The sequence below is a fragment of the Eurosta solidaginis genome, chromosome 5, assembly GCF_040869045.1.
Source record: "Eurosta solidaginis isolate ZX-2024a chromosome 5, ASM4086904v1, whole genome shotgun sequence".
NCBI classification, from domain to species: Eukaryota; Metazoa; Arthropoda; class Insecta; order Diptera; family Tephritidae; genus Eurosta; species Eurosta solidaginis.
Genome location: NC_090323.1, coordinates 144,203,262 through 144,491,619, shown reverse-complemented (window position 1 = coordinate 144,491,619; position 288,358 = coordinate 144,203,262). Strand labels below are relative to the sequence as shown.

Below are 288,358 nucleotides of genomic sequence, written 5' to 3'. Positions count from 1 at the left end.
AATTTATTTATATATGGAATACCACTAACAGTATTCCTGCCAAGATTCCAAGGGCTGTTGATTTCGCCTTGTAGAACTTTTTCATTTTCTTCTACTTAATATGGTAGGTGTCACACCCATTTTACAAAGTTTTTTCCAAAGTTATATTTTGCGTCAATAAACCAATCCAGTTACAATGTTTCATCCCTTTTTTCGTATTTGGTATAGAATTATGGCATTTTTTTATTTTTCGTAATTTTCGATATAGATAAAGTGGGCGTGGTTATGGTCGGATTTCGGCCATTTTTACATCGATATAAAGTGAGTTCAGATAAGTACGTGTGCTAAGTTTAGTAAAGATATATCGATTTTTGCTCAAGTTATTGTGTTAACGGCCGAGCGGAAGGACAGACGGTGGACTGTGTATAAAAACTGGGCGTGGCTTCAACCGATTTCGCCCTTTTTCACAGAAAACAGTTATCTTCCTAGGAGCCAAGCCTCTACCAAATTTCACAAGGATTGGTTAATTTTTGTTCGACTTATGGCATTAAAAGCATCCTAGACAAATTAAATGAAAAAGAGCGGAGCCACGCCCATTTTGAAATTTTCTTTTATTTTTGTAATTTGTTGCACCACATCATTACTGGAGTTGAATGTTGGCATAATTTACTTATATGCTGTAAAGATATTAACTCTTTTAAAATTTGAATTTAAAAAAAAAATTTTTTAAAAGTGGGCGTGGTCGTTCTCCGATTTTGCTAATTTTTATTAAGCAGACATAAAGTAATAAGGGTAATGTTCCTGCCAAATTTCATCATGATATCTTTAACGACTGCCAAATTACAGCTTGCAAAACTTCTAAATTATCTTCATTTAAAAGTTGGCGGTGCCACGCCCAATGGCCAAAATTTTACTCGTTTTCTATTCTGCGTCATATGCTCAACTCACCTACCAAGTTTCATCGCTTAATGCGTATTTGGTAATGAATTATCGCACTTTTTTAATTTTTCGAAATTTTCGATATCGAAAAATTGGGCGTGGTTATTGTCCGATATCGTTCATTTTAAATAGCGATCTGAGATGAGTGCCCAGGAACATATATACCAAATTTCATGAAGATACCTCAAAATTTACTCAAGTTATCGTGTTAACGGACAGACGGACGGACGGACGGACGACTGTGTATAAAAACTGGGCGTGGCATCAACCGATTTCGCCCATTTTCACAGAAAACAGTTAACGTCGTAAAATCTACTCCCCTACCAAATTTCAAAAGGATTGGTTAATTTTTGTTCGACTTATGGCGTTAAAAGTATCCTAGACAAATTAAATGAAAAAGGGCGGAGCCACGCCCATTTTGAAATTTTCTTTTATTTTTGTATTTTGTTGCACCATATCATTACTGGAGTTGAATGTTGACAGAATTTACTTATATACTGTAAAGATATTAAATTTTTTGTAAAAATTTTACTTTAAAAAAAATTTTTTTTTAAAAGTGGGCGTGGTCCTTCCCCGATTTTGCTAATTTTTATTAAGCGTACATATAGTAATAGTAGTAACGTTCCTGACAAATTTCATCATGATATCTTCAACGACTGCCAAATTACACCTTGCAAAATTTTAAATTACCTTCTTTTAAAAGTGGGCGGTGCCACGCCCATTGTCCAAAATTTTACTAATTTTCTATTCTGCGCCATAAGTTCAACTCATCTACCAAGTTTCGTCGCTTTATCGGTCTTTTGTAATGAATTATCGCACTTTTTCGGTTTTTCGAAATTTTCGATATCGAAAAAGTGGGCGTGGTTATAGTCCGATATCGTTAATTTTAAATAGCGATCTGAGATGAGTGCTCAGGAACCTACATACCAAATTTCATCAAGATACCTCAAAATTTACTCAAGTTATCGTGTTAACGGACGGACGGACGGACGGACATGGCTCAATCAAATTTTTTTTCGATCCTGATTATTTTGATATATGGAAGTCTATATCTATCTCGATTCCTTTATATATGTACAACCAACCGTTATCCAATCAAACTTAATATACTCTGTGAGCTCTGCTCAACTGAGTATAAAAATAGGTAGGTAATCTGTGTGAGGATGCAAAGCTTCGCGTTTTTTGTGGTCTGCATGTAAAAACTATGACTATGAATCACGTATTTCAAAAATATATGACGTAAACGTAACTATTTGATGAAATTTGATGAATTTTGAAGCTTCTAGCCGTAAAAAAGGGGCAAAAATTACAGTTTATATGAAGTATATAATATATATACCACCGATCTCTATGATTTTTTCAGACAACAATATATGCTATATACGTAAGCATTTTGTGAAATTTGAAGCTTCTAGCTGCTAAAACGGGGCAGAAATTGCGCAAAGTTTCTTATCTGAACAATCGGTTGTATGAGATATATACTATATATACAAACCGATCTCTATGATTTTTTCAGACAACAATATATGCTATATGCGTAAGCATTTGGTGAAATTTGAAGCTTCTAGCTGTTAAAATGGGGTAGAAATTGCGAAAAGTTTCTTATCTGAACAATCGGTTGTATGAGATATATACTATATATACAACCGATCTCTATGATTTTTTCAGACAACAATATATGCTATATACGTAAGCAATCGGTGAAATTTGAAGCTTATAGCTGTTGAAATGGGGTAGAAATTGCGAAAAGTTTCTTATCTGAACAATCGGTTGTATGAGATATATGCTATATATACAACCGATCTCTATGATTTTTTCAGAAAACAATATATGGTATATACGTAAGCAATCGGGTGAAATTTGAAGCTTATAGCTGTTAAAATGTGGTAGAAATTGCGAAAAGTTTCTTATCTGAACAATCGGTTGTATGAGATATATACTATATATACAACCGATCTCTATGATTTTTTCAGACAACAATATATGCTATATACGTAAGTATTCGGTGAAATTTTAAGCTTCTAGATGTTAAAATGGGGCTAAAATTTGCGAAAATATATATATATATATATATATACTATATATATATACTATATATACCACCATATATATACTATATATACCACCGATCTTTATGATTTTTTCAGACAACAATATATGCTATATACCTAAGCATTCGTTAAAATTTGAAGCCTCTAGCTCTTAAAATGGGGCAGTAAATACGAAAAGTTCCTTATCTGAACAATCGGTTGTGGGGGATATATACTATATATACGACCGATCTCATCAATTTTTTCAGGCAACAATATGTGCAATATACGAAAGTATATGTTGAAGGTTGAAGCTTCAATCTGTTAAATTGGGTAAGATATTACAAAAATCCTCTTTTTCTGAAAAATCGGTTGTATGGAGGATATATGCTATAGTGGTCCGATCCGGTCGGTTCCGACAAATGTTTAATCGGACACCCAAATACACCCGCTCACCAAATTTTATCAAGATATCTCAAAAATTGAGGGACTAGTTTGCATACAAACAGACAGACGGACAGACGGACAGACGGACATGGCCAAATCAACTCAGCTCTTCAACCTGATTATTTCGGTATACTTAATGGTGGGTCTATCTATTTTCCTTTAAGGACTTACAATTTTCGGTTTCGTGACGAAATTAATATACCATTTCATTTTCATGAAAGGTATAACAACATACCTCAAAAAATTAGAGGGGGTATGCAGACTATCGATGCTTAGCATTACGGGAGCCCTGAAAACAACCTCGATGGCTGCACTGTATACCATTCTGCACATTCCACCTGCAGATCTGGTAGCAAAGAACAAAGCATTAACGACCGCAGCCAGGCTCGGTGCTTCGGGGCAACTTGAGCGCAGACCATAAGGCCATAGTAGTATAGCGTCATCAATCAATAGACGAACATACTACGTGATTCCCTATCTGCGTTTCGAGGGAGATCTTAAGGTCACAATAGAGGTGGACGGTTGGCGCAAGGGTGCGCAAATGGCGGACGAGGCGATACATGTGTACACCGATGGTTCCAAAATAGTGGAAGGAGTAGGGTCTGCGGTATACTGCGCTGATCCGGAAATAAGCAGATCCTACAGGCTGTAGCGTTTTCCAAGCGGAAATATTAGCCGTAACGAAAGCAGTAGAAACCCTGGAAGAGAATAGCTTAAGCTGCAACCGTGTTAACATTTATATTGACAGTCAAGCAGCAATTAAGGCAATAATCTCGCATAGCACAGCATGTAAATGCGTGTTAGAGTGTAAGCAGTCTCTGGAGAGAATCGGGACAGGGAGAAGCATACATCTATATTGAGTCCCGGGGCATATGAGAATATATGGGAATGAAAAAGCGAACGAACTAGCTAAAAAGGGCGCATCCCTTGAAGCTTGCTCCGTAGACGTCCCAATTAGATTGGGCGAGATTAAGCGAAGGCGAGCGGTGCACATCATCGACCAAGCGGGAAAGGCGTAGGTTCAAGCGCGGGGCTGTAAAGTGTCGAAGATTATGTGTAGGTCCTACAACCTTAGACTAACACAGTTGCTTCTTTCATTAAAAAGAGAGGACTGTATACTCATTACTGCCTTCTGGCGTCACATGCCTTTAAGTTAGGCTTGGTTAGTGATAACAGATGTAGGAAGTGCGGGTTGGAGGAGGAAACGATCGAGCACGTTCTATGCTCGTGCCCTGCACTTGCCAGGCTAAGATTCCACCTATTAGGAGTGATACAGCTGTTAGATCTAGAAACAGCAAGTGGCTTAAGTCCTAGGAAGCTTCTAGTATTTGCCAAGAGGACGGAGTTATTTTATAACATAGGTCCTGGTTTTTGATAGGGTTTTTCAGTTTGGTCGTTAAAACAAACTTCTGGTAACACTACGGACTCAATCAGTCTATGTGAGGTCCTCATGGAGCGGCCAGTTCAACCTAACCTAATGTTGATGTTTCTGACAAAATGAAAGTTTGAGTTGTTTTGGAATCGTTTCAACTTAAAGTGTTACAAAAATTAAACTTGCCGAATTACATTTACTCCAGTGTTGAGTTACCTTCCTGCGATTTGATTATTTACTTTTCTATAACTTACAAGTTCTCTTTATAAAATTTTACGTCAAACATTTATACTCCAAGTTTTGTTCGAAACAATCAAGTGTGGCAACTACATGCAAGAGAAGAAATTGAGAATGAGCTGAGCTGCAACTGAAAGAATTGAGATTCAGTTTTGCTACTACTATTTTCATTTCTATATTCATATGTATGTATATATAGCAAGCATGCGTATTTATGTATTCACATATTTACGTATTTATATGGCGGCCGCGGTGGTGTGATGGTGGCGTGCTCCGCCTACCACACCGAAGACCCTGGGTTCACACCCCGGGCAAAGCAACATCAAAATTTTAGAAACAAGCTTTTTCAATTATAAGAAAAATTTCTAAGCGGGGTCGCCCCTCCGTAGTGTTCGGAAAGCACTCCGAGTGTATTTCTCCCATGAAATGATCTCAGTGAAAAATCATATGCCTTGCAGATATCGTTCGGAGTCGGCATAAAACAAGTAGGTCCCGTCCAGCCAATTTGTAAGTGTAATAACTGCACACGTCTTTTTATTAAATTAATATTTATTGAATATTGTTTATTGAATTGATAATTGAAATTCGCAAACTTAAGACTAATGGAAATTAGCGCAATGCTCAGCAACCAGAAGGTACGAACGATTGATTCGAATGACGCTTCCAAATCCTACCCGAATTAGCAATTTTCACAATATAACTTCCGTGTTACTACGCTGCGCGCCCATGACACTTTGCCTGGGGTAGAATAATCTTTAACCATTACGTTATCATTAACCTCAAATGCATGTGAGCTTTGTAATACTCTTGCTGTTTGAGTTGTTTACCCTTTACATGTCTGCGTACCGTTTCTAAGTCTACTGTGGCGACTTGGCGTTTTGAATTTAATAAATCGCATCTCGTTTTCAATTGCCGGTTGAACATTAGCTGCGCTGGGGAAACACCCGTGCTTACATGTACTGTGTTTCTATAGTCTAGTAGAAATCTGCATAATACCATTTCCAATTTCGAACTTTCCGCTTGATACAAGTTTTTTTTTTCAAAGCATTTTTAATCGTTTTCACACTATTCTCCGCCTGACCACTGGTAGCAGGATTTTCCACTGGTGCGGTCAAGTGTTCAATACCATTATCCTTTAAAAACTGTCGAAACTCAAGCGTCACAAAAGCTGTTCCATTATCTGACATTATCACTTGTGGCAGTCCAAAACGCGCAAAAAGTTCCCTCAATGTCCTGACAGTGGCACCACTGGTGGTGTTCCTACCCATATCAACGCACTCCACCCATTTACTAAAACTGTCTACGACGAATAGGAATATCCGGTTATATACCGGACCAAAAATATCAATGTGGCCCCGTGACCAGGGCTTTTCCGGCCATTCCCATGAAATAAGCTTTTGTTTAGGTGGGTTATCTCTAACTACTAGACAAACTTCACACCCCTTCACTACGTTCTCTAAATCGCGTGACTGTCCCGGCCACCAACAGCATTCTCTAGCCATCGACTTCATCTTATTGATGCCCATGTGAGAAACATGTAGAAACTCACACAACTTTTGCTGCAATCCGCCAGGAATTGTGATTCGATGACCCCAAAAAAGACAATCATTTTCAACTGATAACTCTAGTTTTCGCACAAAATAAGGCTTTAGCTCCGGATCGGGACACTTTTTTGGCCATTTTGTTCTGACAAAATTGACCACCTTAGAAATTACGGTATAAATCTTTAATTATTTTCTTAGTAGGTCCTCATTAACCGCTGGAGCACTTATTTCCCGAAAATAATTTAATCCTATATTTTCCGGTAAAATTTTCATTTCTTCTCCACTCGGATGACGAGAAAAGAAGTCCGCCACGTTCTCTTCTGAGTTGATGTGTGTGATATTAAAATAATATCCCGATAAGACAATGGCAATTCTTTGCAATCTATTGGCTGCCAGCACCGGAATGCCCTTCTTAGGACCAAAAATATGCTGCAGAGGCTGTTTTGTGTTACAGGGGTGAAATGTCTACCAAATATATAGTGATGAAATCTTCTAACACCAAACAAAATGGCTAAAGCTTCCCTGTCTAGCTGTGAATATCTTTTTTCCATATCAGACAACTTCCTAGAAGCACTATTGATAGTTAGTTCTTGGCCCTCTTTGATTTGAGTCAGCACCGCTGATACCCCAACAGGGCTTGTATCAACCGTCAGCCTAGTTTCCAACTTAGGATCATAGTGCGCTCGGCAAACATTTTCTTTTAATTTATTTTTAAGCAGATCTACTGCCGCAGAATGCTTCTTAGTCCAAACAAAATCTTCATTTACCTTTATTAAATTGTATAAGGGAGCTGACAACTCCTTAATATCTGCGTTCTTAGAACTTTAACTAAAGTTTTCGTATGCAACTCTCGAGTTGGCGCGGTTACTAAAATGTCATCTAAGAAGACAACTACTCCCTCAATTCCCGAAAAAGTTTATCCATAGCCCTTTGGAATATTGATGGTGCAGACGCAAGGCCATAAATCAGTCGTGTATACTGGAACAAACCTCTAGACGTTGATATCGTAGTTAGCCTTTGCGGCCTCTCATCCAACTCAAATTGTTGGTAAGCCATGGACAAATCGAGCTTAGTAAATTCTACACCACCGTGAAATATATCTTCTATTCGGGACAAGGGATATTGGTCTACAACCAAGTGTGGGTTCAAGGTGATTTTAAAATCACCACAGATCCTTATGTCACCATTTTTCTTCAAAACGGGTACAATGGGTGTACCCCACTCACAGTAATCGACTGGTTTCAAAACACCCATATTAACCAACTTCTGAATCTCATGATCCACCTTTTTCTGCAGCGCTAATGCTATTGGATGTGGCTTAAAAAATTTCGCAACTGAGTCTTCCTTTAACCTTAAAGTCACTTTTTCCTTTTTGAAGCATCCCAAGCTCCCATGGAAAAGTCGAGAAAACTCCTCCACAATTGCATTTTCCTTAGTGTCACTTATATAATTCAGGGACGCTAAGTTGATGTCAAATGTGCGCATAAAATTTCTACCTAAAAGCGGGGGACCCCCATTTTGGTCTACCGATATTGGCACAATCTTTGCTTGACCCTTGAATTCTACTTCTATATTGAACACACCAACTGGGCTAATCACTGACCCATTGTACGTTTTCAAAATTACGTTTGACTGTTTGAACGCATATTAACCGAGATACCGCCTAAATGTATCAAGCGAAATTACATTATTTTGAGACCCAGAATCTAATTGCCACTTAAATGGACTTTTTTTTTAATACAAATGCTTACGTAAATAGGAGTATCCTCTACTGCATTTAAGCATTTTAAGTTGAACAAACTTTCTTCCTGATTTTGCACATAAAACATCTCTTTTTCTTCTTTATTCTTACATACTTTAGCTAAATGCCCTTTTTATACCTTTCATGAAAATGAAATGGTATATTAATTTCGTCACGAAACCGAAAATTGTAAGTCCTTACAGGAAAATAGATAGACCCACCATTAAGTATACCGAAATAATCAGGTTGAAGAGCTGAGTTGATTTAGCCATGTCCGTCTGTCCGTCTGTCTGTTTGTATGCAAACTAGTCCCTCAATTTTTGAGATATCTTGATAAAATTTGGTGAGCGGGTGTATTTGGGTGTCCGATTAGACATTTGTCGGAACCGACCGGATCGGACCACTATAGCATATATCCTCCATACAACCGATTTTTCAGAAAAAGAGGATTTTTGTAATATCTTACCCAATTTAACAGATTGAAGCTTAAAACTTCACCATATACTTTCGTATATTGCACGTATTGTTGCCTGAAAAAATTGATGAGATCGGTCGTATATATAGTATATATCCCATACAACCGATTGTTCAGATAAGTAACTTTTCGTAATTACTGCCCTATTTTAAGAGCTAGAGGCTTCAAATTTCAACGAATGCTTACGTATATAGCATATATTGTTGTCTGAAAAAATCATAAAGATCGGTTGTATATATAGTATATATCTCATACAACCGATTGTTCAGATAAGAAACTTTTCGCAATTTCTACCCCATTTTAACAGCTATAAGCTTCAAATTTCACCGATTGCTTACGTATATAGCATATATTGTTGTCTAAAAAAATTATAGGGATCAGTTGTATATATAGTATATATCTCATACAACCGATTGTTCAGATAAGAAACTTTTCGCAATTTCTACCCCATTTTAACAGCTATAAGCTTCAAATTTCACCGATTGCTTACGTATATACCATATATTGTTGTCTGAAAAAATCATAGAGATCGGTTGTATATATAGTATATATCTCATACAACCGATTGTTCAGATAAGAAACTTTTCGCAATTTCTACCCCATTTTAACAGCTATAAGCTTCAAATTTCACCGATTGCTTACGTATATAGTATGTATTGTTGTGTCAAAAAATCATAGAGATCGGTGATATATATAATATATATATGATGGTATATATAGTATATATATTTTTTTTTTACGATTTCGGCCCCATTTTAACAGCTAGAAGCTTCAAATTTCACCAAATGCTTACGTGTATAGCATATATTGTTGTCTGAAAAAATCATTGAGATCGGTGGTATATATACTATATATCTCATACAACCGATTGTTCAGTTAAGAAACTTTGCGCAATTTCTGCCCCTTTTTAACAGCTAGACGCTTCAAATTTCACCATATGCTTACGTATATAGCATATATTGTTGTCTGAAAAAATCATAGAGATCGGTGGTATATATATTATATACCCCATATAAACTCTAATTTTTGCCCCCTTTTTACGGCTAGAAGCTTCAAAATTCATCAAATTTCATCAAATAGTTACGTTTACGTCATATATTATTGAAATACGTGATTCGCAGTCATAGTTTTTACACGCAGACCACAAAAAACCAGAAACTTTGCATCCTCACACAAAGTACCTACCTGTTTTTATACCTTTCATGAAAATGAAATGGTATATTAATTTCGTCACGAAACCGAAAATTGTAAGTCCTTAAAGGAAAATAGATAGACCCACCATTAAGTATACCGAAATAATCAGGTTGAAGAGCTGAGTTGATTTAGCCATGTCCGTCTGTCCGTCTGTCCGTCTGTCTGTTTGTATGCAAACTAGTCCCTCAATTTTTGAGATATCTTGATAAAATTTGGTGAGCGGGTGTATTTGGGTGTCCGATTAGACATTTGTCGGAACCGACCGGATCGGACCACTATAGCATATATCCTCCATACAACCGATTTTTCAGAAAAAGAGGATTTTTGTAATATCTTACCCAATTTAACAGATTGAAGCTTCAAACTTCACCATATACTTTCGTATATTGCACGTATTGTTGCCTGAAAAAATTGATGAGATCGGTCGTATATATAGTATATATCCCCCACAACCGATTGTTCAGATAAGGAACTTTTCGTAATTACTGCCCTATTTTAAGAGCTAGAGGCTTCAAATTTCAACGAATGCTTACGTATATAGCATATATTGTTGTCTGAAAAAATCATAAAGATCGGTTGTATATATAGTATATATCTCATACAACCGATTGTTCAGATAAGAAACTTTTCGCAATTTCTACCCCATTTTAACAGCTATAAGCTTCAAATTTCACCGATTGCTTACGTATATAGCATATATTGTTGTCTCAAAAAATCATAGAGATCGGTTGTATATATAGTATATATCTCATACAACCGATTGTTCAGATAAGAAACTTTTCGCAATTTCTACCCCATTTTAACAGCTATAAGCTTCAAATTTCACCGATTGCTTACGTATATACCATATATTGTTGTCTGAAAAAATCATAGAGATCGGTTGTATATATAGTATATATCTCATACAACCGATTGTTCAGATAAGAAACTTTTCGCAATTTCTACCCCATTTTAACAGCTATAAGTTTCAAATTTCACCGATTGCTTACGTATATAGTATGTATTGTTGTGTCAAAAAATCATAGAGATCGGTGATATATATAATATATATATGATGGTATATATAGTATATATATATTTTTTTTACGATTTCGGCCCCATTTTAACAGCTAGAAGCTTCAAATTTCACCAAATGCTTAGGTGTATAGCATATATTGATATCTGAAAAAATCATTGAGATCGGTGGTATACATAGTATATATCTCATACAACCGATTGTTCAGATAAGAAACTTTGCGCAATTTCTGCCCCGTTTTAACAGCTAGAAGCTTCAAATTTCACAAAATGCTTACGTATATAGCATATATTGTTGTCTGAAAAAATCATAGAGATCGGTGGTATATATATTATATACTTCATATAAACTGTCATTTTTGCCCCTTTTTTACGGCTAGAAGCTTCAAAATTCATCAAATTTTATCAAATAGTTACGTTTACGTCATATATTTTTGAAATACGTGATTCATAGTCATAGTTTTTACATGCAGACCACAAAAAACGTGAAGCTTTGCATCCTCACACAGATTACCTACCTATTTTTTATTTTATATTTATCTTAAAAATCGTTTAGATATGTTCAAATTTCACTAAATGCTTACGCGTATAGCATATATTTTTGTCTGAGAAAATCATAGATACCGGTGGTATATATAGTATATATCCCATACAACCGATTGTTCAGATAAGAAACTTTGCACAATTTCTTCCCCATTTTAACAGCTAGAAACTTCAACTTTCACCAAATGCTTACGTGTATAGCATATATTGTTGTCTGAAAAAATCATTGAGATCGGTGGTATATATACTATATATCTCATACATCCGATTGTTCAGTTAAGAAACTTTGCGCAATTTCTGCCCCTTTTTAACAGCTAGACGCTTCAAATTTCACCATATGCTTACGTATATAGCATATATTGTTGTCTGAAAAAATCATAGAGATCGGTGGTATATATATTATATACCCCATATAAACTCTAATTTTTGCCCCCTTTTTACGGCTAGAAGCTTCAAAATTCATCAAATTTCATCAAATAGTTACGTTTACGTCATATATTGTTAAAATACGTGATTCGCAGTCATAGTTTTTACACGCAGACCACAAAAAACCAGAAACTTTGCATCCTCACACAAAGTACCTACCTGTTTTTTATTTTATATTTATCTTAAAAATCGTTAAGGTATGCAGATCTGTTCACTATATATTTCTTATCTTATACATCCGATTATTCAGAGATTACGAACGGGATAAGATTATTGTTCAGCCCCATTCATGAAAGGTATGAAGTCTTCGGCACAGCCGAAGACAGTCCCGTTCTTACTTGTTTATTGTTACATTTGTATTCTTTATATTTGCACTTACTCGCTTGGTGGTTCTTGTATCCACATACCGTACACGCATGTCGTTGCTGATTCTGCCCGTCCTGCTGGTGCTGCTTTCTTGGTTGTTGCTGTTGTGTGGTGGTTTTCTTCTTCTTGTCCCTTATGTACAAAAGATGATCTTGCTGTTTTTGCTCTGGTCGTGCGTATTGTTGTTGTATGTATTCCGTTGCTTTTGCGATGTCGAATGTTTTCTGGAATGTACAGTTAGCCACATCTTCTAGAAAAATTTTATGGCGACCTGGGCCTTTCTCCAAGCCCATTACAAACTTCTCCCGCAGAGCAATCTCCAAAAAACTTCCGAACTGGCATGAAATTGCTAACGAGCGTACTCGAACAGCCCATTCACTTATACTTTCAGTTGTAGCTTTAGTTGCACTGTAAAATTTGCACCTTTCTGCAAATCCAGAAGAAGGTGGCTTAAAGTACTGCTCAAGCGCCTCCACGCATTTTTCATAAGTTGTCGATGAATCCTCCGCTTTCTTTGGATTCAATATATTCTGCAATAATATGTACGACTTCTCCGTAAGCGCTGTCAGTAATACTGCTTTTTTTTCTTATTGTCGTCAACTTCGTTTGCAATAAAGAATTGCTTCAGTATTTGTATTTGTATTTTGTATACAGTTGCACGTGAAAAATTTGCCATTTGCTTATTGCGTTATCAAATCGGGGAAAGGTGCCGACAAGACGAGCACCAACTAACAAACTCGCATTTCCATCATTGATCATAGCAATTCGCTATCTTTTTTTTTCCTTTCGTCGCCAGAAATGTAATAACTGCACACGTCTTTTTATTAAATTAATATTTATTGAATACTAGCCTTTACCCCCGGCCCCGTCCGCAAGGAGAAAATGAAATATATGGGCTATTGACGTTAGCCTGCTTATCAAGTTATCTGTTTAAACATTTGTTACTGTCTAATGAATTTTATTTTTGTAATTGAGTAAAAAAAAGATGAAAATGAGCTGATAACCTGATAGGATTCCCAAATGATCCCGAAATTATCGAGTAAAAGCTACAAAATGACCCCGACGATATCGCGAATGGATCCCGAAAACCATCCAGAAATGCCCCGGAAGGGTCTCCAAAAGTTCCCGGAATAGTCCCAAAAAAACTCGAAATGACAACTACACGGTTCTAGACTTATCCAGACAGAAATGATTCCTGAAGGGTACCAAAAGGATCCCGAAATAGTCCCAGAAAAGTTCCGAAATGATCCTGATGGGCTCCCGGACGGATCTCAAAAACCATGCAGAAAATATCCAGGAAGGGTTCCTAAATTATACCGACCAAGTCCAGAAAAAGTTCCGAAATGATCCCGAGGGGATTCACGACGGTTCGCGAAAACCATACAGAAATGATTCCGGATGTGTCCCAAAATGATGGGACCGCGCACGGATCCAGAAATGATCCCGTAAGGGTCCCAAAACTATCCCGGAAAAGTAAAAAAAAATCTCGAAATGACTCCTACGGCATCACGGACGAATCCATAAATGACCTCGGAAGGGTCCTCAAATGATCCCAAAATGGTCCCGAAATGACCCTGATGGATCCGGCAAACCATCAAGAAATTATGCCGGATGGGTCCCCAAATGATCTCGAAATAATACAGAAAAAGTAATGAAATTACCCATAAAGGGTCCCCAAATGATCCCGAAATAATCACAAAAAAGTCCCGAACTTACCCCGATGGGTTCCCGTACACATCCCAAAAACTATCCAGAAATGATGCCGGAAAAGTCCCCAAATGAACCCCTAATAGTCTCGAAATTACCCTGACGGGATCCCGGACGGATCCCGAAAACCATCCAGAAATGATGCCGAAAGGGTCCTTAAATGATCCTTTAATGGTCGAGAAAAAGTCCCAAAATTACCCCGACAATCCCGGACGGATCCCGAAAACCATCTAGAAATGATGCCGGAAAATACCCCAAATGATCCCGAAAAAGTCCCGAAGTGACCCTATCGGGATGCCGGACGGATCCCGAAAACTATCCAGAAATGATGCCGGAAAGGTCCACAAGTGATCCCCTAATAGTCCCGAAATTACCCTGACGGGATCCCGGACGGATCCCGCAAACCATCCAGAAATGATGCCGAAAGGGTCCCCAAATGATCCCTTATCAGTCGAGAAAAAATCCCGAAATGACCCCCTCGGAATCACGGACGGATACCGAATACCATCCGGAAATGATGCCGGTAGGTACCCCAAATGATCTCGAAAAAGTCCTGAAATGACCCCAACGGGATCCCGGACGAATCCCGAAAACCATTCAGAAATGATACCGAAAGGTTCCCCTAATGATCCCGTATTAGTCGCGAAAAAGTCCCGAAATTACCTCGACGGGATCCCGAATGGATCCCATAAACCATATAGAAATGATGCCGGAAGGTACCGCAAATGATCCCGAAAAAGTCCTGAAATGGCCCCGACGGGATCCCGGACGAATCCTGAAAACCATCCAGAAATGATGCCGAAAGGGACCTCAAATTATGCCGAAAAAGTCCCGGAAACCATCTAGAATTAATCTCTCAAAGGTACGCAAAATATCCCGAAAACACCCCGACAGGTTGATTGTTATGAATACATTTCTACTAGTTAAAATACTAGTGATGTGATCGCTTTCCAATACAATAATTTTGATTTTACTGTTTTTATTACAAGAAGTCAATTGGACTGCTCTTTTTTCATATTCAAATGTTAATAACTGCTTTTCTAATTTTAAAAATTTGTTGCATGACTTTTGTTTAGAAAATACAGGAGCTAAAAAGAAACGGCCACATAAAATTCCGTGGTACACTAAAGATTTAAAAAAGCTTAAAAATCTGAGAAATAAGTTTCACAAAAAATTTCAGACAACAAGGAAAATTTATTTTTATAATAAATACAAGTACTTTGCTGGCAAATTTAACCGGTTAGATAAGTTTCTATACAAGAATTACATTCGCTGTGCTGAGCGCAGCATTAAAAGTAATCCGAACTATTTCTGGACCTTTATCAAATCCAAACGGTCTCGTTCTTTTATTCCCACGTCAGTTTTTCTCGACGATAAATCTGCTGAAGGGCCCAATGAGGTAGCTAATCTTTTTGGTGATTTTTTTAAGTCAAACTTTACTACTGGTGAGAATTCCTCTTCTGCAAACTTTTCTTCGAACTTTAGCTCTTACCTAAATTTTGGTTCTCTTGTATTGTCTGTTGAGGACATAGAGATCGCTCTGACTTCACTGAAGCCCTCGTCTGAGACCGACGTTGATGGCCTATCGGCGATTTTGCTAAAGAAATGCCCAGCTCTCATCGAACCTCTTAAAATAATGTTTAATTTATCTCTTTCATCAGGTACTTTCATTAATGATTGGAAAGTAGCACACATAGTTCCGATTTTGAAATCTGGTAAAAAGAATGATGTTCGGAACTAAAGACCCATCTCGAAGCTCTGTTCCGTTTCAAAACTTTTTGAGTGCATCTTTTTATTTGTCATAATCAACATGGCTTTGTACCAGGGCGGTCCACAGCCTCGAACTTAGCTGTGTTCACCGACTACTGCAACACTGCCTTTTCGGCTGGATTCCAGGTTGACTGTGTATATACAGACTTTTCAAAAGCCTTTGATAAAGTTTCTCATATAATACTACTTAAAAAAACTAGCATTTATGGGCTTCCATTCCAGCTTTTTGGAGTGGACAAAATCGTATCTTACTGATAGACGTTGTGTTGTTACCATTGGTGGTGTGTTCTCACAACCTTTCATTGCCTCTTCTGGGGTGCCGCAAGGGAGCGTCTTAGGCCCTCTACTATTTGTTCTGTTCATCAATGACATTAGTAGCTGCTTTTCCTTCGCAAATTTTTTACTTTATGCCGATGACCTCAAAATATTCGCCAAAGTCCAAGATGCCTCTGATGAAGCAAAGCTTCAATGCGATATCAACGCTGTTTATTCATGGTGTCTTCGTTTTCGTCTCCCTTTAAACATAAAGAAATGTTTTAAAATAACATTTGCTAAAATTTTGCATTTTCGAAGTACGTCCTACCACAATTCTAATACTGTCCTTCAGAATGTTGTCGAAGTAAATGGCCTAGGAGTTTTTTTTTTGAGCCGAAACTGTCTTTTAACAAACATGTTGATTTCATCAATGCGAAGGCCTACTCTGTTCTAGGCTTTATTCGTCGGAACTGCACCAAGTTCTCAGACCCTTATACTCTTAAAATGTTGTATATAACTTTTGTTCGGTCAAACCTTGAATATGCAGTTTTTGTCTGGAGGCCGTATAACCAGATATCAATAAAAAGAATAGAACGTATTCAAAAGGTGTTCATTAATTTCGCTTTACGGTCCCTAAAATTTGATACTCCCGTTCCACCCTATGCATCCAGTATTATACTGCTTGACCTACAATCTCTCGAAACCCGTAGGTCAATTTTATCTTTGACTTTCATGTTTAATGTTATTCGTGGTACCATAGATTGTCTTTATCTTCTGGAAAGGATTACTTTTAACATTCGAAGGCGAAATCTTCGCGTCACCTATCCTTTTTACTGGAAAAAAGTCAAAACTGCATTTGCCAGTAATGCTCCTCTTGCAAGATCTATGCGCGAATTTAATATTCTATCTCAGAGTATTTCCCTTGATTTTTCCTTGGGAAAACAAGCTTTTCTGAATATTTTACTCTCTTATTTTAAGTAGGTATGTTTCATTTTGTAACCTACACCATTGTTATTAGTCTGTAAGAAATGTTCCTTCATAGACAGAATTGAATAAATATAAATATAAATAAATATAAATATAAATGATCCCCTAATAGTCCCGAAATGACCCTGACGGGATTCCCGACGGATCCCGGCAACTATCCAGAAATGATACCGGAAAGGTTCCCAAATGATCCCCAAATAGTCCCGAAATGACCCGGGCGGGATCCCGGGATCCCGAAAACCATCCAAAAATGATGCCGGAAGGTACCCCAAATGATCCCGAAAAAGTGCTGAAATGACCCCGACGGCCTCCCGGAAACTATACAGAAATTACACCGAAAGGATCCCTAATGATCCCGTATTAGTCGCGAAGAAGTTCCGAAACTACTCCGACGGGATCCCGTACGGATCCCGTAAACCATCTAGAAATGATGCCGGAAGGGACCCCAAATGATCCCGAAAAGGTCCTGAAATGACTCAGACGGCATCGCGGACGGATCCCGAAAACCATCCAGAAATGAAGCCGGAAGGGACCCCAAAGGATCACAAAAAAGTCCCGAAATTCCCCGACTGGATTCCGGACGGATTCCGAAAACTATCCAGAAATGATGCCGGAAAGGTCCTCAAATGATCCCCTATTAGTACCGAAATGAGCCTGACGGTCAGAAATTATACCGAAAGGGTCCCTTAATGATCCCGTATTAGTCCCGAAATTACCCCGTCGAAATCCCTGACGGATCCCGAAAACTATCCAGAAAAGATGCCGGAAAGGTTTTAAAATGATCCCGAAAACCATCCAGAAATGATGCCGGAAGGGACCCAAAATGACCCGTAATGATCCCGGAAACAATCAAGAATTTATCTCTCAAAGGTACGCAAATGATCGCAAAAATACCACGACAGGATGCCGGACGGATCCCGAAACCCATCCAGAAATGATGCCGGAAGGGTTCCCAAATGATCGCGAATTAGTCCCGAAAATGTCCCAAAATAACCCAGACGGGATCCCGGACGGATCCCGAAAACTATACAGAAATGATCCCGGAAGGGTCACAAAATGATCCCGAAATAGTCCCGAAAAAGTACCGAAATGACCCCGGCGGGATCCCGGACGGATCCCGAAAACAATCCATAAATGATCCCGGAAGGGTATCGATATGACCCTAACGGGATGACAAATAAGGTGAAGCTAACTATAAAACCATGTTAATAAGGCAGCAGGCGCATTGGGGCGAATGAAAAGTTACAAAGAAAACAGGTAAAGCTAACAAAAGCGTGGTAATAAAAACAATTGAAGGAGGGCGGATGGCGGGAGGAGACGGAGAGCATCACCGATCGTTTTTCCAAAATTATTTAGATCTCGATCTGTATGAGCCAGATACCAAAAATTATTGATTTAGGAGAACATTTATATTGAGTTATAACAATTTATAGATTTTACACCAGAGGGGGAGAGAAGGGGGAGGCGGACGGAGGGTGTCACTGCTCATTTAAATTCGTCTTATTTGACCTATTGAGTTGTAATATTCGTGAAGTTCAGTAAAGGTAAAGTTATAATGTGTAAAAATTATTAAAAAGTAATTTTTCGAAGGGGTCGTGTGACCTCTACCCCCCTTTCCATGTTCGAAAAAAATTTCGCTAGTAGACTATTGTCTGTGTCCCAAATTTCATCAAAATCCGTGTAGGTGTTCTGGCGTGATTCAGTCACAAAGACGAAGAAATATAATAATTAAATTATAACTGTTCCTAGAGGGCGTGGACCTCCCCCTTTTGAAAAATGTATAGCTAGTAGTTCCTTCTAGACTATTGGCTATATGGGTGCCAAATTTCATCCAAATCCGTCCAGCCGTTCTTGCGTGATTGAGGCACAAAGACAAACGTCTGTACATACAAACATCCAAACTTTCCCATTTATAATATACATTAGATTGGATTGTTTATTGAATTGATAATTGAAATGCGCAAACTTAAGACTAAAGGCTCCATTACTGATACTTAGCATAGACTTGACTTGGCTTGCGAACTGTCACTTACAGTTCTGTTAAATTAACATTGCATGTTACTGATTACTCAAAACTTAACTTGACTTAGAAGTCTGTTCAATTTTGATTTTCTATGTAAGTTCTAAGTGACTTTTACATTTTGAGATGCCATTTGTTTGTTTCCATTTCATTTTGATATTTTGTCATACAAATTGACATTTATTTAAAAATAAATTTCAACGCTGATTATGATGCCAGATTGTATGTGCCAAGTGGAGTATAATCGTGGCTAAGTTGCCAAGCTTACGCCAAGTCAAGTCAAGTCTATGCTAAGTATCAGTAATGGAGCCTTAATGGAAATTAGCGCGATGCTCAACAACTAGAGGGTACGAACGAATGAATGTCATAGCTGCAACACATAAGCAGTTTTTCATATAGATGAGTTTAACACAAGCTTATGCATTATCAGTGGATTGCACGTATTTTTATGGAGAATGGTAGAATGAGCGACACTGGCGCCATCTGATATTGAAAAGTAGCGAACTCCCCAATTTTGTTCCAGCAAATCATAAGAAGAAGAATTTGACATTTGCTTGGCTAAGGGTGTTGGCACACTTTGCAAGTGAAATTATTTTTCCACTCGTTGGTAAATTTTATAACATTTTTCGCAAGTAAAAACTGCAATATAAGAAATGAATACGACACAAAATATGTTAGCAAGTATTTTTGTTGTATAGGGAGAATGTTAATACCAGTGCTTCGCGAAATTTTGTATGTGAATGGGCAAGGCGAAATAAACTTAAATTGCCAAGTCTGAAATTCCTTCATATTTACAAACACAACATCTTAGTTGATTGTGGCGATGTTATTGGAATGCATAAGCTTGTGTTAAACGCATCTATATGAAAAATGTCATTGTGTCACGGCCTACAGAGAGTCGAACATCTGTTAGAGCAGGCACCATTAAGATAGTAGTAAGTTGGTTATCGAAATCGGTTTTCATTTGCCGTCTTTCAGTGAGTTTCACAGCTCCGGCTCACGCTCACTTCTCACGGGAATGTTCTGGATCATTGAGAGACTTGAAAAGCAGATGTCGTGAAATTTTCGCACACGTGAAATGTGATAGGCAGATGTCGCCGCTGTTTTTAATTTAACTCATACGATGAAAGGCTAAGCAGCGACATCTATTTTTGAAAAAGTAGGTTTATTAAAGGCCGCGTTGCCAACCTAAAAAGAAGTAATTAACAAATTATCTGGCTCACAAATTGAACCAGACTTCTATCTGGATTTATCTGGCTCAAATCGTTGTTGTTGCATTTACATGCAAAATTGTTCATCTGGCTCAGGATTTTGTCACCGGATGACGGCAATTGACATACCACAGTAATGGCCGTGACACAATGACATTTTTCTTATAGATGCGGTTAACACAAGCTTATACATTCCACTAACATCGCCACAATCAACCAAGATGTTGCGTTTGTAAATATGAAGGAACTTCAGACTTGCCAACTGTAGTTTATTACGCCTTGCCCATTCACATACAAAATTTCGCGAAGCGCTGTTGTAAACATCCTCCCTATACAACAAAAATACTTGCTAACATATTTTGTGTCGTATTCGATTGTTATATTGCAGTTTTCAATTGCGAAAAATGTTAGAAATTTTACCAACCAGTGGGAAAAATAATTTCACTTGCAAAGTGTGCCAACACCCTTAGCCAAAGCAAATGTCAAATTCTTCTTCTTAAGATTTGCTTGGAAGAAAATTGGGGAGTTGGCTACTTTTCAATATCAGATGGCGCCAGTGTCGCTCATTCTACCGTTCTCCATAAAAATACGTGCAATCTACTCATAATGCATAAGCATGTGTTAAATTCATCTATATGAAAAACTGCTTATGTATCGGACCTATAAGAAAAATTAAAAAGGAGCACGACGCAAATTGGAAGAGAAGTTCGGCCTAAAAACTCTTCGGAGGTTATCGCGCCTTATATTTATTTACATATTTATATGGCAACATAGGTACTTTCATACAAAGCTGTCGCAACAACTTTTTTGTTCATTTGACTACTAAAACGGTCAATTACGAATCAACGATTTGTGCGCATGTTGTTGCGATGGATAAAAATTTGCAGACATTTCGGTTGAATAAACCCGTATTTCGGTTGATTTTACCAGTCTTTTTCTCTTAGTGTGCTGCACTCGCATCAAGTCTCTGTCATGTAGGGCATTCCTATTTCGTATCGACGTTGGCGTACGAAGTTGACATAGAGCTTTGTTGTTGATTGACATGCATAAGTCCTCATTAAAACTTGATTGAAAATGTCATCCAAATATACTTGATTGGGAGCAGTTGCGTGTATGTCTCAAAATATCTTCACTGAGGCTCTCACGATGCATTTCCCACAGTTCTCTAGGATTCGATGGTGCACATATTGTTAAAGTTATCGCAAAAAAAAAAAATATCTTATTTGTTTTGGATAGCACGTGAGAGGGCTTTAGTCAGAGATGTGTTCCAATTCAGATCATCTTCATGTAAGCCCAGTAAACCTCTTTGTTGCCATTCCATTGAGTACATCCAGTATCTAATTTATTCAGAAATTAAATTCTTCGTGTTAACATTCATAAGAAGACTTATAAGATTTTGCTTGGAACCTCGAGCTTGAAGATCATGTCTTTGCGATGGGCTCTGTCCTGTGTAATGGCACTCGGATATTTCACTGCATGTGAAAGTGATGAAGACGTCTGGCCGCCCATACCTTCGAACACACGTCTTAGCATCTTGCGCGTGCATGTACCGAGCGCTTTATGTATATCTTGCTAGTAAAATTATCATTTGTCCAACTTGGGCAATGTTTCCATCATTGGCAACTTCCTCAACGCGCAGCTTCTTTTGGTTTGATCGAATAAAAAGAAGTCGTTGACTTTTACGTACATGTCCGCAGTTGACTGCTGGAAAAATTCACGACATTTTAAGATATGATTAGATTCCTTTTCACGTATCATAATTCGTTTCGCATAATAATCCATGCAGACCACTTTCTTTGTTGTCCCCCCATTTCTGGTGGGGTTGACTTGCCTGATGTTGAAGTGATAACTATCATCTCCATGTGGAAACAGCACTGGATGTTGGAGTGCATTATATAATCGATGTGTTTCCGATATTCTTTGAATATTAGCACTTCTCCAGTGAATGATGATATCACGTCCAATAAATTCGGTATTACTACAACTGCAATATTATTTACCACTGGGGCATTTAAGCGTCTTTCTTTATCACTAGCAGGAATTTTGTCTGCTCGTATTACAGCAGTATAGTCATCTGATGGTATAGATCAATATACCAGCAGTTTTAAAAAGGCGAATCAAACTGTTTTGCCAAGGAACATGGCCTGCAAGCTTGAAATGATTTCGCGTTGGTTTCGAGAAGTAATTGGGCAGCGCTGTTCTACTTCAAGTTAATCATTTCCAGTGAAATAAATGTGACAAGATTTTGTATTTTGTTGTGGCAGAGAGAGCAATGAACCGAGTTTATGGTATATTTGGCCTTTAACTTTGAATCTTTTCATATAACCGCTATCCGATATAGTTTTCGTTGCTCCAAATAAAGTATTTTGAAAGCAAGAGTTGTAGTTGCGTATGTTTTTCGTGAAGGCGTCTGAAGTCGTGCCAGAAAGGAAACTAAGAAGTGGTTCAGGTGGCTCAATTAACGGTGATAAAACTATTTTGTCATTTGAACAACACACGCCAGGTGATGGTGATTTCTCTGCGAACTTCAAAGCATTGCCAACAAACTTTAATCCAATGGCGATATCAGGATGATTTTTGTAGTATATTTTTCGTAATTGTATGATTCCAAGATTAAATAAGTTCTTTCCCTTGAATGATTCGATCGTGATCGTTTATTGATAAGCCTTTCGTTGCGTTGTTCGGGATGTTGTTGTTGTAGCAGTGTTCAGGATTTTCAAAATCTTTGAAAGAAGAAGCTCTCTCCCTACTTGTTTGAAAGTGGAACTCTCGTTGTTAGAGTGTTTCAGAGGGATGTTGAAGCACTAACACGATTTTGCTGTAGGCGAGATTCCCTTTGCTCTTCCTTTCCACTTCTATCTATTTTTGGAACTTTTATTCAAATTGAGGCTTTCTTTGGTTTCATTGTGAAATGCAAATAATACTTCGTATATTTAACTGCTCTCAGATGAAAAAATGTATATCGTTTCAGCAAAGTCTACACTTGTTATGAAAGAATATTGTACCAAATTTAAAGAAATTCCTGATTATTTTACAGCTTCCGTCGAATAAATAACTTTATTATTCAGTATACCTAAATGTTCTTTATTGTCTATAATCGTGTACTTCAATAATAGCGTGTTAAAATCAAACTGATTCATTTTTCCTCATCTCACGTTGCTTTTATACTCTCTTTTGCCTCGTTCAGGCGAGGTATGGTCTAGACTTTTCGCGACGGGCTGCTTATTTATTTTTCCTTCATGTGTCTGATATTCACGTTTGTCTTCTAGTTATATGCGTAGCTAAGTGTGAGTAATAACTTCTGCTCTTAGGTGCTGACTATATATATTCCAGCAAAAACTGCCTAACGCATTCACTTATACAAATGCAAAGTCTTCAGCTGTCATCTCTATAACAAAAAAAAAAGTTTGTTCTGGCAATGGCGGAACTATACCAGGTGGTAGCACGGTGACAGCTGACTTGTATTTTTTTAATATGATTTGCTACATCAACTTCCAGCGCATTACAATTTTGACATTAGCCCATCGAGTTACAAAACAAAGTACATGGAACTTTTATTTATGTTTGTAGTTATTCACCATGCTACCACCTTGTATGGTTCCGTCATGGTTCTGGCTGAATGTCAGAGAGGGAAGGGCAGATATCATTTTTGCATTATTGTCTATTGTATGCATTCCCACTCATTTGTTTTGTTTTCTTGACAGATTGAACGCGTCAAAAAATATGAATAGTATTGTGACGAATATTAGTGACAAAAAGTGATACTCACATCACTAGTCTGATGCTAAGTAAATGAAGCCAAAACAACAATAAGCAGACACCTGAATCTACACAAACGAATCAATCATTATCTCTACACATATGTACGTACACGCAGCGGAGAAGAGACGCACAAACACATTCATATATCTTATCTGAGATGCTCCCTAATTATCTGTGCAAGTGTCACGCGCATATGAGAAGCTATACACGTGCATCTGTAGTTATAATTTTATAGCAGTAACTAAGTTAATTCTGGAAACGCCTAGAAGTATGAAACGAGGCAATCGAAGAGTATAAAAGCGGCAACAGTAGAGGCACGACAATCAGTTTGATTTAAGCAAGCTATCAGTTGCGAAGTATAAGTGTTATTGTGAAGTACTTTAATAATGGCCATTTTGTATTACTGAATAGTGGAGATATTTATTCAACAGTTTAGTGATTCGAACGTTAGTAAAAGGTTGCAAACAAGCGGAATTGCACTAAATTCGTTACAATTGGTGTCAGAAGAGGAATTGTTGAATAAATTCTGGAGATTTCGAATACAACTTGGACATGGTAAAGTTAAGTGAGCTAAGGATCCAGCAACTGAAAAAGGAGTTGGAGAACTGTGGATTGAATACAACCGGCAATAAGATCGAACTTCAAGCACGGCTACGAGAGGTATTGGATTTGGAAGGAATTAATGTGGACGAGTATGTCTTTTATCCTGATGTGGAAGAATCAACAACAAAAATTGAAGAGAAAAACGAAACATCGCAGACAGTTACCAGCACAGACTTGAACATGATATTGGTTGCAATATCTGCACAAACATCGACAGTAACATCAATGCCGTCGCAAATGTCATCTCAACTGGAAGAACAGAAGACACATATTGCAGAAATGTCGTCAGAAATAACATCGAAGATTGAAGCACAAGAAACGCGTATTTCAGAAATGTCGACACAGATTACATCCAAGATGGAAACTAAACTGGAAGAACAGAAGACATATATGGCATCTCAATTGGCTGAACAGTTGAAAGCATAAGCGGCTCGCATATCCTCGCAGCTGGAGGCGCAGGAGATAAGGGTATCATCCAAGCTGGAGGCACAAGATACAAAAATTTTACAACTCGAGGACAAAATCGATGCCCAGATTGAAACATTGAGAGGTCATATACAGGAGCAGCAACTAAATCGCCCAGCTATTTCAGCGAGTAATCCAAAGGTAAAGACATCATCCTTTCACGGTTCTGGTCCTTTCCAGGTCTTTAAGCTACAGTTTGAGAAGATCGCAGCAGTGAACAACTAGAATGTGGAAGATAAAGTTGCTCCACATGGCATTGAAAAGGCCTGCAGCTGAGCTTTTACAAACCATTCCAGAAGACGAACGGAACTCTTATGAAGCATTGATGGGCGCTCTAGAGAGACGATATGGAACTGAGCATAGGAGACAGATATACCAAATGGAGTTACTGAACCACTTCCGGAGGCCTGGTGAAACATTGCAAGAGTTTGCGTCGGATGTTGTAAGGCTGGCGCATTTAGCGAATGCGGACCCGCCCGTGGAATACACTGAAAGGTTAAAGATTCAGAGCTTTATAAATGGCATACGGGACGTCGAAACAAAGCGAGCTACATACGCAAACCCAAAGCCAACATTCGCAGAAACGGTATCACATGCTCTGATTCAGGAAACAGCGTCGCTTCTGTGTAAGCCAGTTTTCAAAGCACGCCGTGTGGAGGTAGAAAGGCCAGAGTGGTAGACGCAACAGAAGAATAATGGTGCAGTCAAATGTTTCAAGTGCGGTAACCCAGATCACATTGCTCGTCATTGCAGCACCGGTCCTGGTAGTTCCAACTTGGGTGGCCGTAAACGCAAAGCTGGAGGGGATAAGCAACAGCGAGTCAGATGTAAAGATCTAAAACTTGCCCCATCTATTGAATGTCCTGTGATATCTGTGTCGCAAATTGGAAGGAAATCAAGCAGTCTTACCGTCAGAGGGAATGTGGATGGCAAAGAACGTGTACTGACTGTAGATACGGGCGCATCTCGTTCTTTGATTCGATTTGATTTGTTCTACAGGAGAGTAAAGCCATTACCTGGAGCAAGGTTGCGTACGGTCACTGGAGAGTATAACCAAGTCCTGGGAGAAGTGATCTGTGAATTCTTAATTGAGAAGGTCATGGTTCTACCTACACAAATTCGTTGTAGCGGAGATTATTGATGAAGTCATATTGGGAGTGGACTTCTTAGTTCACTATGACATCAGGATCGACATGTAGAGAAGGATTATGCGTTATAACAACCAGGATATACCACTTAACTTCAGATTGGAGAAAGGGTTCAGCAGTAAGCGAGTGCGTGAGTGGTCGAGAAGACTCGACAAAGGCCACGAAAGTTAAAGGTAAAGGTTGATGGAACGAATGGGCCAAATAAAGCGAAATCAAAAGTACCTGCGAGAGAAACACTGGTGTAGCTATCCAGTTAAGTAAGATAGATGTAAGTTTTATTTTAAATTATTTTATTATCAAAACTAACGTATGATTTCTAACACCACAAAAATAGAATAATTTTTCAAACAAGAAAATTTTTGAAAAGCAGAAAAATCAAAACTGAAAATTAAATATTTTTTTACATTTACAATAACAAAATTTTAAGTAATAAATATTAAAGTAGAATAAATATAACTTAGTATAAACAATAAACAAATTGAATATAAGAACCTTACAATACTCCCCCTTCACGAAAAATGTATATCAAACAAATTAAATGTTACTCTCTTTTTATGTGTATTATTAGTAGTATTGTTTATGTACGTTGTTTCAACAATCGCTGGTTTTAACCTATCTATAGGAATAGTTTTAATTTTTTCATTAATTTCAAGTTTAAAATATTTCTTATCCTTTTCAACAACTCTGAAAGGTCCTTCATATGGTTGTTGCAACGAATGTTTATTTAAAACGCGAACAAAAACAAATTTACAAGTATCAACATTTTTATGATGATTTAAATTAGATTTAATATTCCGAAAATGTTCACGTAAACTACTCAAAATTTCAGTTGATGAACTATTCTCAGCTGATGGAACAACAAGTTCCCCGGGTAAACGTAAACTCTGGCCGAAAACCATTTCCGCCGGTGTAGCCGAAATATCTTCTTTGTAAATAGATCGCAAACCAAGTAATATGACAGGTAACTCGTCATACCAATTATTTGTGTCTTCTCTAGCCGTTATAGAAGCTTTTAATTGCCTATGGGACCTTTCAACCATACCATTTCCTTGGGGGTGATATGCGGATGTTGTTATTTGATGACTACCAAGTAATTTAGTTAACTCTGAAAATAATTTCGATGTAAATTGGCTACCCTGATCAGTTGTTATCTTTAACGGAACTCCAAATCGAGTAATATATTCTCTAAAAAACTTATTTGCAATTGTAGATGCTGAAATATTTTTAATGCATATGACTCAGGCCAACGAGTAAATCTCTCAATAATCGTTAAAATATAGCGATGTCCTTTTGAAATAGGTAATGGTTCAACTATATCTAAATGGATGTGCTCAAATCTATTTTTGGGAATTTGAATTTTGACAACAGGGGATTTTGCATGACGATAAACTTTAGACTTCTGACAATTAAGACACTCTTTTGACCAAATCTTAATGTCCTTATTCATATTAGGCCAATAATATTTTTTAACTATGAGCCGTCGTGTAGCTCTTGTACCAGGATGTGCAATTCCATGCAGCATGTCAAATACCGTCTTCCGTAATTTACTCGGTACAGAAACTTCACACCAAATATTGAAATTTAATATAGGTATATTAATTAATTTCAAATTTAAAAATTGTATTTTAGATATTAGTTCGTTTAAATCACTGTCATTTTGTTGTTCGCTTTGTAACATTTTGAAATTCAGCTCTGTATTGTGTATTGCATTAACCTCGAAAGCTCTAGATAGCGTATCTGCTACAACATTGGATTCTCCTTTAATGTATTGTATGTCATCAGTAAATTGTGCTATAAACTCCAAATGTCTCGTTTGTCTGGGACTCCGTTCTGTTTTTGAATTTAAAGCTGTAGTTAAAGGTTTGTGGTCCGTAAAAACTGTAAATTGTCGTCCTCCCAAAAGATATCGAAAATGTTTTATATTTAAATAAATTGCCAATAATTCCCTATCAAATGCGCTGTACTTAATTTCGGTTGGAGAAAGTTTTTTAGAAAAGAATGCAAGAGGTTCAATTTTGTTATTATACGTTTGTTGTATAACACCACCAATAGCCGTATTAGATGCATCTATTGTTAAAGATAATTTGGCATCTTTGTTAAAATGATTAAAAAATATCGTAGATGCAAATTTATCCTTAATGCATTCAAAAGCTTCACTCGATATATCATCCCATATTAAAGTTTTGTCACGTTTCTTACTTGTTCTGTTAATTAGATCATAAATTTTGTTCGTAAATTCTGCTAATTTTGGAATATATCTATGGTAATAGTTTACCATGCCTATAAATTTTTGGGCTTGCTTAACTGATTTCGGACGTTCGAAATTACGAATAGCTGCTACTTTTTCGTCAGAAGGTCGAATACCTGTACCAGAAATATTATGTCCTAAAAACTCTATATTTGATACGCCAAAAGTAAATTTAATTGGTTTAATGTTTAAACCGTACTCTGAAAGGCGTTGAAAAAGTATACGCAAATGTTTTAAATGTTGTTCTTCGTCTTTACTTGCAATAAGTAAGTCGTCGATATAAGAATATACAAAATCTAAGTCACTGACTATTTCGTTAATGAATCTTTGGAAAGTTTGTGCAGAATTTCTAAGTCCGAAGGGCATTCGCATGAATTCAAACATACCGAAAGGAGTTGTAATCGCAGTTTTATAAATGTCTTCCTCAGCCATAGGAATTTGGTGATATGCTCTAACTAAGTCTAATTTCGAAAATATATTTTTATTACGAAGATTCATATTAAAATCTTGTATGTGTGGTAAAGGATAACGATCCGGCACAGTTACAATATTTAATCTCCTAAAATCACTGCAAGGACGCCAATCGTTCAACTCTTTTTTAGGTACTAAGTGAAGTGGAGATGCTACTGAAGAATTTGAAGGCCGACAAATGCCTGTTTTAACTAAAAAATCTAATTCCGTTTTAGCGACTTTGTATTTTATCGGATCCAAGCGCCTGGGTCTAGAAAATGGAAGACTACCTTCCGTTACAAGTCGATGTACCGTTGCATGTTTAACAGGTTTCGTATAATCTGGTTCTGCAATAAGTGACGGAAACTCTCTTAATAATTTCGTAAATTTATTATCAACCGCAAATAACTTTGGTAAAAGAAGAAATGGTATTGACCGAAAGATTTGTTAAGGGATCTACTAAGCGCTTATGTTTCATATCAATAAGGAGACCATATTTACAAAGAAAGTCTGCTCCAATAATTGGCTTAGCTATATCCGCTATCAAAAATGTAAAGGGAAATTCACGTCTTAAACATAAATTTACGTTTAAAAGCCTTTTCCCGTATGTGCAAATTGTTGAACCATTAGCTGCTGTAAGAATTATATCTGTACGTTTCGTATGTGGAAATTTACACAATGGTAACACTGAAATTTCTGCTCCACTATCGATCAAAAAATGTAGTTTATTATCTTTATCAAAAATGAACAAGCGACGAGTTGAAGATTCCAAATTACCGTTGTTCGTCGCTGCAACAACGGTTGAATTTAGTTTGTTGAATTATTATTTTTATTATAAGAACACGGTTGTTCACAATTTCGGGCATTACTTCCAAACTTGTAGTGAAATCTACACAGCCAATTTGGATTATTACGCGAATTGGAACGACGTCTAAATGAATTTCTAAAATAATTTCTGGAATTCGACCGTGATCTAGATTGATTTTGATAAACTTGAGATTTTATTTCAGATAATTCTAAAGAAAGTTTTTGAAAATTTTCAAACATCAAAGAAGTAGTTTTTACCAAATTTTCAACCACAGAATTTTGCGCTACTGAATTCGAAACCGCGTTAACCGAATATACTTCATTTTTATTTATGACTTCCCAAATATTATCAGCGAGTTTTGTCAATTCATTTATATTAGTTGAATTGGAACTAGCTAAAATCGCACTTAAATTTTTGGGAAGTTTTCTTATCCAAATCTTTTTAAGAATATTTTCACTGAAATTTGAACCGGCAAGTAAAATCAATGATCGATAAAATTCTGAGGGTTTACGATCTCCCATCTCAGAATCACTAAAAATTTTATCTAGCTTTGAACTTTCACTTAATGAATGCCTTTCTATTAAGATTTTCTTAAGCTCAGAAAACTTATTAACTTGGGGGGGATTTTGAATAAAATCTAAAACCGTTAAAATTACTTCCTGTGGAAGTGCGGTAATAATATGTTCAAATTTTGTGTTTTCTTGCGTTATATTTTTAGTGCTAAATTGTGTATCAGCATGTAAAAACCACTTTTCTGGACAACTAGTCCAAAATTGTGGAAGTTTGACTGATGTTGCTGAAATTTCGTTTTGATTGTAATTATCATAGGGATTTGTATTACTTTGTTGAGAAGTGTTATTTGGTATATTTATTAGTGAATCATTTGAATTATTAGAAAGTTTAGGTGCTTGTGTATTCTGTTGTGGTGAACGAAACATTTTATATATGTATATGTATATTGAATTAGTCAAAGAGGGAGTTTACAATTTAAATGTTTAGCCCTACAAATTTACTGGGTTAAAAGAAAGAACAAAACAAAAAAAAAAAAAAATAAATAAAATTGTATCAAAAATTTCAATGATATGCAAATTGAACTTTCCTATTTACGCAAGACTAAGTATCTAAGGCACACTTTCAAATTATCTAATTATATATAGATTGGCAATTATCTCCGAAAATTCACTTAACTTTCAGACGACTGAATTTAAACCATATTTAAATGTCCACCACTGGATTATCAAACCACCAAACTAACGCTAATGAACAAAATACACTATTTATGTGTGACGTCCACGGAAATATAAACGAAAAAGAACGTATGTTATGTTGATTTCAGGGATGCACCTTAACGTCAAGCTAATCGTTTATCAAAAAATTTCCACCGTTTCCGTTGAAACACTTCGAAATATTATCGATAAAGAAATTATCAAGATAAATTGTATCTCGTTTTTAACCGAAACGAAAAGCTTTCGTTAACGTTAAAAACGTTAACAAAAACGTGATACTTTATGTTTGAATCAGGCATGCTTAACGAACGAAACGATATCATTTCGTTACGATAATCAACGCTAATAAACGAAACGAAGTCATTTCGTTTCGTTTATTAACGTTAAGAACGTCAAATTAACGTTAATTTGACGATCTTAACGTTAATAAACGAAACGAAGTGACTTCGTTTCGTTTATTAACGTTGATTATCGTAACGAAATGATATCGTTTCGTTCGTTAAGCATGCCTGGTTTGAATTGTGCTGGCAATGCTATAGCCATGGTGAAGCCGTAAGGTGGTAACAACGAGCGCACATACACACACAAACACTATGTAATTTGTTTGTGTAATTCGTTGGTGGTAATGTCAAAAATACTCTGAGAAATGTTCGTACTGTCAAAATTCATGAGAAAAGTTGCAATCAGCTTGGCTAATGCTTTCACCTTTAATGACTCCGCCATCAATCAGCTTTGCCAGCATAGTTTGAAATTAATAATCAACATAAACGATTTGATTTCGTTTTGATATGGCAGAAAACGAAACGAAATCATTTCGTTAATTTGACGATCTTAACGTTAATAAACGAAACGAAATGACTTCGTTTCGTTTATTAACGTTGATTATCGTAACGAAATGATATCGTTTCGTTGGTTAAGCATGCCTGGTTGATTTGCACATCACTGTATATGCAATAAAATAAAATGTCTTTATGACATATATACATATAAATAAGTTATAAAACCCTCAATATATATACCAATGCATTTTGTTTACAATGAATAAATTCTCCACGTGCAATGAAATTTATTAATATTAATCACTCACTTTTTCGTCACCAGTATTTGTATATTACCCAAGAAATATATTTGTATTTTCACCCAACATTTTTCGGTTATCCTTCTATACACTGGTAATTCTTTAAAAGTTGTCACAGTTCGTATGAAGCATTCAAATAAGTGTTGTTGTATTTACGGGTAGACACTTATTCATAGACTTTAGTATTGACGTTATTATTTAAATTTTGAGGATAATGAATTGTTAAGAAAATTGATTGTTGAGATAGATCAGATCTCCCTGGGATAGATAGTTGGCTTTAGTTCCGCTATTGGTGTAGTTGTTGTCCTGTCTGTTTTAATATAACCAACCCTTAGCAATAAGTGTGTTGATGGTGATGGCGTAAGTTGTAAGACACAATTTATTTGAAACTGCAAACAGAACTGCACACTTTCTCTTGTTTTTTTAAAATTCGATTCTGATGATAGTTTATTCTTATTTTGCCATCTAGTTTATTTACGCGACTTCTATGTTGTCCATTAGTGACCTGTTCATTTAGCTTGATTATGTGCAATTTTGGTGGCCCTACTGCAATTCTGGTGGTCTTACTGCTCGTCAATCTCGTATATGTTGGCAGAGATCGCCAATTGAGTAAGATAGATGTAAGTTTTATTTTAAATTATTTTATTATCAAAACTAACGTATTGTAACGAATTTCTTATTTGAAATCCTCTGCTAAGTTCGAATCACTAAACTGTTGAATAAATAACTCCAATATTGAATAACGGAAAAATGGCCTTTATTAAAATACTTCCAATAACACTCAAACTGTGCAACGAATAGCTTAATAACCAAACTGATATCTTAAAGGAAACTGACTTTCAAAATAATAGTGCTATTGCTCGCTAGATATCGTCTTACTCGTAACTGCTTGACAATTCAAATCAAACTGAATTGCTTCTTACTCGCTGGCGCCGCTTTTATAGTTTACGCTGCATACTTCTAGGCTCTTCGATTTCCAGAAGTTACTAGTTGTTTCGGCTACAAAATCGCCAGCCACAACTACGTGCACAAATTATTGCTCTCTCTTGTGACAACTCAGATAAGGTATATGCATGTGTTTGTAGTTTACAGTCTCCCGCACACACATAAGCGTATAAGTAAATTCATCGGTGTGTGACATCTCATCTCTTGCTGCCTTGTATGTAAATGTTGCTCGTCGGAATGTGTACATATGTGTAGACGCGATTATTGATTCGTTTATGTAGATACATAATGATTGAATTATTGATGTGAATTCACGTCACTGCTTAGCATCGGCCTGGAGATGGCAGCACTCCTCAGTTTTGCTAATATTCGTAACACTGCCCTCCACCTAAGTCTGATCGTCCCGATCAGACAAATCTCTCGATCTAAACGCTGCTAGCATCGCCAAATGTACCACTCTTCTACTCCGTGGTTTCTCAATGCTTTGTATGCGGTAGATGGTATCACTGAGCTTCTTCACAATCTTGTACGGGCCTTCCCAACTGCACCGAAATTGGGCTGGAACACCTTTCCGCCGATGAGGGTTGTTTAACAGTACCAAATCTCCATTCCGGAAACCTTCCGAATTATTTTCCCTGTCGTACCTGTGTTCCATCTTACTACTCATTATTCTGGATCGTTCCCTCGCAATCTGTTTCTTGGCCAATGAAGAATTACTTCGCAGAGCTTGCGCTGGACGGATTTCCTTTGCATAATCAGTATCGTTCCGACGCTTCACAACAGTAGTGTGCCTTGGCTTGAAACCACCATTGCATTCTTTCTTGGTTTTAGTACGTCCGTTAGGGCTTTTCAATACCAGTGTTTCTCTCACAGGTACCTTCGGTTTTGATTTGTTTGGCCCATTTGTTCCATCAACCTTTACCTTTGAATTTCGTGGCCTTCGTCGAGTCTTCTCCACCAGTACCCGATTACTGCTGAACCCTTTTTCCAAACTAAAGTTAAGTGGCACATCTTGGTTCTCATAACGCATCACCCTTCTCTGCATATCAATCTTGATGTCATGGTCAACCAAGAAATCTACTCCCAATATAACTTCATCAACAATCTCCGCCACAACAAATTTGTGTAGGACCATGACCTTCCCAATCAATACTTCACATATCACTTCTCCCTGAACTTGGTTATACTCTCCAGTGACCGTACGCAACTTTGCTCCAGGTAACGGTTTTACTCTCCTGTTGACCAAATCAGATCGAATCAAGGAATGAGATGCCCCCGTATCTACAGTCAGTACACGCTCTTTACCATCCACATTCCCTCTGACGGTAAGACTGCTTGATTTCCTTCCAATTTGCGACACAGATATCACAGGACATTCAACAGCCGGGGCAAGTTTTCGTTCTTTACTTTCGACACGCTCTTGCTCATTTCCGCCAGCTTTGCGTTTACGGCCACCCACATTGTTGGAACTATTAGGACCAAGATCGCAATGACGTGCAATGTGACCTGGGTTGCCGCACTTGAAACATTTAATAACTCCGGCATTCTTCTGTTGAGATCCCCTTAGTGCTTCCAAAATTGTGTCTACCCACTCCGGCCTTTCTACTTCCACACGATGAGCTTTGTATGCTGGTTTACTCAATAATGACGCCGTTTCCTGAGTCAATGCATGGGATACCGTTTCAGAAAATGTTTGCTTTGGGTTCGCGTATGTGGCTCGCTTCGTTTCGACGTCCCGTATGCCATTTATAAAGCTTTGAATCTTCACTCTTTCCGTGTATTCCACGGGTGCGTCCGCATTTGCAAGATGAGCCAATCTTTCAATATCTGAAGCAAACTCCTGCAATGTCTCATTTGCTTTTTGGTAGCGGTTTTGCAACTCAATTTGGAATATCTGTTTCCTATGCTCGCTTCCATAACGTCGTTCTACAGCAGCCATCAATGTTTCATAACTGTTCCGTTCGTACTCTGGAATCGTCTGTAAGATTTCCGCTGCAGGCCCTTTCAATGCTACGAACAGTGCAGCAACTTTATCTTCCGCATTCCATTGGTTCACTGCTGCGGTCTTCTCAAATTGTAGCTTAAAGACCTGAAAAGGAACAGAACCGTCAAAGGATGGTGTCTTTACCTTTGGATTACTCGCTGAAACAGCTGGGCGATTTAGTTGTAACTGCTCCATACGACCTTTTAAATCATTTACTTCTGCCTGAAATTGAGCCATTTTTGCATCCTGCACTTCCAGTTTTGATGATACCTGTTCCAAAATTTCTGCCGACATTTCAGATATACGTGCCTCTTGCGCTTCCAATTGAGATGCCATATATGTCTTTTGGTCTTCCAGTTGAGATGACACTTGCGACGTCATTTCTGAAATACGTGCCTCCTGTGATTCCAGTTGGGATGCCATATATGTCTTCTGTGACTCCAGTTGGGATGTTATATTTGTCTTTTGTTCTTCCAGTTGGGATGACATGTTGGTGGATATTTGTGATGACATTTCGGACATTTGTGCCGATATTGCAGCCAATATCATGTTCAAGTCTGTGTTTGTAACTGTCTGCGATGTTTCGTTTTTCTCTTCAATTTTTGTTGTTGTTTCGTCCCCATCAGGATAAAAGACAAACTCGTCCACATCAATTCCTTGCGACTCCATTACCTCTCGTAGCCGTGCTTGAAGTTCGATCTTATTGCCGGTTGTATTTAATCCACGGTTCTCCAACTCCTTTTTCAGTTGCTGGATCTTCAATTCAGTGAACTTTGCCATGTCCAAGTTGTATTCCCAATCTTCGGAATTTATTCAACAATTCCTCTTCTGACACCAATTGTAACGAATTTGCTTACAAATCCTCTTATTTGAAATCCTCTGCTAAGTTCGAATCACTAAACTGTTGAATAAATAACTCCAATATTGAATAACGGAAAAATGGCCTTTATTAAAATACTTCCAATAACACTCAAACTGTGCAACGAATAGCTTAATAACCAAACTGATATCTTAAAGGAAACTGACTTTCAAAATAATAGTGCTATTGCTCGCTAGATATCGTCTTACTCGTAACTGCTTGACAATTCAAATCAAACTGAATTGCTTCTTACTCGCTGGCGCCGCTTTTATAGTTTACGCTGCATACTTCTAGGCTCTTCGATTTCCAGAAGTTACTAGTTGTTTCGGCTACAAAATCGCCAGCCACAACTACGTGCACAAATTATTGCTCTCTCTTGTGACAACTCAGATAAGGTATATGCATGTGTTTGTAGTTTACAGTCTCCCGCACACACATAAGCGTATAAGTAAATTCATCGGTGTGTGACATCTCATCTCTTGCTGCCTTGTATGTAAATGTTGCTCGTCGGAATGTGTACATATGTGTAGACGCGATTATTGATTCGTTTATGTAGATACATAATGATTGAATTATTGATGTGAATTCACGTCACTGCTTAGCATCGGCCTGGAGATGGCAGCACTCCTCAGTTTTGCTAATATTCGTAACAGTATGATTTCTAACACCACAAAAATAGAATAAATTTTCAACCAAGAAAATTTTTGAAAAACAGAAAAATCAAAACTGAAAATTAAATATTTTTTTACATTTACAATAACAAAATTTTAAGTAATAAATATTAAAGTAGAATAAATATAACTTAGTATAAACAATAAACACATTGAATATAAGAACCCTACAACTGGCATTGACAAAACCAAATGGACTCACAAAAATGAAGGAAAGGATTTCCCAGAAGGAATGCGAGGGTAGTTTCAAGCCAGCGCGCACTACTCTTGTGAAACGTCAAGACGATATTGATGATGCAAAGCCAATCCGTCAAGCGCAAGCTCTACGAAGAAGTTCATTGGCCAAACAACAGAGTGTGAGGGAACGTCCCATGGTAATGAGTAGTAAGATGAAACAAAGGTCCGACAAGAAAAATAATTCGGAAAGTTTCCGAGAGGGAGATTTAGTACTGCTATACAACCCTCACGGGCGGAAAGGTAGTCCATCCGAATTTTGGTGCAGTTGGGAAGGCCCGTACAGAGTTGTGAAGACGATCAGTGATGTCATCTACCGCATACAAACAATTGGGAAACCACGAAACAGAAGGGTGGTTCATTTGGAGAGGCTATCAGGGGTTAGATCGAAAGATTTGTCTGATCGGGACGATCAGACTTAGGTGGAGGGCAGTGTGACGAATATTAGTGACACTAATTGATACTCACATCACTAGTCTGATGCTAAGTAAATGAAGCCACAACAACAATAAAGCAGGCAGTCACTTGAATCTACATAAACGAATCAATCATTATGTCTACACATATGTACGTTCACGCAGCGGAGAAGAGACGCACAAACATATGCATATACCTTATCTGAGATGCTCCCAAAAGTAGGCAATTATCTGTGGAAGTGTCACTCACATATACACGCGCATATGAGAAGCTATACACGTACATCTGTAGTTATAATTTTATATCAGTAACTAAGTTAATTCTGGAAACGCCTAAGAGTATGGAACGAAGCAATCGAAGAGTATAAAAGCGGCAACAGTAGAAGCACGACAATCAGTTTGATTTAAGCAAGCTATCAGTTGCGAAGTATAAGTGTTATTGTGAAGTACTTTAATACAGGCCATTTTGCATTATTGAATAGTGGAGTTATTTATTCAACAGTTTAGTGATTCGAACGTTAGTAGAAGGTTCCAAATAAGCGGAATTGCACTAAATTGGTTACAGTATGTAAATTTAATTAATTTAATTCGATGGAATCGAATGTATCACCTCCAGATATTGAATATGATGAAGAGACTAAACGTTTAATGCACCTGGCAACTGAAGCATGCAATGTTTACCTAGAAGAAGTACAAAAAGTTCGACAAATCGAACAAGAAATTTAAAATGTTGATAATCAGGCAGCTAAAGACTAGGGACCGAATGAAGAGTTTGCAACATTAGATGGACAATGTTTTTCATATGAAGACCGTGAATATGTATATGAGATTTGTCCTTTCGTACGTGCACTACAAAGTTCAAAAAGTAGTGCTTTGGAAACGAAATAGGGACGTCGGAATCAGTTGATCAGTGGTGATGGGGATAAAAAGCATGAAAAGCAAAAATATGCACATGGGACAGCATGTTGGAATGTGCCGAAACGTTCTTGTATTGTACATTTTATATGCGGGCTTGAGCAAAAAATAACTTCTGTTACAGAGCCAAATCGTTGTGAATATTCGTTTGTTTTTGAAACACCAGCTGCTTGTGATAACAATGCAGAAATTGATAAGCAACAACATGATCAGCTTTAAAATAAGGGGTTGAGCTACTAAAGTGGTGCAAAAAAATAAATCCACAGATAAATGTCGCCCATTGTTCAATATGAAACATACTCCACGACCATGTGTTCAATGTTATTATAATTGTCTATTTAAAGGCCAAGTTTAAATGAGATCCTACGTTTTAAATGTAAAATTCTAATTTGTGGAACGTTAGTTGATAATTATCCAGTCTAGTCTGATAATGAATATTTTATTGCAATCTCAAAATCCACATCTGAGTTGTGCTAGTGTGAAAAATCATTACCCTATTTCGTATGTCGATTGGCAAAAGTAGTCATCGAGACAGAAATACGACAATTGTTAAACAATTTTTAAATAAATATTCATTTTAATACAAATTTAAAAAAAAAAATTTAAGTGTTATTTTTTTCGTTATAAATGCGTTAGGATTATGGGATAAGTACAAGAGCTAGGCGGCCACCGTGGTGTGATGGTAGCGTGCTCCACCTATCACACCGTATGCCCTGGGTTCAACTCCCGGGCAAAGCAACATCAACATTTTAGAAATAAGATTTTTCAATTAGAAGAAAATTTTTCCAAGCGGGGTCGCCCCTCGGCAGTGTCTGGCAAGCGCTCCGATTGTATTTCTGCCATGAAAAGCTCTCAGTGAAAACTCACCTGCCTTGCAGATGCCGTTCGGAGTCGGCATAAAACATGTAGGTCCCGTCCGGCCAATTTGTAGGGAAAAATCAAGAGGAGCACGACGCAAATTGGAAGAGAAGCTCGGCCTTAGATCTCTTCGGAGGTTATCGCGCCTTACATTTATTTTTTTTTTTTACAAGAGCTAGATAATATTGTAACGAATTTGCTGCAAATCCTCTTATTTGCAATCCTCTGCTAAGTTCGAATCACTAAACTGTTGAATAAATAACTCCAATATTGAATGATGAAAAAATGGCCTTTATTAAGTACTTCACAATAACACTTATACTTTGCTACTAACCAAACTGATTGATAACTCAAATGAAACTCTACTATTGGCCGCCAGATCGCGTGCTTAATCAAACTGATTGATAGCTCAACTCAAACTGAATTACCGCGCCTCTACATCTGTTGCCTTTTATACCCTTTGGCTTCCTCGTTCGCATTTTTCCAGAATGTACTAGCATTGTCCATGAGCTCTCAAACTTCTCAGCTATAACTAAAATTGCACAATTTTATACATCTTTTAGGCGCTTCCAGAATCTACTAGTCCAGTAGCTCTCAAACTTCTCAGATATGTGCATGTGTTTGCGCATTGACTCTCCGCTGCTCGTATTCGTACATGGTACATATGTGTAGACGCAATTATTTATTCGTTTATGTAAATACATAAAGATTGAATTATTGATGTGAATGTTTGTAGTTTACAGTCTCTCGCGCGCACATAGTCGTATAAGTAAATGCATCTGTGTGTGACATCTCTCTGGGCTGCCTTATATATGTGTATACTTGATTTGATTATTAACGTAAATACTGCTTGGCATGGCCTTAGCATCGCCTTAGTGATGGGATAACTTAGTGATGCTAATATCCGTGACACTGCCCTCCACCTAAGTCTGATCGTCCCGATCAGACAAATCTCTCGATCTAAACGTTGCCAGCCTTTCCAAATGGACCACTTTCATTTTGGTTCGTGGTTTACCGATGGTTTGTATGCGGTACACTACATCGTTGATCCGTTTTACAACTTTGTATGGGCCTTCCCAATTACACTGCAATTTCGGGGACAAACCTTTTTTACGTTGTGGGTTGTATAACAGCACCAAATCTCCTTCCTGAAAACCTTCTGAATTAATGGCTTTATCATATCTGGCTTTCATCTTGTCACTCATAATCTTTGTTCGTTGCCTTATCAGATCATGTATTTCTCTTAGCTCTTCTTCCAAATCACTAGTGGATTTCCTGACATTTCTCTCCGCATTGGCATCTATCCCAAACTTCAAATCAGCTGGCAGTCTAAGGTCATTGCCAAAAATTACTTTTGCAGGGGTTTGGCCCGTTGTCTCATGCACTGCTGATCGGTAAGCCATAAAGAATAATGGTATGCGGGTATCCCATTCTTTATGGTACTTGTCTACTACTTTCCTTAAGTGCTCCTCCAATGTTCTATTGAATCGTTCTACCATACCATCGGATTGAGGATGCAATGCAGTTGTCCGTGTTTTTCGAATGCCCAATGACTTACACATTTCCTGGAACACAGCTGATTCGAAATTCCTGCCTTGGCCAGAATGTAACTCCATTGGTACACCATACCTTGCAACCCATTCGTTTTTAACCACTTCTGCTACTGTTTCTGCTTCTTGGTTTGGGATTGTGTATACCTCTGGCCATTTACTGAAATAATCCATAACCACCAGTACGTATTTGTTTCCGCGGTTGCTAGTAGGAAATGGACCTGCGACATCCACGGCGACCCTTTCAAATGGCGCACCTGAGTTATATTGCTTCATCTGGCCATGACTTCGTGTTCTGGGCCCTTTCGCTCTGCTGCAAACCTCGCAGTTCGCAATCCACTCAGTGACCGACTGACGGCAACCAACCCAATAGAATCTCTGTTTAATCTTCTCGAGCGTCTTCGTGATTCCAAGATGACCTCCGCTTGGACCATTATGCAGCTCGCTGAGCACGTCAGGAATCCTCTTTCTGGGAACAACTATCAGTTTATTCTTGTATTTACCATCCTCACTCTCCCATACTCGATGAAGGCAACCGTTTATCAATTCTAAACTGTTCCACTGTGCCCAATATGACTTCGCAATGGGACTCTCTGCTGACATCTCTTCTCTGTTTGGTCTTTCATTTCGTTCGAGCCCTTGCATAACACGTGACAGATCTGCATCTTCTAGCTGGCACTTTCTTAGCTGTTCCTTGTCCCATTCATCTGTACATGTTATATTCATTAGCCGGACATCTATAATGTCTTCTTTAGCCTCGGCTTTTGAACAGTGCTTGCATTCCAAACTACATGGTCTTCGTGACATTGCATCAGCATTTCCATGGGTACTACCTTTTCGATGCTCAATGGAAAAGTCGTAGCTTTGTAGTCGCTCGATCCACCGTGCCAATTGTCCTTCCGGATTACGGAACTGCAGAAGCCATTTCAACGCTGCGTGATCTGTCCTGACACGGAATCGCTGGCCGTAGAGATATTTGTGAAAATGTTTAATGCACTCTACCAATGCCAACAGCTCTCTCCGTGTAACGCAATAGTTCCTCTCTGGTTTTCCAATTGAACGGCTGTAATATGCAACTACCTTCTCTTGTCCATCGACCAGTTGTGATAAAACGCCTCCTACAGCATATCCGCTCGCATCTGTGTCTAGAATAAACGTTGCTCCTGGAATCGGGTATGCCAACATTGGAGCAGTGCACAACCGCTCTTTCAATGTTTGGAAAGCTACTTCTTGCTCCTTCTTCCATTCAAAAGCTTTATTTTTCCTTGTTAGCTCGTGGAGACTATGGGCTAAACTGGCAAAATTTGGTACAAATCGGCGGAAATATGTGCACAGCCCAAGGAAACTTCTCAATTCATGCCGATTCTGTGGTCTTGGCCAATCCTTTACTGCCTCTATCTTTTCGTTTGCTGTACAGACACCTTCTGTCGTTACCTTGTGGCCCAAATAATTTACTTCCTTTTTAAACAGCGTACACTTTTTGGGACTTAACTTCAGACCAGTGCCAGCTATTCTCTGGAAAACTTCCTCCAAGTTTTTAAGATGTTCATCAAAACTCTTGCCCAATACGATGATGTCGTCCAGGTACACCAAGCATGCTTTCCAATGTAGTCCTTTCAGTACTTGGTCCATGAGTCTCTCAAAAGTAACTGGTGCATTACAAAGTCCAAAAGGCATCACTGGAAATTGCCAAAGACCATCACCGACACTGAAGGCTGTTTTCTTTTTATCTTCCTCCTTCACCTCAACTTGCCAGTAGCCGCTTTTCAAGTCCAGTGTGGAGTCCAGAGTGTCGTCAATTCTCGGCAACGGGTAGCTATCCTTTTTCGTAACGTCATTCAACTTTCGATAGTCCACGCAAAACCTCATTTTTCCATCCTTCTTTACAAGTACTACCGGTGAGCTCCATGGACTCGCTGATGGTTCGATGACGCCGCTGTCACTCATTTCTTGTATGATTTGACTCACAACTTCCCGCTTCGCCAGTGGAACACTACGTGGAGCTTGACGGATCGGCCTCGCATCTCCAGTGTCAATTTGATGTTTCACAACATTGGTGCGGCCTGGTTTGGAACCATCCTGGTCAAATATGTTCGCGTATTTTATGAGCAGTTGTTTTGCCTTACTCTGATAGGCTTCCTCTAGCCCATGCGTCCATACCGTGATATCATTTGAAAGATCAGTATTACTAGATGAAACGTGTTCCTGGAGCTGTTCACAGTTAATAACTACTTCGGCCTCTTGGTATCTTCCCAAAATAGCTCCTTTGGTCAAATTGAATGGTGACTTGAACTCATTGAGTACTCTTACCGGAATGCGTCCATCTTGTTTTGTCATAGCGAGGGTTTTCCTACAAGTATGTTCAGTGCTGATTTATTTGCTGCTTCGACAACCCACAATTTGTTTGTCCCACAATCTCCATCAACCTTTGCCCAGATGACTGCTTCTGATTTTGGTGGTATTTGCTGACTCTCTTCCACCAGCACTCGTTTACTGCTGTAGCCTCTCTCGTAGCCGAAATTAAGACATCCATGTTCTTATATCGCATCGTCTTGCTTTGCATATCGATTTTGATGCCTTGGTTGATTAAGAAGTCCACTCCAATTATGATTTCATCAACAATACCTGCCACTATAAAATTGTGTAGTACCGTGACGTTCCCAATTGCTACTTCACATTCTACTTCTCCAATTACCTGGGTGTCTTCTCCAGTGGCTGTACGTAATATTACTCCATGCAATGGTCTTATCTTCTTGTTGACTAAATCCGCTCGAATGATGGAATGAGATGCACCCGTATCTACAGTCAGTAAACGTTCCTTTCCATCCACATGTCCTCCGACAGTAAGATTGCTCGACCTTCTTCCAATTTGTGAGATAGAGATTATGGGGCATTCAATTGAGGGTGTCATCTGTCGCCCCTTGCTGCTGACTCGCTTTAGTTTAACGATTGAGTGGATTTGGAGATTTGCTCGTCTCCTTCAGCTCTGCGTTTACGGCCACCCACATTGTTGGAACTATTGGAATTGCTACTGCAATGACGTGCAATGTGACCTGGGTTACCGCACTTGAAACATTTCATAACTCCGGCATTTTTCTGTTGTGATCCCTTCAGAGCTTCCAAAATTGTATCTACCCACTCTGGCCTTTCTACTTCCACACGATGAGCTTTGTATGCTGGCTTACTCAATAATGACGCCGTTTCCTGAGTCAATGCATGGGATACCGTTTCAGAAAATGTTTGCTTTGGGTTCGCGTATGTGGCTCGCTTCGTTTCGACGTCCCGTATGCGATTTATAAAGCTCTGAATCTTCACTCTTTCCGTGTATTCCACGGGTGCATCCGCATTTGCAAGATGAGCCAATCTTTCAATGTAAGAAGTAAACTCCTGCAAAGTCTCGTTAGCTTTTTGGTAGCGGTTTTGCAATTCTATTTGAAATATCTGTTTCCTGTGTTCGCTTCCGTATCGCCGTTCTACAGCAGCCATCAATGCGTCATAACTGTTCCGTTCGTACTCTGGAATAGTCTGTAAGATTTCGGCAGCTGGTCCTTTCAATGCTACAAAGAGCGCGGCAACTTTATCTTCCACATTCCAGTTGTTCACTGCTGCGGTCTTCTCAAACTGTAGCTTAAAGACCTGGAAAGGAACAGAACCGTCAAAGGATGGTGTTTTTACCTTTGGATTACTCGCTGAAACTGCTGGACGATTTAATTGTAGCTGCGCCATACTACCCTTCAAATCATCGACTTCTGCCTGAAATTGAGCGATTTTTGCATCCTGCGCTTCCAGCTTTGATGTTACCCTGGCTTCCTGTGCTTCTAACTGTGAAGACATTTGTGCCACCTGTAATGATAAGCGCTCTTCTTGTTCTTCCATCTTGGATGTTATACGGGTTTCCTGCGATTCCAGTTGTGAAGAAATTTGTGTCGACATTTCTGAAATACGTGTTTCTTGTGCTTCAATTTTCTATGTTACTGTCGACGTTTGTGCAGATATTGCAGCCAATATCACGTTCAAGTCTGTGCTGGTAACCGTTTGCGATGTTTCGTTTTTCTCTTCAATTTTTGTTGTGTCCTCGCCATCAAGATGAAAGACATGCTCTTCCACATCAATTCCTTCTGCTTCCATTGCCTCTCGTAGCCGTGCCTGAAGTTCAAGTTTAACGCCGCTTGTATTCAATCCACGGGTCTCCAACTCCTTCTTTAGTTGTTGGATCTTCAATTCACTGAACTTTGCCATGTCCTTGTTGTCCTTTGGAATTTATTCAACAATTCCTCTTCTGACACCAATTGTAACGAATTTGCTGCAAATCCTCTTATTTGCAATCCTCTGCTAAGTTCGAACCACTAAACTGTTGAATAAATAACTCCAATATTGAATGATGGAAAAATGGCCTTTATTAAGTACTTCACAATAACACTTATACTTTGCTACTCGCTGGCTTAATAACCAAACTGATTGATAACCCAAATGAAACTCTACTATTGGCCGCCAGATCGCATGCTTAATCAAACTGATTGATAGCTCAACTCAAACTGAATTACCGCGCCTCTACATCTGTTGCCTTTTATACCCTTTGGCTTCCTCGTTCGCATTTTTCCAGAATGTACTAGCATTGTCCATGAGCTCTCAAACTTTTCAGCTATAACTAAAATTGCACAATTTTATACATCTTTTAGGCGCTTCCAGAATCTACTAGTCCAGTAGCTCTCAAACTTCTCAGATATATGCATGTGTTTGCGCATTGACTCTCCGCTGCTCGTATTCGTACATGGTACATATATGTAGACGCAATTATTTATTCGTTTATGTAGATACATAAAGATTGAATTATTGATGTGAATGTTTGTAGTTTACAGTCTCTCGCGCGCACATAGGCGTATAAGTAAATGCATCTGTGTGTGACATCTCTCTGGGCTGCCTTATATATGTGTATACTTGATTTGATTATTAACGTAAATACAGCTTGGCATGGCCTTAGCATCGCCTTAGTGATGGGATAACTTAGTGATGCTAATATCCGTGACAATATGTTATTTATGCCATAACGCTAACGCATAGCTTTATGACATTCGCTGCTGTATAAATCATGTTATATATGGCGTATGAATAGCATATTGAAAAGAGAAAAATATATGAAAGCTTAATAGCAGAACTTAGTGAACATAAAAGAGAAGGCTGCTCACATGTATAGAAAACTATACGTGAGGATTTGTCACTCTATCTTAACAACCTGATGTAAACTTTCTGAATTTCTCACGCATAGTTTTTGTAGCACTACGGATAGTTTAATGCATTATACTGTTACGAATATTAGCAAAACTAAGGGGTACTGTCATCTCTAAGCCAATGCTAAGCAGTGACTTGCATGCACATCAATAATTCAATCATTATGTCTACACATATGTACATACACGCAGAAGCAACGCACAACCACATGCATATATCTGAGATACTCCCGAAAGTATGCAATGGTTGTGCAAGTGTCGCTCACACATACAAACACATGCAGATATCTTATCTGAGATGCTCCCAAAAGTATGCAATTATAATTGTGTTCACACATACTCGCGGATATGACAAGCTAAAAACGTAGTAATTTTATAGCTGATGGCCAACTAGTAGATTCTGGAAATGGATGCGCCTAGAAGATGGGAACGAGAAATCACAGAGTATAAGAAGGTAGCAACAGTGGGGGCGCGACAATCATTTTCATTTAAGCAAGCTATTAGTTGTGAAGTATCAATGTTATTGTGAAGTACTTTAATAAAGGCCATTTTGCATTATTAAATATTGGAGTTATTTATTCAACATTTTAGCGATACGAACGTTAGCAGAAGATTTAGAATAAGCGAAATTGCAGTAAATTCGTTACAATACCTATAACAAGTAGCGTTCTAACTGGGATGTATGTGAAATATTCTCTTCGCTGTTCACACGCTGCTTACTTTGCTGTTGTTGTGCATTTATTTACTTTCCAGGAAAAAAATTAAAATAAAATTTGTAAACTCTTTATTTAGGTAAAAAATGTGTTCCATGTAGGAAATAGGGCAAGCAAACTATTTATTTCTCGTGAAAAGTTTTCTTAAAGGATTGGGTGATGTAAAATAAAATGGGAGTGGCTCCGCCCTGTTTCATTTAATTTATCTAGAATACTTCCAATGGCATAAGTCGAACAAAAATTTACCAATCCTTGTGAAATTTGGTAAGGACATAGCTTATATGGCGGTAACTATTTTCTGTAAAAATGGATGAAATCGGTTAAAGCCGCGCCCAGTTTTTATACACAGTCGACCGTCTGTCCTTCCGTTCGGCCGTTAGCACGATTACTTGAGCAAATATCGATATATCTTTACTAAACTTAGTTCCCGTACTTATCTGAATGCACTTTATCTTGGTATTAAAAATGGGCGAAATCCGACTATGATCACACCCACTTTTTTGATATCGAAAATTTTTAAAAATGAAAAAAATGCCATAACTCTATACCAAATACGAGAAAAGGGATGAAACTAGGGTTCCCAGACAAAATGTCGAAAGGGGGACAGATAATAATAAATTGGCGAATTTGGGGGTAAACAGATAGGAAAAAGGGGTATATTTCGGGGGACTAATAAAACTAATTATATTGAACGAAATCATTGATTTATTCACTCATACAACAAAAGTAAAAACAATTCATAAATAAAATTCCATGAGATCAAACAAAGTTACACTCTTTATACATAAAAACACGTATATCTTTATGTTCAGCCTTAATATGGCACAAAAATATTTTCATATCAAAATCCTATTTCAATTTCCCAAAAAATGTACATACATTCAAACATGTATGTGGGAATTTAATCGTATTTTTCATTCTTTCTTACATTTTTCAGAATATTCTTACCAATCTCATCATTATTTAAAAAATACTGAAAGTGAATGCATTTTAAGTTAAAATTGGTTTTTATCATTATTTCGCTTTCAACACTTTTTATATCTAAACGATTTCTCTCTTTGCGCCATATTGTACCCATTAAACTGAATACACGTTTACGAAAGTGGGGGACCTACGCTACCTTCCGTAGCAAGGGGGGACAAAAAGTCAAAATGGGTGATCCCCCCAATGGGCGACATCTGGTAACCCTAGATGAAACATGGTGATTAGATTGTTTTTTTTGTCTCAAAATATTACTTTAGAAAAAACTTTGTAAACTGAGTGTGACACCTACCATATTAAGGTAGAAGAAAATGAAAAAGTTCTGCAGGGCGAAATCAAAAGCCCTTGGAATCATGGCAGGAATACTCTTCGTGGTATTACATATATATATAAATTAGCGGTACCCAACAGATGATGTTCTGGATCACCCTGGTCCACATTTTGGTCGATATCTCGAAAACGCCTTCACATATACAACTAAGAGTCACTCCCCTTTAAAACCCTCATCAATACCTTTAATTTAATACCCATTTCGTACAAACATATTATAGAGTCACCCCTGGTCCACCTTTATGGCGATATCTCGAAAAGGCGTCCACCTATAGAACTAAGACCCACTCCCTTTTAAAATAATCTTTAATACCTTCCATTTGATACCCATGTCATATAAACACATTCCAGGGTTACCCTAGGTTCATTTTCCTACATAGTGATTTTCCCTTATTTTTCTCCAAAGCTCTCAGCTGAGTATTTAATTTTCGGTTACACCCGAACTTAGCCTTCCTTACTTGTTATTATTAGAAAGTATGCAATATTTTCTCTGTGTACGTAACGTCATATGTTGCTTTCGCAAGTCACAATTTGTACCGGTATGCAGGGCCGACTCAAGAGAATTTGGGGCCCTAGGCGAGTTATTATTTGCGGCCCCTTTCTCACGTATTTATAGAAAGAAATTGGAGATCAGAAAATTTGAGATCACAAATATTAAATTCAAACTTAGTGTCAATAAAACAAAAAAATATTTCTTTTGCATATTAAATATATTTTTTATTTTTTTCAACAAAAGAACGAAAATATAACACATAAAAGTATTTTTAATTATGTTAGAGTTTACTAAAACTTCATTTTCCACGCCTTCAACTCAGAGAAAGTTGATTTAATTTTACTTAAATCTAATTTTTGCGCAATTTCCTGCTCTATTGATAGCAATGCTAAACCGACAAGCCTTTCTTGAGTCATAGCCGAACGCAAGTACGTTTTGATTAATTTCAGTTTCGAAAAGCTACGCTCGCCACTCGCAGCCGACATTGTTAGCGTCAACAAAATACTAAATTGGGCATGAGACCAGACAAGTCGTGTTGTAAAATATAACGAAAGTGAAAATAAATTTTTTTTAATGAAACTAAATATAGGGCCCCTTCAAAAAGGATTTTTAGTACAAAAGTGTTTATCGAATTTGGTGCCCCCTAGAACTTGGTGCCCTAGGCGGTCGCGTAGTTCGCGTATATGGTAGAGCCGGCCCTGCCGGTATGGCACTGCGCGACAAAGTATTCTTTGCATACCTATAATCTGTTTTTTAGTAAAACGTATTTATGTAGTCGGCGGCCACCGCGGTGTGATGGTAGCGTCCTCCGCCTACCACACCGTATGCCTTGGGTTCACACCCATGGCAAAGCAACATCAAATTTTGAGAAATAAGGATTTTCAATTAGAAGAAATTTTTTCTAAGCGGGGTCGCCCCTCGGCAGTGTTTGGCAAGCGCTCCGGGTGTATTTCTGCCATGAAAAGCTCTCAGTGAAAACTCATCTGCCTTGCAGATGCCGTTCGGAGTCAGCATAAAACATGTAGGTCCCGACCGGCCAATTTGTAGGGAAAATCAAGAGCAGCACGACGCAAATTGGAAGAGAAGCTCGGCCTTATATCTCTTCGGAGGTTATCGCTCCTTATATTTATTTTTTTATTTTTTTTGTATTTATGTAGTGAGTGTCAAATTGAGCGACCCTAAAGCCATCTGACACACAAAAGTTGGTAATTGTCAACTTATGCTACATGTATTTTGTTTTTTTTTTTGTTGAATGGCACGGACGCTAGTCCATAACGCCAGGTTTAATGTCGGATGGTTCTTTCTTCAGATTGTTGTATATGTAATTTTGGCTCCACTAGTACACAATGGTAATACCATAGAGGCCAGAACCATGTGTAGCAGCTTGCGATTTGGTATTTGTTGAGCTACTAAGCCTTTTTATCAGCTATACAAAATCAAGTAAAAGACGCGATTCCGATTTGCACTACTTTATTTCAGAAAAGTTATACAACGAATGACTTAAGAACTATTTTGCGTTTATATTTCCTAATTTACGATGATTCCAATTACAAAAAAATGTGTCCCAAAACTGTTTTTATATATTCTTAAACAATTGTTTTTTTGGAGCTCTAAGTAAATGCATTCCATCCCATATATTGCTTGTGTGGATATACACACATTACGCACATAAATATTTATGCGCCTAATTGTTTTACATTTAACGTACCTATGTTCATATGTTTCTACAATAGGTTTGTGTGTTACTAATGAGGGAATAGGAAAATATGCAAAAAGGTTATCGCACGTATGTACATAAGTTTAAATTGTAATAGTTAGATTAGGGTGGTTCTAAAATTTTGGACTTCAGTATGTGAATATATTCTATTGATTTTCAATGTCGGCTGCTGCTCCGAACATCCTCCTCCCCGTTGAAAGGTTAGGGCTTTCAACAGAATCATTTACTGAAAGGACGCACAGCTTATGCACTGCTCGACGAGTTGTACCAGTAGATGTACGCAGGACTGCCACTCGCACTACCCCATCTTCTCCAGATATTACTTCGATTACGCGTGCTAAGGGCCACCTTAAGGGTGGCGAGTTTTCCTCCTTTAGACAAACGATGTCACCGACTTTAATGTTGGCCTGAGGTGTACGCCATTTGGAGCGTTGTTGAAGAAGAGTTAGATACTCACGAGACCAGCGCTTCCAAAAAACTTGTTGTATGTATGTTGCGCGCTGCCATCGGCCAAGTCGATTATAGTTTAAACTTGTAATGTCTGGTTCAGGAAGAGCTGTCATCAGACCGCCGATTAAAAAATGGCCTGGTGTTAACACATCTAGATCTTCTGGATTTTCTGAAAGAGGTACTAGAGGACGCGAATTAATTATAGCGGATATTTGACATACCAATGTACGCAATTCATCGAAGTCAAGCATGAATGAGCCAATGGAACGGTAAAAATGCTGTTTTGCTGTTTTTACGGCCGCTTCCCACAAACCGCCGAAGTGTGGAGAGCGAAGTGGAATGAAGCGCCAATCGAAACCATGCTCAAGACAAAAATTGTGGACTTCTCTGCTGAAATTATCGCTGAGGACTAAGTTTCGCAGCTCGCGGAGCTCATTTTGGCACCTACGAAGTTTGTGCCGTTATCCGACCAGATACAGCTTGGGATGCCCCGGGTAGCGATAAGTCGTTTTAGTGCACCAATGAATGCACCAGTTGACAGGTCTCTTACCAACTCCATCCAGACAGCCTTTGTGGCGAAACATATAATATAATAATTGTTGCGTACTTCAGACTTGTAATAAAACGGGCCGCAGTAGTCTACACCAGTAACTATGAAAGGACGTGAAGCCTGAATGCGCTCTTTAGGTAGGTCACCCATTATGTGCTGGACGAGTCGTGGCCTAGACCTGCAGCAAATGATGCATTTCTGAAGAACTCGTGAGACGGTTTTGCGTCCACCTATTGGCCAGAACTGCATACGAATGAAGGCAAGCAAGGCTTGCGGGCCTGCGTGATGATGTTTTCGATGAAAGTATGTGATTATTGCATTTGTATGTGGATGGTCTTTTGGTAAAATACATGGGTGGCGCGATTCAAAACTGAGCAACGAATTTTTCAATCTACCGCCTACGCGAATCACTCCGAAGTCATCAAGAAATGGTGATAGCGAAATAATATTGCTGGAAGTCGGGACGCATTTATTGGCTTGCAATGCGGTGTACTCGGGCCAAAGTTGCGCTCTTTGCACTATGCGAACGAGCAATTGTGTACCCTTTCGAATATCCGCAGCCGTGAGCTGGGATAACTTTGGCGCTTGTTTAATATTTAGGAATTTGCTGACATATCCGAAAATCCGCTGCATTGTCGTGAACGAATTGATGTATTTGAAGGACAGCGTAATGTCAATGCGATTATTTTCGACAAGCAATACCTTTTTCCGAACCTCAGGAAGTTTTGGTTGGGAAACGCACATGCGTGGCCAGCTCTTCTCTGTTTCTTGTAAAAATGGTGGGCCGTGCATCCAAAGTTTTGAAATGAGAAGTTCCTTCGGCGTAGCTCCTTTGGATAAAATATCAGCGGGGTTCATTGCTGAAGGAACATAGTGCCACTGCATGCCTTCTGTCAATTGCTGTATGGTGGAAATTCGGTTCGCCACAAAGACATTGAACTTCGATGGTTCTTCTTGCAGCCACGATAGCACGGTTGAAGAATCTGATCAACAATGAAAAGAACAGTTAAAAATCTTCATTTTTGTAAACTCACCCACAAGCTGTGAGAGCAATGTAGCAGCGCAGAGTTCCAACTTGGGTACGGTAATGGTTTTCAGGGGTGAGACCCGGGCCTTTGAACACAAAAGGTGCTCTTGGAAACTGTCATCCTTGATTGATCGAATGTAAGTACAGGCACCGTAGGCTTCAAGGCTTGCATCGCAAAATGCATGAATTTCGGTGATGGCCTCAGGCTGCAAAATATAACGAGGAAATGATAAATGTTGCATTTCTGCAAACCCGTTGCAGAAATCGGACCAGGCAGTATCTAACGATTGTGGTAAACTCTCGTCCCATTCAAGCTTGTCTCTCCACATACGTTGAAGAAGAATCTTTGCCCTGGTTAGGGTTGGGCCCATTAGTCCAAGTGGGTCGTAGCCCCGAGCTAGAGTAGACAAAGCAGAGCGCTTGGAGTTTTTTCCTAAATCTTGTTGCGGTGTGAAAGAGAATAGTAGGCTGTCCTTAATCGGGTTCCAAATCAAACCCAGTGTTTTGGTGATGTTGCTGCCATCATCGAACTTGAGAAAACTTTCTTTGTCTTCATCTGGAATTTCACAAAGAATGTCGGTATTATTCGAACACCACTTACGCAGCTTGAAACTTCCTTGCGCAAGGAGACTGGCTGTCTGTAACTTGATATTGCGGACTTCTTCCACGGAATCACCACCAGATATCATGTCATCTACGTAGAAATCTCGAAGCAAAGTTTTTGCACCAATAGGATAAGTCGAGGATTCGTCAGTTGCGAGTTGATGCATCGCTCTTATTGCCAGAAATGCAGCAGGTTTGGTTCCGTAAGTTACGGTATCCAGCTTATAAATCTGGAATTCTTCAAGCGGAGATTCCCGCCATAATATGCACTGGAGCATGTTATCCGGAGGGGTGACGCGGACACACCGATACATTTTGCAAATATCACCAGTAAGTGCTATAGGAAATGTGCGAAATCTGATTAAAATGTTAAATAATTTTTCTTGAATGGTTGGACCTGCCATGAGCAAGTCGTTCAATGAGAAACCAGAAGTAGTAGCCGCTGAGCCATCGAAGACCACTCTGAGTTTTGTGGTGCTACTGCTATCTTTGATGACGCAGTGATGCGGTAAGAAATATTTGCATTTGTGAAAACTATCGTTAGAGACTAAAGACATGTGATTAAGGTCAATATATTCCTTAATGAACTTACTATATTCTGTCTTAAGGTCAGGGTTTCGAGCGAATTTCCTTTCAAGACCTTCGAAGCGTTGACGCGATCTCAAATAAGAATTTCCAAGTACCTCCGGATTCTGTTTGAGGGGCAGACGAACCGAGTATTCGCCTGATGGTAAACGCGAATAATTCTGTTGAAAGTGTGCTTCACAAACGATGTCTTCCTGAGTGGCTTTGGATATGGGTTCGAAGTTTGTCTCAACTTCCCAAAATCGTCGCACTAGATCATCAAGTTTTGAGTCAAGGATGGTGTTGTTGGAAGATTTCTGCTTTCCAATAAAGGATGATAGTTTTGGAGCGCGTTGCCCTCCACCAGACAACACCCATCCGAAGAGAGTCTTTTGGAGCAGAGGTAAGCCGGATGCCAAGCGTATCTGCCCCACACAGAGTAAGTCGAAGAATAGGCCTGCTCCGATGAGCAGATCAATGCGTTCTGATAAGTGGAACCCCGGATCAGCTAGTTGAATGTTAGATGGAATTTTCCACTCACTGGTGCTTACGAAGCACCCAGGCTGATTGTCGGTGATGGTGCGCACCACAACTGCTGTGATATTTGTTGAGAACTCTGATATTCGCGACCTTAGTAGGAGCTCCACTGAATAGCCTTCCGTTGAGAAGTTGGCATCCCCGATGCCGGAGACTGTAACCGAAGATTTTGTCTTCAGCAGTTGAAGTTGGTTTACGAAGCGAGATGTGATAAAATGTAGTTGGGAGCCAGAATCCAAAAGCGCACGGCAGGGCACGAAAGATCCAGCGCGATTTTTTATGAGAACGACGGCAGTAGCAAGAAGCACAGAAACAGACGGAGAAACCGAGGCATGGGGCAAGGCAGATAACGACGCAGTCATGGCATTGGATTGGCGTGTAACTGGCGACGAAGACTCGATTTGACCATCAGTTGACGACACTGTTGAGCGGTTCAGGTGCAAGAGAGTATGGTGTTTGCACTGGCAATTGCGGCAGGTACCGGATTTGCAGTCCCGCAGTTGATGACCGCGCTTCAGACAGTTTATACAAAGAGCGAGCTTTTTAACTTCTTTAAGTCGTAAGTTCGGAGATAAATTTCCGAAGCGTTGGCAGCTGTAAATTGCGTGATCGACCGACTCACAAAACACACAAGAACTTGTTGAGCCCTTTGACGCAACGAAGGATTTCTTTTGGTTTGTACTTACACCTTTGTTCGGTTTCACGACCTGACCAGTCTGTACCTGAGTGGCATGCTCAACATTCTCGAGTGTTCTACAGCGCTTTTCCAAAAATGCAGCCAGTTGTTCCCATGAAGGTAATTCGCTAACAGAAGAGTTCTCCTCCCATTTAGCTTGTGTTGTTTTGTCGAGCTTCTGAAGCATCAAGTGAATGATGATGCAATCTGATATTTGCCCGTTGGTTGCCAGTGACTGCAATGCTCGTAAATGCGCAGTTACCTTGTCTGTCAACTCTCGAAGTTTGATTGCGTTGGAATCTGCCTTGTCCAGCCCGAATATCTCCCTGATGTGTGCCTGAAAGATAAGACGTTTGTTATCGAAACGCTTGTGTAAGAGCTCTAAAGCGATTTTGTAATTGGAATCACTTATCTCTAGTGAGCGCACGGTGTCGAGGGCAGCGCCGCTCAAACACGACCGCAGATGCTGCAATTTGTCGATGTTGGTGAGGTCACTATCTTTGTCGATGATTGAGGTGAACATAGATTTGAAATTTGTCCACTCAGTATAAGCGCCGCTAAATTTTGGTAGTGTTAACAGTGGTAAGCGGGAACTATTGGCATTAACAATGATAGATTGCCCCTCGCTGGAGTTCATTTTAAGCGTGGAACAATGTTGCGGGACACTACGTTTGCCAATCTCCCTCTGTATAGTTGCTCTTAGGTTGATTAAGGTGGTGTCGAAATTGGCTGGCAAGTCACTGCTGATAGATTCGGAGTACAATTCTTCCAAGCTTGTATGGGCGACTGCGAAACTAGATTTTACGTCGGTTATATACTCCATAGTTGCAGAAAGGCTGTACTCATCCATGCTGCGAAGCTTCTCGGAATTCAATTCGATGGTTATTTGGCCGAGTCTCTCGAATAGAGCTCTTGTTTTCTTCTTTAAGAAAGCTACACGATCGAGGCTTTCTTCCGGCATGATTAGGCCCTTTGTTGAAATAGCAAAAATATGCGTTGCAGATTGAAAGAGAAATACTGTACGCGACTACAAAAGGCGGGCCCGATATGTAAAAATGGTATGCAACCTTAAACTGCAAAGTTTTATGAACCTTTGTTCAGCTCAAAGAAACGGGAAGAAAGTACTGATAAATTACGTGATGTTATCACGTCGGGGTCACCAAATGTTGAGCTACTAAGCCTTTTTAGCAGCTATAAAAAATCAAGTAAAAGACGCGATTCCGATTTGCACTACTTTATTTCAGAAAAGTTATACAACGAATGACTTAAGAACTATTTTGCGTTTATATTTCCTAATTTACGATGATTCCAATTACAAAAAAATGTGTCCCAAAACTGTTTTTATATATTCTTAAACAATTGTTTTTTTGGAGCTCTAAGTAAATGCATTCCATCCCATATATTGCTTGTGTGGATATACACACATTACGCACATAAATATTTATGCGCCTAATTGTTTTACATTTAACGTACCTATGTGTGTTACTAATGAGGGAATAGGAAAATATGCAAAAAGGTTATCGCACGTATGTACATAAGTTTAAATTGTAATAGTTAGATTAGGGTGGTTCTAAAATTTTGGACTTCAGTATGTGAATATATTCTATTGATTTTCAATGTCGGCTGCTGCTCCGAACAGTATTAATTATTGTAATTGTTCGTATTTTCAATTAGGATTGGTTTTTTCATGGCACCACGCCAGGTTATATTCAATTTTAATTTTCGATTAAGAATTGTTGGTGTTTATTTGTCTTTTTTTAACAAAATTTGTTGATATTATTTCCAATATTTGTTAGAAACTTTTTTATATATTAGGTGTTGTATGTACATGACTGTACATTTATGTAGATGGGCAATTGATATCCCGTTATTTGATCCATTTGTCCTCGGTGACTTTATGTATTGTCATATTATTATGTATTGTATTTATAGAAAGAAATTGGAGATCAGAAAATTTGAGATCACAAATATTAAATTCAAACTTAGTGTCAATAAAACAAAAAAATATTTCTTTTGCATATTAAATATATTTTTTATTTTTTTCAACAAAAGAACGAAAATATAACACATAAAAGTATTTTTAATTATGTTAGAGTTTACTAAAACTTCATTTTCCACGCCTTCAACTCAGAGAAAGTTGATATAATTTTACTTAAATCTAATTTTTGCGCAATTTCCTGCTCTATTGATAGCAATGCTAAACCGACAAGCCTTTCTTGAGTCATAGCCGAACGCAAGTACGTTTTGATTAATTTCAGTTTCGAAAAGCTACGCTCGCCACTCGCAGCCGACATTGTTATCGTCAACAAAATACTAAATTGGGCATGAGACCAGACAAGTTGTGTTGTAAAATTTAACGAAAGTGAAAATAATTTTTTTTTAATGAAACTAAATATAGGGCCCCTACAAAATTTGTTTTTTTTTTCAAAAAGGATTTTTAGTACAAAATTGTTTATCGAATTTGGTGCCCCCTAGAACTTGTTGCCCTAGGCGGTCGCATAGTTCGCGTATATGGTAGAGCCGGCCCTGCCGGTATGGCACTGCGCGACAAAGTATTCTTTGCATACCTATAATCTTTTTTTTTAGTAAAACGTATTTATGTAGTCGGCGACTACCGCGGTGTGATGGTAGCGTCCTCCGCCTACCACACCGTATGCCCTAGGTTCACACCCATGGCAAAGCAACATCAAATTTTGAGAAATAAGGATTTTCAATTAGAAGAAAATTTTTCCAAGCGGGGTCGCCCCTCGGCAGTGTTTGGCAAGTGCTCCGGGTGTATTTCTGCCATGAAAAGCTCTCAGTGAAAACTCATCTGCCTTGCAGATGCCGTTCGGAGTCAGCATAAAACATGTAAGTCCCGTCCGGCCAATTTGTAGGGAAAATCAAGTGGAGCACGACGCAAATTGGAAGAGAAGCTCGGCCTTATATCTCTTCGGAGGTGGTCGCTCCTTATATTTATTTATTTATTTTTTTTTATATTTATGTAGTGAGTGTCAAATTGAGCGACCCTAAAGCCATCTGACACACAAAAGTTGGTAATTGTCAACTTATGCTACATGTATTTTGTTTGTTTTTTTTTTTGTTGAAGGGCACGGACGCTAGTCCATAACGCCGGGTTGAATGTCGGATGGTTCTTTCTTCAGATTGTTGTATATGTAATTTTGGCTCCACTAGTACACAATGGTAATACCATAGAGGCCAGAACCATGTGTAGCAGCTTGCGATTTGGTATTAATTATTGTAATTGTTCGTATTTTCAATTAGGATTGGTTTTTTCATGGCACCACGCCAGGTTATATTCAATTTTAATTTTCGATTAAGAATTGTTGGTGTTTATTTGTCTTTTTTTAATAATATTTGTTAGAAACTTTTTTATATATTAGGTGTTGTATGTACATGACTGTACATTTATGTAGATAGGCAATTGATATCCCATTATTTGATCCATTTGTCCTCGGTGACTTTATGTATTGTCATTATTATTATGTATTGTATTTATAGAAAGAAATTGGAGATCAGAAAATTTGAGATCACAAATATTAAATTCAAACTTAGTGTCAATAAAACAAAAAAATATTTCTTTTGCATATTAAATATATTTTTTATTTTTGTCAACAAAAGAACGAGTTAGAGTTTACTAAAACTTCATTTTCCACGCCTTCAACTCAGAGAAAGTTGATATAATTTTACTTAAATCTAATTTTTGCGCAATTTCCTGCTCTATTGATAGCAATGCTAAACCGACAAGCCTTTCTTGAGTCATAGCCAAACGCAAGTACGTTTTGATTAATTTCAGTTTCGAAAAGCTACGCTCGCCACTCGCAGCCGACATTGTTATCGTCAACAAAATACTAAATTGGGCATGAGACGAGACAAGTTGTGTTGTAAAATTTAACGAAAGTGAAAATAATTTTTTTTAATGAAACTAAATATAGGGCCCCTACAAAATTTGTTTTTTTTTTTTCAAAAAGGATTTTTAGTACAAAAGTGTTTATCGAATTTGGTGCCCCCTAGAACTTGGTGCCCTAGGCGGTCGCGTAGTTCGCGTATATGGTAGAGCCGGCCCTGCCGGTATGGCACTGCGCGACAAAGTATTCTTTGCATACCTAAAATTTTTTTTTTAGTAAAACTTATTTATGTAGTCGGCGACTACCGCGGTGTGATGGTAGCGTCCTCCGCCTACCACACCGTATGCCCTGGGTTCACACCCATGGCAAAGCAACATCAAATTTTGAGAAATAAGGATTTTCAATTAGAAGAGATTTTTTCTAAGCGGGGTCGCCCCTCGGCAGTGTTTGGCAAGTGCTCCGGGTGTATTTCTGCCATGAAAAGCTCTCAGTGAAAACTCATCTGCCTTGCAGATGCCGTTCGGAGTCAGAATAAAACATGTAGGTCCCGTCCGGCCAATTTGTAGGGAAAATCAAGAGGAGCACGACGCAAATTGGAAGAGAAGCTCGGCCTTATATCTCTTCGGAGGTTATCGCTCCTTATATTTATTTATTTTTTTTTTTTTTATATTTATGTAGTGAGTGTCAAATTGAGCGACCCTAAAGCCATCTGACACACAAAAGTTGGTAATTGTCAACTTATGCTACATGTATTTTGCTTTTTTTTTTTTTTTTGTTGAATGCCACGGACGCTAGTCCATAACGCCAGGTTGAATGTCGGATGGTTCTTTCTTCAGATTGTTGTATATGTAATTTTGGCTCCACTAGTACACAATGGTAATACCATAGAGGCCTGAACCATTTGTAGCAGCTTGCGATTTGGTATTAATTATTGTAATTGTTCGTATTTTCAATTAGGATTGGTTTTTTCATGGCACCACGCTAGGTTATATTCAATTTTAATTTTCGATTAAGAATTGTTGGTGTTTATTTGTCTTTTTTTAACAAAATTTGTTGATATTTTTTCCAATATTTGTTAGAAACTTTTTTATATATTAGGTGTTGTATGTACATGACTGTACATTTATGTAGATGGGCAATTGATATCCCGTTATTTGATCCATTTGCCCTCGGAGACTTTATGTATTGTCATTATTTATATATACGGGTAATTTTTTAACCCGTTATGTATTCCGTTTAACCTCGGTGACGATATTAAAAGTTATGAACGTATGTATGTAAAACGAAAGTTTTACTTATGTTACAAAACTTCATATAATTATAAATTAAGTTTATATGTTGAAAGTATTTATTAACATTTTTAATGTTATTTTTCTTTGAAATTATTGATTGCACACACGTTTTATTTGCACGCGATGCTGTGAAATTCCATGGTTCAATTATGTACAGGTTGGCTCATCTCATCAGCTGATTTTATTTATGTCATTGCATGGTTGAAGGGTTTGTCAAACTCAAAATGAAACCAACACATTGGCAACATTTTACTTACACATACAAAAACTGCTAAGTTACCCAGTTAGAACGCTACTTGTTATATAATGCATTAAATTATCCGTAGTGCTACAAAAAACTATGCGTGAGAAATTCAAAAAGTTTACATCAGTTTGTTAAGACAGAGTGACAAATCCTCACGAATATTTTTCTGTACATGTGAGCAGCCTTCTCTTTTACGTTCACTAAATTCTGGTATTAAGCTTTCATATATTTTTCTCTTTTCAATATGCTATTCATATGCCATATATAACATGATTTATACAGCAACGAATGTCATAAAGCTATGCGTTAGCGTTATGGCATAAATAACATATTATCTAGCTGTTGTATTTATCTGATATTCCTAATGCATATATAATGAAGTAAATAACAAATTATCTAGCTGTTATACTTATCCCATAGCCCTAACGCATCTATAACGAAAAAAATAACACTTAATTTTTTTTTTTATAAAATTTTTATTAAAATGAATATTTAAAAATTTGGAATACATTATTGGAATACAATTGTGACACAACTATACGTTCCATATCTTTTTGTACAAGCGAACGATTCGATGATATAGCATCAATTTCATCATTAAATAAAAGGCTAGGTGCATAAATTGGCGCTTGCTCGAATACATCGCGTATACGTTCTTCAGATTCATCCGACACGCCAGCTATTAATTCTGTAGCAGCAACATCTATTAATGGCAAATTTAATTGCTGTAAAGAAAAATGTATAATATATATAAAATAAAGGTTTACGTTTATAAATTGCATGTATATATACCCCAGCAATTGCATGCCCAAGTAACGTTTTTCCAGATCCAGGCGGTCCCTGCAATAATAAACCACGAGGTGGCATTAAACCCAAAGCAAAATATATATCCGCTGCTTCTATATGTATTAATAATTCGCAAAGTTCTTTTGAAGTTTTCTCCATACCACCAATATCTTGAAAAGTTTCACGCGATTTACGTAGTACTACCTCTTTTTTGAATTTACGTTGCCGTTGTTGATTAATTTGATTGGGAGCAACAATTGAAAATGGTCCGGCATCGTTATTTTGTTGTTGTTGCTGATAATTGGATAAACGATTCCAACGTTGATTTTGTTGATGTTGCAATTGTTGCTGTTTTTGTTGACGGTATTGCTGTGCATGTTGGTCATTTCTATCATATTGTTGAGACGAAGCCCTATCGTTCTTTTCTCATGATATTAAGCGTTCATTAAAATTTTCGTTCGTATATTGTGGAGATATACTAATACATACCTCCGTTCAACAGCAACTTACGCTTTTTATTCGGTTATTGTTGGTTTTAATTATTTTATATTGGTCCAGGTCGTAAAGTTTAATTATTAAATTGTGGAGCTTTTCGGCCGATTTTTTTGAAATAAAACCATCGTTTATTTTATCTTCTACGCGTTTCGACGCATATTCGCGTCTTCCTCAGGAAGGCTTTAATAAATATACGAAAAACAAGATATTTATATTAATCGAATTACATCATACATTGAATCAAATAACATTTTTTCCCTATTACACTTACTAAGTTAACAATTATTTAAATATCACATCTGGGTATAATCAATGGAAAATCTAATCTAATATATATTATAAATGGGAAAGTTTGGATGTTAAGATGTTTGGATGTTTGGATGTTTGGATGTTTGGATGTTTGTCCAGACGTTTGTCTTTGTGACTCAATAACGCAAGAACGGCTGGACCGATTTGTATGAAATTTTGCACACATATAGCCAATAGTCTAGAAGGATCTACTAGCCATATATTTTTCAAAAGGGGCGTGGTCCCCGCCCCCTAGGAACAGTTATAATTTAATAATTATATTTTTTCGTCTTTGCGACTGAATCACGCCAGAATGGCTACACGGATTTTGATGAAATTTGGGACACAGACAGTAGTCTACTAGCGAAATTTTTTTCGAACATGGAAAGAGGGGTGGGGGTCCCACGACCCCTTCGAGAAATTATTTTTCATAATTTTTACACATTATAACTTTACGTATACTGGCCTTCACCAATATCACAGACTCAGGGGGTCAAATAAGTCGAGGGCTTACAAAGTAAGCAGTGACACCCTCCGCCCGCCCCTTTATCTCCCCCTCTGGTGTAAAATCCATAATTGTTATAACTCAATCTAAATTTTCTCCTAAATCAATAGTTTTTGGTATCTGGTACATACAGAACGAGATCTAGACAATTTTGGAGGAACGATCAGTGGTCCTCTCCTCTACTCCCGCCATCCGCCCTCCATCTATTGTTTTTATTAGCACGCTTTTATTAGCTTTACCTGTATGTTTCTATCTAACTTTTTATTCGCTCCAATGCGCCTGCTGCCTTATTAACATGGTTTTATAATTAGCTTCACCTTATTTGTAATCCCGTAAGGGTCATATCGAGACCCTTCCGGGATCATTTCTGGATGGTTTTCGGGATCGGTCCGGGATTACGCCGGGGTAATTTCGGGACTTTTTCGGGACTATTTCGGGATCATTTTGGGACCCTTCCGGGATCATTTCTGTATAGTTTACGGGATCCGTCCGGGATCCCGTCGGGGTTATTTTGGAACATTTTCGGGACTATTCCGGAATCATTTCGGGACTATTTCGCGATCATTTGGTGACCCTTCCGGCATCATTTCTGGATGGTTTTCGGGATCCGTGCGGGATCTCGTCGGGGTCATATGGGGACTTTTTCGGGATCTTTTGGGGGCTCTTCCGGCATCATTTCTGGATGATTTTCGGGATCCGTCCGGGATATCGTCGGGGTCATTTGGGGACTTTTTCGGGATCATTTGGGGGCTCTTCCGGCATCATTTCTGGATGGTTTTCGGGATCCGTCCGGGATCTCGTCGGGGTCATTTGGGGACTTTTTCGGAATCATTTTGGGGCTCATCCGGCATCATTTCTGGATGGTTTTCGGGATCCGTCCGGGATCCCGTCGGGGTTATTTCGGGACTTTTTCTCGACTAATACGGGATCATTTGGGAACCCTTTCGGCATCATCTCTGGATGGTTTTCGGGATCCGTCCGGGATCCCGTCGGGGTCATTTCGGGACTTTTTCGCGACTAATACGGGATCATTTGGGAACCCTTTCGGCATCATTTCTGGATGGTTTTCGGGATCCGTCCGGGATCCCATTAGGGTAATTTCGGGACTATTAGGGGATCATTTGGGAACCTTTCCGGTATCATTTCTGGATAATTTTCGGGATCCGTCCGGGATGCCGACGAGGTCATTTCGGGACTATTTCGGGATCATTTGGGATACCTACCGGCATCATTTCTGGATGGTTTTTGGGATTCGTCCGGGATCCCGTCGTGGTCCTTTCGGGACTTTTTTTCGACTAATACGGGATCATTTGCGGACCCTTTCGGCATCATTTCTGGATAGTTGTCGGGATCCCGTCACGGTCATTTCGGGAGTATTAGGGGATCATTTGAGGACCTTTCCGGCATCATTCCTGTATTGTTTTCGGGATCCCGTCAGGGTCATTTTGGGACCATTTTGGGATCATTTGGGGACCCTTCCGAGATCATTTCTGGATCCGTCCGGGATGCCGTAGGAGCCATTTCGGGATTTTTTGTTACTTTTCCGGGATAGTTTTTGGACCCTTCCGGGATCATTTCTGGATCTGTGCGGGATCCCATCTGCATCATTTCCGGACTATTTCGGGATCATTTTGGGATCCTTCCGGAATCATTTCTGTATGGTTTTCGCGATCCGTCGTTGATTCCCTCGGAGCCATTTCGGAACCTTTTCTGGAGTATGTCGGGGTCATTTGGGGACTTTTTTGGGATCATTTGGGGCTCTTCCGGCATCATTTCTGGATGGTTTTCGGGATCCGTGCGGGATCTCGTCGGATCATTTGGGGACTTTTTCGGGATCATTTGGGGGCTCTTCCGGCATCATTTCTGGATGATTTTCGGGATCCGTCCGGGATATCGTCGGAGTCATTTGGGGACTTTTTCGGGATCATTTGGGGGCTCTTCCGGCATCATTTCTGGATGGTTTTCGGGATCCGTCCGGGATCCCATCAGGGTAATTTCGGGACTATTAGGGGATCATTTGTGGACCTTTCCGGCATCATTTCTGGATAATTTTCGGTATCCGTCCGGGATGCCGACGAGGTCATTTCGGGATCATTTGGGATACCTACCGGCATCATTTCTGGATGGTTTTTGGGATTCGTCCGGGATCCCCGTCGGGGTCATTTCGGACTTTTTCTCGACTAATACGGGATCATTTGCGGACCCTTTCGGCATAATTTCTGGATAGTTGTCGGGATCAGTTCGGGATCTAGTCACGGTCATTTCGGAACTATTAGGGGATCATTTGAGGACCTTTCCGGCATCATTTCTGGATAGTTTTTGGAATCCTTTCGGGATCCCGTCAGGGTCATTTCGGGCTTTTTCGGGATCATTTAAGGATGGCTTTCAGGATTCGTTCGGGAACGCGTCAGGGTAATTTCTGGACTTTTCCGAGACTATTTCGGGATCATTTTGGGACCTTCCCAAGATCATTTCTGGATGATTTCGGGATTTGTCCGGATGCCCTCAGGGTCATTTTGAGACTATTAGGTGAGCATTTGAGGACCGTTCCGTCATCACTTCTGGATGGTTTTCGGTATCCGTTCAGATCCCCGTCGGAATAATTGCGGGACTTTTTCGGGATCATTGGGGTCCCTTCCGACATCATTTCTGGATGGTTTTTGGGATTCTTCCGGCATCCCGTCGGGGTCATTTCGGGACTTTTTTCTCGACTAATACGGGATCATTTGCGGGCCCTTTCGGTATCATTTCTGGATAGTTGTCGGGATCCGTTCGGGATCCCGTCAGGGTCTTTTCGGAACTATTGGGAGATCATTTGAGGACTTTCCGGCATCATTTCTGGTTAGTTTTCGGGATCCTTTCCGGGTCCCATCAGGTTCATTTCGGGACTTTTCGGCATCATTTAAGATTGGTTTTCAGGATTCGTCCGGGATCCGTCAGGGTAATTTCTGGACTTTTCCAGACTATTTCGGGATAATTTTTGGACCCTCCCAAGATCATTTCTATTAGGTGGTCATTTGAGGACCTTTTCGGCATCACTTCTGGATGGTTTTCGGTATCCGCTCAGGATCCCGTCGGAATTATTGCGGAACTTTTTCGGGATCATTTGGTGTCCCTTCCGGCATCATTTCTGGATGGTTTTTGGGATTCGTCCGGCATCCCGTCGGGTTCATTTCGGACTTTTTCTCGACTAATACGGGATCATTTGCGGGCCCTTTCGGCATCATTTCTAGATAGTTGTCGGGATCCGTTCGGGATCCCGTCAGGGTCTTTTCGGAACTATTAGGTGATCATTTGAGGACATTTCCGGCATCATTTCTGGATAGTTTTCGGGATCCTTTCGGGGTCCAGTCAGGGTCATTTCGGACTTTTTCGGATCATTTAGAGATGGCTTTCAGGATTCGTCCGGGAACCCGTCAGGGTAATTTCTGAACTTTTCCGGAGACTATTTCGGGATAATTTTGGGACCTTCCCAAGATCATTTCTGGATGGATTTTGGGATCAGTCCGGGATGCCGTCAGGGTCATTTTGGTATTAGGTGATCATTTGAGGACCTTTCCGGCATCACTTCTGGATGGTTTTCGGTATCCGATCAGGATCCCCTCGGAATCATTGCGGGACTTTTTCGGGATCATTTGGGGTCCTCCCAAGATCATTTCTGGATGGATTTCGGGATCTTTCCGGGATCCCGTCAGGGTCATTTAGGGGTGCGTTCGAGATCCCGTCAGGGTCATTTCGGGACTTCTTCGGGACTATGTCGGGATCATTTCTGGATGGTTTATGGGATCCGTCCATGACCCCTTAAGGGTCATTTCGGGACTATTAGGTGATCATTTGAGGACCTTTCCGGCATCACTTCTGGATGATTTTCGGTATCCGTTCGGGATCCCGTCGGAATCAATGCGGGACTTTTAGGGAATCATTTGGGATTCCTTCCGGCATCATTTCTGGATGGTTTTCGGGATTTGTCCGGGATCCCGTCGGGGTTATTTCGGGACCTTTTCGGCGGGCTAATACGGGATCATTTGGGGATCCTCTAGGGGTCGTTTCGTGACTTTTTCTGTATTATTTCGGGATCATTTTGGGACCCTTTCGGCATAATTTCTTGATGGTTTGCCGGATCCATCAGGGTCATTTCGGGACCATTTTGGGATCATTTGGGGACCCTTCCGAGATCATTTCTGGATCCGTCCGGGATGCCGTAGGAGCCATTTCGGGATTTTTTGTTACTTTTCCGGGATAGTTTTTGCACCCATCCGGGATCATTTCTGGATCTGTGCGGGATCCCATCTGGGTCAATTCCGGACTATTTCGGGATCATTTTGAATCCTTCCGGAATCATTTCTGTATGGTTTTCGCGATCCATCGTGGATCCCCTCGGAGCCATTTCGGAACTTTTTCTGGAGTTAGTCGGGATAATTTAGGGACCCTTCCTGGATATTTTCTGGATGGTTTTTGAGATCCGCCCGGAGCCCGTCAGGGTCATTTCGGAACCTTTTCGGGATCATTTTGGAACACCTTCAGGGATCATTTCTGTGTGGTTCTCTACATACGTCTAGAATCGTGTCGCTCTCATTTCGGGTTTTTTTGGGACTATTCGGGGAACTTTTGGAGACCCTTTCGGGGCATTTCTGGATGGTTTTCGGGATCCGTCCGCGATAGCGTTGGGGTCATTTCGTAGCTTTTTCTGGATAATTTTGGGATCATTTGGGATCCTATCAGGTTATCAGCTCATTTAGTTCTTTTTTTTTACTCAATTACAAAAATAAAATGCATTAGACAGAAAACAAAATTGTAAACAGATAATAAGCAGGCTAACGCGAATAGCCCATATATTTAAAATTTTCCTTGCGGACGGGGCCGCGGGTAAAGGCTAGTATTATATTATAAATGGCAAAGTTTGGATGTTAAGATGTTTGGATGTTTGGATGTTTGGATGTTTGTCCAGACGTTTGTCTTTGTGACTCAATAACGCAAGAACGGCTGGACCGATTTGGATGAAATTTTGCACACATATAGTCAATAGTCTAGAAGGATCTACTAGCTATATATTTTTCAAAAGGGGCGTGGTCCCTGCCCCCTAGGAACAGTTATAATTTAATTATTATATTTTTTCGTCTTTGCGACTGAATCACGCCAGAATGGCTACACGGATTTTGATGAAATTTGGGACACAGACAGTAGTCTACTAGCGAAATTTTTTTCGAACATGGAAAGAGGGGTGGGGGTCCCACGACCCCTTCGAGAAATTATTTTTCATAATTTTTACACATTATAACTTTACGTATACTGGCCTTCACCAATATCACAGACTCAAGGGGTCAAATAAGTCGAGGGCTTACAAAGTAAGCAGTGACACCCTCCGCCCGCCCCCCTTTATCTACCCTCTGGTGTAAAATCCATAAATTGTTATAACTCAATCTAAATTTTCTCCTAAATCAATAGTTTTTGGTATCTGGTACATACAGAACGAGATCTAGACAATTTTGGAGGAACGATCAGTGGTCCTCTCCTCTACTCCCGCCATCCGCCCTCCATCAATTGTTTTTATTAGCACGCTTTTATTAGCTTTACCTGTATGTTTCTATGTAACTTTTTATTCGCTCCAATGCGCCTGCTGCCTTATTTACATGGTTTTATAATTAGCTTCACCTTATTTGTAATCCCGTAAGGGTCATATCGAGACCCTTCCGGGATCATTTCTGGATGGTTTTCGGGATCGGTCCGGGATTACGCCGGGGTAATTTAGTGACTTTTTCGGGACTATTTCGGGATCATTTTGGGACCCTTCCGGGATCATTTCTGTATAGTTCACGGGATCCGTCCGGGATCCCGTCGGGGTTATTTTGGAACATTTTCGGGACTATTCCGGAATCATTTCGGGACTATTTCGCGATCATTTGGGGATCCTTCCGGCATCATTTCTGGATGGTTTTCGGGATCCGTGCGGGATCTCGTCGGGGTCATTTGGGGACTTTTTCGGGATCATTTGGGGGCTCTTCCGGCATCATTTCTTGATGGTTTTCGGGATCCGTCCGGGATATCGTCGGGGTCATTTGGGGACTTTTTCGGGATCATTTTGGGGCTCATCCGGCATCATTTCTGGATGGTTTTCGGGATCCGTCCGGGATCCCGTCGGGGTCATTTCGGGACTTTTTCGCGACTAATACGGGATCATTTGGGAACCCTTTCGGCATCATTTCTGGATGGTTTTCGGGATCCGTCCGGGATCCCATTAGGGTAATTTCGGGACTATTAGGGGATCATTTGGGAACCTTTCCGGCATCATTTCTGGATAATTTTCGGGATCCGTCCGGTATGCCGACGAGGTCATTTCGGGATCATTTGGGATACCTACCGGCATCATTTCTGGATGGTTTTTGGGATTCGTCCGGGATCCCGTCGTGGTCCTTTCGGGACTTTTTTTGGACTAATACGGGATCATTTGCGGACCCTTTCGGCATCATTTCTGGATAGTTGTCGGGATCCCGTCACGGTCATTTCGGGACTATTAGGGGATCATTTGAGAACCTTTCCGGCATCATTTCTGTATTGTTTTCGGAAACCTTTCGGGATCCCGTCAGGGTCATTTTGGGACTTTTTCGGGGCTAATACGGGATCATTTGGGGATCCTCTAGGGTCGTTTCGTGACTTTTTCTGTTTTATTTCGGGATCATTTGGGGACCCTTCCGGCATAATTTCTTGAAGGTTTGCCGGATCAATCAGGGTCATTTCGGGACCATTTTGGGATCATTTGGGGACCCCTCTAGATCATTTCTGAATCCGTCCGGGATGCCGTAGGACCCATTTCGGGATTTTTTGTTACTTTTCCGGGATAGTTTTTGGACCCTTCCGGGATCATTTCTGGATCTGTGCGGGATCCCATCTGGGTCATTTCCGGACTATTTCGGGATCATTTTGGGATCCTTCCGGAATCATTTCCGTATGGTTTTCGCGATCCGTCGTTGATTCCCTCGGAGCCATTTCGGAACCTTTTCTGGAGTATGTCGGGCCATTTGGGGAATTTTTCGGGATCATTTGGGGGCTCTTCCGGCATCATTTCTGGATGGTTTTCGGGATCCGTGCGGGATCTCGTCGGGGTCATTTGGGACTTTTTCGGGATCATTTGCGGACCTTTCCGGCATCATTTCTGGATAATTTTCGGTATCCGTCCGGGATGCCGACGAGGTCATTTCGGGATTATTTCGGGATCATTTGGGATACCTACCGGCATCATTTCTGGATGGTTTTTGGGATTCGTCCGGGATCCCGTCGGGGTCATTTCGGGACTTTTTCTCGACTAATACGGGATCATTTGCGGACCATTTCGGCATAATTTCTGGATAGTTGTCGGGATCCGTTCGGGATCCCGTCACTGTCATTTCGGAACTATTAGGGGATCATTTGAGGACCTTTCCGTCATCATTTCTGGATAGTTTTCGGGATCCCGTCAGGGTCATTTCGGGGCTTTTTCGGGATTATTTAAGGATGGCTTTCAGGATTCGTCCGGGAACCCGTCAGGGTAATTTCTGGACTTTTCCGAGACTATTTCGGGATCATTTTGGGACCTTCCAAAGATCATTTCTGGATGGATTTCGGGATTTTTCCGGGATGCCCTCAGGGTCATTTTTGGACTATTAGGTGAGCATTTGAGGACCTTTCCGGCATCACTTCTGGATGGTTTTCGGTATCCGATCAGGATCCCCTCGGAATCATTGCGGGACTTTTTCGGTATCATTTGGGGTCCCTCCTAAGATCATTTCTGGATGGATTTCGGGATCTTTCCGGGATCCCGTCAGGGTCATTTAGGGGTGCGTTCGAGATCCCGTCAGGGTCATTTCGGGACTATATCGGGATCATTTCTGGATGGTTTATGGGATCCGTCCATGACCCCTTAAGGGTCATTTCGGGACTATTAGGTGATCATTTGAGGACCTTTACGGCATCACTTCTGGATGATTTTCGGTATCCGTTCGGGATCCCGTCGGAATCAATGCGGGACTTTTACGGAATCATTTGGGATTCCTTCCGGCATCATTTCTGGATGGTTTTCGGGATTTGTCCGGGATCCCGTCGGGGTTATTTCGGGACCTTTTCGGGGCTAATACGGGATCATTTGAGGATCCTCTAGGGGTCGTTTCGTGACTTTTTCTGTATTATTTCGGGGTCATTTTTGGACCCTTTCGGCATAATTTCTTGATGGTTTGCCGGATCCATCAGGGTCATTTCGGGACCATTTTGGGATCATTTGGGGACCCTTCCGAGATCATTTCTGGATCCGTCCGGGATGCCGTAGGAGCCATTTCGGAATTTTTTGTTACTTTTCCGGGATAGTTTTTGCACCCTTCCGGGATCATTTCTGGATCTGTGCGGGATCCCATCTGGGTCAATTCCGGACTATTTCGGGATCATTTTGGAATCCTTCCGGAATCATTTCTGTATGGTTTTCGCGATCCATCGTGGATCCCCTCGGAGCCATGTGGGAACTTTTTCTGGAGTTAGTCGGGATAATTTAGGGATCCTTCCTGGATATTTCTGGATGGTTTTTGAGATCCGCCCGGGAGCCCATCAGGGTCATTTCGGAACCTTTTCGGGATCATTTTGGAACACCTTCAGGGATCATTTCTGTGTGGTTCTCTGGATACGTCTAGAATCGTGTCGCTCTCATTTCGGGTTTTTTTGGGACTATTCGGGGAACTTTTGGAGACCCTTTTGGGGCATTTCTGGATGGTTTTCGGGATCCGCCCGCGATAGCGTTGGGGTATTTCGTAGCTTTTTCTGGATAATTTCGGGATCATTTGGGATCCTATCAGGTTATCAGCTCATTTAGTTCTTTTTTTTTTACTCAATTACAAAAATAAAATGCATTAGACAGAAAACAAAATTTTAAACAGATAATAAGCAGGCTAACGCGAATAGCCCATATATTTAAAATTTTCCTTGCGGACGGGGCCGCGGGTAAAGGCTAGTTATATATATATAAAAACACCGCACATCTTCTCTTGTCCAGGCTCAAACATTTTGTGTGATCGCAGTAGCATATGCGCAATTTATGTTGTCAACGTCTTCTTTAAAATTCATTGCTTTGTTAAATTGTTGTTGTATCCGTAACCCTTCTAGCGTCATCCTTCTTCTTGTTCTGTTCTCCACATCCAATATTTTTGTGTTGTTAAAATCAGCTGTGTGGTTATTTTCTATCAGGTGTTGCGCTAATGCTGTAGTGTATTTGTTGTTTTTGGCATCCGATTTGTTCGTTTACCCTTGTTTCAAGCGATCTTTTTGTTGTGCCAGTGTAAACCTTATTGCAGCTTTCTCCTTGTTTGCCTTTGCACTGTATTTCATACACTACGTTGTGTAGTTGTTCTTTATTAATTTTGTCCTTTGTTTTTGTGTATATGCTGCGAATTGTTTGATGCGGTTTGTGTGCGTAGCTTAAATTGTTGCTTTTGATAATTTTACCTAAAGTGTTGTCCGTTAGTTGAGGTACATATGTGACGCCAATGTATATTTTGTTGTTGTTATCTTCACTTTCTGTATTGATATTGCAGTTTCTCGTTTTGTTTTTGGCTGCAGTTATAAATGCTTCTATTACTGCATTAGGGTAGCCATTTTTTTGGAGAATGTTTTTTATATTCCTCTTGTTTTCCTCCATAAACTCCTGATCGCTCAGGAAGTAGACTTTCTTAATAAAACCTATGGCCGTGTTTTTCTTTTGACTCCATGGGTGGTTCGACAAATAGTGGATCATTCTCGATGATGCTACGGCTTTCTTATACCAATTGATCCTTATTTTGTTCTCTGTATTATGGACCTCTATATCTAGGAAGGCTAATTTGTTGTTCGTTTCTCCCTCCAGGGTGAATTTTATTTTGGTATGTTGTCCATTGAATATTTTTAGTATCTCTTCCACGTCATTAATCTTAACTATAGCGAACATGTCATCTACATATTTTGTTATGTATTTTACATGTATGTCCTTAGATCTTAGCTCAGTGATGCTGTCGTCAATAATCTTGTCCAACACAATATCTGCAATGGTTGGTGATAAGGGATTGCCCATCGGCATACCATATGTTTGTTGGTAGAAGGGTCCACCGTGTACGAAATAATTATTTTCTCTCAAGCAAAACTCGAGAATTTTGAGAAATTGGGTTTTGAGATTTTTGTGTGGTTTTGTAAACCTGTCCATTGTTTCATGATTGTGCCAATCGCAAAGTGAATAGGTATGTTTGTGAATAGGGATACTACGTCCAATGATATTAGAGTTTCGTCATCTTCAATTGTTAGGTTTTTAATGTTTTCTTTTAGTCGTTGTGAATTCTTTATATTGTGTTTGTCCGAAACGATGTTTTGTAGTATCTGACCTACGTATTTTGATAATCTCGAGCATGGTACGTTCACCGAAGAAGAAATAGGCCGCAGAGCCATGTTTTCTTTATGAACTTTAGGTAATCCATATATTCTCGGAGCTGTAGCTGCTGGGCACGACAAGTAGTGTTTTTCTTTCAAATTGATGCTTTGCGTTTTGTAGAGGTCGTTCACGATCTTGTTGTTTTTACGTAATAGAAATTGGGTAGGATCAGTTCTTATGGTTTTATACGTTAGCTTGTCATCCAAGAGGTCTTTCATTTTGTCTTCGTACTCTGATTTGTACATCATCACAGTCTTACTACCTTTATCCGCGTTCGTGATAACTATGGAGTCCTTATGTTGTTTTAGGAACCGCTTGGTTTCTTCATAGATTTGCAATATGAATTTCTCTTTCGGACTGTTTCTAAATTTATTTTTAAATTTGTTTACCCTGGTTGCAAATTTGCATCTAACTATGTCTTTCTCTCTATCATCTGGCATCGTCTTTATGCCTTGCTCGATATCTGCTATTAACTGTACGGGCGAGAAAGTCTTTTTCGAGATGGGAAGCGCGAATTTATTACCCAGGGATAGTAGCCACCGGCACTCTGTGGGAATGTTAATCTTTGTCTTGTTCGTAAACCAATCTTCATTATATTTCAAATTATATTTTTCAAAGTTTTCTTTTATTGCGGTGAGCAGTTTTTTATTTAGATTTATTTCAATTTTCTTTTTGGTACCCTCTAAGTATTGATTTTGAGATACAACTATTGAGTTATACTCCTTTTCATCCAAAATTTCACCCATTGCTTGCTTGGTTTTTCTTATAAGATCATTAACCATTTTAATTTTTATATTTGCCTCTTTGATTTCTAAGTTGAGTACTTTTATTAAAAATTGGTTTTCTATATTCTGCATTTCCTTCTTCGTTATTTCAAGTTTAAATCCCAATACTATTTTACTTGTCTTACCCTTTAAATGTGGTGGTGTGATCCCATAGTCCTTACATTTAAGTAAAAATTTGAGTCGTTGTTGTTGTCTTGCGAGAGTCAGATGGTGTTTTTTGTATTCTTTAATTAGTTGGCAAGTGTCTATATTGTATTTGTACCTTATATCCTGGAAAAAATGTCTCATCTTGCTGCTTTTTTGTTTTTCGTATTTGCTGCTTCGGTGTAGCTCTCCGATCAGTTTTAATTATTTTATATTGGGCCAGGTAGTAAAGTTTAATTATTAAATTGTGGAGCTTTTCGGCCTATTTTTTTGAAATAAAACCATCGTTTATTTTATCTTCTACGCGTTTCGACGCATATTCGCGTCTTCCTCAGGAAGGCTTTAATAGATATACGAAAAACAAGATATTTATATTAATCGAATTACATCATACATTGAATCAAATAACATTTTTTCCCTATTACACTTACTAAGTTAACAATTATTTAAATATCACATCTGGGTATAATCAATGGAAAATTATATATATATAAAAAACACCGCACATCTTCTCTTGTCCAGGCTCAAACATTTTGTGTGATCGCAGTAGCATATGCGCAATTTATGTTGTCAACGCCTTCTTTAAAATTCATTGCTTTGTTAAATTGTTGTTGTATGCGTAACCCTTCTAGCGTCATCCTTCTTCTTGTTCTGTTCTCCACATCCAATATTTTTGTGTTGTTAAAATCAGCTGTGTGGTTATTTTCTATCAGGTGTTGCGCTAATGCTGTAGTGTATTTGTTGTTTTTGGCATCCGATTTATGTTCGTTTACCATTGTTTCAAGCGATCTTTTTGATGTGCCAATGTAAACCTTATTGCAGCTTTCTCCTTGTTTGCCTTTGCACTGTATTTCATACACTACGTTGTGTAGTTGTTCTTTATTAATTTTGTCCCTTGTTTTTGTGTATATGCTGCGAATTGTGTGATGCGGTTTGTGTGCATAGCTTAAATTGTTGCTTTTGATAATTTTACCTAAAGTGTTGTTGTCCGTTAGTTGAGGTACATATGTGACGCCAATGTATATTTTGTTGTTGTTATCTTCACTTTCTGTATTGATATTGCAGTTTCTCGTTTTGTTTTTGGCTGCAGTTATAAATGCTTCTATTACTGCATTAGGGCAGCCATTTTTTTGGAGAATGTTTTTTATATTCCTCTTGTTTTCCTCCATGAACTCCTGATCGCTCAGGGAGTAGACTTTCTTAATAAAACCTATGGCCGTGTTTTTCTTTTGACTCCATGGGTGGTTCGACAAATAGTGGATCATTCTCGATGATGCTACGGCTTTCTTATACCAATTGGTCCTTATTTTGTTCTCTGTATTATGGACCTCTATATCTAGGAAGGCTAATTTGTTGTTCGTTTCTCTCTCCAGGGTGAATTTTATTTTGGTATGTTGTCCATTGAATATTTTTAGTATCTCTTCCACGTCATTAATCTTAACTATAGCGAACATGTCATCTACATATTTTGTTATGTATTTTACATGTATGTCCTTAGATCTTAGCTCAGTGATGCTGTCGTCAATAATCTTGTCCAACACAATATCTGCTATGGTTGGTGATAAGGGATTGCCCATCGGCATTCCATATGCTTGTTGGTAGAAGGTCCCATCGTGTACGAAATAATTATTTTCTCTCAAGCAAAACTCGAGAATTGGGTTTTTGAGATTTTTGTATGGTTTTGTAAACCTGTCCATTGTTTCATGATTGTGCCAATCGCAAAGTGAATAGGTATGTTTGTGAATAGGGATACTACGTCCAATGATATTAGAGTTTCGTCATCTTCAATTGTTAGGTTTTTAATGTTTTCTTTTAGTCGTTGTGAATTCTTTGTATTGTATTTGTCCGAAACGATGTTTTATAGTATCTGACCTACGTATTTTGATAATCTCGAGCATGGTACGTTCACCGAAGAAGAAATAGGCCGCAGAGCCATGTTTTCTTTATGAACTTTAGGTAATCCATATATTTGGTTGGTTTTCTTGATCAGAAGATTCTGGGAATTCGTGGCGTTTGTGGGCTCCAGTTGCTGCTACAGACCCAGAACTTCCAATTGCATCTGCACTTTACTAGACGATCCCTTGGTAGAGTCAGCATTAATTTTATTTAGTATAACTCCAGAAAGGGATTTTCTATTATTAGAAGCGGTAGCATCTATTCTTTTTTAATTCAATTGAAGTTTCAGCATTAAATTAATATAATTTACATACTATTAAAATTTTTTGACGCGTGCAATCTTTCAAGAAAGCAAAAGAAATGAGTGGGAATGCATACAATAGACAATAATGCAAAAATAATATATCCCCTTCCATACATAAAGTGTACACAAGAAATTGTGTAAACTGTGTAATTCTGATTCTGTATTGCATTGATTCTGAGATGCAAGGAATTTCAGCACAACCATACACGACGAAAACAAAACGCGAGTAAGGCAAGGTGCATACGAGGCTACGCGTCATAGACGCTGCAGGCGAAATTTGTACGCTTTGATGCCGGACACATGTATTTGAATGGAGAGCTGCATACGAGGCGTCAGCTGCATGAAAGCGAAAAAGCATGAAATTTTCGTGTAGCTAAGCATACAGCAATGTTGGTCGCTGAGCGTACGTACGCTTAAAAAAAAGGAAGAACAAGATGTTTGTTTACATTTTTTTGTATGCAAATTTGTTTAATTAGTTAAAAAATGTTACTTTAGTTAATAAAAGTGCGTGAAAGGTATATTACCGAAGCGAAAAATAGTATTAAACACCATTGTACAGGTCTACAAGTAGGATATGTAGCAGCACGCACATACACAGCCACGCTCACCTGATAAAATGCTTGTTCTTGTTCGTTTTTTTGTGGATGCTATTTGGCACTGTTGTACTTCTTAGGACCAAAAAAAGTTGAGTAGCTGCTATCGAAAACTGCTTAAAATTGTTTTTTCTTATATTACAAAGAATTATACTTATTTACTTTCAAACGAGCACTTAATTACATCTCTCTTTAATAACCATATATTTTGGACAATTTTAATTAACAAATTGTGATACTTTATTACCGGGGACGATTGCTAAAATACGACCAAAACCGTCGGGGGAGATATTAATAGACGCATTTTTGCCTCGCTTCCAATAATTCGTATACTTTTTCTCTTCGGACTATTGACAACAGGACAAAACGCGTCTATTAATTTTTCTTTCTGCTTTTTTGGACGGGTTATTGCAGTCGACCTCGGTTTCAAACTGTTTTTCGCGGAGAACTTTTGAACGGGTAGAAAAACTTAGCACCCGTGTTTGTATTCTAAATACTGGAATAACTATGCGTCCTCAGATATTCCAATTCAAGACTTTTGTATAATTTTCTGTAGGACCCATATGGGTGCACTTAAAATTTCCTACTAAATTCGTTCAAAAAAATTTACCATCACAGCAACCCATATCTGATATTCCGATCCCTTTTTTGCTTCCCTGTCTCGCTTTCGACGAAGCAACCCCGGTAATTTTGACACTTCGTTCAGTGTCAAAACTCATGTTCCACGCAGGTTCCACTGGGTTCCACGCTAGTTTGACACTGACCGAAGTGTCAAACTTCCGTGTGTTAGAAAGGGAAAGAAATTGTTTCCCTCTCATACATATCATACTTGTAAACCTGTACAATGTTAAACACCACAACAGCTTGGTTAGACATTGTTGAAGCGTTTAAAAGGCTAAAAAGTGTTGGAAACTAAATTGCCTTTCATAATTTACAAAGGCACGGGGATGCAAACAACGTTTAATACCTATTTTCCTTTGGTTTCGGGGACGGATATAGCTGAAGAAATTTAATTTTTAATTTTTTTCAATAATTGTTTGCTTTTTGTAGCGACGCTCGAAAGTAGCTTCGTGTGCAGATCTTGAGGCGTAGAGAAACTGTAGTTATATGAAATATCTTACACGCGCATATGAGAAGCTATACACGTACATCTGTACTTATAATTTTATAGCAGTAACTAAGTTAATTCTGGAAACGCCTAGAAGTATGGAACGAAGCAGTCGAAGAGTAGAAAAGCGGCAACTGTAGAGGCACGACAATCAGTTTGATTCATTGTTTACTATATAGTTTGGCAGCTTAATTCGAGGTTATGTTGCGAATAGAGTGGAAGGCACTCGCAGGCCGTGAAAATAGGCACTCGAATGGAGTGGAATGAAGAACAGTAGGAAGACCAGAGTTGCATTGGATCAATCATTGCATCAATATTAAAGATAAATTTAGAAAAAATAATTAAATACTTGAGTATAAGCAAACATTTTCTTTCAATTACTGCAATTAAGGTGTCCTAGATGGTATATATTCCAAAATTATAACATTTTATGTCTGTTTAATAATTTAACTTCAATTTCCCTAAGATTTCCGTAATATGGCCATTAGTGATGTTTGTGTGTGTGTGCAAATTTTGAGCGATCAGCTGTTAGTTGCGCTACTTGGTAAAGTTTACAATGGTTTGATTTAAGCAAGCTATCAGTTGTGAAGTATAAGTGTTATTGTTAAGTACTTTAATAAAGGCCATTTTGCCTTATTGAATAGTGGAGTTATTTATTCAACAGTTTAGTGATTCGAACGTTAGTAGAAGGTTGCAAATAAGCGGAATTGCACTAATTACAGTATGTAAATTTAATTAATGTAATTCGATGGAATCGAATGTAACACCTCCAGATATTGAATATGATGAAGAAACTAAACGTTTGATGCACTTGTCAACTGAAGCACGCAATGTTTACCTAGAAGAAGTACAAAAAGTTCGACAAATCGAACAAGAAATTTAAAATGTTGATGATCAGGCAGCTAAAGACTATGGACTGAATGAAGAGTTTGCAACATTAGATGGACAGTGTTTTTCATATGAAGACCGTAAATATGTATATGAGATTTGTCCTTTCGTACGTGCACTACAAAGTTCAAAAAGTAGTGCTTTGGAAACGAAATAAGGACGTTGGAATCAGTTGATCAGTGGTGATGGGGATAAAAAGCATGAAAAGCAAAAATATGCGCATGGGACAGCATGTTGGAATGGGCCGAAACGTTCTTGTATTGTACACTAGCCTTTACCCGCGGCCCCGTCCGCAAGGAGAAATTTAAATATATGGGCTATTCGCGTTAGCCTGCTTATTATCTGTTTAAAATTTTGTTTTCTGTCTAATGCATTTTATTTTTGTAATTGAGTAAAAAAAAGAACTAAATGAGCTGATAGCCTGATAGGATCCCAAATGATCCCGAAATTATCGAAAAAGCTACGAAATTACCCCCACGCTATCGCGGACGGATCCCGAAAACCATCAAGAAATGCCCCGAAAAGGTCTCCAAAAGTTCCTCGAATAGTCCCAAAAAAAAACCCGAAATGACAGCGACACGATTCTAGACGTATCCAGAGAACCACACAGAAATGATCCCTGAAGGTGTTCCAAAATGATCCCGAAAAGGTTCCGAAATGACCCTGACGGGCTCCCGGGCGGATCTCAAAAACCATCCAGAAAATATCCAGGAAGGGTCCCTAAATTATCCCGACATACTCCAGAAAAAGTTCCGAAATGGCTCCGAGGGGATCCACGACGGATCGCGAAAACCATACAGAACTGATTCCGGAAGGATCCAAAAATAGTCCGGAAATGACCCAGATGGGATCCCGCACAGATCCAGAAATGATCCCGGAAGGGTGCAAAAACTATCCCGGAAAAGTAGCAAAAAATCCCGAAATGACTCCTACGGCATCCCGGACGGATCCAGAAATGATCTCGGAAGGGTCCCCAAATGATCCCAAAATGGTCCCGAAATGACCCTGATGGATCCGGCAAACCATCAAGAAATTATGCCGAAAGGGTCCCAAAATCATCCCGAAATAATACAGAAAAAGTCACGAAACGACCCCTAGAGGATCCGATCCCGTATTAGCCCCGAAAAGGTCCCGAAATAACCCCGACGGGATCCCGGACAAATCCCGAAAACCATCCAGAAATGATGCCGGAAGGAATCCCAAATGATTCCGAAAAAGTCCCGCGTTGATTCCGACGGGATCCCGAACGGATACCGAAAATCATCCAGAAGTGATGCCGGAAAGGTCCTCAAATGATCACCTAATAGTCCCGAAATGACGTTTAGTGGGTCATGGACGGATCCCATAAACCATCCAGAAATGATCCCGATATAGTCCCGAAGAAGTCTCGAAATGACCCTGACGGGATCTCGAACGCAGCCCTAAATGACCCTGACGGGATCCCGGACAGATCCCGACAACTATCCAGAAATGATACGAAAGGGCCCGCAAATGATCCCGTATTAGTCGAGAAAAAGTCCCGAAATGACCCCGACGGGATGCCGGACGAATCCCAAAAACCATCCAGAAATGATGTCGGAAGGGACCCCAATGATCCCGAAAAAGTCCCGCAATTATTCCGACGGGATCCTGAACGGATACCGAAAACCATCCAGAAGTGATGCCGGAAAGGTCCTCAAATGCTCACCTAATAGTCCCAAAATGCCCCTGACGGCATCCCGGACAAATCCCGAAATCCATCCAGAAATGATCTTGGGAAGGTCCCAAAATGATCCCGAAATAGTCTCGGAAAAGTCCAGAAATTACCCTGAAGGGTTCCCGGACGAATCCTGAAAGCCATCCTTAAATGATCCCGAAATAACCCTGACGGGATCCCGAAAGGATTCCGAAAACTATCCAGAAATGATGCCGGAAAGGTCCTCAAATGATCCCCTAATAGTCCCAAAATGACCGTGACGGGATCCCGAACGGATCCCAACAACTATCCAGAAATGATGCCAAAAGGGTCCGCAAATGATCCCGTATTAGTCAAGAAAAAGTCCCGAAATAACCCCCACGGGATCCCGGACGAATCCCAAAAACCATACAGAAATGATGCCGGTAGGTATCCCAAATGATCCCGAAATGTCCTCGTCGGCATCCCGGACGGATACCGAAAATTATCCAGAAATGATGCCGGAAAGGTCCACAAATGATCCCCTAATAGTCCCGAAATTACTCTGATGGGATCACGGACGGATCCCGAAAACCATCCAGAAATGATACCGAAAGGGTTCCCAAATGATCCAGTATTAGTCGCGAAAAAGTCCCGAAATGACCCCGACGGCATCCCGGACGGATCCCGAAAACCATCCAGAAATGATGCCGGAAGAGCCCCAAATGATCCCGAAAAGGTCCCCAAATGACCCCGACGAGATCCAGGACGGATACCGAAAACAATCCAGAAATGATGCCGGTAGTTACCCCAAATGATCCCGAAATAGTCGCGAAATGACCCCGTCCGGATCCCGGACGGATCCCGAAAACTATCCAGAAATGATGTCGAAAGGGTCCCCAAATGATCCCGTATTAGTCGAGAAAAAGTCCCGAAATGACCCCGACGGGATCCCGGACGAATCCCGAAAACCATACAGAAATGATGCCGGAAGAGCCCCCAAATGATCCCGAAAAAGTCCCCAAATTACCCCGACATACTCCAGGAAAAGTTTCGAAATGGCTCCGAGGGAATCAACGACGGATCGCGAAAACCATACAGAACTGATTCCGGAAGGATCCAAAAATAGTCCGGAAATGACCCAGATGGGATCCCGCACAGATCCAGAAATGATCCCGGAAGGGTCCAAAAACTATCCCGGAAAAGTAACAAAAAATCCAGAAATAGCTCCTACGGCATCCCGGACGGATCCAGAAATGATCTCGGAAGGGTCCGCAAATGATCCCAAAATGGCCCGAAATGACCCTGATGGATCCGGCAAACCATCAAGAAATTATGTCGTAAGGGTTCCCAAATGATCCCGAAATAAAACAGAAAAAGTCACGAAACGACCCCTAGAGGATCCCCAAATGATCCCGTATTAGCCCCGAAAAAGTACCAAAATGACCCTGACGGGATCCCGAAAGGATTCCGAAAACAACCCAGAAATGATGCCGGAAAGGTCCACAAATGATCCCCTAATAGTCCCGAAATTACTCTGATGGGATCCCGGACGGATCCCGAAAACCATCCAGAAATGATGCCGAAAGCGTCCCCAAATGATCCCGTATTAGTCGAGAAAAAGTCCCGAAATGACCCCGACGGGATCCCGGACGAATCCCAAAAACCATCCAGAAATGATGCCGGTAGGTATCCCAAATGATCCCGAAATAGTCCCGAAATGACCTCGTCGGCATCCCGGACAGATCCCGAAAATTATCCAGAAATGATGGCGGAAAGGTTCACAAATGATCCCCTAATAGTCCCGAAATTACCCTGATGGGATCCCGGACGGATCCCGAAAACCATCCAGAAATGATGCCGAAAGGGTTCCCAAATGATTCCGTATAAGTCGCGAAAAAGTCCCGAAATGACCCTGACGGGATCCCGGACGGATCCCGAAAACCATTCAGAAATGTTGCCGAAAGGGTTCCCAAATGATCCCTATTAGTCGCGAAAGAGTCCCGAAATGACCCCGACGGGATCCCGGACGGATCCCGAAAACCATCCAGAAATGATGCCGGAAGAGCCCCAAAATGATGCCGAAAAAGTCCCCAAATGACCCCGACGAGATCCCGGATGGATCCCGAAAACCATCCAGAAATGATGCCGGAAGAGCCCCCAAATGATCCCGAAAAAGTCCCCAAATTACCCCGACGAGATCCCGGACGGATCCCGAAAACCATCCAGAAATGATGCCGGAAGAGCCCCCAAATGATCCCGAAAAAGTCCCCAAATGACCCCGACGAGATCCCGGACGGATCCCGAAAACCATCCAGAAATGATGCCGGAAGAGCCCCAAACGATCCCGAAAAAGTCCCCAAATGACCCCGACGAGATCCCGGACGGATCCCGAAAACCATCCAAAAATGATGCCGGAAGAGGCCCCAAATGATCCCGAAAAAGTCCCCAAATGACCCCGACGAGATCCCGGACGGATCCCGAAAACCATCCAGAAATGATGCCGAATGATCCCGTATTAGTCGCGAAAAAGTCCCGAATTGACCCCGACGGGATGCCGGACGAATCCCGAGGACCGTCCAGAAATGATGCCTAAAGGGACCCAAAATAACCCCGAAAAAGTTCCGTAATGATCCCGGAAACCATCAAGAATTTATCTTTCGAAGGTACGCAAATCATCCCGAAAGTATCCCGACGGGATCCCGGACGGATCCCGAAAAACATCCAGAAATGATGCCGGAAGGGTCCCCAAATGATCGCGAAATAGTCCCGAAATGATTCCGGAATAGTCCCGAAAATGTCCCAAAATAACCCCGACGTGATCCCGGATAGATCCCGAAAACTATACAGAAATGATCCCGGAAGGGTCCCAAAATGATCCCGAAATAGTCCCAAAATTACCCCGTCGTAATCCCGGACCGATCCCGAAAACCATCCAGAAATGATTCCGGAAGGGTCTCGATATGACCCTTACGGGATTACAAATAATTAATAATGTTAATAAGGCAGCAGGCGCATTGGAGCGAATAAAAAGTTACATAGAAACATACAGGTAAAGCTAATAAAAGCGTGCTAATAAAAACAATTGATGGTGGGCGGATGGCGGGAGTAGAGGAGAGGACCACTGATCGTTCCTCCAAAATTGTCTAGATCTCGTTCTGTATGTACCAGACACCAAAAACTATTGATTTAGGAGAAAATTTATATTGAGTTATAACAATTTATAGATTTTACAACAGAGTGGCAGATAAAGGGGGGCGGGCGGAGGGTGTCACTGCTTACTTTGTAAGCCCTCGACTTATTTGACCCCTTGAGTCTGTGATATTGGTGAAGGCCAGTATACGTAAAGCTATAATGTGTAAAAATTATTGAAAAATAATTTCTCGAAGGGGCCGTGGGACCCCCACCCCTCTTTCCGTGTTCGAAAAAAATTCGCTAGTAGACTACTGTCTTTGTCCCAAATTTCATCAAAATCCGTGTAGCCATTCTGGCGTGATTCAGTCGCAAAGACGAAAAAATATAATAATTAAATTATAACTGTTCCTAGGGGGCGGAGACCACGCCCCTTTTGAATAATATATAGCTAGTAGATCCTTCTAGACTATTGGCTATATGTGTGCAAAATTTCATCCAAATCGGTCCAGCCGTTCTTGCGTGATTGAGTCACAAAGACAAACGTCTGGACAAACATCCAAACATCCAAACATCCAAACTTTGCCATTTATAATATACTAGCCTTTACCCGCGGCCCCGTCCGCAAGGAGAAAATGAAATATGTGGGCTATTCACGTTAGCCTGCTTATAAAGTTATCTGTTTAAAATTTTTTTTCTGTCTAATGCATTTTATTTTTGTAATTGAGTAAAAAAAAGAACTTTATGAGCTGATAACCTGATAGGATCCCAAAATGATAACGAAATTATCCAGAAAAAGCCACGAAATGACCCCGACGCTATCGCGGACGGATCCCGAAAACCATCCAGAAACGCCCCGGAAGTGTTTCCAAAAGTTCCCGAAGTAGTCCCAAAAAAACCCGAAATGACAACGACACGATTCTAGACTTATCCAGATAACCACACAGAAATGATGCCTGAAGGGTACCAAATTGATCCCGAAATAGTCCCGAAAAAGTTCCGAAATTACCCTGACGGGCTCCCGGACGGATCTCAGAAACCATCCAGAAAATATCCAGGAAGGGTCCCTAAATTATCCCGACTAACTCCAGAAAAAGTTCCGAAATGGCTGCGAGGGGATCCACGATGGATCGCGAAAACCATACAGAAATGATTCCGGAAGGATTCCAAAATCATCCCGAAATAGTCCGGAATTGACCCAGATGGGATCCCGCACAGATCCAGAAATGATCCCGGAAGGGTGCAAAAACTATCCCGGAAAAGTAACAAAAAATCCCGAAATGGCTCCTACGGCATCGCGGACGGATCCAGAAATGATCTCGGAAGGGTCCCCAAATGATCCCAAAATGGTCCCGAAATGACCCTGATGGATCCGGCAAACCATCAAGAAATTATGCCGAAAGGGTCCCAAAATAATCCCGAAATAATACAGAAAAAGTCACGAAACGACCCCTAGAGGATCCCCAAATGATCCCGTATTAGCCCCGAAAAGGTCCCGAAATAACCCCGACGGGATCCCGGACAAATCCCGAAAACCATCCAGAAATGATGCCGGAAGGAATCCCAAATGATTCCGTAAAAGTCCCGCATTGATTCCGACGGGATCCCGAACGGATACCGAAAATCATCCAGAAGTGATGCCGGAAAGGTCCTCAAATGATCACCTAATAGTCCCGAAATGACCCTTAAGGGGTCATGGATGGATCCCATAAACCATCCAGAAATGATCCCGATATATTCCCGAAGAAGTCCCGAAATGACCCTGACGGGATCTCGAACGCACGCCTAAATGACCCTGACGGTATCCCGGACAGATCCCGAAATCCATCCAGAAATGATCTTGGGAGGGACCCCAAATGATCCCGAAAAAGTCCCGCAATGATTCCGAGGGGATCCTGATCGGATACCGATAACCATCCAGAAGTGATGCCGGAAAGGTCCTCAAATGATCACCTAATACCAAAATGACCCTGACGGCATCCCGGACTGATCCCAGAAACCATCCAGAAATGATCTTGGGAAGGTCCCAAAATTATCCCGAAATAGTCTCGGAAAAGTTCAGAAATTACCCTGACGGGTTCCCGGACGAATCCTGAAAGCCATCTCTAAATGATCCCGAAAAAGTCCCGAAATGACCCTGACTGGACCCCGAAAGGATCCCGAAAACTATCCAGAAATGATGCTGGAAATGTCCTCAAATGATCACCTAATAGTTCCGAAAAGACCCTGACGGGATCCCGAACGGATCCCGACAACTCCAGATCCCATCATCCAGAAATGATGCCGGAAGGCCCCCAAATGATCCCGAAAAAGTCCCCAAATGACCCCGACGATATCCCGGACGGATCCCGAAAACCATCCAGAAATGATGCCGGAAGAGCCCCCAAATGATCCCGAAAAAGTCCCCAAATGACCCCGACGAGATCCCGCACGGATCCCGAAAACCATCCAGAAATGATGCCGGAAGAGCCCCAAATGATCCCGAAAAGTCTCCAAATGACCCCGACATACTCCAGAAAAGGTTCCGAAATGGCTCCGAGGGAATCAACGACGGATCGCGAAAACCATACAGAAATGATTCCGGAAGGATTCCAAAATGATCCCGAAATAGTCCGGAAATGACCCATATGGGATCCCGCACAGATCCAGAAATGATCCCGGAAGGGTCCAAAAACTATCCCGGAAAAGTAACAAAAAATCCCGAAATGGCTCCTACGGCATCCCGGACGGATCCAGAAATGATCTCGGAAGGGTCCCCAAATGATCCCAAAATGGTCCCGAAATGACCCTGATGGATCCGGCAAACCATCAAGAAATTATGCCGGAAGGGTCCCCAAATGATCCCGAAATAAAACAGAAAAATTCACGAAACGACCCCTAGAGGATCCCCAAATGATCCCGTATTAGCCCCAAAAAAGTCCCAAAATGACCCTGACGGGATCCCGAAAGGATTCCAAAACAGTACAGAAATGATGCCGGAAAGGTCCTCAAATGATTCCCTAATAGTCCCGAAATGACCGTGACGGGATCCCGACAACTATCCAGAAATGATGCCGAAAGGGTCCGCAAATGATCCCGTATTAGTCGAAAAAAAGTCCCGAAAGGACCACGACGGGATCCCGGACGAATCCCAAAAACCATCCAGAAATGATGCCGGTAGGTATCCCAAATGATCCCGAAATAGTCCCGAAATGACCTCGTCGGCATCCCGGACGGATCCCGAAAATTATCCAGAAATGATGCCGGAAAGGTTCCCAAATGATCCCCTAATAGTCCCGAAATTACCCTAATGGGATCCCGGACGGATCCCGAAAACCATCCAGAAATGATGCCGAAAGGGTTCCCAAATGATCCCGTATTAGTCGCGAAAAAGTCCCGAAATGACCCCGACGGGATCCCGGACGGATCCCGAAAACCATCCAGAAATGATGCCGAAAGGGTTCCCAAATGATCCCGTATTAGTCGCGAAAAAGTCCCGAAATGACCCCGACGGGATCCCGGACGGATCCCGAAAACCATCCAGAAATGATGCCGGATGAGCCCCAAAATGATCCCGAAAAAGTCCCCAAATGACCCCGACGAGATCCCGGACGGATCCCGAAAACCATCCAGAAATGATGCCGGAAGAGCCCCCAAATGATCCCGAAAAAGTCCCCAAATGACCCCGACGATATCCTGGACGGATCCCGAAAACCATCCAGAAATGATGCCGGAAGAGCCCTCAAATGATCCCGAAAAATTCCCCATATGACCCCGACGAGATCCCGCACGGATCCCGAAAACCATCCAGAAATGATGCCGGAAGGGTCCCCAAATGATCGCGAAATAGTCCAGAAATGATTCCGGAATAGTCCCGAAAATATTCCAAAATAACCCCGACGGGATCCCGGACGGATCCCGTAAACTATACAGAAATGATCCCGGAAGGGTCCCAAAATGATCCCGAAATAGTCCCGAAAAAGTCCCGAAATTACCCCGGCGTAATCCCGGACCGATCCCGAAAACCATCCAGAAATGATCCCGGAAGGGTCTCGATATGACTCTTACGGGATTACAAATAAGGTGAAGCTAATTATAAAACCATGTTAATAAGGCAGCAGGCGCATTGGAGTGAATAAAAAGTTAGATAGAAACATACAGGTAAAGCTAATAAAAGCGTGCTAATAAAAACAATTGATGGAGGGCGGATGGCGGGAGTAGAGGAGAGGACCACTGATCGTTCCTCCAAAATTGTCTAGATCTCGTTCTGTATGTACCAGATACCAAAAACTATTGATTTAGGAGAAAATTTATATTGAGTTATAACAATTTATGGATTTTACACCAGAGGGGGAGATAAAGGGGGACGGGCGGAGGGTGTCACTGCTTACTTTGTAAGCCCTCGACTTATTTGACCCCTTGAGTCTGTGATATTGGTGAAGGCCAGTATACGTAAAGTTATAATGTGTAAAAATTATGAAAAATAATTTCTCGAAAGGTCGTGGGACCCCCACCCCTCTTTCCATGTTCGAAAAAAATTTCGCTAGTAGACTACTGTCTGTGTCCCAAATTTCATCAACATCCGTGTAGCCATTCTGGCGTGATTCAGTCTCAAAGGCGAAAAAATATAATAATTACATTATAACTGTTCCTAGGGGGCGGGGACCACGCCCCTTTTGAAAAATATATAGCTAGTAGATCCTTCTAGACTATTGGCTATATGTGTGCAAAATTTCATCCAAATCGGTTCAGCCGTTCTTGCGTTATTGAGTCACAAAGACAAACGTCTGGACAAACATCCAAACATCCAAACATCCAAACATCTAAACATCCAAACATCCAAACATCCAAACATCTTAACATCCAAACTTTCCCATTTATAATATATATTAGATTAGACTAGCCTTTACCCGCGGCCCCGTCCGCAAGGAGAAAATGAAATATGTGGGCTATTCACGTTAGCCTGCTTATAAAGTTATCTGTTTAAAATTTTTTTCTGTCTAATGCATTTTATTTTTGTAATTGAGTAAAAAAAAGAACTTTATGAGCTGATAACCTGATAGGATCCCAAAATGATAACGAAATTATCCAGAAAAAGCCACGAAATGACCCCGACGCTATCGCGGACGGATCCCGAAAACCATCCAGAAACGCCCCGGAAGTGTTTCCAAAAGTTCCCGAAGTAGTCCCAAAAAAACCCGAAATGACAACGACACGATTCTAGACTTATCCAGATAACCACACAGAAATGATGCCTGAAGGGTACCAAATTGATCCCGAAATAGTCCCGAAAAAGTTCCGAAATTACCCTGACGGGCTCCCGGACGGAACTCAGAAACCATCCAGAAAATATCCAGGAAGGGTCCCTAAATTATCCCGACTAACTCCAGAAAAAGTTCCGAAATGGCTCCGAGGGGATCCACGATGGATCGCGAAAACCATACAGAAATGATTCCGGAAGGATTCCAAAATGATCCCGAAATAGTCCGGAATTGACCCAGATGGGATCCCGCACAGATCCAGAAATGATCCCGGAAGGGTTCAAAAACTATCCCGGAAAAGTAACAAAAAATCCCGAAATGGCTCCTACGGCATCCCGGACGGATCCAGAAATGATCTCGGAAGGGTCTCCAAATGATCCCAAAAAGGTCCCGAAATGACCCTGATGGATCCGGCAAACCATCAAGAAATTATGCCGAAAGGGTCCCAAAATGATCCCAAAATAATACAGAAAAAGTCACGAAACGACCCCTAGAGGATCCCCAAATGATCCCGTATTAGCCCCGAAAAGGTCCCGAAATAACCCCGACGGGATCCCGGACAAATCCCGAAAACCATCCAGAAATGATGCCGGAAGGAATCCCAAATGATTCCGTAAAAGTCCCGCATTGATTCCGACGGGATCCCGAACGGATACCGAAAATCATCCAGAAGTGATGCCGGAAAGGTCCTCAAATGATCACCTAATAGTCCCGAAATGACCCTTAAGGGGTAATGGACGGATCCCATAAACCCTCCAGAAATGATCCCGATATATTCCCGAAGAAGTCCCGAAATGACCCTGACGGGATCTCGAACGCACCCCTAAATGACCCTGACGGGATCCCGGACAGATCTCGAAATCCATCCAGAAATGATCTTGGGAGGGACCCCAAATGATCCCGAAAAAGTCCCGCAATGATTCCGAGGGGATCCTGATCGGATACCGATAACCATCCAGAAGTGATGCCGGAAAGGTCCTCAAATGATCACCTAATACCAAAATGACCCTGACTGCATCCCGGACTGATCCCAAAATCCATCCAGAAATTATCTTGGGAAGGTCCCAAAATTATCCCGAAACAGTCTCGGAAAAGTTCAGAAATTACCCTGACGGGTTCCCGGACGAATCCTGAAAGCCATCTCTAAATGATCCCGAAAAAGTCCCGAAATGACCCTGACTGGACCCCGAAAGGATCCCGAAAACTATTCAGAAATGATGCCGGAAATGTCCTCAAATGATCACCTAATAGTTCCGAAAAGACCCTGACGGGATCCCGAACGGATCCCGACAACTATCTAGAAATGATGCCGAAAGGGCCCGCAAATGATCCCGTATTAGTCGAGAAAAAGTCCCGAAATGAACCCGACGGGATGCCGGACGAATCCCAAAAACCAGCCAGAAATGATGCCGGAAGGGACACCAAATGATCCCGAAAAAGTCCCGCAATAATTCCGAAGGGATCCTGAGCGGATACCGAAAACCATCCAGAAGTGATGCCGAAAAGGTCCTCAAATGATCACCTAATAGTCCCAAAATGACCCTGACGGCATCCCGGACAGATCCCGAAATCCATCCAGAAATGATCTTGGGAGGGTCCCAAAATTATCCCGAAATAGTCTGGTAAAAGTCCAGAAATTACCCTGACGGATACCGGACGAATCCTGAAAACCAATCTTAAATGATGCCGAAAAAGTCCCGAAATGACCCTGATGGGATCCCGGACGAATCCCAAAAGCCATCCAGAAATGATGCCGGTAGGTATCCCAAATGATCTCAAAATAGTTCCGAAAATACCCTGACGGGATCCCGAACGGATCCCGACAACTATCCAGAAATGATACCGAAAGGGCCCGCAAATGATCCCGTATTAGTCGAGAAAAAGTCCCGAAATGACCCCGACGGGATGCCGGACGAATCCCAAAAACCATCCAGAAATATTTTGGAAGGGACCCCAATGATCCCGAAAAAGTCCCGCAATTATTCCGACGGGAATCTGAACGGATACCGAAAACCATCCAGAAGTGATGCCGGAACGGTCCTCAAATGCTCACCTAATAGTCCCAAAATGACCCTGAGGGCATCCCGGACAAATCCCGAAATCCATCCAGAAATGATCTTGGGAAGGTCCCAAAATGATCCCGAAATAGTCTCGGAAAAGTCCAGAAATTACCCTGACGGGTTCCCGGACGAAACCTGAAAGCCATCCTTAAATGATCCCGAAAAAGCCCCGAAATGACCCTGACGGGATCCCGAAAGGATTCCAAAAACTATCAAGAAATGATGCCGGAAAGGTCCTCAAATAATCCCCTAATAGTTCCGAAATGACCCGGACGAATCCCAAAAACCATCCAGAAATGATGCCGGTAGGTATCCCAAATGATCCCGAAATAATCCCGAAATGACCTCGTCGGCATCCCGGACGGATACCGAAAGTTATCCAGTAATGATGCCGGAAAGGTCCACAAATGATCCCCTAATAGTCCCGAAATTACCCTGATGGGATCCCGGACGGATCCCGAAAACCATCCAGAAATGATGCCGGAAGAGCCCCCAAATGACCCCGACGATATCCCGGACGGATCCCGAAAACCATCCAGAAATGATGCCGGAAGAGCCCCCAAATGATCCCGAAAAAGTCCCCAAATGACCCCGACGAGATCCCGCACGGATCCCGAAAACCATCCAGAAATGATGCCGGAAGAGCCCCAAATGATCCCGAAAAAGTCCCCAAATGACCCCGACATACTCCAGAAAAGGTTCCAAAATGGCTCCGAGGGAATCAACGACGGATCGCGAAAACCATACAGAAATGATTCCGGAAGGATCCCAAAATGATCCCGAAATAGTCCGGAAATGACCCAGATCGGATCCCGCACAGATCCAGAAATGATCCCGGAAGGGTCCAAAAACTATCCCGGAAAAGTAACAAAAAATCCCGAAATGGCTCCTACGGCATCCCGGACGGATCCAGAAATGATCTCGGAAGGGTCCCCAAATGATCCCAAAATGGTCCCGAAATGACCCTGATGGATCCGGCAAACCATCAAGAAATTATGCCGGAAGGGTCCCAAATGATCCCGAAATAAAACAGAAAAAGTCACGAAACGACCTCTAGAGGATCCCCAAATGATCCCGTATTAGCCCCAAAAAAGTCCCAAAATGACCTTGACGGGATCCCGAAAGGATTCCGAAAACAATACAGAAATGATGCCGGAAAGGTCCTCAAATGATCCCCTAATAGTCCCGAAATGACCGTGACGGGATCCCGACAACTATCCAGAAATGATGCCGAAAGGGCCCGCAAATGATCCCGTATTAGTCGAAAAAAAGTCCCGAAAGGACCACGACGGGATCCCGGACGAATCCCAAAAACCATCCAGAAATGATGCCGGTAGGTATCCCAAATGATCCCGAAATAGTCCCGAAATGACCTCGTCGGCATCCCGGACGGATCCCGAAAATTATCCAGAAATGATGCCGGAAAGGTTCCCAAATGATCCCCTAATAGTCCCGAAATTACCTTAATGGGATCCCGGACGGAACCCGAAAACCATCCAGAAATGATGCCGAAAGGGTTCCCAAATGATCCCGTATTAGTCGCGAAAAAGTCCCGAAATAACCGCGACGGGATCCCGGACGGATCCCGAAAACCATCCAGAAATGATGCCGAAAGGGTTCCCAAATGATCCCGTATTAGTCGCGAAAAAGTCCCGAAATGACCCCGACGGGATCCCGGACGGATCCCGAAAACCATCCAGAAATGATGTCGGATGAGCCCCAAAATGATCCCGAAAAAGTCCCCAAATGACCCCGACGAGATCCCGGACGGATCCCGAAAACCATCCAGAAATGATGCCGGAAGAGCCCCCAAATGATCCCGAAAAAGTCCCCAAATGACCCCGACGATATCCCGGACGGATCCCGAAAACCATCCAGAAATGATGCCGAAAGGGTTCCCAAATGATCCCGTATTAGTCGCGAAAAAGTCCCGAAATGACCGCGACGGGATCCCGGACGGATCCCGAAAACCATCCAGAAATGATGCCGAAAGGGTTCCCAAATGATCCCGTATTAGTCGCGAAAAAGTCCCGAAATGACCCCGACGGGATCCCGGACGGATACCGAAAACCATCCAGAAATGATGTCGGATGAGCCCCAAAATGATCCCGAAAAAGTCCCCAAATGACCCCGACGAGATCCCGGACGGATCCCGAAAACCATCCAGAAATGATGCCGGAAGAGCCCCCAAATGATCCCGAAAAAGTCCCCAAATGACCCCGACGATATCCCGGACGGATCCCGAAAACCATCCAGAAATGATGCCGGAAGAGCCCTCAAATGATCCCGAAAAAGTCCCCATATGACCCCGACGAGATTCCGCACGGATCCCGAAAACCATCCAGAAATGATGCCGGAAGGGTCCCCAAATGATCGCGAAATAGTCCCGAAATGATTCCGGAATAGTCCCGAAAATGTTCCAAAATAACCCCGACGGGATCCCGGACGGATTCCGTAAACTATACAGAAATGATCCCGGAAAGGTCCCAAAATGATCCCGAAATAGTCCCGAAAAAGTCCCGAAATTACCCCGGCGTAATCCCGGACCGATCCCGAAAACCATCCAGAAATGATCCCGGAAGGGTCTCGATATGACCCTTACGGGATTACAAATAAAGTGAAGCTAATTATAAAACCATGTTAATAAGGCAGCAGGCGCATTGGAGCGAATAAAAAGTTAGATAGAAACATACAGGTAAATCTAATAACAGCGTGCTAATAAAAACAATTGATGGAGGGCGGATGGCGGGAGTAGAGGAGAGTACCACTGATCGTTCCTCCAAAATTGTCTAGATCTCGTTCTGTATGTACCAGATACCAAAAACTATTGATTTAGGAGAAAATTTAGATTGAGTTATAACAATTTATGGATTTTACACCAGAGGGGGAGATAAAGGGGGGCGGGCGGAGGGTGTCACTGCTTACTTTGTAAGCCCTCGACTTATTTGACCCCTTGAGTCTGTGATATTGGTGAAGGCCAGTATACGTAAAGTTATAATGTGTAAAAATTATGAAAAATAATTTCTCGAAGGGTCGTGGGACCCCCACCCCTCTTTCCATGTTCGAAAAAAATTTCGCTAGTAGACTACTGTCTGTGTCCCAAATTTCATCAAAATCCGTGTAGCCATTCTGGCGTGATTCAGTCGCAAAGACGAAAAAATATAATAATTAAATTATAACTGTTCCTAGGGGGCGGGGACCACGCCCCTTTTGAAAAATATATAGCTAGTAGATCCTTCTAGACTATTGGCTATATGTGTGCAAAATTTCATCCAAATCGGTCCAGCCGTTCTTGCGTTATTGAGTCACAAAGACAAACGTCTGGACAAACATCCAAACATCCAAACATCCAAACATCCAAACATCCAAACATCTAAACATCCAAACATCCAAACATCTTAACATCCAAACTTTGCCATTTATAATATATATTAGATACTAGCCTTTACCCGCGGCCCCGTCCGCAAGGAGAAATTTAAATATATGGGCTAGTCGCGTTAGCCTACTTAGCAAGTTATCTGTTAAAAAAATTTTTTTTTTTTGTCTAATGCATTTTATTTTTGTAATTGAGTAAAAAAAAAGAACTAAATGAGTTGATAACCTGATAGCATCCCAAATGATCCCGAAATTATCCAGAAAAAGCTACGAAATGACCCCCACGCTATCGCGGACGGATCCCGAAAACCATCCAGAAATGCCCCGGAAGGGTCTCCAAAAGTTCCCGGAATAGTCCCAAAAAAACCAGAAATGACAACCATACGATTCTAGACGTATCCAGAGAACCACACAGAAATGATCCCTGAAGGTGTTCCAAAATGATCCCGAAAAGGTTCCGAAATGACCATGACGGGCTCCCGGGCGGATCTCAAAAACCATCCAGAAAATATTCAGGAAGGGTCCCTAAATTATCCCGACATACTCCAGAAAAGTTCCGAAATGGCTCCGAGGGGATCCACGACGGATCGCGAAAACCATACAGAAATGAACCCGGAAGGGTCCCAAATTGATCCCGAAATAGTCCGGAAATGACCCAAATGGGATCCCGCAAAGATCCAGAAATGATCCCGGAAGGATCCAAAAACTATCCCGGAAAAGTAACAAAAAATCCCGAAATGGCTCCTACGGCATCGCGGACGGATCCAGAAATGATCTCGGAAGGGTCCCCAAATGATCCCAAAATGGTCCCGAAACGACCCTGATGGATCCGGCAAACCATCAAGAAATTATGCCGGAAGGGTCCCCAAATGATCCCGAAATAATACATAAAAGTCACGAGTCCTAGAGGATCCCCAAATGATCCCGTATTAGCCCCGAAAAGGTCCCGTAATAACCCCGACGGGATCCCGAGCAAATCCCGAAAACCATCCAGAAATAATGCCGGAAGGGATCCCAAATTATTCCGACAAAGTCCCGCATTGATTCCGACGGGATCCCGAACGGATACCGAAAATCATCCAGAAGTGATGCCGGAAAGGTCCTCAAATGATCACCTGATAGTCCCGAAATTAGCCTTAAGGGGCCCTTTACGGATCCCGTAAACCATCCAGAAACGATCCCTATATAGTCCCAAAGAAGTCCCGAAATGACCCTGACGGGATCTCGAACGCATCCCTAAATGACCCTGACGGGATCCCCAACAGATCCCGTAATCCATCCAGAAATGATCTTGGGAGGGACCCCAAATGATCCTGAAAAAGTCCCGCAATGAATCCGACGGGATCCTGAACGGATACCGAAAACCATCCAGAAGTGATGCCGGAAAGGTCCTCAAATGATCACCTAATAGTCCCAAAATGACCCTGACGGCATCCCGGACTGATCCCGAAATCCATCCAGAAATGATCTTGGGAAGGTCCCAAAATTATCCCGAAATAGTCTCGGAAAAGTCCAGAAATGACCCTGACGGGTTCCCGGACGAATCCTGAAAGCCATCCTTAAATGATCCCGAAAAAGTCCCGAAATGACCCTGACGGGACCCCGAAAGGATCCCGAAAACTATCCAGAAATGATGTCGGAAAGGTCTTTTCTTATTCCGCTTCATAAAAATGGAAGCAGGTCTTCAATAGAAAACTACCGGGGCATAGCAAAGTTATCCGCTATCCCAAAGTTATTTGAGGCTATTGTTACCCACCACCTAACATTCCCTATTTCCCCCATAATTGCAAGCTCGCAGCATGGGTTCTGTAAGGGCAAATCACCTATCACCAATTTACTAGAATTTACCACCCACGTTTCTAATGGATTTAGAAAAGGCCTTCACACTGATGTAATTTACACCGATTTCAGTAAAGCTTTCGACAAAGTATCACACCCATTACTTATTCATAAGCTCAGTCAACTCGGTTTTCAACCCCGTCTTATATGTTGGATTTCTTCGTATCTTGGTTATCGTACGCAAAAAGTAATCTTTAAAAATACACTTTCTGGGGTCATCAATGTTTCTTCTGGTGTTCCTCAGGGCAGCCATCTTGGTCCGATTCTGTTCTTGTTGTTCATAAACGATATATCTGGTACAATTAAATACTCAAAAATCTTGATGTACGCAGACGATGTAAAACTTTTCAAATCATGTGCCTCGGTTGAGGAACATTCCTTGCTTCAAATGGATTTAAATCACTTGGTTACCTGGTGCAATGTAAATTATATGCCGCTCAATCTCAAAAAATGTAAATTCATGTGTTTTTCTCGGAGAGTTTCGCCACCAGCTTCATATACAATTAACAACTATAGTCTAGAAACTGTAAATAATTTTATTGACTTGGGAGTCATGATGGATTCCAAACTTAGTTTCAATCTTCATATTAATGCTACAGTGAATAAAGGCAAAGGTGTTTTTGCATTTGTTAAACGGTGGTCAAAAGAATTTAACGACCCTTACATAACTAAAGCACTTTTTACAACATTAGTTAGGCCAATATTAGAATACGGCTCGATAATTTGGAATCCGCGTTATCAAGTCCATGCAGACAGTCTCGAATCAATACAAAAACAATTTTTACTATTTGCCTTAAGAAATTTCCAATGGGACTCTTTAACTAATCTTCCACCTTATACTAATCGATTAAAGCTTATCAATCTTCCAACTCTTGCTAGTCGAAGGGAAATGCTTGGTGTGATATTTATGACAAAACTTTTAAATGGATCAATTTCGAGCCCATTCCTTCTGAATGAAGTGAACTTTTGCGTTCCCTCTCGGACATCGAGACACTTCAAACCTCTTCTGCTGAAACAATGTAGAACGAATTTCGAACAAAATGAACCTTTTCGGCGTTTATGTCAAGATTATAACTCTCACTCAAACACATTTGATAGCTCGGACTCCCTTTTTTCTATAAAAAAGATTGTTCTCACCTCTCTAAATTAATGTATAATACGTTTGCTTCTGTTCTCTTTAAGTATTACGCTTGGCTGATGAAATTTCTTCTGTAGCTGAGCAGTCTCAGATCGTGACGCTTGACAAACCGCTGCCCATCAAAGACTCGGCAAAATAAAAAAAAAAAAAAAAAAAAAAAAAAAAAAAAATGATCTCCTAATAGTTCCGAAAAGACACTGACGGAATCCCTAACGGATCCCGATAACTATCTAGAAATGATGCCGAAAGGGCCCGCAAATGATCCTGTATTAGTCGAGAAAAAGTCCCGAAATGACCCTGACGGGATGCCGGATGAATCCCGAAAACCATCCAGAAATGATGCCGGAAGGGACCCCAAATGATCCCGAAAAAGTCCCGCAATTATTCCGACGGGATCCTGAACGGATACCGAAAACCATGTAGAAGTGATGCCGGAAAGGTCCTCAAATGATCACCTAATAGTCCCAAAATGATCCTGACGGCATCCCAGACAGATCCCAAAATTCATCCAGAAATGATCTTGGGAGGGTCCCAAAATGATCCCGAAATAGTCTCGGAAAAGTCCAGAAATTACCTGACGGGATCCCGGACGAATCCTGAAAACCAATCTTAAATGTTGCCGAAAAAGTCCCGAAATGACCCTGATGGTCCTCAAATGATCTCCTAATAGTTCCGAAAAGACCCTGACGGGATCCGTTCGGGACAACTATCCAGAAATGATACAGAAAGGGCCCGCAAATTATCCCGTATTAGTTGAGTAAAAGTCCCGAAATGACCCCGACGGGATGCCGGACGAATCCCAAAAACCATACAGAAATGATGCCGGAAACCCCCGGACCCCAAATGATCCCGAAAAAGTCCCGCAATTATTCCGACGGGATCCTGAACGGATACCGAAAACCATCCAGAAGTGATGCCGGAAAGGTCCTCAAATGATCACCTAATAGTCCCAAATGACCCTGACGGCATCCCGGACAGATCCCGAAATCCATCCAGAAATGATCTTGGGAAGGTCCCAAAATGATCCCGAAGTAGTCCCGAAATGACAGTGACGGGATCCCGAAAGGATTCCGAAAACTATCCAGAAATGATGCCGGAAAGGTCCTCAAATGATCCCATAATAGTCCCGAAATGACCGTGACGGGATCCCGAACGGATCCCGACAACTATCCAGAAATGATGCCGAAAGGGTCCGCAAATGATCCCGTATTAGTCGAGAAAAAGTCCCGAAAGGACCTCGACGGGATCCCGGACGAATCCCAAAAACCATTCAGAAATGATGCCGGTAGGTATCCCAAATGATCCCGAAATAGTCCCGAAATGATCTCGTCGGCATCCCGAAAGTTATCCAGAAATGATGCCGGAAAGGTCCCCAAATGATCCCCTAATAGTCCCGATATTACCCTGATGGGATCCCGGACGGATCCAGAAAACCATACCGAAAGGGTTCCCAAATGATCCCGTATTAGTCGCGAAAAAGTCCCGAAATGACCCCGACGGGATCCCGGACGGATCCCGAAAACCATCCAGAAATGATGCCGAAAGGGTTCCCAAATGATCCCGTATTAGTCGCGAAAAAGTCCCGAAATGACCCCGACGGGATCCCGGACGGATCCCGAAAACCATCCAGAAATGATGCCGGAAGAGCCCCCAAATGATCCCGAAAAAGTCCCCAAATGATCCTGACGAGATCCCGGACGGATCCCGAAAACCATCCAGAAATGATGCCGCAAGAGCCCCCAAATGATCCCGAAAAAGTCCTCAAATGACCCCGACGAGATCCGAAACGGATCCCGAAAACCATCCAGAAATGATGCCGAAAGGGTTCACAAATGAACCCATATTAGTCGCGAAAAAGTCCCGAAATGACCCCGACGGGATCCCGGACGGATCCCGAAAACGATCCAGAAATGATGCCGGAAGAGCCCCCAAATGATCCCGAAAAAGTCCCCAAATGACCCCGACGAGATCTCGGACGGATCCCGAAAACCATCCAGAAATGATGCCGGAAGAGCCCCCAAATGATCCCGAAAAAGTCCCCAAATTACTCCGACGAGATCCCGGACGGATCCCGAAAACCATCCAGAAATGATGCCGAAAGGGTCCCCAGATGATCCCGTATTAGTCGCGAAAATGTCCCGAAATGACCCCGACGGGAAGCCGGACGAATCTCGAAGACCATCCAGAAATGATGCCTAAAGGGACCCAAAATAACCCCGAAAAAGTCCCGTAATGATCCCGGCAACCATCAAGAATTTATCTCTCGAAGGCACGCAAATGATCCCGAAAGTACCCCGACGGGTTCCCGGACTGATCCCGAAAACCATCCAGAAATGATGCCGGAAGGGTCCCCAAATGATCGCGAAATAATCCCGAAATGATTCCGGAATAGTCCCGAAAATGTCCCAAAATAACCCAGACGGGATCCCGGAAGGATCCCGAAAACTATACAGAAATGATCCCGGAAGGGTCCCAAAATGATCCCGAAATAGTCCCGAAAAAGTCCCGAAATTACCCCGGCGGGATCCCGGACGAATCCCGAAAACCGTCCAGAAATGACCCCGCAAGGGTCTCCATATGAGGTGAAGCTAATTACAAAACCATGTTAATAAGGCAGCAGGCGTAGGAGCGAATGAAAAGTTACATAGAAACATACAGGTAAAGCTAATAAAAGCGTGCTAATAAAAACAATTGAAGGAGGGCGGATGGCGGGAGTAAAAGGAGAGGACCACTGATCGTTCCTCCAAAATTGTCTAGATCTCGATCTGCATGTGCCAGATACCAAAAACTATTGATTTAGGTGAAAATTTATATTGAGTTATAACAATTTATGGATTTTACACCAGAGGGGGAGATAAAGGGGGACGGGCGGAGGGTGTCACTGCTTACTTTGTAAGCCCTCGACTTATTTGACCCCTTGAGTCTGTGATATTGGTGAAGGCCAGTATACGTAAAGTTATAATGTGTAAAAATTATGAAAAATAATTTCTCGAAAGGTCGTGGGACCCCCACCCCTCTTTCCATGTTCGAAAAAAATTTCGCTAGTAGACTACTGTCTGTGTCCCAAATTTCATCAACATCCGTGTAGCCATTCTGGCGTGATTCAGTCTCAAAGGCGAAAAAATATAATAATTACATTATAACTGTTCCTAGGGGGCGGGGACCACGCCCCTTTTGAAAAATATATAGCTAGTAGATCCTTCTAGACTATTGGCTATATGTGTGCAAAATTTCATCCAAATCGGTTCAGCCGTTCTTGCGTTATTGAGTCACAAAGACAAACGTCTGGACAAACATCCAAACATCCAAACATCCAAACATCTAAACATCCAAACATCCAAACATCCAAACATCTTAACATCCAAACTTTCCCATTTATAATATATATTAGATACTAGCCTTTACCCGCGGCCCCGTCCGCAAGGAGAAAATGAAATATGTGGGCTATTCACGTTAGCCTGCTTATAAAGTTATCTGTTTAAAATTTTTTTTCTGTCTAATGCATTTTATTTTTGTAATTGAGTAAAAAAAAGAACTTTATGAGCTGATAACCTGATAGGATCCCAAAATGATAACGAAATTATCCAGAAAAAGCCACGAAATGACCCCGACGCTATCGCGGACGGATCCCGAAAACCATCCAGAAACGCCCCGGAAGTGTTTCCAAAAGTTCCCGAAGTAGTCCCAAAAAAACCCGAAATGACAACGACACGATTCTAGACTTATCCAGATAACCACACAGAAATGATGCCTGAAGGGTACCAAATTGATCCCGAAATAGTCCCGAAAAAGTTCCGAAATTACCCTGACGGGCTCCCGGACGGATCTCAGAAACCATCCAGAAAATATCCAGGAAGGGTCCCTAAATTATCCCGACTAACTCCAGAAAAAGTTCCGAAATGGCTCCGAGGGGATCCACGATGGATCGCGAAAACCATACAGAAATGATTCCGGAAGGATTCCAAAATGATCCCGAAATAGTCCGGAATTGACCCAGATGGGATCCCGCACAGATCCAGGAATGATCCCGGAAGGGTGCAAAAACTATCCCGTAAAAGTAACAAAAAATCCCGAAATGGCTCCTACGGCATCCCGGACGGATCCAGAAATGATCTCGGAAGGGTCCCCAAATGATCCCAAAATGGTCCCGAAATGACCCTGATGGATCCGGCAAACCATCAAGAAATTATGCCGAAAGGGTTCCAAAATGATCCCGAAATAATACAGAAAAAGTCACGAAACGACCCCTAGAGGATCCCCAAATGATCCCGTATTAGCCCCGAAAAGGTCCCGAAATAACCCCGAGGGGATCCCGGACAAATCCCGAAAACCATCCAGAAATGATGCCGGAAGGAATCCCAAATGATTCCGTAAACGTCCCGCATTGATTCCGACGGGATCCCGAACGGATACCGAAAATCATCCAGAAGTGACGCCGGAAAGGTCCTCAAATGATCACCTAATAGTCCCGAAATGACCCTTAAGGGGTCATGGACGGATCCCATAAACCATCCAGAAATGATCCCGATATATTCCCGAAGAAGTCCCGAAATGACCCTGACGGGATCTCGAACGTACCCCTAAATGACCCTGACGGGATCCCGGACAGATCCCGAAATCTATTCAGAAATGATCTTGGGAGGGACCCCAAATGATCCCGAAAAAGTCCCGCAATGATTCCGAGGGGATCCTGATCGGATACCGATAACCATCCAGAAGTGATGCCGGAAAGTTGCTCAAATGATCACCTAATACCAAAATGACCCTGACGGCATCCCGGACTGATCCCAAAATCCATCCAGAAATGATCTTGGGAAGGTCCCAAAATTATCCCGAAATAGTCTCGGAAAAGTTCAGAAATTACCCTGACGGGTTCCCGGACGAATCCTAAAAGCCATCTCTAAATGATCCCGAAAAAGTCCCGAAATGACCCTGACTGGACCCCGAAAGGATTCCGAAAACTATCCAGAAATGATGCCGGAAATGTCCTCAAATGATCACCTAATAGTTCCGAAAAGACCCTGACGGGATCCCGAACGGATCCCGACAACTATCTAGAAATGATGCCGAAAGGGCCCGCAAATGATCCCGTATTAGTCGAGAAAAAGTCCCGAAATGAACCCGACGGGATGCCGGACGAATCCCAAAAACCAGCCAGAAATGTTGCCGGAAGAGACACCAAATGATCCCGAAAAAGTCCCGCAATAATTGCGACGGGATCCTGAGCGGATACCGAAAACCATCCAGAAGTGATGCCGAAAAGGTCCTCAAATGATCACCTAATAGTCCCAAAATGACCCTGACGGCATCCCGGACAGATCCCGAAATCCATCCAGAAATGATCTTGGGAGGGTCCCAAAATTATCCCGAAATAGTCTGGGAAAAGTCCAGAAATTACCCTAACGGATACCGGACGAATCCTGAAAACCAATCTTAAATGATGCCGAAAAAGTCCCGAAATGACCCTGATGGGACTCGGAAAGGATCCCGAAAACTAACCAAAAATGATGCCGGAAAGGTCCTCAAATGATCTCCCAATAGTTCCGAAAAGACCCTGACGGGATCCCGAACGGATCCCGACAACTATCCAGAAATGATACCGAAAGGGCCCGCAAATGATCCCGTATTAGTCGAGAAAAAGTCCCGAAATGACCCCGACGGGATCCCGGACGAATCCCAAAAACCATCCAGAAATGATGCCGGTAGGTATCCCAAATGATCCCGAAATAATGCCGAAATGACCTCGTCGGCATCCCGGACGGATACCGAAAATTATCCAGAAATGATGCCGGAAAGGTCCACAAATGATCCCCTAATAGTCCCGAAATTACCCTGATGGGATCCCGGACGGATCCCGAAAACCATCCAGAAATGATGCCGGAAGAGCCCCCAAATGATCCCGGAAAATCCCCAAATGACCCCGACGATATCCCGGACGGATCCCGAAAACCATCCAGAAATGATGCCGGAAGAGCCCCCAAATGATCCCGAAAAAGTCCCCAAATGACCCCGACGAGATCCCGCACGGATCCCGAAAACCATCCAGAAATGATGCCGGAAGAGCCCCAAATGATCCCGAAAAAGTCCCCAAATGACCCCGACATACTCCAGAAAAGGTTCCGAAATGGCTCCGAGGGAATCAACGACGGATCGCGAAAACCATACAGAAATGATTCCGGAAGGATCCCAAAATGATCCCGAAATAGTCCGGAAATGACCCAGATGGGATCCCGCACAGATCCAGAAATGATCCCGGAAGGGTCCAAAAACTATCCCGGAAAAGTAACAAAAAATCCCGAAATGGCTCCTACGGCATCCCGAACGGATCCAGAAATGATCTCGGAAAGGCACCCAAATGATCCCAAAATGGTCCCGAAATGACCCTGATGGATCCGGCAAACCATCAAGAAATTATGCCGGAAGGGTCCCCAAATGATCCCGAAATAAAACAGAAAAAGTCACGAAACGACCCCTAGAGGATCCCCAAATGATCCCGTATTAGCCCCGAAAAAGTCCCAAAATGACCCTGACGGGATCCCGAAAGGATTCCGAAAACAATACAGAAATGATGCCGGAAAGGTTCTCAAATGATCCCCTAATAGTCCCGAAATGACCGTGACGGGATCCCGACAACTATCCAGAAATGATGCCGAAAGGGTCCGCAAATGATCCCGTATTAGTCGAAAAAAGTCCCGAAAGGACCACGACGGGATCCCGGACGAATCCCAAAAACCATCCAGAAATGATGCCGGTAGGTATCCCAAATGATCCCGAAATAGTCCCGAAATGACCTCGTCGGCATCCCGGACGGATCCCGAAAATTATCCAGAAATGATGCCGGAGAGGTTCCCAAATGATCCCCTAATAGTCCCGAAATTACCCTAATGGGATCCCGGACGGATCCCGAAAACCATCCAGAAATGATGCCGAAAGGGTTCCCAAATGATCCCGTATTAGTCGCGAAAAAGTCTCGAAATGACCCCGACGGGATCCCGAACGGATCCCGAAAACCATCCAGAAATGATGCCGAAAGGGTTCCCAAATGATCCCGTATTAGTCGCGAAAAAGTCTCGAAATGACCCCGACGGGATCCCGGACGGATCCCGAAAACCATCCAGAAATGATGCCGGATGAGCCCCAAAATGATCCCGAAAAAGACCCCAAATGACCCCGACGAGATCCCGGACGGATCCCGAAAACCATCCAGAAATGATGCCGGAAGAGCCCCCAAATGATCCCGAAAAAGTCCCCAAATGACCCCGACGATATCCCGGACGGATCCCGAAAACCATCCAGAAATGATGCCGGAAGAGCCCCCAAATGATCCCGAAAAAGTCCCCATATGACCCCGACGTGATCCCGCACGGATCCCGAAAACCATCCAGAAATGATGCCGGAAGGGTCCCCAAATGATCGCGAAATAGTCCCGAAATGATTCCGGAATAGTCCCGAAAATGTTCCAAAATAACCCCGACGGGATCCCGCACGGATCCCGTAAACTATACAGAAATGATCCCGGAAGGGTCCCAAAATGATCCCGAAATAGTCCCGAAAAAGTCCCGAAATTACCCCGGCGTAATCCCGGACCGATCCCGAAAACCATCCAGAAATGATCCCGGAAGGGTCTCGATATGACCCTTACGGGATTACAAATAAGGTGAAGCTAATTATAAAACCATGTTAATAAGGCAGCAGGCGCATTGGAGCGAATAAAAAGTTAGATAGAAACATACAGGTAAAGCTAATAAAAGCGTGCTAATAAAAACAATTGATGGAGGGCGGATGGCGGGAGTAGAGGAGAGGACCACTGATCGTTCCTCCAAAATTGTCTAGATCTCGTTCTGTATGTACCAGATACCAAAAACTATTGATTTAGGAGAAAATTTAGATTGAGTTATAACAATTTATGGATTTTACACCAGAGGGGGTGATAAAGGGGGGCGGGCGGAGGGTGTCACTGCTTACTTTGTAAGCCCTCGACTTATTTGACCCCTTGAGTCTGTGATATTGGTGAAGGCCAGTATACGTAAAGTTATAATGTGTAAAAATTATGAAAAATAATTTCTCGAAGGGGTCGTGGGACCCCCACCCCTCTTTCCATGTTCGAAAACAATTTCGCTAGTAGACTACTGTCTGTGTCCCAAATTCCATCAAAATCCGTGTAGCCATTCTGGCGTGATTCAGTCGCAAAGACGAAAAAATATTATAATTACATTATAACTGTTCCTAGGGGGCGGGGACCACGCCCCTTTTGAAAAATATATAGCTAGTAGATCCTTCTAGACTATTGGCTATATGTGTGCAAAATTTCATCCAAATCGGTCCAGCCGTTCTTGCGTTATTGAGTCACAAAGACAAACGTCTGGACAAACATCCAAACATCCAAACATCCAAACATCTAAACATCCAAACATCTTAACATCCAAACTTTCCCATTTATAATATATATTAGATTAGATATTAGATTATATATATTATATATTATATTATATTATATTATTATTATACATTTTATATGCGGACTTGAGCAAAAAATTACTTCTGTTACAGAGCCAAATCGTTGTGAATATTCGTTGACGAGCCTTAAAATAAGGGTTTGAGCTACTAAAGTGGTGTAAAGAAATAAATCCACATATAAATGTCGTCCATTCTTCAATATGAAACATACTCCACGACCATGTGTTCAATGTTATTATAATTGTCTATTTAAAGGCCAAGTTTAAATGAGATCTAGTCTGATAATGGATCAGTCTCTCGTCGTTTCTTCTTAAGACGTTTGAGCGGTTGATTGACCTGTACCTACGGGAAAGGATACCTCGGGGGTTACTGTCGGCTTCACAACATGCGTACTGCAAGGGCAGATCGACGGAAACGGCTCTCCATTCGATTGTAAAGCAAATAGAGGGGTCCCTAGAACACAAAGAGTATGCTCTGGGTGCCTTTCTAGACATCGAGGGAGCTTTTAACAATGTCTTACCGGGGTCAATCGAAAGAGCTCTGGTGGGTTTAGGAGTCGAGGCGGCTCTGGTTGAATTTATTAGCAAACTTCTATGGGGCAGAATTGTCGCAGCGGAGTGGGGAGGGGCCATAATTAAGAGGAAGGTGTGCAGGGGCACGCCACAGGGGGGTGTCCTATCTCCTCTCCTCTGGGTTGTGGTAGTCAACGAGCTTCTTGTGGAGCTGGAAGCCAATGGTTGTCGGGTGGTTGCCTATGCAGATGACCTCGCTATCCTAGTCAGAGGCAAATTTCTGGGCGCCCTGCGCGATGTTCTTCAGGGCTACCTGGATACTGTGGCTAGGTGGGCTGAATCATGTGGATTGGCGGTCAACCCGGGAAAAACGGAATTGGTCCTTTTCACAAGAAGATATAAGGTGCCCGATTTCAGAACTCCCTCGATTGCAGGGGTACCGTTGGTACTTTCTGATAGGGTTAAATATTTGGGGATTGTTTTGGACAAGAAACTGTCCTGGAGACCCAATGCGGAAGATCGGGCCAGGAAGGCCGCCATTGCCTTGTACTGCTGCAGAGGAGCTATCGGAAAGAGATGGGGACTCTCGCCAAGAATAGTACACTGGCTTTATGAGATGGTGGTCAAACCGATTCTGCTATATGGGGTGCTGGTCTGGTGGAAAGCACTGGACACGGCGAGCACCTCCAAAATGTTAGTGTCAGTGCAACGGACGGCGCTGATCGGTATCAGTGGCGCTCTCAGAACAACGCCTACCTTGGCACTGAACGTCATGCTGAACATATACCCAGTAGATATTGCGGGAAAGGCGGCCGCGGCAAGGTCGTTGGTCAGGCTTCGTGATATGGGATATAGACTTTCTGACCGCGGACACTCTAGCCTTCTTACCAGTTTCGACTTCATCCCGGACAGAACGGACTACTGTATGCCGATAACAGCTCCCTATACAACCTTCACCCCAGTTATTCCAGAGAGAGAGGATTGGGGAAGAGGAATTATCTGGGGCATGGGACCGGTTAACTTGTTCACGGATGGGTCAAAGCTGGATGGAAAGGTTGGTGGGGGGGTCTTTTGTCAAGAGCTAAATTTAAGCCGCAAGTTTAAGTTGGCTGAACACTGCAGTGTATTCCAAGCGGAAATTGCTGCGATTAAGGATGCGGTGGATGGAATGCTATCCAGTGCTACCACGGTTAGGGAATTTAACATCTACTCTGATAGCCAATCGGCTATCAAGGCCTTGAGCTCAACTACAGTGCGATCGAGGGTGGTCTGGGAGTGCCTGACCTCGCTTGCGATTGCATCGAATTATTTTACAATTAAGATTATCTGGGTCCCGGGCCATAGTGATATCCCGGGTAACTGTCAAGCGGATCTCTTAGCCCGCATCGGTACAACCGAACCGGATGAAGATGGCTGTAGGGACTTCGGGATCCCGCTGGCCACCTGTGGATTGCTCCTCCATAGCTGGGCCTCGAATCAGCTCAGCAAACGTTGGGCGGATACCACGTCTTGCAGGGTAGCAAGATCTTTCTGGCCGAAAGTGGATGGCAGGAGGTCTGCTGAAATAATTGGGTTCACTAAGGCTCACCTATCAATGGTCATTGGGGTTTTGACAGGGCACTGTCCCATGGGTATCCATGCGGTACGTCTCAATATACTGGAAACTCCATCCTGCTGCAGCTGTATGGAGGATGATGAGGTGGAATCACCAAATCACTTTATGCTTGATTGTCCAGCTTTTGCCAGAATTAGGCGAAAGTACTTCGGTCGCGACTCACTTGGATCTCCCGAGGATATATCCAAAGTTGAGATCGGTATCATTCGGAGCTTTATCGTTGCTACCCAACGATTCTCTAAGTAGCTGGATCTAGGTCACCGTTATTTTTGGTGTATGTGGTATCACAACGGACCTTCGTGTTGTCCAAGTGAGCTATCCTTATCAGGGAAGCTACCACCTAACCTATCCTATCCTATCCTAGTCTGATAATGAATATTTTATTGCAATCTCAAAATCCACATCTGAGTTGTGCTAGTGTGAAAAATCATTACCCTATTTCGTATGTCGATTGTCAAAAGTAGTCATCGAGACAGAAATACGACAATTGTTAAACAATTTTTAAATAAATATTCATTTTAATACAAAATTTAAGTGTTATTTTTTGCGTTATAAATGCGTTAGAATTATGGGATAAGTACAAGAGCTAGATAATATGTTATTTATGCCATAACGCTAACGCATAGCTTTATGACATTCGCTGCTGTATAAATCATGTTATATATGGCATATGAATAGCATATTGAAAAGAGAAAAATATATGAAAGCTTAATAGCAGAACTTAGTGAACATAAAAGAGAACATGTATAGCAAACTATACGTGAGGATTTGTCACTCTATCTTAATAAACTGATGTAAACTTTTTGAATTTCTCACGCATAGTTTTTGTAGCACTACGGATAGTTTAATGCATTATACTGTTACGAATATTAGCAACACTAAGGGGTACTGTCATCTCTAAGCCGATGCTAAGCAGTGACTTGCATGCACATCAATAATTCAATCATTATGTCTACATATATGTACATACACGCAGCAGCAACGCACAACCACATGCATAAATCTGAGATACTCCCGAAAGTATGCAATGGTTGAGCAAGTGTCGCTCACACATACAAACACGTGCAGATATCTTATCTGAGATGCTCCCAAAAGTATGCAATTATAATTGTGTTCACACATACACGCTCATATGACACGCTAAAAACGTAGTAATTTTAAAGTTGATGGCCAACTAGTAGATTTCTGGAAATGGATGCACCTAGAAGATGGGAACGAGAAATCACAGAGTATGAGAAGGTAGCAACAGTGGAGGCGCGACAATCATTTTCATTTAAGCAAGCTATTAGTTGTGAAGTATCAATGTATTGTGAAGTACTTTAATAAAGGCCATTTTGCATTATTAAATATTGGAGTTATTTATTCAACAGTTTAGCGATACGAACGTTAGCAGAAGATTTAGAATAAGCGAAATTGCAGTAAATTCGTTACAATACATATAACAAGTAGCGTTCTAACTGGGATGTATGTGAAATATTCTCTTCGCTGTTTACACGCTGCTTAATTTGCTGTTGTTGTGCATTTATTTACTTTCCAGGAAAAAATTTAAATAAAATTTGTAAACTCTTTATTCAGGTAAAAAGTGTGTTCCATGTAGAAAATAGGGCATACGTACACTATGCACGAGGCTACTTTCGAACGTCGCTACAAAAAGCAAACAATTATTGAAAAACATAAAAAATTAAATTTCTTCAGGTATATCCGTCCCCGAAACCAGATGAAAATAGGTATTAAACGTTGTTTGCATCCCCGTGCCTTTGTAAATTATGACAGAGAATTTCACGCCACCGCGAACTAGGGAAAAGGGTGATTTCTAGTTTCCAACACTTTTTAGTCTTTTAATCGCTTCACCAATGTCTAACCAAGCTTTTGTGGTGTTGAATACTCTTTTTCGCTTTGGAAATATACCTTTCACGCACTTTTATTAAGTAAAATATCATTTTCTAACTAATTACGCAAATTTGCATACAAAAAAATTTAAACAAACATCTTGTTCTTCCTTTTTTCAAGCGTACGTACGCTCAGCCACCAACATTGCTGTACGCTTAGCTACATGAAGCTTTCATGCTTTGTCGCTTTCATGCAGCTTACGCCTCGTGTGCAGCTCTCCATTCAAGTACATGTGTTCGATATCAAAGGGTACAAATTTCCCCTACAGCGTCTAATACACTTCTATGACGCGTATCCTCGTATGCACCTTGCCTTAGAATGCTTTTAAAAGTGCTACGCCAAATTTGGCATTTCAATGGCGAAGTCGAAAGAAGCTTCGAATGCTACCCTGCAAAATCGTGAGTACTCGATGCATGCATGAATGGAGTATTCGCTATGGACCAAGCGAGTGCTCCAAAATTAACCACAATTCATACAAAAAACATGGTCCAATTAACATTGCGATGTCCTAGGACTGGCCATATACTCCAGGGGCCCTATTCAGTAACTGTGAGTTTTAAAATGTACACTTTTTCTTCATATAATTTGCATGAAAGAAAAATGTACATTTCAAAACTCATAGTTACTGAATAGGGCCCCAGCTCCGCATTACATCAGAGTAATCCATGGAGTACCCACAGTCCAATAAACATCGTGTAGTGATTACAATCGTTAAAAACGATCAATGATCGTCTTACAATATGTTCGTGTAGAAACATGAGTTCGTCCATTGCTGCATTACAGTGGATTAGAATGGTAAGAACTCCAGTATGACATAAGTGGACCACATGATCCAATAATTTTGGAGGGTAAATTTGAAGTTTATATTTACAAACGCAATATCTCGAGCAGGTTTTGACGATCTTCGCTTCTGCATCAAAACTCACGAGCATGAAAAAAGCCCTTCTGACGAGGCATAAAGGCGATATCTGTTAAAACTTTTGCAAATGTCATACTATCCGGCAATGCTGTAAATACTGCCCACGAATTCAAGCAATCGCTAACGCTAAATCTCAATCGCCACCTAAAATTCTTAAACAGTATCAAGCGCGCAGAAAAGTATGTAGTATTAGGACATGGTGTACATTGTGAATGATGACTAAGTGTGATATCTTCTGCATAAACGTCAAAATTCCAAAGTGATTGGATCACCTGATTTGTAAATGACTATCGCTGTCTCATTCTGTATCTCTTTCTATCACCCGCTGAAGATAGGCGCCGCCATATTGAACAGCCTGTCAAAACCCTGAAAAGTAGCCATATTGAACAGCCTGTCAGGCAGTTGACAGATAAGATACCACACTTTGTCATCATTCACAATGATAGTGTACACTATGTATTAGGAACCACATGATCTAATCAATAGTAGCGTTCCATTGAGTTATCGAGCTCTGGCTCACGATCAAATCTAATTGGAACGATCTGGATCCACAAATCACACACTTTAGGGGTCCTCTTTCCATCTATTGGAATTGGAAGATTCAATTCCCAAAACCGGAAAAAAAGTATAAAGCGTATTGAAGTTTAGTAGTACTAATATTATGCGCAGCAATTTCAGAAGAGTAGGCGCTTAGCAGTCCATATAAAGTTTAAGCGCAAACGTCTATAGGTGTAAAAAAACAGCTATTATTCGCTAACTCGTTTCATATATGTGCCCCGCTTAAAGTAAGTTTTTCCGATAACTCCAATGCGCAGCAATTTCATAAGAGTAGGCGCTTAGCAGTCCATATAAAGTTTAAGCGCAAACGTCTATAGGTGTAAAAAAAAGCTATTATTCGCTAACTCGTTCATATATGTGCCCCGCTTAATGTAAGTTTTTCCGATAACTGCAAGAGAACTAATCGATTTATAACATGATTAACCGCTGTCGTTCCTAACAAGTCAAGTTTATTTTTTAGCATTGTTGGTAAATAAAGGAATTGGCGTAAAATAATTTAATTATAAAACGCAATGAAGTGTTCAGTATGGAATTGTGGTAATGACACTAAAACAGACTCCAACATGAGCTTCTTCGGGTTTCCAAGAAAGAAGGAATATCTTCAAAGGTGGCTAAAGTTTTGTCGGTGTCCAGCAAACCACTTTAACCCAAATATGTATAGAGTATGTATGGAGCATTTCAAACAGGAAGACATCATGGGTGAGAAACAATTTAATCCATATACAAAAAAGGGTAATAGTCTAGTTGAGGGGTCGACTGCTAATACGCTACCAAAAATATCGTGAGAGGTGTCAAACGACGCGTATTAATCTCGAGAACAATAATCCGAAGGCGGAAAAGAAAAATTTTTTCTATGTCCAGAGACATAGTTTTTTTTTTTTTTAAACTTCTGAATATATTACCTGGTGTTATGGATTAACACCAATGGAGGGATAACCTGGGGTTTTATTAAGCTTAAGCTTTAACCATTAAACTAATAATCAAAAAAAAAAAAGTCTAGTTGAGGAGCCGACTGCTAATACGCTACCAAAAATATCGAGAGAGGTGTCAAAAGACGCGTATTGACCCTGGACAACAATAATAGGATTAACTTTTGTATGGAGAGAGTTCTAATAGACTCAAGTACCTACACATATTTGTAGAACTATTTTATGTTTAGCTTAAGAAGAAAAGATAATAGTCTATAGCAGGAGTCTACTGCTAGTGTCCGGCAGATGTAGCAAAACCAATTCTGCGGCCCGGGTCAGGTGACGGACCCGGATTGGGTTCGATACCTTTCCGGAGCAAGAGAATATGGAGCAGTCCCGCTGAAAGGAGCTGCTGTCAAGATGACAATTTGTGGGAGGGACGCAACAAATTAAACGGGGGTTACACTGAAACATTGCTACAACAACAACAACTGCTAATGCGCGTCCAAAAATATAGGGAGAGGTGTCAAATGACGCGTCTTGACATCAGTATTAATAATCCGATTGCGGAATATGAAAATATTAACTCGTTGAAAAGATATTAACGAAGAATGACCACCGGCCACTCCGAAAGCGGGGTGGGATCCATATTATTTTTGCACAGAACACCTTTATGCCTTGGCGTTGAAAAGATGTTAACGAAGAATGACCCCCGGCACCTCCGAAAGCGTGGTGGGATCCATATTATTTTTGCACAGAACACCTTTATGCGTTGGCGGTCTTCGGCCGCGCGGTAATTCTAGACGACAGAATGACACTCCTAATACACGTCCAAATATCGAGAGGGGACTGCGAATCCGAAAACGGAAAAAAATGGTTTGAGTCGGTTGAAAGATATTAACGAAAAACCGAAAAATTACCCCGGGTCCCTCCGAAACTGGAGGTGTGATTCATAGTATTTTTGTTAGAACACCTTTCTGCGTTGGCAGCCGATTATAAAAAATTACCCTGGCCGGCCCACCAATGGTGTGGGATCAAAATTAAGGTAATAGTCTAGGACAGGGATCGACTACTAATACGCTACCAAAAATATCGGGAGATGTCCTACGACGCGTCTTGACATCAGTCTTAATAATCTGAAGGAGGGAAATAAAAATGTAACTTCTTCAAAAGAAATTAACGGAAAAATGGCCCGGGGTCTCTTCAAAACCGGGGGTGGGATCCTTTACGCACAACACCTTTCTGCGCTTATAAAAAATTACCCTGGCGGGCCACCAATTGGGTGGGATCAAAATTAAAGGCGTTCAAATCCCTTTGTACACACAATTTTTTTAAGTGCACAACATTACAACAACCACATGAAAATTGCCAGCTTCGATTACAAATACTCCGGATAGAGATCATTGTTGTCGAGGTCGATACCCGTCTTTTGACACCTTTCTCGATATTTTTGGACGCGTATTAGTAGTCGACCCCTGTTCTAGACTTTTACCAAAATTAAATCCGCACAAATTTTTCTTTTTCTTCGGTTTATTTTTGTCGAGGTCAATACGTGTGTTTTGACACCTCTCCCGATATTTGGACGCGTATTAGCAGTCGACCCCTGCTCTAAACTTTTACACAATGAAATTTGGAATTGCAATATAATTATGCGAGATTGCTTTCCAAAGTACAAGTAGATGGTGTCACCTCGTGGAGTGGTTTTTTTTTTTTAATAGCAATAGTCACAATTGCAGAAGTTATCTACCATTCCGGGCAAACACTACGGATGAAACATCCGCAGATTACACTTTTTTTTAAGTCGCCTATGTTCTCATGAGAAATTCCAGGTTTATTTAATAATAGGCTTCTATTTGTCTCATATCTATTCGGCCTTCAGCTGCTATAATTATACCTTTCATAAAAATGAAATGGTATATTAATTTCGTCACGAAACCCAAAATTGTAAGTCCTTAAAGGAAAATAGATAGACCCACCATTAAGTATACCGAAATAATCAGGTTGAAGAGCTGAGTTGATTTAGCCATGTCCGTCTGCCTGTCTGTCTGTTTGTATGCAAACTAGTCCCTCAATTTTTGAGATATCTTGATAAAACTTGGTGAGTAGGTGTATTTGGGTGTCCGATTAGACATTTGTCGGAACCGGCCGGATCGGACCCCTATAGCATATATCCTCCATACAACCGATTTTTCAGAAAAAGAGGATTTTTGTAATATCTTACTCAATTTAACAGATTGAAGCTTCAAACTTCGTCATATACTTTCGTATATTGCACATATTGTTGCCTGAAAAAATTGATGAGATCGGTCGTATATATAGTATATATCCCTTACAACCGATTGTTCAGATAAGAATTACTAATTACTGCCCTCTTTTAAGAGCTAGAGGCTTCAAATTTCAACGAAGTCTTTCGTATGTATATAGCATATATTGTTGTCTGAAAAAATCATAAAGAGCGGTGGTGTATATAGTATATATATATATATAGTATATATATATATAGTATATATATATATAGTATATATATATATATAGTATATATATATATAGTATATATGTATAGTATATATATATAGTATATATATATAGTATATATATATATTGCAATTTTAGCCCCATTTTAACAGCTAGAAGCTTCAAATTTCACCGAATGCTTACGTATATAGTATATATTGTTGTGTCAAAAAATCATAGAGATCGGTGATATATATAATATATATGATGGTATATATATTATATATATAGTATATATATATATTTTTTTTGCGATTTCGGCCCCATTTTAACAGCTAGAAGCTTCAAATTTCACCAAATGCTTACGTGTATAGCTTATATTGTTGTCTGAAAAAATCATTGAGATCGGTGGTATATATAGTATATATATCATACAACCGATTGTTCAGATAAGAAACTTTGCGCAATTTCTGCGCCATTTTAACAGCTAGAAGCTTCAAATTTCACCAAATGCTTACGTATATAGCATATATTGTTGTCTGAAAAAATCATAGAGATCGTTTGTATATATAGTATATATCTCATTCAACTGATTGTTCAGATAAGAAACTTCGCAATTTCTACCCCATTTTAACAGCTATAAGCTTCAAATTTCACCGATTGCTTACGTATATAGTATATATTGTTGTGTCAAAAAATCATAGAGATCGGTGATATATATAATATATATGATGGTATATATAGTATATATATAGTATATATATATTTTTTTTGCGATTTCGGCCCCATTTTAACAGCTAGAAGCTTCAAATTCCACCAAATGCTTACGTGTATATCTTATATTGTTGTCTGAAAAAATCATTGAGATCGGTGGTATATATAGTATATATATCATACAGCCGATTGTTCAGATAAGAAACTTTTCGCAATTTCTGCCCCATTTTAACAGCTAGAAGCTTCAAATTTCACCAAATGCTTACATATATAGCATATATTGTTGTCTGAAAAAATCACAGAGATCGGTGGTATATATATTATTGTAACGAATTTGGTGCAAATCCTCTTATTTGCAATCCTCTGCTAAGTTCGAATCACTAAACTGTTAAATAAATAACTCCAATATTGGATAATGGTAAAATGCCTTTATTAAAGTACTTCACAATAACACTTATACTTTGCTACTCGCTGGCTTAATAACCAAACTGATTGATAACTCAAATGAAACTACTATTGGCCGCCAGATCGCGTGCTTAATCAAACTGATTGATAGCTCAACTCAAAATGAATTACAGCGCCTCTACATCTGTCGCCTTTTATACTCTTTGGTTTCCTCGTTCGTATCTTCTAGACGCTTCCAGAATCTACTAGTGCAGTAGCTCTCAAGCTTCTCAGCTGTAACTACAATCGCACAATTTTATAGTTTTTCTCATTGCATACTTATAGGAGTATCTCAGATATATGCAATTATTTGTGCATTGACTCTCTGCTGCTCGTACACGTACATGGTACATATATGTAGACGCAGTTATTGTTTCGTTTATGTAGATACATGATGACTGAATTATTGATGTGCATTCACGTCACTGCTTAGCATCGGCTTAGAGCTGGCAGCACTCCTTAGTTTTGCTAATATTTGTAACATTATATACCCCATATAAACTGTATTTTTTTGCCCCTTATTTACGGCTAGAAGCTTCAAAATTCATCAAATTTCATCAAATAGTTACGTTTACGTCATATATTGTTGAAATACGTGATTCGTAGTCATAGTTTTTACACGCAGACCACAAAAAACCTGAAACTTTGCATCCTCACACAAAGTACCTACCTATTTTTTATTTTATCTTTATTCACGTCGTTTAGGTATGTAGATCTGTTCATTATATATTTCTTATTTTATACATCCGATTATTCGGAGATTTCGAACGGCATAAGATTATTGTTCAGCCCCATTCATGAAATTCATACCTTTCATGAATGGGGCTGAACAATAATCTTCGTCTTCGGCACAGCCGTCGTTCTTACTTTTTTTTTTTTAGATACTACTACAAAGTAACGATTGAAGGGACAGGAGTCAGAGATAATTATAAGGAGCCACATCTTCGTGACACAGTCTTCGCGACCAGCAGCAATACTGCCGAGCAAGCCCCACAAAACTTCCGCTGTTACTCGCCAAACAACGCCTTCAGCTTTTCTGGTTGCTTCCATAGCTGCGAGCTTCGCAGTATGGCCAAGGGCAATGTAGACCAAGACCCCCGCATCTGTATTTCCCTCACACCATATGCCCGCGTTAAACATATGCGATGGCGACAGCGGCTCAAAGCAGCTCTGATGAATTGCCACCAACAGAGGCTCCGAACAATCAGCGGTTCTAACAGCAACCTTTCGGATCCTGCCAAATTTTTTTTGGGCGTCCAGGTGTGTTCGACACAGTTTGGCAGCTTTGAATGAAATGTTGACAATATATTGATGATAACCAGGAAATCAAACGCAACATTTAAATTTTCATTGCGCTTTTACAAAACTTTGTCAACTTAACTCGAACACACCCTACTTTAGAGGTTTTTGATGAGAATTCTTGAGTGCCCACTATTCTAATGAAACTTTGATGTTATTAATGTTGTTTTAACAGAAAGAACACTACCCGAAAGTTTTAGTAATTTTTCACAGCTTCCCTGAGCAAGAGTGTGAAGCAATTCAGCTGCAAAGAGCTGCTCCGAGGGCAACAATTTTTATGTGACCAAACGACAAAGCTTAAGCGATTGTGCTGAACTAACAGCCCTTGGTCACTAACATAATAGTAGTATCTGCTTGGAGGCACCTCTGTGGTCTAGGTGTTATGGGCTCATAGTTGTTTTTAAGTCTGTGAACCGGTTGTAACGCCTGAAAGTTCCAAAAAGACTTTAGAAAAGGGTCAAACATGGGCAGTCTTATGCTGGATATGAGATGTACCCTAACCCCCTTAATACGATAGGCTAATACGCTGTCTGATGCACGGTTGCCACTTTGGTCCATTTGGACCAAAAATGGTCCCTTCCAACCCAATATGGTCCGCTGGTCCCTTTTCTTCAGTCTTGGTCCTGTTTAGCCATTAGCCATGATTTTGGTACTTTTCTTTCGTTTTCGCTCAGATAAATATTCACAATTTGCCCCAAAAATTTTGTCACACATTCGTTAACCCAAATAGAATTTTAAGTTTACTTCATGGGATTCTTACCACAAAAAATTGCTCCGCGAATAAAATGTACTCGAACAATGGCATTTCACCTAGGCGATAATTTAGGCGGGGCGCTAAAACGAAAAGTGCTGGCAAACACATTGTTTTTGTAGTGATAAGGTTGCTCCCCGAAGGCTTTGGGGAGTGTTATCGATGTGATGGTCCCTTGCCGGATACAGATCCGGTACGCTACTGTAACACAGCACCATTAAGGTGCTAGCCCGACCATCTCGGGAACGACGAACACATTCTCGTTAGTTGTTGATGAAACAAGCGATTTATCAAAAAAATTATTTTTTTATAATAATAATAGTTGCTAGATATATCGATCGCTTATCAAAAACTTAGTGAAAGATTGTTGCCACTAGTAGATCTAAAAGTACGTATGTTTTTCAAATGCACGTGTGCATCTAAGAAATTTGACAGGGCTTGCCACTGATAAAGCCATTAGGATGGCCGTCAAGTTAAATGAATTGAAAACTAAGTTAAAGAATGAAACTAATTTGTCCTAGTAACCATCGCCGTTTGTAAACTTTGCAATTTTTCTCTAATATCAATAACTAATTTGTTTTATATAAAGTGAATTTGCCACTCACTTAATTCCAACTACCGAAAGATATTGAGAGTTTGTGAAGGAATAATTAGATAGATAGCTATGAGAATGAATTATTATGGAAATTTGTAAAAGTTGTCACAGTGCCAGAAACGTTTTAAGCTGGTAAAATATATGAAATAAAAATTGCTTCTCGCCTAGCATAGCTTAAAGCGAGCACTATGCCGTGAGCCTATCACTTTCAAAATTTTTACAAAGAAATTCGATGCATTACTTCTCGTTTGGTACATCGGTATTTAAATTTTTCTCACACAGCTCAATGAGTTAAAGGAATTCCAGGACTATTGTGGGGTTTAGCCACGCATGGTACTTGACACAAGAAATATTTTTAACTGGAAGCCAGAAATACTTCTTTAAGGAAATAACTTTACAAATGTCAACTGAATTGCGATAAAAAATTTATCTTATATTCAGCTTTTTAAGCAAATGCACAATATATTTGATTACGGAAGAAACGTTTTGTGTAAAATTATTCCCGTTAGTACTAGCTGAACCCCATTAACTCCTGAAGCCTGGGATCAAAACTCACTGAGTTACCCACATAGTTCGCCAACACCAGAGCGCAAATTTTTGAACCTTTCTTTACTAAAACCTAACTGCGCTATACATTTTATTTCATTACAATGAACAACATGATCAGTGTTGCCAGGAAAAAAATTTCTTTAGGGGTAGAATCTAAAAAAAAGGGCTAGAAAGAGCTAAATTTCTTCAGGAAAATCCAAAACCCGTTGCAAAAAGAGCTAAAAGTATATGCATATTTTTCAATATAAGATTTCACACTAATTTCAAATCAAACTTAAACAAAGTTATAAAAATGGTACAGTAAACTGATAATACAAAAAAAAAAAAAAAAAATAAGATACAATAGGGGTACATAAATAATACTGTTTTTATAGTTCATTTTATATTTTTAATAACAAAAATACGTTTTTTTTTTACTTTTGTTTTGCCATTTTAAAAAGGAAGAAGTATTTTTCACACTACTACAATGACGGCACGGCTATAGGTTCGCCAAAAATACGACTTGCCAAAATGTTAGCCGATGAAAATTAATTTAAATTTTTTTTATTAAATTTTTCACTTCCTACGGGTTGTCGAATCACCATTAAAATACACGTGTGCGATATTCAAGCTTATGTTGGGACGAGAGATGTTTGAAAGGCCTTAGACTTCAAAATCTATCATTTCTCCTCAGAAGATGTATTAATATTGCTACATTCGTAAATATTTTTTGTGTTCATTAATTTTAAGAGATCGTTGTTTATTTCAAAGTCATGACATGAAATCTAACTAAATTCATTTTGTTTCTGTGTTTGCTTTTAATTAAACTCATGTTTGAAAAAGTTCTTTCAACTCCAGGGGGTCAATTCCCTAACTGTGAAAAACTGAAAAATGTACACTCATTGAAAACTCATTTGCACTCACAATTTACACTTTAAATTTTCATGCGATTCTGTAAATTATTGTGCGCATTGTTTTGCTGAATGAGCCCTGAATGCAAAAGTTTTATGTCAGTGAGAAAATATTCATCAAAGGCCATGAAAACAAAAACACCATTGTGCAACAGTTCGTATGAGTTTTGAATGTCACAATAGTGTACACTGGCTGCCAAGAAAACTCACTAAGTTTTTTTGTTCACAGTTTTGCTTTACAGAATCAGAATTTCAAAGTTTACACAATTTCTTGTGTACAGTTTAAAACTCACAGTTAGCGAATAGGTCCCTTGTATTACTTATTGGCAGCAAAAGAAATGTAAGCACAAAATCGAAAAGCTCTTGGAAATGGTTTTCATTTAACGCGTTCTTAAACTCTTTAACCTCAAACCAAAAACTTAAAGTTGAAGTCACATTTTTCCAATTTTGGAGATAAATATTCTTCCACTGCATTTCTAACCTAGTTATTTCATCAGTGCTATACTTGTTTTTATATTCAGCGTGCAACTTTGATTGGATAACGGTTGGTTGTACAGGTATAAAGGAATCGAGATAGATATAGACCTCCACATATCAAAATCATCAGCATCGAAAAAAAAAATTTAATTGAGCCATGTCCGTCCGCCTGTCCGTTAACACGATAACTTGAGTAAATATTGAGATATCTTCACCAAATTACACGAGCTTATCTGGACCCAGAATAGATTGGTATTGAAAATGAGCGAAATCGAATGATAACCACGCCCACTTTTTATATATATAACATTTTGGCGGCCACCGTGGTGTGATGGTAGCGTGCTCCGCCTACCACACCGTATGCCCTGGGTTCACACCCCGGGCAAAGCAACATCAAAATTTTAGAAATAAGGTTTTTCAATTAGAAGAAAATTTTTCTAAGCGGGGTCGCCCCTCGGCAGTGTTTGGCAAGCGCTCCGGGTGTATTTCTGCCATGAAAAGCTCTCAGTGAAAACTCATCTGCCTTGCAAATGCCGTTCGGAGTCGGCTTAAACATTTAGGTCCCATCTGGCCAATTTGTAGGGAAAATCAAGAGGAGCACGACGCAAATTGGAAGAGAAGCTCGGCCGTAGATCTCTTCGGAGGTTATCGCGCCTTACATTTATTTATTTATTTAACATTTTGCAAAACACAAAAACCTGATTATTTAGTAAATAATACACCTAGAATGTAGAAATTTGACGTGTGGACGTATATTGATACTTTTGATAAAAATTAAAAAAAAAAAAAAAAATTTAAATGGGCGTGGCACCGCCCACTTGTGATAAAATCAATTTTACAAATATTAATAATCAAATCAAAAATCGTTAAACTTGTAACAAAATTCGGCACAGAGGTTGCCTTTGCTATAAGGAATGTTTTGAAGAAAAATTAACGAAATCGGTTAAGGACCCCGCCCACTTTTATATAAAAGATTTTAAAAGGGTCGTGGACGAATAAAATAAGCTATATCTTTGCAAAAAAAGAGCTTTATATCAATAGTATTTCATTTCCCAAGTGAATTTATAACAATAAATAGGAAAAACTTCAAATTAAAAAAATGGGCGTGGCACCGCCCCTTTTATGACTAAGCATTTTTCTATGTTTCGGGAGCCATAACTCGAAGAAAAATTAACGGGTCGTAATCAAATTGGGTGCACAAATTTTCCCTATAGCAGGAAATATTTCTAGAAAAAATGGAAGAGATCGGTTAAAGACCGCGAACACTTTTATATAAAAGATTTTTAAAAGACGAAAATAACAAGCTATATCTTAGCGAAAAAGAGCTTTTTATCAATAGAATTTTACTTTCTAAATTGAATTATAACACTAAATTGGAAAACACTAAAATTTTTGAAAACGGGTGTGGCACCGCCCCTTTTATGACTAAGCAATTTTCTATGTTTCGGGAGCCATAACTGAAGAAAAATTTACATATCGTAACAAAATTGGGTACACATATTTTCCTCATAGCAGGAAATATTTCTAGTAAAAATGGACGGGATCGGTCAAAGACCACGTGAACTTAGATATAAAACAAGTTCAAGAGGGCGTGGATTAGAATAATAAGCTATAACTTAGCAAAAAATAGTTTTGAATCAATGATATTTCACTTATCAAGTTTTATTGTAAGAGAGAATGGGGAAACATTTTTTTTAACGGGCGGTGCCACGTGTTATGTAGAAAAGTAATTTATCTGAAATGAAATGTACTATTAAACTTCCCGCTTACGCCCCGATTCTCAGCGTTACCGGTACAATAGTACCTAGAACATTATGTAACCGAATATCGTTACCAGTTCTTTTATCCGCGATTCTGGCCAAAGTGGAAACGCTGTCATCACCGAAAAACTCACCAGTGTCTGTGGAGAAATTTGAAAGGTAGTTTTCTTCGCTTTCACGGTTGCCACTTTGGACCATTTGGACCAAAAATGGTCCCTTTCAACCCCGTTTGGTCCGCTGGTCCCTTTTCTTCAATTTTAGTCCTTTTAGGCAGTAGCCACGATTGGTACTTTTCTTTCTTTTCACTCAGGTAAAAATTCACAATATTGCCCAAAAATTTGCCACACTTTCGTTAGCCCCAATATAATTTTGAATTTACTTCAATGGAACTCTCACCATAAAAAATTGCTCAGTCAATAAAATGTACCAGAACAATAACATTTCACCTAATATATAATTTATGCCAGGCATTAAAAAGAAAAGTGTTGGCAAATACATTGTCGTTAATTGTTGATGAAATAACCGACTAATCAAATAAACTCTTTTTTTATAATAATATTAATAACGGCTAGATATTTCGATCGGTTATACAACACTATATAAAATACTAGCCTTTACCCGCGGCCCCGTCCGCAAGGAGAAAATTAAATATATGGGCTATTCACTTTAGCCTGCTTATTAAGTTATCTGTTTAAAAAATTTTTGCTGTCTAATGCATTTTATTTTTGTAATTGAGTCAAAAATGAGCTGATAACCTGATAGGATCCCCAAATGATCCCAAAATTATCCAGAAAAATCCACGAAATGACCCCGATGCTACGCGGGCAGATCCCGAAAACCATCTAGAAATGCCACGGAAGGGTCTCCAAAAGTTCCCGGAATAGTCCCAGAAAACCCGAAATGACAACGACGCGATTCTGGATATATCCAAGGAACCACAAAGAAATGATGCCTGAAGGGTACCCCAAATGATCCCGAAATTGTCCCGAAATGACCCTGGCAAGATCCCGTACGGATCCCGAAAACCATCTAGAAATGATGCCGAAAGGCTCCCCTAATTATCCCGTATTAGGCCCGAAAAAGTCCCAAAATGACCCCGACGGGATTCCTAACGGATCCCGAAAACCATCCAGAAATTATGCCGGGAATGATCCCGAAAAAGTCACGAAATTACCACGACGGGATCCCGAAAACTATACAGAAAGGATGCCGGAAAGGTCCCCAAATGATCCCCTAATAGTCCCGAAATGGCCCAGAGGGGATCCCGAAAACCATCCAGAAATGAAGCCGAAAAGGTCCCCAATGCAGTCCCGAAATGACCCCAACGGGATCCCGGACGGAGTCCTAAAACCATTTAGAAATGATGCCGGAAGGTACCTCAAATGATCCCGTATTAGTCGAGAAAAAGTCCCGAAATGACCCCGACGGGATCCCGGACGGATCCCGAAAACCATCTAGGCATGATGCCGGAAGGTACCTCAAATGATCCAGGTCGAGAAAAAGTCCCAAAATTACCCTGACGGGATCCCGGGCGGATCCCGAAAACCATCCAGAAATGATGCCGGAAGGCACCCCAAATGATCCCGAAATAGTCCCGAAATGACCCCGACGGGATCACGGACGGATCCCGAAAACCATTTAGAAATGCCACAGAAGGGTCTCCAAAAGTTCCCGGAATAGTCCCAAAAAACCCGAAATGACAACGACCCGATTCTAGACTTATCCAGAGAACCACAAAGAAATGATGCCTGAAGGGTACCAAAATGAGAAATAGTCCCGAAAAAGTTCCGAAATGACCCTGACGGGCTCCCGGACGGTTCTCAAAAACCATCCAGAAAATATCCAGGAAGGGTCCTTAGGGGATCCACGACGGATCGCGAAAACCATACAGAAATGATTCCGGAAGGGTCCCAAAATGATCCCGTATTAGTCCCGAAAAAGTCCTGAAATGACCCCGACGGGATCCCAGACGGATTCCGAAAACTATCCAGAAATGATGCCGGAAAGGTCCTCAAATGATCCCCTAATAGTCCCGAAATGACCCTGACGGGATCTCGAACGGACTCCTAAATGACACTGACGGGATCCCGGACAGATCTCGAAATCCATCCAGAAATGATCTTGGAAACCCAAAATAATCCCGAAACAATATCTGAAAAGTCCATATACATTTTATGTCCGCTATACATTTTATTTCATTACAATGAACAACATGATCAGTGTTGCCAGGAAAAAAATTTCTTTAGGGGTAGAATCTAAAAAAAAGGGCTAGAAAGAGCTAAATTTCTTCAGGAAAATCCAAAACCCGTTGCAAAAAGAGCTAAAAGTATATGCATATTTTTCAATATAAGATTTCACACTAATTTCAAATCAAACTTAAACAAAGTTATAAAAATGGTACAGTAAACTGATAATACAAAAAAAAAAAAAAAAAATAAGATACAATAGGGGTACATAAATAATACTGTTTTTATAGTTCATTTTATATTTTTAATAACAAAAATACGTTTTTTTTTTACTTTTGTTTTGCCATTTTAAAAAGGAAGAAGTATTTTTCACACTACTACAATGACGGCACGGCTATAGGTTCGCCAAAAATACGACTTGCCAAAATGTTAGCCGATGAAAATTAATTTAAATTTTTTTTATTAAATTTTTCACTTCCTACGGGTTGTCGAATCACCATTAAAATACACGTGTGCGATATTCAAGCTTATGTTGGGACGAGAGATGTTTGAAAGGCCTTAGACTTCAAAATCTATCATTTCTCCTCAGAAGATGTATTAATATTGCTACATTCGTAAATATTTTTTGTGTTCATTAATTTTAAGAGATCGTTGTTTATTTCAAAGTCATGACATGAAATCTAACTAAATTCATTTTGTTTCTGTGTTTGCTTTTAATTAAACTCATGTTTGAAAAAGTTCTTTCAACTCCAGGGGGTCAATTCCCTAACTGTGAAAAACTGAAAAATGTACACTCATTGAAAACTCATTTGCACTCACAATTTACACTTTAAATTTTCATGCGATTCTGTAAATTATTGTGCGCATTGTTTTGCTGAATGAGCCCTGAATGCAAAAGTTTTATGTCAGTGAGAAAATATTCATCAAAGGCCATGAAAACAAAAACACCATTGTGCAACAGTTCGTATGAGTTTTGAATGTCACAATAGTGTACACTGGCTGCCAAGAAAACTCACTAAGTTTTTTTGTTCACAGTTTTGCTTTACAGAATCAGAATTTCAAAGTTTACACAATTTCTTGTGTACAGTTTAAAACTCACAGTTAGCGAATAGGTCCCTTGTATTACTTATTGGCAGCAAAAGAAATGTAAGCACAAAATCGAAAAGCTCTTGGAAATGGTTTTCATTTAACGCGTTCTTAAACTCTTTAACCTCAAACCAAAAACTTAAAGTTGAAGTCACATTTTTCCAATTTTGGAGATAAATATTCTTCCACTGCATTTCTAACCTAGTTATTTCATCAGTGCTATACTTGTTTTTATATTCAGCGTGCAACTTTGATTGGATAACGGTTGGTTGTACAGGTATAAAGGAATCGAGATAGATATAGACCTCCACATATCAAAATCATCAGCATCGAAAAAAAAAATTTAATTGAGCCATGTCCGTCCGCCTGTCCGTTAACACGATAACTTGAGTAAATATTGAGATATCTTCACCAAATTACACGAGCTTATCTGGACCCAGAATAGATTGGTATTGAAAATGAGCGAAATCGAATGATAACCACGCCCACTTTTTATATATATAACATTTTGGCGGCCACCGTGGTGTGATGGTAGCGTGCTCCGCCTACCACACCGTATGCCCTGGGTTCACACCCCGGGCAAAGCAACATCAAAATTTTAGAAATAAGGTTTTTCAATTAGAAGAAAATTTTTCTAAGCGGGGTCGCCCCTCGGCAGTGTTTGGCAAGCGCTCCGGGTGTATTTCTGCCATGAAAAGCTCTCAGTGAAAACTCATCTGCCTTGCAAATGCCGTTCGGAGTCGGCTTAAACATTTAGGTCCCATCTGGCCAATTTGTAGGGAAAATCAAGAGGAGCACGACGCAAATTGGAAGAGAAGCTCGGCCGTAGATCTCTTCGGAGGTTATCGCGCCTTACATTTATTTATTTATTTAACATTTTGCAAAACACAAAAACCTGATTATTTAGTAAATAATACACCTAGAATGTAGAAATTTGACGTGTGGACGTATATTGATACTTTTGATAAAAATTAAAAAAAAAAAAAAAAATTTAAATGGGCGTGGCACCGCCCACTTGTGATAAAATCAATTTTACAAATATTAATAATCAAATCAAAAATCGTTAAACTTGTAACAAAATTCGGCACAGAGGTTGCCTTTGCTATAAGGAATGTTTTGAAGAAAAATTAACGAAATCGGTTAAGGACCCCGCCCACTTTTATATAAAAGATTTTAAAAGGGTCGTGGACGAATAAAATAAGCTATATCTTTGCAAAAAAAGAGCTTTATATCAATAGTATTTCATTTCCCAAGTGAATTTATAACAATAAATAGGAAAAACTTCAAATTAAAAAAATGGGCGTGGCACCGCCCCTTTTATGACTAAGCATTTTTCTATGTTTCGGGAGCCATAACTCGAAGAAAAATTAACGGGTCGTAATCAAATTGGGTGCACAAATTTTCCCTATAGCAGGAAATATTTCTAGAAAAAATGGAAGAGATCGGTTAAAGACCGCGAACACTTTTATATAAAAGATTTTTAAAAGACGAAAATAACAAGCTATATCTTAGCGAAAAAGAGCTTTTTATCAATAGAATTTTACTTTCTAAATTGAATTATAACACTAAATTGGAAAACACTAAAATTTTTGAAAACGGGTGTGGCACCGCCCCTTTTATGACTAAGCAATTTTCTATGTTTCGGGAGCCATAACTGAAGAAAAATTTACATATCGTAACAAAATTGGGTACACATATTTTCCTCATAGCAGGAAATATTTCTAGTAAAAATGGACGGGATCGGTCAAAGACCACGTGAACTTAGATATAAAACAAGTTCAAGAGGGCGTGGATTAGAATAATAAGCTATAACTTAGCAAAAAATAGTTTTGAATCAATGATATTTCACTTATCAAGTTTTATTGTAAGAGAGAATGGGGAAACATTTTTTTTAACGGGCGGTGCCACGTGTTATGTAGAAAAGTAATTTATCTGAAATGAAATGTACTATTAAACTTCCCGCTTACGCCCCGATTCTCAGCGTTACCGGTACAATAGTACCTAGAACATTATGTAACCGAATATCGTTACCAGTTCTTTTATCCGCGATTCTGGCCAAAGTGGAAACGCTGTCATCACCGAAAAACTCACCAGTGTCTGTGGAGAAATTTGAAAGGTAGTTTTCTTCGCTTTCACGGTTGCCACTTTGGACCATTTGGACCAAAAATGGTCCCTTTCAACCCCGTTTGGTCCGCTGGTCCCTTTTCTTCAATTTTAGTCCTTTTAGGCAGTAGCCACGATTGGTACTTTTCTTTCTTTTCACTCAGGTAAAAATTCACAATATTGCCCAAAAATTTGCCACACTTTCGTTAGCCCCAATATAATTTTGAATTTACTTCAATGGAACTCTCACCATAAAAAATTGCTCAGTCAATAAAATGTACCAGAACAATAACATTTCACCTAATATATAATTTATGCCAGGCATTAAAAAGAAAAGTGTTGGCAAATACATTGTCGTTAATTGTTGATGAAATAACCGACTAATCAAATAAACTCTTTTTTTATAATAATATTAATAACGGCTAGATATTTCGATCGGTTATACAACACTATATAAAATACTAGCCTTTACCCGCGGCCCCGTCCGCAAGGAGAAAATTAAATATATGGGCTATTCACTTTAGCCTGCTTATTAAGTTATCTGTTTAAAAAATTTTTGCTGTCTAATGCATTTTATTTTTGTAATTGAGTCAAAAATGAGCTGATAACCTGATAGGATCCCCAAATGATCCCAAAATTATCCAGAAAAATCCACGAAATGACCCCGATGCTACGCGGGCAGATCCCGAAAACCATCTAGAAATGCCACGGAAGGGTCTCCAAAAGTTCCCGGAATAGTCCCAGAAAACCCGAAATGACAACGACGCGATTCTGGATATATCCAAGGAACCACAAAGAAATGATGCCTGAAGGGTACCCCAAATGATCCCGAAATTGTCCCGAAATGACCCTGGCAAGATCCCGTACGGATCCCGAAAACCATCTAGAAATGATGCCGAAAGGCTCCCCTAATTATCCCGTATTAGGCCCGAAAAAGTCCCAAAATGACCCCGACGGGATTCCTAACGGATCCCGAAAACCATCCAGAAATTATGCCGGGAATGATCCCGAAAAAGTCACGAAATTACCACGACGGGATCCCGAAAACTATACAGAAAGGATGCCGGAAAGGTCCCCAAATGATCCCCTAATAGTCCCGAAATGGCCCAGAGGGGATCCCGAAAACCATCCAGAAATGAAGCCGAAAAGGTCCCCAATGCAGTCCCGAAATGACCCCAACGGGATCCCGGACGGAGTCCTAAAACCATTTAGAAATGATGCCGGAAGGTACCTCAAATGATCCCGTATTAGTCGAGAAAAAGTCCCGAAATGACCCCGACGGGATCCCGGACGGATCCCGAAAACCATCTAGGCATGATGCCGGAAGGTACCTCAAATGATCCAGGTCGAGAAAAAGTCCCAAAATTACCCTGACGGGATCCCGGGCGGATCCCGAAAACCATCCAGAAATGATGCCGGAAGGCACCCCAAATGATCCCGAAATAGTCCCGAAATGACCCCGACGGGATCACGGACGGATCCCGAAAACCATTTAGAAATGCCACAGAAGGGTCTCCAAAAGTTCCCGGAATAGTCCCAAAAAACCCGAAATGACAACGACCCGATTCTAGACTTATCCAGAGAACCACAAAGAAATGATGCCTGAAGGGTACCAAAATGAGAAATAGTCCCGAAAAAGTTCCGAAATGACCCTGACGGGCTCCCGGACGGTTCTCAAAAACCATCCAGAAAATATCCAGGAAGGGTCCTTAGGGGATCCACGACGGATCGCGAAAACCATACAGAAATGATTCCGGAAGGGTCCCAAAATGATCCCGTATTAGTCCCGAAAAAGTCCTGAAATGACCCCGACGGGATCCCAGACGGATTCCGAAAACTATCCAGAAATGATGCCGGAAAGGTCCTCAAATGATCCCCTAATAGTCCCGAAATGACCCTGACGGGATCTCGAACGGACTCCTAAATGACACTGACGGGATCCCGGACAGATCTCGAAATCCATCCAGAAATGATCTTGGAAACCCAAAATAATCCCGAAACAATATCTGAAAAGTCCAGAAATTACCCCGGCGGGATCCCTCACGGATCCCAAAAACTATCTAGAAATGATGCCGGAATGTCCTCAAATGATCCCCTAATAGTTCCGAAATGACCGAAAACCATCCAGAAATTATGCCGGAAGGGACCCCAAATGATCCCGAATACCATACAGAAATGATGCCGGAAAATACCCCAAATGATCCCCAAATAGTCCCAAAAAAGTTCCGAAATGACTCGGAAGGGATCCCGGACGGATCCCGAAAACCATCCAGAAATTATGCCGAAAGGGTCCCCTAATGATCCGATACCAGTCGATAAAAAGTCCCGAAATAACCCCGACGGGATCCCGGACGGATCCTCAAAATCATATAGAAATGATGCCGGAAGGTACCCCAAATGATCCCGAAATAGTCCCGAAATGACCCTGGCAGGATCCCGTACGGATCCCGAAAACCATCCAGAAATGATGCCGAAATGCTCCCCTAATTAGCCCGTATTAGTCCCGAAAAAGTCCCGAAATGACCCCGACGGGATTCCTGACGGATCCCGAAAAGCATCCAGAAATAATGCCGAAAGGGTCCGCAAATCATCCCGTATTAGTCAAGAAAAAGTCCTGAATTGACCCCGTCGGGATCCCGGATGGATCCCGAAAACTATCCAGAAATGATGCCGGAAGCTATCCCGAAATAGTCCCGAAATTACCCCGACGGGATACCGGACGGATCCCGAAAACCATCCAGAAATGATGCCGAAAGCGTCCCCAAATGATCCCGTATTCGTCGAGAAAAATTCCCGAAATGACCCCGACGGAATCCCGGACGGATCCTCAAAACCATATAGAAATAATGCCGGAAGGAACCCCAAAGGATCCCGAAATAGTTCCGTAATGAACCTGACGGGATCCCGGACGGATCCCGAAAACCATCTAGAAATGATGCCGGAAGGTACCCCAAAAGATCCCGAAATAGTCCCGAAATGACCCCGACGGGATCCCGGACGGATCCCGAAAACCATCCAGAAATGATGCCGAAAGCGTCCCCAAATGATCCCGTATTAGTCGAGAAAAAGTCCCGAAATTACCATGGCGGGATCCCGGACGGATCCCGAAAACCATCCAGAAATGATGCCGAAAGCGTCCCCAAATGATCCCGTATAAGTCGAGAAAAAGTCCCGAAATGACCAAGACGGGATCCCGGACGGATCCCGAAAACCATCCAGAAATGATGCCGAAAGCGTCCCCAAATGATCCCGTATTAGTCGAGAAAAAGTCCCGAAATGACCCCGACGGGATCCCGGACGGATCCCGAAAAGCATCCAGATATGATGCCGAAAGGGTCCCCAAATGATCCCGTATTAGTCGAGAAAAAGTCCCGAAATGACCCCGACGGGTTCCCGGACGGATCCCGAAAAGCATCCAGATATGATGCCGAAAGGGTCGCCAAATGATCCCGTATTAGTCGAGAAAAAGTCCCGAAATAACCCCGACGGGATCCCGAACGGATCCTCAAAATCATATAGAAATGATGCCGGAAGGTACCCCAAATGATCCCGAAATGACCCTGATTGGATCCTGGACGGATCCCGAAAACCATCTAGCAATGATGCCGGAAGGTACCTCAAATGAACCCGTATTAGTCGAGAAAAAGTCCCAAAATTACCCTGAAGGGATCCCGAACGGATCCCGAAACCCATACAGAAATGATGCCGAAAAGGTCCCCAAATGATCCCGTATAAGTCGAAAAAAGTCCCGAAATGACCAAGACGGGATCGCGGACGGATCCCGAAAACCATCCGGAAATGATGCCGAAAGCGTCCCCAAATGATCCCGTATTAGTCGAGAAAAAGTCCCGAAATGACCCCGACGGGATCCCGGACGGATCCCGAAAACCATCTAGAAATGATGCCGGAAGGTACCCCAAATGATCCCGAAATAGTCCCGAAATGACCCCGACGGGATCCCGGACGGATCCCGAAAACCATCCAGAAATGATGCCGAAAGCGTCCCCAAATGATCCCGTATTAGTCGAGAAAAAGTCCCGAAATGACCCCTACGGGTTCGGGACGGATCCCGAAAACCATCGATAAATGATGCCGAAAGGGTCCCCAAATGATCCCGTATAAGTCGAGAAAAAGTCCCGAAATGACCAAGACGGGATCCCGGACGGATCCCTAAAACCAACTAGCAATGATGCCGGAAGCTACCCCAAATGATCCCGTATTAGTCGAGAAAAGTCCAGAAATGACACCATCTAGAAATGATGCCGGAAGGTACCTCAAAAGAACCCGTATTAGTCGAGAAAAAGTCCCAAAATGACCCTGAAGGGATCCCGAACGGATCCCGAAAACCACACAGAAATGATGCCGAAAAGGTCCCCAAATGATCCCGTATTAGTCGAGAAAGGGCCCCGAAATGACTCTGACGGGATCCGGACGGAACCCGAAAACCATCCAGAAATGATGCCGAAAGGGTCCTCAAATGATCCCGTATCAGTCGAGAAAAAGTCCAGAAATGACCCCGACGGATCCCGAAAACCATCCAGAAATGATGCCGAAAGGCTCCCCAAATAATCCCGTCTTAGTCGAGAAAAAGTTCCGAAATGACCCCGACGGGATCCCGGACGGATCCCGAAAACCGTCCAGAAATGATGCCGGAAGGGTCCCCAAATGATCGCGAAATAGTCCCGAAATGATCCCGGAATAGTCCCGAAAATGTCCCAAAATAATCCCGACGGAATCCCGGACGGATCCCGAAAACTATACACAAATGATCCCGGAAGGGTCCAAAAATAATCCCGGAATAGTCCCGAAAAAGTCCAGAAATGACCCCGGCGGGATCGCGGAGGGATCCCGAAAACCATCCAGAAATGATCCCTGAAGGGTCTCGATATGACCCAAACGGGATTACAAATAGGGTGAAGATAATTATAAAACCATGTTAATAATGCAACAGGCGCGTTGGAGCGAATGAAGAGTTACAAAGAAACATACAGGTAAAGCTAATAAAAGCGTGCTAATAAAAACAATTGATGGAGGGCGGATGGCGGGAGGAGGAGAGTACCACTGATCGTTTTTCCAAAATTGTTTAGATCTCGATCTGTATGAGCCAGATACCAAAAATTATTGATTTTAGGACAAAATTTACATTGAGTTATAACAATTTATAGATTTTGCACGAGAGGGGAAAGGAGGGGGGGGGGGGGGGGGTGAATCACTGCTCACTTTGTAAGCCCTCGACTTATTTTACCCCTTGAGTCTGTGATATTGGTGAAGGCCATTATACGTAAAGTTATAATGTGTAAATATTATGAAAAATAATTTCTCGAAGGGGTCGTGGGACCCCACCCCTCTTTCCATGTTCGAAAAAAATTTCGCTAGTAGACTACTGTCTGTGTCCAAAATTTCATCAAAATCCGTGTAGCCATTCTGGCGTGATTCAGTCGCAAAGACGAAAAAATATAATAATTAAATTATAACTGTTCCTAGGGGGCGGGGACCACGCCCCTTTTGAAAAATATATAGCTAGTAGATCCTTCTAGACTATTGGCTATATGTGTGCAAAATTTTATACAAATCGGTCCAGCCGTTCTTGCGTTATTGAGTCACAAAGACAAACGTCTGGACAAACATCCAAACATCCAAACATCTTAACATCCAAACTTTCCCATTTATAATATATATTAGATATTAGATTAGATATTAGATATGGAAATAAAAATTGCTTCTCGCCTAGCATAGCTTATAGCGAGGACTCTGCCGTGAGCCTAACACTTTCAAAACTTATACAAAGAAATTCTATGCATTACTTCTCGTTTGGCACGTTGATATTTAAATCTTTCTCACCCAGCACTCCAGCGGGTTAGGGGGTCAGAATATACCCGCGGTAGGTATGCCTGTCGTAAGAGGCGACTAAAATACCAGATTCAAGGGGCTGTGTAGCGCAACCCTGCAGGTTGCCAGCGCAATATACAGCTTCTCCAAACCCAATTGTCAACCTCACCTATCCGCGGCGAATCCTGTTTCACTAACAGACGAGGCTCTGGCGACCCAAGCTCCTCATGGAACTTGGGGGTGGGGAGGGAGGGATGATGGCCTGAAGGTTTAATGTGGCCATATAAATCGTACCCGAGATGGTCGGGCTAGCACCTTAATGGTGCTGTGTTACCGGAGCGCACCGGATCTGTATCTGGCAAAGGACCATCACATCGATAACACTCCCAAAAGCCTTCGGGGAGAAACCTTATCACTACAGCAACAACAAAGTTCAAGGAATTCCAGGACTATTGTGGTGTTAAGCCACCCAAGGTAATTGAAAACTAAGTATCTTGGCACAAGAAATATTTTAACTCGAAGACAGAAGGAAGAGATTTGATTTCGGAAGAAATCTATTAAATCTTATAAAGTAAAGTCGCTAAATGCCATGTATGCACATAACTTCACACAGAATGCTTCGATTTTAAAACGGTTTTTTGCATTTGAAAGCTTAGCTACGTAAGATGGTAAGTTTATATAATTTGAAGGTATATATTATAGGGGCGTGGCAAATTGCCAAAATGTAGTAAAAAATCATAAAATTTTTGTTTACACAGCTATAACTCATAAACGGATGGATGGATTTAAAAAATTCTACTTTTCAGTGAAACTGAAATATTTGCCTTCGATCTGCATCAAAAAAAATACTTGATTCCTTTCTTATATCAGCCAAATTGTTTAAACAAAAGCAACATTTTTATCACAAAAAGCGTATGTGGTTTTGCTCGCTGTGAACTGTCCGCGCTAATTACTTTTGAGTGAGGCTTGATGCGACACATACATACGTACATATATAGCATTCGCTGTGTTATTTAACTTCGGGCGTAGGTTTATAGGTATGTATGGATGTACATCACTACATAGTATAAAACAAAGTCGCTTTTTCTGTCCCTATGTCCCTTTGAATGCTTAAACCTTTAAAAATACGCAACGGATTTTTATGCGCTTTTTTTAATAGATAAAGACTGATTGAAGAGGAAGTAACGGATGAACTTATTTGGTTGAAAATTGGTGGAGGGGTAGCTTAGAACCAAGAGACAGACATAGGCTAATTTTATCCCGTTCTGGATAGGGTCTTGAGATCAAAACGGGGACCTGGGTATTCCTGGGATATGTTTGTACAATATGGGTATCGAGTGTAAGCTGTTTATGAGTACTTTGATACGGGGTATTTTTCGTACCCGCGTGTAACTAGGGTCTCGAGATATAAGCGAAAACGTGGACGCGGGTACCCCTAGAATGTGTTTATAGAATTAGAATATGGATAACGAATGAAAGCTGTTGATGAGTGCTTTAGTACAGGGAAGTTTTCATACCTGTTGGTGACTAGGGTCTCGAGATTGGGGCCAAAACGTGGTCCCGGGTACCCCTAGAAAGTGTTTATACAATATGGATAACAAATGGGAGCTGTTGATAAGTGCTTTAGTACAGGGTAGTTTTCATACCTGTTTGTGAAGGGTCTCGAGATATAGGTCAAAACGTGCATCAGGGTAACACTAGGATGTTTTTTTACATTATGGGTATCAAATTGAAGCTCTTGATGAGTGCTTTAGTACAGAGTAATTTTTATACCGCTGGGTGACTAGGGTCTCAAGATATGGGCAAAACATGAACCCGGATACCCCTAGAATGTGTGTGTAATATCGATATCAAATGAAAGTTGTTGCCGAGTGCTTTAAAGTAATTTTCATTGTGATATTCGATTTAGTTGCATTAACCTGGCAAAACTGATATATGTGCATGCGAAGCCGAAATAAAGGCATGAATTAATAATACCCACATAACTATTTACATACGTCCCATTCGATTTGCCCGGTAATAAGGGATGAAGAAGAATGGGAAAAACTTTAGAGAAGAGAAAAGACGGAAGGAGGAGACTGAGAAAGAGATAGAGGGGGACGAAAATAGAGATAGATGAAGCAAAAAGACGGAGGGAGGAGTGAATAAAAGGATTAAGAAAGAAAAGAGTTAGACGGAAAAAGTTTATTAAAATGTATGGAGATAGACCAAATTTATGGCAGAACAACGTCTGACGGGTCTGCTAGTGTTTTGTATAAAATTATTCACGTAGGTGCTAGCAAAACCCCTGAGGCCTGGATCAAAACTCATATTTACTGAATCTAGGCTCTGATATGGAGTTTAAACGTTAAGGGAAAAAGTATGCATCTATAAAAATATCACAAACAAAATTGCCTAGTTTCATTTACGATTTACTGAGTTTTCCACATACATATTTCGGCAACACCTAAACGCAAATTTTGAACCGTTTCTTACTAAAACCTAACTACACTATACATTTATTTCATTGCAATCAACAACATAATGCTGGAACCAAGAGCTTTGTGAGCTTATCCTATGTCAAAATATAGTACCATTTTTGGTTGCATGCACATATATTTGCTTGTTCAGCTTTAATTAAAAGAAAGTCTTCACTATGTTTAGTAAAATTTCATATGGAAACATCCTAAAATTTTGTATTTCATACTAATAAAATAAAACGAAAATTTGGTCCTTTTTGTCGATGAATTTTGGTCCCAAATGAAAACATGGTGTGGCAATCGTATTCGCTTTACAGAAAATGTCTCGCTTTTAGATACGAGGTTAACGAATAAACGGGACGATGTGTATATTAGTGGTGGGATTATTTTCGAATTATATCCGAATAAACGTTATTCGAATAAACGAATAAATTTATTCGTTTCAAATAATCCGGATAATATTTATTCGGATGTTCTATTCATTTATCCGGATAGTACTATCCGGATAATTTTTATTCGGATAGTACAATCCCAATAGTACTATCCGGATAGTGCGCACTATCCGGATACTTGGAATAGTAAAATAAAAGACATTGCGTTTATGTTACGCTCATCGCTTGTGCAGATGAGCATGCATATATATTTATACGTACATATATTTATGTGTGTATAGATGCATATATGCATATATTTTTGTTTGTTTGGGGTTGCTTTGTTAATATTCATTTATTTAGTTACATATATTTACGTAACCAAAGTTGTGCTTGAGGCTTAAGCTAGAAATAGTTATCGGGGTCGTTTACAACTGTACTGATCATAGAACTTTGTTTATTAGTAAACAGGTGTTGAAATGGTAATATGGTAGGGATTTTTGTTTCCCATATACATACATATATACATATGTATGTATGTAAGTTGTATGGAAAATGTTTGTTTTGATATCGTTTGGTTTGTATAAACATCTAATTGGTCACCATTAAAAAAATAAGTTTACATGTCATTGTCAACATTTTTTGCGAAGTCTGATGGATCAAAAGTTATTTAAGGTCAATGTTAACTTAATGACAACTTTTGAAAAAATTTCCTAAAATAAAGTTTGAAGCAATCAATTTTAAACGTAACAAAATTCTAGTGGAATTAGTGACTAGTTTCAAAAACGGCTGTCTGTCTGTTTTTGCCGCTCCTTAAAATTTTGATTGTCCTTGAACGCGTTAAACGCTGTAATATAAACACCCAAATGTGCATATAAGCATATTCTAACATATGTACATGTTGTATTCTTGCAGATTCCTTTGAATCTAATTTGAATAACTTTTGATCCATCAGACTTCGCAAAAAATGTTGACAATGACATGTAAACTTATTTTTTTAATGGTGACCATTTAGATGTTTATACAAACCAAAAGATATCAAAACAAAAATGTTCCATACAACTTACATACATACATACATATGTATACATGTATGTATATGGGAAACAAAAATCCCTACCATATTTCCATTTCCACACCTGTTTACTAATAAACAAAGTTCTATGATCAGTACAGTTGTAAACGACCCCGATAACTATTTCTAGCTTAAGCCTCAAGCACAACTTTGGTTACGTAAATATATGTAACTAAATAAATGAATATTAACAAAGCAACCCCAAATAAACAAAAATATATGCATATATGCATCTATACACACATAAATATATGTACGTATAAATATATATGCATGCTCATCTGCACAAGCGATGAGCGTAACATAAACGCAATGTCTTTTATTTTACTATTCCAAGTATCCGGATAGTGCGCACTATCCGGATAGTACTATCCGAATAAAAATTATCCGGATAGTGCTATCCGGATAAACGAATAAAAAATCCGAATAAATATTATTCGGATTACGAATACCTGGCGAATAAAAGAGTTTATTATTCGGATAATTTTTATTCGGATAGTCCCACCCCTAGTGTATATGCGTATTATGCATGATAAGTTTCTACATAGGCATATTGTAATTTACTCTGTGAAAGTACATAATGTAAACAAATATGTATAGCAATAGGCAACACTTTTTTACTATTATCTTTACTTATTTTCGCTTACAATTCTTTATTTTTCAGTTTTGCCTTTTTCTATACAACAGCTGTTGTATGGTTATTTCGATGTAACCACCTACTTTTGTGGGTAAAAAATTATCTGGATACTTTCGCTGGTAGAATACCAAAAGGGTGTAAAAGTTGCCACATGATTTCGTTACCGTGGTGAAGAATATTGTTACCACACTAGAATCGGGGCGTTAGTATATAATGTTCGGTTACACCCGAACTTAGACACCTTTACTTGTTTTCATTTGTGAAATATGAAAACAATTGAGGTTTCACAATTCTCAATGTGTTTTCAACTGAAAAGAAATCTATTTTGTTAAGCGTTTCTATATTTTGCGGCAAGCGTTGCGTTAATAGAGCAATTAATTTAAAAGTCGGGACATATATTACCTATCTTTCTTTAAATAAATTCGTCTATACATTTATCTACTTGTTTAGTTCGTATATATTCTTCAAAGGTATAATGAAATTAAGGTACGGGAGACAAAAATTTATTATAATCTGAAGTTAAAGGGTCGAAACTCTTAGAAGGTGACACTATGCTGTTGCACAGGCTGGAAAATCAAATATACAACCTCATTACACAGTTTATCGATTAAAGTTTTTGTTATCAGTTCAGTACCGAGTTGCCACATCATACTTAACTAAACAAATAAAATAAAACTTCGACACACATAAAACACTTTACAAATTTCACAAACGTATTGCCGAAATAGATTTGGAGCCAAAAAGGGGGAACATTTTAAAAAGGGCCAAAAAAAGAGCTAGGAGCTAAACCGGAATTTTTGGAGCTAAACGCAAAAAAGAGCTAGATCTGGCTTCAAAAGCACCAAAATGGCAACCTGATTCTGATAACTCAGTTTAGAACTCTAATGAGCATTCGATTTTTTATCTAACGCTAATATCAAAGAGGATAAATACAATCGTCACTCGTTATATTTTTGGCATTTACTCGATGTATACTGAGAGGTAGTCGCTACTTTTTTTTGGGCGAGATGTTTATAAATGTCTTCTATACATTTTCGTGGGGTATTTGTGTTTATTTTTCAACTGTATTTAATTAATTTATTTAATTCTCTTTCCAAAAATCACAGTTGCACAAGGGGCCTACACGGCATGGATAAATGCGAGACAATTAAAAATGTCCCTCTCAGAAAACATTCGGCATCAATTTTTTCAATTTCCAGCGAGATACTCGCCACAAAATAACGAGTGACGGCTCTTATTGTATTTATCCTCTTTGCTAATATCAGCCTCCAAAATAACCTTACAGTTTGTAAAAAGGTGTTTCATATCTCTCGTTTATTATGAACGACACATACTTATGTCCCATGATTCAATCACAATAGCTTTGCTCGGCTGACAAATTTTTTGACAATTGCAGTCATTTTGCTCCCAAATAGAATTGACATCCGTTAACTGTTGTTTCTTTGCAATTTTTCGAAAAATATTAGTAGTAGGAATAGAAAGCAATCAGCTTACAAATACCCGATAAGTACTGAATTGCATAATTCCTTAGAACAATTTTTTTAAATTTAATGATGAATTTATTAACTACACTGGATCACAAATTCCAATTTTTTTTTGCACCAGAGACGCCATTATGAAATTCCTATGTAAAATCACCCCCTGATTTGAAAGTCAAGGTTATTTTTAATTCTATGGTAACGTTTTTGAGACATTTACGAATGACGGTTTTTTCAAAAAAAAAAAAAAAAAAAAAAAAAAAATTGGGTCCACTTAATCATATATATCTCAAGAACTAATTGAGCAATTCCAAAACGGTTTGAAGCTTTTAAATTAATTTGCTATAAACTGTGCATACAACACTTTTTGCTCGGCACTGCAGATTCAAAGATAACGAACAATCATTACGGATTTTTTCCATTTTTTTTGTAACAATATAAAAAAATTGTACTTTGCGAGGAAGGATCTCGAAAACTTATTTTTTTGCAGATTTGTTTTTTTTTTAAATATATCCATTTAATACTTAAGTACCCTACTGGCACATATGAGTTAATATTCGCTAACTAACTGATATACGAATACTATCACATATGTAGTAGTAGGGTACTTAAATATTAAATGGATATATTTACTTGAATGCTTATAACTTTTATATTAGTCCATCGGTTTTGTTGAATGGAAGCTTATTTTTTCTGTAATAAAACAGGGCTTAGAGAGAAAACAAAAAAAAAAACGCAAAAACTAACTAACTGATATACGAATACTAACACATATGTACCAGTAGGGTACTTAAGTATTAAATGGGAATATTTACATGAATGCTTATAACTTTTGTATTAGTCCATCGATTTTGTTGAGTGAAAGCTTATTTTTTTTTTTGTAATAAAACAGAGCTTAGAGAGAAAAAAACAAATCTGCAAAAAAATAAAAAGTTTTCGAGATCCTTCCTCGCAAAGTAAAAATTTTTTATATCTTTGAATCTGCAGGGCCTAGCAAAAAGTGTATGCACAGTTTATGCCTTACCTCAGCATGATTTTCAATAACTCCCTCTTATGTCCAAATGCATTGAACTTATGCTCAGATAGTTTTTGAAACAAATTTTGAGATAGTGTCTGAATAAAATTCTAAAGTACTGCATCCTTCAAACAAATTCTGACAAATGACCAAACCAACATAACTCTTTATCAATTCATGAAATATTTAGTAGAAAATGAATTATTTCCCCCCAATTACACCTTATTTATGTAAATACTTCGCTAAAACAATGGATTTCTAAATATAGTTACAAAAAATTGTAACAAACTGTTGTTGTTTTGGCCTAAAAATTTGTTCACTAAGATAAGAGGAATGTTACAGTTATGGATTGTATTTTAAAATATATGAATCCGGCTCGATCGGATTAGCGCCTTCTGGTGCTGACAAATTTTATAATAATATTTATTTTTCCCAAATAATAACTTGGGAACATTAGTAATACATCATGAATTAAACTGTCAAGAGCTTTTGGGAGATCTTCTGATCAAGTTTGTATGATATATTAGAAGATCATATGTTTTACTTCCGATTCTCAATGTCAAATCAACAGAGCAGATGAAAAGAAAAATGGGTTTTTTGAGATAGAAACACATTTAAAGGTATTACGATCACTTCCAAGTGTGACTGTAAAACTTTTCATCAAATCCGAAACCCATTTAAGTGCGCAAAGTTCCAACAGTTGAACTATATAATGGATAACACCTCTCCTAATTATGTCCGGTTTTTCGATAAAAGCTTCAACTGCAGTTGAAGTTGAGGTCAGTTTACCTTAGATGCATTATTGAATTTTACTATACATCACAGTTTAAGTTTCTTAATTTTATTCGATGCCTAAAGTAATAATATAAGCTCGCACTGGTCCTTTGTATCCCTTTTGTATTGGCATTAGGTGGCACTGATATGCTGAAAAAAAAACAGTATAATGGCTTTCGTAGCAAGGCATTTATTTTTACTACTCCTACTTTTCAAAAGCGGGTAAACATTTTACATATACAAATAACAAAATATGATTAATTTTAGTGATCACTTTTTAAAATCATTTTTGAATAACTTTGATGATTCAATTTTAAGATTTAATCAATCAAAAACTGAAAACAATTTTTCAATCACATTTTGGAATAATTTTTCAATGAAAGTTGCTAACATTAGGTGATAAAAAAAGTTTAATAATTTCAACTTTCTTAATCTTTTCAGACTACCTTTGTTGACTAAATAATGAAATTTATACTTGTTAAAATTGTACTTCCCACTGAAAATCTGATTTTTCTTCACTTACATCATATATGAATACTCCTATATTGCTAATAGAAAATGCTCGCAATGTGTTTTGGATGCGAAATCAAAGCAAGACAGCCTATAAAATTTTTGTGATTGTAGCAGCATAAGTGTGACAAGGAAAAACTTAAATTTTGGTACATTAGATTATTGAATACAAAAACAAAAACATGTAAACAGCAATATATCGGCACTCTGATGTTGGGGAATGTACTTAGCTTTTTGTAGCAATATAGAAGTATTACATACATATATGACTTACATAAATTTTTTCAATCATAAAATTCAGAAAAATCATAAATACATATACAAAACATGTTCAAGAATAAAAGAAATGTGAATTGTGCTCCTAACCTAAGATGTCTGCTACCGTTTCTCCACATGCGAAATCCTAGAAAAGACATACTAGATGGAACCAGAGTACGCAAGTTGTGAGCTGCTTGAACCCCAGGTAAGTTATACTTGATCGACTCATGGACACGGCTTCAACATCCCCCATAAGATACGATTGCCAAAAGCATCAAGTTATATTTAAAGAACGATATTCTTTATTCTCTAATCACACACAACAAACTGTGATTTTGATACACGTCCAATAATATCAAGAGATGTGTCAAAAGACGCGTATTGACCTCGACAACAATAATCCGTCCGGATATATTTGCAGTTGAAGTTGGCAATTTTCATGTGGTTGTTGTAATGTTGTTGTGCACTGAAAAAAGTTTGTGTACAAAGAGATTTTGCACGCAATGGTGGACCGGTCAGGGTAATTTTTTATAAGAACGCAGAAAGGTGTTCTGCGCAAAAATACTATGGAGATCAATACTCGTCGTTTAACACCTCTCTCCATATTTTTGGACGCTTATTAGCAGTCGACCCTGTTCTAGACTATTACCGTGATTTTGATAGATTATGTTAGATGTTGAAGTCGTGTGTGTATATTGGTCAAGTTACTTATTGCCAAATACCTTTGGTTCAAATAGCTCATTTCAGGACACTTTCACCCTCTGATGAAATATGATTATTATATAGTAAAAAATTGCATATGAAATATTATGGAAAAATGCATCACAATCGTATTCAGAAATGATTCCAAAACATCATTTAATATTGTTACGAATATTAGCAACACTAAGGGGTACTGTCATCTCTAAGGAGATGCTAAGAGTGACTTGTATGCACATCCATAAATCAATCATTATGTCTGCACATATGTACGTACACGCAGCGGAGAAGCAACGCACAAACACATACAGATATCTTATCTGAGATACTCCCAAAAGTATGCAATTGTAATTGTGGAAGTGTCGCTCACAAGTACACGCGCATATGTTACGTGGCTGGCTTGTTGGGGAGGTGAGGAGCGGCGGCAAGCAGGTATGCTTGCGGGCCCAGGCTAGCTCGTCGTCTTGGGCGGGGTATTGCACCACCGACCTCACCCGCAGCCACATGAACAAAAAGGGCTCATACCTGCATGTGTATATAAAGGAGAGAAAAGCTGAAACAAATAGAAATAAACGTGAGGGGTAGTGTTAAGAGGGGGAACAAGATGAAGGCCTGTCCTGTCAGGTGGAGTCTACCCTCCCTCTGCAGTGTAACTTGCACCGCACCGTGGGCACTGTGCTGACTCCTATCTACTTACAGTGCCCCCAAATCCTGACACTTGTCCGTCTGAATGAGTCCTAGTCTAGTCCATGTCGGTATAGTCAAAGGTCCGTGCAACCTACTTCCCCTCTCGTTGCACTGCATCCACACCAATCTGATCAAGTTAGCAACTCATTTTATTTTTCTTTTCACATTCCATATGTAGGTACAAAAACAGGTTTTATTGTGGAGATTCAAAATAATTCAAATTAAATGAAAAGGTCGCTTAGACTCTAGTTTTTGTTTTATAAAATCAAGAGAAAGATAAAAATTCAAAATTCAAGAGAAAAATCAAATTACACGAAGAGGTAACTTAGACTCTAGTTTTTGTTTTATAACTTCAAAAAAATGATATAGAAAAGGGAATTAAATAAATTATTTTTTTACAATTCTGGTATTACCTTACGTACTAGGAATCTTCATTAGTAACAATGCTAAGACTAATCAAATAAACTTGGCCTTAATCAAAAAAATTGGAATTCAAATAAAAAAATCCAGATTATATAAAGGAAGGGAGGAATAATTTATCCAAACTAAAGTTAGCTCACAATAACTCATTGTACGATCACCCTTTTCCCTCAAGAATAATGTGAATTCACCTACACAAGTAATTCAAAGAAAAAAATGGGAATTGTGAATAGATGAAAATACAGTAAAACTTCTAACCAAATAATATCAGGAGGACAAAATCCTTACTTCAATTCAGAAAAATATAAAAAAAACAAGACTCTAAGGGAACTCCCTTTCAAAAAAATGCCTAAATCTCTAACTCAGGCAAATTGGTTTGTAAAACCCTCAATGTGCATGAGTTTTAAAGACACAAATGTTTACAAATGTTAACCGAAAGAGAGAACATCAAATAAATGTGTTGTGTATGTTACCGATTTTTACTTTGACGCACCACGCTCATCTGCAGTCCAGGTACCAAGGCTGAAGTGATGCGAGCTGAAAAGAAAAGGAGAAAAATTCCTATTCGTTTCCAATGTTACTTAGTGTTCTCTTTGGCTGACCACATGGAACCCTCAGTTCCGATCTGAATGAATGAAAATACGTACGCACCTTTTCTTTCAGTGATCGTGTTGCTTTTTTTTTTTTGAAAAATCAGAAATAATAAAAAAAGTGAAAATTATAGTGAATAGTGAACGTGAATCATAATAAATCAGCCACACAAAAAGGGAAGAAAGTAGGCGTAACAAAAAACGTTTTCAAGAAATGTGTACCCCTTCTCTTTTTTTTTTGTGTGGAATAGCAACAACGACCAAAGGAAGGAAAAGCAGGTTTTCACGTGATGAAAAAAACGGATTAAGAAAATAAGAAGGGTTTATAGGGAAAGTGTGCGCAAAAAGAACGGAGAGAAAGTAGAAGTTTCCCTTTTTTTTTGCGAAATAAAAAAAAACACAAATGAAAAAGTTCTAAATTATTAACAATTTTTGTTGTTATATCGGCCTACTGATTTTAAGATCGCGGGTTCGAATCGAGCTCAAGGCGTAACAATAATTTTTTATCATTATTATTGTTATGATAAATTTTTTCTTAATTGAAAAAATTTTTAAATTAGAATAGAAGAAAGAAAAAATTGTAGACAACTGCCAAAGCTCGTTGTATAGATCCATTTCGGGAACTGCTAAATTCCTTCATCGGCAACGTTTAGGCGCCGCTGCTATAACCATTCAGCCATCACAGCGGTTTTTTGTTTGTCTTCATTAATCCTACTTCTATTCTGTTTCGTGCCAATTGATATTCACAACACTGCGACATCTGTTGCAGAATGGCTGTGAAAATTGGACTTGTTTGTTGGCAATGCTGCCATAGTGTCATATTTTATTGACACTTTTTTCCCGTGCTCTGGGATGTATTAACAATTTTTGTTGTTATATCGGCCTACGATGAAGGAATTTAGCAGTTCCCGAAATGGATCTATACAACGAGTTTTGGCAGTTGTCTAAAATTTTTTCTTTCTTCTATTCTAATTTAAAAATTTTTTCAATTAAGAAAAAATTTATCATAAGAATAATAATGATAAAAAATTATTGTTAGGCCTTGAGCTCGATTCGAACCCGCGATCTTAAAATCAGTAGGCCGATATAACAACAAAAATTGTTAATACATCCCAGAGCACGGGGAAAAAAGTGTCAATAAAATATGACACTATGGCAGCATTGCCAACAAACAAGTCCAATTTTCACAGCCATTCTGCAACAGATGTCGCAGTGTTGTGAATATCAATTGGCACGAAACAGAATAGAAGTAGGATTAATGAAGACAAACAAAAAACCGCTGTGATGGCTGAATGGTTATAGCAGCGGCGCCTAAACGTTGCCGATGAAGGAATTTAGCAGTTCGCGAAATGGATCTATACAACGAGCTTTGGCAGTTGTCTAAAATTTTTTCTTTCTTCTATTCTAATTTAAAAATTTTTTCAATTAAGAAAAAATTTATCATAACAATAATGATAAAAAATTATTGTTAGACCTTGAGCTCGATTCGAACCCGAGTTCTAAATTATGTAAACAGAAAATTTGAGAAAATAAGGCAATTGCGCAAATTAAAATTTTGTACGCTAAAGTGCCTTGCCAAGATAAAGTGGTGTGTCTAAGTGCAGCGCGTGTGAAGATTATTGGGTAAGTGGTAATGAAAACTATTATGTACGTATAACAGGGAATCTGGGGATAAAGAAAATTTTCATAAATTTCAACCACGAAAATGCGTACATACGTATTAGAGAAAAATTAAGGCAATGATCAAAGTTAGTGAAAAAAAATTATTTAAGCTTAAATACAAAAATGTTTAGAACTCTTATCGGTCGCCGCCGTGCTTTACTTCCTTTAGGTTGGTAGTGCGATACTGGTGTTGTTGCGGCGATTCCTTAGTGGTGGCGAGCACGCTCTCTTTTTTTCTTAGCAATCTGCTCCCGACTTCGCCTGTTGATTTCGCTTTTTGATACACCAATCTACACCAGGGATTGGATGACTATAACTTACCGTGGCGACTTGTTTGATATGACGTGACTAAGTAATGTGATGCGATGTGATATGATAAATGCTGATGTGATGTGATGTATGGTCATGCGATGTGATGTGAAGTACTGTCTGGTGGTGTGAGGGATGTCGATGGTGTGTGTTCTTATGTGTGTCGTTACCGACGTTTATGTTTGTAGAGGTTGCGGGGCTATTGCTGGGGTGACTGTTGTGGGTCGCGGTATTGGTTACCGCGAATGTGGTTCGTGAATAGATTTGAATGAGTGGCGTCTCTGTATTTAGGTGGCTAGTTGTGGGTACTGGTGTCCGTGATTTTGTGGTGTTGATACTTATCTGCGTGATTGTTGTTGTGTATGCGTACGTGCGTGGACGTGTATGATGTGTGTGCTGTTGATAACTTTCTTCGCATATATCGGTGTGGTTTGTTATGGACTTACGGGTGATTGTTTTCTGGTGTTGGTGATAATCTGGGCTTAGGTGGCTGGCCGTAACTGCGTGTGAAGGTGAATGTGTATATGATGTTGTGGTGTTGTTCGTGACTTGGTGGATCCCTTTATTTGGAGTCTGTTTGTGGTGTTTTATGAGATGGAATATGAGTTGCCCTTGTGTTCGGTGTAGTGTATTGTCTCTCTGTGTATTTGTGGATGGGTGTGGTGACGGTCAGCGATTTTTGGTGCCTCGCACCTGTGGTGTGTTGAAAGAAACAAAAAACTACAATAGATAGAATTTAGAAATGGTGTAGGAACTTGGAATTAAATCTACGGATGTGGGTTGAGTGGCTTTGGAGTGGACATGGGTGACTTACCGTTGATGGTGATGATGAAACTGGTGGCGGCAGGTATTTTAACCTGGTTAGGTTGGGGCCCAAAAGGTTTTAATATATTTTATTATAAGTTTAAACTGCACAGTTGTAAGTTCGCCACACAAAAAAATAACAACGCCACTTTATTTATTTTTCTTCACTTTCACTTCGCGAAATAAGACGTCCGCTCGACACTTTGCCTTGCGATTTGTGACCGTCAGGAATGGAATAGTGGCCCTTTTATGGACTTTCCTTTTTTCTTTGTCCTGTTGCCACTACCGTTTTGGCTTTGCGGTGGAATTATTTTCGTAAAAAAAAATCACTCGAAGACCATCGAAGGCTTCTAACCTGTCGACCACAATGTTAAGTAAGATACCCACACACATGTGCACGTAATGTAGAGGCTGTTTGCTGTTTGTAGTTATGTTTACTTGCGAGAATAACTTTGAGTGATCATGGAAGCACAGGGGCGTAGTTTGTACAAGGACCGTCGTTACAGGAAGCACAGGGGCGTAGTTTGTACAAGGGCTGTCGTTACAGGCTCGTATCCGCCGATGTTGCCTGCAATATGGAGCTTGTACGTAAAGAAATTCAATAACGCGGCCTGTTCTCTTCCCAGTGTTTCGCTCAACGTGTGGCCTCGACCCACGATCAGATGCGGGGCTTATATCTTTGGATTTCATTCTATTTACATAGGGACATGTCTACACTAAACTTTTCACAAGGACCTTACGATGTACAACACTTATGGTATTACATTTTTCTGCTACATCTATACATCTATATCAAAGTTTACTGTCTTCACGCGTTCTTGACAGTCCCGAATGCTGTCTCCAGTCAATAAACTTGAGTGTAAATATCACGGATGGATGTCTTAAAAAGCTATATCCCAGTTATTGTTAGTAGTTCAATATTAATAAAAAACTATCACAGAAGGGTGCCTACAGCTATAGTCAAGTGAAAAAAAGGGAAAATAAATAAATACGTAAATAATCATTAACTATGGCCAAGTCAAAAAAAATTTTAGTATTTACCTAACCTAATCATGGTAGTCAAGATAGGATACATCACTACGACCCAGGAGGACAATGTACGAACATTCCACGACATTAATAATGACACTTAACAGGACGAGGCACAGTAACATGTGACAAGCACAGCGTCTGACCATTTACGCCGAAAAGATATCTTTGGCGTGATAAATCCCAATCTTTTTCCCGTTTGTGTCGCCCAGTTCATACATCGAGTTGCATATGACTTTGAGGATGATGCACCTAATTTGTTTTGGAGCTAGTTTTGCGTTGTAGTTGTCCGGTTGCGAACTTTGTTTGAAGTTTCTTCTGTATACTAGCTGTCCTACTTGGAACTTGACGTCTCGACTCCTTGTGTTGTAAGCTTCTGCACTCTTCTCATGGGCAAGTTTTAGTTCTTGCATAATTTTATTCCTCAACAATTGCATTCTGTGCTCTTTTGAATCAATCGAGTAATCGGCCTACTTTATTGTTCCAAGCTTCCTATATATCTCGTACGATGTCCCGTGTTGCACCATTGGTATGCCAAATGTGGCAAAGTAAGGTGAACAATCTATTGCGGAATGCACTCCGCTACGTAGTGCGAACGCGGCATCACTTATATGTTTGTCCCAATTTTTGTGGTTGTCGTTTATATAAGAGCGGACAATTTGGAGCACTGAACGGCTAACACGTTCAGCGGCATTTCCTTGTGGGGAATAGAACGCAGTTTTGACATGCTTTACTCAGTATCAAGGAAGGAAAGTGTTGAAAACTTCAGAGATGAACTGCTTGCCATTATCTGAATGGATGAACTCTGGTACGCCGAAAATATGGAATACCTGTTTTTCTAGGAACTTTACAACTGCGGCTGATGTCGCATTTCTCATGGGCTGTAGGAACACAAATTTCGAAAAATGGTCAAGACACACAAACACAAAGATATTTCCATCACTAGTACGGGGATAGGGTCCCATGAAATCAATAAACAGACGTTGAAATGGTCGCGGTTACATGCTGTTTTCCCATCGTTGGTCGGTGGAAAACATTCTGCGTCTTATTTCCCTTACATATTTCGCACTCTTTCAAATAGGATTGCACGTCGGCAACCATCCCTGGCCAGTAATATTTTTCTCCTATACGCGTTAGTGTTTTGTGGATGCCACCGTAACCTGCAGAAGGCGAGCTATGCTATGCTGCCACCAACCACTGCCGCATTTCCGATGGTACGCAGAGTTTCCAGAGCTGGTCCTGCTGAAGCCCCCCCTGCCTGTCAAATTGCGTTCGTTTACAGACGTATCCGTCCGACACACAGATGTCAGGTAATCTGTCCTTGTTTTCTGTAACCGTCTTGATGAGTTCTGTATATTCTTCTGACGTGAAGCCTGGTGCATCTAATGATACGTCTAAACATCTGTCGTTGCAGTCAAGTTCATCCATGTGTATTCTCGAAAGGGTATCTGGAACAATATTTTGTGCTCCTTTGCGATGCTGTATTTCAAAGTCGAATGCTTGCAACTTTAGGCTCCACCTCGCGAGTCTGCCAGACAGATCCTTTTGATTCATTAGCCATTTAAGGCTTGCGTGATCAGTAATGACAGTGAATGGCAGACCCTCGACGTAGGGCCTAAACCTCTTCACACTTACTACGGCAGCATAACATTCAAGCTCCGTGATGCTATAATTCCTTTGGGCTTTATTTAGTTTCGCGGACATGTATGCTATGGGACGTTCATTTCCTTCGTCATCCAGCTGGAACAAGACTCCATCGATGCCATGAGTAGATGCATCACATTGAATGTAGAATCGTCGATCCAAGTCCGGGTGCGTCAGTACGGGTGCCGATATGAGGCTCTGTTTTAGTCTGTCGAAGGACTTTCTCGCTTCGTCTGTCATGTTAAATTTCTTGATCTTGTCCTTGGTGAGGCAGTCGTGCAGCGGAGCTGCTATCGTCGCGTAGTCCTGAATAAATCGTCGGTACTAGCCTGACATACCCAGGAACCGTCGGAGTTGCTTGAGGGTTTTTGGTTCCGGGAAATCCCTAATAGCTGCCACCTTAATTGCATCCGTTCTTATGCAACCGTCGCCCAATACATAACCGAGGTAGCGGTCCTCTTTGTAACAAAATTTACTTTTTTCCACATTGATTGTTAGCTTCGCTTCCCTTAAGCAACGAGCGACCTTTTCAAGTAAACATGAGACGAAAAACTTTCTGAACACACTAAGAGGTCATCCAAATACACAAAGACGGACTCACGTAACGTAGCGGGTATGACTTTATCCATAAGCCTACACATCCTCTGTGCCGCATTACACAGACCAAACGGCATTACTGTAAAATGGTAAAACGACCTACCAGGCATCGTAAAGTTTACCCAGCGAGTTAGGGGATCGGAATATACCCGCGGTAGGTATGCCTGTCGTAAGAGGCGACTAAAATACCAGATTCAAGGGGCTGTGTAGCGGAACCTTTCAGGTTGCCAGCGCAATATATAGCTTCTCCAAACACAAATGTCAACCTCATCTATCCGCGGCGAATCCTGTTTCACTAACAGACGAGGCTCTGGCGACCCCAAGCTCCTCATGGAACTTGGGGTAGGAAGGGAGGGAATGGCCTGAAGGTTTAATGTGGCCACATAAATCGTTCCCGAGATGGTCGGGCTAGCACCTTAATGGAGCTATGGTACCGGAGCCTACCGGATTTGTATCCGTCAAAGAACCATCACATCGATAACACTCCCCAAAGCCTTCGGGGAGCAACCTTATCGCTACAACAACAACAGGCACCGTAAAGGCTGTCTTCTCTGGATTTCCTCTCCAAAGGGATTTGCCAGAAAGCATCTTTCAAATCGATGGCTGAGATGTATCGCGTATTCTGGAGACGACTCAAGATCCCATCGATATGCGGCAGAGGATATGCATTTTTCACAGTCCGTTCGTTCACTTTCCTAGCGTCCAAGCATAGCCGATTCTTGGTTCCCTTAATTACCAGTGCAACAGGTGAGTTCCAACTACTATTACTTTCTTCGATTACCCCTATACTCAGCATTCTGTCGAGCTCTTGATAAACTAACTTTTGTATTGCAGGAGATATGGGGTAATGACGCTGTTTCACTGGGAGATTTTCATTTACGACTTCAATTACGTGTTCTTCCAAATCGGTTTTGCCTAGACCCAGTACAGCGAATGACGGAAACTGCGCTTTCACTTTGTCTAAGGCCTGGGTTTCTGTGGGTGAGAGATCGTGTTGAACCTCGTCGAACGATAGGTCGCCCTCGGCGGGTACGAGCTCTGCGACGGCACTATCCATTGAGGGCTTTATCGATCCCCGATTGACTAGGTTAAGGTTGAAAGTCTTCCAAAAGTCGATGCCTAAGTAGACTTCCTGTTGCAGCCCTGGTACTATTAAAAACTCTAGCTCTTTTGTCATATCATCCCATTCAACCGGTAGTGTAATCACTCCTATTTCTGGGGTTTCGTTCCCATTCGCCGTTCTAATGTTCTGACCTAATATCTGCATCACCTGCTTTTCTTTCCCTACCAAAAATGTATTTGCGTTCTTGCCTAAGCAGCTAGCGCCTGCTCCCGAGTCTAATAATGCTAAAGTATCTTTGCCGCCTATTTTTGTCTGTGCAAAGAATCTATTATCGCCTTTTACTGTCACTATAGTTGAAATTATTTTATTAAGGATTCTCTTATAAGCTTTCCTCTTCTCTCTCATTTTCTGAATTTTCCTAAAATTTCTACCCTTCCTCCCTTCTAAGGACTCGCAAAATATTCTTTTCCTAGTTGCCTCATATTCAAGTTTTCGCTGATGTAAACTTTTCATTTCCCGTTTGGTCTCATCGCATTTCTTATCATTCCTACCACAAAAATCATTTTTATTTCTTTCCCTTTTCAACCATTGGTATGGTTGTTGTTGACCGGGGGCTCCTTGCCCTGGCAGGAGTTCCCGGCTATCTCCGCCAGTGCACAGTTTCCCTTTTCAGGTTTGAAGACGCAAAAGGACATGTCACCCCAACATGCGAAACACACCATGTCGTGGAAAGATGACTTGCAGCGCGGTTCCTTCTTCGCTTCGGAAGGGTTTTTGACGAAATAATCCACAGGCATACCACAAGAAAAACACAGCATCAAATGGAATGGTGATGGACAAAACGCGTTGATGGTGGACCTTGGGCCGTTCTGTGACGTGGAGGCATGGGCTGGGGATGCGCCTTTTGCGCTAGGCATGCTCATCTGTGGCTGATATGAGGGTTTGTTCCTAACAGGGTTACCGATTGCTTCTATTGGCTTTGGATTTAATGCTTCGTCTACAAGTGGGATTTCTGGGAATGCCAATTCATTCACGGTTTTCGCTCTGTTACGATTTTCTTTCATGACCCGTTCTGAACGCTTACATTCCGTCTTCAATTCTGCCAAGGTATCCATCTTCAACGGGAATGTCAAATGACAGGAGCGGCGGCAAGCAGGTATGATTGCGGGCCCAGGCTAGCTCGTCGTCTTGGGCGGGGTATTGCACTACCGACCTCACCCGCAGCCACATGAACAAAAAGGGTTCATACCTGCATGTGTATATAAAGGAAAGAAAAGCTGAAACAAATAGAAATAAACGTGAGGGGCGGTGTTAAGAGGGGGAACAAGATGAAGGCCTGCCCTGTCAGGTGGAGTCTACCCTCCCCCTCTGCAGTGCAACTTGCACCGCACCGTGGGTACTGTGCTGACTCCTATCTACTTACAGTGCCCCCAAATCCTGACACTAGTCCGTCTGAATGAGTCCTAGTCTAGTCAATGTCGTTATAGTCAAAGGTCCGTGCAACCTACTTCCCCTCTCGTTGCACTAGTGCAACATCCACACCAATCTGATCAAGTTAGCAACTCATTTTTTTTTCTTTCACATTCCATATGTAGGTACAAAAACAGGTTTTATTGTGGAGATTCAAAATAATTCAAATTAAATGAAAAGGTCGCTTAGACTCTAGTTTTTGTTTTATAAAATCAAGAGAAAGATAAAAATTCAAAATTCAAGAGAAAAATCAAATTACACGAAGAGGTAACTTAGACTCTAGTTTTTGTTTTATAACTTCAAAAAAATGATATAGAAAAGGCAATTAAATAAATTATTTTTTTACAATTCTGGTATTACCTTACGTACTAGGAATCTTCATTAGTAACAATGCTAAGACTAATCAAATAAACTTGGCCTTAATCAAAAAAATTGGAATTCAAATAAAAAAATCCAGATTATATAAAGGAAGGGAGGAATAATTTATCCAAACTAAAGTTAGCTCACAATAACTCATTGTACGATCACCTTTTTCCCTCAAGAATAATGTGAATTCACCTACACAAGTCATTCAAAGAAAAAAAATGGGAATTGTGAATAGATGAAAATACAGTAAAACTTCTAACCAAATAATATCAGGATGAGAAAATCCTTACTTCAATTCAGAAAAATATAAAAAAAAAAACAAGACTCTAAGGGAACACCCTTTCAACAAAATGGCTAAATCTCTAACTCAGGCAAATTGGTTTGTAAAACCCTCAATGTGCATGAGTTTTAAAGACACAAATGTTTATAAATGTTAACCGAAAGAGAGAACATCAAATAAATGTGTTGTGTATGTTACCGATTTTTACTTTGACGCACCGCGCTCATCTGCAGTCCAGGTACCAAGGCTGAAGTGATGCGAGCTGAAAAGAAAAGAAGGAGAAAAAGTCCTATTCGTTTCCAATGTTACTTAGTGTTCTCTTTGACTGACCACATGGAACCCTCAGTTCCGGTCTGAATGAATGAAAATACGTACGCACCTTTTCTTTCAGTGATCGTGTTGCTTTTTTTTTTGAAAAATCAGAAATAATAAAAAAAGTGAAAATTATAGTGAATAGTGAGCGTGAATCATAATAAATCAGGCACACAAAAAGGGAAGAAAGTAGGCGTAACCATAATGTAATGATAGAAGGTGGAGGAAGATTTGGCAGTTGTCATATCGAACGCCCTTAGCTCCAGTGAGCTCCAGGTTGTATTTTGGAAGTACACAAGAAAGGGGGCATAAAAGATGGCCCCTTTTTGAAATAGTACTTAAATTCATACTTTTTAAATAATCATAAAATACAGCAAGGAGTGTACGTAGCTTGATTATTGAGCAATTTTATCATAAAAGTTATGAATTGAATATTGCTTTATTAAATTTTTAGAAGTTTTTAACTTATAAACTTCTTGTGAACGCATCAATTTTGCTGGTAATACTTTAGGACAGAGGTGGAATGCTTATAAACGAGCAAAAATGTCGGCAGAGGTGTCGAAAAACACGTTTTTAGCTCGATATTGATAACCTGAAAGTATATACATATTTTACTGATGCCAAAAGATATTTGCAAAATTAGCGTTGAAACTTGTATGTACAAAGGTGTTCTACCCCCGGTTTTGGATCGGCCAGGGGTTGTTATACGGATTACTGATACCGAGGTAAAACTTGTCTTTTGAACTCCCTCTCGACATTTTTGGGCGTGTAATAACAGTCTACTCCTATCCTGGAGTATTAAAGAAAGCAGTTTTTAATATATTACATCATGGGAAAATGTTTTTGAACACACAACAGGAGGACGGACAAGGCAGCAGGTAGATACATTTGGTGGAATATTAATTGATACCAAGGGAGTAGCTGCAACTTTTCAGATGCCCGTTCGGGACATCATGAGCATGTTCTAACGAGCTAATGTCTACATTATACATCGCACGTTGTTGTTTTAACGATAAAGACACTCCTTAAATCCTTTGATAATCCTTTGCCGGACATAGATTCAGTCGGTACGTTAAGGTACTATCACAACCATCTCGGGAACGATTTGATATGACCAAGTTGAACCTTCTAGGTAATAGTACCCTCCTCACACAGGCAGAAAAGCTTCTGATAGCCATTCACCTTGAAATAAGACCATCATGGGCGGCTGGCTTATAGATCAATGGTATCATTATTTATACAAAGGTGTAATGTAACAATAATCCCCGCCCTGGGCTAGGAAACCCGCCACATAAAACGACATTAATACAACAATTAAAGCAGAGTTACTAGGTTTAGAAAAAGCGTGTAGCTTCCTATTAGAGAATCGTGTAAGCGGCGGTAAGATATGCCTATACTCAGACAGCCGAGCAATAGATTTACCTAATACGTTCGTACTGACGTATTGTTAGACATCTATGTAGCAGTAACGGACTGTTTTCATGAAAAAAGGGTGACATACTCCCCAACTTCAAGAAAACGCCAATTCACAATTGCTTTTGTATGGAAACATGTAAAACCACCAAGCAAAGAACCAAAAACCACTATTGCTGCTGACCACGGTCCTGGCCTTTGGAGTGGTAGGCATGTACACTATTATCAGGCCACCTCGGCCGCCACTTGACCGAATCTATGTAAAAATCAAAGATTAGGGAAATAAACTTGCTCGTGCCGGTATGTTTCAACGGTTGGCCAAGAGTTGGTACGTAATACAATGCCGGGCTACGTCGCCGAAGGTTATAGTAGGAATGAGCTGCAAAATCTATAGGGCCGAGTCGGCATATTTTTGGACACATTTCCACTATTCTAAAAAAGTAGATGTAGCCGAAATTTCTTTAAAACGGGAAGAACTAATTGCCACTTTTATGTTCAAAAGGCTTTGGGAAAAGGGTGACTTCAAATTGAGCAACGCAGTTGACTAAGTTCGTACGGGTCATCAAGTTATGCTAGCTGTTACAATTTGCCAATATTCTGTAGGGGAATTTTATTGTTCACGGTCCATAAGGTCGGTATTTACTTTATTGCTGCGCTATGGTGGGGAAGAGATGTTATCCCGTGCAACATATCATAGAACATATGTATGTATGTAAATAAGTTCACATAAGTTTTTTTTTGCGAAATAAAAAAAACACAAATGAAAAAGTTCTAAATTATGTAAACAGAAAATTTCAGTGAGAAATAAGGCAATTGCGCAAATTAAAATTTTGTAGGCTAAAATGCCTTGCCAAGATAAAGTGGTGTGTCTAAGTGCAGCACGTGTGAAGATTATTGGGTAAGTGGTGATGAAAACTATTATGTACGTATAACATGGAATCTGGTGATAAAGAAAATTTTCATAAATTTCAACCACGAAAATTTGTACATACGTATTAGAGAAAAATTAAGACAATGATCAAAGTTAGTGAAAAAAAAATTATTTAAGCTTAAATACAACAAGTAAGGAAGGCTAATTTCGGGTGTAACCGAACATTACATACTCAGTTGAGAGCTATGGAGACAAAATAAGGGAAAATCACCATGCAGGAAAATGAACCTAGGGTAACCCTGGATTGTGGTTGTCTGACATGTGTATCAAATGGAAGGTATTAAAGAGTATTTTAAGAGAGAGTAGGCCATATTTCTATGGATGGACGCCATTTGGGGATATCGCCATAAAGTTGGACCAGGGCTGACTCTAGAATTGGTTTGTACGATATAGGTATCAAATGAGTATTAATGAGTATTTTAAAAGGGAGTGTGCCTTAGTTGTATATGTGAAGGCATTTTCGGGATATCGCCATAAAGGTGGACCAGGGGTGACTCTAGAATGTGTTTGTACGATATGGGTATCAAATGAAAGGTGGTAATGAGTATTTTAAAAGGGAGTAATCCTTAGTTCTATAGGTGAACGCCTTTTCGAGATATCGCCATAAAGGTGGAACAGGGGTGGCTCTAGAATGTGTTTGTACGATATTGGCATCAAATGAAAGGTGTTAATGAGTATTTTAAAAGGGAGTGCGCCTTAGTTGTATATGTGGAGGCGTTTTCGAGATATCGCCATAAAGGTGGACCAGGGGTGACCCTAGAATGTGTTTGTACGATATGGGTATCAAATGAAAGGTGTTAATGAGTATTTTAAAAGGGAGTGTGCCTTAGTTGTATATGTGGACGCCTTTTCGAGATATCGCCATAAAAGTGGGCCAGGGGTGACTCTAGAATGTGCTTGTACGATATCGGTATCAAATGAAAGGTGGTAATGAGTATTTTAAAAGGGAATGGGCATTAGTTCTATAAGTGAACGCCTTTTCGAGATATCGCCATAAAGGTGGATCAGGGGTGACTCTAGAATATGTTTGTACGATATGGGTACCAAATGAAAGGTGTTAATGAGTATTTTAAAAGGGAGTGATCCTTAGTTCCATAGGTGGACGCCGTTTCGAGATATCGCCATAAAGGTGGACCAGGGTAACTCTAGAATGTGTTTGTACGATATGGGAATCAAATGAAAGTTTTTAATGAGTATTTTAAAAGCGATTGGGCCTTCGGTGTATAGGTGGACGCCTTTTCGATATATCGCCATAAAGGTGGACCCAGGGTGACTCTAGAATTTTTGTACGATATGGGTATCAAACGAAAGGTGTTACTGAGCATTTTAAGAGAGAGTGGGCCTTAGGTCTATAGGTGGACGCCTTTTCGAGATATCACCATTAAGGTGGGCCAGGGGTGACTCTAGAATGTGTTTGTACGATATGGGTATCAAATGAAAGTTGCTAATGAGTATTTTAAAAGGGAGTGATCCTTAGTTCTATAGGTGGACACCTTTTCGAGATATCGCCATAAAGGTGGGCCAGTGGTGCCTTTAGAATGTGTTTGTACGATATGGGTATGAAATGAATGGTGTTAATGAGTATTTTAAAAGGGAGTTGGCCTTAGTTCTATATGTGGACGCCTTTTCCAGATATCGCCATAAAGGCGGACCAGGGGTGACTCTATATTGTGTTTGTGCGATATGGCTATCAAATTAAAGGTATTCATGAGGGTTTTAACAGAGAGTGGCCCTTTTTTATATATGTGAAGGCCTTTTCGCGATATCGACCAAAATGTGGAACAGGGTGATCCAGAAAATCATCTATCGGGTACTGCTAATTTATTTATATATGCAATACCACGAACAGTATTCCTGCCAATATTCCAAGGGCTGTTGATTTCCCCCTGCAGAACTTTTTCATTTTCTTCTACTTAATATGGTAGGTGTCACACCCATTTTACAAAGTTTTTTCTAAAGTTATATTTTGCGTCAATAAACCAATCAAATTACCATGTTTCATGTCTTTTTTCGTATTTCAAATTCAAATTCAAATTCAAATTCAAATTAAAATTTATTAGTTGAACAAAGTGGTTGTGACAGTAAGACGGAGTCTTTTATAGCACATCGTCCGTTTTATAAATACAATATAATTACCATAAAACTAAATTCGAGTTTAAGATTAACAACAAAACGATTTTCTTATAATTCATATTAATGTTAAAACTAAACTTAATGTTAAACCTTAAATACACACTTAAGACTAAAGAGTAGAGCCATTTAAATATGGTAGGAAAGAAAAAACAGAGATAGGAAGTGAAAGAGATGTAGTCATGCAGTTATGTTGAAATCACAATATTCACGCTGAGCTGAAGTAATCATGGATCACCTTACTGTAATTGCTCCTACTCAAAGCACCCTTGAGAAAATCAGGTATAGAGTTCCAAAGCCTTACAGCATTTACAAAAAATAGCCGCGATGAGGCCAGATAGTAATATTTGGGGATTATCAGATTGCGGTGCCTACAAGACTTTGGGAATTTAAGCTTTTCGTAAAGATATTGAGGGGTTTTGAACTCGATGAGCTTGAACATATAAATACAGTTTCGCGCCTCAATGTACTCAAAAATACTGCATCCCAGTATTTCGCGCTTAAATAGAGAGATGTGATCATATTTCCTTAGGCCGTAGACATAACGCGTGATATTGTTGAACGCAACATCAATTCTGTGGTACGAGGCAGAATCAAACTGACTATAAACTAGCTCTGAGTACGTTATGTGTGGGACTATAAGCTGAACAGCTAGCTTTTTTCTTGTCTCTAAGGGAGTAAACGAGGCAGACATTCTTAATCTGCGTAAAACCGAATAAACACTACTCACGACTTTATTAACGTGGTCAACACAGTTCATTTTAGAATTTATCACAAAACCTAAATTCCTAATTTTGTCAGTAAACGGAAGAACACTATTTCCAACTAACAATTTAGGAATATCTTCAACGTGCACAACACTGTTACTAATGGGCAACACATAGGACTTTTGAGCATTTAAACAGAGACAGTTTTCAAACGCCCATTTCGAAATTGCAGACAAATCACTATTAATTTTAGAACACAAATCCTCGACGAGACCAACACGGCTAGACAAATATAATTAAATGTCATCGGCATAAGCATGGATATTTACGTACTGGCAAACAGAGAACACATCATTGACAAAAAGACTAAACAGGAGGGGGCCTAGTACAGAGCCTTGTGGTACACCCGAGGAAACAGTACATGGTTTTGATGCAGAGCCTTTGCATAACACTCTCTGGGTCCTTCTCGCCAAATAACTAGCCATAAGCTTTACAGAACTGTCAGAGAAGCCAAAATAGGACTCAAGCTTTTTGCATAGGAGACTATGGCTGACTGAGTCAAATGCTTTAGAGAAATCAAGGAGACACAGGAGAGTAAGGTCACTATTATCGAATTTTACTCTTATATCGTCAAGTATTTTTATTATTGCAGTAGAGCAACTATGCTTGGATCTAAACCCTGATTGGAACGGGCTTAAAAGATGATGATCTAGGACATATTTTGAAATTTGAGAAGCCATCAAAGACTCACACACTTTTGCAAAAGCAGATAAGATGCTAATAGGCCTATAATTACTAAGCTCGACTGCATTATTTATTTTTGCGACGGGAATAATCAACGCCTTTTTCCATTCCTTTGGAAAACATGACGTTGTGAAGCAGTGGTTAATAGAGAGTTCCTAAACATATGGCAGCAATAGTTTCACGAATTTCAAACATATTCCATCTTCACCAATTGCATTGGACTTAATGGCCATAAGTGATTTTAGAACCTCTTCCTCCGACACTGCCCTAAACTCAAAGTTATTCTCCGGTGAAAGGTTTCTGGTTATATGATAAGGTACAGGATTGACCCGGCGGTTGCCTGAGCTAACAAAATAGTCATTAAGGGTATCCGGATCAACCTGACACTCAGATTGCTGCTTACCATGTATATTTAGATTTTTCAAATTGCGCCATAAGTCTTTTGAAGGTAGTGAGGGGTTTAGCTTATAATCGCAGTACATCTGTTTCGCTTTTCTGGTAATATCAGTGGCTTTATTCCGGGCGATTTTATACTGCGACCAGGCAACCACGGTTTTGCTCCTCTTCCACTTGGAGTAAAGCTTGTTACGATTTTTAATTGCATATCTCACTTTGCCGTTATACCAAGGAACAGAGTTAGTTTTAACACTCACTTTTTTTTAGAGGGACGTGCGTATCATAAAGTGTACCAAGAGTTTTATTCAAAAAGTTCAGCTTCGCATCCACCGTAGCAATACTCCAACACGCGGTCCAGTCGACATTAGACAAATCCCAAAACAACGAGCGTACATTTATAGACTTAAAATCACGATATACAGTAGTAAGAGTATCAACAGGGCAATTAAAGGTAACATCCAGTGTACAAAAAACTAAGTCATGGTCCGAAATAAAGCTAATTTGGTCAAACTTAAGAACATGGTCCGGGCTTGACGTGATAAAGAGATCTAACAAGCTCGGAGTCGTATTTTGCGAATATCTTGTTGGTAAATGTGTGTTTACGATGGTGAGACCTGCAGCTGAGACATGATCGAGCAATTTATTGGTATAAGAGTCATCAACAAGAATATTAACATTAAAGTCACCACATATAACATAACGCTCATAATCAATCAAAAACGGGGATAACTCGGCAAAGAACGAGTCTAACAGAAAACACTTATGGGGGTTGTATACACATGATACTAATACTTTATTCGAGTTATCTGAGATTTCAGCAATAATAAACTCCGCACCATTGTTTTTTGATTCCACTAGGGTTCTAACTTTAAGGGAAGTCTTGCAATAGATGGCAACGCCTCCTCCCTTTTTAGATGTTCGATCAACGCGCATAAGTCTATAGTTAGGGATATTGTAGTAGAAATCGGATATGTCATTAGAAAACCAGGTTTCTGAAACACAAACAACGTCCACATTCGACTCAGCAAAAACATCCCTCACATAATCCAGTTTCTCTCTATTTAAGCTACGAGCGTTGAAATGCACAATGTTAAATCCATTAGACTGCTTGCATAAAATGTTAATTACTATCTTGTGATATTCGTTTATGCTGAAGGCAGATTTCCTACAGGGGTTTGAGTCCATCAGTCGGAGAAGGAACAAATACAAGCGGTGCTAAATACATAAAAACAACAGCACAGAAACAAATGCAGGAGATCATAACAAATAAAATTATGCATGGGAAGAATAAAGACTAAGAAGAAACAATAATAGTAAACATTTGAATAATGTAGATTGCAGCACAGAATCAAAGAGATAGAAAAAAGTATATTTAAGAGAGTAAGATGGGAAATGAAAAGGTAAAAAACATATCTTAAATAATCCAAAACGTTCATTCGCAAGTTATACAATGTATGTTATTATTTACGCACTCATGTCCCAATGACAGCATTCACCTCAGCTATGCTGCTTACCACTTTCGCCTCTTCACCTGCTTTGTGCCGAACAAAAACTTTGCCACGAATTGAGAACGCCGACGCTAACTTTTTCTGCCGCCTAAGCACAGAGGCATGTGTCATCACCACTCGCAGTTTTTTTGGTAAGCTTTCATGCAAAAACACTGATCCATAACCCGGCAAATCAACATCAGAGAGCGCAAGCGATCTCTTTTTTGACTTGCAGAACACAGCGATAGATTTCAGAAGTTGATTTCGGTCAGGTGCAGAAAACAGTTTCACAACGATGGGTGAATTGTGTGTTTTTTGATGTTTATTACCCACTCCCTTTCGCAGTCGAAACACATCTCGTAGTGGTGGTGCTTTGTGCTCAGCCACACAACAAATTTTCGAGAAAAGCTCAGGTAAACACTCATTAGCAGTTTGTGGAATGCCAGTAATAATTAAATCGGATGCAACAGAACTACTCTCAAGAGCATTGAGTTGGGCCTGAGCTTCGATAAGTTCATTACGCAGCATCAGAACATCAGAGCACGCGTTCTCAACTGCAGTCACTCTCCTCTCAATTGCCGTGAAAGACATTTTCAGGTTAGCCGTTTCAGCAGCTAACTCACCGAATTTTTGCATAATGCGTATTTGGTGTAGAATTATGGCATTTTTTTTTTATTTTTCGTAATTTTCGATATCGAAAAAGTGGGCGTGGTTATAGTCGGATTTCGGCCATTTTTTATACCAAGATAAGGTGAGTTCAGATAAGTACGTGGACTAAGTTTAGTAAAGATATATCAGTTTTTGCTCAAGTTATCGTGTTAACGGCCGAGCCTGTGTATAAAAACTGGGCGTGGCTTCAACCGATTTCACATAATTTTCACAGAAAACAGTTACCGTCATAGAATCTATGCCTCTACCAAATTTCAGAAGGATTGGTAAATTTTTTTCGACTTATGGCATTAAAAGTATACTAGACAAATTAAATGAAAAAGGGCGGAGCCACACCCATTTTCAAATTTTCTTTTATTTCTGTATTTTGTTGCACCATATCATTACTGGAGTTGAATGTTGACATAATTTAATTATATACAGTAAAGATATTAAATTTTTTGTTAAAATTTGACTTTTAAAAAATTTTTTTTTAAAAAGTGGGCGTGTTCTTCATCCGATTTTGCTAATTTTTATTTAGAACATATATAGTAATAGTAGTAACGTTCCTGCCAAATTTCATCGTGATATCTTCAACGACTGCGAAATTACAGCTTGCAAAACTTATAAATTACCTTCTTCTAAAAGTGGGCGGTACCACGCCCGTTGTCCAAAATCTTACTAATTTTCTATTCTGCATCATAAGATCAACCCACCTACCAAGTTTCATCGCTTTACCCGTCTTTGGAAATGAATTATCGCATTTTTTCGGTTTTTCGAAATTTTCGATATCGAAAAAGTGGGCGTGGTTATAGTCCGATAACGTTCATTTTAAATAGCGATCTGAGATGAGTGCCCAGGAACCTACATACCAAATTTCATCAAGATACCTCAAAATTTACTCAAGTTGTCGTGTTAACGGACAGACGGACGGACGGACGGACATGGCTCAATCAAATTTTTTTTCGATACTGATGATTTTGATATATGGAAGTCTATATCTATCTCGATTCCTTTATACCTGTACAACCAACCGTTATCCAATCAAGAGGTTGCGGGGCTATTGCTGGGGTGACTGTTGTGGGTCGCGGTATTGGTTACCGCGAATGTGGTTCGTGAATAGATTTGAATGAGTGGCGTCTCTGTATTTAGGTGGCTAGTTGTGGGTAGTGGTGTCCGTGATTTTGTGGTGTTGATACTTATCTGCGTGATTGTTGTTGTGTATGCGTACGTGCGTGGACGTGTATGATGTGTGTGCTGTTGATAAGTTTCTTCGCATATATCGGTGTGGTTGGTTATGGACTTACGGGTGATTGTTTTCTGGTGTTGGTGATAATCTGGGCTTAGGTGGCTGGCCGTAGCTGCATGTGAAGGTGAATGTGTATATGATGTTGTGGTGTTGTTCGTGACTTGGTGGATCCCTTTATTTGGAGTCTGTTTGTGGTGTTTTATGAGATGGAATATGAGTTGCCCTTGTGTTCGGTGTAGTGTATTGTCTCTCTGTGTATTTGTGGATGGGTGTGGTGACGGTCAGCGATTTCTGGTGCCTCGCACCTGTGGTGTGTTGAAAGAAACAAAAAACTACAAACTTTAGATAGAATTTAGAAATGTTGTAGGAACTTGGAATTAAATCTACGGATGTGGGTTGAGTGGCTTTGGAGTGGACATGGGTGACTTACCGTTGATGGTGATGATGAAACTGGTGGCGGCAGGTATTTTAACCTGGTTAGGTTGGGGCCCAAAAGGTTTTAATAAATTTTTATTATAAGTTTAAACTGCACAGTTGTAAGTTCGCCACACAAAAAGATAACAGCACCACTTTATTTATTTTTTTTTTTTTTCACTTTCACTTCGCGAAATAAGACGTCCGCTCGACACTTTGCCTTGCGATTTGTGACCGTCAGGAATGGAATAGTGGCCCTTTTATGGACTTTCCTTTTTTTTCTTTGTCCTGTTGCCACTACCGTTTTGGCTTTGCGGTGGAATTATTTTCGTAAAAAAAAATCACTCGAAGACCATCGAAGGCTTCCAACCTGTCGACCACAATGTTAAGTAAGATACCCACACACATGTGCACGTTATGTAGAGGCTGTTTGCTATTTGTAGTTATGTTTACTTGTGAGAATAACCTTGAGTGATCATGGAAGCACAGGGGCGTAGTTTGTACAAGGGCCGTCGTTACAGGAAGCACAGGGGCGTAGTTTGTACAAGGGCTGTCGTTACACATATGAGAGATATACGCCTGCATCTGTAGTTATAATTATATGGCAGTAACTAATTAAATTCTGGAAGCGCCTAGAAGATGCAATGAGGAAATCACAGAGTATAAAAGCACCAACACTAGAGACGTGAGAGTCAGTTTTGATTAAGCACGCTATCTGTCGAGCAATAGTACAGTTATTTATTGAAGTACTTTAATAAAGACCATTTTGCATTATTAAATATTGGAGTTATTTATTCAACAGTTTAGTGATTCGAACTTAGCAGAAGATTGCAAATAAGAGGATTTGCAGTAAATTCGTTACAATTGGTGTCAGAAGAGGAATTGTTGAATAAATTCCGAAGATTGGGAATGCAACTTGGGCATGGCAAAGTTGAGTGAATTGAGGATCCAGCAACTGAAAAAGGAGTTGGAGAACCGTGGATTGAATACAACCGGCAATAAGATCGAACTTCAAGCACGGCTACGAGAGGTAATGGAGTCGCAAGGAATTGATGTGGACTAGTATGTCTTTTATCCTGATGGCGATGAGACAACAAAATTGGAGGAGCAAAATGAAACACCGCAGACAATGGCGAACACAGATTTGAGCATGATATTGGCTGCAATATCGGCACAAATGTCCGAAATGTCATCACAAATATCCGCCAACATGTCATCTCAACTGAATGGACAGACGACACAGATTACATATAAGATGGAAACTCAACTGGAAGAACAGAAAACATATATGACATCTCAACTGGTATCGCAGGAGACACGCATAACATCGAAGATTGAAGCACAAGAAACGCGTATTTCAGAAATGTCGACACAGATTACATCAAAGATGGAAGCACAACTGAAAGAACAAGAGCCACGCATAACAGTACAACTCGACGCGCAAGAGGCGCGTATATCAACAAAACTCGAAGCGCGCATGGACGAGAAAATAACGCTGTTTGAGGAAAAAATCGAGGCCGAGGTGGATGCTTTGAGAGGTCGTATACAGGAGTTGCAACTAAATCGCCCAGCTGTTTCAGCAAGCAATACGAAGGTAAAAACTCCATATTTTGACGGCTCTGTTCCTTTCCAGGTGTTTAAGATTCAGTTTGAGAAGACCGCAGCAGTGAACAACTGGAGTGCTTAAGCTTAAGTTGCTGCACTATTCGTGGCATTGGTCTGCTGCTGAAATCACTATTCCCAAGGGAGAGCGGAACAACTACGAAACATTGATGAGCGCTCTAGAGAGGCGATACGGAAGCGAACACAGGAAGCAGATACATCAAATAGAGTTGCAAAACCGCTACCAAAAAGCCAATGAGACTTTGCAGGAGTTTGCGTCAGATGTCGAAAGGCTGGCACATTTGGCGACTGCCGACGCACCTGTGGAATACACCGAAAGGGTAAAAATTCAGAGCTTTATAAATGGCATACGGGACGTCGAAACGAAGCGAGCCACATACGTAAACCCAAAGCCAACATTTGCAGAAATTGTATCACATGCTCTGATTCAGGAAACAGCGTCGCTTCTGTGTAAGCCAGTTTTCAAGCACGCCATGTGGAAGTAGAAAGGCCAGAGTGGGTAGACGCAATATTGGAGGCGCTGAAACGATCACAAAAGCGGAGTGAAAAAGTTATCAAATGCTTCAAATGCGGGAAACCCGGTCACATTGCACGTCATTGCGGTCTTGATCCTAGTGGTTTCAACAGCATGGGTGGTCTTAATAACAAAGTTGGAAGGGGTGACCAAGAGCGAGTAAGATGTAGAGATCGAGAGCTAGCTCCAGCTATTGAATGTCCTGTGATATCTGTGTGGCAAATTGGTAGAAAATCGAGCAGTCTTAGATGGCCTATACATGACACAAAAGCCATGCACAAATATAAAACGACGGAATTTGTGGAAATGAAAATTTTGACATACACGGCTCAAAAGCACTGCGCAATATTCATTTTTAATGTAGCGCAACAAATGAAAGATGTGTTTTAATTGTATAAAAAAGGCACTAATTTTATAAAAAAACACTACTTATTTTCCACAGTGCTGGAAATTTACCAGAAGCGTTTATTTCCCATTGTATTAATAATATATATTTTTTAGTTGCAAGACCAGCTCAACTCATTGCAGCACTGCGCAATATTCATTTTTCAACTAGCATAACAAATGAAACATGTGTTCTAATTGTATAAAAAATTATTATGTATTATTGAATTTATGTGAATTCCTGTTACAAGCTAGAGATGGTCCTTACGCCTTCGATATTAACATTTTTAAGCAACAATTACTGATGTTATATTATCAGAAACCACAGGTAAACTGTGTAGCATTCACCACACACGAAGAAAAAAGCATGTGCCATATTTGCAGACATGCGTAAATATCAAAATCGTTTTGATTTTAGCGCAGTTCTCTGCGCAAATAGCACAAGCAGTGCACACACCGGGCAAATCCTTGTGCAAATTGGTAATTGGCACAAGGATACTTGAGCCGTGTAATTGGCGTATTACAGTCAGAGGGAATGTGGATGGCAAAGAACGTGTACTGACTGTAGATATGGGCGCATCTCATTCCTTAATTCGATCTGACTTGGTCAACAGTAGAGTAAAATCGTTACCTGGAGCAAGGTTGCGTACGGTCACTGGCGAGTATAACCAAGTCCAAGGAGAAGTGGTATGTGAGGTATTCATTGGAAAGGTCGTGGTTCTACACAAATTCATTGTGACGGAGATTGTTGATGAAGTCATATTGGGAGTGGACTTCTTAGTTGACCATGATATCAGGATCGATATGCGGAGAAAGATTATGCGCTATAAGAACCAGGATATACCACTTAATTTTAGTTTGGAGAAAGTGTTCAGCAGTAATCGAGTGCTGGTGAAAGAGATTCGACAAAAACCGCAAAAGTCAAAGGCAGCAGATCGGGCAAGGGTTGATGGAACGAATGGGCCAAACAAATCAAAACCAAAGGTACCTGCGAGAAAAACACTGGCATTGACAAAACCTAATGGACGCACTAAACGACTGAAAGAATTTTCCAGAAATAATGCAAGGGTGGTTTCAAGCCAGCGCGCACTTCTGTTTAGGAACTTCGAAACGATACTGATTATGTGAAGCCAATCCGTCAAGAGCAAGCTCTACAAAGTTGTTCATTGGCCAAGCAATAGAGTACGACGGAAGGATCAAGGGTAATGAGTAGTAACATGAAACGCAGGTACGATGAGAACAATAATTCGGAAGGTTTCTTGGAGGGAGATTTGGTACTGTTATACAACCCTCACCGGCGGAAAGGTGTTCCATCCAAATTTCGGTGCAGTTGGGAAGGCCCGTACAAAGTTGTGCAGAAGATCAGTGATACCATCTACCACATATAAACAATTGGGAAACCACGAAGTAGAAGAGTGGTACAATTGGAGATGCTAGTGGCGTTGAGATCGAGAGATTTGTCTGATCGGGACGATCAGACTTAGGGGGGGGAGGGCAGTGTTACGAATATTAGCAACACTAAGGGGTACTGTCATCTCTAAGCCGATGCTAAGAGTGACTTGTATGCACATCCATAAATCAATCATTATGTATCTACATAAACGAATCAATCATTATGTCTACACATATGTACGTACACGCAGCGGAGAAACAACGCACAAACACATGCAGATATCTTATATGAGATACTCCCAAAAGTATGCATTTGTAATTGTGGAAGTGTCGCTCACAAATACACGCGCATATGAGAGCTATACACCTGCATCTGTAGTTATAATTATATGGCGGTAACTAATTAAATTCTGGAAGCGCCTAGAAGATGCAACGAGGAAATCACAGAGTATAAAAGCACCAACACTAGAGGCGCAAGAGTCGGTTTTGCTTAATCAATGTGATTTCCTCGTTGCATCTTCTAGGCGCTTCCAGAATTTAATTAGTTACCGCCATATAATTATAACTACAGATGCAGGTGTATAGCTCTTATATGCGCGTGTATTTGTGAGCGACACTTCCACAATTACAACTGCATACTTTTGGGAGTATCTCATATAAGATATCTGCATGTGTTTGTGCGTTGTTTCTCCGCTGCGTGTACGTACATATGTGTAGACATAATAATTGATTCGTATGTTTTGATTAAGCACGCTATCTGTCGAGCAATAGTAGAGCGCTTCCCAAGGCAGTCGGTTCTATGTACCGGAGCGACTCTGGGTTTTTCCCGACCAAGGACTGTCATTTCAGTGTGACCCCATTTAATTAGTCTCCTCCCTCCCACAAATTGTCATCCTCCCAGCAGCTCCTTGCAGCAGGACTGCTACATATTCTCTTACTCCGGGAAGGTATCGAACCCAATCCGGGTCCGTCTGCTGACCCCGGTCCTGAGAAATGGGTTTGCTGCATTTGCCAGAAAAGAATCTTTTTAGGACGGTCATACTCTGTTCAGTGTGTCTCGTGCAAGGGATGGTTGCATCGGACAGGTTGTTCTGGGCTTGATCCCAAAACCCGACGTCCACGTAACTTTTATAAATCTTTTGTGGCTCTTTGCTGCTCACGCCCAAGGGCGTCCCGTAGTCTACGCCTAAGCGCCCCCCCCCCCCCCCCCCCCACTACCTTCCAGCAGCCTCGCTGCTCAGCAAGCCACAACAAGTACCCGCTGCTGCTCGCGCCCCACGGCGCCAACAACTCAAACAGCTGATACCACTCATAACTACTACCTTCGTAGTAGAGCTGGTAGCAATGCTGAGCATCAGCCCCTGCCCCCGTCTTCTTCTCCCCCCTCTTTTCTGGCAGCAATCATGCAGGTCAGGGAAACAGACTCTTAATCCCTACCTCCGTTTGCACCGTCTGCCAGCACAGAATATATAGGTTTGCGACATCCGCCCAATGCAGCTCCTGCCTCGGGTGGTGCCACTTTCCTAGATGTTCTGGTCTCCGCGGCGGCAACCCCTCGACGGGTTTCATCGCGCCATGTTGCCAGGTCGCAAACCCAAATCATCCGGGTACCCCAATGCTTGCCCAAGGGCGCCCAGTCCCAAGGCCACAACAGCAATTGCGTCCTGGCCTTCCACAACCTAGGCGTAGTCACCCGTCACTTACCCCTAGAGTGGCGGCGTCACCCCTCACGCACTTCAGAATTCTGCAGTTAAACTGTAATGGACTAACTGGGAAGATTACGGAGATAGTCGATTTCATGAAGCGGCACAACATCCGCATTGCTGCGATTCAAGAGACTAAACTCACAGCAAGATCTGCATTGCAGACCTGCTCTGGGTATAATGTCCACAGGAAAGACCGCGAGAGCGGAAATGGAGGCGGCCTCGCGTTTATTATACACCACTCTGTGCAATATTATATATTTGATCCTGGCATCGACCGCAGGGACAATGTCTTAGAACGTCAAGGCCTATCTGTTCGGTCAGGCGATGCAAATCTAGAAATCATCAACATCTACATCCCTCCTGTCCCCTGTTGCCCCAGTGGATACCGCCCTAATATCGAGGCCTTACTCACTGGCAACAATCGCATTATCTTAGGCGATTTCAATGCCCATCACGACCTATGGCATTCAAACTTGCGGGCGGACAGTAGGGGTGAGATGTTGGCGGATCAAATAGAAGAAACGACGTTCTGCACAATAAACGGAGACGCCCCCACACGTATGGTAGGAAGCTGTCATAGCTCGCCAGATATCTCAATCGTGAGCGCAGAACTCGTAAACTGCGTCAACTGGCAGCCGATGGTAACATTGGCATCCGACCACCTGCCCATACTTATTTCGTTCGAGCGTACCGCCGACTTCATCGTCACCGAAAAACACACTTTCATAAACTTCAAAAAAGGAAAGTGGGAAGAATATAAATTTGCAACAGCTTTGCTGCCCTCCCTATCCCGACTGATGCCCGCCAAGGGGAGCGTGCCTTCCGTAAGGTCATTGAATCCGCCTCGGCACATTTCATTCCCGCCGGGAGAATTCCCGAAATTCGGCCCACTTCCCGGCGGAGGCCGCGAGCTTAGCGAAGGAACGCGACCTTATAAGACAGCTTGATCCAGGCGACCCCCAAATAAGGGATATAAACCAACGCATCAGATTGCTTGTGGACGAACACAAGCGGGCGAAATGGGAAGAGCACCTAAGAGGTTGTAACCTCTCTACCGGCGTAGGTAAACTTTGGTCCACCGTAAAGTCCCTATCGAGTCCGACTAAGCACAAAGACAAAGTTTCCATCGCTTTTGGCGATAAGGTGCTGTCGGATGCGAAAAAATGCGCGAGCGCTTTCTGCCGACAATATATAATGCATCCTACGGTTGACAAAGATAGACGGAGAGCCAATAGACACGCACATAAACACAAATTCAGCGCGTCACCAGTCGCCATCACCGCTAGAGAGGTTGAGGACGCCATCGGTCGCGCTAAACCATCCAAAGCAGCGGGCCCAGACGGCATATCCATGCCGATGCTTAAAAACCTAGGGAAAGAGGGTTTCAAATATTTTACGCATGTCTTCAACCTGTCTCTTTCCACCTTTGTCATACCCGAGAAATGGAAAATGGCCAAGGTGGTCCCGCTACTAAAGCCTGGGAAACCAGCTAACATAGGTGAGTCATATCGTCCGATATCTCTCCTATCGCCAGTGGCAAAGACGCTTGAAGCCATTTTGCTCCCTTATTTCCAAGCACATTTGCAGCTAGCCCCTCATCAGCATGGCTTCAGAAAACTCCATAGCATTACCTCCGCGCTAAATGTCATTAGCACCCAGATAAATCGCTGTTTGAATCAATACCCCCACCATAGAACAGTACTCGTAGCGCTAGACCTATCAAAAGCCTTTGATACGGTCAACCATGGCTCGTTACTGCAAGACCTGGAAGGGCCTACCCTTCCCCCATGTCTTAAAAGGTGGACCGCAAATTATCTGGGTGGTCGGCAGGCATCGGTGCAATTCAGAAACGAAACATCAAAACCAAGGAGAATTAAACAGGGGGTGCCACAGGGTGGTGTCCTATCCCCACTTTTGTTTAATTTCTACATATATAAGCTACCTTCACCACCGGAAGGAGTCACAATCGTTTCCTACGCCGATGACTGCACAATAATGGCCACAGGCCCAGGCCTAGAGATCGATGAGCTATGCAATAAAATAAACGGCTATCTCCCTGATCTCTCCAGTTTTTTCGCCTCGCGAAACCTGGCATTGTCACCGACTAAATCTTCCGCGACCTTATTTACAACATGGACGCCCCAAATGTCGACCATATTGAACATCCACGTCGATGGCACTACGCTACCGACTGTCCTACACCCCAAAATCTTGGGTGTGACGTTTGATCAGTATCTACATTTTGGTGCGCACGCAACCGCAATTGTTCCGAGAATTCAGAGCCGTAATAAAATCCTCAAATCCCTTGCTGGCAGTACCTGGGGAAAAGATAAAGAAACGCTCATGACCACATACAAAGCAATTAGCCAGCCGATTACGTGCTACGCGTCACCCATATGGTCGCCAAGCCTAAAAACCACCCACTGGAAGAAACTACAGGCCTGCCAAAATACTGCTCTCAGAATCGCCACGGGCTGTCTTCTTATGTCCCCAGAACACCATCTGCATAATGAGGCGAGAATACTCCCCATCAGGGAGAGAAATGAGATGCTGACCAAACAGTTTCTGTTGAATACCCAGAAACCTGGGCATCCCAACAGACATCTGATTGACGAACCAGCACCGCCTAGGGGCCTAAGGAGTCATCTCCGTAAGCATTTTGAGGAAATACGGCACCTGAGAACCCAGCCGTATGAAGCGGGAATTGCCCGGTGAATCCAATACTTGAAGAAAAATATACACAACTCGCAGAAGAGGAACGCATACTCCCCAGGGAAACGCGTGTCACTCTTGCTCAACTTCGTTCTGGATACTGTAACAGGTTAAACTCTTACCTATCCAGAATCAACCCCGACATACAAAATGTATGCCCCGCTTGCAATGTGTCTCCACATGACACCAACCATCTCTTTAATTGTAATGTGGAACCAACGCCTCTAACACCCCTTTCCTTATGGTCCACCCCTGTTGAAACGGTAAGTTTCCTTGGACTCCCGTTAGAGGATATTGATGACAATTTGTGATCGGTCGCGGCTATTAGGTGGGGCGAGCATTGCTACAACAACAACAACAACAACAGCAATAGTAGAGTTATTTATTGAAGTACTTTAATAAAGGCCATTTTGCATTATTAAATATTGGAGTTGTTTATTCAACAGTTTAGTGATTCGAACTTAGCAGAAGGTTGCAAATAAGAGGATTTGCAGTAAATTCGTTACAATATGATCAGAAAATGATTGTGAAAAGTAATCAAATGTTATTCTAAATCAAGTTAAGTACAATCTTTCAATAATATCAAATATGATGAAAAGATGAATTAAAAGTGTTCAAAAATATGAATCATAAATGATTATGCAAGAATAAACACATTTATAGCATATCTCCACTTAGAGCTTCATTCGAGATTTAGGCATCTAGGAGGATTTAACGTCAAATCTTACAAGTTTTATCATACAAAATTAATTCACGAAACGCAGAAGATTTAAGTTAAATCTCCATTAAATCTTCAACCATTTTTTCAATCACTACAAATATTTAAGGTATGGCAACCTACATGTAATTTTTGATAGGAAGATATTTAAAGGGTGGAGCAGTTTTTAAAGTCATGTATGACAGATGTTTTTTGAAGATTTTTAAGCTTAAATTTTTATGACCAATGTGAGTAAAATAATAAAATGTACCTATATGGAATATTTACAAATGTATTTGCTATGAAAATGTGTTAAATTCGTTAATGTTAAATTATTTTTGTGGCTGAAACACTTCACAAAAGTTGAAACTGTGTACGTGGTCCCACTTTATAATTAGGGTCCACTTTTCTCCTTACGATACAATAATTTTCGAATACAATATACTTGAAAATTTGAACGTTTTTAATCATCTGGGGGTATATTTGTATATTTTTTGATCAAAATTTTCAAAAAATGCTGGATGGGATTAAACAAAAAAATATTAAGAATTAATGAGCTTAACACCGGTAAATAATAGCTGTTATTCAATTATTATTTTGGTTTTATTGGGAAAAACTGAAAAGAAGGAAACATTTACTGGCATATTGCGCTGGTACCATTTCGAAAACCGCCACGTCATCAGGCAATTTCGTAATGTTTTTATTTATTTCAACCGGTTTCACCGGAAATCGAACCGCGATCAAACTGCTGAAATCACAATCGACTAACCATTGGGCTATTGTGTTGTATTTGCTTTCTTGGCTAATTTTAGTTTTATCCCATTTTCACGCTCGCACAATTTCAGCAATATGCCAGTAAATGTTTCCTTCTTTTCAGTTTTTCCCAATAAAACCAAAATAATAATTGAATAACAATTATTAAGCTCATTAATTCTTAAAAATCTTAAGTAAAATTGAACAGACCATTAAACATACAAACATATAACAAAAAATTATTTTATTAATATATGTATGATTGTACACATTTTGACTTTTACAGAAGTGAACGAAAAAATGGTCTTGCGTCTAGGAGCAATTCCATGTATTAATAAAAATGGGCGTTCACGAACTAAAATCCAAAAGGAAAAGCTAAATGATTATCAGGAGAAAAATGAACGATGTGAGTCATCTTATCTTAACGATACCAACACAAGTGAGGATTTAAAAAGTGCTTATGCTTTAGAAATCTACCACGTTAATGAACCTATAAATATTAAGTACGAGAAGGACGATGATCCCTTTGTCCATAATATCACAAACACAAAAGATATATTAAAAACGGATTTTGATATAAAGTACGAGCACGAATATTCAAATTCCCAAGAGAATAATTCAATTTCAGCCCAAACTAACGACAACATTGTAACCGAGGTCGAATACGGCGCTACCGCTGAGGCTTTTATTATAAACGAAGATTCCTGCTGTAGCGCGGCTTCCGAATCCATGGCGAATAAAGTAAATGGTAGAGCCATTAAACGGAAGCTTTCACCTACTGAAACAATTGAATGGTTGAGAGAAGGGCCCACGTAAGTATAAAAAAAAAGTATTAAGGAGTCGAGATAGATATAGACTTCCATATATCAAAATCATCAGTATCGAAAAAAAATTGTTTGAGCCATGTCCGTCCGTCCGTCAGTTAACACGATAACTTGAGTAAATATTGAGATATCTTACCAAATTTGGTACACGAGCTTATCTGGACCCAGAATAGATTGGTATTGAAAATGAGCGAAATCGGATGATAACCACGCCCACTTTTTATATATATAACATTTTGGAAACACACAAAAAATCTGATTATTTAGTAAATAATTCACCTAGAATGGTGAAATTTGACATTTTTTTTAAATGGGCATGGCACCGCCCACTTGTGATAAAATCAGTTTTACAAATATTTTTAATCATAAATCAAAAATCGTTAAACCTATTGTAACAAAATTCGGCAGAGAGGTTGCCTTTACTATAAGGAATGCTTTGAAGAAAAATTAACGAAATCGGTTAAGGACCACGCCCACTTTTATATAAATATTTTTAAAAGGGTCGTGGACGAAAGTGAGATATATCTTTGCAAAATAGAGCTTTATATCAATGGTATTTCATTTCCCAAGTGAATTTATAACAATAAATAAGAAAAACTTCAAATTTAAAAAATGGGTGTGGCGCCGCCTCTTTTATGACTAAGCAATTTTCAATGTGTCGGGAGCCATAACTCGCAGAAAATATTTCTAGTAAAAATGGACGGGTTCGGTTAAAGACCACGGCAACTTAGATATAAAACAAGTTTAAAAGGGTCGTAGACTAGAATAATAAGCTGTAACTTACATAGCAAGAAAAAGTTTTATTGTAAGAGAAAATAGGGAGACATTTTTTTTTTAACGGGCGGAGCCCCGTGTTATGTAGAAAAGTAATTTCAATCCTTGTGAAATTTGGTAGGGACATAGATTCTATGTCGATAACTGTTTTCTGTGAAAATGGGCGAAATCGGTTGAAGCCACGCCCAGTTTTTTTGCACAGTCGACCGTCTGTCCTTCCGCTCGGCCGTTAACACGATAACTTGCGCAAAAAACGATATATCTTAACTAAACTTAGTTCACGTACTTATCTGAAGTCACTTTATCTTGGTATAAAAAAACGAAAAATGAAAAAAATGCCATAATTCTGTACCAAATATGAAAAAAGAGATGAAACATGGTATTTGGATTGGTTTATTGACGCAAAATATAACTTTAGAAAAAACTTTGTAAAATGGGTGTGACACCTACCATATTAAGTGAAGAAAATGAAAAAGTTCTGCAGGGCGAAATCAAAAGCCCTTGGAATCTTGGCAGGAATACTGTTCGTGGTATGACATATATAAATAAATTAGCGGTACCCGACAGAAGATGTTCTGGGTCACCCTGGTCCAAATTTTGGTCGATATCTCGAAAACGCCTTCACATATACAACTAAGGGCTACTCCCTTTTAAAACCCTCATTAATAGGTTCAATTTGATACCCATATCGTACAAACACATTCTGGAGTCACCCCTGGTCCACCCTTATTGCGATATCTCGAAAAGGCGTCCACCTATAGAACTAAGGCCCATTACGTTTTAAATAATCATCAACACCTTTCATTGAATACACATGTCATGCAAACACATTCCAGGGTTACCCTAAGGTTCATTTTGCTAAATGGTGATTTTCCCTTATTTTGTCTCCAAAGCTCTCAGCTGAGTATGTAATGTTCGGTTACACCCGAACTTAGCCTTCCTTACTTGTTCATACAAAATTTTACAGCTCGTTTACGCACTAGATAAATTTATACGTTTACACACTTTATAAGGCATTTATACGGTTACATGAGTCCCCATATTGTTCATTATTTTTTGTAACAAATATTTTAAAATCATAGTGTTATCAAGGTAATCAAAAGTGGAACGTGCAAAGCATGAGCAATTGGAGCGATGTGTCTCATTTTATGCTGCTAACCCCGTAATGGGAATAGGAAAAGATAATCCACAGGTTATTTGGGGGTCATTTCGGCATGGCATTGGGGACTCCCTTGGGGTCATTTAGGGGTCATTCCTGGATGGTTTTGGGGACTCTCGGGGTCATTTTGAGGTCATTCCGGGAGGGTTTTGGGGACTCCATCGGGTCCTCCCAGGGTCATTTGGAGGTCGTTATGGGGCTCCCTCGGGGTCTTTCCGGGATGGTTTTGGTGACACCCCCGGGGTAATTTAGGGGTCGTTCCGGGATCTTTTTGGGGACTCTCACGGCGTAATTTGGGGGACATTCCGGGATGGGTTTAGAGACTCCCTCGGGGTAATTTGGGGGACATGACCCAGAGGGAGTCCCCAAAACAGTCCCGGAATGAGCCCCAAATGACCCCGAGAGATTCCCCAAAAAGATCCCGGAATAACCCCAGAGTTCCAAAAAAGATCCCGGAACGAACCCCAAATTACCCCGGGAGGACCCGTGGGAGTCTCAAAAACCATCCCGGAAGACCCCCCAAATTACCCCGAGAGAGTCCCGAAAAATATCCCGGATTAACCCCAAAAAGATCCCGGAATGACCCCAAAATGACCCCAGAGTTCCAAAAAAGATCCCGGAACGCACCCTAAATTACCCCGGGAGAACCCCGAGGGAGTCTCAAAAACCATCCCGAAATTACCCCCAAAAACCCCAGGAGGATCTTCCTCGATCGCACAATAACAGAATTAATAATTTAAATTTATCCGTATAAATTAAATTATCAAGAGCGTTTGGCTTATTGACAATTTGTCAGCGAAAAAGCTTTTTATTTTTTACATAGAATAGCAATTACTTGATAAATTGTCAAACTTGTCAAGTGCACAGAATAGGGCTGTTAGTCTATGTCATGACCGACTTGAGTTCAATGATTTTCTAATGTAAAAGGGACTTACACTTTGCAGGTCCATGTACATTGGCTCAACATTCTAGATCACTTCTTTCCTATGGAAAACTATACTAAACTCCATTTATTTATGCTCACTTTGCGAAGACAAACCTAAATTTGATTTAACTTGATTATCATTGAACGTTCTGCATACTTATACAGCATCGAGGTTAGTCATATCCCTATTCGGTTTCGGGTCTATTAAGTTGTTTAACTTTTAACGGTTAGGGCCAACTATCATTTAAGGTTAGCATCATTTTGGCCGCCACAGCTGTCTTAATGCGAACAACTTTTCCTTACAACGTTCTAGTATACAACGCAACAGCAACGTAACATATTATAAAAAAAATCTGTCACTTTCTTTTTTATTCAATTTGAAAACAATTTCTCCTTTTGAGCTACAAATATTTAATTTTATTTTTTTCTAATCGCTAACTGATTATGATGTTCATCGTAGCAAACAAACTCACCGTGCGTCATGTACAAATACGTCAATTTTTAAACAGCATACAAATTGAATTGAAAACGAATTTTGTGCGCTCATCCGTATTTTGCGGATATCACTTCTGCCATGATGCATTAGGAAAAACTATTCAATATGAATACGAGTGTATGAGTGAATCGCCTTTTTACTTCCTGTGCTTTAAGGAGCCCAAATCCGCTTTAACTATAGATATACATATATACCTTGTGTATCTCTCCTCAAAGCCTTTTCTTTGGGATGGAAATTGGATTGAACCCGCATTCCTGCGATATAATCAAAACAGCTGTCGCCTTGTCCGTCCTGATGTCACGTTGTATAAATTTTTCCCAAATTATTAAATCTAATCTAATATATCTAATATATATTATAAATGGCAAAGTTTGGATGTGAAGATGTTTGGATGTTAAGATGTTTGGATGTTTGGATGTTTGGATGTTTGTCCAGACGTTTGTCTTTGTGACTCAATCACGCAAGAACGGCTGGACCGATTTGGATGAAATTTTGCACACATATAGCCAATAGTCTAGAAGGATCTACTAACTATATATTTTTGAAAAGGGGCGTGGTCCCCGCCCCCTAGGAACAGTTATAATTTAATTATTATATTTTTTCGTCTTTGCGACTGAATCACGCCAGAATGGCTACACGGATTTTGATGAAATTTGGGACACAGACAGTAGTATACTAGCGAAATTTTTTTCGAACATGGAAAGAGGGTTGGGGGTCCCACGACCCCTTCGAGAAATTATTTTTCAATAATTTTTACACATTATAACTACGTATACTGGCCTTCACCAATATCACAGACTCAAGGGGTCAAATAAGTCGAGGGCTTACAAAGTAAGCAGTGACACCCTCCGCCCGCCCCCCTTCCTTTATCTCCCCCTCTGGTGTAAAATCTATAAATTGCTATAACTCAATATAAATTTTCTCCTAAATCAATAGTTTTTGGTATCTGGTACATACAGAACGAGATCTAGACAATTTTGGAGGAACGATCAGTGGTCCTCTCCTCTACTCCCGCCAACCGCCCTCCATCAATTGTTTTTATTAGCACGCTTTTATTAGCTTTACCTGTATGTTTCTATGTAACTTTTTATTCGCTCCAATGCGCCTGCTGCCTTATTAACATGGTTTTATAATTAGCTTCACCTTATTTGTAATCCCGTAAGGGTCATATCGAGACCCTCCGGGATCATTTCTGGATGGTTTTCGGGATCGGTCCGGGATTACGCCGGGGTAATTTCGGGACTTTTTCGGGACTATTTCGGGATCATTTTGGGACCCTTCCGGGATCATTTCTGTATAGTTTTCGGGATCCGTCCGGGATCCCGTCGGGGTTATTTTGGGACATTTTCGGGACTATTCCGGAATCATTTCGGGACTATTTCGCGATCATTTGGGGACCCTTCCGGCATCATTTCTGGATGGTTTTCGGGATCCGTCCGGGATCCCGTCGGGGTACTTTCGGGATCATTTGCGTACCTTCAAGAGATAAATTCTTGATGGTTTCCGGGATCATTACGGGACTTTTTCGGGGTCAGTTTGGGTCCTTTCCGTAATCATTCCTGGATGGTTTTAGGGATCCGTCCGGGATCCCTTCGGGACCATTTCGGGGCTATTTCGGGATCATTAGGGGTATCTTCCGGCATCATTTCTGCATGGTTTTCGAGATCCGGCCGCGATCCCGTCAGGGTCATTTCGGGACTATATCGGGATAATTTGGGGTACCTGCCTGCATCATTTCTGGATGGTTTTCGGTATCCGTCCGGGATCCCGTCGGTGTCATTTCGGGACCATTTGGGGTCCATTCCGGCATCATTTCTGGATGGTTTTCGGGATCCGTCCGGGTTCCTGTCGGGGTCATTTTGGGACTTTTGCGGGATCATAGACCCCAAATGATCCCGCAAAAGTCCCAAAATGACCCCGACAGGAACCCGGACTATATCGGGATAATTTGGGGTACCTGCCTGCATCATTTCTGGATGGTTTTCGGTATCCGTCCGGGATCCCGTCGGTGTCATTTCGGGACCATTTGGGGTCCATTCCGGCATCATTTCTGGATGGTTTTCGGGGTCCGTCCGGGACCCTGTCGGGGTCATTTTGGGACTTTTGCGGGATCATTTGGGGTCTCTTCCGGCATCATTTCTGGATGGTTTACGGGATCCGTCCGGGATCCTGTCGGGGTCATTTTGGGACTTTTGCGGGATCATTTGGGGTCTCTTCCGGCATCATTTCTGGATGGTTTACGGGATCCGTCCGGGACCCTGTCGGGGTCATTTTGGGACTTTAGCGGGATCATTTGGGGTCTCCTCCGGCATCATTTCTGGATGGTTTACGGGATCCGTCCGGGATCCTGTCGGGGTCATTTTGAGACTTTTGCGGGATCATTTGGGGTCTCCTCCGGCATCATTTCTGGATGGTTTACGGGATCCGTCCGGCATCCTGTCGGGGTCATTTTGGGACTTTTGCGGGATCATTTGGGGTCTCTTCCGGCATCATTTCTGGATGGTTTACGGGATCCGTCCGGGATCCTGTCGGGGTCATTTTGGGACTTTTGCGGGATCATTTGGGGTCTCTTCCGGCATCATTTCTGGATGGTTTACGGGATCCGTCCGGGATCCTGTCGGGGTCATTTTGGGACTTTTGCGGGATCATTTGGGGTCTCTTCCGGCATCATTTCTGGATGGTTTACGGGATCCGTCCGGGATCCTGTCGGGGTCATTTTGGGACTTTTGCGGGATCATTTGGGGTCTCTTCCAGCATCATTTCTGGATGGTTTACGGGATCCGTCCGGGATCCTGTCGATGTCATTTCGGGACTATTACGGCATCATTTGGAGTACCTACCGGCATCATTTCTAGATGGTTTTCGGGATCCATCCGGGATCCCTTCGGGGTCATTTCGGAACTTTTTCTCGACTAATACAGGATCATTTGGGGAACCTTTCGGCATCATTTCTGGATGGTCTACGGGATCCGTCCGGGATCCCGTCGGCGTCATTTTGGGACTTTTGCGGGATCATTTGGGGTCTCTTCCGGCATCATTTCTGGATTGTTTACGGGATCCGTCCGGGATCCTGTCGGGGTCATTTTGGGATTTTTGCGTGATCATTTGGGGTCTCTTCCAGCATCATTTCTGGATGGTTTTCGGGATCCGTCCGGGATCCTGTCGGGGTCATTTTGAGACTTTTGCGGGATCATTTGGGGTCTCCTCCGGCATCATTTCTGGATGGTTTACGGGATCCGTCCGGCATCCTGTCGGGGTCATTTTGGGACTTTTGCGGGATCATTTGGGGTCTCTTCCGGCATCATTTCTGGATGGTTTACGGGATCCGTCCGGGATCCTGTCGGGGTCATTTTGGGACTTTTGCGGGATCATTTGGGGTCTCTTCCGGCATCATTTCTGGATGGTTTACGGGATCCGTCCGGGATCCTGTTGGGGTCATTTTGGGACTTTTGCGGGATCATTTGGGGTCTCTTCCGGCATCATTTCTGGATGGTTTACGGGATCCGTCCGGGATCCTGTCGGGGTCATTTTGGGACTTTTGCGTAATCATTTGGGGTCTCTTCCGGCATCATAATTGGATGGTTTTCGGGATCCGTCCGGGACCCTGTCGGGGTCATTTTGGGACTTTTGCGGGATCATTTGGGGTCTCTTCCGGCATCATTTCTGGATGGTTTACGGGATCCGTCCGGGATCCTGTCGGGGTCATTTTGGGACTTTTGCGGGATCATTTGGGGTCTCTTCCGGCATCATTTCTGGATGGTTTACGGGATCCGTCCGGGACCCTGTCGGGGTCATTTTGGGACTTTAGCGGGATCATTTGGGGTCTCCTCCGGCATCATTTCTGGATGGTTTTCGGGATCCGTCCGGGATCCCGTCGATGTCATTTCGGGACTATTTCGGCATCATTTGGGGTACCTTCCGGTATCAATTCTAGATGGTTTTCGTGATCCGTCCGGGATCCCGTCGGAGTAATTTCGGAATTTTTTCTCGACTTATACAGGATCATTTGGGGACCCTATCGGCATCATTTCTGGATGGTTTTCGGGATCCGTCCGCGATCCCGTCAGGGTCATTTCGGGACTATTTCGGGATAATTTGGGGTACCTGTCGGCATCATTTCTGGATGGTTTTCGGTATCCGTCCGGGATACCGTCGGTGTCATTTCGGGACCATTTGGGGTCCATTCCGGCATCATTTCTAGATGGTTTTCGGGATCCGTCCGGGATCCTGTCGGGGTCATTTTGGGACTTTTGCGGGATTATTTAGGGTCTCTTCCGGCATCATTTCTGGATGGTTTTCGGGATCCGTCCGGGATCCTGTCGGGGTCATTTTGGGACTTTTGCGGGATCATTTGGGGTATCTTCCGGCATCATTTCTGGATGGTTTACGAGATCCGTCCGGGATCCTGTCGGGGTCATTTTGGGACTTTTGCGGGATCATTTGGGGTCTCTTCCGGCATCATTTCGGGATGGTTTACGGGATCCGTCCGGGACCCTGTCGGGGTCATTTTGGGGACTTTAGCGGGATCATTTGGGGTCTCCTCCGGCATCTTTTCTGGATGGTTTCCGGATCCGTTCGGGATTCCGTCGGCGTAATTTCGGGACTATTAGGGGGTTATTTGGGGACCTTTCCGGCATCATTTCTGGATAGTTTTAGGGATCCGTTCGGGATCCCGACGGGGTCATATCGGGACCATTTGGGGTACCTACCGGCATCATTTCTGGTTGGTTTTCGGGATCCGTCCGGGATCCCGCCGGGATCATTTCGGGATCATTTGGGTACCTACCTTCATCATTTCTGGATGATTTTCGGGATCCGTACGGGATCCCGTCGGAGTCATTTCAGGACTTTTTCGGGATCCGCCCGTGATCCCGGCGGGGTCATTTCGGGACTATTTCGGAATCATTTGGGGTACCTAGATGGATAGTTTTCGGGATTCGTCCGGGATCCCGTCTGGATCATTTCAGGACTTTTTCGGGATCATTTGGGGTATCTTCCGGCCACTTTTCTAGATGGTTTTCGGTATCCGTCCGGGATACCGTCAGGGTAATTTCGGGACTATTTGGGGATAACTTGGGAACCTTTCCGGCATCATTTCTGGATAGTTTCCGGGATCCTTCGGCGATCCCGTCAGGGTCATTTCGGAACCCGCGACTAATGCGGGATCATTTGGGAACCCTTTCGCCATCATTTCCGGATGGTTTTCGTGATCCGTCCGAGATACCGTCAGGGTAATTTCGGGACTATTTGGGGATAACTTGGGAACCTTTCCGGCATCATTTCTGGATAGTTTCCGGGATCCGTCGGGAATCCCGTCAGGATCATTTCGGAACTATAAGGGGATCATTTCATTTTTCATCTTTCTTTAAGGGGATCATTTCACCTTCCAGCATCATTTCTGTATACTTTTGGGGATCCGTCCGGAATCCCGACGGGGTCATTTCTGTCCTATTTCGGGATCATTTTGGGGTACCAACCGGCATCATTTCTGGATGATCCGGGATCCGTCCGGGATCCCATCGGGGGAATTTCGGGAATTTTTCGGGATCATTTGGGGTCCCTTCCGGCATGATTTCTGGATCGTTTTCGGGATGCGTCCGAGATCCCGTCGGGTTTATTTTTTTACTTTTTCGGGAAAATGTCAGGGAATTTCGAGACTGTTCTTGGATCATTTGGGGATCCTTCAGGGATAATTTCTGGATGGTTTTAGGGATCCCGTCGGGGTAATTTCGGGACTTTTTCACGACTATTTCGGGGTCAGTTGCCCTTAAAGATCATTTCTGGGTGGTTTTCGGGATCCGTCCGGGATCCCGTCGGGGTTATTTCGCGCCTTTTCGGGACTATTTCGGGATCATTTTGGGACCCTTCCGGGATAATTTCTCTATGATTTTCGGGATCTGTTCGGGATCCCTTCGTAGTTTTTTCGCGACTTTATCTGGGATAAATTGCGGACCCTTTAGAGATCAATTCTGGATGGTTTTCGGGATCGGTCTGGGATCCCCTCAAGGTCATTTCGGGACTTTTTCGGGACTATTTCGGAATCATTTTGGGACCCCTCCGGCATAATTTCTGGGTGATTTTCGGGATCTGTCCGGGATATCGACGGAGTTTTTTCGGGACTTTTTGCGGACTATTTCTGGATTATTTGCGGACGTTTCAGAGCTCAGTTCTGGATGATTTTCGGGATCTGTCCGGGATCCCGTCGGAGTTATTTCGGGGTAATTTTGTGACCCTTCCAGGATAATTTCTTCATGATTTTCGGGATGGGTCTGAGTTTTTCGTGACTTTCGGAACTATTTCGGGATCATTTGCGGAACCTACAGAGATCAATTCTGGATGGTTTGTGGACTTTTCCGGGATCATTTGGGGATCCCTCCAGAGTCATTTCTGGATGGTTTTCGGGATCCCGTCAGGGTCATTTCGGGCCTTTTTCGTGACTACTATTTCGGAATCATTTTGTGACTCCTCCGGGATAATTTCTGGGCGATTTTCGGGATTTGTCCGGGATCCCGTCAGAGTTTTTTCGGGAGTTTTTCGGACTATATCGGGATCATTTGCGGACCGTTCAGGAATCAAATCTGGATGGTTTTCGGGATCCGTCCGGGATCCCGTCAGCGTCATTTCGGGACTTTTCGTGACTACTTCGGGATTATTTTGGGACCCTGCCGGCATCATTTCTGGATAGTTTTCGAGATTTGTCCAGGATCCCGTCGGCATCATTTCGTGACTATTTGGTGTCATTTAGGGACACTTCCGGGATCATTTTAGGTCTCTTCGAAACCGGTAATTCAGCACACATGGCCGTGGATTTACCGCAAATTATTCGTAATTAAAATTCGGTATGTTTTATCTTTAATATATCACAGCTTTCTCGTTCTATTTTTAAATAAATCCTGTAACGAACTATTACAACTATAATTAAAATTTTTGTAATATTTTAACCAACTAAATACCCGAAAAAGCAACACTGCTTTCATTTAAAAACTTCTTTTTGGTTTTAGCTAATTGCAGTTTCACTCCTTTGTTCTATGAGTAGTAATTCTTTCACCCCTGTCATATCAATTAATTTAACTTAGAAACAAAATGTATCTTTTTTAATTCGAAAAAAGTGTATTGTACTATTCATGTAAGCGTGCCCATCAGCTCAGTTAGTTCTTTTTTTACTGTATTAAAAAATAAAATACATTGACAGAAAAAATTTTTAAACAGACAACTTGATAAGCAGGCTAACGTGAATAGCACATATATTTTATTTTCTCCTTGCGGACGGGGCCGCGGGTAAAGGCTAGTATATTATAAATGGGAAAGTTTGGATGTTAAGATGTTTGGATGTTTGGATGTTTGGATGTTTGTCCAGACGTTTGTCTTTGTGACTCAATAACGCAAGAACGGCTGGACCGATTTGGGTGAAATTTTGCACACATATAGCCAATAGTCTAGAAGGATCTACTAGCTATATATTTTTCAAACGGGGCGTGGTCCCCGCCCCCTAGGAACAGTTATAATTTAATTATTATATTTTTTCGTCTTTGCGACTGAATCACGCCAGAATGGCTACACGGATTTTGATGAAATTTGGGACACAGACAGTAGTCTACTAGCGAAATTTTTTTCGAACATGGAAAGAGGGGTGGGGGTCCCACGACCCCTTCGAGAAATTATTTTTCATAATTTTTACACATTATAACTTTACGTATACTGGCCTTCACCAATATCACAGACTCAAGGGGTCAAATAAGTCGACGGCTTACAAAGTAAGCAGTGACACCCTCCGCCCGCCGCCCCCCTTTTATCTTCCCCTCTGGTGTAAAATCTATAAATTGTTATAACTCAATATAAATTTTCTCCTAAATCAATAGTTTTTGGTATCTGGTACATACAGAACGAGATCTAGACAATTTTGGAGGAACGATCAGTGGTCCTCTCCTCTACTCCCGCCATCCGCCCTCCATCAATTGTTTTTATTAGCACGCTTTTATTAGCTTTACCTGTATGTTTCTATGTAACTTTTTATTCGCTCCAATGCGCCTGCTGCCTTATTAACATGGTTTTATAATTAGCTTCACCTTATTTGTAATCCCGTAAGGGTCATATCGAGACCCTCCGGGATCATTTCTGGATGGTTTTCGGGATCGGTCCGGGATTACGCCGGGGTAATTTCGGGACTTTTTCGGGACTATTTCGGGATCATTTTGGGACCCTTCCGGGATCATTTCTGTATAGTTTTCGGGATCCGTCCGGGATCCCGTCGGGGTTATTTTGGGACATTTTCTGGACTATTCCGGAATCATTTCGGGACTATTTCGCGATCATTTGGGGACCCTTCCGGCTTCATTTCTGGATGGTTTTCGGGATCCGTCCGGGATCCCGTCGGGGTACTTTCGGGATCATTTGCGTACCTTCGAGAGATAAATTCTTGATGGTTTCCGGGATCATTACGGGACTTTTTCGGGGTCAGTTTGGGTCCTTTCCGTAATCATTCCTGGATGGTTTTAGGGATCCGTCCGGGATCCCGTCGGGACAATTTCGGGGCTATTTCGGGATCATTAGGGGTATCTTCCGGCATCATTTCTGGATGGTTTACGGGATCCGTCCGGGATCCCGTCGGTGTCATTTCGGGACCATTTGGGGTCCATTCCGGCATCATTTCTGGATGGTTTTTGGGATCCGTCCGGGATCCTGTCGGGGTCATTTTGGGACTTTTGCGGGATCATTTGGGGTCTCTTCCGGCATCATTTCTGGATGGTTTTCGGGATCCGTCCGGGATCCCGTCGGTGTCATTTCGGGACCATTTGGGGTCCGTTCCGGCATCATTTCTGGATGGTTTTCGGGATCCGTCCGGGATCCTGTCGGGGTTATTTTGGGACTTTTGCGGGATCATTTGGGGTCTCTTCCGGCATCATTTCTGGATGGTTTACGGGATCCGTCCGGGATCCTGTCGGGGTCATTTTGGGACTTTTGCGGGATCATTTGGGGTATCTTCCGGCATCATTTCTGGATGGTTTACGGGATCCGTCCGGGATCCTGTCGGGTCATTTTGGGACTTTTGCGGGATCATTTGGGTCTCTTCCGGCATCATTTCTGGATGGTTTTTACGGGATCCGTCCGGGACCCTGTCGGGGTCATTTTGGGACTTTAGCGGGATCATTTGGGGTCTCCTCCGGCATCATTTCTGGATGGCTTACGGAATCCGTCCGGGATCCTGTCGGGGTCATTTTGGGACTTTTGCGGGATCATTTGGGGTCTCTCCCGGCATCATTTCTGGATGGTTTTCGGGATCCGTCCGGGATCCTGTCGGGGTCATTTTGGGACTTTTGCGGGATCATTTGGGGTCTCTTCCGACATCATTTCTGGATGGTTTACGGGATCCGTCCGGGATCCTGTCGGGGTCATTTTGGGACTTTTGCGGGATCATTTGGGGTCTCTTGCGGCATCATTTCTGGATGGTTTACGGGATCCGTCCGGGACCCTGTCGGGGTCATTTTGGGACTTTAGCGGGATCATTTGGGGTCTCCTCCGGCATCATTTCTGTATGGTTTTCGGGATCCGTCCGGTATCCCGTCGATGTCATTTCGGGACTATTTCGGCATCATTTGGGGTACCTTCCGGTATCAATTCTAGATGGTTTTCGGGATCCGTCCGGGATCCCGTCGGAGTCATTTCGGAATTTTTTCTCGACTAATACAGGATCATTTGGGGACCCTATCGGCATCATTTCTGGATGGTTTTCGGAATCCGTCCGCGATCCCGTCAGGGTCATTTCGGGACTATTTCGGGATAATTTGGGGTACCTGCCGGCATCATTTCTGGATGGTTTTCGGTATCCGTCCGGGATCCCGTCGGTGTCATTTTGGGACCATTTGGGATCCATTCCGGCATCATTTCTGGATGGTTTTCGGGATCCGTCCGGGATCCTGTCGGGCTCATTTTGGGACTTTTGCGGGATCATTTGGGGTCTCTCCGGCATCATTTCTGGATGGTTTTCGGGATCCGTCCGGGATCCTGTCGGGGTCATTTTGGGACTTTTGCGGGATCATTTGGGGTCTCTTCCGGCATCATTTCTGGATGGTTTACGAGATCCGTCCGGGATCCTGTCGGGGTCATTTTGGGACTTTTGCGAGATCATTTGGGGTCTCTTCCGGCATCATTTCTGTATGGTTTTCGGGATCCGTCCGGGACCCTGTCGGGGTCATTTTGGGACTTTAGCGGGATCATTTGGGGTCTCCTCCGGCATCATTTCTGGATGGCTTACGGGATCCGTCCGGGATCCTGTCGGGGTCTTTTTGGGACTTTTGCGGGATCATTTGGGGTCTCTCCCGGCATCATTTCTGGATGGTTTTCGGGATCCGTCCGGGATCCTGTCGGGGTCATTTTGGGACTTTTGCGGGATCATTTGGGGTCTCTTCGGGCATCATTTCTGGATGGTTTACAGGATCCGTCCGGGATCCTGTCGGGGTCATTTTGAGACTTTTGCGGGATCATTTGGGGTCTCTTCCGGCATCATTTCTGTATGGTTTTCGGGATCCGTCCGGGATCCTGTTGGGGTCATTTTGGGACTTTTGCGGGATCATTTGGGGTCTCTTCCGGCATCATTTCTAGATGGTTTTCGGGATCCGTCCGGGATCACGTCGGAGTCATTTCGGAACTTTTTCTCGACTAATACAGGATCATTTGGGGACCCTTTCGGCATCATTTCTGGATAGTTTTAGGGATCCGTTCGGGATCCCGACGGGGTCATATCGGGACCATTTGGGGTACCTACCGGCATCATTTCTGGATGGTTTACGGGATCCGTCCGGGATCCTGTCGGGGTCATTTTGGGACTTTAGCGGGATCATTTGGGGTCTCCTCCGGCATCATTTCTGGATAGTTTCCGGATCCGTCCGGGATTCCGTCGGCGTAATTTCGGGACTATTAGGGGGTTATTTGGGGACCTTTCCGGCATCATTTCTGGATAGTTTTAGGGATCCGTTCGGGATCCCGACGGGGTCATATCGGGATCATTTGGGGTACTTACCGGCATCATTTCTGGTTGGTTTTCGGGATCCGTCCGGGATCATTTCGGGACTATTTCGGGATCATTTGGGTACCTACCTTCATTATTTCTGGATGATTTTCGGGATCCGTACGGGATCCCGTCGGGGTCATTTCAGGACTTTTTCGGGATCCGCCCGTGATCCCGGCGGGGTAATTTCGGGACTATTTCGGGATCATTTGGGGTACCTAGATGGATAGTTTTCGGGATTCGCCCGGGATCCCGTCTGGATCATTTCAGGACTTTTTCGGGATCATTTGGGGACCCTTTCGCCATCATTTCCGGATGGTTTTCGTGATCCGTCCGGGATACCGTCAGGGTAATTTCGGGACTATTTGTGGATAACTTGGGAACCTTTCCGGCATCATTTCTGGATAGTTTCCGGGATCCGTCGGGAATCCCGTCAGGATCATTTCGGAACTATAAGGGGATCATTTTATTTTTCATCTTTCTTTAAGGGGATCATTTCACCTTCCAGCATCATTTCTGTATACTTTTGGGGATCCGTCCGGGATCCCGACGGGGTCATTTCTGGCCTATTTCGGGATCATTTTGGGGTACCAACCGGCATCATTTCTGGATGATCCGGGATCCGTCCGGGATCCCATCGGGGGAATTTCGGGATTTTTTCGGGATCATTTGGGGTCCCTTCCGGCATCATTTCTGGATCGTTTTCGGGATCCGTCCGAGATCCCGTCGGGTTTATTTTTTCCTTTTTCGGGAAAATGTCAGCGAATTTCGAGACTGTTCTTGGATCATTTGGGGATCCTTCAGGGATAATTTCTGGATGGTTTTCGGGATCCCGTCGGGGTAATTTCGGGACTTTCACGACTATTTCGGGGTCATTTGCCCTTAAAGAGCATTTCTGGGTGGTTTTCGGGATCCGTCCGGGATCCCGTCAGGGTTATTTCGCGCCTTTTCGGGACTATTTCGGGATCATTTTGGGACCCTTCCGGGATAATTTCTCTATGATTTTCGGGATCTGTTCGGGATCCCTTCGTAGTTTTTTCGCGACTTTATCTGGGATAAATTGCGGACCCTTTAGAGATCAATTCTGGATGGTTTTCGGTATCGGTCTGGGATCCCCTCAAGGTCATTTCGGGACTTTTTCGGGACTATTTCGGAATCATTTTGGGACCCCTCCGGCAAAATTTCTGGGGGATTTTCGGGATCTGTCCGGGATCCCGACGGAGTTTTTTCGGGACTTTTTCCGGACTATTTCTGGATTATTTGCGGACGTTTCAGAGCTCAGTTCTGGATGATTTTCGGGATCTGTCCGGGATCCCGTCGGAGTTATTTCGGGGTAATTTTGGGACCCTTCCAGGATAATTTCTTCATGATTTTCGGGATGGGTCTGAGTTTTTCGTGACTTTCGGGACTATTTCGGGATCATTTGCGGAACCTTCAGAGATCAATTCTGGATGGTTTGTGGACTTTTCCGGGATCATTTGGGGATCCCTCCAGAGTCTTTTCTGGATGGTTTTCGGGATCCCGTCAGGGTCATTTCGGGCCTTTTTCGTGACTACTATTTCGGAATCATTTTGGGACTCCTCCGGGATAATTTCTGGGCGATTTTCGGGATTTGTCCGGGATCCCGTCAGAGTTTTTTCGGGACTTTTTCGGACTATATCGGGATCATTTGCGGACCGTTCAGGAAACAAATCTGGATGGTTTTCGGGATCCGTCCGGGATCCCGTCAGGGTCATTTCGGGACTTTTCGTGACTACTTCGGGATTATTTTGGGACCCTTCCGGCATCATTTCTGGATAGTTTTCGAGATTTGTCCAGGATCCCGTCGGCATCATTTCGTGACTATTTGGTGTCATTTAGGGACACTTCCGGGATCATTTTAGGTCTCTTCGAAACCGGTAATTCAGCACACATGGCCGTGGATTTACGGCAAATTATTCGTAATTAAAATTCGGTATGTTTTATCTTTAATATATCACAGCTTTTTCGTTCTATTTTTAAATGAATCCTGTAACGAACTATTACAACTATAATTAAAATTTTTGTAATATTTTAACCAACTAAATACCCGAAAAAGCAACACTGCTTTTATTTAAAAACTTCTTTTTGGTTTTAGCTAATTGTAGTTTCACTCCTTTGTTCTATGAGTAGTAATTCTTTCACCCCTGTCATATCAATTAATTTAACTTAGAAAAAAGTGTATTGTACTATTCATGTAAGCGTGCCCATCAGCTCAGTTAGTTCTTTTTTTTTACTGTATTAAAAAATAAAATACATTGACAGAAAAAATTTTTAAACAGACAACTTGATAAACAGGCTAACGTGAATAGCACATATATTTTATTTTCTCCTTGCGGACGGGGCCGCGGGTAAAGGCTATCTAATATATATTATAAATGGGAAAGTTTGGATGTTAAGATGTTTGGATGTTTGGATGTTTGGATGTTTAGATGTTTGGATGTTTGGATGTTTGGATGTTTGGATGTTTGGATGTTTGGATGTTTGGATGTTTGTCCAGACGTTTGTCTTTGTGACTCAATAACACAAGAACGGCTGGACCGATTTGGATGAAATTTTGCACACATATAGCCAATAGTCTAGAAGGATCTACTAGCTATATATTTTTCAAAAGGGGCGTGGTCCCCGCCCCCTAGGAACAGTTATAATTTAATTATTATATTTTTTCGTCTTTGCGACTGAATCACGCCAGAATGGCTACACGGATTTTGATGAAATTTGGGACACAGACAGTAGTCTACGGGCGAAATTTTTTTCGAACATGGAAAGAGGGGTGGGGGTCCCACGACCCTTCGAGAAATTATTTTTCATAATTTTTACACATTATAACTTTACGTATACTGGCCTTCACCAATATCACAGACTCAAGGGGTCAAATAAGTCGAGGGCTTACAAAGTAAGCAGTGACACCCTCCGCCCGCCCCCCTTTATCTCCCCCTCTGGTGTAAAATCCATAAAATGTTATAACTCAATCTAAATTTTCTCCTAAATCAATAGTTTTTGGTATCTGGTACATACAGAACAAGATCTAGACAATTTTGGAGGAACGATCAGTGGTCCTCTCCTCTACTCCCGCCATCCGCCCTCCATCAATTGTTTTTATTAGCACGCTTTTATTAGCTTTACCTGTATGTTTCTATCTAACTTTTTATTCGCTCCAATGCGCCTGCTGCCTTATTAACATGGTTTTATAATTAGCTTCACCATATTTGTAATCCCGTAAGGGTCATATCGAGACCCTTCCGGGATCATTTCTGGATGGTTTTCGGGATCGGTCCGGGATTACGCCGGGGTAATTTCGGGACTTTTTCGGGACTATTTCGGGATCATTTTGGGACCCTTCCGGGATCATTTCTGTATAGTTTACGGGATCCGACCGGGATCCCGTCGGGGTTATTTTGGAACATTTTCGGGACTATTCCGGAATCATTTCGGGACTATTTCGCGATCATTTGGGGACCCTTCCGGCATCATTTCTGGATGGTTTTCGGGATCCGTGCGGGATCTCGTCGGGTTCATATGGGGACTTTTTCGGGATCATTTGAGGGCTCTTCCGGCATCATTTCTGGATGGTTTTCGGGATCCGTCCGGGATATCGTCGGGGTCATTTGGGACTTTTTCGGGATCATTTGGGGGCTCTTCCGGCATCATTTCTGGATGGTTTTCGGGATCCGTCCGGGATCTCGTCGGGGTCATTTGGGGACTTTTTCGGGATCATTTTGGGGCTCATCCGGCATCATTTCTGGATGGTTTTCGGGATCCGTCCGGGATCCCGTCGGGGTCATTTCGGGACTTTTTCGCGACTAATACGGGATCATTTGGGAACCCTTTCGGAATCATTTCTGGATGGTTTTCGGGATCCGTCCGGGATCCCGTCGGGGTCATTTCGGGACTTTTTCGCGACTAATACGGGATCATTTGGGAACCCTTTCGGCATCATTTCTGGATGGTTTTCGGGATCCGTCCGGGATCCCATTAGGGTAATTTCGGGACTATTAGGGGATCATTTGGGAACCTTTCCTGCATCATTTCTGGATAATTTTCGGGATCCGTCCGGGATGCCGACGAGGTCATTTCGGGACTATTTCGGGATTATTTGGGATACCTACCGGCATCATTTCTGGATGGTTTTGGGGATTCGTCCGGGATCCCGTCGTGGTCCTTTCGGGACTTTTTTTCGACTAATACGGGATCATTTGCGGACTCTTTCGGCATCATTTCTGGATAGTTGTCGGGATCCCGTCACGGTCATTTCGGGACTATTAGGGGATCATTTGAGGACCTTTCCGGCATCATTTCTGTATTGTTTTCGGAATCCTTTCGGGATCCCGTCAGGGTCATTTTGGGATTTTTTTGGGGCTAATACGGGATCATTTGGGGATCCTCTAGGGGTCGTTTCGTGACTTTTTCTGTTTTATTTCGGGATCATTTGGGGACCCTTCCGGCATAATTTCTTGATCCGAATTTCGGGATCCGTCCGGGATATCGTCGGGGTCATTTGGGGACTTTTTCGGGATCATTTGGGGGCTCTTCCGGCATCATTTCTGGATGGTTTTTGGGATCCGTACGGGATCCCATCAGGGTAATTTCGGGACTATTAGGGGATCATTTGTGGACCTTTCCGGCATCATTTCTGGATAATTTTCGGTATCCGTCCGGGATGCCGACGAGGTCATTTCGGGATTATTTCGGGATCATTTGGGATACCTACCGGCATCATTTCTGGATGGTTTTTGGGATTCGTCCGGGATCCCGTCGGGGTCATTTCGGGACTTTTTCTCGACTAATACGGAATCATTTGCGGACCCTTTCCGCATAATTTCTGGATAGTTGTCGGGATCCGTTCGGGATCCCGTCACGGTCATTTCGGAACTATTAGGGGATCATTTGAGGACCTTTCCGGCATGATTTCTGGATAGTTTTTGGAATCCTTTCGGGATCCCGTCAGGGTCATTTCGGGGCTTTTTCGGGATCATTTAAGGATGGCTTTCAGGATTCGTCCGGGAACCCGTCAGGGTAATTTCTGGACTTTTCCGAGACTATTTCGGGATCATTTTGGGACCTTCCCAAGATCATTTCTGGATGGATTTCGGGATTTGTCCGGGATGCCCTCAGGGTCATTTTGGGACTATTAGGTGAGCATTTGAGGACCGTTCCGGCATCACTTCTGGATGGTTTTCGGTATCCGTTCAGATTCCCGTCGGAATAATTGCGGGACTTTTTCGGGATCATTGCGGTCCCTTCCAAAATCATTTCTGGATGGTTTTTGGGATTCGTCCGGCATCCCGTCGGGGTCATTTCGGGACTTTTTCTCGACTAATACGGGATCGTTTGCGGGCCCTTTCGGTATCATTTCTGGATAGTTGTCGGGATCCGTTCGGGATCCCGTCAGGGTATTTTCGGAACTATTGGGAGATCATTTGAGGACCTTTCCGGCATCATTTCTGGTTAGTTTTCGGGATCCTTTCCGGGTCCCATCAGGGTCATTTCGGGACTTTTTCGGCATCATTTAAGATTGGTTTTCAGGATTCGTCCGGTATCCGTCAGGGTAATTTCTGGACTTTTCCCAGACTATTTCGGGATAATTTTGGGACCCTCCCAAGATCATTTCTGGATGGATTTCAGGATCTGTCCGGGATGCCGTCAGGGTCATTTTGGGACTATTAGGTGATCATTTGAGGACCTTTTCGGCATCACTTCTGGATGGTTTTCGGTATCCGCTCAGGATCCCTTCGGAATTATTGCGGGACTTTTTTGGGATCATTTGGTGTCCCTTCCGGCATCATTTCTGGCTGGTTTTTGGGATTCGTCCGGCATCCGGTCGGGTTCATTTCGGGACTTTTTCTCGACTAATACGGGATCATTTGCGGGCCCTTTCGGCATCATTTCTGGATGGTTTATGGGATCCGTCCATGACCCCTTAAGGGTCATTTCTGGACTATTAGGTGATCATTTGAGGACCTTTCCGGCATCATTTCTGGATGGTTTTCGGGATTTGTCCGGGATCCCGTCGGGGTTATTTCGGGACCTTTTCGGGGCTAATACGGGATCATTTGGGGATCCTCTAGGGGTCGTGTCGTGACTTTTTCTGTATTATTTCGGGATCATTTTGGGACCCTTTCGGCATAATTTCTTGATGGTTTGCCGGATCCATCAGGGTCATTTCGGGACCATTTTGGGATCATTTGGGGACCCTTCCGAGATCATTTCTGGATCCGTCCGGGATGCCGTAGGAGCCATTTCGGGATTTTTTGTTACTTTTCCGGGATAGTTTTTGCACCCTTCCGGGATCATTTCTGGATCTGTGCGGGATCCCATCTGGGTCAATTCCGGACTATTTCGGGATCATTTTGGAATCCTTCCGGAATCATTTCTGTATGGTTTTCGCGATCCATCGTGGATCCCTCGGAGCCATTTCGGAACTTTTTCTGGAGTTAGTCGGGATAATTTAGGGACCCTTCCTGGATATTTTCTGGATGGTTTCTGAGATCCGTCCGGGAGCCCGTCAGGGTAATTTCGGAACTTTTTCGGGACTATTTCGGGATCAATTTTGTACCCTTCAGGCATCATTTCTGTGTGGTTATCTGGATAAGTCTAGAATCGTGTCGTTGTCATTTCGGGTTTTTTTGGGACTACTTCGGGAACTTTTGGAAACACTTCCGGGGCGTTTCTGGATGGTTTTCGGGATCCGTCCGCGATAGCGTCGGGGTCATTTCGTGGCTTTTTCTGGATAATTTCGTTATCATTTTGGGATCCTATCAGGTTATCAGCTCATAAAGTTCTTTTTTTTACTCAATTACAAAAATAAAATGCATTACACAGAAAAAAAATTTTAAACAGATAACTTTATAAGCAGGCTAACGTGAATAGCCCACATATTTCATTTTCTCCTTGCGGACGGGGCCGCGGGTAAAGGCTAGTATATATATAAAGAAAGGCTAAAATGTGTGTTAGTTGGTCGCAGGTGTTTGAAGAGATGCGTCGGTCGATTTTGTTCAAACTTTCACACAAGTTGCGTAAACCTCACGCGGTGGTTACTACAGCTACAGGGTCTCGAGATATGGGCAAAAACGTGGGCCAGTGAATGCCTAGATAGTATCAAATGAAAGCTGTTGATGAGTGCTTATGTACAGAGTAATATATTATCCAGAGACAGACTGGGACTGGGATTAGGACTAGGACTGGGACTGATACTCGGAGTGGGACTGGGACTGGGACTGGAGTAAAATACATACCACACTCTGGGACAGGCAATAAGGGATGCAGAAGAATGAGAAGGAATTGAAAGAAGAGAAAAGAGAGAAGGAGATTGAGAAAGAGAGAGAATGAGACGAAGATGGAGATAGATGAAGCGAAAAAGTCGGAGGGAGGAATGAATAAAAGGATTAGGAAAAAAGGGAAGAGGGGGAGGGCAGAGTCAGAACAAGACAGACAGAAAAAGCTTATTAAAATGTATTCAGATAGGTCAAATTTAGAGCAGGACAACGTCTGCCTGGTCTTCTAGTATCTAATATATATTATAAATGGGAAAGTTTGGATGTTAAGATGTTTGGATGTTTGGATGTTTAGATGTTTGGATGTTTGGATGTTTGGATGTTTGGATGTTTGGATGTTTGGATGTTTGGATGTTTGTCCAGACGTTTGTCTTTGTGACTCAATAACGCAAGAACGGCTGGACCGATTTGGATGAAATTTTGCACACATATAGCCAATAGTCTAGAAGGATCTACTAGCTATATATTTTTCAAAAGGGGCGTGGTCCCCGCCCCCTAGGAACAGTTATAATTTAATTATTATATTTTTTCGTCTTTGCGACTGAATCACGCCAGAATGGCTACACGGATTTTGATGAAATTTGGGACACAGACAGTAGTCTACGGGCGAAATTTTTTTCGAACATGGAAAGAGGGGTGGGGGTCCCACGACCCTTCGAGAAATTATTTTTCATAATTTTTACACATTATAACTTTACGTATACTGGCCTTCACCAATATCACAGACTCAAGGGGTCAAATAAGTCGAGGGCTTACAAAGTAAGCAGTGACACCCTCCGCCCGCCCCCCTTTATCTCCCCCTCTGGTGTAAAATCCATAAAATGTTATAACTCAATCTAAATTTTCTCCTAAATCAATAGTTTTTGGTATCTGGTACATACAGAACAAGATCTAGACAATTTTGGAGGAACGATCAGTGGTCCTCTCCTCTACTCCCGCCATCCGCCCTCCATCAATTGTTTTTATTAGCACGCTTTTATTAGCTTTACCTGTATGTTTCTATCTAACTTTTTATTCGCTCCAATGCGCCTGCTGCCTTATTAACATGGTTTTATAATTAGCTTCACCATATTTGTAATCCCGTAAGGGTCATATCGAGACCCTTCCGGGATCATTTCTGGATGGTTTTCGGGATCGGTCCGGGATTACGCCGGGGTAATTTCGGGACTTTTTCGGGACTATTTCGGGATCATTTTGGGACCCTTCCGGGATCATTTCTGTATAGTTTACGGGATCCGACCGGGATCCCGTCGGGGTTATTTTGGAACATTTTCGGGACTATTCCGGAATCATTTCGGGACTATTTCGCGATCATTTGGGGACCCTTCCGGCATCATTTCTGGATGGTTTTCGGGATCCGTGCGGGATCTCGTCGGGTTCATATGGGGACTTTTTCGGGATCATTTGAGGGCTCTTCCGGCATCATTTCTGGATGGTTTTCGGGATCCGTCCGGGATATCGTCGGGGTCATTTGGGACTTTTTCGGGATCATTTGGGGGCTCTTCCGGCATCATTTCTGGATGGTTTTCGGGATCCGTCCGGGATCTCGTCGGGGTCATTTGGGGACTTTTTCGGGATCATTTTGGGGCTCATCCGGCATCATTTCTGGATGGTTTTCGGGATCCGTCCGGGATCCCGTCGGGGTCATTTCGGGACTTTTTCGCGACTAATACGGGATCATTTGGGAACCCTTTCGGAATCATTTCTGGATGGTTTTCGGGATCCGTCCGGGATCCCGTCGGGGTCATTTCGGGACTTTTTCGCGACTAATACGGGATCATTTGGGAACCCTTTCGGCATCATTTCTGGATGGTTTTCGGGATCCGTCCGGGATCCCATTAGGGTAATTTCGGGACTATTAGGGGATCATTTGGGAACCTTTCCTGCATCATTTCTGGATAATTTTCGGGATCCGTCCGGGATGCCGACGAGGTCATTTCGGGACTATTTCGGGATTATTTGGGATACCTACCGGCATCATTTCTGGATGGTTTTGGGGATTCGTCCGGGATCCCGTCGTGGTCCTTTCGGGACTTTTTTTCGACTAATACGGGATCATTTGCGGACTCTTTCGGCATCATTTCTGGATAGTTGTCGGGATCCCGTCACGGTCATTTCGGGACTATTAGGGGATCATTTGAGGACCTTTCCGGCATCATTTCTGTATTGTTTTCGGAATCCTTTCGGGATCCCGTCAGGGTCATTTTGGGATTTTTTTGGGGCTAATACGGGATCATTTGGGGATCCTCTAGGGGTCGTTTCGTGACTTTTTCTGTTTTATTTCGGGATCATTTGGGGACCCTTCCGGCATAATTTCTTGATCCGAATTTCGGGATCCGTCCGGGATATCGTCGGGGTCATTTGGGGACTTTTTCGGGATCATTTGGGGGCTCTTCCGGCATCATTTCTGGATGGTTTTTGGGATCCGTACGGGATCCCATCAGGGTAATTTCGGGACTATTAGGGGATCATTTGTGGACCTTTCCGGCATCATTTCTGGATAATTTTCGGTATCCGTCCGGGATGCCGACGAGGTCATTTCGGGATTATTTCGGGATCATTTGGGATACCTACCGGCATCATTTCTGGATGGTTTTTGGGATTCGTCCGGGATCCCGTCGGGGTCATTTCGGGACTTTTTCTCGACTAATACGGAATCATTTGCGGACCCTTTCCGCATAATTTCTGGATAGTTGTCGGGATCCGTTCGGGATCCCGTCACGGTCATTTCGGAACTATTAGGGGATCATTTGAGGACCTTTCCGGCATGATTTCTGGATAGTTTTTGGAATCCTTTCGGGATCCCGTCAGGGTCATTTCGGGGCTTTTTCGGGATCATTTAAGGATGGCTTTCAGGATTCGTCCGGGAACCCGTCAGGGTAATTTCTGGACTTTTCCGAGACTATTTCGGGATCATTTTGGGACCTTCCCAAGATCATTTCTGGATGGATTTCGGGATTTGTCCGGGATGCCCTCAGGGTCATTTTGGGACTATTAGGTGAGCATTTGAGGACCGTTCCGGCATCACTTCTGGATGGTTTTCGGTATCCGTTCAGATTCCCGTCGGAATAATTGCGGGACTTTTTCGGGATCATTGCGGTCCCTTCCAAAATCATTTCTGGATGGTTTTTGGGATTCGTCCGGCATCCCGTCGGGGTCATTTCGGGACTTTTTCTCGACTAATACGGGATCGTTTGCGGGCCCTTTCGGTATCATTTCTGGATAGTTGTCGGGATCCGTTCGGGATCCCGTCAGGGTATTTTCGGAACTATTGGGAGATCATTTGAGGACCTTTCCGGCATCATTTCTGGTTAGTTTTCGGGATCCTTTCCGGGTCCCATCAGGGTCATTTCGGGACTTTTTCGGCATCATTTAAGATTGGTTTTCAGGATTCGTCCGGTATCCGTCAGGGTAATTTCTGGACTTTTCCCAGACTATTTCGGGATAATTTTGGGACCCTCCCAAGATCATTTCTGGATGGATTTCAGGATCTGTCCGGGATGCCGTCAGGGTCATTTTGGGACTATTAGGTGATCATTTGAGGACCTTTTCGGCATCACTTCTGGATGGTTTTCGGTATCCGCTCAGGATCCCTTCGGAATTATTGCGGGACTTTTTTGGGATCATTTGGTGTCCCTTCCGGCATCATTTCTGGCTGGTTTTTGGGATTCGTCCGGCATCCGGTCGGGTTCATTTCGGGACTTTTTCTCGACTAATACGGGATCATTTGCGGGCCCTTTCGGCATCATTTCTGGATGGTTTATGGGATCCGTCCATGACCCCTTAAGGGTCATTTCTGGACTATTAGGTGATCATTTGAGGACCTTTCCGGCATCATTTCTGGATGGTTTTCGGGATTTGTCCGGGATCCCGTCGGGGTTATTTCGGGACCTTTTCGGGGCTAATACGGGATCATTTGGGGATCCTCTAGGGGTCGTGTCGTGACTTTTTCTGTATTATTTCGGGATCATTTTGGGACCCTTTCGGCATAATTTCTTGATGGTTTGCCGGATCCATCAGGGTCATTTCGGGACCATTTTGGGATCATTTGGGGACCCTTCCGAGATCATTTCTGGATCCGTCCGGGATGCCGTAGGAGCCATTTCGGGATTTTTTGTTACTTTTCCGGGATAGTTTTTGCACCCTTCCGGGATCATTTCTGGATCTGTGCGGGATCCCATCTGGGTCAATTCCGGACTATTTCGGGATCATTTTGGAATCCTTCCGGAATCATTTCTGTATGGTTTTCGCGATCCATCGTGGATCCCTCGGAGCCATTTCGGAACTTTTTCTGGAGTTAGTCGGGATAATTTAGGGACCCTTCCTGGATATTTTCTGGATGGTTTCTGAGATCCGTCCGGGAGCCCGTCAGGGTAATTTCGGAACTTTTTCGGGACTATTTCGGGATCAATTTTGTACCCTTCAGGCATCATTTCTGTGTGGTTATCTGGATAAGTCTAGAATCGTGTCGTTGTCATTTCGGGTTTTTTTGGGACTACTTCGGGAACTTTTGGAAACACTTCCGGGGCGTTTCTGGATGGTTTTCGGGATCCGTCCGCGATAGCGTCGGGGTCATTTCGTGGCTTTTTCTGGATAATTTCGTTATCATTTTGGGATCCTATCAGGTTATCAGCTCATAAAGTTCTTTTTTTTACTCAATTACAAAAATAAAATGCATTACACAGAAAAAAAATTTTAAACAGATAACTTTATAAGCAGGCTAACGTGAATAGCCCACATATTTCATTTTCTCCTTGCGGACGGGGCCGCGGGTAAAGGCTAGTATATTATAAATGGGAAAGTTTGGATGTTTAGATGTTTGGATGTTTGGATGTTTGTCCAGACGTTTGTCTTTGTGACTCAATCACTCAAGAACGGCTGGACCGATTTGGATGAAATTTTGCACACATATAGCCAATAGTCTAGAAGGATCTACTAGCTATATATTTTTGAAAAGGGGCGTGGTCCCCGCCCCCTAGGAACAGTTATAATTTAATTATTATATTTTTTCGTCTTTGCGACTGAATCACGCCAGAATGGCTACACGGATTTTGATGAAATTTGGGACACAGACAGTAGTCTACTAGCGAAATTTTTTTCGAACATGGAAAGAGGCGTAGGGGTCCCACGACCTCTTCGAGCAATTACTTTTTAATAATTTTTACACATTATAACTCTACGTATACTGGCCTTCACCAATATCACAGACTCAAGGGGTGAAATAAATCGAGGGCTTACAAAGTAAGCAGTGACACCCTCCGCCCCCCTCCCCCCTTTATCCCCACTCTGGTGTAAAATCTATAAATTGTTATAACTCAATATAAATTTTCTCCTAAATCAATAGTTTTTGGTATCTGGCACATACAGATCGAGATCTAGACAATTTTGGAGGAACGATCAGTGGTCCTCTCCTTTTACTCCCGACATCCGCCCTCCTTCAATTGCGTTTATTAGCACGCTTTTATTAGCTTTACCTGTATGTTTCTATGTAACTTTTCATTCGCTCCAATGCGCCTGCTGCCTTATTAACATGGTTTTATAATTAGCTTCACCTCATATGGAGACCCTTCCGGGATCATTTCTCGATGGTTTTCGGGATCGGTCCGGGATCCCGCCGGGGTAATTTCGGGACTTTTTCGGGACTATTTCGGGATCATTTTGGGACCCTTCCGGGATCATTTCTGTATAGTTTTCGGGATCCGTCCGGGATCCCGTCGGGGTTATTTTGGGACATTTTCGGGACTATTCCGGAATCATTTCGGGATTATTTCGCGATCATTTGGGGACCCTTCCGGCATCATTTCTGGATGGTTTTCAGGATCCGTCCGGGATCCCGTCGGGGTACTTTCGGGATCATTTGCGTACCATCTGCTAGATAAATTTTTGATGGTTGCCGGGATCATTACGGGACTTTTTCGGGGTTATTTTGGGTCCCTTTAGGCATCATTTCTGGATGGTCTTCGGGATTCGTCCGGCATCCCGTCGGGGTCATTTCGGGACTTTTTCGTGACTAATGCGGGATCATTGGGGGACCCTTTCGGCATCATTTCTGGATGGTTTTCGAGATCCGTCCGGGATCTCGTCGGGGTAATTTGGGGACTTTTTCGGGATCATTTCTGGATAGTTCTCGGGATCCGTCCGGGATCTCGTCGGGGTCATTAGGGGACTTTTTCGGGATCATTTGGGGGCTCTTCCGGCATCATTTCTGGATGGTTTTCGGGATCCGTCCGGGATGTCGTCGGGGTCATTTGGGGACTTTTTCGCGATCATTTGGGGGCTCTTCCGGCATCATTTCTGGATGGTTTTTGGTATCCGTCCGGGATCCCGTCGGGGCCATTTCGGACTTTTTCGCGACTAATAGGGGATCATTTGGAAACCCTTTCGGCATCATTTCTGGATGGTTTTCGGGATCTGTCCGGGATCCCATCAGGGTAATATCGGGACTATTAGGGGATCATTTGGGGACCTTTCCGGCATCATTTCTGGATAATTTTCGGGATCCGTCCGGGATGCCGACGAAGTCATTTCGGGAGTATTTCGGGATCATTTGGGATACCTACCGGCATCATTTCTGGATGGTTTTTGGGATTCGTCCGGGATCCCGTTGAGGTCATTTCGGGAATTTTTCTCGACTAATACCGGACGGGATCATTTGCGGACCCTTTCGGCATCATTTCTGGATAGTTTTCGGAATCCTTTCGGGATCCCGTCAGGGTCATTTCGGGACTTTTTCGGCAACATTTAAGATTGGTTTTCAGGATTCGTCCGGGATCCCGTCAGGGTAATTTCTGGACTTTTCCGAGACTATTTCGGGATCATTTTGGGACCCTCCCAAGACCATTTCTGGATGGATTTCGGGATCTGTCCGGGATGCCGTCAGGGTCATTTTGGGACTATTAGGGGATCATTTGAGGATCTTTCCGGCATCACTTCTGCATGGTTTTCGGTATCCGTTCAGGATCCGTCGGAATAATTGCGGGACTTTTTCGGGATCATTTGGGGTCCCTTCCGGCATCATTTCTGGATAGTTTTTGGGATTTGTCCGGCATCCCGTCGGGGTCATTTCGGGGCTTTTTGTCGACTAATACGGGATCATTTGCGGGCCCTTTCGGCATCATTTCTAGATAGTTGTCGGGATCAGTTCGGGATCCAGAATAGGTCCCGAATAGCCCATATATTTAAATTTCTCCTTGCGGACGGGGCCGCGGGTAAAGGCTAGTAAATTATAAATTAAAAATTGCTTCAAATAAATGTTTTCATACATTTAAAGCAATAAGGGTAATCCCCGCTTAAAACCCATACAAATAGACATCATTGGTTTATTCGTTGTAGTTCTTTAAATAGAACAAAAGCAACAGCACCAAGTTTCTTTGAAACCGCCTTACCAACGCATAACTGTACCACATGATTTCAGGGGAATTTTCAATTATATGACATCTTTACACGGGAGAATCGACTGCTCTTGCAAGCGGCGATACAACTGCGACGTGACGGTAACCTGGCATCGGTATTCACTGTGCGAGGCTGTGTGCAGGTTAGGAAAGAGAAAAATAGTCAGCCAGCCAACCAAAGTATTGCGTGAGGAGGATCTGGCACAGTTTCGCTGAGCACAAATTGATATGCTTGTTTGTTTTTATTTTTGAATTGTTTCTTTATTATTTGTATTATTTTAATGTAAAGATAGCGCAACTCTATTTGTTTTGTTTATGTTTCCTTATACGTGTTTGTCTATACAGCCATAAAGCTGCTTGCATTTTTCGCTCATCTCTCTAGTGAGTGTGTGTGATGGAAGTATTGGTATTGAAATTGAGCAATGCTCAACATTCTTTGTGGTCGGCAAAAGGGGTTTATTTGAGTTTTCTTCCGTTGATGTCATCTGTGTTTCCGAGACCTGGTTTAGATCCGAAATTAAAGATGCAATATTTGACATTAAGGGTTATAAAATTTATAGAAGCGACCGAAAAAATAAAAAGGGTGGTGGTGTTGCTATTTATGTAAAAAACTATTTGAAACTCACTTGGTACCAGGATTATCTGGTAGCGATGTCGAATATTTGTTGGTTGAAGTGTCTAATTCAGAGCCGGCCACACAAATACTAAAACAATTGCATAAGTGTGTGTAAAAACTGAGTGACAACTCCCCACAGTGTGCTAAAAGAAAATGTGGACTGTGAAGTTTGAAATTAAAAAGGACTTTGGTTATTTGATTTCAAGCTAATCCTGACTATATTTACTTATATTCGTATAACTAAGAACGCGGAGGTCGAGTTAGTCAATTAATTATTAATAAATATTGACAATTTAATATAAATATATTTTTATACGTTCTACTAAGTTTTATTAATTTTCATAAATTTTTTTTTATTGAATAACTTTATGTTTTGAAAATATATATTTCTATCTTTACATTTATTTTGTTTTATAGTTTTTTCTTAATGAAAAAGTGAATTTTTTAAAGTAAATTTTGCATTGAATAAACACCATACCTTCTTTTATAAAAAAGTTTTATCTGACTAGCTCGACCTCCGCGTTCTTAGTTATACGAATATAAGTAAATATAGGCAGGATTAGCTTGAAATCAAATAACCAAAGTCCTTTTTAATTTCAAACTTCACAGTCCACATTTTCTTTTAGCACACTGTGGGGAGTTGTCACTCAGTTTTTACACACACCTATGCAATTGTTTTAGTATTTATGTGGCCGGCTCTGTTCTATTTTATGTGCTAATCACTCATAGTATTTGTCTGTACTTGACTAAGGCAAGGTGCACACGAGGCTACGCGTCATAGACGCGTACAAGGTATTTCATATAGCTACAATTTCTCTACGCCTCAATTATCGAAAAAAAATAATTAAAAATTAAATTTCTTCAGCTATATCCGTCCCCGAAACCAAAGGAAAATAGGTATTAAACGTTGTTTGCATCCCCGTGCCTTTGTAAATTATGAAAGGCAATTTTAAACCACCGCTGACTAGAGAAAAGGGTGATTTCTAGTTTCCAACACTTTTTAGCCTTTTAAACGCTTCAACAATGTCTAACCAAGCTGTTGTGGTGTTTAATACTCTTTTTCGCTTTGGTAATATACCTTTCACGCACTTTTATTAACTAAAGTAACATTTTTTAACTAATTACACAAAATTGCATACAAAAAAATGTAAACAAACATCTTGTTCTTCCTTTTTTTCAAGCGTACGTACGCTCAGCGACCAACATTGCTGTACGCTTAGCTACACGAAAATTTCATGCTTTGTCGTTTTCATGCAGCTGACGCCTCGTATGCAGCTCTGCATTCAAATACATGTGTTCGGCATCAAAGCGTACAAATTTCGCTTGCAGCGTCTATGACGCGTAGCCTCGTGTGCACCTTGCCTAAGTACACATTTAGACACAATTTTTTGGCCCATGACTAAGTGCACTAATTTTATTAGTACCGAAAGCAGATCTCTGATACCCACTGTGTATGGACCTAATTGTAGTCCTTGTCTTCTCTACTATTTTATTGTGTCTGACAAGTCCAGAGTTTCGAAATTTGCCCAGATGTCTTTTGTATGGGACCACGATCTAATTTTCTGAGCCTTTGACCTAAATTTTGACCAACACAATGTTATGCCTAGCACATACTCCACGCGTGATTATCGCTCGCTCAATGCGGACAATCTATTGCAAGACATAGCAGGCATTGACTGGTCCGCGTGCTGGCGACTAAGCTAAGAAATTATCTTGCGATTATATAGAACTCATGTTCCGACTCGTACGTATCATTGCATATCCTCCTCGTGTCCCTGATTCAACTTGTCGGTTCGTGCAATGATAATAAGGCGAAATAAGATATATTCTCGCTCCAAGAGGTACCGCACTGAGGAAAACTGACGAGCCTACAAGCTCGCACGAGAAGTGCAAGTACTTCAGCAAGATGTAAGTGATAGTCCACGAAGTATGACCAGTGCATAAAGAAAAATATGCAAAGAAGGCAATGGGGATAAGGTTTATAACAACTAGGGCATGACGTGGCTGGATGCGTTTGTAACATTTCAGCCATCGCAGGAGTGCGGGTTCAAATCCCACTCCCGGGAGAAAAGGCTTTGAAGAGAATTACAAGGTATAATCGAAACAGCTGTCGCCTTGTCCGTCCTGATGTCACGTTGTTTAAATTTTTCCCAAATTATTAAATACTAACAGACCCGTCAGACGTTGTTCTGCCCTAAATTTGGTCTATCTGCATACATTATAAAAAGCTTTTTCCGTCTAACTCTGCCCTCTCCCCCTCTTCACTTTTTCTTAATCCCCTTATTCACTCCTCCCTCCGTCTTTTTCGCCTATTCTATCTCTAGCTTCTTCTCACTCTATCTCTTTCTCAATCTCCTACTCCTTCCCTCTTTTCTCTTACTCTGTACTAAAGCGAACATCAACAGCTTCAATTTGATACCCATAATGTAAAAACACATCCTAGTGTTACCCAGATCCCCGTTTTGGCCTATATCTCGAGACCCTACTCACCAATAGGTATGAAAATTACCCTGTACTAAAGCACTTATCAACAGCTTTCATTTGTTATCCATATTGTATAAACAACCGTGGTGTGATGGTAGCGTGCTCCGCCTATCACACCGTATGCCCTGGGTTCAACTCCCGGGCAAAGCAACATCAAAATTTTAGAAATAAGGTTTTTCAATTAGAAGAAAATTTTTCTAAGCGGGGTCGCCCCTCGGCAGTGTCTGGCAAGCGCTTCGAGTGTATTTCTGCCATGAAAAGCTCTCAGTGAAAACTCATCTGCCTTGCAGATTCCGTTCGGAGTCGGCTTAAAACATGTAGGTCCCGTCCGGCCAATTTGTGGGGAAAAATCAAGAGGAGCACGACGCAAATTGGAAGAGAAGCTCGGCCTCGGAGGTTATCGCGCCTTACATTTATTTTATTTATTGTATAAACGCATTCTAGGGGTACCCGGGTCCACGTTTTCGCCTATATTCCGAGTTCCTAGTCACCCAGGGGTACGAAAAATACCCCGTATCAAAGTACTCATAAACAGCTTCCATTTGATACCCATATTGTACAAACACATCCCAGGATTACCCAGGTCCACGTTTTGATCTCAAGACCCTAGCCAGAACGGGATAAAAAGTATCCTTTGTCCGTCTCATGGTTCTAAGCTACCTCTCCACCAATTTTCAGCCAAATCGGTTCATCGGTTCTTGAGTTATGAATAGTGTAACTAACACCACTTTCTTTTATATATATACATCACATTACAAATTCCAAAAATAACAGTATTTCTCCACTATTTAATGGATGTTGTTATACATATAAACCTTCCTCTTTAATCACTCTATCTATTAAAAAAAACCGCATCAAAATCCGTTACGTAGTTTTAAAGGCTTAAGCATTCAAAGGGACATAGGGACAGAAAAAGCGACTTAGTTTTGTATTATGTAGTGATGTAAATTTTCTTTAAATAAGTATGTTCATGTTCAATTAATAGAGTGAGCTCTCAATTTTAAATAGACGACTGAATTTTTACAAAACGTTTGCTAATAACTTTTAAATAGAATTAATTCCGGATTAACGCGTCTTCAGGCACTCCTTTGACAATTATTGTGGTATTTTAAGAGTTCTTGTCAAGTAAAAAATTATCATTTTTTATACGTGGAGTCAAGTAACCACGATTGTAAGGAACAGGGTGAACTTTTAAAACTACTAAAAAATTTCTTCATAGCGCCAATCAATACCTTTTTCATGCGGATACCCTGTCCATGCTTATGTTAGCTGAAAATTGTGTTTAATATGACTATGATAGACCAAAATTTGATATCCCATTTTTAATTTAGGCAAGATTTTAACTAAACAGTATTTTAGTCAGCGACTATGATAACGGGCCAATATATTTAGTATTACCAATAGCTCTCGTACCAATTACACAGGTCGACAGCATCTCAGACCCAGAAACCGGACTATATATTTTCCAAGGATTTTCATGCGATGAATCGAAATCTGGTCTCAAAATTGCTCTATCATCGCTGGTTTTCGAGACAACCTAACTTAAATGCAAAAAACACCGCTTTTGCCCACATTTGAGGTTATGTAGCCTTGCAGATGTTTTCTTTTAGCAAAATTAAAGGATGGCATCTTTAAATATAAGTCTTCTTCTTTCAAATGGCGTTGAGTTTGCCCAAAAATCAATTTTTTTTCGCTGAGATGTCGCATTTTGAAATTTTCATGTTTCTAAATTTTCCTACAATTGATGTCGCATTTTGAAATTTTCATGTTTCTAAATTTTCCTACAATTGGATTCAGCGCATCATAAAACTTCGGAAATACATATTTAGTCTGGTTTCTGGGTCTGAATGTTGGTTAAATTTTTTCGGCCTGTGTTATTGATAAGAATTATTTTTAGAGTTTTTACAAAAACGTGTCTTTAATTTACCAAGTGAAAAATAAGAAGAACAAATAACGGAAAAGTAAAAAGGGTTTCACAAAGCTAAAATGTTTTAAATGAGTGTTGCTGGTTGTCTCCTACGCACAGCTGTCTAGCGTTTCCACAGTATCCCCCCTTAGACTTGGTGAACCATTTACTGTGGTTTGAATGGAAAAAATCTTGCCCGCCGTGGTTCAGACCCAGTCGATAAAGTTTTAAACCTTTTGCTTTGTGGTTAAACGTCTTCCGTAGGCAAGTACACCGGCTTCAGCCTGTCGATGGAAATGTTGACTAGTTTCCCTCTTACGATGATTTTAAAGTTAAATACTGAATGATCTAGGCATTGCCTTCTAAGGTCCTTCGTACGGTTTTGAAAATGATGGACGCAAGGAATCGTTCCGAGTAAATACGTGCTCGCAAGTTGAGAGATCCAGATGGATAAACCTTTTCTTTTTTCCATGCCACGCTGTTTCGGTCGGAATGATGGAGTTCATTACCTCTCTAAGCTCGGTAACGAAGTCTGATTGCGTTTTAATTTGACTGTTGTGTATGAAAAATTCTGATGGGATTCGCAAATGCTGTACCATATGTTAATTCAGAAGGTGATGCTTCGAGGTCATCTTTGTAGATGGTGCGTAAACCTAGAAGGTAGGAAATCAGTCAGGCGTTCTGAGTCGATGCAAAGGATGGCAGCTTATAATGGTGCCATCTCTCCACTATCCCATTAGCCTGCGGGTGATAGGCTGTTGTTTTTAAATGCGTTATACCGAGTGATTTAGTTATCTCTTTAAATAATAATTATAGTTGAATAATAATAATAGTTATGAGTGTTTTAGCAATAGTTGGTGCTGTCATATCAATTCTGCTGTAGAACGTGCCCAGACAAATTTTTATTTATTTATTTATTTATTTATTATTTAAAGTCGACGACAAACTATGGTCGACTGCATAATATAAAAGATATATAAATATACAACTCAAAAGATAAAATTTAAGATATATCGAGCTTTCAACAATGTTATATTACAAACAAAGAAAGATCAATGAACATTACTATTTAATTTCAGAATATAATAATAATAAGAAATATGAGCAGAAATAAGATCTTATGCCGAAATCTTATACTGGCGGAATGCATCAGATTCCGCTCAGCATGATTTCGGAATGCAGTGGATTCCAATCTCCCTGTTGGAATGCAACAAGATTCCAATCAGCATGTCATGGGAATACGGCAGTGCTAAGAGTAGTGTAATGAGGATAAGCCATCACAAGGCATAAAAAAGTAACATGACCTGTGTTGTTGGAATGCACCGGATTCCAATCAGCTCGATGCCTGACCCATAAGATTATACTTCCGGACTGCATACGATTCCGGTCAGTGACTCATGAAAAAGCATGTTTTTTACGTTGTTGGAATGCACCAGATTCCAATCAACACAGTACTGTCTTGTTCCTTCTTAATGATACATGTTGATAAATGTTCCTCCATCCTTGAGCGAGATAGTTCCTGTTTTTTATCGAAGGAATAAAATGCCGGCAAATTAAATTAGCTTGCATCTCTTAAATTAGATAGGCAAGTATTGCATTACGTATAGTGGCAAAAGTACATTCAAGACTGATGCAGCTATACAAGTCATTGTAGTGCGCGCACCAGATAAGAAGAGGATTATTTTTAGCAAAGTTTCGTCGACAAAGGGGTAAATAGAAAGGAACGTAGTGTCTGGATACTCTAGGGGGAACCGCAAAAAACAAGCGGCTGATGAGGTCCGCGGAATCAATTTCTCCAATAATGAGCTTATGGATGAACAATACCCCCAGTAGTATTCTCCGGTTTTCCAGAGTGGGTAAGTTAATAAGAAGAAGTCTACTTCTGTATGGAGGAAGGTGGAGACTTGAGTCCCAATTAAGGCCGCGCAATGCAAATATCAAAAATTGCTTTTGAACTGACTCAAGACGCTTTATATGCTTTTGAGAAACAGGGGACCAAACGCATGAGCAATACTCGAGTATTGGACGAACCAGCGATGTGTAAAGAACCTTAGTGAGGTACGGATCATCGAACTCTTTAGCCCATCTTTTAACAAATCCAAGTAAACCCAACGCTTTGTTGGCTATAGATGAAATATGCATGTTAAAATTCAATTTCGGATCAAAAAGGACACCTAGATCATTTGCAATAGATATACGCTCCAAAGGCGTACCATCTATTACATAAGATTTCAATGCTGGCTGGATGGCAAACTAATTCACCCCTTCTGCCTTTCGACTTGGATTGGAATTTTTTCGATTTAGCAGCTTTGATATTCTGTGTTCCAATCTTTTTCGATCCATCTTCGAATCGTTCGATTTTGTGTATTCTGCATTTCGATCGTAGTTCCGTTTTTCTATGTTGCAAATTTGTTGGCGGAAAAATATTTTCTTTTTATTTTTTTATTAATTTATAACAGAATTTTAACAAAAATGTAAGTAAAACTTGTTGAGAAACGTAAAAGGCTTGGTGGTGATTGTTTTTTTATATGTTTGCAATACAAGTGCAGTATGAGACGTTGGCTAATTTAATGGGAGATAAGCGGGATATGATGACCAGCCTTCGCATAAAATTCTTGCTTCGCTTGTATTTTCTCCTCTTCACGTTCAAATGTTATCCACTGATTCCAGAATCGTAGACAGTGACTTTGACACTGTTAACTCTCCCATTCCTACATTACAATCCGCCCCTATTCCATGCTGGTAACTGCCTTCTGCAAAAAATTTCAAAGCAGCTACTACAATATTAAGGGCAGATGTCGATGCCGAAGTCCTTAGACGAATTTGCCCCGCAAAGGTATCTAACACATACTTGAAAGCATCCTTATTAAGTCGAAAGTTTTTTTGAACCTAAATAAGAAAATAAGTCATTAAACTTTACCACTTTTAAAGTTCAATATCTTACAATTCGTCACTAATCTCGCAATATTTGTCTTTCCATTCTCGCCTGGCCATTTTCGTATGCGTTGCTTTCCAACTCCACAAATAATGCCGCGGCTATTGATTCCATTATTATAGACAGCTATAATTTGTGTCTGTTCGTTGGGTCCAGTTATATGCCAAAGCAAGCTGCCGGAATAGAGAAAGGTGAAGCGAAAACGTACACAATCCTTGCGGAAATAATTAGTAAATCTTTATAAAGTATTTTAGGCCAGTGCAATGAAATTAGCATCCGTAAAATTTAGAAAATGTCAACTATATTCTTGCAGGAATCCGTTTTAACAAAACTTGGTGGCCACGGCAGGGAATTGGCCAAAAGAACGACAAAAACACACTTACAATTATGAAAGCACTTCACTCAAAAAAATATAACACTGCGGCATTATATTATATTGCTTTTTTGTACAAAATGGCGTGGATAATAAAATATTGTCACGAATATTAACAAAATTAAGGAGTGCTGCCGTCTCTAAGCCGATGCTAAGTAGTGACGTGAATGCACATCAATAATTCAATCATTATGTATCTACATAAACGAAACAATAACTGCGTCTACATATATGTACCATGCACGTATACGAGTAGCGGAGAGTCAATGCACTAACACATGCATATATCTGAGATACTCCTATAAGTATGCAATGAGAAAAACTATAAAATTGTGCAATTGTAGTTACAGCTGAGAAGTTTGAGAGCTCATGGATAATGCTAGTGGATTCTAGAAAATGCGAATGTTAAAATCAAAGAGTATAAAAGGCGACAGATGTAGAGGCGCAGTAATTCAGTTTGAGTTGAGCACTCAATCAGTTATTGATTAAGCACGCGATCTGGCGGCCAGTAGTAGAGTTTAATTTGAGTTATCAATCAGTTTGGTTATTAAGCCAGCGAATAGCAAAGTATAAGTGTTATTTTGAAGTACTGTAATAAAGGCCATTTTTCCATTATTCAATATTGGAGTTATTTATTCAACAGTTTAGTGATTCGAACTTAGCAGAGGATTGCAAATAAGAGGATTTGCAGCAAATTCTTTACAATTGGTGTCAGAAGTGAGATTGTTGAATAAATTCCGAAGATTGGGAATACAACTTGGACATGGCAAAGTTCAGTGAATTGAAGATCCAGTAACTGAAAAAGGAGTTGGAGAACCGTGGATTAAATACAACTGGCAATAAGATCGAACTTCAAGCACGGCTACGAGAGGTAATGGAGTCGCAAGGAATTGATGTGGACGAGTTTGTCTTTTATCCTGATGGGGACGAAACAACAACAAAAATTGAAGAGAAAAACGAAACATCGCAGACAGTTACGAGCATAGACTTGAACATGATATTGGCTGCAATAACTGCTCAAACATCGACAGTGGCATCTCAGCTGGAATCGCAGGAGACACGTTTAACATCCAAGATGGAAGAACAGAAAACGTATATGTCATCTCAACTAGAAGAACAGAAAACGTATATGTCATCACAGATGGAATCCCAAGACACACGTATAACATCAAAGATTGAAGCACAAGAAACGCGTATTTCGGAAATGTCAGCACAGATATCATCTCAGATCTCCACACAACTAGAAGAGCAGGAAGTCCGTATATCATCTAAACTGGAAGCGCATATGGAAGAAAAACTAACCCAGTTTCATGAAGGCTTCAGTGGTCGACAGGATAAAATCGAGGCCGAGGTGGATGCTTTGAGAGGACGTATCGAGCAGTTACAACTAAATCGTCCAGCAGTTTCAGCGAGTAATCCAAAGGTAAAAACACCATCCTTTGACGGTTCTGTTCCTTTCCAGGTCTTTAAGCTACAGTTTGAGAAGACCGCAGCAGTGAACAACTGGAATGTGGAAGATAAAGTTGCCGCACTCTTCGTAGCATTGAAAGGGCCAGCTGCCGAAATCTTACAGACTATTCCAGAGTACGAACGGAACAGTTATGACGCATTAATGGCTGCTGTAGAACGGCGATACGGAAGCGAACACAGGAAACAGATATTTCAAATAGAATTGCAAAACCGCTACCAAAAAACTAACGAGACTTTGCAGGAGTTTGCTTCGGACATTGAAAGATTGGCTTATCTTGCAAATGCGGATGCACCCGTGGAATACACGGAAAGAGTGAAGATTCAGAGCTTTACAAATGGCATACGGGACGTCGAAACGAAGCGAGCCACATACGCGAACCCAAAGCAAACATTTTCTGAAACGGTATCCCATACATTGACTCAGGAAACGGCGTTATTATTGAGTAAACCAGCATACAAAGCTCATCGTGTGGAAGTAGAAAGGCCAGAGTGGGTAGATATAATTTTGGAAGTACTAAAGGGATTACAGCAAAACAATGCCGGAGTTATGAAGTGTTTCAAGTGCGGTAACCCAAGTCACATTGCACGTCTTTGCAGCACCGGTCATGGTAGTTCCAACTTGGGTGGTCGTAAACGCAAAGCTGGAGGAGATAAACAAGAGCGAGTCAAATGTAAAGATCAAGAACTTGCCCCAGCTATTGAATGTCGTGTGATACCTATCTCGCAAACTGGAAGAAATCGAGCAGTCTTACCATCAAAGGAAATGTGGATGGCAAGGAGCGTGTACTGACTGTAGATATGGGCGCATCTCATTCCTTGATCCGATCTGATTTGGTCAACAGGAAAGTAAAGCCATTACCTGAAGCAAGATTGCGTACGATTACTGGCGAGTATAACCAAGTCCAGGGAGAAGTGGTATGTGAAGTCTTAATTGGGAAGGTCATGGTTTTACACAAATTCGTTGTGGCGGAGATTGTTGATGAAGTTATATTGGGAGTGGATTTCTTGGTTGACCATGACATCAAGATCGATATGCAGAGAAGGGTGATGCATTATGAGAACCAAGATGTGCCACTTAACTTCAGATTGGAAAAAGGGTTCAGCAGTAAGCGAGTGCAGGTGGAGGAGATTCGGCAGAGACCACGAAAGTCAAGGAAAGTAGATCGAGCATGGGCCAAATAAAGCGAAATCAAAAGTACCTGCGAGAGAAACACTGGCATTGACAAAACCTAAAAGACGCAGGAAAACGAAGCAACGAATTTCCGAGAAAGAATGCGAGGGTAGTTTCAAGCCAGAGCGCACTACTGTGGGGAAACGTGGGAACGATACTGATTATGCAAAGCAAATCCGTCCAGCGCAAGCTCTACGAAGTAGTTCATCGGCCAAACAACAGAGTGTGAAGGAACGAACCAGGGTATTGAGTGGTACGAGGAAACACAGGTACCATGAGAACAATAATTCGAAAAGTTTCTTGGCGGGAGATTTGGTACTGTTATACAACCCTCACCGGAGGAAAGGTCTTCCATCCAAATTTCGGTGCAGTTGGGAAGGCCCGTACAAGGTTGTGAAGAAGATCAGTGATACCATCTACAGCATACAAAGCATTGAGAAACAACGGAGTAGAAGAGTGGTACATTTGGCGATGCTAGCAGCATTTAGATCGAGAGATTTGTCTGATCGGGACGATCAGACTTAGGTGGAGGGCAGTGTCACGAATATTAGCAAAATTAAGAAGTGCTGCCGTCTCTAAGCCGATGCTAAGTAGTGACGTGAATGCACATCAATAATTCAATCATTATGTATCTACATAAACGAAACAATAACTGCGTCTACTTATATGTACCATGTACGTATACGAGCAGCGGAGAGTCAATGCACTAACACATGCATATATCTGAGATATTCCTATAAGTATGCAATGAGAAAAACTATAAAATTGTACAATTGTAGTTACAGCTGAGAAGTTTGAGAGCTCATGGATAATGCTAGTGAATTCTAGAAAATGCTAATGTTAAAATCAAAGAGTATAAAAGCGACAGATGTAGAGGCGCTGTAATTCAGTTTGAGTTGAGCACTCAATCAGTTATTGATTAAGCACGCGATCTGGCGGCCAGTAGTAGAGTTTAATTTAAGTTATCAATCAGTTTGGTTATTAAGCCAGCGAGTAGCAAAGTATAAGTGTTATTTTGAAGTGCTGTAATAAAGGCCATTTTTCCATTATTCAATATTGGAGTTATTTATTCAACAGTTTAGTGATTCGAACTTAGCAGAGGATTGCAAATAAGAGGATTTGCAGCAAATTCGTTACAATATAAACGTTTTTCAGTGTTTTTCACAAATTTTCTTTAATTTATTTCGTTCCAATGTTCACACATTCCGTACAAACAGCTGATTTCGAAAAATCATTTGCCCTTCCTCTTCTCGTTACAGTTCCGTCGTAATGCAGAATACCCAATTTCGATTAAAGCGGAGCGCAGAACGGGAGCGTAATCGAAATGCAGAATAGGGGTGATTATCTCATAATCTAGGCAAGGAGCTATTAATGTATACAGTCCCATCATAAATATGACTAGGATTGATCGGCCTCTGATCCAGCTCTTGAAAAGACTTAACAGGAGCACTCTCTGGGTGCCTATGCAGCTCCTTGGAAATTGTAGCATAATCGACTGAAGGTAGTAGGAGGGCATATGTATATTAAACTTTGCCTTTAGCAATCATTTAAGAGAAGATTATGTGTCAAAAGATCCCTGTAGTGCTCGGTTGTAGCCGGGCACCCCCGCATATACATATTCTATGCCCACATTGTAAACTAAATGCGTTGAGAAATTTTCGCAAAGATGCGTGTAGAGAAGACCATCGTAACATAATTCTAGAGAAGATTTTCACCGCACCACAAACTTTGACACCATTTTTGACGTAATTTAAGGACACTTATTGGAGTTTTAGAGAGTTAAATTGAAAATTCTTAACGGATTAGCTGTATAAAAAATGTACAAGAAGTTGTTAATTAATTAAGACAGTGGTCGTTATCACATCTTGCTGCACTGAGTGGTGAATGTGGCCGACTAGAGTTGTGTGCTGCTTTGTCTCTACTACTTTTCGCACATGCAATATATGTATTTTAAATAAAAGTAAGAGAACCGCAAACAGAACGAATAGTAGGAAACGGTAAACCATGAAATCGCGGGTAGGCAATTCACCATTGGGGAAATATGAAGTTGGTCAATTCCAACTCTAGAAAAATTTTATTTTGATGTATTAACCACAATTTAACTATCTTTTAACGTTTTCATAGATTTTTTTTTTAATTTTAACGAAAACACCGCCTTCAAGTAGGTTGTATTGTGAATTACCTACCGCAAGTTTGACAATTTCTATTGCTATCCGTCGTTGGTGATTTTCTGTAGCTTTACGTCTCTGACATGAAATGAAAATGCATGTAAACATACATACATACTGTAGCGAATTTTAAAGAGCTGTGCTGAAATATCTGTTGATATTTGTGACGACAGCACTGCTAGTATAGCGTTAGTGTCTACACTTGCCAATGTATTCGGAGTCTCTATCTTCTCCTCCATTTTAGTCGCCGACTCTTCCACATCAGGATGAAAAGTGTTTTCATCAGCGTCGATTCCTTCCGATTCCATAAACTCTCGTAGTCGTGCCTGAAGTTCGGATTTATTGTCGGTTGTATTCAATTCACGGCTCTCCAACTCCTTCAGTTGCTGGATTTTCAATTCACTCAACTTTGCCATGTCCTTGTTTTCGAAATCTTCGGAATTTATTCAACAATTCCTCTTCTGACACCAATTGTAACGAATTGAGGGAAATCCTGGTTATTATGCACCTTCTGCTTACGTTCGTATCGCTGAACTGTCGAATAAATAACTCCAATATTCAGTATTGCGATATGGTATTTATTTAGTCTACTTTGGGAGTAGTACAATTATTTTTCAATATCACGTACTTCACAAAAACGTGTTTAAATCTAACTGATTACTTATTCCTCAGCTTTCGCTGCTTTTATACTCTCGGTTTTCTCGTTCATCCATTTCTCCCAAGTTCTAGTCATTTCGCGAAAATCTGTCCGAGAACAGTTGTATCTCATGCTTGGTTACCAGCCATATACATGCATGTTTGTAGTTTATTCTTTTCTTATTGCCATATGCGTGTGTATGTGTGAGTAACTATAGTATATACTTCGGCTGATGACTACATCTGTGTGCATGAGATATCTCTTCGATGCCTTGTACGTTTTGTTGTTGTGATTGCTTACTAACAGCATACTGATGCTAATATTCACCACAATATTAAGGTAATGGGTGACCGACGTTAAACGTTCCAATTCGTTTGGGAGTTGCATATGATCCATCAAGCAGAAAAGGCGTGGACAGAAGCGCGGGCTGCAAAATTTCTACGATCATGTGCAAATCTTACGATATTAGACTCATAAAGTGGTTCATACTCTGAAGAAAGAGGAGTTAGAGCTCACGAGGGGCATAATAACTGGACACTGCCTTCTGGCGTCACATGCTCATAAGTTAGGCCTCGTCAGTAACAGCAAGTGTAGGAAGTGTGAGCTGCAGGAAGAAACGGTTGAGCACGTTCTGTGTTCGTGTCCTGCGCTCGAATTTTATATTTTGACTTCCTTTCGGATTATACCAAAGAAACATGATTAAAATCCCCAGAATGCATTCGACCGACCATATTCCGCATCTGAATATTGACATTTGAACCTCATCATAGTCGGGTAGGAAAATATTAATTCTATCGTCTTAGATTGTGAGCTCGCATTATTATGAGTAAGCCGATGCTGCTAATTTTCAGCCGATCTCATGATTTACGACTCGAAATCAATTTTTCTATTCATTATCATTTTTACGTTGGACAGTTTCATATCTATCATTTGTGTGAGAATGGTGAAAATCCTCCAAAACGGCTTCTTGATACAAAAGTGGGTGTTTCGTGTTCTGAATCGCTAAAAAATACTAAAACTAAAGCCTGCTATGGAATCGTAACATCCGTAATCGTATAACTCGTCACGTAAAACATGGTTTTTGGATTATAACATAAGTGGTCGTACTACTTGTTTATATAATAACAATAATTCATGCAAAATAAACAGAGATTTGTTTGCTATCATATATTATAAACCCATTTAACTTATACGACTGTTATACATAACTTAAATGCGCAGAATTTTAAAAGATTGAAAAATAAAAAATAAAAAATGTAAGAATAACGAAAACATATGTTTGTAATTTGTGTAACTTTTAATGACATTTTATATTTTAAGGACAAACTGTAATAAATTAAACCCGAAGCAGAAGGGCATAATGGCACAGTTCATGAGTGCGCACACGGACTTGGCCAAAAGCTCAATGCCGAATTGTGCTCAGGGAAGGTCTACTGCCCACAAACTTTGGAAAGAGCTTAGCAAGCAGCTAAATGCCGAGGGACCACCAACAAAAAAAGCAAAACTGTGGAAAAAAGTAGGTATTTATATGTATATATGTGGTATAACATGAAACTAATTAGTTTCTGCTAGGTATACGCCGATCTAAAATACAAAACCAAAAGGAAGCTGTCATTAAACAAGGAGAGGAATTTAACTGCAGCTGAGGAGCTTATTGTTGAAGCAGCTGGTCTTGATGCATCTATTTCAGGAAACACTATTATTCAAACATATAGTAGTTCAAGATCGGTACCAGTTACAGTTGCTTCAAGACCTGCATCAAGGGCTTCAACTTCAAGCAGGAGTAGTGAAGCAAACTCGATTGCAAGTAGTTCCTGTTCGAACCTCCCTGCTTCGATTTGGACACGTCCAGTGTCGAAGGTTGCAACACCGAGAAGAACTAATATCAAGGCTGCGCTGCTGGAAGAAAATATTAAGTTGACAGCAGACCACCAAAAAGTTATGGGGGAAACATTTGACAGACTGCTTCAAATTAATTACAGGCAACTTAAAATAGATGAAAGGAAGCTTGAAATAAGTGAGCGACAGCTTGATGTTTCTCGGAAAATTTTAGCAATGAAAGAGGAGAAGCATCGAGTTGAAATGGCAGAAAAAGATATCAACTTGCAAATTAAAACTATTGAGCTGCAACAGTTGCAACTCAATCTGAAAAAAGGGAAGTAGGTATAAGTTGTCTTTAACCCTCTATTTTATTTCCTTTTTTATAATCTCTTCAATTCCCTCACTTCCTCTCTCATTTCTGAACCTAATTTCAATTCCCTTACTCCTAACATTTCATTTTCTCATATTCTATAAACTTTCATTTCATCATCTCGTCCTTTGTTCTATCACCTTTTCTTTCACGTGTTTCTCCTTTCCATGATTTTTTTTTGCTTCCTCCCATTCCCTACCTCTATTTACATTTTTATTTATGTTTTAGTAAGTAAAATTGGTTGAATTTGTTTACCTTTTTCAATGATTATTATTACTTCAGGTTAAGTTTTCATAAGTTGAATTTATATATAATAGAAACAAGTTTGAAAGAAATAAAAAGTTACACAAAAAAATACTTGGTCATTACTTTTTATTTAAAATGCATATATGAATATGCTATGCACATACCAACGATAACGTTGAATTGTCAATTTCACCTGCCCGTGGCGAATCCTGGAAGCTTCGATGTGATCATATTAAGTCGTTCCCGAGATGGTCGGGTTTGTACTTTAATGGTGCTTGTTACTAGAACGCACCGCATCTATATCCCCCAAAAAAATAATAAATAAACTAATAAAGGAAAAATAATTTCATTTGCAAAGTGTGAAAGCATATTTTTCGTTGGCAATTGTAGTTTTAAAAGAATTTAGAGTAGATATTATTTATTTGGTTGCTTTATAGCTCTTAGTCTACACAAAGAGGATAAGTCAGTAAGTAGGACTCAGTCTGCTACTCGCAGCCATTTGCTCGATGTTTTCTATGAGGTAGTCGCTGTTTTTTTTTTTTTTTTTTTTTTTTTTTTTTTGGCGAGATGTGCATAAAATGTCTTATATAGATTTTCGTGGAGTATTTGAGTTTATTTTTTCAACTGTATTTAATTAATTAATTTTCTCTTTCCAAAAATCACAGTTGCATAAGGTGCCTACACCGCATGGATAAATGTGAGAAATTTAAAAAACTCCCTCATAGAAAACATTCGGCATACATTTTTTGATTTCCAGCGAGTTACTCGCCACTCGTAGCAAATTGGTGGCTCTTATTATAATTTATCCTCTTTGGTCTACAATGCTGGCGAGAGTTTTATGAAGAGCCGTCACACGCTACTTTGACAACAACAAAGCAACCAATTTATGCCGAATTTTTTCTCAAGGAAGTTTTAGTTAATTTAGACCAGCGGTCATCATTTAGTGAAATAATTATTGGCGCTACTTCACACGTATTATTATTCTCTTTCGTCTTTATTCGGCTTTAGTTGTCGCTGAACAAGCAGAGTAGCAACATCGGATAAGGCTTATTGTTTATTTTCGCATTTGCGAAAAGATATTTTACAAACAAACGGTCATGCGCAGAATGTTTTCATGGCTTAATGTTAGCAATATTATGCGTCATTTTGTTTAATTTTTTCCTTAGACTTAAGCAATAAAGTAGTATTTGTATGGCATATTTTTTGTGTGTTAACAAACATGCGTGCATACGTCCTACCTCATTGATTTTTCATCAACAACTAAACCACTACCAAATAGTATGATTTTAGTTTTACTCACACAGCCACAGTTTTTGGGGACCCTTGATTTAGACATTTATGCGGTGTAGTGCCTTTGCTTAGTTGAGATTTTCGGAAAGATACTTAATTAATTAATTTAATGCAATCTTTAAAATAAACACAAATGCACCACAACTGTGCAAAGAAGGCATGTTTATAAATAAATCTGACAAAAAAAATACCGACTACCTTGAGAAAACATCGAGTAATTTGCCAAAGTAGCGAGTGACGGCTCTTAACAAATAAAACCTCTTCGATACTGGTAGAGACAACTTTTTCCGTCCCCGCTAAATCATGCCGCAAGCCTCTTAACAATAGCCGACAAATATCGCGGAAAGTAAATTTTTATGAACCAATTTATCCCAAAGCAGTGGAGACTTCCACCGGATTGTACCAACGTCACTATCCACGAATCCTTCAAACTCTTATTTGCTGTGCTATGCCGGCTAAAAGAGGCTCCTTTTGAAAAGTCATCAGAGTCATCGAAATCTCGTGTTGGAAATCATTTTGGTGTTGTTTGCGATAATTTCGAAATAGTTTAGGACTTTGTCTGGGAACTGGACTAAGAAGGCAATTGAAAAGTAAAGTCCCTTCTCCGCATACGAAAGTCAAGCTCTACAAGTCACTGACAACATAAAATTATAGATTCTTGTGGTATTCGATAGAAAAGTCTCACGCGTTGGCCACGGTACAGTAAAGGGGTGTCGTTAGAACACTATTTTTTTATGGAACGCTTAAACTTTGTATGGACTGCCAAGTGCATAACTTAATGTACAATTATGAAATTGTTGCGTAGGAAATTAGTTCTGCGAAATTTCAGTATGCAAGTTAAGGTATGATACCACCACCTACATAACAAAGGCATTTCCTTGCATATAAGCTGCTGCAGAAATAGACAATACCGGCAACAGAAAACTAAAGCGTCAATAGTCAGTTGATGCAGCTTACCAACAATCCAATTACATTAGAAACATAACTTGCCTAAATGCCTGACCTCACAGCATAGCAACAACAATTGCACGAGTTGGGTACGCAGCCCAACAGCAACCCACAACCCGCTACCTGCCTTTGCCTAACAAACCAGATATGATATTATTTATAATCAGCATAGCAACATCATATGCGTGAGCTCGTTTATTATCACAACAAAGGGTGATCGCCGCTTGCACTTATCTTAGCAACAGCAGGGTGGGCATGCAGCACATAAGCATTGCCTGCTTTACCACCCACTGCATAGCAAGTAACGTTTGGTTGACGAGCTTGGTAGGTAGGCCAGCGGTACAACAGGTTATGCCTTGATATGACTGATGCACGTCCGAAGCAATACAATTCTGTTGCTAGGTTGCTAGCAATAGTATCATAACGACCTTTTTCTGCACAACAACATCAACAGGTGAATACCGCCGATCACAAGGGTATTTAAGGCGGTGTCATCGCCCTTCAAAGGCAGTTCTTCTTTGGAAGTAAAGTAAGGTTGCAAAACAACCAATTTAATTTATTAAATAAAAGTGATTATCTAATATAAAATAAAGTTTGTGTTTTATTTGGAATAAGCAATATGACTCGCTTAACTGTACTAACTGTAACTATAACTAGCTAAAAAATATCCTTTCGAATAAAAGGATTAAATTGTGAATGTGTGCGGAAGCATATTTGAAAAATGTCCTTATGGAAGTTAAAATTTTTATTTTCGAATTCGATAAATTGAATAGAATTTAATTAAAGATACAAGTCGTAAAAGAATAAGGAATTAAATTGTGACTGCAAAAAATTCGTTAAGAAAATTTTAATTCCTTTTAAGAGGATCGTAAGAAAAACGAATTGCGAATATCCTTAAGTGTTCGACACAAAAATAAATGTGTACGCAATAGAAACCTTTGCGTTAAAAACAACTAAAAACAAAGCAAAATTTTGAAAATTAAATACAAGTGATGAAAACCTAAGCAATATTAACTATATTCAACTACCAATGGGATGTGAAAGCGGCCAAACCCAACTTTATCGAACGAGAGAGGAAAGAACCAGAAATTCTAGCAGCATATGTACATATGTAAGAAAAAATGTATGTTTAAAAATAATTTTTTTAAGTGTATTGCAGAAAAATATTTTGAGTAACTAGGCGATTAAAAATTAACTAAAAGATTTATATTTTGGATTCTAAAAATAAAAACTGTAATAACTAAAAACTAAAAATGGATAGAAGTGCAGTGACTAGTTTATTAGAATCGACAGTAGAAGTAGTTGAACAGAATTTTAGGGAACAGATGGCAGAATTAAAACGGGAATTTCAAGTATTTTGCCCCAACAAATAGAAGTGCTCAGACCCGTAACTATTGTCCAAGGTGTGCAAAGTACCCACACGAACCTTAATTTAGTTAAGTCTCTACCGGAATTTAGGGGAAAATTTCTGAATACCCAGCATGGAGAGAAGCAGCTAGATTCGCGATAAGTTATTATACTGAGGGCTCGGACCCTTATTATATTGCCATGGGTATTTTGCGCAACAAAATAACTTCAGCTGCTAATGAAAATCTTTGCGCCTTTAACACCCCACTAAATTTTAAAGCTATCATAACATATATGCGGATAAAACACCACTCCACATATTAGAGAACCAACTCAACACCTTGAGGCAGGGTAAAATGTCTATTAGTGAATATTGTGATGCAGTTGATAGGCAACTGACATTGATTTTGAATAAAAATATAATGACCTATAGCAGCAATGAGCAACTCACTCATGCATTTAATGTAAAGGCAAGGGAAAATGCTTTAAGGGTTTTTATTTCTGGTCTCAAGCGCCCACTTTCCGATACCCTTTTTTCTGCAAACCCACCTGACCTTCCCAGTGCACTTGCCGCAGCGCAAGAGTTGCAACATAATGGTGAACGATATGAGTTCGCACATACATATGCCTCGGGAAGATTACCACAATTGTATCAAAGTGCTCCATTGTCTAACACTTGGCCTCAACCGAATCGATCAAACAATTCAGTACAATATCCTGTCCCGATGGAAATAGATCAGGGATCCTCTTGTTTCAGGCAAAATCCTCAAACAAGAACTAATAACTCCGAGCCATTCAACCATCAACGAGCATTCCACCAGGGAAATAGTTTAAATAATCAAAATTCTTATCAACAGCGGTCGCGTCAACAAGCCAACACTTTCGCCCCATCACAACAACAGCATAGGAGACCTTATGCTAATAACATATCCAATTAGGCATCCTTGCAACGGTAACAAGCCAACAACTTCGCCCAACCACAACAACAGTGTAAGAGACCTTATACTAATAGGACCTCCACTCAGGCTCCTGCCCAAAAACTTCAGCGTATCAACGCTATGGGAAACGAGCCATATTCTCCCGAACTGGACGAATATGAAGACCCATTTCTGGATGAACCCTACTGCTCCGAAATAGGAGACACCCAATCACCAGATGAGATCAATTTTTTAGGCTAAGGTCCAACTTGCCCTTCATTACCCGAACGTTACCAAATGGGCAAGTTCTTAAAATTTTAGTAGATACGGGAACAGCGAAAAATTACATAAAAAGATATAACTTCTTGAAAGGTATAACCCCAATAAATTATCCCTTTCAATTGAGATCTATTAATGGCGTAAATAAAATGTCTGAGAAATGTAAAGTAAAAATCCTGGGATCTACTGCCACATTTTTTATACTTCCCCAATTAGATACTTTTGATGGAATCATTGGGTATGATTTGTTAAAAGATATCGAGGCAAATATTAACAATAAAGTTGGTCTCATTTTCCACAAAAACGGAAAAGAGAAACTTAACTTTTTTCAATGCCTAGAAGTAAACATGGCCCAAACTAAAACTCTTGACGAACCCTGTAGTATTAAAATATTGAAGCAGCGTAATTTGAATGCGTTTGCGAATCCCAATAGAGCTCTCCCATATAACACAAATGTTATCGCAACAATAGACACTTTAACTCAGGGATGCACCTTAACGTTAAGCTAATCGTTTATCAAAAAATTTCCACCGTTTCCGTTGAAACACTTCGAAATATTATCGATAAAGGAATTATCAAGATAAATTGTATCTCGTTTTTAACCGAAACGAAAAGCTTTCGTTAACGGTAAAAACGTTAACAAAAACGTGATACTTAAAGTTTGAATTGTGCTGGCAATGCTATAGCCATGGTGAAGCCAGTAAGGTGCTAACAGCGAGCGGACATACACACGAACTCCATGTAATTTGTTTGTGTAATTCGTTGGTGGTAATGTCAAAATACTCTGAGAAATGTTCGTACTGTCAAAATTCATGAGAAAAGTTGCAATCAGCTTGGCTAATGCCTTCACCTTTAATGACTCCGCCATCAATCAGCTTTGCCAGCATAGTTTGAAATTAATAATCAACATAAACGATTTGATTTCGTTTTGATATGGCAGAAAACGAAGCAAAATCACTTCGTTAATTTGACGTTCTTAACGTTAATAAACGAAACGAAATGACTTTGTTTCGTTTATTAACGTTAATTATCGTAACGAAATGATATCGGTTCGTTGGTTAAGCATGCCTGCTTTAACTGATAAGCCAATTTATTCAAGAAGCTACCCTTACCCAATCTCGGTAGGAAATTTTGTTAACAATGAAATTGAATCTCTGCTTAAAGACGGCATAATAAGAAAATCCTATTCACCCTATAATTACCCTGTCCATGTAGTTTCAAAGAAAGGTTTAGACGACGACGGAAATCTAAATTTAAGAATGGTTATCGATTTCCGGAAACTAAATGAATACACTACATCTGACAAATATCTTCTTCCCGATACTACAGTAATACTTTCAAATCTGGGCAAGTCAAAACTATTTACAACACTGGACCTTAAGTCTGGATTTCACCAGATTTTTCTTTCAGAGAAAGACAGGTGCAAAACTGCATTCAGCGTTTGCCCTTTGGTTTGAAAAATGCACCGAGCATATTTCAAAGGACAATTGACGACATTTTGCGCGATGACATCGGGAAAATATGTAACGTTTACGTTGATGATATCATCATTTTTTCACCCGATGAAAGCTCTCATTACAAGCATGTCGATACCATATTGAAAAAAATTGAACAAGCGGGAATGCGGGTATCGTTAGAAAAATCAAAATTTTTTAAAAGTGAAGTCTAGTTTTTGGGTTTCACAGTCTCACACAGAGGAATCCAAACATGTCCTAGCAAAGTAGATGCCATCCTTAATTACCAACAGCCAAAGTCGTTGAGATCGCTGCGGTCCTTTTTGGGTCTTTCCGGCTATTACCGCAGGTTTATAAAAGACTATGCGCATATATCAAAACCCCTCACAAAATATTTAAGACGCGATAATGGCCACGTTAGCAGTCGACAGTCTAAAAAAGTTAACATCTCCTTTGATGACGAAGCAGTCAAGGCCTTCAATAAATTAAAAACTATTCTGGCCTCGGAAGACGTCCTTCTTCAGCACCCAGACTACTCTAAGCCATTTGAGATAACAACCGATGCCTCATCCGTAGCCCTAGGAGCTGTACTTTCACAAAACGGCAAATCTATTACGATGATATCTCGTACACTGTCTAAGGCTGAAGAGAATTATGCTACAAACGAACGCGAACTTTTAGCTATAGTTTGGGCATTCCAAAAGTTAAGGCATTACCTATACGGTATTAAAAATATACATATCTTCACTGATCATCAACCTCTCACATTTGCCATGTCGGATTAAAATCCAAATTCCAAAATCAAAAGATGGACTGCATTCATAAACTCATTCGCGCCGAAATATTTTTATAAGCCCGGAAAAGACAACAAAGTAGCTGATGTACTTTCGCGTCAATATATTCATAACCTTGACGACACAGATGACACAGTTCATAGTGAAATTTCCCTTTCTCATACAATTAAATCAATCAAAAACCCTGTCAATCAATTTAGAGCCCAATTGGTGCTGTTACCATCCGAGGTTAACAGCAAGTCCACCAAACTTTTTTTCCAAAAACTCCTTAGACACACCATACACTTTAAAACTGCGGAATATCTTCTACAAACAATCCGCGAAAAAGTTAACCCAAATGTATTAAACGGAATCTGTTGCGATCTCGAAACCTTAGCAAGAGTCCAGTCGTTACTCCTGTCAAACTTCCCAGGTGTAAGATTCATCCACACAGAGAAATTGGTAATAGACCTAACAAAAAAGGAAGACCAAATCGAAACTGCTACTATGGAGCACAACAGAGCCCATCGCTCAATCCAAGAAAACTATAAACAATTGATATCTGAATATTTTTTCCCAGATATAAAAAAAACTTTATTAACAATAGCTACAAACTGTAAAACATGCCTGGAAAATAAATATAATAGACACCCAATAAAAACTGATATAGGCCAAACACCAATTCCAGAATATCCCGGTGAAATCCTCCACGTAGATATTTTCTCTGTTGAGAAATTTCACTTCTTTACCTGCATAGATAAATTTTCCAAATTTGCAATTACGATTCCCATTGAAACCAGATCAACGACTGATATTAAAACGGCTTTATTAATAATATTGAATAAATTCAAAAAAACCAAAACAATCGTGTCCGATAATGAAAAATCTCTTCATTCGAATACAATATCTAATATGTTAAAATATCATTTCAATATTGAAAAATTTTTCATACCACCCTTACACAGTAAAAGTAATGGCCAGATCGAAAGAGTGCATTCAACGCTAACAGAAATCGCTCGATGCATAAAAGCCGAACAAAATATAACAGATATTAAAGAAGTAATCTTACTTGCAACATATAAATATAACAATTCCATACATTCGACTGTAAATTCAAAACCAATTGATATTATTAATGATTTCACCAAAGATCACCTTGACTTAGTTAAAGCAGCACTTATTACTGCCCAAGATAATATCGTTAAAAAAGGAAGTAACAATCAGAAAATATTTCAAGAAGGTGAAAAAGTATATGTTCGCCGCAATAAACGTTTAGGGAATAAGTTAAATAAGGTGTACGTTCAAAATACAGTTCAAAAAGATTTGGGTACAACTGTCCTAATAAATGGCAAAAAAGTCCATAAAGATAATTTAAGGTAAAATTTTATCACAAAATGCCAATTGTTAAAAACAAAATTTTTTCCAACGACTTCTACTGTTCGCACTAAAGCTAGTGTTAATCAATTTCGATTTAAACATATTTCATTATAATTTATTTAATAATTTGGGAAAAATTTAAACAACGTGACATCAGGACGGACAAGGCGACAGCTGTTTCGATTATACCTTGTAAATCTCTTCAAAGCCTTTTCTCCCGGGAGTGGGAGTCGAACTCGCACCCCTACGATAGTTGAAATGGTTGTAAACGCATTCAGCTACGTCATGCCTGTTGTGAAGTCTTTCCCAATTGCCTTCTTTTTGCATATTTTAATCTTTTACACATTGCATACTTCGTATGCAATTATGTGTTAAAGCTATGCTTGGTACGGCGGTTTTCAAAGAAACTTTGGTTTTGTTGCTGTTTTCGTTCTATTTATAGAACTACAACGAATTAACCAATTTCGTCTGTTTGTATGATTTTTAATAATCGGGGATTGCCCATATTGCTTTTTTTAAATGTATGAAAACATTTATTTGAAGCAATTTTTTTAATTTTTATAATTTATTTAATAATTTGGGAAAAATTTAAACAACGTGACATCAGGACGGACAAGGCGACAGCTGTTTCGATTATACCTTGTAAATCTCTTCAAAGCCTTTTCTCCCGGGAGTGGGAGTCGAACTCGCACCCCTACGATAGTTGAAATGGTTGTAAACGCATTCAGCTACGTCATGCCTGTTGTGAAGTCTCAATTGCCTTCTTTTTGCATATTTTAATCTTTTACACATTGCATACTTCGTATGCAATTATGTGTTAAAGCTATGCTTGGTACGGCGGTTTTCAAAGAAACTTTGGTTTTGTTGCTGTTTTCGTTCTATTTATAGAACTACAACGAATTAACCAATTTCGTCTGTTTGTATGATTTTTAATAATCGGGGATTGCCCATATTGCTTTTTTTAAATGTATGAAAACATTTATTTGAAGCAATTTTTTTAATTTTTATAATTTATTTAATAATTTGGGAAAAATTTAAACAACGTGACATCAGGACGGACAAGGCGACAGCTGTTTCGATTATACCTTGTAAATCTTTTCAAAGCCTTTTCTCCCGGGAGTGGGAGTCGAACTCGCACCCCTACGATAGTTGAAATGGTTGTAAACGCATTCAGCTACGTCATGCCTGTTGTGAAGTCTTTCCCAATTGCCTTCTTTTTGCATATTTTAATCTTTTACACATTGCATACTTCGTATGCAATTATGTGTTAAAGCTATGCTTGGTACGGCGGTTTTCAAAGAAACTTTGGTTTTGTTGCTGTTTTCGTTCTATTTATAGAATAAGTTAAATAAGGTGTACGTTCAAAATACAGTTCAAAAAGATTTGGGTACAACTGTCCTAATAAATGGCAAAAAAGTCCATAAAGATATTTTAAAGTAAAATTTTATCACAAAATGCCAATTGTTAAAAACAAAATTTTTTCCAACGACTTCTACTGTTCGCACTAAAGCTAGTGTTAATCATATTTCATTATAATTTTGCCATAACATTTTTTTACTAGTAATTGAGATTTATGCTAGAATAATTTGAAAAGTTCGAAAAATCACATTTTTTTTAATAGGGGAGGAAATTATTATATAAACAAACGTACATGTGCATACGGCAGCTTTAATTTCCCTAACATTGATTAATAAAATTTAGAAACCATGCAATTAATTTAATAAATCATATTTAAAAATCTTTTTTATTGCCCAAAATTTATTCATTATTAAAAAAATGAAAAAAAAGAGATTTTTACTAAGACACCGGATTTTTACAAATCAAAATTATTAAATTGTTAATTAAAAGTATTTAATAGCCAAAAAATCGTACATATGCATACGACACGTATAATTTTGTCAACATATCCTAAGTGACCCAAAAATGTGTTAAATATGCTAATTAAAGCAAATTACGGCAGAATATTGTTGGCCGAATACAAATAGCTTTGTAAAAAAAAATATATGAAAAGTTAAACATTTTCACTTGATACATTTTTGTTCAAGCGTGGCTTTTGCCGTTGTCATATTTAATAAGTACAAGAACAACGCGAACGTGTAAGCTCTGATAATATAATTAAATTCTGAGTAGTCCTCAAAAAGCTTATTATAAAATATACATTTTTTTTTTATTGAAATTTTTGTACGTTCATATATTTACGTAGTAACAAAACTATAAATAATAAAAAAAATAAACAAATTTTTAATTGTTCGCGAAAACGCTAATTAAAATTTTTTACAAATATATTTAATTCAAGAATTAATAAAGTAATTACAAAACAAATTTTGAATTATAATTATAAAAACTAAACGACTAATTATTATTTTTTCTATATATTTAATTTAATTTTTAAATTTAAATTAATTTCTATATAATTAATTTATAAAAACAAAACTTTTTTTTTGATAATTCGATATTATTAGATATTATTAAAACACAACTTTTGAATTGTCATTAAAAACGCTAATATAAAAACCAAACAACTACACTTCTTTTTCTCAATAAAATTTTCGCACAGATACGTTTATATGTACCTATGTATATGTAATTTAGTAAAAAAAAAAATTATAAATAATGTAATTAAGAAACAAGTTTAGATTGTCCTTAAAAAACGCTAATTATAAAACATGAATTTTTTTTACTTTAATGTTTACTATGAAGAATATAAATAAAACACTCATTTAGAATTGTACTTAAAAGGCTAACTATAAAAGAAAACAATTTTTTTTACTGGAATATTCGTATGCTTTTATTTTTGATTTAGTAACAAAATTAAAAAAAAAAAATTCCAAATATTATAATTTAAAAAAAACCTAAAATCTGAAATTTTCCTTAAAAATACTAATTAAAATTGTTGTAAAGATATGTTTATTATTTAATTTAGTAACAAAAGCTAAAATATTCAGCTTAATATTGCTCAAAATGTCAAACCAAATGATTTAAAATACTTCGATCTGATACCAAAATTTTCATTTCCACAAGTCATTAGTGTAAACTTATTCACTTGCAAAAAAATCAATTAAGATATAGTTATAAGTTTTAGATTAAGCTGTATGTATTTATAATTTCGTCGTATCAGGGACGCTCCGAACTTAAGAAGGGGAGGAGTTAAGGTATGATACCACCACCTACATAACAAAGGCATTTCCTTGCATATAACCTGCTGCAGAAATAGGCAATACCAGGGCAACAGAAAACTAAAGCGTCAATAGTCAGTTGATGCAGCTTACCAACAATCCAATTACATTAGAAACATAACTTGCCTAAATGCCTGACATCACAGCATAGCAACAACAATTGCACGAGTTGGGTACGCAGCCCAATAGCAACCCACAACCCGCTACCTGCCTTTGCCTAACAAACCAGATATGATATTATAATCAGCATAGCAACATCATATGCGTGAGCTCGTTTATTATCACAACAAAGGGTGATCGCCGCTTGCACTTATCTTAGCAACAGCAGGCTGGGCATGCAGCACATAAGCATTGCCTGCTTTACCACCCACTGCATAGCAAGCAACGTTTGGTTGACGAGCTTGGTAGGTAGGCCAGCGATACAACAGGTTATGCCTTGATATGACTGATGCACGTCCGAAGCAATACAATTCTGTTGCTAGGTTGCTAGCAATAGCATCATAACGACCTTTTTCTGCACAACAACATCAACAGGTGAATACCGCCGATCACAAGGGTATTTAAGGCGGTATCATCGCCCTTCAAAGGCAGTTCTTCTTTGGAAGTAAAGTAAGGTTGCAAAGCAACCAATTTAATTTATTAAATAAAAGTGATTATCTAATATAAAATAAAGTTTGTGTTTTATTTGGAATAAGCAATATGACTTGCTTAACTTGCATTAAACTTAGTTGCAACTGAAATGTGTCTCTCCATTTATCTCTACACTATTCTAAACTTCTATGACCGAAAGTGTTTGTCTCCAGGATTCAGCTATAAGTTATACACTATGACCAACAGAGGTCGTGTCTCCGCTATTAAGTACAACCCTCGAGTTATTTTACCACTGCCGCGAGTCTTCAATAATTGCCGCTAGATGGGTCTCCTTAACATTATATAAGTGATACGCGTTTTTTACCCGCAAATGTAGATGCACATACATGTAAAAAAACGGCCTTATAATTTGAGGAGAAACCACGTTATGTGTGTCAAAAAAGGTTTTTTTTTTTACTTTTTTATGGAAAGTGAAGTCATCAAAGGTTTTTAATTCAGAGGAGGTTATCTTTTAATTAAGAGGGCGCATACCAAATTCATTACTGTATCCTTAGACGTTTTCAAGATATAGCCACCGCAAGCCGTTCTAAACCTCTTTCAATAAGTGCCCATTTCTTAAGTTTTATGCAGATTGATTCAGCCCAACACAGAGAAGCAATGTTTGGGGGATGACCCTTAGGACAGAAATAATGACGAACAGTCTTAGGAGTGGGCAAGGTATTTCGTGCTACAGTCGCAAAATTAAGTCTGACCCATCAAATACTCTCTAATTTGATTTCAAAATACTCATCAAGCAACGTAAAAAATAAACGTTGACTACAATCTACAAACAACGCAACGGAAACACCAAAGGAATACAAAACCTTACGGTTTGCTGGCGCTGTCAGTCAATTTCATTAAATAAAATAGTTTAAAAAAAAATTTAAGTTAAACGGTTTTTGTTGAAAACAGTACTTACATGAAGTAATAATAATACTAAAAGCTAGAAAATAATTAGGTAGGTCCTAGGTACTAGTCATCACACTCCTCATGAAATTTCTAAAAATGTGAGGCGTAGCATGACCTTATTAAGGTTCAGTTGGTCTTACTTATGACTATCAATAGAAATTTGACGCGTCCAACGCTTTTATATGTCTGATCAACGCCCAAGATTGATAAGAAGTGTGATGACTAGTACCTAGGACCTACCTAATTATTTTCTAGCTTTTAGTATTATTATTACTTCATGTAAGTATTGTTTTCAATAAAACCGTTTAACTAAAAACTTTTTTTTATTACTTTATTTTCAAGTTTTTAGTCTTTATTTAATTGCCTATTATTTATCATTCCATTTAGTTCATTTAGTGACTCTTTATTACAAGGACTACTTCCTGACAATTTGTTACAATCTAAGTCCTCAATACATAATCCGTTGTGAATCAAACTAAGTGTGATATCTTCTGTATAAACGTCAAAATTCCAAAGTGATTGGATCACCTGATTTGTAATTGACTATCGCTGTCTCATTCTGTATCTCTTTCTATCACCCGCTGAATATAGCCGGCCCTATGCGCCGCCATATTGAACACCATGTCAAAACGCTAAAAAGTAGCCATATTGAACATCCTGTCAGGCAGTTGATTGATAAGATATCACACTTAGTTTGATTCACAATGACATAATCCTTCCAAAGACTTTACTCGACTCTGCGCCACGTATGCTTATCCCTCCTCCAACTCCAAAATATTTTGATGTCACTTCTACCGGACTGTATGTAATATTTGTTCCAAATATGAGCCAAATCGGACATCATAGGTCGCTTTCTATCCATGTATGTATTATGTGTTCCAAATATGAACCAAATCGAACCACAAGTACAATTTTTTTGAATATCTCGAACCTTGCGCCACCTAGCGGCGATTTTTTTTCATAGGTCGCTTTCTATTCTTGTATGTATTATGTGTTCCAAATATGAGCCAAATCGGACTACAAATACAATTTTTTTGAATATCTCGATCCTTGCGCCACCTAGCGGCGATTTTTTCTTATTACTGCATTGTCATCGGGTTCTGAACTATATTACAAGTTTCAAGCTTTTAGCTTATCGGGAAGTTACTTAAATTTTAATTACAAAATTCGTTCACAACGACCGTGCAGCCGTTTTTATTATAACTTGGTTGTTTGACGTCCGATTTTTGATATTGATGCATCATTATTTTGGTGTTGGAAATCTGCATATTTGCTTTTAATGTCCTTTCGAGCTATGAAGCCGTTTTCACTTGATTAGATTTTATCCCCTTAAAGTATCTTTTTGTTTAACCAGGCATAAGTATTTCTGAATTCATGACATATTTACTTTTGAACCATTTAGCTAAGTCAATAAACTAAGAAGTTATAGTGGGGCGTACTTTCACAACTCTTTTTACGCCCGGTCTACTGTATACTTGATTTACTAATACCTACCTTCCCTAACCAGCTAGAAAATACTTTCTAAAAAAATAAATTGCATTGGCGCATAAGGGGGCGGCAGTCAGTTTTTCGCATTTTCTGAACATTGCGATTTTTTGAGTTTATCTATGTGTGCGATATCATGAGTGTTGTGAATTTCTCATAAATTCATAAAACATTATGAATAATAAATATAGAAATAAATTTTTGATTTATAAATAAATATGTACATTGTAAAAATAATCGAAGTTTAATATGTACACTTACGGTAAAAAAAAAGCCCATTCAAATACCACAAACAGAAGTCAGATTTCTCGACTAAGAATGGGAATTGTTGTTTTGCAACTCATCCCAGCTAGTTGAAGTGAGTCTCCAAGCATATTTCCTTATAATTTTAAGACGGGTCATACGACAACAACAAAGTTTAAAAAAACTCAAAAAATTTTAGTTTAGTAATAAACATTTTATTTCTTTAAATGAATAGAACAAGCTAAACTGCATTTAAATTTATGCATTTTTGCGTCTTTTATTATGGAAATTATATTATTATTGGTTTAGTAAGAGCTTTTAAAAAAAAAAAATCTACTTAATACCGGGTGTGGCCCCCTCTTGCGTTGATCACGCATCCCACTCGGGACTGCATGCTTTCGTACAGTTTCCGAATCAATTCCGGCGTAATATCATTACACCACGTATTTAATAATTTCTTTCAATTGTCTGATGTTAGTATACTTTTGCTGCCGTACCTTCATTTTTAAAATTGACCACATATTTTCAATGGGATTGAGGTCGGGGCTATTTCCCGGCCATGACATCGACTCAATTCCTAAAATAGACTTGTATTCTCCCACCTATAAGAGGAAAACATATCCTTGATTCTAAATCGTTGAAAAAAAGGGTTTGTATGCCTAAATACGGCGTCGTGCTTACCGATTTCGAACGATGACAAGGTGCAGAATCATCCTTAAAAATAATTCTTTCTATGTGCGCGCTTAGCCACTCAATACTAGGTAAAACGCCATCTTTGATGATGCCCATGTAGGCGGATGAGTTGAAGTATCCCTCCAGCAACAAAATTGTTCCAACTCCCTGGCTAGTTATTGCCCCCACACCATTACATACGGAGAATGCTTCACTGTTGTCTGTACGCAATTGTGAATAAACCTTTCCTTTTTTTCGGCGGACCACACATCCTGAATCTGAACCAAATAGATTTATTTTGCACTCATCACTAAATATGATTGGTTCCCAATCCTTTCCAGTCCAATTCCTTTTTTCGAGACACCAGCTTAGGCGGGCGGAACGCATTTTTAGGGTGAGAAGCGACTTTTTAGGCGGTCTATGAGCCATCAAACCTTTTCCTGTAAGCGACGCTGTACCGTAGAGATGCTTATTTCCATGTTGATGCGCTGCTTCAACTCAGCGGTTATTTCTGGGACAGTTTTATGCCGATTCCGCAGAGCTATCGTGACGATATCCCTATCATCGTGATCTGTTGTCTTGCTTGGGCGTCCACTTCCGGATCGACGGGCCAAACTGTGTTTCAGTGTATTTCGTCCAGAATCTTCTTACGGAAGACTCATTGCAATGTGCTGTAGGTGCTATATCGGCATTTGGTATGTTTTGCTGTTTGTATGCAATTATGTTGTTTTCTCCATATTGTTGCTTTCACGTAAACTGATAAGACTCTTACTGTGTTTCTCATCGCAAAATATCACAAAATGAATTAAGGATGTATCAATGCTTAGTACAGATACTAAAAAGCTCCGTTAGATAGCTCTACTTACAGAAAAAATGCCGCAACTGTGAAAACACTGTAGTCGGCTTTTGTTTTGACCATAAGTGTATATTTGCGTTTTTTTTCTAAATCTTCAAAATATTTTCTGCTCGCTTAGAAAAAAATGTCAATTGAAAAGCAACAACAAATTAAACTATTCGCTTAGTTTGTTTTCGTTTTCCAAATGAATTTTTTTATCCAAGCGAGCCGAACAAATTTTTAAGCTTTAGAATAAATGCTAATTTTTCCATAGGTTCAGCAACACCACTAACCACGAACAATTTAAGAGACTGGTGAATATGATGACAGAGCGGCCAGACATTGTGCTTAAATATCGAGGGAACTCGAAAGTAAACATTCAAAATTTTTGGGATGATGTAACCAATCAGCTAAACATGCTTGGGCCTCCATGCAAGAGCTCAAAAGCCTGGAGAAAGGTGAGTATTTTACGCCTTAACAGCGGTAGTGTACGTCAAAAACATTGCAATGTAAAAGTAATGTGGAAACTAAGAAGACGGTGAAGCTCACCGTAACGTAATATAGTGGCTAGACAATAAATATTACTGCCGTCGTGATGGTACAAACTCACTCGTCAACGTTTTTTCGCACCGCTATACTCAAAGCGGTGAACATTTTGTAAAACACTCGAAATAATTCATAAACATAAACAACAATTTTAACTGTACTTGTTTGTTTTTTTTTTTTTTTTTTTTTACGTGTATCAAATTACTCGAGGTAGTCGGTATTTTTTTTTTTATTTTCAGATTTATGTACATATTTATAAAAATGCCTTCTTTGCATTGTCGTGACATATTTGTGTTTATTTTAATGATTGCATTAAATTAATTAATTCTCTTTCCGAAAATAGCAACTACGCAAAGTCACTACACCGCATAAATGTATAGGACATTGTGGATAAGACAAGTGCGATAACTTCTGCATAGACGTCAAAATCACAAATAGAATGGATCACTTGATTTCTAATTGATTATCGCTGTCTGATTCTGTATCTCTTTCTATCATCCGCTGAAGAAAGCCGGCCCTATGCACCGCCATATTGAACACCCTGTCAAAACGCAAAAAAGGAGCCATATTGAACATCCTGTCAGGCAGTTGACGGATAAGATATCACACTTGTTTTCATTGTGGATAAGACAAGTGCGATAACTTCTGCATAGACGTCAAAATTACAAATAGAATGGATCGCCTGATTTCTAATTGATTATCGCTGTCTGATTCTGTATCTCTTTCTATCACCCGCTGGAGATAGCCGATACTATGCACCGCCTTATTGAGCACCCTGTCAAAACGCTAAAAAGTAGCTATATTGAAAATCCTGTCAGGCAGTTGACGGATAAGATATCACACTTGTTTTATCCACAATGCTTGTTTTATCCGCAATGGTCTATGACACAGTTAAAAAAAATTAACCAAAACTTCCTTGAGAAAACATACGGCATGAATTGGTTGCTTAGTTGTTGCCAAAGTAGCGAGTGACGGCTCTTGCAGGTCACGGCCCCGCTTGTGAGGAAACCCCTTAGCTGTCAATGGCGTTATTCAAATTAAAATGTGATTTTGTGCGTTTTTTTTAAAGGCTCAGTTTTTTTCTGCTCGCTAAGACTCCAACCTAAAAAAACATATTGTGGCAGGTTTCTGTCAAAAATGTTTCATTCATATACAAATTATATGAGGGCAACCGAAAATGAATTTCCTGCGTAAAAACTAACTCGATTCTATAAAGGTTCGATGTAAATTAAACAAAATAGATTTGATGAGCGCTTATGTTCAGCGCAGAAATCTGATTGTTTGATTGATTCTTTATTGATGAAATTCATTCCTATTTATACAAAAGTTCTTAATCTATACATACATACTTACATTAATATTTACATACTAGAGGTGCATGACTCAATAGTGAGAAATGGTTTGTCAGCAAATTATTATATTGACCTACATATTGTCAATATGATCCGCGCTTGAGCAGTTTGGTATGACGCATCAATATATTGGGCTATTTGGCAAATGCGAATGAACTCATGGTGGTATCTGGTTCAATTAGATATGAACGTTTGTTTGTAAGTATATTTGTAACGTTAAGCGTGTTTGAAGTGAGGTGAATTCCACGCAATACTACAAATCCCAATTTTTGTTATTCGTGACATTTCGGTTCGACGTTTGCATATACGTATTACATTTTCGTGTTGTGTATTACATTGCATCGTTTTGGCGCTTACGCTGAGTCCCCAGCTGACTTCGAACATAAACGTCTCCATGGCTATGTTCTCAGTCTGTAAACAACGCAACGGAAACACCAAAGCAAAGAGGATAAATATAATAAGAGCCACCAGTCTGCGACGAGTGGCGAGTAACTCGTTGGAAATCAAAAAATTGATGCCGAATGTTTTTTCAAAGAAGTTTTGGTTAATGTGTTTTCTAAGAGGGACATTTTTGAATTGACCCGCATTTTTCCATGCGGTGTAGGCGCCTTGTGCAACTGTGAGTTTTGGAAAGATAATTAATTAATTAATTAAATACAGTCGGAAAAATAAACACAAATACCCCACGAAAATGTATAAAGGACATTTTATGCGCCCAAAAAAAAAAAACACCGACTACCTCTTAGAAAACATCGAGCACATGGCTGCGAGTAACGAGTGACGTCCCTTATCTCGTAATTTATCCTCTTTGACCAAACTTACGTTTTGATGGCGTTGTCAGTCAATTTCCTTGAAGTCTTCTAATTTTGCTCGATTTTATTCTATTGTTAATTAATCGGCCTTAATCCACATGTTTTCTTCTTTAATAACCAAATTTGAGTTTTCTTTTTTCGTTCATTGTGGCAGGAAAACTTTCAACGTGCGTTCTCCCAGAGCCAAAATGACGCAAAAGTCGATTGTGGTCGGTCCTTTAGAAAAAACTTCAATCGGAAAACAAAAACAAATTAAGCGAGTTGTTTAACTTATTTTTGCTTTTCAGTAGAAATTTTTTCTAAGCCAACTGAAAAATTGTGAAGCTTTCGAATAGGGGGCTTCGCTTTCTCTTGTGCGAAATTGTTCCATCGTCAGTTTTTCAACCAAGCTTTAGAAAAAAAACGCCCATAACCTGCTTGAGTTGTTCACTTCGGAAGGAATCAGCAATAGTGATATGATTATATGAAAGCAACAAAATGCTGTTTTTTTTTTAAATTTGTGGCAAATTGAAACAACGCGATATCAAAACGGACAAGACGACAGCTGTTTCGATTATGCCTTGTACATTTCTTCTGCGATGATTCTATTTATAGTAGCCCCAATAATTAACCAATGAATGTTTAGTTTTTGTTATTAGGGTCCGGGTTTTCAGTAGCTGGTTAAGCTATGCTTAAACTCTAGTCAAATTTAAACTCCAGTTGTACTACTGAGCAGCTTTTCAGTCACAGTTTAAGACCGCCGGTTTTGGGGTATGCTTTTTTGTGCGGCAACATTGGTTTTTTTATTATCTAGATAATTTGTAGATACGGCAACAGCTGGATTTTGTTTACCCAACAAACATGGAAAAAAATACTCCACCGAAATTATATATATAGTTCCGGAATATGATATCCAACATCATTATTTAATTATTCTTAAACCATATAGTTCTTGAGTTGATATCCACCTTCATTATCCAATCACTATCCAACCTTTGAGAAATTTTGTAAAATTAAAAGTTTTCGAGTTGATCTCCAACGTCATTAATATTTTCCAATTAATATCCTAATTTCGAGAGATCTTGAGAAATGTACAGTTCTCAAATGAATATTCAACAAGTTTCTCCTACATTGGATATCGAATTGAGGTGAAGTTGAAAAAAGAAATATCGAAGGTGGTCCCACCAAAGCAAATAGCTATTTATTGTGAGAACAAACATCTAATTGAGAGCAGTAATGACGCGTAAGTAACCAAAAATAAATATGCAGCCGCCGTGGTGTGATGGTAGCGTGTTCCGCCCCGGGCAAAGCAACATCAAAATTTTAGAAACAAGATTTTTCCATTACGCCCCGATTCTGAGCGTTACCCGTGAAATAGTACCCAGCACATTATGTAACCGAATATTGTTACGAGTTCTTTTATCCGCGATTCTGGCCCAAGTGGTAACGCTGTCATCACCGAAAAACTCACCAGTGTCTGTGGAGAAATTTGAAAGGTAGTTTTCTGCGCTTTCACGTTGCCACTTTGGTCCATTTGGACCAAAAATGGTCCCTTCCAACCCCATTTGGTCCGCTGGTCCCTTTTCTTCAATTTTGGTCCGTTTTGGTCAGTAGCCACGATTGGTACTTTTCTTTCTTTTTCACTTAGGTAAAAATTAACAATATTGCCCAAAAATTCGCCACACTTTCGTTAGCCCCCATATAATTGTGAATTTACTTCAATGGAACTCTCACCATAAAAAATTGCTCAGTCAATAAAATGTACCAGAACAATAACATTTCACCTAGGGTATAATTTATGCCAGCCATTGAAAAGAAAAGTGTTGGCAAACACATTGTCGTTAATTGTTGATGAAATAACCGACTAATCAAAAAAAAAACTTTTGTTTTATAATATTAATAACGGCTAGATATTTCGATCGGTTATACAACACTATGTTAAATATATGAAAATAAAAATTGCTTCTCGCCTAGCATAGCTTATAGCGAGCACTCTGCCGTGAGACTAACACTTTCAAAAGTTTTACAGAGAAATTCCATGTATTACTTCTCGTTTGGCACGTTGATATTTAAATCTTTCTCACCCAGCTCAATGAGTTCAAGGAATTTCAGGACTTTTGTGGTGTTACGCAAGCAAGGTAATTGAAAACTAAGTATCTTGGCACAAGAAATATTTTAACTCAAAGACAGAAGGAAGCAAATGCAAAAGAGATTTGATTTCGGAAGAAATGTTTTGTATAAAATTATTCCCGTAGGTGTTAGCAGAACCCCTGAGGGCTGGGATCAAAACTCACACTGGATCTGGGCTCTGATATGAAGTTTAAACGTTAAGCGAAAAAGTAAGCATCTCTAGTTCCCTTTATCTGTTACTGAGTTTTTCACATACATAGTTCGGCAACACCAGAACGCAAATTTTGTACCGTTTCTTACTAAAACCTAACTGCACTATACATTTGATTTCATTGCAATCAACAACATAATGCTAGAACTTTGTGACCAAAACTAGGTTCACAACGTTTGGTTGGTGGAAGACACACCCTTATCCTATGTATGTAAAAATATAGTACCATTTTTGGTTGCATACATATATATTTGTTTGTTCACTATGTTTAGTAAAATTTTATATGGAAACATCCTAAAATTTTGTATTTTATACTAATAAAATAAAACAAAAATTTGGTCACTTTTTTCGATGAATTTTGGTCCCAATGAAAACATGGTGTGGCAACCGTGTTCGCTTTACCGAAAATGTCTCACTTGTAGATACTAGAGATATACGCCACCGCCGATTTAGATCGTTTTTCGCACGCCGCCGCCGAATGTCAAAAATATCGGCGCGTTACTATATTTTCTACTCGTTTAAGACTGTCTAGGCCATTTATTGTGCATTCAAAAATTGGTCGGATATGGCCGAAAGTGGTATCAACGGATGTGCATCACTGCCAGTTATAAGAAACTAATTGCTAAATTTAACTCTTTCTAACTGTTTAAAAGATATTAAAAAAAACAGGCGTTTTCGATGTCAGCTTAACACGAACTTTTTTTAAAACAAAACACTGAAAGAAAAACGTTATTTAACAAATTTATATGCTTACTTTGCATATTTTTTTTTTTTTAATTAATAATGAACAACGAATTCAAATAAAATGACCCAAGGCGAACATGTTTTCAAATTGTTAATTGAGGTGTTAAAAAAAGCAAAATTCCCAAAAAAAAGGTGCCGATTTTTTTAAAATTTTATATAGCGATTGGCTGAAAGAATAAGCGAAATCAGTGATGCAAAATCCTTTAGTAGGTTTTAGGGGCAGAAACACTTCTTTGAAATGATTCTTACCTCATACTTAAGTTGAGGATATATTATCACCTACACGTTACGGCTCCTATTACAAATGTGAATACGTAGGCACATATATTTACCAGCTGAGGCTTTGTCCTTCGCAAGAACACTCAAAGTGGTGAAGCAAAAGCTTTCCCAAGACAGTCGAACTAATGAACAAGTGTGCTACTACCCTAACGTAGTGCACAGTCGAACTAGTCTGAAAACTGAAGCTACGCGGTCATCCATAATGAGCTCTTATATCATAAGGCCGGAAAACAGCAGTTAACATCTTTCAACTTAAAATCGGTCGACTTTCATTCTAAAATATCGTTTTGATTTAACGAAGACTATTGAAATCAATGTTTTGAACACAAACGTCTGCAAACTTTGGTCTACATTTTAAAAATTTTATCCAGGGTCCTTGTAAAATTTTAATTATGTAGATACGCCGAGGATTATATGATTTTCACCCATTACGCAATGACATCCACGTATTTTTTTGCTTATGATTTCGAGAGCGGCATCCTTCGGCGAATAGTCACTCCCTAAAGTTTCAAGATGTTTCTCTGGTGTAGCTCGGCAGCATAGTGCGACAAAAGAATCCGTTGGAAACTCTACGGAGCTATACCTAGAGCTTCTAGGAAAGTGACGTCGACGAAGGTATGAGTTCAAAGCCGAAGTCCTATAGCTTCTGTGCTGGCATATGGTGTGAGGGCAAGGAGGCGTGGTAGCGACTGGTAGTCGGGATTGCTACTGTTCACACGTCGGGAATTGTAGCTCTTAAAACAGCCGAAAAACTGGAAGCGCCCTGTGCCACGAGAGTCATGAGTATTAATAGCCCATTAATACAACTGTAAGTCGCCTTTGTGCGTGACCGCCAATGAGCCACAAATGATTTACAGAAATTGGGTTCGCGACGATTATTAGGAGTTATCCCTAGGTGAAACTACGCTTTGCACGAGATATACAGACAATAGTGTGACTATTTATGTATCTATTTCTTTTCAGAAGACGAAGCAGTACCAATTCCAAAGACTGGGGTTTGGTTCGAAGACTCTCTGGAGTAAGCGAACGAAGGACAATCCCTCCGCAAGGGCAAAACCCCCGGATCTTTCCGAAATGGCCAACAGGCTGATTTCCTTAAATACATATAAACAAAACCTTTCCTAAATATTATTTTTTTAAATAGAAAAATCAAGCCTTTTAAAGTAAGAACATCGGCGTATGCCGGCGCGCCGCCGCCGTAAACGAATAAACGGGACGATGTGTATATGCATATTATGCATGATAAGTTTCTACATAGGTATATTGTAATTTATTCTGTGAAAGTGCATAATGTAAACAAATATGTATAGCAAGAGGCAACACTTTTTATACTCAGTTGAGCAGAGCTCACAGAGTATATTAACTTTGATTGGATAACGGTTGGTTGTACAGGTATAGAGGAATCGAGATAGATATAGACTTCCATATATCAAAATCATCAGTATCGAAAAAAAATTCGATTGAGCCATGTCCGTCCGTCCGTCCGTCTGTCCGTTAACACGATAACTTGAGTAAATTTTGAGTTATCTTGATGAAATTTGGTATGTAGGTTCCTGGGCACTCATCTCAGATCGCTATTTAAAATGAACGATATCGGACAATAACCACGCCCACTTTTTCGATATCGAAAATTTCGAAAAACCGAAAAATTGCCAAAGACGGATAAAGCGATGAAACTTGGTAGGTGAGTTGAACTTATGACGCAGAATAGAACACTAGTAAAATTTTGGACAATGGGCGTGGCACCGCCCACTTTCAAAAGAAGGTAATTTAGAAGTTTTGCAAGCTGTAATTTCGCAGTCGTTGAAGATAGCATGATGAAATTTGGCAGGAACGTTACTCTTATTACTATATGTCTGCTTAATAAAAATTAGCAAAAACGGAGAACGATAACGCCCACTTTTTAAAAAAAAAATTTTTTTAATTCAAATTTTAAAAGAAAAGTTAATATCTTTACAGTATATAAGTAAATTATGTCAATATTCAACTCCAGTAATTATATGTTGCAACAAAATACAAAAATAAAAAAAATTTCAAAATGGGCGTGGCTCCGCCCTTTTTCATTTAATTTGTCTAGGATACTTTTAATGCCATAAGTCGAACAAAAATTTACCAATGCTTGTGAAATTTGGTAGAGGCTTAGATTCGATAACTGTTTTCTGTGAAAAAGGACGAAATCGGTTGAAGCCACGCCCAGTTTTTATACACAGTCGACCGTCTGTCCTTCCGTTCGGCCGTTAACACGATAACTTGAGCAAAAATCGATATATCTTTACTAAACTCAGTTTACGTAATTATCTGAACTCACTTTGTATTGGTATAAAAAATGGCCAAAATCCGACTATGACCACGCCCACCTTTTCGATATCGAAAATTACGAAAAATGAAAAAAATGCCATAATTCTATACCAAATACGAAAAAAGGGATGAAACATGGTAATTGTATTGGTCTTTTGACGCAAAATATAACTTTAGAAAAAAACTTGGTAAAATGGGTGTGACACCTACCATATTAAGTAGAAGAAAATGAAAAAGTTTTGCAGGGCGAAATCAAAAGCCCTTGGAATCTTGGAAGGAATACTGTTCGTGGTATTACATATATAAATAAATTAGCGGTACCCGACAGATGATGTTCTGGATCACCCTGGTCCACATTTTGGTCGATATTTCGAAAACGTCTTCACATATACAACTAAGGGCACTCCCTTTTAAAACCCTCATTAATACCTTTAATTTGATACCCATATCGTACAAACACATTCTAGAGTCACCCCTGGTCCACGTTTATGGCGATATCTCGAAAAAGGCGTCCACATATAGAACTAAGGCCCACTTTTTTTTTAAATACTCATTAATACCTTTCATTTGATACCCATATCGTACAAAAAAATTCTAGAGTCACCCCTGGCCCACCTTTATGGCGATATCTCGAAAAGGCATCCACCTATAGAACTAAGGCCCACTCCCTTTTAAAATACTCATTAACACCTTTCATTTGATACTCATATCGTACAAACAAATTCTAGAGTCACACAATTCTTTATTTTTCAGTTTTGCCTTTTCCTAAACAACAGCTGTTGTGTGATTATTTCGATGTAACCACCTACTTTTGTGAGTAACAAATTATCCGGCTACTTTCGCGGGTAGAATACCAAAAGGGTGCAAAAGTTGCCACATGATTTCGTTACCGTGGTGAAGAACGTTGTTACTACACTAGAATCGGCGCGTTAGAACCCAATTTTTCTAAACGGCGTTGCCCCTCGACAGTGTTTCGCAAGCACTCCGTTTGTATTTCTGTCATGAACAGCTCTCTGCCGCGCAGATGCCATTCCGAGTCGGCATAAAACTAGTAGGTCCCGTCCGGCCAATTTGTAGGAAAAATTAAAAGGAGCACAACGCAAATTGGAAGAGAAGCTCTGCCTAAAATCTGTTCGGAGGTTAGAGTGTCACATTTATTTATTTTTTAAATTATATATATTTCATTTTATTTTCGTGAAAAAACTGTAGTATGAAATCTTACATTTGGGTCCAGTTAAATAACCCCAAGTTCTTAATTAAATTTGTTCAACTTAAGTATTATAATTTTTTGTTTTATAAAAAATTCCCTCTTTTGCTGCGTACGGTATGATTCTCGAGTTGAGCCACTGTTTCGAAATAACTCTTGAGATTTTAGATTTATGCCTAGTTATACATGACCTCTAATGGTACTCAATCGCAAATGCTTGTTGGGTATATTCGACGCCATTTCGAACGAACGGAAATCACCGATAGGTTAACTAGAGTTTAATCCAGCTTGGTCGGCCGCTTAAGCTCAGCTTAAACTTCAGTTAAAGTAAAAACTGCAGAATAAGTTTAAGCGTAGTTTAACTGACAAACTGAGTTGAACTTGTACTGAAAAACCGGGCCTAAGAAATGTATAAAGGAAAAACTTATAAAAATATCCTTTTCCCTAAACACTCGGTTTAACGAATTCGTCCTTTTCTATAAACACCCGTTTTACGAATATATCCGTTTTTATAAACATTCGTGTTAACGAATATGTTTATAAGCTTTTCTTTTATACATTCGTATTAGTGTTTTTTTAGTTAAACTATTCCTAAATATATTGAAGTCAAACTAAAATCTTTTTTACTTTTCAGGTTTGGGTGGATTACAAAAGTCACATTAGGCGGAAGTTGTCTTTAAATAAGGCACCTGAAAACGAAAGACAGTGCCTTTTCAGTGATTTGGAGGAAACCGTTATAAAGATTTGTCGCTTTGAGTCATCCACATCACTGTCACGAAATCTGGAAATAAGTAATTGCCGTACTGCGAGCGAAGAGATGGTTACTTTCCCGCCTAAAATGCAAATATCGGAAGATGCATCTGATGGATCAATGCAACCTGCTCCCGCGGATGATATGTCCAGCGATTCAAGAAGAAAAGACAACAACAGTTTCCCCTCCATAATCGTATCGAATACAGATCCAGCCAGCGACGTTCGCGACATAACTTCTCAAAACTTTCGGGAAGTTACTTTGCCGTCCCAAAAACAACAAAAATATGACACGGCTACTCAAGCTCTTCTGCAAAAACAAATAAGTATACAGGAACACTTTTACAAAAAGTCTATCGAACTCTCCAAAAGGAATAATAAAAAATTGGATGAAATCGCCACAAATCTTGAAACGTTAAGTAAAGCCAATAAATATTTTGCAAAAACACAAGCAAACATGTTGCATGAAATGCGACGTCATAACAGAGTTATGGAAGATTTGAAAAGAGAACAGATTGACAGAACGCTTATGTTGGAGCGTCATAACCTCTAACCGCACAACGGTAATTCATAAGTGGCCTAATCAACGACGTTTTTCGAAACAGTGTTTTTCACAGATTTCTGTATGATATATTGATAACATCAATTTGATATATGTACATACATACATCATCATTCAAATTTATAAATGTGAATCTGATATGTTTTCTGCTTCTGCAAAATTTTTAATGTCGGTTAGCGCTTTGCGAATTAAAGTGGCAATATGTACCTTAAAAAAGCGATTTCGATTTTTTTAATATGAAACTGTATGGAGTTTTAAAGGCGATTTATGCAAGGTGCACACGAGGCTACGCGTCATAGACGCGTACAAGATATTTCTTATAGCTACAATTTCTCTACGCCTCAAGATCTGCACACGAAGCTACTTTCCAGCGTCGCTACAAAAAGCAAACAATTATTGAAAAAAAAATAAAAAATTAAATTTCTTCAGCTATATCCGTCCCCGAAACCAAAGGAAAATAGGTATTAAACGTTGTTTGCATCCCCGTGCCTTTGTAAATTATGAAAGGCAATTTTAAACCACCGCGGACTAGAGAAAAGGGTGATTTCTAGTTTCCAACGCTTTTTAGCCTTTTAAACGCTTCAACAATGTCTAACCAAGCTGTTGTGGTGTTTAATGCTCTTTTTCGATTTGGTAATATACCTTTCACGCACATTTATTAACTAAAGTAACATTTTTAACTAATTATACAAATTTGCATACAAAAAATGTAAACAAGCATCTTGTTCTTCTTTTTTTTCAAGCGTACGTACGCTCAGCGACCAACATTGCTGTATGCTTAGCTACACGAAAATTTCATGCTTTTTCGCTTTCATGCAGCTGACGCCTCGTATGCAGCTCTCCATTCAAATACATGTGTCCGGCATCAAAGCGTACAAATTTCGCCTGCAGCGTCTATGACGCGTAGCCTCGTGTGCACCTTATCTTAGAGAGGATTTTTCGCGTCGAGGTCGAATCTGATCTTCGAAATTTCTCATTGTTGTTGTTGTAGCGCTAAAACCATTCCAGAAAGGTTTTGGTGATTGTTATCGATGTTGCCAGATACAGATCTGGTACGTTCCGGTAACAAGCACCATTAAGATATAAGCCGACCATCTCAGGAACGAGTTAATATGAACATTCCGCCCCACTTCCTTGTTCAATGAGGAACTTGGGTCGCCAGAGCCTCGGCTGCTTGAGGAGTGGATTCGCCACGGTTAGGTGAGGTTGACAATTGGGTTGGAGAAGCTGTAAATTGCGCTGACATCCCCTTGAAAGGGTTGCGCTACACAACCCCTTGAATCATTTGGGTATTTTAGTCACCTTCCACGACAGACATACCTGCCGCGAGTATATTATATGCCCCCTAGCTGTTGTTTTTGTTGTAGCAGTGCTTCACCCCATCCAATAGGTGCGACCGATCACAAATTGTCATCAATATTCTCTAACGGGAGTCGAAGAAAACTTGCTGTTTCAACAGGGGTTGCCATAATGAGAGGGGTGTTAGAGGCGTTGGTTCTACAATACAGTTAAAGAAATGGTTGGTATCATGTGGGGACACGTTACAAGCAGGACATATGTTTTGTATGTCGTGGTTGATTCTGGATAGGTAAGAGTTTAACCTGTTACAGTATCCAGATCGAAGTTGAGCTAGAGTGACTCGCGTTTCCCTAGGGAGTGTGCGTTCCTCTTCTGCAAGTTTTGGGTATTGTTCTTTGAGTACAGGATTCGCCGGGCAATTCCTAGCATAGAGGTCCGACGCCTGTTTGTGGAGTTCACTGAGGACCTGCTTGTGTTTTTTGGCTTCATACGGCTGTGTTCTCAGGTGCCGTATTTCCTCATAATGCTTACATCCCTCCTGTCACCTGTTGCCCCAGTGGATACCGCCCTAAAATCGAGGCCTTACTCACTGGCAACAATCGCATTATCTTAGGCGATTTCAATGCCCATCACGACCTATGGCATTCAAACTTGCGGGCGGACAGTAGGGGTGAGATGTTGGCGGATCAAATAGAAGAAACGACGTTCTGCACAATAAACGGAGACGCCCCACACGTATGGTAGGAAGCTGTCATAGCTCGCCAGATATCTCAATCGTGAGCGCAGAACTCGTAAACTGCGTCAACTAGCAGCCGATGGTAACATTGGCATCCGACCACCTGCCCATACTTATTTCGTTCGAGCGTACCGCCGACTTCATCGTCACCGAAAAACGCACTTTCATAAACTTCAAAAAAGGAAAGTGGGAAGAATATAAATCTGCAACAGACAGCAGCTTTGCTGCCCTCCCTATCCCGACTGATGTCCGCCAAGGGGAGCGTGCCTTCCGTAAGGTCATTGAATCTGCCTCGGCACATTTCATTCCCGCCGGGAGAATTCCCGAAATCCGGCCCCACTTCCCGGCGGAGGCCGCGAGCTTAGCGAGGGAACGCGACCTTATAAGACAGCTTGATCCAGGCGACCCCCAAATAAGGGATATAAACCAATGCATCAGATTGCTTGTGGACGAACACAAGCGGGCGAAATGGGAAGAGCACCTAAGAGGTTGTAACCTCTCTACCGGTGTAGGTAAACTTTGGTCCACCGTAAAGTCCCTATCGAATCCGACTAAGCACAAAGACAAAGTTTCCATCGCCTTTGGCGATAAGGTGCTGTCGGATGCGAAAAAATGCGCGAGCGCTTTCTGCCGACAATATATTATGCATCCTACGGCCGACAAAGATAGACGGAGAGCCAAGAGACACGCACATAAACACAAATTCAGCGCGTCACCAATCACCATCACCGCTAGAGAGGTTGAGGACGCCATTGGTCGCGCTAAACCATCCAAAGCAGTGGGCCCAGACGGCATAGCCATGCCGATGCTTAAAAACCTAGGGAAAGAGTGTTTCAAATATTTAGCGCATGTCTTCAACCTGTCTCTCTCCACCTTCGCCATACCCGAGAAATGGAAAATGGCCAAGGTGGTCCCGCTACTAAAGCCTGGGAAACCAGCTAACGTAGGTGAGTCATATCGTCCGATATATCTCCTATCGCCAGTGGCAAAGACGCTTGAAGCCCTTTTGCTCCCTTATTTCCAAGCAAATTTGCAGCTAGCCCCTCATCAGCATGGCTTCAGAAAACTCCATAGGACTACCTCCGCGCTAAATGTCATTAGCACCCAGATAAATTGCGGTTTGAATCAATACCCCCACCATAGAACAGTACTCGTAGCGCTAGACCTATCAAAAGCCTTTGATACGGTCAACCATGGCTCATTAATGCAAGACCTGGAAGGGGCTACCCTTCCCCCATGTATTAAAAGGTGGACCGCAAATTATCTGGGTGGTCCGCAGGCATCGGTGCAATTCAGAAACGAAACATCAAAACCAAGGAGAATTAAACAAGGGGTGCCACAGGGTGGTGTCCTATCCCCACTTTTGTTTAATTTCTACATATCTAAGCTACCTTCACCACCGGAAGGAGTCACAATCGTTTCCTACGCCGATGACTGCACAATAATGGCCACAGGCCCAGGCCCAGAGATCGATGAGCTATGCAATAAAATAAACGGCTATCTCCCTGATCTCTCCAGTTTTTTCGCCTCGCGAAACCTGGCATTGTCACCGACTAAATCTTGCGCGACCTTATTTACAACATGGACGCCCCAAATGTCGACCATATTGAACATCCACGTCGATGGCACTACGCTACCGACTGTCCTACACCCCAAAATCTTGGGTGTGACGTTTGATCAGGATCTACATTTTGGTGCGCACGCAACCGCAATTGTTCCGAGAATTCAGAGCCGTAATAAAATCCTCAAATCCCTTGCTGGCAGTACCTGGGGAAAAGATAAAGAAACGCTCATGACCACATACAAAGCAATTAGCCAGCCGATTACGTGCTACGCGTCACCCATATGGTTGCCAAGCCTAAAAACTACCCACTGGAAGAAACTACAGGCCTGCCAAAATACTGCTCTCAGAATCGCCACTGGCTGTCTTCTTATGTCCCCAGAACACCATCTGCATAATGAGGCGAGAATACTCCCCATCAGGGATAGAAATGAGATGCTGACCAAACAGTTTCTGTTGAATACCCAGAAACCTTGGCATCCCAACAGACATCTGATTGACGAACCAGCACCGCCTAGGGGCCTAAGGAGTCATCTCCGTAAGCATTTTGAGGAAATACGGCACCTGAGAACCCAGCCGTATGAAGCGAAAAAACACAAGCAGGTCCTTGGTGAACTCCATAGACAGGCGTCGGACCTTTATGTCGGGAATTGCCCGGTGAATCCAGTACTTGAAGAAAAATATCCAGAACTCGCGGAAGAGGAACGCATACTCCCCAGAGAAACGCGTGTCACTCTTGCTCAACTTCGTTCTGGATACTGTAACAGGTAAAACTCTTACCTATCCAGAATCAACCCCGACATACAAAATGTATGCCCCGCTTGCAATGTGTCCCCACATGACACCAACCATCTCTTTAATTGTAATGTGGAACCAACGCCTCTAACACCCCTTTCCTTATGGTCCACCCCTGTTGAAACGGCAAGTTTCCTTGGACTCCCGTTAGAGGATATTGATGACAACTTGTGATCGGTCGCGGCTATTAGGTGGGGCGAGCATTGCTACAACAACAACAACATGTCTGTTGGGATGCCCAGGTTTCTGGGTATTCAACAGGAACTGTTTGGTTAGCATTTCGTTTCTCTCCCTAATGGGGAGTATTCTGGCCTCAGTATGTAGATGGTGTTCTAGGGAAATAAGAAGACAACCCGCGGCGGTTCTGAGGACAGTATTTTGGCAGGGTTTTAGCTTCTTCCAGTGAGTAGCCTTTAGGCTTGGCGACCATATCGGGGACGCGTAACAGGCAATCGGCTGGCCAATTGCTTTGTAAGTGGTAATGAGCGTTCCTTTATCTTTACCCCAAGTACTGCTAGCAAGAGGCTTGAGGATTTTATTGCGGCTCTGGATTTTCGGTACAATTGCGGCTGCATGCTCACATGTAGATCCCGATCAAACGTTCCACCCAAGATTTTGAGGTGTAAGACAGTCGGTAGCGTATTGCCATTGACGTGGATGTTCAAAATGGTCGACATTTGACATGTTGTAAATAAGGTCGCCGATGATTTAGCCGGTAATAATGTCAGGTATCGCGAGGCGAAAAAACTGGAGAAATCACGGAGGTAGCTGTTTATTTTGTTGTAAAGCTCATCGATCTGTGGACTTGGGGCTGTGGCCATTATTGTGCAGTCATTGGCGTAGGAAACGATAGTAACGCCTTCTGGTGGCGAAGGTAGCTTTGATATGTGGAAGTTAAACAAAAGTGGGAATAGGACACCTCCCTGTGGCACCCCTTGTTTAATTATTCTTGGTTTTGATGTTGCGTTCCTAAATTGCACCGTGACATCTCATTCATGAATCATTATTGATGGATTACATCAAACAAAAAATGTTTGCCACAACAACTAAATGATTTTTGGACTAAGAGCTGAAAATAAAATTAACACAGAATATTTACTATTTATACTGTTTTATTGTAACGTAGAAATAAAATTCTCTTTTAACAGCCACATACTGCTCCAAATAATCTCTTCTAAGTAGTTATTTGGTAACATTTTAATACTTTTCTGATAAATTTGATGATGATTAAAAATTTTAATTATTCAATATAGAAAGTTCGGATATCAAAGAGTGGCTTTTTCGCTGCAAAATTATTTATAATAATATCAAAATTTAATTGTCTTGGGAAAACGGATGCAACACAAATCGTGGTAAGTCCTGAAACTCGCTCTTGAGATGAACACGATCTATGAAAGTTTTTGATCCTTGAAAGGACGCTGAAGGAACTTTCTGCACTAGCTACAGTGACAGGTATAGTGCAAAAGATACGTAAAGCAACACATGTTGGCGAAAATTTTATACAGATTTTGAACATAGATGGCATTTAGCAATTCCAATGGTGACAGACCTTTATCAAAATTTGCTTCGTAAATGTGTTTCAAGTGAATTATTTCGCATTCTAAGATTTGAGAAATGTGAGACTTGTATTTTTCGACAAATTTTGCTGCGCTCGCCCGAACCACAAACCAGACTCTGGATCATCCGTAATCATCTTATTCAAATTATCTTCAGAACGTCTTTTGGGTTTTCTCTTTCGAATGTCCGGAAACTTTGGCGAGGTGTTCAATTGAATAGCAATTGTTTTGCATTCGTTTAAAATTGTTTCCCATTGGTTCCTGATCAACTTCAAATCAGCTAATAAGGCATCTAGATGTCGGACCTCAACATCTATGGTGGCGTTTCTAGCTTGGAGGACCACGTTTCTTTCATTAATGGTAGTCAGCATATTGCGCAGTCAAATTTTGCTTTTGTCTGAAAGACTATGAAGAGAGCTCGGTAAATTTTTTTTGAGGATGTCCCAATTTTTTCGTATTTTCACTTGGAAAACCCCTTAGATTTATTCCAAATTAGAAAAAAATTATATATAAAAATTTTTAGATCGTTTGCATAATTATTGGGCGTGCCTTGAGCCCACAAAGTTTTCTAAAAATGCTATTTTTCTCACTATGGCTCGCTATAATTGTTCTTAACTTCAGTAACATATATTTTATAGAAAAACTTTATTCACAAATATTCTAGGGACATATCTGATGAACAATGTTACTCTGTATTAGTTTTCTTTAACATTAATATTTAACTCAGAACAAACCAAATTAAAAAATAACAGCGAAATTTTCACATATCTTCGCATTCTTTGCCTGATGGTTATTCATTTTTATTAAATGGTGTAATTATAAAAAGTTTTGTAATAAAATCTCTTGCTCAAAGGAAATTGTTTTTGATACGTTTTTGACAACTTGCAATATATATTGTTTTTGTTCCTCGTCTTTTGTGAGCATTGGGTTGTAGTCTTGCATCAATTTCACCGCTCGTTCAGCTGCATCGTATACCACGTGAATGTCATTAAACATTTGAAGAGCAGTTTTAAAATTACTATCCGCAGGCCATAAACTTGGATCATTTTTCAAAAATGCTGTTTTGATTTTAAAGCGTAGAAAAAAATTGTTTGTCTCAGAAGAAATTAACTGATCTATTCCGCCTTCAATAACATGCATAACATTTAAATTTTGAGTTGAGGCGCGGTTTACGTCTTCATCTAAAGTCTCACAACTCCATGCATTCACCGTCTCTTTTTTTTTTGACTCATCAGAAAAACTGTTATCAAAAAATGCTTAAGCCACACATTCAGGACTCAAGTACCATAAGTGGTTTTTAAATTTGTGTAATGCAACTTGAGATATACATATCAGCATCAATTTTTTTAAAGGATTCCAGTTTTTTCAAAAGCTGGAAATCTTTGTATGGTGCTTGTGCAGCAGAATGGGCAGAGAACCACATTTCAACATATATTGAAACAATAAAAGTACATATGTTACGTAAAGCTTTCCTATCTTTTACTGCCAAATCAAATTCACGTCGAAATAAAAATATTTTTAAGCAGTATATAGCTTTTGCCATCCATCTCGCGTGGTGGACAGCCCCAGGGGCGCGAATAGGTGGAGTTCCGCCAAGAAATATTAGTGATAGCTCAAGAAACTCTCTGTAATCATCTCTTGGCTGTTTAGTTTTGATCGCATTGTTCACAAATTCAATTATTATATCTTTATCTGCTGTTAAATATTTTGTGACATAATTATCTTCCATTCCAGACTGATAATTATTTTGGCTAAAATTTCCCCATGTATTTCTAAATTGCTCAAATATTTTTATATTTGGGATTTCAGTTTCGCTCGTCTTAACTTCAAAGGCACTTTTTAATACGACTTCCAAAATGTGGTGACGGCAAGGTAGCCAAACAAGCTGCTTTTGAAGACTGTGTTCAATAGTCGGACACGGTTCTATTAAAACGGCCTGTATTTACGGCAGTTGTGTCGAACACCAAGGCTTTTATATGATCTTGAAGTCCCCATTCAAATATAGCTTTACAAACAGCAGACGCCTGCTCTCTGCCAGTTCCACTCCGCTTCAAGTAGTTGCTCCGTACGCCCGCATGAAATTATGATTGGAAGTCTGTCAACTTTTTCATTTCCAGTAAGAGCTGGTAACAGCTTTCCGTCACAGTGCAAACAAATTGCACCAAGTTCGTTCTTGCTGAAACGTTCTTTTATATTTTTGAACTGTTCTGCTCGTATTTTTTCCCTTGCATTATGTATAGAAGTTTTATTTATAATATAGTTTTGTACTCAAGACCCACTGCTTCTACCCCAGATTTAACTAAATGCACGGCTTTTCGATCACTGACCTTGCAAACATCTAAAGCGGCTGCAAGTTTTGGAGTCATTATATTTTTAAATCCTCTCATGTTTTTGGCTGGCGTTGGCATTACAGCTTCTGCTCCCAAGACCTGCTAAAAAGGATTTAGGTGTTCTGGTTATAGTTTTGTAATGTAACCCTGTGTGTTTTAATTATTTCTCATCTGCGTTCTATATAGTTTCATTTTCCCGTTTTACTTATAATTTATGACCTTGAACTTGCCTCATAGCTAGCAGCGATTTCGCTGATATCGCCCTCCGAGCTGCAGGAAGAAAGTACAGCTGTTTCATCTGAATAAAGACAGTACAAATAAATATATGTTATACTATATTAAAAATAATATAAAATTTTTTCTTACTAGAACCAGCTAATGCACGATCACTCTGCTCTTTCCGTTTTAAATGATTTTGGTGACGTTCTTCCATTCTTTCTTCACTTACTGCTGTTTTGTAATCGATGCCATACATAAACCCGGTCTACCTTTCTTTCTTTGATTCTCCAAAAATAATATGTCCTCTGAATTTTTAATAAGGTCCAGTGCATTTGCACTTGCTATATCAAATAAGTCATCTAACTTCGACGTCCACGCCTCTTCTCTTTCTCTTTGCGTTTCCGATTTAATTTTAGAATTTTTATTCGTTCTCCTCCATTCATTATATACATCTTTAAGTTTTGTTATGCAGTGTTGCTTGGTTCTAGTGGGGAATCGAGCTTTATCCCAAAAAATATTCACTTCTTCGACCACTAATTCAGCACTCTCACGTAAATTTAATTTTACTGCTCGTAAATTAAAAAATAATACCTTCGTAAGTTCTTTGTTAGAAGTTAGTTTACACCCACTTAAGGAAGGAGACAAATAGCCTAACAAATGAATTTTTTATAATTTTCTCCAGCATCAAATTAAAGAAATCGCACGATAGGGGGTCACCCTGTCTGAAACCTCGTTTACTATCGAACGGCTCGGAGAGTTCCTTCCAAATTCTGACTGAGCTGAAGGTGTTGCTCAAAGTCATTTTGCACAGACGTATAAGTTCTGCGGGGAAACCAAATTCAGACATAGCGCCAAACAGGCAGCTCCTTTTCGTGCTGTCGAAGGCGGCTTTAAAATCGACGAAGAGGTGATGTGTGTCGATTCCCTTTTCACGGTTTTTTTCCAAGATTTGGCGTATTGTAAAAATCTGGTCGATGGTAGATTTACCAGGTCTGAAGCCGCACTGATAAGGTCCAATCAGCCGGTTCACGGTGGACTGGGCAAAGAACACTTAGATTCCAATCGTCGGGCATGCACTCGTCCGCCCATATTTTGCGAAGAAGCTGTTGCATGCGCCTTACCAACTCCCCGCCGCCGTACTTGAATAGCTCCGCAGGCAATCCATCAGCGCCCACGGCCTTGCTGTTTTTCAATCTGGTTATTGCTATTCTAACTTCGTCATAATCGGGCGGGGGGACATATATTCCATCATCATTGATTGCGGGATAGGGTTCGTCATCTCTGCGCGGTGAATCGCTGCCTCCATTTAGGAGAGCAGAGAAGTGTTCCCTCCATAATCTAAGAACTCTCTGGACATCAGTTACAAGGTCGCCGTTTTCGTTCCTACAGGAGTTTGCGCCGGTCTTAAAACCTTCTGTCTGTCGCCGTATATTTTGGTAAAATTTTTGGGCGTTATTCCTGGTGGCTATCAGCTCAAGCTCCTCGCACTCACGCCTTTCTGCTTCTTCTTTTTTCTTCCAGAAAAGGCGTCTCGCTTCCCTTTTCAACTCATAATAGCGTTCACACACTCCTCTTGTTGCGCTCGCTTTTAACGTAGCCCTGTAGGCAGCGTCTTTTCTTTCGGTTGCAACGCGGCGTTCTTCATCGTACCAGTTGTTTTTTCGTGGCCGCGGGTGCGAATTTTGGCTGCAACGATATAATGGTCCGAGTCGATGTTAGGTCGTCGGATCGTGCGCACATCTAAAACACTGGAGGCATGCCGTCCGTCTATCACAACGTGATCGATCTGATTACGAGTATTTCGATCAGGAGACAGCCATGTAGCTTGATGTATCTTTTTATGCATGAACCCCGTGCTGGATATGACCATGTTTCGAGACCGGGAAAGTCAATGAGCCTCAGTCCGTTAGGAGAAGTTTCATTGTGTAGGCTGAACTTTCCGACTGTAGGGCCAAAAACACCTTCTTTGCCCACCCTGGCGTTAAAGTCGCCTAGCACGACTTCTATATCATGACGGGAGCAGCGCTCGTATGTGCGTTCTAATTGTTCATAAAAAGTGTCTTTCACCTCATCGTCTTTCTCCTCTGTCGGCGCATGTGCGCAGATAAATGATATATTACAAAATTTTGCTTTTATTCGGATAGCGTCGAGACGCTCGTCCACAGGCGTAAACGCCAGAGCTTGGCGACAAAGTCTCTCTCCCACCACGGATCCGACGCCGAAACTGCGCTTATTCGTATGGCCACTCCAATATATGTCACAATTTTTGATCTTCTTTCTTCCTTGCTTCGTCCAACGCATTTCTTGGATGGCGGTGATGTCAGATTTTGCTTTGACGACGACATCTGCCAGCCGGGCATCTGTACCAATCCCATTCAGGGAGCGGACGTTCCAGGTGCATGCCCTCAATTTATTATCCTTCAAACGTTTGCCATGGTCGTCATCAATAGAGAGTGTATTTATCCCAGGCTTGTTAGTATTTTTCATTGGAGTATAGTTTTACGTGGCGGGTCCCAAGCCCAGCGCACAACCCGCTGAGCGGGGGTGAAAATATTACTTGCACGTTTATATAGCGAGCCGCTTGCTCCAAGACAGACGCCCACTTGCAGCGGCACCTAGAGGTGTACAGACGCTGCCGATGAGATCTCCCCGGCTAGCCCTTAAACCGATTATGTCAGAGTGGCCTAGCCAGGTTGTCGCCTTCTCACACTCTCTCACCGCTAAACGGATGTTTAGCGGCTACCCAGAGGATACTTGGCCGCAATCGACCGACAGTAGTGAGCTTCTTGAACCGCATGCAAAAGAATCGCTCTGGCCATTCCCAGGTGAATGGGGGTCAGAAGCTTTCCGCACTTTCGTGGACTTCTACACACGGCTCCACCCTCCATATTGGAACTAGTCCACTTAAATTTGTTGACAGAGTAAAAAGTCTAGGTTTTATTGTGAACTGTAAACTTACTTGTAGTGACCATGTCAACAGGGTGGCTACCAATGTTTATGCCAACTTACGGAAGTTAAGAGTCTCGGCCCCATTCACACCCGTTAAAACCAGGCGAAAACTTGTGCTGCAGTTATATATGCCGCTAATAACGTACGCTGATACAGTATATGGCAAAATGGACTCAGTGTCATACAACAAAGTTGCTGTAGCGTTTAACAATGCTACGAGCAGGGCCGTAGAGAGAAAATCCGGGCCCGGGACTAAACAATTTACGGGCTCCCTATAAAAAATCCACTAATACATTTGATGAATTTAAATTAATGACGTCTCATTCATGAATCATTATTGATGGATTACATCAAACAAAAAATGTTTGCCACAACAACTAAATGATTTTTGGACTAAGAGCTGAAAATAAAATTAACACAGAATATTTACTATTTATACTGTTTTATTGTAACGTAGAAATAAAATTCTCTTTTAACAGCCACATACTGCTCCAAATAATCTCTTCTAAGTAGTTATTTGGTAACATTTTAATACTTTTCTGATAAATTTGATGATGATTAAAAATTTTAATTATTCAATATAGAAAGTTCGGATATCAAAGAGTGGCTTTTTCGCTGCAAAATTATTTATAATAATATCAAAATTTAACTGTCTTGCGAAAACGGATGCAACACAAATCGTGGCAAGTCCTGAAACTCGCTCTTGAGATGAACACGATCTATGAAAGTTTTTGATCCTTGAAAGGACGCTGAAGGAACTTTCTGTACTAGCTACAGTGACAGGTATAGTGCAAAAGATACGTAAAGCAACACAAATGTTGGGGAAAATTTTATACAGATTTTGAACATAGATAGCATTCAGAAATTCCAATGGTGACAGACCTTTATCGAAATTTGCTTCGTAAATGTGTTTCAAGTGAACTATTTCGCATTCTAAGCATTGAGAAATGTCCGACTTGTATTTTTCGACAAATTTTGCTACGCTTGCCCGAACCGTAGTTTTATCCATGTCTTCCAATTGCCACAAAAAGGAAAACGTCTCGCTCAAATTTCTCATAGCTGCAAATCATTCAGTAATGCCAGTGATTACCAAATCAACGATCACCAGGAATGTATTGTTTTTAAAATCAGACTCTGAATCATCCATAATCATCTCATTTAAATTATATTCAGAACGTCTTTTGGGTTTTCTTTTTCGAATGTCCGCAAACTTTGGCGAGATGTTCAATTGAGCAGCAACTGTTTCTTTTAAAATTGTTTCAGATTGGTTCCTGATCAACTTCAAATCAGCTAATAAGGCATCTAGATGTCGGACCTCAACATCTATGTTGACGTCTCTAGCTTGGAGGACCACGTTTCTTTCATTAATAGTAGTCAGTATTTTGAACCAAATTGAGGACAGCAAGAATACATTCGAACTTGTTGATGTACTTGAGAATGCCGGTAATATCTCCGTATGCTTGCGCAGTCAAATTTGGCTTTTGTCTGAAAGACTATGAAGAGGGCGCGGTACATTTCTTTTGAGGATGTCCCATCGTTGGGGACTGCTGCTGAAAATAGTGAAACATTTTTGTACATCTCCGAAGAAAGTAATTGCAGCCGTACAATAGTTGCAGCATCAACACCACATAAATTGAGACTGTGGGTTGCACAAGGCGAGTAATCAGCATTCGAGTTTTTGTCGAGAATGTGACGTAGTGCTCCGTTGTAAGCTCCATTCATATTGGCGCCGTTATCGTACCCTTGTGCACGACAATCTTTTAATGGAATTTCATGTTTACCTAGAGTATGGCAAATTAGATCAGCGATTTTCTGACCAGTTTTTTGGTTACAATTCACGAAAGCCAAAAACCGTTCTTGAATTGTAAAATTTGTTGCTTTCGAATTGAAATGGAGTTAGCGCAAAATGAACGTAGTCAACGTGACTAGCATCAGGCATAGCATCAACGATAAAATACTTATCTCTCTTGCCTTGATCTAATATAATTTCCCTCACGTGGTTTGCACATATTTCTATAAACTCGTTCTGAATGTCTGGGAAAAGATAGTGAACTTGAAAACGTTTGTGCCGCTGTTGTGAAATCCTAACTTTCTCCAAATGATCTCTAAGTATCGGATCGTAATGGTTTATGAGATCTTAGATGCCCAAAATATGTCCATTGTTTCGTTCACCAAGATATGTACTTTCGCCTTTGAAAGCTAGGCCTCTTTCACCCAAAAATAAAATAGTGTCCAAAATTCTTTATAAAATTTCTTTCCACTTTTGAGTTTCAGTGATTAGCTGTTCATTGATAAGTGCATCCATTGTAGCCTCCTTTTGAATTAGATTTTGTAAAGATCGCCATTGACTATAACATTTAATATTATCTTGAGTATTTTCGTGCGCTGGCAGTTCTTTCACACCTGCAATTTCGAATATCCGCCAGGATAACAAATTCTAAGTCAATTTAAAGTATTGGTGCTTAACAGACGACATGGTAGGCAATAAAAAGAATTGCTACTGACTCTCCGCACTAACCAGTCATGCTCCACTTTCTCTCCATTTGGCAAGATTCTGTTTAACAACGAGGTAGGAATTGCCTCGTCATGACAATCACGTGGAAAAATAACAGGACACTTTTGATGACCTCGACGAATTATTTCGTTGACTTCTTCAGATCGCAAAAACTCATAATTCACGGTACCGATATCGAAGTCGCTTAAATAATCTGGACCTTGATACAGAGTTGGTGGTATTGTTGGAAGACTCTTTCAAGATTAACCTTCATCAGTGTCACCACGATAACTTTACGATTTCGGATTCATGTGAACATACATTTTTGTTTGATGTTTTTATTGTCTTCTCACTGTTCGAAGACCCAGGCAAAAAATCATTATCAATATTCGTTGCTTCTGAAATTCGGCTTAAAATTTGAATGGAACAACTAAAGACTCTCCTGAATTAAAAAAAGTGTCTTAGTACCTCTAAATCGCGGGCCCCCTGAGAAACTCCGGGCCCGGGGGGAATCTCCTCCTCTCGTCGGTCTTGGTTATGATCCAAAACGCCCGTTCGCTGTGAACTAACTACCGATGCCATCGATCAGTGCATATGTCTTTCCAGCATGAATAACTACTTCAATGTTCTATAAAGTGAGAGCATCAATTCCTTGTGAATAAAACTATCTGTTGCCTTGGGCAACAGACAGTGATGCTCACAAGTACTTACGACACAAACACTCGCAAGATACATCTTCGCTAACCATGGTACTAGCCCACTTGCACCCAAGATACATCTCATTAGTCACAGGTACTAGTGCGTTCAAGATCGTGTTGCAACTGAATTACCAGCTAAACGCTCCTCATTCATATCTGCAACTTTCGACCTGCATTTTTTGCTACGCTATGCACCACTTTTGCGCTTCGATTTTGCTTCAATTTCCACTCAAATATCACTATCAATTTCCGCTCAAATTTGCACTCCATTTATTTGTCCACAATTTAGGGCTGTGGTGAACCTTTTCAACCATAGACCTGTGTTAGAACGCTTTCCCGCCTCAACAATATCTTCGCAAAGCAGTCCGCCTACTGCTATCATCCCACAGACCCAGCCGATTACTCAACTTCTTCCGTCAAATCCTTGCCACAGTTTTGGATGTGGCCGTCCATTCTCCGAAAGAATCCTTTAAAGCATCCTTTCTTAAACGCAGCCTAAGGCAGCTTCAAACATCCCAAGAGACAAGATGAGCATCGGCCCACTCGTACAATTATCGATTGTTCTTAGCTGACGGTAGGCATACGTTTCATCTTTTAGCTCCGTGTATCTCCGGTTGTCACAATTATGGGATGTGATCAGCCCTTTCGTCTGCCCCTCAGGGTCAGCTTTCAATGAATTAGGTTTATCGAGACCAAATTCCGTTGGGTCTGGCACACCCCAAGGAAAAACTATGTATACTCAGAGCTAGTCATATGTCATAGTGTTGTATATAATGTTACGAATGTTAGCAGCACTGAGCGATGCTATCGTCTCTAAGCCGATGCTAAGCAGTGACGTGAATGCACATCAATAATTCAATCATTATGTATCTACATAAACGAAACAATAACCGCGTCTACATATATGTACCATGTACGTATACGAGCAGCGGAGAGTCAATGCAGAAATACATGCATATATCTGAGATACTCCTATAAGTATGCAATGAGAAAAACTATAAAATTGTGCAATTGTAGTTATAGCTGAGAAGTTTGAGAGCTACTGGACTAGTAGATTCTGAAAGCGCCTAGAAGATGCGAATGTTAAAATCAAAGAGTATAAAAGGCGACGGATGTAGAGGCGCTGGAGTTCAGTTTGATTTGAGTTGTCAAGCAGTTTCGATTAAGACGATATCTAGCAAGCAATAGCAGTATTATTTTGAAAGTCAGTTTTATTTAAGCTATCAGTTTGGTTATTAAGCCAGCTAGTTGCAAAGTATAAGTGTTATTGTGAAGTACTTTAATAAAGGCCATTTTGCATTATTACAAATTGGAGTTATTTATTCAACAGTTTAGTGATTCGAACTTAGCAGAGGATTGCAAATAAGAGGATTTGCAAGTAAATTCGTTACAATTGGTGTCATAAGAGGAATTGTTGAATAAATTCCAGAGTTGCAGAGCACAACAAGGACATGGCGAAGTTAAGTGAATTAAGGATCCAGCAACTGAAAAAGGAGTTGGAGAGCCGTGGATTGAATACAACCGGCAATAAGATCGAACTTCAAGCACGGCTACGAGAGGTAATGGAGTTGGAAGGAATTGATGTGGACGAGTATGTCTTTTATCCCGATGTGGAAGAGCCAGCAACTAAATTGGAAGAGAAGATAGAGACTCCGAATCCATTGGCGAGTGTAGACACTAACGCGATACTAGCAGTGCTGAAGCAAATGTCGTCACAAATATCAACCGATATGTCAACACAGCTCGAAGCGCAGGAGACACGTATAACATCCAAGATGGAAGAACAGAAGACACGTATTGCAGAAATGTCGTCAGAAATACATCGAAGATTGAAGCACAAGAATCGCGCATTTCAGAAATGTCGACACAGATTACATCTAAGATGGCAGCACAAGAGGAGCGCCTATCATTGCAGGTGGCACAAATGTCTTCGCAGTTAGAAGCACAGAATACAAAAATTCTACAGCTCGAGGACAAAATGGATGCCGAGATAGAAGCTTTGAGAGGTCGTATACAGGAGTTGCAAATAAATCGCCCAACTTTTTCAGCAAGCAATCCGAAGGTAAAGACACCATCCTTTGACGGTTCTGTTCCTTTCCAGGTCTTTAAACTACAGTTTGAGAAGACCGCAGCAGTGGAAGATAAAGTTGCTGCACTGTTCGTGGCATTGAAGGGGCCAGCAGAGGAAATCCTACAGACGATTCCCGAAGGAGAGCGGAACAATTATGAAGCATTGATGGCTGCTGTAGAACGATGTTATGGAAGCGAGCATAGAAAACAGATATACCAAATGGAGTTACTGAACGCAGTCGTGCCGTCAGAGGGAATGTGGATGGCAAAGGACATGTACTGACTGTAGATACGGGCGCATCTCATTCCTTTATTCGATCTGATTTGGTCCACAGGAGAGTAAAGTCATTACCTGGAGCAATGTTGCGTACGGTCACAGGCGAGTATAACCAAGTCCAGGGAGAAGTGATATGTGAAGTCTTAATTGGGAAGGTCATGGTTTTACACAAATTCGTTGTGGCGGAGATTGTTGATGAAGTTATATTGGGAGTGGATTTCTTGGTTGACCATGACATCAAGATCGATATGCAGAGAAGGGTGATGCATTATGAGAACCAAGATGTGCCACTTAACTTCAGTTTGGAAAAAGGGTTCAGCAGTAAGCGAGTGCTGGTGGAGGAGATTCGACAGAGACCACGAAAGTCAAGGAAAGTAGATCGAGCAAAGGTTGATGGATCGAATGGGCCAAATAAAGCGAAATCAAAAGTACCTGCGAGAAAAACACTGGCATTGACAAACCCTAATGGACGCACTAAAACGACTGAAAGAATTTTCCAGAAAGAATGCAAGGGTGGTTTCAAGCCAGCGCGTACTACTGTTGTGAAACGTCAAGACGATACTGATGATGCAAAGTCAATCCGTCAAGATCAAGCTCTGCGAAGTAGTTCTTCATTGGCCAAGCAACAGAGCGCGAGGGAACGATCCAGGATAATGAGTAGTAAGATGAAATACAGGTACGACAACAAGAATAATTCGCAAGTTTCCGGGAGGGAGATTTGGTACTGCTATACAACCCTCACCGGCGGAAAGGTGTTCCATCCAAATATCGGTGCAGTTGGGAAGGCCCGTACAGAGTTATGAAGACGATCAGTGATGTCGTCTACCGCATACAAGCAATTGGGAAATCACGAAATAGAAGAGTGGTACATTTGGCGATGCTAGCAGCGTTTAGATCGAGAGATTTGTCTGATCGGGACGAGCAGACTTAGGTGGAGGGCAGTGTTACGAATGTTAGCAGCACTGAGCGAAGCTATCGTCTCTAAGCCGATGCTAAGCAGTGACGTGAATGAACATCAATAATTCAATCATTATGTATCTACATAAACGAAACAATAACCGCGTCTACATATATGTACCATATACGTATACGAGCAGCGGAGAGTCAATGCACAAATACATGCATATATCTGAGATACTCCTATAAGTATGCAATTAAGAAAAACTATAAAATTGTGCAATTGTAGTTATAGCTGAGAAGTTTGAGAGCTACTGGACTAGTAGATTCTGGAAGCGCCTAGAAGATGCGAATGTTAAAATCAAAGAGTATAAAAGGCGACGGATGTAGATGCGCTGGAGTTCAGTTTGATTTGAGTTGTCAAGCAGTTTCGATTAAGACGATATCTAGCAAGCAATAGCAGTATTGAAAGTCAGTTTTATTTAAGCTATCAGTTTGGTTATTAAGCCAGCTAGTTGCAAAGTATAAGTGTTATTGTGAAGTACTTTAATAAAGGCCATTTTGCATTATTACAAATTGGAGTTATTTATTCAACAGTTTAGTGATTTGAACTTAGCAGAGGATTGCAAATAAGAGGATTTGCAAGTAAATTCGTTACAATAATATTGACCTTCCTGCGTTGTATATTGGAACTTACTTAATTGGCGCTTAACCGTCTAAACGCTTATGGCCGACACTTTCTTGGCCGGAGCATCATCTTTCATTCGCATAACATGGCCTAATTCGCTGGAGTCTGCGTATAGCTCGTACTGCTCATCATTAAATCTTCTTCGGTACTCGCCATCGCCAACGCTTAGAGGTCCATAAATCTTTCGAAGAACTTTTCTCTCGAACACAAAGCCGTTTCATCTGCTGTTGTCATGGTCCATGCTTATGCCCCATATAGCAGGACGGGTACGATAAGTGACTTGTAGAGTAAGATTTTCGTTCGCCGAGAGAGGACTTTACTTTTCAATTGCCTACCTAGTCCAAAGTAGCATTTATTGGCAAGATTGATTCTTCGTTGGATTTCAGTGCTGATGTTGTTGCTAGTGCTGATGCTGGTTCCCAAATAAACGAAGTCTTTTACTATTTCGAAATTATGGCTGCCAACAGTAGCGTTGCTGCCAAGGCGCGTATGCTCTGACTCTTTGCTCGATGACAGCAGGTACTTCGTTTTGTCCTCATTCACCATCAAACCAATCTTTACCGCTTCTTTTTCTAGTTTGGAGGAAGCAGAACTAACAGCGCGGGTGTTTAGGCCAATGATAGCAATGTCATCAACATATGGCAGTAATTGCACGCTTTTATATAATATTATTCCAGTGCGGTTAAGTTCTGCAGCTAGTATAATTTTCTCCAGCATCAAATTAAAGAAATCGCACGATAGGGGGTCACCCTGTCTGCAACCTCGTTGTATATATGCTATCATCATCGATTGCTGGATCGGGTTCGACATATCTGCGCGGTAAATCGCTGCCTCCATTTAGGAGTGCAGAGAAGTGTTCCCTCCATAATCTAAGCACTCTCTGGACATCAGTTACAAGGTCGCCGTTTTCGTTCCTACAGGAGTTTGCCCCGGTCTTAAAACCTTCCGTCTGTCGCCGTATTTTTTGGTAAAATTTTCGGGCGTTATTCCTGGTGGCTAGCAGCTCAAGCTCCTCGCACTCACGCCTTTCTTCTTCTGCTGTTTTCTTCCTTAAAAGGCGTCTCGCTTCCCTTTTCAACTCACGATAGCGTTCACACACTCCTCTTGTTGCGCTCGCTTTTAACGTGACCTTGTAGGCAGCGTCTTTTCTTTCGGTTGCAAAGCGGCATTCTTCATCGTACCAGTTGTTTTGTCGTGGCCGCTGGTAACCAATTTTTTCCTCTGCGGCAGTACGAAGTGCTTTGGAGATATGCTCCCACTGCTCCTGTATTCCTTTAGGCTGAGTTGTGCTCTTAGAGAGCAGGTGTAAGAGTCGAGTTGGGAAATCATTGGCAGTCTGTTGTGATTGAAGCTTTTCCACGTCTAGATTTCCTGGTGTTTTTTGTTCCTTGGTTTTAGCCGCGCTGAGGCGGGTGCGTATTTTGGCTGCAACGATATAATGGTCCGAGTCGATGTTAGGTCCTCGGATCGTGCGCATATCTAAAACACTGGAGGCATGCCGTCCGTCTATCACAACGTGATCGATCTGATTGCGAGTATTTCGATCAGGAGACAGGCATGTAGCTTGATGTATCTTTTTATGCATGAACCTCGTGCTGGATATGACCATGTTTCGAGCAACGGCAAAGTCAATGAGCCTCAGTCCGTTAGGGGAAGTTACATTGTGTAGGCTGAACTTTCCGACTGTAGGGCCAAAAACACCTTCTTTGCCCGCCCTGGCGTTAAAGTCGCCAAGCACGACTTTTAAATCATGACGGGGGCAGCGCTCGTATGTGCGTTCTAATTATTCATAAAAAGTGTCTTTCTCCTCTGTCGGCGCATGGGCGCAGATAAAAAATATATTAAAAAATTTTGCTTTTATTCGGATAGCGGCGAAACGCTCGTCCACAGGCGTTAACGCCAGAACTTGGCGACAAAGTCTCCCACCACGAATCCGACGCCGAAACTGCGCTTATTTGTATGGCCACACCAATAGATGTCACAATTTTTGATTTTCTTTCTTCCTTGCTTCGTCCAACGCATTTCTCGGATGGCGGTGATGTCAGATTTTGCTTTGACGAGGACATCAACCAGCCGGGCATCTGCACGAATCCCATTCAGGGAGCGGACGTTCCAGATGCATGCCCTCAATTCATTGTCCTTCAAACGTTTGCCATGGTCGTCATCAATAGAGAGTGTATTTATCCGAGGCTTGTTAGTATTTTTCATTGGAGTATGGTTTTACGTGGCGGGTGCACGTTTATATAGCAAGCCGCTTCTACACATGGCTCCACCCTCCATATTGGAACTAGTCCACTTAAATTTGTTGACAGAGTAAAAAGTCTATGTTTTATTGTGAACTGTAAACTTACTTATAGTGACCATGTCAACAGGGTAGTTACCAATATTTATGCCATATTATGAAAGTTAAGAGTCTCGGCCCCATTCGCACACGTTGAAACCAGGCGAAAACTTGTGCTGCAGTTAATTATGCCGCTAATAACGTATGCTGATACAGTATATGGTAAAATGGACTCAGTGTCATACAGCAAAGTTGCTGTAGCGTTTAACAATGCTTCCAGATACGTTTACGGGATTGCTAGATATGATCACATATCTATCTGCCTGGCGAACGAAAATTCTTGGGCGCGGCCTTGAAAATTATCTAGCAGCCAGGAATTGTATATCTATATACAAATTATTGTGGAAGACACCAAATTACTTATTCGAAAAGTTGAGACCAGTGAGATCACTGGGACATTAGAGTCTGGTCGTACCATCTCAAATTACTTAACGTCATCTAGACTATTTTTCAATAGCGCTGTTAAATTATGGAATTCAATCCCAGATAATGTGAACGCTGAACTAAATAGATTCAACTACAAGGATGTAATACTCAAGTACTTCAAAGCTGTATAAAAACAATGCAAAAACATTGTAAGGGTGTTTAAGATCCCTGCTTCTCTTTTCTTTCCCCTTTCTCATGACTATCTTTTCTTTCGTTAAGGTTTGATTTATTCTAAATTTGTTACTTAGATTTTAGTTAGGACATACATACTATTTGTACTGTTTTATGTTTAATAACCTAGTTGAAGTACTTCTAAAAGACTATATCTGGTCTTACCCTGTACTACGTTGGTAAATAAATAAATAAATACAAATATAAATATATATATATATATATAAAGTGAACTCTTTTTTGAAGCCACCGCTATTCTCCCACAACGGGGCCGAACCCATGGATAGGAGGTGAGACTTGAATACAAGCATCATGTGATGCAGTGTATCAGGTCGCAACTGGCTTTTTCTGCTCCCCGCGTTGACAGATTCCAAAGACCATACTTAGGGTCCCGCAGGTGATACGCCGCGACCACTCTGCTCCCTTTCGAGTAAACTCACCTTAGTCATGGATTGGTTAGCCATGGTATTATGATCGCCTTTTACGATCGGTATACCTACCGCGGGCATATTCTTGGCCCCTAACCCACAGGAATAAGATGGTTTAGCATGATCTATGGCATCCTCAACCTCTTTGGTGGTGATAGTAATTGGGGACGCGCTGAATTTTTGTTTATGTGCGCGTGTTGGCCCGCCGTCTAACTTTGTCAACCGTAGAATGTATTGTCACGGATATTAGCATCACTAAGTTATCCCATCACTAAGGCGATGATAAGGCCACGATAAGCAGTATTTACGTCAATAATCAAATCATGTATACACATATATAAGGCAGCCGAAATAAGTCACACACAGATGCATTTACTTATACGCCTATGTATGCGCGAGAGACTGTAAACTACAAACATTCACATCAATAATTCAATCATTATGTATCTACATAAACGACTAAATAATTGCGTCTACACATATGTACGTATACGAGCAGCGGAGCGGCAATGCACAAACACATGCATATATCTTATCTGAGTTGTCACAAGAGAGAGCAATAATTTGTGCACGTAGTTGTGGCTGGCGATTTTGTAGCCGAAACAAACTAGTAAGTTCTGGAAATCGAAGAGCCTAGAAGTATGCAGCGTAAACTATAAAAGCGGAGCAGGCGAGTAAGAAGTAATTCAGTTTGAGTTGAGCTATCAATCAGTTTGATTAAGCACGCGATCTGGCGGCCAATAGTAGAGTTTCATTTGAGTTATCAATCAGTTTGGTTATTAAGCCAGCGAGTAGCAAAGTATAAGTGTTATTGTGAAGTACTTTAATAAAGGCCATTTTTCCATTATTCAATATTGGAGTTATCTATTCAACAGTTTAGTGATACGAACTCAGCGGAGGATTGCAAATAAGAGGATTTGCAGCAAATTCGTTACAATTGGTGTCAGAAGTGGGATTGTTGAATAAATTCTAGAGGACAACAAGGACATGGCAAAGTTAAGTGAATTGAAGATCCCGCAACTGAAGAAGGAGTTGGAGAACCGTGGATTGAATACAACCGGCATTAAACTCGAACTTCAGGCACGACTACGAGAGGCAATGGAATTAGAAGCAATTGACGTGGAAGGGTATGTCTTTCATCTTGATGGCGATGAGACAACAAAATTGGAGGAGAAAAATGAAACACCGCAAACAATGGCGAACACAGACTTGAACATGATATTGGCTGCAATATCGGCACAAATGTCCGAAATGTCATCACAAATATCCACCAACATGTCATCTCAACTGGAATCGCAAAAGACAGATATAACATCTAAGATGGAAACACAACTAGAAGAACAGAAAACGCGTATGTCAGAAATGTCGACACAGATTACATCGAAGATGGAAGCACAAGAGGCACGGATATCCGAAATGTCGGCTCAAATTTCAGCACAGATATCATCGCAGATCTCTGATGAACAAATTTTACAGTTCGAAGAAAAAATCGAGGCCGAGGTGGATGCTTTGAGAGGACGTATCGAACAGTTGCAACTAAATCGCCCAGCAGTTTCAACGAGTAATCCAAAGGTAAAAACACCATCCTTTGACGGTTCTGTTCCTTCCAGGTCTTTAAGCTACAGTTTGAGAAGACCGCAGCAGTGAACAACTGGAATGTGGAAGATAAAGTTGCCACACTCTTCGTAGCATTGAAAGGACCAGTTGCCGAAATCTTACAGACTATTCCAGAGTACGAACGGAACAGTTATGACGCATTGATGGCTGCTGTAGAACGGCGATACGGAAGCGAACACAGGAAACAGATATTTCAAATAGAATTGCAAAACCGCTACCAAAAAGCTAACGAGACTTTGAAGGAGTTTGCTTCGGACATTGAAAGATTAGCTCATCTTGCAAATGCGGATGCACCCGTGGAATACACTGAAAGGGTAAAAATTCAGAGCTTTATAAATGGCATACGGGACGCTGAAACAAAGCGAGCTACATACGCAAACCCAAAGCCAACATTTGCAGAAACGGTGTCACAAGCTCTGATTCAGGAAACAACGTCGCTTCTGTGTAAGCCAGTTTTCAAAGCACGCCGTGTGGAAGTAGAAAGGCCGGAGTGGGTATACACAATTTTGGAAGCACTAAAGGGATCTCAACAGAAGAATGCCGGAGTTATTAAATGTTTCAAGTGCGGCAACCCAGGTCACATTGCACGTCATTGCGATCTTGGTCCTAATAGTTCCAACAATGTGGGTGGCCGTAAACGCAAAGCTGGCGGAAATGAGCAAGAGCGTGTCGAATGTAAAGAACGAAAACTTGCCCCGGCTGTTGAATGTCCTGTGATATCTGTGTCGCAAATTGGAAGGAAATTAAGCAGTCTTACCGTCAGAGGGAATGTGGATGGTAAAGAGCATGTACTGACTGTAGATACGGGGTCATCTCATTCCTTGATTCGATCTGATTTGGTCTACAGGAGAGTAAAGTCATTACCTGGAGCAAGATTGCGTACGATTACTGGCGAGTATAACCAAGTCCAGGGAGAAGTGGTATGTGAGGTCTTAATTGGGGAGGTCATGGTTCTACACAAATTCGTTTTGGCAGAGATCGTTGATGAAGTCATATTGGGAGTTGACTTCTTGGTTGACCATGACGTCAGGATCGATATGCGGAGAAAAATTATGCGCTATAGGAACCAGGACATACCACTTAACTTTAGTTTGGAAAAAGGGTTCAGCAGTAATCGGGTACTGGTGGAAAAGACTCGACAAAAACCACGAAAGTCAAAGGCAAAGGTTGATAGATCGAATGGGCCAAATAAAGCGAAATCAAAAGTACCTGCGAGAAAAACACTGGCATTGACAAACCCTAATGGACGCACGAAAACGACTGAAAGAATTTTGCAGAAAGAATGCAAGGGTGGTTTCAAGCCAGCGCGTACTACTATTGTGAAACGTCAAGACGATACTGATGATGCAAAGTCAATCCGTCAAGATCAAGCTCTGCGAAGTAGTTCTTCATTGGCTAAGCAACAGAGTGCGAGGGAACGATCCAGGATAATGAGTAGTAAAATGAAATACTGGTACGACAACAAGAATAATTCGGAGGGTTTCTTGGAGGGAGATTTGGTACTGTTGTACAACCCTCGCCGGCGGAAAGGTGTTCCTTCCAAATTTTGGTGCAGTTGGGAAGGCCCATACAAAGTTGTAAAACGGATCAACGATGTAGTGTACCGCATACAAACCATCGATAAACCACGAACCAAAATGAAGGTGGCCCATTTGGAAAGGCTGGCAACGTTTAGATCGAGAGATTTGTCTGACCGGGACGATCAGACTTAGGTGGAGGGCAGTGTCACGGATATTAGCATCACTAAGGCGATGCTAAGGCCACAATAAGCAGTATTTACGTCAATAATCAAATCATGTATACACATATATAAGGCAGCCGAAATAAGTCACACACAGATGCATTTACTTATACGCCTATGTATGCGCGAGAGACTGTAAACTACAAACATTCACATCAATAATTCAATCATTATGTATCTGCATAAACGAATAAATAATTGCGTCTACACATATGTACGTATACGAACAGCGGAGCGGCAATGCACAAACACATGCATATATCTTATCTGAGTTGTCACAAGAGAGAGCAATAATTTTGCACGTAGTTGTGGCTGGCGATTTTGTAGCCGAAACGAACTAGTAAGTTCTGGAAATCGTAGAGCCTAGAAGTATGCAGCGTAAACTATAAAAGCGGGGCAGGCGAGTAAGAAGTAATTCAGTTTGAGTTGAGCTATCAATCAGTTTGATTAAGCACGCGATCTGGCGGCCAATAGTAGAGTTTCATTTGAGTTATCAATCAGTTTGGTTATTAAGCCAGCGAGTAGCAAAGTATAAGTGTTATTGTGAAGTATTTTAATAAAGACCATTTTTCCATTATTCAATATTGGAGTTATTTATTCAACAGTTTAGTGATACGAACTCAGCGGAGGATTGCAAATAAGGGGATTTGCAGCAAATTCGTTACAGTATTATATTGTGGCCAATGTTGCCATCACTATGATGTTAGTAAATAATCACAAAAACAAGACGTACAAGGCAACGTAGAGATCTCTCACACACACACATGTGGTCATCAGCCGAAGTAGTTGCTCACACATACACACGCATATGACTATGAGAAACGCATAAACTACAAATATACATGTACATAGCTGGTAACTAACCAAGCATGAGCTACAACTGTTCGAGAAATTACTAGATCTTAGGAGGAATGGGTAAACAAGGAAACCGAGAGTATAAAAGCAGCACAAGCTGAGTAATAACTAATCAGTTTTGATTTAAACACGCTATTGGTTGTGAATTACTACCCTCAAATTAATCTAAATAAAGACCAGTTTACAATACTGAGTATTGTGAGTGATTTATTCAACAGTTTAGCGATTCCAACGTTAGCAGAAGGTTTCAAATAAGCGGAATTTCCCTAAATTCGTTACAATATATTGGCGGCAAAAAGCGCTCGCGCATTTTTTCGCATCCGACACCACTTTATCACCAAATGCGATTGAAATTTTGTCATTGTACTTAGACGGATTCGATATGAACTCTACGGTGGACCAAAGCTTACCCACACCGGCATAGAGATTACAACCACTTAAATGCTCTTCCCATTTCGCATGCTTGTGTTCATCCACAGGCAATCTGATGCGTTGATTTATATCCCTTATTTGGGGGTCGCCGGGATCCAGCTGTCTTATAAGGTCGCGTTCTCTCGCTAAATTTTCGGCCTCCGCCGGCGGGAATAAAACGAGCCAATGCGGATTCAATGACCTTGCGGAAAGCACGTTCCCTTTGGGGAGCATCAGTCGGGATAGGGAGGGCAGCAAAGCGACTGTCTGTAAAGGATTTGTACTCATCCCACTTTCCTTCTTTTGAAAATTTAAGTGTGTTTTTCGGTGACAATGAAGTCAGCGGTTCGCTCAAGCGAAATAAGTAGAGGCAGGTGGTCAGATGCCAATGTTACCATCGGCTGCCAGTTGACGCAGTTTACGAGCCCTGCGCTTCCGATGGATAGATCTTGCGAACTGTGACAGCTTCCTACCATACGAGTGGGGGCCTCTCCGGTTATTGTGCAGAACGTCGTTTCTTCTATTTGATCCGCCAACATTTCACCCCCCGTTATTTTTCTTGTGTTTTCTCTTATATTTTTTCTCGCCCTCCCTCCTGAAACGGTTTAAGTACTGGTGTAAGTGCGTAAGCTACATCTATTTCAAAAAACTAAAGAAATACAAGAAAAATACTACCTAGTTCAATAAGAACGAACGAGGCACTTTGTATTTCGATAGGTTTTTTTGACATTCGGCCGTTTTTTCTTTATTTTTTCTGACAAATGAAAATTTTGTTTGCTGGGTTGGAGCTGTTTTGGTCGATATGTATAAAGAAAAAAACCAAGAGTTTTTACTTTTCTCTTCTATGCATTTCGACGCATCCGCGTCATCATCAGGAAGTCTATTTTATTTTCAAACAAACAACATGAAAATACAAAAGGAATCATTATTTTCAATAAACATTACAAATTCAACATTAAAACAATAACTCACAATAATTTAATTAGTTGTACAAACACAATAATATCACCGGTTCAGGACAATCGACACATTCATTTTTCTTATTTTCTATTTTTGTTTTTATCATTTTTTATTATTGCTGTATAAGCGCTATTTGTATTGTCAATGTCTTCTTTAAAATTCATGACATTCGTCATATGTTGTTGGATGCGGAGACTTTCCAGTGTCATCCTCCTTTTGCATCTTCTCTCAACATCTAAACTTCTTGCGTTCCCAAAATCAGCTGTATGGTCATTGTCAGTCAGGTGTTGAGAAAGCGCGGTATTTGTTTTTCTGTTTTTTGCGTCCATTTCATGTTCGTGTATTCTCGTTCTCAATGCTCTTTTCGTTGTGCCAATGTAACATTTATTGCAGGCATTGTTGTTGTTACCGTTGCATTGAATTTTATACACTACATTGCATTGTTGTCCCTTGTCTATTTTGTCTTTTGTTTTTGTAAAGAAACGATTAAGTGTATTGTGTGGTTTGCGAGCAAATGTTATGTTGTCTTTTTTCATAATTCTCCTGAGCGATTGATTACTTGTTAGTCCGGGTATGTAGGTAACTCCAATATAAGTTTTGTTTGTGTTTGCTTCTGTTTGTCCATTTGATGAATTAGGGTGGTCCATTTCTTGTGTCGTATTAATTATAAGCTTTTCTATTAGAGTATTCGGGTAGCTATTTTTGAAGAGAATATTTTTTATTTTCTTCTTGTTTTCTTCTATGAAATCACCGTCACTTAGAAGGTGTATTTCCTTATTAGACTTGTTGCTGTGTTAATTTTCTGCTTCCATGGATGATTGGAGTGATAATTGATAATTCTTCCTGATGCCATCGACTTTGCATACCAGTTGAACGTTAAGTTTTGGTTCTTTCGGTGTATTTCTACGTCTAGGAAGGCAATTTTGTTGTTCTGCTCTAATTCTTTAGTAAATTGTATCTTGGTATGCTGTGCATTCAATACTGTTAGTATGTCTTCCACGTCTTTAGCTTTAACAATTGCGAATATGTCATCTACATATTTGGTTATGTATTTGACATATATGTCTTTGCTTTTTAATTCAGCGAGGCTGTCGTCCAATATTTTGTCCAGAACGATATTTGCAATGGTTGGAGATAGCGAGTTGCCCATTGGCATTCCGTAGATTTGTTGGTATATTGTGTTGTTATATGAAAAATAATTGTTGTCACGTAAGCAGAAATCGAGTATCGTCTGGAACTGTTTTTTGTCTATTTGTGTATGTGTCTCCAATTTTTCCCATTTTTGCATAATAGTGCGTATTGCTAAATGTATGGGTATATTCGTAAAAAGAGATACGGCGCCGAATGAAATGAGAATTTCGTCGTCTTGAATTGTGAAATTATTGATTTTTTCTTTAAGTTGAAGTGAACTTTTTATATTAAGATCTTCGGATATAATATTTTCTAAAATGCTTCCAACAAATTTTGATAATTTGTAACATGGTACATTAATAGATGAGCAAATCGGTCTAAGTGGTGCCTGTGGTTTGTGAATTTTCGGAAGTCCGTAAAGTCTTGGAGCATTAGCAGCCGCGGATGTCAGCTGAAATTTTTGTTTTGCGTCGAGTCTCCTTTGTTTGTAAAGATTATTTATAATTGTGTTATTCTTCCTCATCAGTTTTTGTGTGGGATTATTCCTAATTGTTTTGTATGTGTTTTTGTCGTTCAGCAACTCTTTCGTTTTAAGTTCGTATTCATTTTTGTACATCATAACTGTCTTGTTGCCTTTGTCTGCATTTGTTATTATGATCTCGTTTCTGTGTTGGTTAAGGAATCTTTTGGTGTGTGTCGATGTTTTCAGTATAAACTTGTCCTTAGTGCAGTTTCTAATTTTTTGCTGAAAAGTATTGATTTTTGCCGCAATGTTACTCCTTACAGTATCTTTTTCCCTCTCGTCCTCAAAACTTTGTACGCATTGTTCCAAATCGGCGATTATTTCAATGGGTGAAAATGTTTTCCTTGACACTGGTAAGGCGAATTTGTTGCCAAGTGACAATAACCAACGCGACTCCTGCGGTACTTCGATGTTCGTATTGTTCACAAATCAATCTTCATTTAATCTCATGCCACATTTTATAGTATTTTTCGAAATTTTCTTCTGGAGTTTGTCGTTGTGTATACTTTGTGTGTTTGTGGCGATTTGTGTCGAAAAATGGTGGTGGTTCTCTATAATTTTTTCGTAATCTGTTTGCTGAATTCTGTTTTGTAACATTTCCTGTATGTGCTTAACGGTCGTTGTGATAATTTTAATATTCATGTTTGATTCTTTTATTTCTAAGTTAACGACTTTCAGAAGAAAGCATTGTTCTAATTTCATAAGGTCTCGTCGTGTAGTGTCTAGTTTAAAGCAGTGTTGTATCGTTTTTGTCTTACCCTGTAAATGTGATGGAATGATGTCATAATCTTTGGACCGCAGTAAAAATTTTAGGCGCTCTTTTTGTTTAGCCAGTTTTTTGATGTTTTTGTTGTGTTGCTTGATTATGTAACAAATATTTTCGTCGTATTTGTATTTGATGTGTTGTTAGAACTGCTTCATGTTGTTGTTTGTAATCTTCCGCGTTTTTTTCGGTTTTTGCTCACCGTAAATATTTATATGTTGATTGGACCAAATTCTTTATGAAAATGTTTGCTGGGTTGGAGCTGTTTTGGTCGATATGTATAAAGAAAAAAATCAAGAGTTTTTACTTTTCTCTTCTATGCATTTCGACGCATCCGCGTCATAATCAGGAAGTCTATTTTATTTTCAAACAAACAACATGACATATCGACCAAAACAGCTCCAACCCAGCAAACATTTTTATACAGAATTTGGTCCAATCAACATATGAAAATTTTGTTTTTAGTTTCAAAATTTTGTGCATAAAAACACAACTAAAATCAACTTTCTTGTGAAAAAAGTGAACCATCAGAGACCGAAAAAATTGTTCCGTGTTATTTGCATTGTTTTTATTGTGAAAAATTTTAATCTAAAAATAAAATTTAAAACAAAAACATGTCAAAATCACTAATTTTGGGGGAATAGTGGTCTCGCTTTCTCATGGTAGAATTTGTTTTTGTATTTTGTAGTTCCGGTAAAGTTTCGTCAGTATTTCTAGCTTGGATTCCAAGACAAAATTTAAATAGTGTCATATAGGTATTAGAGGTGAATCTTTGTCTAGGGAAAAAATTGGCATCTCCAAAAATTTTTCATAATTACCTATTATCGAAGCGAAAAGTTTATATGCAGCCCAATTCTGAACATAAATTTTTTGGGAGATTTTTCCCTTTTCCCATTCCCGCAATCACGAACACTAATTTCTTGGGAGCTTTTTCCCATTTCCCATTCCCGCTATCACAAACGAACTTCGAAAAAGGGGAAAAGTGTTTTGGGAGAAAAGTAGGCATCACGAACGCAATAAAAAATTTGAATTGATTTGTTCGTTTTGGGAGTTAATTCCCTAAAGATTTTGAAGGGAGAAGAACATTATTTTATTAACAAATTAAAAATTATTTACTTTTCTAGTAGTAATTTTAAATAAGAGAATTTGAAACATCACTCGAAAGAGCATCGAATAAGCAGCAAATTAACGAAAATAAAAAAATGTAAGTTTTTTGTTTAATTGGTAACGTTTTTCAAGACGGTGCACCACCTAATTTTTATCAGAAATTATCAAAGGTGGTATTGCGTCTCGACCTCCGTTTGTAGAATCCTAATGCGAAAATATAAATTTTTATTTCTGTCAAAAGATATAAGCAAAAAATCGGTTCAAACGGTTCATGTGGTTGTTGTTTTTTGCCAGAGTTTTTTTAAATCGCGGCCGAAGGCCGCCAACGCAGAAAGGTGTTCTGTGCAAAACAAACTATGGATCGGGCCCCATATTTTGGACCCTCTCGGGGTCATTTTACGGTTTTTTGTAAATAACTTTCGACAGAAATAAAACTTTTGATTTCCGCTTTCGGATTCTTAAAACAGAGGTCGAGACGCTTGTTTTGATATCACCTTTGACAATTTTTCATAAAAATCAGTTGGTTCACCGTCTTGTAAAACGTTGTCGTTTAATTATTCAATTTACTTAAATAAAAAGCCTTTTTGTGTGTTCAAGGTTGAAAAAATCCACAAATAAACCACAACTAAAAGTACTCGTTACTTTAATGGAGGGTAGGCCGGACATAGCCCGAAATTTGCAACAAAGGCGGCAAAGAAGAAGTAGCTCGCTTCTGGAAACAGGCAGAAATTGAATTGAATGCCGCAGGGCCACCAATGAAAACAATAAGCGATTGGAAAAAGGTTAATATTAGAGTATAAAAAATGTATTTAACAATTTCTTTATAAATAAAATGCTTTATCTTCTTTTTAGGTTTGGATCAACCAAAAAAAATATGTGCGACAGAAAGCAGCGGCAAATGCTAAAGCGAGCAAAGCAACAGGTGGTGGTCCAAATACTCAGCAAGCCTTCTCGGATATAGAAGAAGCTATATATAGCCTCATATCCCTGAAGGACGATGTGGAAGGAGTCGAGGCGAAAAAAATATGGCTCCCCTCGACAAAAAAATTGCTGAAGACAAGTCCGAATTTCCAATTGTGTATTTGGAAGTCCTGACTGATGACATCTTAGAGTTGCCATCCAGCCCACCAACAACCCCTCCACAGCAACTCGTGAGCTACCGCAGCCCTCAAATGCGGCAAAAAGAAAGAGGAAGCCCACTAGATCTGCTGCAGATGCTCTCGAAGCGGAGCTTGGAGTTCAAAAAGAGCTTCTGGAAAATATTTCGCTAGCTGCCAACAGTATTGTCGAGCACAACGAAGTTAAAAAACGACATTTGCACGACGAAAAGCATTTTTTATTTAGCCTTAAGAATGAAAAAATGGAAGATGTAGAAATCAGAACTGAACTATTGCTTTGATTTTCTACATCACACTTTCCATTTTTGCTAATATAATAGAATGTATATGTATGTATATCTCACCCTATTTCAAAATTCTTTCCAAAAACGCCCTACCTAAAAATTTGGTTCAAACCCTATCTTAGAATTTTATCGAAGAACACCCTAATTTAGAATTTGTTTCGAAAAGCCCCCGAGTATAAATTCAATATATTTTGACATCCTCAGACAGGACGAATTCATTTCAAAAACGCCTTATCTCATGTCAAAATATATTGAATTTATACTGAGGGGCTTTCTGAAACAAATTCTAAATTAGGATGTTCTTCGATCAAATTCCCAAATTTTGAGATGGGGCGTTTTTGAAAAGAATTTTGAAATATTTTATACACCACTATTTTTAAAAAATTTTGTTGCTGTGAATTATTTGTTTATTATATTTTAATATTATTTAGTACAAATTACTGAAATATATATATGATCGAATTTGTTTTGTGCTCTATATATCCAAGAATAAAAAAAAAAATAAAAGATTGACAATTCAGTATCTAATTTTACATAATGGTTTTAATTTTGCAATTGTGGTAGTAGTACATCTTGTACCGAATCCACGTCGACCGCTACACTTGGTTGTTTTGATTCTTGTGTACTCAGGCGATATACTATAGATGGTATTTGACCTGAATTTATATCAGTGCCATTATTAGCCTTTTTCGATGGTTTAAAAGTGGAGACAACTTGATCCTCAGTGGTGACTGAAGCCTGGCCGCATGAGCCGCAGTCTGACGATGGTCCAGCAATGCGGTTCGCCTGGACTTTTAGCCTGTTCACGTCCACGTTGCCGTCGCCGTTGCTGTTGGTGTTGTTGATCGCCAAATTGATGATGATGTGAAATGTTAGTGGTATTGTGGGAATGAGTACTATTTGAAGGAGAGTGAAATATTAATATCATTTATTTTTCTGGCGATTTTAATACTAACATATTGTAACGAATTTACTTGCAAATCCTCTTATTTGCCCTTTTGCTAGGATCGTATCGCTAAACTGTTGAATAAATAACTCCAATATTGAATAACGGAAAAATGGCCTTTATTAAAATACTTCACAATAACACTCAAACTGTGCAACGAATAGCTTAAAAACCAAACTGATATCTTAAAGGAAACTGACTTTCAAAATAATAGTGCTATTGCTCGCTAGATATCGTCTTACTCGTAACTGCTTGACAATTCAAATCAAACTGAATTACTTCTTACTCGCCTGCATCGCTTTTATAGTTTACGCTGCATACTTCTAGGCTCTTCGATTTCCAGAAGTTACCAGTTGTTTCGGCTACAAAATCGCCAGCCACAACTACGTGCGCAAATTATTGCTCTCTCTTGTGACAACTCAGATAAAGTATATGCATGTGTTTGTAGTTTACAGTCTCCCGCACACACATAAGCGTATAAGTAAATTCATCGGTGTGTGACATCTCATCTCTCGCTGCCTTGTATGTAAATGTTGCTCGTCGGAATGTGTACATATGTGTAGACGCAATTATTGATTCGTTTATGTAGATACATAATGATTGAATTATTGATGTGCATTCACGTCACTGCTTAGATCGGCTTAGAGCTGGCAGCACTCCTTAGTTTTGCTAATATTCGTAACACTGCCCTCCACCTAAGTCTGATCGTCCCGATCAGACAAATCTCTCGATCTAAACGCTGCTAATCTCTCCAAATGAACCACTTTCATTTTGGTTCGTGGTTTGGTAGTGGTTTGTATGCGGTACACTACATCGTTGATCCGTTTTACAACTTTGTATGGGCCTTCCCAGTTACACTGCAATTTCGGGGACAAACCTTTTTTTCGTTGTGGGTTGTATAGCAGCACCAAATCTCCTTCCTGAAACCCTTCCGAATTAATTGCTTTATCGTACCTCGCTTTCATCTTGTCACTCATAATCTTTGCTCGTTGCCTTACCAGATCGTGTATCTCTCTCAGCTCTTCTTCTAAGACATCAGTGGATTTCTTGACATTCCTCTCCGCATCGGCATCTATCCCATACTTCAAATCAGCTGGCAGTCGAAGGTCATTGCCAAAAATTACCTTTGCGGGAGTTTGGCCCGTTGTGTCATGTACTGCCGATCGGTAGGCCATCAAGAATAATGATATGTGTGTATCCCAGTCCTTATGGTACTTGTCGACTACTTTCCTTAAATGCTCCTCCAATGTTCTATTGAAACGTTCCACCATACCATCGGACTGAGGATGCAATGCAGTTGTCCGTGTTTTTCGAATGCCCAACTTCTTGCACAGTTCTTGGAACACAGCTGATTCAAAATTCCTGCCTTGGTCAGAATGTAACTCCATTGGTACACCATACCTTGCAACCCATTCGTTTTTAACCACTTCTGCTACTGTTTCTGCTTCTTGGTTTGGGATTGGGTATACCTCTGGCCATTTACTGAAATAATCCATAACCACCAGTACGTATTTGTTTCCACGGTTGCTAGTAGGAAATGGACCTGCGACATCCATGGCGATCCTTTCAAATGGTGCACCTGAAATATACTGCTTCATCTGGCCACGACTTCGGGTTTTGGGCCCTTTCGCTCTGTTGCATACCTTGCAATTGGCAATCCACTCGGTGACCGACTGACGGCAACCAACCCAATAGAATCTCTGCTTAATTTTCTCGAGTGTCTTCGTGATTCCAACCGTGATGGCCTCCACTTGGACCATTGTGCAACTCGCTGAGCACGTCAGGAATCCTCTTTCTGGGAACAACTATAAGTTTCTTCTTGCACTGACCATCCTCACTCTCCCATACTCGATGCAAGCAACCGGATATCAATTCCAAACTGTTCCACTGTGCCCAATATGACTTCGCAATGGGACTCTCTGCTGACATATCCTCTCTGCTTGGTCTTTCGTTTCGTTCGAGCCCTTGCATAACATGTGACAGATCTGTATCTTCTAGCTGACACTTTCTTAGTTGTTCCTTGTCCCATTCATCCGTACACGTTATAGTCATTAGCCGGACATCTATAATGTCTTCTTTAGCCTCGGCCTTTGAACAGTGCTTGCATTCCAAACTACATGGCCTTCGTGACATTGCATCGGCATTTCCATGGGTACTACCTTTTCGATGCTCAATGGAAAAGTCATAGCTTTGAAGTCGCTCGATCCACCGTGCCAATTGTCCTTCCGGATTACGGAACTGCAGAAGCCATTTCAATGCTGCGTGATCTGTCCTGACATGGAATCGCTGGCCGTAGAGGTATTTGTGAAAATGTTTAATGCACTCTACCAATGCCAACAGCTCTCTCCGCGTAACACAGTAGTTCCTCTCTGGTTTTCCAATCGAACGGCTGTAATATGCAACTACCTTCTCCTGTCCATCGACCAGTTGTGATAAAACGCCTCCTATAGCATATCCACTTGCATCTGTATCTAGAATAAACGTTGCTCCAGGAATCGGATATGCTAACATTGGGGCAGTGCACAAACGCTCCTTCAATGTTTGTAAAGCCACTTCTTGCTCCTTCTTCCATTCAAAAGCTTTGTTTTTTCTTGTAAGCTCATGGAGGCTATGGGCTACGCTGGAAAAATTTGGTACAAATCGGCGGTAATATGTGCACAGCCCAAGAAAACTTCTCAATTCATGTAGATTCTGTGGTCTTGGCCAATCCTGTACAGCCTCTATTTTTTCGTTCGCAGTGCAGATGCCCTCTGTCGTTACCTTGTGACCCAAATAATTGACTTCCTTTTTAAACAGCGCACACTTTTTGGGACTTAACTTCAGACCAGCGCCAGCTATTCTCTGGAAAACTTCCTCCAAGTTCTTAAGATGTTCATCAAAGTTCTTGCCCAATACGATGATGTCGTCCAGGTACACCAAGCATGTTTTCCAATGTAGTCCTTTCAGTACCTGGTCCATGAGTCTCTCAAAAGTAGCTGGTGCATTACAAAGTCCAAAAGGCATCACTGTAAATTGCCAAAGACCATCACCGACACTGAAGGCTGTTTTCTCTTTATCTTCCTCCTTCATCTCCACTTGCCAGTAGCCGCTTTTCAAGTCCAGCGTGGAAAACCATTTCGTACCAGATAGCGAGTCCAGAGTGTCGTCAATTCTTGGCAATGGGTAGCTATCCTTTTTCGTTACGTCATTCAACTTCCGGTAGTCCACGCAAAACCTCATTTTTCCATCCTTCTTTTTTACAAGTACTACCGGTGAGCTCCATGGACTAGCTGATGGTTCGATGACGCCGCTGTCGTTCATTTCTTGAATGATTTGACTCACAACTTCCCGCTTCGCCAGTGGAACACTACGTGGAGCTTGACGGATCGGTCTCGCATCTCCAGTGTCAATTTGATGTTTCACAACGTTGGTGCGGCCTGGTTTAGAATCATCCTGGTCAAATATGTTCGCGTACTTTAGGAGCAGTTGTTTTGCCTTACTCTGATCTGCTTCCTCTAGTCCCTGCATCCATGTCTTGATGTCATTTGAAAGATCAGTATTACTAGCTGAAGCGTGTTCCTGGAGCTGTTCACAGTTAATAACCACTTCAGCCTCTTGGCATCTTCCCAAAATAGCTCCTTTAGTCAGTTTGAGTGGTGACTTGAACTCATTGAGTACTCTTACCGGAATACGTCCATCTTGTTTTGTCATAGCCAGGGTTTTTCCTACAAGTATGTTTAGTGCTGATTTGTTTGCTGCTTCGACAACCCACAATTTGTTTGTCCCACCATCTCCATCAACCTTTGCCCAGATGACTGCTTCGGATTTTGGTGGTATTTGCTGACTCTCTTCCACCAGCACTCGTTTACTGCTGTAGCCTCTCTCGTAGCCGAAATTAAGTGGTACATCCATGTTTTTATATCGCATCGTCTTGCTTTGCATGTCGATCTTGATGCCCTGGTCGATTAAGAAGTCCACTCCAATTATGATTTCATCAACAATTTCTGCCACTATAAAATTGTGTACTACCATGACGTTCCCAATTGCGACTTCACATTCTACTTCTCCAATTACCTGGGTGTCCTCTCCCGTGGCTGTACGTAATCTTGCTCCAAGCAATGGTCTTATCTTTTTGTTGACTAAATCCGCTCGAATGATGGAATGAGATGCACCCGTATCTACAGTCAATAACCGTTCCTTTCCGTCCACATGTCCTCCAACAGTAAGGTTGCTCGATCTTCTCCCAATCTGCGAGATAGAGATTATGGGGCATTCAATTGCGGGAGCCAGCTGTCGCCCCTTGCGGCTGACTCGATTTAGTTTAACGATTGAGCGGTCTTGGATATTTGCTCATCACCTTCTGCTCTGCGTTTACGACCACCCACATTGTTGGAGCTATTGGGACCGCTGCTGCAATGTCGTGCAATATGACCTGGGTTGCCGCACTTGAAACATTTAATAACTCCGGCATTTTTCTGTTGTGATCCCTTCAGTGCTTCCAAAATAGTGTCTACCCAATCTGGTCTTTCCACTTCTACACGATGAGCTTTGTATGCTGGTTTACTCAATAGTGAGGCCGTTTCCTGAGTCAATGCATGTGATACCGTTTCAGAAAATGTCAGCTTTGGGTTTGCGTATGTAGCTCGCTTCGTTTCCACGTCCCGTATGCCATTTATGAAACTCTGGATTTTTACCCTTTCAGTGTATTCCACGGGTGCGTCTGCATTTGCAAGATGAGCCAATCTTTCAATATCTGAAGCAAACTCCTGCAATGTCTCATTTGCTTTTTGGTAGCGGTTTTGCAACTCAATTTGGAATATCTGTTTCCTATGCTCGCTTCCGTAACGTCTCTCTAAAGCGCTCATCAATGTTTCGTAGTGGTTCCGCTCGTACTCTGGGATGGTCTGTAAGATTTCCGCGGCAGGCCCTTTCAGTGCCACGAACAGAGCTGCAACTTTATCTTCAGCATTCCATTGGTTCACTGCTGCGGTCTTCTCAAACTGTAGCTTAAAGACCTGGAAAGGAACAGAACCGTCAAAGGATGGTGTTTTTACCTTTGGATTACTCGCTGAAACTGCTGGGCGATTCATTTGCAACTCCTGTATACGACCTCTCAAAGCTTCTATCTCGGCATCAATTTTGTCCTCGAGCTGCACAATTTTTGTATCCTGTGCTTCCAGCTTTGATGTTACCCTTATCTCCTGTGCCTCCAGCTGCGAGGATATGCGGGCCTCCTGTGCTTTCAACTGCTCAGCGAACTGCGATGTCATATATGTCTTTTGCTCTTCCAGTTGAGTTTCCATCTTGGATGTTATGCGTGTCTCCTGCGATTCTAGTTGTGATGCCATATATGTCTTCTGTTCTGCCAGTTGAGATGACACTGTCGATGTTTGAGCAGATATTGCAGCTAAAATCATGTTCAAGTCTGTACTGGTAGCCGTCTGCGATGTTTCGTTCTTCTCTTCAATTTTTGTTGTCTCCTCGCCATCAAGATGAAAGACATGCTCTTCCACATCAATTCCTTCTGCTTCCATTGCTTCTCGTAGCCGTGCCTGAAGTACGAGTTTAACGCCGCTTGTATTCAATCCACGGCTCTCCAACTCCTTCTTCAGTTGCTGGATCTTCAATTCACCGAACTTTGCCATGTCCTTGTTGTCCTTTGGAATTTATTCAACAATTCCTCTTCTGACACCAATTGTAACGAATTTACTTGCAAATCCTCTTATTTGCCCTTTTGCTAGGATCGTATCGCTAAACTGTTGAATAAATAACTCCAATATTGAATAACGGAAAAATGGCCTTTATTAAAATACTTCACAATAACACTCAAACTGTGCAACGAATAGCTTAAAAACCAAACTGATATCTTAAAGGAAACTGACTTTCAAAATAATAGTGCTATTGCTCGCTAGATATCGTCTTACTCGTAACTGCTTGACAATTCAAATCAAACTGAATTACTTCTTACTCGCCTGCATCGCTTTTATAGTTTACGCTGCATACTTCTAGGCTCTTCGATTTCCAGAAGTTACCAGTTGTTTCGGCTACAAAATCGCCAGCCACAACTACGTGCGCAAATTATTGCTCTCTCTTGTGACAACTCAGATAAAGTATATGCATGTGTTTGTAGTTTACAGTCTCCCGCACACACATAAGCGTATAAGTAAATTCATCGGTGTGTGACATCTCATCTCTCGCTGCCTTGTATGTAAATGTTGCTCGTCGGAATGTGTACATATGTGTAGACGCAATTATTGATTCGTTTATGTAGATACATAATGATTGAATTATTGATGTGCATTCACGTCACTGCTTAGATCGGCTTAGAGCTGGCAGCACTCCTTAGTTTTGCTAATATTCGTAACAATATGGTTTTCTTTTTCGCCACTACATTGACTTTCGGCAACATGTGCGTTGTAATGGGCGATTCATCAATTTTGATAAATGTTTGATCTCCACTACTATCAATCCAGGTGCCGAAACTCTATAATATAAAAAAAAGAATCGTTATTTATCAGTGAGTATGTTACTGTTGAGTTAAAACACCCTACCACATCATTGTTGAATTAAATAGTTATAGACTATTTCCTATGTTTGCTCTTGTTGCTTGCGCCACAGTCGTGTATTACGATGAAACTGTTGAAATTGGATCCGCGTCCGAAGGATCTAAAACCTCACACTCAGACACATCATGATTCGACTTATAATGTATGCATACATTATGTAAAGCACAGCAAACGTTCACTATTTGCTCAGCTTTCTTCGGCGAATAGTGAAGCTCTCGTGCACCTAGGATACACCTCCAGCGGTTTTTCAACACACCATTCGAAATAAATATTTTTGTGGTATTAGAGAATAAATATTATTGACCTGGTTGTAGGACCTACAATCTTCGACACTTTACAGCCACAATATAGATGTATGCTTCTCCCTCTCCCAATTCCCTCCAGGGACTGCTTACACTCTAACACGCATTTAGATGCTATGCTATGCGAGATTATTGCCTTAACTGCTGCTTGGCTGTCAATATAAAAGTTGACACGTCTGCAGTTTAAGCTATTCTCTTCCAGTGTTTCTACTGTTTTGTTTACGGCTCATTCTTCAGCTTGGAAACCACTAAAGTAATCTGGCAGCTTGCAGGATCTGTTTATATCCGGTTCAGCTCAGTACGGATCAGCTAATACGCATCCAAAAATATCGAGAGAGGTGTCAAACGACGCGTCTGGACATCATTATTAATAATCCGAAGGCGAAAAATAAAAATTTTAACTCGTTCAAAAGATATTAACGAAAAACCGAAATAAGACCCGCGGGCACCTCCGAAACCGGGGGTGGGATCCATAGTATTTTTGCGCAGAACACCTTTCTGAGTTGGCGGCCTTCGGCCGCGCTTATAAACAATAACCCTGGACTACGCCATGCCAAGTCCGGGTGTGTGGTATAACCGTGGCTACCGCCACGGTGATGCACAATTTTTTTGGTGGGTACAACACAACAACAACCACATGCAAATCGCCAACTTAAACTGCAAATATATCCGGATAGAGATAAAATTTTTCTTTTCCGCCATCGGATTATTGTTCTCGAGATTAATACGCGTCTTTTGACACCTCTCTCGGAATTTTTGGTAGCGTATTAGCAGTCGACCCCTCAACTAGACTAGAAACCGTAGAAAATATATTACAAGTGTATTACGTTATTGCGGGTACGCGCAGTCGACCAGACGCGAATTGTAATAATTTATTTGTAGGTAAATTGACGATTTTATAATTTTTGATAAATTAAAGGTACGCGCACATTACGCTGCGCGACACGTAGCGGCAGCGGCGCCTCACAGAGCGACATATTTTGGCAATTCACATTAAGCGGCAATCGAGCGACACATTGCTGCAAAAGTTTGTTTTTAGTTTTGTTTGCAAAATGGACGACACAGTTTCTGAAGCTGTAATTATTTCATTTTTGTGCGAAGAAGAGGAAATGAAAAGAAAAAGGTCGTGGCTATGGGTCCAAGACATCTCATCATCAAGATATGAGGAAGGAGAGTTCCACACTCTTTTGCCCAGATTGAAAAAAGATGGTGCAAAATTATTTGCATGTATTCTTATGAGGCAATTCACACCTAGCGGCAGCAGCACTGCGCGACACTTCCCAACGCGGCTTTTTTGCCTAGTTGATCAAATTTTCCGCGCTGTGCCGGGTCGCGCAGTGCTGCTAAACACCAGGTGTGAATTGCCTCATAAGAATACATGCAAAGAATATTTTGTAGTGCAGTGCAGTGCTGCGTAGTGCAGCCTAATGTGGCTTTACCTTAACTCTTTCTCGCGGTAAATAAAAACTTGTAAAATTTACACAAAATTCAAAATTTTACACAGCTGATTCGAACTTCGAATTCTTCTTCCCAAAACTTTTGGGAAAAATCTTCTCCCAGGGAGTTTATAATTGAGAGCATTTATTTTTTGGGAGAAACAAATTTTTGGGGGATGAACTCCCATGGGAATATTCAGAATTGGGCTGATGGTAAATCTAGTTATTTAATTATTGTGAATTCATACAAGTGGCGAATGTTTGATAAAAACATTCACAATAGTAAACAGGCCTCGATCACCTGTTCAATCACTATTCGATTACTTAAATCATTTGCCAATAGTGTTTTTCAAACATTTTTGTGAACGACTGGTATATTGCAATATTTACATATTTTAAAATGTTTGCTTAACTGGCTGCTCATATTTTATCTAATAACTAGATTTTAGAAATTAAAATCAATATTTAGTCTGATTTTCTCTATACGCAAAGTGTTACGGTCAGCTGTTATGGTCTACGGTTACGGTCCACTTGGGAGCGTGTTCGTGCGAACACACCTAGTGACTGGTGATGGGGCGAAAGTTGCGATACAAAAGTATCGAAACAAAGAAATAAAAATTCGGCGATCACTAGCAACAAA

General features: G+C 40.4%; 2 protein-coding genes across 4 annotated transcripts; one reads left to right on the top strand and one right to left on the bottom strand.

Annotated features, from left to right (window-relative positions):
- Window positions 1–60,209: 60,209 nt before the first annotated feature.
- LOC137254303 (nuclear valosin-containing protein-like) lies at window positions 60,210–61,099 on the bottom strand. Its single transcript, XM_067791970.1, has 3 exons — window positions 61,006–61,099; window positions 60,523–60,936; window positions 60,210–60,455 (listed from the first exon to the last, which is right to left on the bottom strand). The coding sequence occupies exons 2-3, from the start codon at window positions 60,673–60,675 to the stop codon at window positions 60,210–60,212; spliced, it is 399 nt and encodes a 132-aa protein (XP_067648071.1). The 5' UTR covers window positions 60,676–60,936; window positions 61,006–61,099.
- A 49,666-nt stretch (window positions 61,100–110,765) lies between these two features.
- Window positions 110,766–246,260, top strand: LOC137253334 (uncharacterized). Of its 3 annotated transcripts, XM_067790079.1 has the most exons (5): window positions 110,766–111,021; window positions 140,618–141,149; window positions 173,063–173,588; window positions 235,449–235,632; window positions 245,367–246,260. In XM_067790079.1, the coding sequence occupies exons 3-5, from the start codon at window positions 173,077–173,079 to the stop codon at window positions 246,033–246,035; spliced, it is 1,365 nt and encodes a 454-aa protein (XP_067646180.1). In that variant the 5' UTR covers window positions 110,766–111,021; window positions 140,618–141,149; window positions 173,063–173,076; the 3' UTR covers window positions 246,036–246,260. The 3 variants fall into 3 exon arrangements, with proteins under 3 accessions (XP_067646180.1, XP_067646178.1, XP_067646179.1); XM_067790077.1 differs by lacking the exon at window positions 140,618–141,149; XM_067790078.1 differs by lacking the exons at window positions 140,618–141,149; window positions 235,449–235,632; window positions 245,367–246,260 and adding exons at window positions 217,723–217,918; window positions 217,975–218,863.
- Window positions 246,261–288,358: the final 42,098 nt, after the last annotated feature.

What these genes read in the sequence shown, in the direction of transcription:
- LOC137253334 (XM_067790077.1), top strand. Translation starts at nt 110,835, where the DNA reads ATGAAGTGTTCAGTATGGAATTGTGGTAATGACACTAAAACAGACTCC. An exon ending in TGGTTGAGAGAAGGGCCCAC is followed by an intron (nt 173,589 to 235,448) that starts GTAAGTATAAAA and finishes ATTTTTCCATAG; the next exon opens with GTTCAGCAACACCACTAACC. An exon ending in GCTCAAAAGCCTGGAGAAAG is followed by an intron (nt 235,633 to 245,366) that starts GTGAGTATTTTA and finishes TTTACTTTTCAG; the next exon opens with GTTTGGGTGGATTACAAAAG.
- LOC137254303 (XM_067791970.1), bottom strand. Translation starts at nt 60,675, where the DNA reads ATGGAGAAAACTTCAAAAGAACTTTGCGAATTATTAATACATATAGAA. An exon ending in TTGGGCATGCAATTGCTGGG is followed by an intron (nt 60,456 to 60,522) that starts GTATATATACAT and finishes TTTTCTTTACAG; the next exon opens with CAATTAAATTTGCCATTAAT.